Source organism: Oryctolagus cuniculus, chromosome 8 (genome assembly GCF_964237555.1).
Source record: "Oryctolagus cuniculus chromosome 8, mOryCun1.1, whole genome shotgun sequence".
NCBI classification, from domain to species: domain Eukaryota; kingdom Metazoa; phylum Chordata; class Mammalia; order Lagomorpha; family Leporidae; genus Oryctolagus; species Oryctolagus cuniculus.
This window is the reverse complement of record NC_091439.1, coordinates 96,548,238-96,823,669: the sequence shown is the minus strand read 5'-3', so window position 1 is coordinate 96,823,669 and position 275,432 is coordinate 96,548,238. Positions and strand designations below refer to the sequence as shown.

The following is a 275,432-nucleotide window of genomic DNA, read 5'->3' as shown; positions in this document are numbered from 1 at the left end:
CCTCCCTCCCATCAATGCTCCCACATGTCTTCCTTCTCCTTCTCCTATTCCTATTCTTATTTTTTGTAAAGATCTATTTTCAGTTAACTTTATACACAGAAGATTAACCCTAGACTAAATAAAGAATTCAAATGGTATGAAGAAAAAATAACACTGTTCTTTTTGTTTTTAAATATTTATTTATTTATTTGAAAGTCAGAGTTACGCAGAGAGAGGAGAGGCAGAGAGAGAGAAAGGTCTTCCGTCTGATGGTTGACTCCTCAGATGGCTGCAATGGCCAGAGCTGTGCCGATCCGAAGCCAGGAGCCAGGAGCTTCTTCCAGGTCTCCCAGATGGGTGCAGGGGCCCAAGCACTTGGACCATCCTCCACTGCCCTCCCAGGCCATAGCAGAGAGCTGGATCAGAAGAGGAGCAGCCAGGACTATAACCAACGCCCATATGGGATGCCGGTGCTTCAGGCCAGGGCGTTAACCCGATGCACCACAGTGCCGGCCCCCTGTTCTTCAACAGTGAAGACAAGGGCTGTTCAAGATGATCACATTTCAAAGTGTCAATTTCACTCCAGTAGATTACCTTTTAGGTACTCTATTAATTACCACAGATCAGAGAGAACATCTGATATTTGTCTTTTTGGGTCTGGCTTATTTCAATACGTACAATGGTTTCAAGTTGCATCCATTGTGTTGAAAATGACCAAATTTCATTTTTTTAACTTTTATTTAATGAATATAAATTTCCAAAGTATGGCTTATGGATTACAATGGCTTCCCCCCCATATCTTCTCTCCAACCCGCATCCCTCCCCTTTCCCACTCCCTCTCCCCTTCCATTCACATGAGGATTCATTTTCGATTCTCTTTATATACAGAAGATCAGTTTAGCATACATTAAGTAAAGATTTCAACAGTTTGCTCCCACACAAACATAAAGTGAAAAATAATAGATGATTTTTTAAATGATGATGAAATCAGATCAGACCTATTGTCATGTTTAATCCCAGTGAGAGTCAAGTTGGGAATTGATAATTTCTTCTTTTTTTTTTTTTTACAGAAGATCAGTTTAGTATACATTAAGTAAAGATTTCAACAGTTTGCACCCCCATAGAAACACAAAGCGAAATATACTGTTTGAGTACTCATTATAGCATTAAGTCTCAATGTACAGTACATTAAGGACAGAGATCCTACATGAGGAGTAAGTGCACAGTGACTCCTGTTGTTGACTTTACCAATTGACACTCTTGTTTATGGCCTCAGTAATCTCCCTATGCACCAGTCATGAGTTTCCAAGGCTATGGAAGCCTTTTGAGTTCACCCACTCTTATCTTGTTTAGACAAGGTCATATTCAAAGTGGAGGTTCTCTCCTCCCTTCAGAGAAAGGTACCTCCTTCTTTGAAGACCTGTTCTTTCCACTGGGATCTCACTCACAGAGATCTTTCATTTAGGTGTTTTTTTTTTTTTTTTTTTTTTTTTTTTTTTTTTTTTTTGCTAGAGTGTCTTGGCTTTCCATGCCTGAAATACTCTCATGGGCTTTTCAGCCAGATCCGAATGCCTTTAGGGCTGATTCTGAGGCCAGAGTGCTGTTAAGGACATCCACCATTCTATGAGTCTGCTGAGTATCTCGCTTCCCATGTTGGATCACTCTCCCCTTTATTTATTCTATCGGTTAGTGTTAGCAGGTACTAGACTTGTTTATGTGCTTCCTTTGACTCTTAGTCCTTTCATTATGATCAATTGTGAACTGAAATTGATCACTTGGACTGGTGAGATGGCATTGGTACATGCCACCTTGATGGGATTAAATTGGAGTCCCCTGGTATGTTTCTAACTCTACCATTTGGGGCAAGTCAGCTTGAGCATGTCCCAAATTGTACATCTCTTCCCTCTCTTATTCCTACTCTTATGTTTAACAGGGATCACATTTCAGTTAAATTTCAACACTTAAGAATAACTGTGTATTAATTACAGAATTAAACCAGTCATATTAAGTAGAACAGACAAAAAAAACTACTAAGAGGGATGATGTATTAAGTTGTTCATTAACAGTCAGGGCTATGCTGATCAAGTCACCGTTTCTCATAGTGTCCATTTCACTTCAGGAGGTTTCCTTTTTGGTGTTCAGTCAGTTGTCACCGATCAGGGAGAACATATGGTATTTGTCCCTTTGGGATTGGCTTATTTCACTCAGCATGATGTGTTCCAGATTCCTCCATTTTGTTGCAAATGACTGGATTTCGTTGTTTCTTACTGCGGTATAGTATTCTAAAGAGTACATGTCCCATAATTTCTTTATCCAGTCTACCGTTGATGGGCATTTAGGTTGGTTCCAGGTCTTAGTTATTGTGAATTGAGCTGCAATAAACATTAGGGTGCAGACCGCTTTTTTGTTTGCCAATTTAAATTCCTTTGGGTAAATTCCAAGGAGTGGGATGGCTGGGTCGAATGGTAGGGTTATCTCCAGGTTTCTGAGGAATCTCCAGACTGACTTCCATAGTGGCTTGACCAGTTTGCATTCCCACCAACAGTGGGTTAGTGTCCCTTTTTCCCCACATCCTCTCCAGCATCTGTTGTTGGTAGATTTCTGCATGTGAGTCATTCTAACCGGGGGGAGGTGAAACCTCATTGTGGTTTTGATTTGCATTTCCCTGATTGCTAATGACCTTGAACATTTTTTCATGTGTCTGTTGGCCATTTGGATTTCCTCTTTTGAAAAATGTCTATTAAGGTCCTTGGCCCATCTCTTAAGTGGGTTGTTTGTTTTTTTGTGGAGTTTCTTGATCTCTTTGTAGATTCTGGTTATTAACCCTTTATCTGTTGCATAGTTTGCAAATATTTTTTCCCATTCTGGCGGTTGTCTCTTCACTCTCCTGACTGTTTCTTTTGCAGTACAGAAACTTCTCAATTTGATGCAATCCCAATAGTTGATTTTGGCTTTGACTGCCTGTGCCTCCTGCGTCTTTTCCAGAAATTCTTTGCCTGTGCCAATATCTTGAAGGATTTCTCCAATGTTCTCTAATAACTTGATGGTGTCAGGTCGTAGATTTAGGTCTTTAATCCATTATGAGCGGATTTTTGTGTAAGGTGAAAGGTAGGGGTCTTGCTTCATGATTCTGCACGTGGAAATCCAATTTTCCCAGCACCATTTATTGAATAGACTGTCCTTACTCCAGGGATTGGTTTTAGATCCTTGGTCAAATATGAGTTGGCTGTACATGTTTGGGTTGATTTCTGGAGTTTCAATTCTGTTCCATTGGTCTATCCATCTGTTTCTGTACCAGTACCATACTGTTTTGATTACAGCTGCCCTGTAGGATATCCTGAAATCTGGTATTGTGATGCCTCCGGCTTTGTTTTTGTTGTACAAGATTGCTTTAGCTATTCGAGGTCTCTTGTGCCTCCATATAAATTTCAGCATCATTTTTTTTGAGATCTGAGAAGAAGGTCTTTGGTATCTTGATTGGTATTGCATTGAATCTATAAATTGCTTTTGGGAGAATGGACATTTTGATGATATTGATTCTTCTAATCCATGAGCATGGAAGAGTTTTCCATTTCTTGGTATCCTCTTCTATTTCTTTCTTTAAGGTTTTGTAATTTTCATCGTAGAGATCTTTAACGTCCTTGGTTAAGTTTATTCCAAGGTATTTGATTGTTTTTGTAGCTATTGTGAATGGGATTGATCTTAGAAGTTCTTCCTCAGCCATGGCATTGTCTGTGTATACAAAGGCTGTTGATTTTTGTGCATTGATTTTATACCCTGCTACTTTGCCAAACTCTTCTATGAGTTCCAATAGTCTCTTAGTAGAGTTCTTTGGGTCCCCTAAATAAAGAATCATGTCAACTGCAAAGAGGGATAGTTTGAGTTCTTCCTTCCCAATTTGTATCCCTTTAATTTCTTTTTCTTGCCTAATAGCTCTGGCTAGAACCTCCAGAAATATATTGAATAGCAGTGGTGAGAGTGGGCATCCCTGTCTGGTTCCAGATCTCAGTGGAAATGCTTCCAACTTTTCCCCATTCAATAGGATGTTGGCTGTGGGTTTTTCATAGATTGCTTTGATTGTATTGAGGAATGTTCCTTCCAAACCCAGTTTGCTTAGAGTTTTCATCATGAACGGGTGTTGTATTTTATCAAATGCTTTCTCGGCATCTATTGAGATAATCATATGGTTTTTCTTCTGCACTCTGTTAATGTGGTGTATCACATTGATTGTCTTGTGCACATTAAACCATCCCTGCATACCAGGGATAAATCCCACTTGGTCTGGGTGGATGATCTTTCTGATGTGTTGTTGCATTCTATTGGCGAGAATTTTATTGAGGATTTTTGCATCTGTGTTCATCAGGGATATTGGTCTGTAATTCTCTTTCAGTGCTGCATCCTTTTCCGGCTTAGGAATTAAGGTGATGCTGGCTTCATAGAAAGAATTTGGGAGGATTCCCTCTTCTTCGATTGTTCTGAATAGTTTGAGAAGAATTGGAGTTAGTTCTTCTTTAAATGTCTGGTAGAATTCAGCAGTGAATCCATTTGGTCCTGGGCTTTTCTTTGTCGGGAGGGCCTTTATTACTGTTTCAATTTCTGTCTCAGTTATGGGTCTGTTTAGGTTTTCGATGTCTTCCTGGTTCAATTTAGGTAGGTTGCATGTGTCTAGGAATCTATCCATTTCTGATAGGTTTCCCTGTTTGCTGGCATACAAGTCCTTGTAGTAATTTCTGCTGATTCTTTTTATTTCTGTGGTGTCTGTTGTTACATTTACTTTTTCATCTCTGATTTTATTGATTTGGGTCTTTTCTTTTTTTAGTTAGTTGGGCCAATGGGATGTCAATTTTGTTTATTTTTTCAAAAAACCAGCTCCTCATTTGGCTGATTTTTTGTAATGTTTTTCTTGATTCAATCCTGTTGATTTCTTCTCTGATTTTAATTATTTCTCTTCTCCTACTAGATTTGGGTCTGGTTTGCTGTAGTTTTTCTAGATCCTTGAGGTGAATTGAAAGCTCATCTATTTGGTGCCATTCCAATTTCTTGATGTAGGCACCTATTGATATAAACTTTCCTCTTGACACTGCTTTTGCTGCGTCCCATAAGTTTTGGTATGTTGTGCTGTTATCCTCATTTGCTTCCAGAAAGTTTTTGATTTCTCTTTTAATTTCTTCTATGACCCATTGTTCATTCAGGAGCATGTTGTTCAATCTCCATGTGTTTGCGTATTTTCTAGGGATTCCTGAGTTGCTAATTTGCACCTTCATTCCACTGTGGTCTGAGAAGCTGCATGGTAAGATTCTAATTCTTTTGAATTTGCTGAGACTTGCTTTATGGCCTAGTATGTGGTCAATCCTAGAGAAGGTTCCATGTACTGCTGAGAAGAATATAAATCTTTAGCTGTAGGATTGAAAGTTCTGTATATATCTGTTAGATCCATTTGGGCTATAGTGTCGTTTAAATCTACTGTATCCTTATTGATCTTCTGTCCTATTGATCTGTCTATTTCTGAGAGTGGAGTATTGAAGTCCCCCAGTACTATTGTATTGGGGTCTAAGTCTCCCTTTAAGTCCGTTAACAAATCTTTTAGATAAACTGGTGTCCTGTAGTTAGGTGCATATACATTGATAATTGTTATATCTTCTTGTTGTATTGATCCCTTAATCATTATATAGTGCCCCTCTTTGTCTCTCTTAACAGTTTTTGTGGTAAAGTTCATGTTGTCCGATATTAATATGGGTATGCCTGCTCTTTTTTCATTTCTGTTGGCATGGTATATCTTTTTCCAGCCTTTCACTTTCAGTCTGTATGGATCTTTGTTGGAAAGATGTGTTTCTTGTAAGCAGCAAATAGATGGGTTTTGTTCCTTAACCCAATCAGCCAATCGGTTTCTTTTAACTGGACAGTTCAGGCCATTAACGTTCAATGTGACTAATGATAAGTGGTAACTTTGCCCTGTCATTTGCCAAAGATAAGTTCTAATATATGTTTTGAATTCCCTGTGATCTTTTGCTGTGAGGTTTCCTTCCTTTATCTTCTTTCATATTGATGACCGTGTTTCTGTGTTTCTGTGTGTAGCACATCTTTAAGCATCTGTTGCAGGGCTGGACGAGTGGTGACAAATTCTTTCAATTTCTGTTTGCTATGAAAAGTCTTTATTTCACCTTCATTCACAAATGAGAACTTTGCAGGATATAATATTCTGGGCTGGCAGTTTTTCTCTCTTAGTACCTGGGCTATATCTCGCCATTCCCTCCTAGCTTGTAGAGTTTCTGATGAGAAGTCAGCTGTGAGTCTGATTGGAGATCCTCTGAGAGTAATCTGACGTTTCTCTCTTGCACATTTTAGGATCTTTTCTTTATGTTTCACTGTGGTGAGTTTAATTACAACGTGTCGTGGTGAGGATCTCTTTTGGTCGTGTTTATTAGGGGTTCTGTGAGCTTCCTGTACTAGGATTTCTCTGTCCTTCTCCAAACCTGGGAAATTTCCTGCTAATATCTCACTAAAAAGGCCTTCTAATCCTTTCTCCCTCTCCATGCCTTCAGGAACTCCTAGAACCCGAATGTTGGGTTTTTTAATAGTATCTTGAAGATTCATGACAATATGTTTTAGATTTGTAATTTCCTCTTCTTTTCTTTGGTCTGACTGTATCCTTTCCTGTTCTCTGTCTTCTAAGTCCAATATTCTCTCTTCTGCTTCACCCATTCTGTTTGTAAGGCTCTCTAATGTGTTTTTCATTTGATCTATTGAATTCTTCACTTCAGTCACTATCACAGTTTCCTGTTGTACTAGTTGTTTCGTTTCATTTTGATTCCTCCTTAATATTTCATTTTCACGAGAGAGATTTTCTATCTTGTCCATTAAGGATTTCTGCAGTTCAAGAATTTGTTTTTGAGAACTTCTTAATGTTCTTATCAATTTTTTGAGATCTGCTTCTTGCATTTCTTGTATGTCATCATCCTCATAATCTTGAATTGGGGTGTCTTTTTCATTTGAGGGCTTCATGGTGACTCCCTTGTTTTTATTACCTCGGTTTTTGCGTTTGTTATTTGGCATCTTGGAGATATTTAGTTTCTTCACTGTGGTGCTTTTTCTTGTTATACTATGACTCTAGATTAAGTGGACTATCTGTTTTTGATGGAGCCTTAGGGCTTGAGATGGTTGTGGCCTGAGAGCTCTGTTTGGTGTGCCAAAGGTGACACTCCCAGGATAGGCGTGGTAAATCTCTCTCTCTCTTTCTTTTTTTTGATTCAAAAGGGAAGTAATTCCGCACAGCTGAATGAAGTTGGAGGTAGTTAGCAGGCAAATGATATACCCACAGGAGCCAGAGATCAGAAGCTCTTTCCCAAGGACCACACAGGGAATCTGTTCGGCCCTCAGAGTGGGCTCAAATTCTCCCTCAGTCTCCCACTGGGTTGCCAAAGTTACGGAATTTTAGCGTCTCTGGAGAGTACTCACATGAATTCCATGAGTTCTCTCCCCCACCGTCTCTTTTTTCACAGTCTCAGTTCAGTAGCACCACAAATTTAATAGGTCCTAATCTCCTGTTAATTCACCCCGCCCAGAGTCAGGTTTTTCTGCTAGGCTCAGGGCCGGTGCAGACCTGAGGTCGCTCTGCTTATGACGTATGTCCAAGATGGCACCTGCTCTTTGTCTTGCTCGCCCTTGAGAGGTGTGCAGAGAGAGAGAAACCCGTGTCCGTACCAGTCACCTTTTTTTTTTCTCTCTCTCTCTTCCAGTTAGCCTGGTGAACTTTTCCCCCCCGGGGGTCATTCCCTCTAGTCTCCTCTCTCCGCTTGCCTGCCCGTGTCTCGGGCTATTGAGGTTTGGCTCACCTCGCATTCCAGCGCTGGTGTGTTGAGTCTGCCGCTGGTGTCCCGAACTGTGGGCTCCCACACTCTCCACGCAGGTCCGCTGTGAATCACACGTTCCGGAAGAGTTTCTTCTGCTGTTTCCTTCCCTACTCTTCCTTGAACCTGCAGTGTCTCCACTTTTATTAAACTATCTCTCCCCGGACTATCAGTGTGCTCCCTTCCTATTCCACCATCTTGCCTCCTCCCCAAATTTTTAACCACTGTTTAGTATTCCATGGTGTATATACACCAAACTTTCATTTTTTTCTTTTCTTTTCTTTTTTTTAACTGCACTTAGTGTTTAATAAAGCAATCGAAATACATTGGAAGACCTTTATTGGGTCACTAGGACTGTAGTGCTTTTGGTGTGGTGAACTAGCTTCTCTGAGAAACAGAAGAGGTCTTTTTTCTAAGAATTAGCAGGTGGAAGGAGGGAAGCTGGGCAGGAAAGAGCTGAAACTCACCCTTGGCTGTGAAAGTCAAGATGTCTTATGTATTGTTAAGACAGTGCCACAGAATAGAATTTTTCTTTATTCGATAATTTTTTAAAGATTTTATTTATTTATTTGACAGGTAGAGTTACAGACAGTGGGAGGGAGAGACAGAGAGAAAGGTCTTCCTTCCGTTGGGTTCACTCTCCAGATGACCGCAACAGCTGGAGCTGAGCCTATCCGAAGCCAGGAGCCAAGTGCTTCTTCCCTGTCTCCCATGTGGGTGCAGGGCCCAAGCACTTGGGCCATCCTCCACTGCACTCCCGGGCCACAGCAGAGAGCTGGCCTGGAAGAGGGGCAATTGAGACTAGAACTCAGCGCCCATATGGAATGCCAGTGCTGCAGGCGGAGGATTAACCTAGTGTGCCACAGTGCCAGCCCCTATATGATAATATATTTTACTGTACACCACACCTTGAAATTTTTCTCTTACAAAACCTCACAGACAGCATCACAGTGTAGCTTTGAGGAAGGAAGAGAAGACTTACTAGGAGGTTCCAGGAAAGCAGGATGAGAGGTCATTCCTGGACAGAACAGACATGCTGTGCTCCAAAAAGTGGCCTCTGAAGGTGTCAGCTGCATCCTGTATTTTTTTTAAGATTTGCTTCTTTGTTAATTTGAAAGGTAGAGTTACAGAAAGAGGAAGAGATGGAGAGAGAGAGAGATCTTCCATCCACTGGTTCACTTCCACAAATGGCTGTAGCAGCAGGAACTGGACCAGGCTAATTCCAGGAGCCTGGGATTCCATCTTGGCCTCACATGTGGATGTAGTTGTCCAAGAACTTGGGCCAACGTTCGCTGCTTTCCCAGGAGCATCAGCAGGGAGCTGGACTGAAAGTGGAGCAGTCAGGGTTAAAACTAGAGCCCATATGTTGAGATGCCGGCATTGCGTTGTTGCAGCTTACACTGCTGTGCTACAAGGCTGGTCCCTGGTTTCTTTTCTTTTTCTTTCTTTCTTTTTTTTTTGACAGGCAGAGTGGACAGTGAGAGAGAGAGACAGAGAGAAAGGTCTTCCTTTTGCCGTTGGTTCACCCTCAATGGCCGCCGTGGCCAGTGCACTGCGGCCGGCGCACCACGCTGATCCGAAGGCAGGAGCCAGGTGCTTCTCCTGGTCTCCCAAGTGCTTGGGCCATCCTCCACTGCACTCCCGGGCCACAGCAGAGAGCTGGCCTGGAAGAGGGGCAACCGGGACAGAATCCAGCGCCCTGACCGGGACTAGAACCCGGTGTGCCGGCGCTGCAAGGCAGAGGATTAGCCTAGTGAGCCGCAGCACCGGCTGGTCCTTGGTTTCAATTCTGACATCATGGGAAGGCAGGTCTGCAAGCTTCCTCAGTTTCCCCAAGGCAATAGTGATGAGACAGATCTGAAGATCCCGGAATGTTGCAGTTGATTTCTCAACAATGTTGCAGTGGATTCATTTCTGAGAGGAGGATCGTGGTGGGGGCAAGAGGCGCAGAGTCACGACACAGACCCCAGGAGTTGGGTGAAAGCAGGCTTGAGGCAAGCAGCCCGCAGACTCATTTATTTCAGTTAGTATAGCAGCTTATATAGCCAAGACCAGCCAATCCAGTCAAGGGGTGGTCTATGCCCCAACCAATCACAGCCTGTTGCCAGGCAGTTTCCAAAGCCATCCAATCACAGCCTGTTGCCAGGCAGGCTCCGTTTCCAGGTGGGATTCAAAGCCATTCCTGAGTAACTGATGTTCGCTTGCCAGTGGCCATCTTGGCATGGCCTTCTCATTCCACCACACCGAACACTTAGGCATTGGCTGTGTCACTTGTGCTTAGTGTTTGACAGGTAAGCCAGGCCTTGTGGCTTCTTTCCAGGAGTGTGCAGGGTGATGGCACTCATGTGGTGTCTCTGCATACTTCCAGGCTTGCAGCTGTGACCTCTGTGGCTGGATACAGTCTGTTTCTCTTCTAAATCAAGCCTCTCTCCTACTTGTCTATCTCTGTGTTTCGTGGAGAACAGTTTTTTTCCTAAAGAAATCTTTTATGAGTACGAATTTCATAAGTACAACTTTAGGACTATAGCGATTCTTCCCACCATACCCATCCTCCCACCCCCACTTCCACCCTACCTCTTTCTCCCTCTCCCATTCCCAGTCTCATTCTCCTTTAAGATTCATTTTCAATTAACTTTGTACACAGAAGACCAACTCTAAACTAAGTGAAGGTTTCAACAATTTGCGCACACACACAAACTGTTTGAGAACAAGTTTTACAGTTAATTCTCATAATATAACTCATTGAGGACAGAAGTCTTGCATGGGAAGTAAATGCACAGTGACTCCTGTTGCTAATTTAACAATTAACACTCTTATGTATAAGGTCAGTGATCACCCAAGGCTCTTGTCATAAGCTGCCAAGGCTATGGAAGCCTTTTGAATCCGCAATCTCTGTCAATATTCAGAAAAAGCCATAAGCAAAGTGGAAGTTCTCTCATTCAGAGAAAAGTACATCCTTCTTTGATGGCCACTTTTTTGCAATGGAATCTCTCTCACAGGGAGCCTACATTTTCGACATTTTTTTTTTTGCCACAACATCTTGGCTTTCCATGCCTGAAATGCTCTCATGGGCTTTGAAGCCAGACCAGAGTGATTAAGGGCTGATTCTGAGGTCAGAGTGCTATTTAAAGTGCTTGTAATTCTATGAGTCTGCTGTGTGGACTGCATCCCATGTTGGAACATTCTCGCCTTTTTAATTCTATCTACTTTTATTACCAGACACTTGATCTTATGATCCCATTAACATTTAATCCTATCTATATAATCTCTTTAACAATTAAATTAGTCACTTTAACACTTAAGATGGCAGTTTTACCACCCAGCCTTAATGGAATTTGGGGTCCCATGGCAAGTTTTTAAACTGTACCCTTAGCAGTCTGTGGGAATGCATGCAGAACTACGGCTTTATAGTTACAGTTACAAACTTCTTCCTCCTTCTCTTATTCCCACTCATATTTTTTACTGGGATATATTTTCAATTGACTTTATGATTAACCTATGATTAACATATGATTAATCATATGATATGATTACCTCTATGTTAAGTATGAAGAAGAGAAAACAAAACTGTTCTCTGACAGTCAAGACAAGGTCTGTTAAAGTCATTGCTTTTCTTTTTTTTTTTAACTTTTATTTAATGAATATAAATTTCCAAAGTACAGCTTATGGATTACAATGGCTTTTTCTCCCCCCATAACTTCCCTCCCACCTGCAACCCTCCCCTTTCCTGCCCCTCTCCCCTTCCATTCACATCAAGATTCATTTTTGATTCTCTTTATATACAGAAGATCAGTTTAGCATACATTAAGTAAAGATTTCAACAGTTTGCACCCACATAGAAACACTAAGTGAAAAATACTGTTTGAATACTAGTTATAGCATTAAATCACATAGGACAACACATTAAGGACAGAGATCCTACAGGAGGAGTAAGTGCACAGTGACTCCTGTTGTTGACTTAATAAATTGACACTCTTGTTTATGGCATCAGTAATCACCCTAGGCTCTTGTCATGAGTTGCCAAGGCTATGGAAGTCCCCTGAGTTCACTGACTCTGATCATATTTAGACAAGGTCGTAGTCAAAGTGGAAGTTCTCTCCTCCCTTCAGAGAAAGGTACCTCCTTCTTTGATGACCGGTTCTTTCCACTGGGATCTCATTTGAGGAGGTCTTTTATTTAGGTCATTTTTTTTTTGCCAGAGTGTCTTGGCTTTCCAGCCTGAAATACTCTCATGGGCTTTTCAGCAGCATCCGCATGCCTTAAGGGCTGATTCTGAGGCCAGAATACTGTTTGGGACATCAGCCATTCTATGAGTCTGCTGTGTATCTCACTTCCCATGTTGGAATGTTCTCTCCATTTTTTATTCTATCAGTTAGTATCTGCAGACACTAGTCTTGTTTATGTGATCCCTTTGACTTTTTTTTTTGACAGGCAGAGTGGACAGTGAGAGAGAGAGACAGAGAGAAAGGTCTTCCTTTGCCATTGGTTCACCCTCCAATGGCCACCGTGGCTGGCACACTGTGGCCAACGCACTGCGCGTATCCGAAGGCAGGAGCCAGGTGCTTATCCTGGTCTACCATGGGGTGCAGTGCCCAAGGAGTTGGGCCATCCTGCACTGCACTCATTGGCCACAGCAGAGAGCTGGCCTGGAAGAAGGGCAACCAGGACAGAATCTGGTGCACCAACTAGGACTAGAACCCGGTGTGCCGGTGCTGCAAGGCGGAGGATTAGCCTACTGAGCCGTGGTGCCAGCCCCCTTTGACTCTTAGTCCTATCATTATGATCAATTGTGAACAGAAATTGATCTCTTGGACTAGTGAGATGGCATTGGTGCATGCCACCTTGATGGGATTGTATTGGAATCCCCTGGCACATTTCTAACTCCACCATTTGGAGCAAGTCAGATTTAGCATGTCCCAAATTGTACATCTCTTCCCTCTCTTATTCCCACTCTTATATTTAACAGGGATCACTATTCAGTTAAGTTTCAACACTTAAGAATAATGTGTATTAATTCCAGAATTCAACCAATAGTATTAAGTAGAACAAACAAACAAAAATACTAAGAGGGACAATGTATTGAGTTGTTGATCAACAGTTAGGGCAAGGGCTGATCAAGTCACCATTCCTCATAATTTCCATTTCACTTCAACAAGTTTCCTTTTTGTTACTCGGTTAGTTGTCACCAATCAGGGAGATCATATGATATTTGTCCCTTTGGGACTGGCTTATTTCACTCAGCATAATGTTTTCCAGATTCCTCTATTTTGTTGCAAATGACTGGGTTTCATTGTTGTTTTTGACTGCTGTATAGTATTCTATAGAGTACATGTCCCATAATTTCTTTATCCAGTCTACTCTTGATGGGCATTCAGGTTGATTCCAGATCTTAGTTATTGTGAATTGAGCTGCAATAAACATTAAGGTACAGACTGCTTTTTTGTTTGCCAATTTAATTTCTTTTGGGTAAATTGCAAGGAGTGGGATGGCTGGGTTGAATGGTAGGGTTATCTTAAGGTTTCTGAGGAATCTCCAGACTGACTTCCATAGTGGCTTAACCAGTTTGCATTCCCACCAACAGTGGGTTAGTGTCCCTTTTTCCCCACATCCTCTCCAGCATCTATTGTTGGTAGATTTCTGTATGTTTGCCATTCCAACCGGGGTGAGGTGTAGCCTCATTGTGGTTTTGATTTGCATTTCCCTGATTGCTAGTGATCCTGAACATTTTTCATGTGTCTGTTAGCCATTTGGATTTCCTCTTTTGAAAAATGTCTATTGAGGTCCTTGGCCATCTCTTAAGTGGGTTGTTTGTTTTGTTGTTGTGGAGTTTCTTGATCTCTGTAGATTCTGGTTATCAACCCTTTATCTGTAGCATAGTGCAAATATTTTTTCCCATTTTGTTGGTTGCCTCTTCACTCTCCTGACTGTTTCTTTTGAAGTACAGAAACTTCTCAATTTGATGCAATCCCAATAGTTAATTTTGGCTTTGACTGCCTGTGCTTCCAGGGTCTTTTCCAGGAAGTCTTTGCCGGTGCCAATATCTTGCAGGGTTTCTCCAATGATCTCTAATAATTTGATGGTGTCTGGTTCTAGATTTAGGTCTTTAATCCATGTTGAGTGGATTTTTGTGTAAGGTGTAAGGTAGGGGTCTTGCTTCATGCTTGTGCTCATGGAAATCCAGTTTTCCCAGCACCATTAATTGAATAGACTGTTCTTGCTCCACGAATTGGTTTCAGATCCTTGATCAAATATAAGTTGGCTGTAGATGTTTGGGTTGATTTCTGGTGTTTCAATTCTGTTCCATTGGTCTATCCATCTGTTTCTGTACCAGTACCATGCTGTTTTGATTACAATCGCCCTGTAGTATCCCCTGAAACCTGGTATTGTGATGCCTCTGGCTTTGTTTTTGTTGTAGAAAATTGCTTTAGCTATTCGAGGTCTCCTGTGACTCCATATGAATTTCAGCATCATTTTTTCTAGATCTGAGAAGAATGTCTTTGGTATCTTGATTGGCATCACATTAAATCTATAAATTGCTTTTGGGAGAATGGACATTTTGATGATATTGATTCTTCCAATTCATGAGCATGGAAGATTTTTCCATTTCTTGGTATCCTCTTCTATTTCTTTCTTTAAGGTTTTGTCATTTTCATCATAGAGATCTTTAACGTCCTTGGTTAAGTTTATTCCAAGGGATTTTATTGTTTTTGTAGCTATTTGAATGGGATTTATTTAGAAGTTCTTTCTCAGCTGTGGTAGTGCCTGTGTATACAAAGGCTGTTGATTTTTGTGCATTGATTTTATATCCTGCTACTTTGCCAAACTTTTCTATGAGTTCCAATAGTCTCTTAATAGAGTTCTTTGGATCCCCTAAATAAAGAATCATATCATCTGCAAAGAGGGATAGTTTGACTACTTCTTTCCCAATTTATATCCCTTTAATTTCTTTTTCTTTCCTGATGGCTCTGACTAACACTTCCAGATTTATGTTGAATAGCAGTGGTGAGAGTGGGCATCCCTGTCTGGTACCAGATCTCAGTGGAAATGCTTCCAACTTTTCCCCATTCAATAGGATGTTGGCCGTGGGTTTTTCATAAATTGCTTTTGATTGTACTGGGTAAGGAGGAATGTTCCTTCCATACCCAGTTTGCTTAGAGTTTTCATCATGAACGGGTGTTAAATTTTATCACATGCTTTCTCTGTGTCTATTGAGATAATTATATGGTTTTTCTTCTGCAGTCTGTTAATGTGTGTATCACATTGATTGATTTGCACACATTGAACCATCTGTGCATACCAGGGATAAATCCCACTTGGTCTGGGTGGATGATCTTTCTGATGTGTTGTTGCATTCTATTGGCGAGGATTTATTGAGGATTTTTGCATCTATGTTCATCAGGGATATTGGTCTGTAATTCTCTTTCAGTGCTGCATCTTTTTCCGGCTTAGGAATTAAGGTGATGCTGGCTTCATAGAAAGAAGTTGGGAGGATTCCATCTTTTTGATTGTTCTGAATAGTTTGAGAAGAATTGGAATTAGTTCTTCTTTAAATGTCTGGTAGAATTCAGCAGTGAATCCATCTGGTCCTGGGCTTTTCTTTATTGGGAGGGCCTTTATTACTGTTTCAATTTCTGTCTCAGTTATGGGTCTGTTTAGGTTTTCTATGTCTTCATGGCTAAATTTAGGTGGGTTGCATGTGTCTAGGAATCTATCCATTTCTGATAGGTTTCCCTGTTTGCTGGCATACAACTCTTTGTAGTAATTTCTGATGATTCTTTTTATTTCTGTGGTGTCTGTTGTTACGTTTCCTTTTTCATCTCTGATTTTATTGATTTGGGTCTTTTCTCTTCTTTTTTTAGTTAGTTGGGCCAATGGGATGTCAATTTTGTTTATTTTTTCAAAAAACCCAGCTCTTCGCTTGGCTGATTTTTTGTAATTTTTTTTTGTATTCAATCCTGTTGATTTCTTCTCTGATTTTGATTATTTCTCTTCTCCTACTAGATTTGGGTCTGGTTTGCTGTAGTTTTTCTAGATCCTTGAGATGTGTTGAAAGCTCATTTATTTGGTGCCTTTCCAATTTCTTGATGTAGACACCTATTTCTATAAACTTTCCTCTCAACACTGCTTTTGTTGTATCCTATAAGTTTTGATATGTTGTGTTGTTATCCTCATTTGCTTCCAGAAACTTTTTGATTTCTCTTTTGATGTCTTCTATGACCCAGTGTTCATTCAGGAGCATGTTGTTCATTCTCCATGTTTTTGCATACTCTCTAGGGATTCCTGAGTTGCTAATATGCACCTTCATTCCACTGTGGTCTGAGAAGCTGCATGGTATATTCTAATTCTTTTGAATTTGCTGAGACTTGCTTTATTGCCTGGTGTGTGTTTGATCCTAGAGAAGGTTCCATGCACTGCTGAGAAGAATGTAAAATCTTTAAATGTAAGTAGGATTGAAAGTTCTGTAGATATCTGTTAGATCCATTTGGGCAATAGTGTCAATTAAATCTGCTGTTTCCTTGTTGATTTTCTTTCCAGTGATCTGTCTATTTCTGAGAGTGGAGCATTGAAGTCCCCCAGTACTATTGTATTGGAATCTAAGTCTCCCTTTAAGTCCCTTAACATACCTTTTAAATAAACCGGTGCCCTGTAATTAGGTGCATATACATTTATAATAGTTACATCTTCCTGTTGAATTGAACCCTTAATCATTATATAGTGTCCCTCTTTGTTCTCTTAACAGTTTTTGTGTTAAAGTTTATTTTGTCTGATATTAGTATGGCTACACCTGCTTTGTTTTGGTTTCTGTTGGCATGGAATAGCATTTTCCAACCTTTCACTTTCAGTGTGCCTGCATCTTTGTTGGAAAGATGTGTTTCTTGTAGGCAGCAAATAGATGGGTTTTGTTCCTTAATCCATTCAGCCGGTCTTTGCCTTTTAACTGGAGAGTAGAGCCCATTAATGTTCAATGTGACTATTGATAAGTAGCAGCTTTGCCCTGCCATTTTCCCAAAGATATTTTCTAGTATATGCTTTGAGTTTCCTATGATCTTTTACTGGTAGGTATCCTTCCTTTACATGCTTTCATATTGATGGCTGTGTTTTTGTGTTTATGTATGTAGCACATCTTTAAGCATTTTTTGTAGGGCTGGACGAGTGGTGACAAATTCTTTCAATTTCTGTTTGCTATGAAAGGTCTTTATTTCACCTTCATTCACAAATGAGGGCTTTGCAGTATATAATATTCTGGGCTGGCAGTTTTTCTCTCTTAGTACCTGGGATATATATCACCATTCCCTCCTAGCCTGTAAGGTTTCTGTTAAGAAGTCAGCTGTGAGTCTAATTGGAGATCCTCTGAGAGTAATCTGACGTTTCTCTCTTGCACATTTTAGGATCTTTTCTTTATGTTTCACTGTGGTGAGTTTAATTACATCGTGTTGTGGTGAGGATCTCCTTTGGTCATATTTCCTCTGCAATTTTTTCCCGAGCCTTTTCCTGAGACTACAATAACTCCACTTTTATTCAACTATCTTTTCCTGGACTATCAGTGCGTGTCCTCACTATTCCGCCATCTTGGCTCCGCCTAAAGTCATTGCTTTTCAAAGCGTCAATATCACTTCTTCAGATCACCCTTTAGGTGCTCTATTAGTTACCACATATCAGGGACAACATATGCTATTTGTGCCTTTGGAACTGGATCATTTCACTAAATATGATGTTTTCCAGATTCATCCATTATGTCGTAAGTGGTCAGATTTCATTTTTTTTACTGCTGTGTAATAGTCCATAGAATACATATCCCATAACTTCTTTATCCAGAATTTATCTGAGGGGCATTCAGATTGAGTCCATGCCTTAGCAATTGTGAAATGATCTGCAATAAACAAGGGGGTGCAGATAACTCTTTTATTTGCTGATTTTATATCCCTTGGGAATTCTGGGTCATATGGTGAGTCTATATTCAGTATTCTGAGGTATCTCCATGCTGTCTTCCATAGTGGTTTTACCTGTTTACATTCTCACCAACAGTGGATTAGGGTGCCTTTTCCCCCACATCCTCACTGGCATTTGTTGCTTGTTGATTTCTGCATGAAGGCCATTCTAAATGGGGTGAGGTGAAACCTCACTGTGGTTTTGATTTGCATTTCCCTGATGGATAGTGATCCCAATCATTTTTTCATGTGTCTGTTGGCCATTCTATTTCCTCTTTTGAAAAATGTCTAAGTCTTTTGCCCATTTCTTCATTGGGTTGTTTGTTCTGTTACTGTGTAGTTTCTTAATCTCTTTATATATTCTGGTATTTAATCCTTTATCAATTGCATAGCTTAAATAATTTCTCCCATTCTGTTGGTTGCCTCTTCATTTTCTTGAGTGTTTTTTTGCTATATAGAAGCGTCTCAATTTGATATAATTTCATTTGTTAATTTGGCTTTGATTGTGCATCTGGGGTCTCTTTGACTTTGCCAATATCTGCAGGGTTTCCCCACTGTTCTGTATAACTTAGGTTTTTAATCCATTTTGAATGGATTTTTGTGTAAGGTGTAAGGTAGGGGTCCTGCTTCATAAATCTGCATGTAGAAATCCAGTTTTCCGAGCACAATGTGTTAAAGAGACTGTCTTGCTCCTTGGTCAAATATAAGTTTGTTGTAGATGCCTGTATTGATTTATGGGGTTTCAATTCTGTTCCATTGGTCTATCAACCTGCTTTCGCACCAGTATGAGGCTGTTTTGATTATAACTGCCTTGCTGTATGACTTGAAATCTGGTACTGTGATGCTTCCACCTTAGGTTTTGTTGTACAAATTTATTCTAGGTATTCAAAGTTTCCTTTGTTTCCATATTAATTTAAGTATAATTTTTTTCTATATCTGAGGAAAATGTCATTGGTCTTTTGACTGGTATCACACTGAATCTGTAGATTGTTGTCAGAAGAATGGACATTTTGATGAAATTGATTCTTCCAATCCATGAACATGAAAAATTTTTCATTTTTTGTTTTTTCTTCTACTTCTTGCTTTATCGTTTTGTAATTCATGTTGTAATCTTTGACATCCTTGGTAAAATTTATTCCAAGGTGTTTGATTTTTTTGGTAGGTATTGTGAGTGAAATTGATCTTAGAAGTTTTTTTCTCAGCCATGGCATTGTCTTTGTATACAAAGGCTGTTGATTTTTGTGCATTGATTTTATATCCTGCTACTTTGCCAAACTCTGCTATGAGTGCCAAGAGTCTCTTGATAGAGTCTTTTGGATCACCTATATATAGAATATAGAATATATATAGAATATAGAATATATATAGAATATAAATCATATCATCTTCAATAAGGATAGTTTGACTTCTCTTTCCCAATTTGTATCTATTTGATTGCTTTTTCTTGTCTAATGGCCATGGCTAAAACTTCCAGGACTACATTGAATAGTAATGGTGAGAGTGGGCATCCTTGTCTGGTACTGGATCTCAGTGGGAATGCTTTCAACTTTTCCCCATTCAATAGGACACTGGCCATGGGTTTGTCATAAATTCCCTTGATTTTGTTGAGGAACGTTCCTTCTATACCCAATTTGCTGAGAGTTTTCATCATAAAAGGGTGATGTATTTTTTTTTTTGACTTTAAAGTGTTAATACTTTATTTTAAACAACTGTTGATCCACATCTGCACAGCTACCTTTTAGAATTTTGAAATAAGGCAAGACTTTTGTACCTGCGGCATTGCATGTTAATTAATAATACTGCTAGTGTTTTTGGAGAGTCTGCTTGCAATGCTGTGTCCTCCAATATTTGTTCAACAGCAGACTTTGCTCTGGGGAGGTCAGCCTGCCTTTGCTCTTTGAGGAAGACTGCATTGTCTCATTCCTTTCCAGGCCATAGGTAACAATCACCCTACGCTTCGGGGATGTTCAATTGCAACAGCAATGACTCGTAAGTCAATGACTCCATCAGCTCATCTTTTGTTTCCTGTTTGCATAGCTCAACATGCTTCGGTTTTGTTTTTGACTACCTAGGACTGCGACCGTTTTGACATCCCAGGAAAACATATTTAACGCTTTATTTTTAAATGAACTACCAACCTCGATGATTAGAAAGACGGATGCATCCTAACAAGCCGTTTGGCCAGATTTTTTTTTTTTTTAAATGAAATCCAACAATGCGAAAGCCACATTTCAGCAACAGCAGCAGAAATAAGGTTTCACTGGCTTTAGCTAGGGGAGCATTTGCTGGAAAAGTTTGCAGTCACTTTCCTTAACACGAATGAGGGCTCAGAGTAAGACAGAAGCAAGACACTGCCTGCTTGTTGACATGACCATTTAGATGGCGAGCTCAACATATTGACAGACTGCGCTCTCTGGCTGTTTGGAGTCTAGGACACACACACATTCAAAACCAGGCTTTTCACGGTCTGGTGGAGCCACTACTGGGTGTGGCAGAACGCAGGTCCCTGGTAGAGATTCGGTGGTCACAGGGCCAGAAGGTGCTGGGGCGTTTGAAGGTGGAGGGAGCAGCCGCTGTAGGTGCGGCTGATGCCCTCCGGAGGGTCCCGTTCAGCCGTACCATGGAGGAATCCTGGACGCTCAGGATCCCCCCTGTACAAGCCTAATTAACGGTGCAGATCAGTTCCTCAATTTCTTCATAGCGGAGATCAGCTTAAATATACAAGAATTGTTCTGTCCATTTTTTATTCTGACAGTGTTGGCATCCACCTGTGAGCTCAGTCCATTTCCTTCCAATGTCTTTGATATGGAATCCTTTGGGGAGGAGAAGCATTTGATTCACAGTTTGCAATACAAATACCCTGATACATCATTTATTTGCCGTTAAGTATCTGATGATTATGCCTTTGGAAAGTCACTGTCTTCCAACCAAGTCTTTAATGTGTTGCTTGGAGCACTTCAGAGTATTTTATTTCTTTTAATTCCCTCCTTCTTCCCCGTCTCCTTCTGTTTGGAAAGCAGAGCTGCTGGGGTGCTGTGGCCTAGGCTCTTTTCGCATGCAGCATCTCAATGAGGAGGTTATTGTAGGGCACGTCCCCGTTCAGGTGCTTGTAGTAGAGGTATTCTTCAGCTTGCATGCTGATGGCCCGGATTTCCGGAAGTCGCAGCAGGAGCTGCCCGAACTTCTCTGTCTGCTGCGGGTAGTTACACATGGTGTAGTCCAGGAGGGCAGCGTTCACTTGTTCCTGAACACCTTCTACCAGCTGGAAGTTCTCAAGATTTTTGACATCTAAACTAAAGAGCACCAAGAATTTCAGACACACAAATTCCCGTTGATCAAACTGGAGAGAGCGAAGTTTTACCACCAACTCCTGGGCATGACTCATGAGGTTGTTGAGCGTGGCACCTGCTTGTGCTGCTATTATGGAGTGGTCCACTTGTTGTCCAGTAACCAGGTAGATGGATCCTTCCTTCCCGTGCACCACCTGCCGGTAAATGTGGTCCAGGATTAGGAGCTCACTCCAACAGTTCTGAAGCAGCTTCATTTGGTCGTCAACCTTAAGTTCTCTGAAGAAAATACTACTCCTGGCCCACTCCACGATGGAGAAGAGCGTCTGGTCCGCCATCTTGCACATCAGCCCGAATGTGCTCAGCTTCTCGTGCTTGCTCCGGTTGGCCTGCTCCTGCTGCAAGTAGGCCATGATCCTGGCCTGCACCTGCGGCTCCTCCGGCTCACACTTCAGAAGTTCCAGGATGAGCTGCGGGATGCTGGCCGGGGAGCCGGTCTGGTAGCTGTCCACGTAGCCTAGGATGGACTCGGGAGAGCTGCTGTAGGGGTCCGGGTACTCAGACTTGATAGCCCGGCTCGGAAAGTGGCCATATGCTTGGTAACCTTGCAGGCTGCCAGGAGGTGGCATTGTCATGCTAATGGGGGAGGTGACAAAGGGACTTCTGTCGTAGTCTGAGGGAGGCAAGGCAGCGTGGTTCAGAGGTAGGCCTTTGGAGGCAGAGTGCGTGTTCTGGATCGCAGAGGAGATGCTCAACTCAGAGGGCATGGCCTGGATCACCTGCGACATGGCTTCCAGCTTCAGTCCGTTAGCCGTTAGCGCGGATGAGGGCTTTCTTCTGTTGTTTTAGGGCCCTGTCTCGCTTGTACATTGGCCCAAACTTGTTCCTTCCTCCCCGCATGCGGTCGGCTCTTACAGCTTCCAGCTTCATTCCAACACTCAGACATTTCTGAAATCGACAGTAAGGACAACGCTTTCTCTGTGTTTTGTCGATCTGGCAGCTTTGGTTTTCTATACAAGTGTACCTTTTATTATTTTGGACTGTTCGCTTAAAAAACCCCTTGCAGCTCTCACAGGTGAGCAGTCCATAGTGATAGCCAGACACTTTATCTCATCGTAGGAGTAATTCACCATTTTAAATAGAGACACTTGCATGTTTTCCGGCATCTGCCCCTGTTCCCCATGCGACCGAGCCAGTCCCAGCGCTTCCGTCTCCACTTTGGGCAGCATGACAAGGCGGCCGCGGGCGGGAGAGGGGCGTCCGCGTCGGTCCGGAAGTCCAGCACCTGGACTCGGGCAGCAGAGATTCAACTCCGGCCGAAAGAAGAAAAGGGCGCCCGGGGCGCCCGCTCACCGTCCGCCTCCTTCGGAGCCGCGGGCAGCCGCCGGCGAGCTGCGAGAAAGGCGAAGACCACGGCGTCCGCGCTCCCCGGCTGCGCTCCGCTGGGCCAGGGCGCGGGCGGCGGCGCGGGCGCGGGCGCAGCTGCCAGGGGAGCAGAACCGCGGGGGACAGCGCTGCGGGCAGGCGGCGGAGGCGGCCGCGGGGCTGCTCGCGCCTCCGCGGCGGTGCGCTGCGGCCGCTCCCGGACGGCCGGGCGACTCCTTCCCCTCCCGCCACGCGCCCTCTGGCTGGGGATCGGCAAGGGTCGGTCTCTCTCTCTCTCTCTCTCTCTCTCTCTCTCTCTCTCTCTCTCCCCCTCTCTCTCCCTCTCTCTCTCCTCGCCTCACTTCTCCTCGCCTCTCCGCCCCTTCCCTCTATCTCCTTCTGCCTCCCTCGCTCGCTCCCTATCACAAGTGCGGAGTTCTGAAGTTGCAACCTCCCTCCCCTGCCTCGCCTGCTCTCTCTCGCGTCCGAGAGGCCTCTCCAGCCCTGAGGGTGGCGGTGCTGGGAAGGGAAGGGGAAGAGAGGAGGAGACGGGAGGTAAGTAGGGCCGGGGTGGGGGAAAGGATGGGATGCGGGGCCAAGGGTGATGTATTTTAACAAATGTTTTTTCTGCATCTATTGAGACAATAATATGATTTTTATTCTTCAGTTTGTTAATGTGATATATCACGTTGATTGATTTGCAGATATTTAACCATCCCTGCATAACAGGGATAAATCCCATTTGGCCCAGGTGTATGATCTGTCTGATATGTTGTTGGATTCTTTGGGCTAGAATTTTGTTGGGGATTTTTGTGTCTAAGTACATCAGGGAAATTGGTCTGTAGTTCTCTTTCTTATGTTGTGTCTTTTTCAGGTTTAGGAATTAAGGTGATGCTGTCTTCATAGAAAGAATTTGAGAGGATTCCCTCCCTTTTATTGTTTTGAATAGCTTGAGAAGAATTGGAGTTTGTTCTTCTTTAAATGTCTAGTAGAATTCAGCAGTGAAGCCTGGGCTTTTTCTTTGTTGGGAAGGTCTTTATACTGTTTCAACCTATGTCTTGGTTATGGGTCTGTTTAGGTTTTCAATATCTTCATGGCTCACTCTTGGTGGGTTTAATGTGTCCAGGATTCTCTCCAATTCTTTTAGGTTTCCCAATTTTTTGGCATACAGTTCTTTGTAATAAATCCTAATGATTGTTTTTATTTCTGTGGTCTCTGTTTTTATAGATCCTTTTTAATCCCTGATTTTATTGATTTGGATCTTCTCCTTCTTTTATTGGCTAGTTGGGGCAATGGCATATCAGTTTTGTTAATTTTTTTAAAAAAATCTCTACTTCACCGATCTTTTGTATTTTTTATTTCAATTTTGTTTACTTATTCTCTAATTTCAATTATGTCTTTCCTCCTACTATTAATTTTGAGTATGGGTTGCTGTTGTTTTTCTAAGTCCTTGAGATGCATTGATAGTTCATGTATTTGATGCCTTTCCAATTTCTTCACTAGGCATCAATTACTATGAATTTCTCTCTTAACACTTCTTTTGCTGTATCCCATTTATTTTTGAGATTTAATAGCAAGATTTATTAGAGTCAAATACCTCTAGCCAGAGTGGCATGGATGGGGGCTTCAAGAGAGGCAAACCTAAAGAGGCTCTTGGTACTGGGGTTTTAAGCACAATTTTGGGAAAGAAAAAAACTTGACATGTAGTTACAAGCAGAGACAAAACCCATCAAAAGACCTGATTTGCAATCTTTTATCCTGTCTGGCTTGCTCATGATAAAACAAAAAGAACCATCAGAAGGGTGGGATACCTAATTTGCTTTACAGTAAGTTGGAAGCTCAGAAGTAATCACCACTCCCTTACTCTTCTCAGGATAAGATTGGAAACTCCTAAAGAGTAGGCAGACAGGGACTTTTGACCTTGCTAATGACAACCTTTGGGGAAAGCAAGCATTTTTCATATTAAAACTCCACTGAGAGCTGTGGCCCAGGAAGGCAGTGGAGGATGGCCCAGGTGCTTGGGCCCCTGCACTCACATGGGAGACTAGGAAGAGGCATCTGGCTCCTGGCTTCGGATTGGTGCATCACCAGCTGTGGCGGCCATTTGAGGAGGGAAACAATGGAAGGGAGACCTTTCTCTGTCTCTCTTTCTCACTGTATATAACTCTACCTGTCCAAAAAAAAAAAAAAAAAAAGAGTTCTTTAGAGTTCTTTATAGCACTGCCGGCAATAAAGGACCATCGAATTTTATCAGTGTGTGGTGCTCCTCTGTTTGCACTCACTCAGGTACAATGGTATAATTTCCTGTGATTTGTTTTCTAAGTCAAATATTTTTTCATTTGCTTCACTGATTTTTATTTGCAAATAAATGGAAATAAAGCACTGATGCATGCTACAATATGGATGAAATGAAAATATCATGCTTAGTGAAAGAAGCCACTTGCAACAGACTATCAACAGACTATTAATTTCTTCTTTAAATTTTATAACATGTGCATAATATATGTTCCTTATATTAACAATATAGTTAAACTTACTTTGTATATCATCTTGTTTTATTAATTATTAGTCAAGCACTAAATCTATGGGGTTAATTTGGAGCTTTCAATTGACTGATTGAAAATGAAACATATTTCACAGGAATTAGATTATTTTTTGATTTTTTCAAAGTTACTTATGTTTCCTGATGACAAAAGAACCCATGGATAAACATTTCTTAAATTCTTATACTAATGGAGGTTTATAGTGACTGTGTTCAACACATTGAGAAAAATGTCACTTGATATTGTTTTCAAGTAAATCTAAAAGCTATTACCTTGAAATTCATGCAAACAATGTTATTAATTGATAACATAATAAAATGCCTTTCACATAACAGACAAGGAAAGGAAGATAAGAGATTAGTTAGTTGGCCGGTGCCATGGCTCAATAGGCTTATTCTCTGCCTTGCGGCGCCGGCACACTGGGTTCTAGTCCCGGTTGGAGCACCGGATTCTGTCCCGGTTGCCCCTCTTCCAGTCCAGCTCTCTGCTGTGGCCCGGGAGCGCAGAGGAGGATGACCCAAGTGCTCGGGCCCTGCACCCGCATGGGAGACCAGGAGAAGCACCTGGCTCCTGGCTTTGGATCAGCATGGCCATTGGAGGGTGAACCAACGGTAAAGGAAGACCTTTCTCCCTGTCTCTCTCTCTGTCCACAATTCCTGTCAAAAAAAAAAAAAAAAAAAAAAAGTAAAAAAAAAAGAGAGATTAGTTAGTAAGAACTAAAGTAATGATGTAGGGGCTGGCAATGGGTCACACTAGGTAAAGCCACTGCTTGAGACCCTAACATCCCATATGGATGCTGGTTCATGTTCTGGCTGCTTCACTTCTGATCCAGCTCCCTGCTGATTACCTGGGAAAAGCAGCAGAGGATGGCTTAAGTTTGGGTCCCTACCATTCATGTGAGAGATCTGTATGAAACTTCTGGCTCCTGACTTTGGGCTGGCCCTGCCCTGTCCGTTGCAATCATCTGGGGGGTGAACCAGCAGGTGGAAGGTCTCTGTCTCTGTCTCTCTCTGTAATTCTGACTTTCAAATAAATAAATAAATCTTTAAAATAATGGCATAACTAAAAATACATGTCTAGTGAATATTTATATTCAAGCAATGTATGGAATGCAATATTGCTTTTTTACAAATAATAGCTTAGATGAGTGTTACAATTGATGACAATTTCAAACTTTTAGGCAGTCATTATAATTCTCATGCAAAACATCACAAATTTCTTTTTTTTATTTATTTGACAGGTAGAGATATAGATAGTGAGAGAGAGAGACAGAGAGAAAGGTCTTCTTTCTGTTGGTTCACTCCTCAAATGGCCGCTATGGCCAGAACTATGCTGATCCGAAGCCAGGAGCCAGGTGCTTCCTCCTGGTCTCCCACGTGGGTGCAGGGGCCCAAGCACTTGGGCCATCCTCCACTGCCCTCCCAGCCACAGCAGAGAGCTGGACTGGAAGAGGAGCAACTGGGACTAGAACCTGACACCCATATAGGATGCTGGCACTCCAGGCAGAAGATTAACCAAGTGATCCATGGCGCTGGCCCCAACATAGTAAATTTCTAACTAATATTCATTAATTTTGTTTTCTCTATTTATGCTTTATAGTAGCTCTCATCTTCCAATTTTAATATAAAGTTTTAATTTTTATGAGTGACACCACTATGAAAAGGAATTTACTTATATTCATTTGTTCCATAAGTTATTTTTTTAGAGTTTAAATCTTTTGATTTACCAAGTATATGAACTCAGCTCCTTGTGTGAAATAAATGAATTCTGCCAAGAACAGTATGCTCTCTGTTTGATGACATGTTATTAAACACTACTTCCAAGACAAATTTGTTGTTAATTTTTGAGATGTATCTAGAGTACTATCATGATTTTTGGATTTTTAAAATCTTCTAATGTACAATGTAAGAGTCTCTTTTAAATTTATAAATATATGTGGCCTTTAAAAAATCCAAAATAGTGATGATGATAACTTTTGTTCAACTGCATGCCAACCCTTTGGCAGTGCATTACAAAGCATTGAGAGCAGTGATTAGCCTGGTGTCACTTAGCCATGGCTTTTCCATTCCCAGAAGAAAGGTCAAGTACTAATATTGGAATTTCCAGGCAATCCTGAAAATTAGAATATCAGCTATAAACTTTCATGGGCTATATGGGTATTTAGCATAACATTCTCAGCCAGAAAAATGATGTACAGAAGTAGAATAAACTAAGAAAGTAGTTAAGAAACTAATAAATAATTCATAAACACCCCAAAAACCACAGATATGCTCCACATGTTATAAAATAGGTTATTCATATTTTGTAGAGGGAGCAAATGAGCCTGATAGATTTCTTTTTATGTCTCTTTCTCTCTGAATTTCAAACAAAATGAAAATTAAAAAATTAAATTTATATATTAAAAAATGTTTCATTCATCTAACCTACTGATCACACTAGTTTAGTGAAGCAGTACGCTATAGAATATCAATTGTTTTCTCTCAAGATACGGGACTGGCTGTGGTTACTGCCAGTAACCAGCAGAGGGAGTAAAGACCATACTGTATAAAATTTTTAGCCCAGGAAGAGATCCCAATTCAAAAATCCATGGATTCTACTGAGTGTGTATTGCTTTAGTGCTATGGTAAAGTGGAAATTTTGTTTTTAAAAAGAATCTAACCACTTAGTTCCTTCCAGAGGATATGTGTTATATGAGATTTCTTTCTTCTAGTGTAAGCCACAAATAAGATAGGGCTATATAATACATAGACAACATTGTATTACCGCTTCATTTTTAATGTTAATAATCACTGATGTACATTCTCAGGATGATGCCTCAAGTAAGATATTTTAAAAAAGATTTATTTATTTATTTATTTGAAAGGCAGAGTTACAGAAAGTCAGAGGCAGAAAGAGAGGTCTTCCGCCCGATGAATCACTCCCCAGATAGCCTCAACAGTCGGAGCTGCGTCGATCCGAAGCCAGGAGCCAGGAGCTTCTTCTGGGTTTCCCAAGCAGGTGCAGGATCAAAAGGACATGGACCATCTTTTACTGCTTTCCCAGGACATAGAGAGAGCTGGATCAGAAGTAGAGCAACGGGGACTCTAACCAGGGCCCATAGGGGATGCCGGCACTGTAGGTGGGGTCTTTACTGGCTACGCCACAGCGCCAGCCCCTAAAGTAGGAATTTAACTCAGCTTTAATTTGATATCGTTATCCTTCTACTGAATCTGTAAAGCAGGCAGGTTTTCTGATGATTATTTTTGTTTCATCATTGGTGTTTTATTGCCCTTGCTATGAACACTGAGGAAAAGCGAGTTAGGGTTGGCATGGTTTTCCATCTACCTTTGCCTTAACTGCATGATCTTTTACACCTCAGCGTAAACATTGCCTGGATTTCCCACCCTCTCCCCCTTGACCACTCCTTGATGTTCACTGACATCTGGTATTGTGAGTCTGGTATTGTGGTTTGGATTTTCTATGAAATATTCCTGTTTCTAATGCAACTATATGTATATAGCTACATATTTCAATAACCACCTTTTTGTACTTGTTTACAAATGACATGTTGGGCCTGGAAGTGATGCTGTGAAATTGATGTTCCAATAGAATGTGTTGCGGGACTTTCTTCTTCACCTTGCTGTGTCCTGCAGGGGGCACTTACACCACAGTGAAGGCCACCAAGGCTTTTTCTGTCTTTATTCACTCACATTTTTAAAAGACTTATTTATTTATTTGAAAGTCCTTGGCCTTGAGGTCTTTTCTTATAATAACAGTTTTCACACAAATATTATTATTCTTACACACTGTCTATACAAGTAAATTGGAAGGTGTGCCTAGACAGAAAATTTCTCCATTCTCTCTTCATATCTAGCATTACCTCTGGTGTATGTTGGATGCTTTGTAAAACATTCTTGGAATGAATGACTGATTGTGTCTTAGGTGTTGATAGGGAAAGCCTTCATTTAATTGATACTGCTTTCAAAATCTCAAGAAATTCTGCTTTCTTCTATGACAATAATGAAGCATAAATGCCAAATATTAAACAGGATGGAACTCTGCCTAATTTTTTATGAGGCCAGCATCACTTTGATACCAAAACCAAAGACATCAACAAGAAAATTACAGATGTATATCCTTAATGAATATAGATGCAAAAATTCTCAACAAAATAATAGAAAATAAATGTTTATAAGAATGTTATACTATTCTGGTTTTAATTATCTGTGATTACTTTTTTTTTTTAACTTGTATTTAATGAATATAAATTTCCAAAGTACGACTTATGGATTACAATGGCTTCCCCCCCATACCGTCCTTCCTACCCACAACCCTCCCCTTTCCCACTCCCTCTCCCCTTCCATTCACATCAAGATTCATTTTCGATTATCTTAATATATCTGTGATTACTTTTAAGTTTATTGTATATGGGTGAATTGGTCATTTTCCCACTCAATTATTGTTTATAGCCATTGTCTATATTCCCACTAAACTAACATTTTTTTGATTTTTAGTTGTCAGAATTCTTATATGATGAAGCTTCAAGCCTTTTTTGTTACTGTAATGTAAATTTAAAATATGTTATATCAAAAACTAAAAAATGAGCTGGCACTGCGGCTCAATAGGCTAATCCTCTGCCTGTGGCGGTGGCACACTGGGTTCTAGTCCCTGTCGGGGTGCCAGATTCTGTCCCGGTTAATCCTCTTCCAGTCCAGCTCTCTGCTGTGTCTCAGGAGTGCAGAGGAGGATGGCCCAAGTGCTTGGGCCCTGCACCTGCATGGAAAATCAGGAGAAGCACGTGGCTCCTGGCTTCAGATCAGTGCAGTGCGCTGGCCGCAGAGGCCATTGGAGGGTGAACCAACGGCAAAAGGAAGACCTTTCTCTCTGTCTCTCTCTCTCTCGCTGTCCACTCTGCCTGTCAAAAACAACAACAACAACAACAACAAAAAAAAACAACTAAACAACTAAAAAAAGAAAGGGAGAGGGAGGGAGGTTGGGAGGCAGAGAGGATGAAGAAAAGAGAGAGTGGGAGGAAGAAAGCGAAATCACTATATTCTTAGAAATATATCTATGAACTATATTGAATTTGTTAAACTAATTAAAATTTAAAAAATAAAATAATAAAAAGAAAATAAAAAATTTGTGAGTTTCTAACTGACAAGTTGCTTTACTCCATTTCCCACAACTGTGTGAGTTAAACATTCTAAAAGAGGAATATAGAATAATTGATACTGAAAATATAAGACAAACAATGATACTAAATAGGCAAGAATATGTTCACTTAGGTAGGGATTTGGTGGAATTATGGTGGAACCTACCCATAAAATTGTCATATAGTAAGATCAGGAAAAGAAATTCTAAAGTCAATATGTTTGGATTACCCATTGTTTCAGATAAAATAAGAGGTTTCCTTGTAGGTATTGAAGAAAAGACAGGAAAAATGAGAAATTTGATATGTGAATAGGCATGATGATTTTTGAAAAAGTTTCCTGAGTTGTTTAAAAGTATCTGTGCTTTGATAAAGCAAATGAGTCTATTCCTACATAATAACAAAATTACATGTAAAATATTGAGCTGTTCATATCTGTCTATCTATTTATCTATCAATCAGAAAGTGTGAGACACTACATTTTTTTTTTTTTGACAGGCAGAGTGGACAGTGAGAGAGAGAGAGAAAGAGAGAGAGAGAGAGAAAAGTCTCCCTTGTCCACTGATTCACCTCCAAAATGGCCGCTATGGCCAGAGCTGGACCGATCCGAAGCCAGGAGCCAGGTGCTTCCTCCTGGTCTCCCATGCAGGTGCAGGGCCCAAGGACTTGGGCCATCCTCCTCTGCACTCCCGGGCCACAGCAGAGAGCTGGACTGGAAAAGAAGCAACCGGGACAGAATCCGGAGCCCCAACCAGGACTAGAACCCGGGGTGCCGGCGCCGCAGGCAGAGGATTAGCCTATTGAGCCGCGGCGCTGGCTGAGACTACATTTTTAACCTCCCTCAGTATAGTCACCAGTATAAGCATCTATCAAAGCAAATCACTAAGGAATTAAATATGCATTTGTTTTCTCTCTAAAGCTACAAAGTAACAGATGTGAAGAATTCTAACTACTTTTAATTACTCTCATCTTATTCATGGAAATAGCTTTCCAGAATTTGGATCCTACTTGGAAGTTCCAGTATTTGTTTTTCTGTGATTATTTTGAGAAAAATATTTTGACATTTATAAAAGATATGACTCTGCAGTTTCTTTTCTGTGATGTCATTGTAGGCCAAAAGAACACAAAGGGTATTATCAAATATGTGGATCAGGATTTCACTCCCTTATGCTATTTTTGCAAGTTTATTTTTGAAAGATGTTTAGTAAAGCTTTTTAAATGCTTGGTAGAATTCCTAAGTCAGTTGTTTTTGGCCTGAGATTTTTGATTTAGATGATTTTTTAATTACAAACACTACCTTCTCTTTAGCTATTTTTCTATTCACATATTTTTCTATTCACATTCTGCTTTTCTTGAGTATAGATCATAGTTTAAGTTTTTACAGAGATTTGTCCATTCATCTCTTCTAATTTTGTTGGCATACATTTTCTCAAAGTATTCTGCTTTAATTCTTTAAATTTCTATTTTTTTAAACAATTTTCATTTTTTTTTCAAGATTTATTTTATTTATTTGAAAGACAGAGTTAGAGAGGTAGAGACAGAGAGAGAGGTCTTCCATCCGATTGTTCACTCCCCAGATGGCTGCAATGGCTGGAGTTGTGCTGATCCGAAGCCAGGAGCCAGGAGCTTCTTCCAGGTCTCCCACTTGGGTGCAGGGGCCCAAGAACTTTGGCCATTTCCCACTGCTTTCCCATGCCATAGCAGAGAGCTGGATCGGGAGAGGAGCAACCGGGACTAGAAATGGCACCCTTATGGGATGCAAGCAGCGCAGGCCAGGGCTTTAACCCGCTGTGCCACAGCACTGGCCCCAATCCTTAAAATTTCTATGTGGCTGGTAGTACTGTCTATATGCTAATGTCTGATTTTGTTAGTGGGAGTCTTTTCTTCCTTCTTCCCACCTCTTTGGTTAAGTCTTGTGAAACCTTTGTTAGTTTATCTTTTACATGACTCAAATTTTAGTCTTGCTAGTAATTTTTTTCTCACTATTTAAAATATCTTTTATCTTTTTTATTCTATCAGCTAGTATTTACAGACACTTGTCTTGTTTATGTGCTCCCTTTGGCTCTTAGTCCTATCATTATGATCAATTGTGAACAGAAATTGATCACTGGGACTAGTAAGATGGCATTGGTACATGTCACCTTGATGGGATTGATCCAACATGGGAAGCGAGATACACAGCAGACCCATAGAATGGCAGATGTCCCAAACAGGACTCTCGCTCCAGAATCAGCCCTTAAGGCATGCGGATCTGGCTGAAAAGCCCATGAGAGTATTTCAGGCATGGAAAGCCAAGACACTCTGTCAAAAACAAAACAAAACAAAACAAAACAAAACAAAACAAACAAAAAAAACCCACACACACAAAAAAACACCTAAATAAAAGATCTCTTCGAGTGAGATCCCAGTGGAAAGAACAGGTCATCAAAGAAGGAGGTACCTTTCTCTGAAGGGAGGAGAGAACTTCCACTTTGACTACGACCTTGTCTAAATATGATCAGAGTTGGTGAACTCAAAAGGCTTCCATAGCCTTGGCAGCTCATGACAAGAGCCTAGGGTGATTACTGATGCCATAAACAAGAGTGTCAATTTATTAAGTCAACAACAGGAGTCACTGTGCACTTACTCCTCATGTAGGATCTCTGTCCTTAATGTGCTGTACATTGTGATTTAATGCTATAACTAGTACTCAAACAGTATTTTTCACTTTGTGTTTCTATGTGGGTTTAAACTGTTGAAATCTTTACTTAATATATGCTAAACTGATCTTCTGTATATAAAGAGAATTGAAAATGAATCTTGATGTGAATGGAAGGGGAGAGGGAGAGGGAAAGGGGAGGGTTGCAGGTGGGAGGGACATTATGGGGGGGAAGCCATTGTAATCCATAAGCTGTACTTTGGAAATTTATATTCATTAAATAAAAGTTAAAAAATATCTTTTATCTTTATTATTTCCTCCTCCATTACCTTTGGGTTTAATTTTGCTTTCCTTTCCTAGTTCCTTAAAGTGTAAAATTAAGTTACTGATTTGAAGTCTTTCTTCTTTTGTAATTTAGGCATTATTTCTCATGTTTTCCCATATGATTAGAATTCTCTCATAATTAAAATCCTTTCTAATCTTCCTTTAGATTTTATCTTGGACCTATTTATTACTCAGGAGTATATTGTTAAATTTCCATTCTACTTTGATTCTTAAAAATTTCTTTTCAACATTGTTTTTGTCATTCAATTGTGGTCTGACAAAATACTTTATATGATACCATCCATTTAAATTTATTGAGTTTTTTTAATGATCTAACTGTGATGTATCTTGTAAAAGGTTGTGTGTACATGAGGAGATTGTATCTTTTGCTGTTTTGGACAGTAAGTTCTGTAAATACTGATTGATGTTCTTGGTGTACCGCACTATTCACATGTTCTATTCCTTGTTTACCTTCCTAAGTTTCTCTATCAGTTGTCAAATGTGAAGCAATGAAGTGTCTAAACATTATTATCTGTTGCTGCTTTAAGGTATCCCGGCTTCAGCTTTCAATCTTTCATCATAATGTGTTTGTGCTTGGATATTTTCTATTTAACTTCTTTGAACTTCTCTTACCTTCTGGCATTGAATATAATTTTCCATCATGTATAGGGTTTTTTAGGTATAAACTTTTTGAAATTATCTGTTTTTCTCTTTTCTTCTTCTGTAGCTCATACTTTGCTAATATGTCGTACATAAATCTTTCACAGCATTCTTTAATGCTCTGGGCATTTATTTCCATTCTCTTTTTCTAGATATTCTATTTCTAAAGGAATGTATTTAGTTAACAACTGATGGACATCTGGGTTGATTTTTTTTTTTTTGGCTGCTGTTTTTTTTCCTTTTTTTAAAACTTTTATTTAATGAATATAAATTTCCAGAGTACAGCTTATAGATTACAATGGTTTCCCCCCCATAACGTCCCTCCCACCCGCAACCCTCCCCTTTCCCACTCCCTCTCCCCTTCCGTTCACATCAAGATTCATTTTCAATTCTCTTTATATACAGATTAATTTAGCATACATTAAGTAAAGATTTCAACAGTTTGCTCCCACATAGAAACACCAAGTGTAAAATACTGTTTGAGTACTAGTTATAGCATTAAATCACAATGTACAGCACATTAAGGACAGAGATCCTACATGAGGAGTAAGTGCACAATGACTCCTGTTGTTGACTTTACAAATTGACACTCTTGTTTATGGCATCAGTAATCACCCTAGGTTCTTGTCATGAGCTGCCAAGGCTGTGGAAGCCTTTTGAGTTCACCAACTCTGATCATATTTAGACAAGGCCATGGTCAAAGTGGAAGTTCTCTCCTCCCTTCAGAGAAAGGTACCTCATCTGGGTTGATTTTAAATCTTAGCTATTGCAAACTGAACTGCAATGAACATGGAGGCACATATATTTTTTTCATATGATGATTTCTTACGGTTTGGATAAATTCCCAGAAGTGGGATGGCTAGCCCACGTGGTAGGTCTGTATTCTGATTTCTGAGATGTCTCCATAACTCCATTTCTGAGATGTCATCCATTGTGGCTGCATGAGGTTACATTTCCACCAATAGTGGGTTAGGGTACCTCCCCCTCCACCACATCCTTACTAGAATTTGTTGATTTCTGTATGAGAGCCATTCTAACTAGGGTGAGGTGAAACCTCATCATGGTTTTGATTTGCTGAAGAAAATTTGTTTTGAGATTTTGATGATGGTCTTCTTATCATGACAAAGATGACCAGATTTATCTCAAAGTGGATCATAAAGATCATGAAGAGCTCAAGTGGTTTGTACCCTATAGAAGGGCCTTTGTCATCCTTAAAGTTTGATTGAACTATTTTCGGTAATAATTACAAGATCTTTGTATCCTTTGTGTTGTTGCTGACTATAGTTATCATAAAATGCCTAGGAAAATGATGGATTATGTGTACTATTTTTAGTCATAGAAAATGTAAATAATTTAAGGTGTCCATCTTAGTGTTAGGAGAAGGATGGGATAATAGACTATCCTGGAGAGAGGAAAATTAGATCTTTTAAAGTGTGGATAAGAGAATAATAATCATGTTTGAAACTATCTTCCACATCTCACTGAATTTCACAGGAAGTCTTTGGGTACCTGAGTGATACTATATCCTGTTTTTAAGGAAGTATTCATGTTCTCATCAATTTACACATATATCAGGAAAGAATGAAAATGCAGTAAGTGTCCTTAGAGTCCTGATCTATTTCATCATGATTTGTAACTCAGACCCTGACCACTACCAAGGGCTGAAAATGACAATGAGTACAACCAGATCAATCTTTTTAAAGGTTAAAGAGTAAAGAAGAATGACACTACGCAACTGAAAATTTTTTCAAAACATTTATTTCATAATATGAAAGAAATGGAAGTCACTATATTTAAAAGTTCACATACATTCTGGGAATTGACTTTAGCTGGAAGAAGGAAAACTTCTTGCAATGTCTTTTAGAAATGAAGTGATGCAGAGGCTGGATGTACAATAAAAAGATTAAGTGTTGGTCTCCAAAACCAAAGAAATGTTAGTCCTTTGGCACAACTGTAATCATTTGAGTTTCTTCAGAAAATGTTAAAACTACAAATTTATTCACAAAATACAAGTATTGTGTGCATTTTTTATATGTACATGTTATAAAAGTTACTTGAATATAAATTTATATTATTTTTATTTTTTTGCAATTCTTTTATTTCTCTTTTGTTTTGAAATATTCCTAACACTTCAAGAGATTACATATTTCTGGTAAATAAATGTTAACTTCAGCAAATTAATTGTAAAATCATTGGTCACAGGAAGAAGAAAGTTTTCATCATATTCTCACTTTGCTGCACCAGAGGACTCCCATCCATAAGGTCTCCAGTTTAAGGCCTAGATACAGCTACTCCTTTTTGTTCTTCTTTTGGGTTTTAGTGTACTTCCGGAAGCAAAACAGACAACACTTTGTGAAGATAAATATTAAAGTGGCCACACAGGCCAGCAGGAACCCAATGACATCCAGAGAGTGATACTGGAGCCAGGTGAGGTCGTGGGCTGCAACCCGAAGGTGCTTTGCTCCCTTGTGGCGCGTGACAAACTCAATCCAGAAGACTGCTCTATCTAGGGGCTTCATGGGCTGATCATGGTGAATTCTTGATAACTCCAATGCATTTTCTTTATATCTAAAAGAGAAACATAAGATTGTGACACTGAATGGAAGTTAAGTTGGCTAAGAAAAAGTCATCTTTGAGCGTTGTTTAAAGGTATCATATAGATGTCAAAATAAGTGCTGTGAAACATTTGTGGAATAGTGTAGTGATTCTACTTGGGTTGTCTTAGAAAACTGCTTTTCAAATAGGGTTTTTTTGAGTGACACAGATTTTTCAAAGTGAAAATTAAAGTCCCAGTGGGAAAGTAAAACTTTCCTATTAAGGAGAATGGTAAAGAGCCATTATGAGTGTCATAGAAAAGGTGACAGAAATGCAATTTAAGAGGGATCACCTTGAAGTTGTCAAGGGCAACTGTGTCACTGTGAGTGAAAATCCTCCTAACTGTTCTCTCTCTGTCTTTCCAGTCTTGCTTTCCATGCTTGACTGATTTCCTGCCAGAAGCCACAGTGATGTTTTTAATAATGTGCAACAGCTCAAGATGTTGTCCTGTTAATACTTACATTTTGTTTTTCATCTTATTGAGAGTAAAATAAAAAAACTGTTTTCTGGACTTTCAGACTCTAAGAGGGAACACTCTGGAAATATCTTGCATTATCATTTGTCTCCATTAGGTGCATTGGTCTTCTGGGTTCCCTTGAAGCCAACAAAGATGCTCACACCTTAGCACCTTTAACCTTTCTGTTTCCTCTCCTCTCCTGGAGTGATCCTCTCTGGAACTTCCCAAGTTGTACTTCTACCACTTAACTGATGCATTTGGATCAATAACTTCTCTCAGAGTAGCTTTTAATGGACAGAGAGGTTGGTACCTCTAGGCACTTCCTCTATTATTTTTGTGTTTATTTTCTTCTTTGAGCTAGAATCTGAAAAAATACATTACAGAAGTTTTTTTTTTTTTTTAAATAAAATAGCCTTAAGTTGGAGATACGTAAGAAAAATGTACATGTTCTAAGTGAACCACACAAAATTTCATAGTTGTCTTGAAAGCTATGGGGACCTAAGGCCTGACTGAAAACATGAGATCATTTCAGGCATGGAAAGCCAAGACATACTGGCAAAATGGTCTGCATGAAGGATCTCTGTGAGTGAGACCCCAGTGGAAAGAAGGGGCCATCAAAGAAGGATGTACTTTTCTCTGAAGGGAGGAGAGAACTTCCGCTTTGCATGTGGCCTTGTCTGAAAACCAACAGAGTTTGTGAACTCAAAAGGCTTCCATAGCCTTGGCAGCTCATGTCAAGAGCCTCAGGTGATCACTGATATCATAAATAAGAGTTTAAGTTGTTAAATCAACAACAGGAGTTACTGTGCTCTTGGGTCCCATGCTGGACCTCTGTTCTTAATGAGTTATACTATGAGAATTAATGGTAAAACTTGTTTTCAAACTGCACTTTATACTTTGTGTGTATGTGTGGTACAAATAGTTGAAATCTCTCCTTAGTAAAGAGTTGGTCTTCTGTATATAAAGGCAATTAAAAATGAATCTTAATGGAAGTGAAATGGGAGAGGGAGTGGGAGGAGGGATGGGAGTGCAGGTGGGAGGGCGTGTATGGGGGTAAGAAACACTATATCCCTAAAAGCTGTGCATATGAAAATTTGTATTCATTAAATAAAAATCTTCAAAAATACTAATGATAAAAAAAGAAAGTTATGGTGAAAGCATCAGTCTGCATATTTTTTGGATGAGGTATATTATCACATCTGTGCAGTATTATTTGCTCTTGGTGAACTGGTTCAGTACTACTTCTTTCCCAAATTAGTTTCTGTCAATATTTCTAACACAATATATTAGTTCTACCCTTTGTATTATGGAAAAATGTGATCAATCAGGATTTAGTTAATCAAAATTAAATAGTTTTGTTCTTGAAAGGGCATCTTGAAGTAAATGATGAATCAAACCATTCAGAATGAGAGACAATATTTGCATATCATATTTTGGATAAGAGAATTCAATCAATAATATAAAAAGAATTCTTACAGTTCAATAAAAAAGATAACAAATAACCCAATGCAAATAAAAAAAAAAAGATTGGAAATGTGACTTAACCAAAGAGGATACATGGTTATTCAATAAGTATATGAAAAGATGTTCCTCAACTTCAACCATAAGAGAAAAGACAACGAAGAGCAAAATGAGAAATCACTTCACATCCAATATATTTGAATATTTTGAATATATTCAAAAAGAAAGTTGGTAATAAAGTTTAGCAATGATATGGAGGAACCACAACACTACTGGTTGGATGGTAAATGCTGTAACAACTTTGTAAAGAATTGAAACATTTCACTAACACAATGTTCCCATATGATGCAACAGTTCCATTCCTTGATACTAAACCAAGAAAAAAAAACATGTTTATACAAAACACAAATATCTGTGTTCACTGTAGCCAAAATTGGAAACAACTAGAACATCCTTAGTCTGCTAACTAGATACATAAAATGTAGAATATCCATACCAAAGAACATTATTCACCAATCAACAGAAATAATACAGTAATTGATGAACTACATGGATGGGACTAGCATATATGATGCTAAGTGAAAGCATGCTAGGTGAAAGAAGAAGCCTGTTACAATGGAAAATTTATTATAGGATTCCATTCACAGGAAATGTCCAGAATAAGCTAATATATAGAGTAAATTTACAAAGTAAATTAGCAGTTGCCTAAGGCTAAGGATTACCTGGAGTTACCCTTAGGGTATATGAGATTTGTTTTTGGTGTGATAAGAAAAAAATCCCTCATTGAATTTTTGATAACAGTTTTGTAACAGTATATCAAATTCACTTGAGTTTTATACTTTCAACAGATGAATTTTATGGTTTATAATTATATCTCATAAAACATACTACCACAATGATAAAATAAAAATTAATTGATTTGCAAAAGAATAGATAGTTTCAGAAAGTTTAGGTGTTGATTTGAAATATTTCATCATCTTTTTTCAATTTTATTATTTTACTAATCAGTAATCTGTGGCATATTTGAAAAAAAATTTGTTCTTTAACTTTATTTGCATACTTAAAAGTTATTTTGATTACAGCACCATATTGTCAGTTATTATTCAAGCAATCAATCTAAGGGATTAACTTTACATACTCCTGTGGAATTGTGGTCTTTCTACTTTTTACTTATTGAATATTATGGTTAATGGTGAATCAATGGTTGTTATGAGTGGATTAAAATTATGTCTGTGCAATAATTAAAGAAGAGAAAAGAAGGGTGGGAAGGAGATGGTTTGGTGGAGGGAAGGGGACGGGAGGGAAGTATGGTAATATTCTTACAATGGTAACTATGAAACAGATGCAATCTATTCTGTTTATAATAATAAAATATCTGCTTGAAAACAGGTCACAAGAGAGGTATATATAAATTCCACTCAATTTAAAAAGCATCATACTCACGATGGATCATTAATGACTGTCTTCAATGCATTGAGCAAATCTGTAGCTGACATTTTGTTTAGGTTCAATCTAACAGCTGCTCCCTTGGCCTTCATGTGGACAACGTTATTTGGTTGATCCGCAAACAAAGGAATGCCCACCATGGGAATACTGTGGTAGATTGCCTCATAGATGCCGTTGGTTCCACCATGAATTATAAAAGCTTTGGTTTTTGGATGACCTGGGATTGGGTGAATTTAAACCAAATCATTAATTTTGAGTCTTGAAGATAAAATGAGAAATGCACAATTTATGACAACTGACAGGTGAAATGTTTTCTAGACAATGAGTTTTTATGGCCATGAAATCACATTGAAGAAGAACCCAGGTTCTATTGGAGAAGTGGTGTGTGACTTGAGACTTGGACAATAAATACAAATTGCCAAGAGGAAAAAATAAAAAAGTGTATCTTATGCAGAAGAAACAGTCTGTGTGGAAAATAGGGCATAGTACTCTCTTAAATAAATAATGATGTGACAGAATCTGATACTTGGTTTGTGCAGGCAGCAGGAAGGGGGATGGTCATGGTGCTGCAATTAAAGGAAGGAGAGGTTACAATTTGTCACGAAATGTTCTGTTACTTCTTGGTAAAAGATTGTGGACTTTTTCCCATAGAAAAAGCAGAGACAAATGTAATTAAAGATGTTCTGTTATTTTCAATGGCTTTTGAAATACTCTGGTGATGTGAAAAGGATAGGTGAAAGTTGTAGAAACAGGATACAGTGAGACAATCCAAGTAATCAGATTCTCAGTGAGATGTAATTATAACTGAAATAGAAGGTTTGAGTCTATGCACAAAGAAAGGCGACTTTGTATAATAAAATATCAGTGAATGTTCCTTTCGCTTTTATCAGCCAGCACTGCAAAATAAATAAAAATAATTCAGATTTCATTTTTGTGCTTTCATTAATGGACGTTTAATAAATTTTTCCTTACCTAATGATTATCAATCAAATTTGTTTTTTTCTCTCAGTCTTACCAAGAAGGTCATTCTGTGGGATCCACTTATACAGCCTAGTATTGCGTCCTAATGCATCTGGCTTCTTGCCATCAAATCTCCATACAACCTAAAGCAGTAAAGAAAATGTGACACTGAAGTCATATTTCATATCAGATCACGTTAGAGTTTTGAAGGTATTAATAGCTCACATATTTAAGCATGTTCAACATGAGAAATAAGGAAATTAACTTGTAAATAATGGGAAATACTAATGTAATAGTGAAAATAGAATATCTACAGTTAAAATACTTATGTTTAGATGCAGATAGGTGTGGAAGGCCATCACAATGTTTACACATAATGTCTTGGATAAATGATATGATCAATGATAAATACAATTACAAGAAAATGAGAGTTACTTTATCCCATCATAACAATGTATAGTAAATTGCAAATGACATACACATTTATTTTGCTCTCTATACCTATGATTTATACTTTCATCTTACAAATAGAATTAATCTGTCTTATTTTTCCTTTCTGAGGATATTGGAGGTAGTTTGCTTGTTTTGTAAGTTATTTTACAATCACATTGACCTTAATGAGGCCACCTTTTATTAGGTACAAGGTTCACCTCAAAGGCAGAATTCCATATCTGCCTGTCACATACAGCTTCCTGATTCAATATTGGCAGGGCCATGTCCATCAAGAAGGCTGTTTCTCTCATTTTTGAAATTTGGTTGGTGGATTGGTGCTTGGACTTAACATTGGTGAACTTTGGCCTTCCTTTCTCTGAATAGCACTGTGAGTAGTACAATCAAAGAGACTATTCCAAAATATAGCACAGGCAAAAAGTCTAGATTCTTCATAAAGACTAAACTGTGAGATGCAATGGAATGTTTTCTAATTTATTTATTGAGCTGGCATTGTTGTGCAGCAGGTTAAATTACTGCCTTCTGTGCTGGGTCCTATTCCCAGCTGTTCCATCTCAGAATCAGCTCCCTGATAACGTGCCTGGGAAGGCAGTGAAAGATGGCCCCAGTGCTTGGTCCTCTGCACCCACATGGGAGACCCAGAAGAAGCTCCAGGCTCCTGGCTTTGGCCTGGCCCAGCTCCAGCCATTGCAGTCATTTGGGGAGTTGAACTAGCGGATGGAAGATCTCTGTCTCTTCCTCTCTCTCTGCAACTCTTCCTTTCAAATGAAATAAATAAATCTTTAAAAAAGAGAGCTATTTATTGTTGCTATGATTTTGCATTTACTCATTAACATTGTGCTCCTTTCTAATAACATCTGTAGTGTGTAGAGTGCCCTAAGGGATCCTGCATGGAAAAGGAGTCAATCACAGGACAGAATCTGGTGATTTCTGCCTGCAATACCAGTATAATACCACATTCACACCATACATGTTAGATATATTTCTTCTGACTACAATGTTGATGCCAAGGTCGTTATGTCGTACTATTATCATTTCCATGTGTATTTTTGTTTTAAAGTAAGTTTTGAGATCAATCGTTGCTATACTTAATGGTAACCCTATCCCACAGGAAGTTTATGTAATCAGAACCTCTTAGAGTTTAAAAGATTCATTCAGTAGCTGCTACCATAATGCAACTTTTTCTCACCTTTTGTGGCAGCTGGCCAAGGGCTGATGCGATCACAGCCCTTTCCTCTGTCATGTTGCTGACCATGGACCCCAGGGAAAACACCACTACTCCCTCTTCCCCAGAGCTCTGCACAAAGGCTTCCATCTCCTGTGAAAAATGAATGTGTTCCATCATAAAAGGCCAGAAACACAGCAAATACTAGTAAAAGGGTTGGTGCACACAGCAAAGGAGAGAGTCAAGTAGCCTGCTAGGCTGGGGGTAGTACTTGCTGGCTCTCTTTCTCTGGAGTGGGAATTCTCCTTTGACTCCTTGGCTGGCAACGTCCCCTTGACTGGCTCTTAATGGGCCAGGCAGTTGTGTACTTCTCCCATGCCAGAGCCTCAGGTGATCAACCCTTTTTCAAACTTGTGAAGATGATGGGGTCTGCAAAAAACTTTCTGCTTTCTTTCTTATTGTTGTGATGTTCACACAGATAGTTTGGAACTTCATGGCTTCTTTGGGGATCTTATGATCTCCTCATACTGACTCTTCTGTCACCCTTTCCTTCCCATCGTCTCTACTTTTTCATCTTCTTTGACCACCTGCATTCCCCCCCCCCCCAGCTCCCTTGAATCCTCTGACATGACTGCTTCAAATCCTACCCACTTCCTGTGTCTGTCTACCCCTGCTACACTTGCTCCTTCCGACCAAAGCCCCTCAGTGCCCACATTCACTTAAGCTTTAGATCCCTTTCTACACTCAGGAAGATCTCAACGGACTCACAGTCTCCATCAAGGAACTATGTGAGGTTGACTGAAAAGCTCTAACAGAAAACTGACAATGTTTTAGTCGCTCAAACGGGTCTGGGAGACATCCACGGGCTGCCTTATGTCTGTGTCCTCAGCCTGAAGTGAAATCCACAGACTGCATAAGAAGAGCCATCCATGTAAGGGCAAAAGAGTGTCTTAAGTCTCCTCTGCAAATACTGGCTAAAAATGTTTCTCCATGTTTCTAGCACTTGTGTTAAATTACTCTTGTAATTTAACATATTCTATAAATGAATGACTGATTCTTTGTTATATTTAGGATAACAAATGCTTTAATTGAACTGAATTTCTTCTGTAACAAAAATAAAATCCATGTACTTGCTATGGTAGAAAAATAATAGAATTTCTATTGGCAGAAATCTATACTGTATTTTTCATACTGTGATTCAAATTCTCTGAATAAATTACACAGAATCATTTCTACTGAAAACACTAAGCCAATGGATTCAAACCAACCAGAATAGGTTTACCTTAGGCAGAGGTTTGGCAAGTCTGCAGTGGAGCCCTCCAACGAAATCAACATTTGGTAAGAGTGGACGAGGAAACTCCACATCCCAGTAGGTGCGAATGAGCCACATTTCAGCTTTGCCCATTAGCTCAGTTAATGTAGTGGGCCTTCCTGAAGGAGAAAAAGAAAGCAAAACATCAGATTATGGGAAAATTGTAGAGTGACTATGCCTGGTTTGAATAATGTATCCAAAGTTGTTTAAAAGTGTGTTGAGGGAGGAAGAGAAGGAGGACATTATGGTTATCTTCTTAGAATTGTACTTATGAAATATGTAAAATCTGTTCTGTTTATATTAATAAAAATTAAAAGTGTCCATACTTTGATCAATTATCTGTCATGTATCTATGTATCTGTATATTGTATGAGTCATATATAGCAAAATATCCCTTTTTATGTGTGTGTATATTTATATAAAAGGCACAATGTGAGAAGACCCTATTTCTGTAATTCATCTCATTATATTCACTATCATAACAAATATGCCAATAAGCCAATACACATTTCAACATGCATTTTTCTCTTTAAAGTCACAAAAGTAAAAACCAACAACGTAAACATACATTTAATTTTCTCAATGTCACATGGATAATTGTACTAGAAATTCATGAATAAAGTCTCAGTCTACATGTCGACATTCATCATGAAATGTAGTGAGGTGTAACATTGACTTTAAAGATGAAATAAGAAGTATAGTAGAATGAATATTCAATTTCTTAGAGACAATCTCAGTGCCTTATTTTATGGCATTATGATTTGGAGTTTCCTGTATGATTGATGACCTCAGGATTCTAACTGATCTATTTTGTTAGGTTTTCTACAGCACTTTGTATTTGTTAGATTATTTTTATTTCATCAGCATATTAATAAAGGAAAATTCTGTCTTATTTTGTGTCTACACCTGCTCACCTCCAAAGGCACTGAGAAGTCAGGGCTTGACAGTACCGATTGAGAAGATGACTTACCTAGAACATCACTATAGAATTGATTCCACTTTTAATTAAATGCTTGGAACCAAAAATCAAAATAGAGCACATGTAACATATTTTTCACCCTTTCCAAGAATGTCATTTGATCAGTTAATTCTGAATAAACAATAGGCACATAGGAAGGTGGGAACAGAAGTCCTCCACTATACTTTTCATAGGTGTAGCCAGGAGTGAAGCGGAGTGTGTACACCAAGGGCACTCGAAGTAGCTCAGCCAGCAGCTCACCACAGAGACTCAGACCATCTGCAAGAACAATGTTAGATTTTGATTCTTGAAGTTTTGTCACAAGTGTCTTGTTAAAAACCACATCTCTACAGATACTTTCAATAAAATCAGAATCTTTCCATACGATTTCCTGAAGTAATGAAAAATATGTCCAAAATGAGTAATTTGGCAGATCATAAATCAGTTTTCTAATTGCTTCTTTGAAAAAGACTTCATAATCATCTCCGGATAATGATGTAAGAAAAGTCTCAAATTTAATAGCAGATTATTTGCTGACATCAAGAGAAATGGCCACGGAAGGTTTGAGAACAGTCACCTCATGACCCCTCTGGGCGAGTTCATCCAGGATGGTCTTTATATTGATCCAATGACTGTATTCCATTGGCCACACCAGCACCTTTCCACCTCTCCCAGGGCTAAAGAAACAACCTAGCTGTAGCAGCAGCAGAACTGGAGTCCACTTAATAGACATCCCACTTAAATGCAAAGCTTCCTTTCAAATAGTTGCTGCCTCTGCTCTTAGATACACATGAAAAATATCAGTTAGTTAAAATATAACTTGCACAGATCAACATAAGCACACAGTCAGAATATCTGAATTGTCAACTGAAAAAAAGGTTTATGATCTCATATTTATATGGGTGTGCATAAATGACACCTTCATTATTATAAGTGCTTTCCTCTAATTAAGAGTTGACACTGGGCTGGTGCCGCGGCTCAATAGGCTAATCCTCCACCAGCAGCGCCGGCACACTGGGATCTAGTTCCGGTCGGGGTGCTGGATTCTGTCCCGGTTGCCGCTCTTCCAGGCCAGCTCTCTGCTGTGGCCTGGGAGTGCAGTGGAGGATGTCCCAAGTCCTTGGGCCCTGCACCCCATGGGAGACCAGGAGAAGCACCTGGTTTCTGCCTTCGGATCAGTGTGATGCGCCTGCCGCAGCGCGTCGGCCGCAGCGGCCATTGGAGGGTGAACCAACGGCAAAAGGAAGACCTTTCTCTCTGTCTCTCTCACTGTCCACTCTGCCTTTCAAAAAAAAAAAAAAAGAGTTGACACTGGATGCGTATGTCATCTATGTCATCTTAGAGATTTTAGAATAATGTCAAGAATGGGGAAACTTTACTTATGTTTGTAGCTATTTTGAAACTCTAAAAGTATAATACAATAGAGTTAGTATTTCCTCAGTATCATAATTCAATAGCTTTTATTTTGTGTGAAAACTTTAATATATTATTCATATTCCATACAATTAATTTTTTTTTTGACAGGCAGAGTGGACAGTGAGAGAGAGAGACAGAGAGAAAGGTCTTCCTTTGCCGTTGGTTCACCCTCCAATGGCTGCCGCGGCTGGCGCGCTGCGGCCGGCGCACTGCGCTGATCCGATGGCAGGAGCCAGGAGCCAGGTGCTTTTCCTGGTCTCCCATGGGGTGCAGGGCCCAAGCACCTGGGCCATCCTCCACTGCACTCCCTGGCCACAGCAGAGAGCTGGCCTGGAAGAGGGGCAACCAGGACAGAATCCGGCTCCCCAACCGGGACTAGAACCCGGTGTGCCGGTGCCGCTAGGCGGAGGATTAGCCTAGTGAGCCGCAGCGCCGGCTCCATACAATTAATTTTTAAGTATATAATTCAATAGTTAGTTCATAGTAAATTCTCATAATTGTAGAAAACACCACAACAATCAATTTTAGAACATTTTAGTACCCTCAAAACAAACCTTATATCCTTAACCAATTCCCATCCCCTAACACTAGTGATCACCAATGTATTTCCTGTCAGTATAGAATCATACCACTTATGACCTTTTTTTTTTTTTACCAGATCAATGTTTTGAGGCTCACTCATATTATAGAATGTTTCAATATTTCATTATTTGTTAGTGTGGATGTAGCATATTTCTATTTACTCATTTGTATGCTGATAGAAATTTATTTTGTGCACATTTTTGGCTTTTATGAATGATGTTATTATTAATATTTATTAGTTTTGTGTGTACTTTTTTCACTTTTTGTATGTGTATATGTATGTGTATATGTAACTAGAAGTGGAATTTGCTAAATCATATGATCACTTGGTATTTAAACTTTGAAGGATTGTCAAATTTCTTTCCAAAGTGGCTGCATCAGGTTCCATTGCTACAAACAATGTACAAGGATTCTAATATCTCTGCATTCCTGTCAACACTTCTCATAATTTGTCTTTTTGTTTATAGCCACACTAGTGAGAGTGAAATGCTATGACATTGTGGTTTTGGCTTAAATGACCCTGTGATCACGTTGAACCCAATGATGTTGAACATTGTTTAATGTGTTTATTGATCATTTTATATCTTCATTGGAAAATGTCCATTCAGTTCCTTTGGCCATTTAAAAATTTTTATTCTATGTTCCCATATTTATTCTTTTTTTATTTTTCTTCTTTACTGAGTTGTTAACCCTCCTATATATTATTGATACAAGCTTTTTCTTAAACATATGATTTTCAAATATATTCTTCAATTTTAAAGCTTGGAAACTCACTTGTTTTTTTTTTCATTATTTTATTGGTACTTTAACATTGTACACAATTATGGGGTACTATTTGCTAATTAGATATATGTTTCTTGTTGCATATTGATCAAATACAGGTAGCTGTCATATCCACCACCTCATGCATTTAACATTTTTTTGTGGTGAGAACATTAAAATATCAGTTTTCTGTGTTGAGATATAAAATACCTTATCATTAACTCAGTCACCCTATTGTGCAAGAGGCTACCAGAGTTTATACCTGTATTGTGCAAAAGGGCACCAGAGTTTTTATTTCCCTTAATTGTGACTTTGAACCCATTGACCAAACTCTCCTGACCCTCTCCTCCTCCATTCTGAGTCTAGTGATCCATGTTCTATACTCTACTTCTAGAGATTCCACATATGAGTGAGATCATGTGGTATTTGTCTTTCTGTGTTGTACCCATTTTACTTAATATAATATCTTCTAGGTTTGTACATGCTACCCTGAAATGCCCAGAATTTCTTCCTATTTTTTTTTGTGGCTGAATAGAGTGCCATTGTTCAGATGTATAATATTTTTTAAAATCCTTTCTTTTAATATTGAACATTTAATCAATAACAAGTCTTGGATACTGTGATTTATGCTGTGATAAATAAGAGATCACATACATTTTATTATATACTTATTTCACTTACTTTTGGTATAACCGGTAGTTGTATTGCTGGATTATACACAGTAGTTCTGTTTTTTCATTTTTTTTGAGGAATATACATTCTGTTTTCCATAATGGCTGTACTAATTTGCATTTCAACAAATAAGTACTGGCTCCAGGCTTTGGCCTGGACTAGTTTGGGTTGTTGTGGCCATTTGGGGAATAAACCTGGAGATGGAAGATCTTTTCCTCTTGCTGTCTGTGCCTCTCTCTGTCACTCTGTCTTTCAAATAAATAAAAGTTTTTAAAAAATTAATCTTGGTAAAATTCAATTTATCAATTTTAATTTTTTTTTTGACAGGCAGAGTTAGACAGAGAGAGAGAGAGACAGAGAGAAAGGTCTTCCTTTTCCATTGGTTCACCCCCCAAATGGAGGCTACATCCGGTGGGCTGCGCCGATCCGAAGCCAGGAGCTACGTGCTTCTCCTGGTGTCCCGTGCAGGTGCAGGGCCCAAGCACTTGGGCCATCCTCCACCGCACTCCCTGGCCACAGCAGAGAGCTGGCCTGGAAGAGGGCAACCGGGACAGAATCCAGCGCCCCGACCTGGACTAGAACCCAGTGTGCTGGCGCTGCAGGCGGAGGATTAACCAAGTGAGCCGCAGTGCTGGCCTATCAATTTTAATTTTGTCACTTGTGCTCTTTTGTCATATTTTTAAAATGTTTGTTAAATTCAAAGTCAGAAATTTATACTCCTAATTTTTCTGTTAGAGTTTTCTACTTCAAGCTCTTCAGATTTTTGAATTATTTACAACTACTAATTGCATATGGTTTTATATGGAAGATTCAGTTTTACATGTGAATTGTTGATTTTTACAGCTGCATCTGTTAAAAATATTGTTCTTTTTTCATTATTTATGGTATCATCCTTGTCAAAAACCAATGGACTGAGCTATATGGGTATTTTCTATGTTTTCAAAACATATTACATTGATCTATATGAAATTATCAATGGTAAATCATGTATTGAAGAAATTGGTATTCAATATGATTCCACAGCAACCTATAGTAAATTACTAAAGACCTACACATTTGTTTTGTTTTATGTTTCTAGATTTTGTATTTGCTTTTATATTCTAAATTTGGTATTAACCTAATTTTTTCTTTAATCAGTGATATGAAAAGGATTTTATAAGAAAGGAAGGAGGGAGGGTGGGAGCGAGGGTGGTAGGGCAGATAGGTATCATTATGCTCTTAAACCTGTATATCTGAAATACTTGAAATTTGTTCACCTTATATAAATAAAAAGTTAAAATAAGAAAAGATTTTGATTTGTATCTACTGGTTTCATATGTTATTTTATTAAAATTTGTTGTGTTTGTTTTGGCAGAAAAGCAAAGCAGATTTGTATAATTTATATAACTTCTCAACTTTTTTGTATGGAGGACATCTAAAATCCACTCCTTTAGAAAATCTCATTTATGTGATTTATTTTAATTAGCTACAATCTCATCTTTACAATACCTTTTCTTAACTTATTTCTCATTGTACTGAAATTTTGATTTATGTGAGAAGTTTTGACATGAATGATGTATGTCAAGATTGGTACGTTTGGGGCTGGCACTATGACTCACTTGGTTAATCCTCTGCCTATGGCACCGGCATCCCATATGGGTGCTGGGTTCTAGTCCCAATTGCTCCTTTTCCAGTATAGCTCTGTGCTGTGGCCTGGGAGGGCAGTGGAGGATGGCCCAGGTGCTTGGGCTCCTGCACCTGCATGGGAGACCAGGAAGAAGCTCTGGCTCCTGGCTTCGGATCGACACAGCGCCGGCCGTAGTGGCCATTTGGGGAGTAACCAATGAAAGAAAGACCTTTCTCTTTGTGTCTCTCTCTCTCACTGTCTGTATCTCTACCTGTCAAATAAAAAAAAAGTAAAGATTGGTAGGTTTGGAGATCCTTTAAATGAAGAAAATAAGAGCTCTTTGGCAATTTATAAATTACAATATGATTGTTGAAAAATCTTTAATTCTGATAATGATAAAGTATGTGTAACTGTCCATGAATACTTAAAATGAACATAAGCATTGACAGCAGCAATTATTATGGTCTTCTATGACCAAGCTATTCCTATGACTACTACCAAAATAAGGTAATGGTATTGGAATTCCCTACAATCTTCATAAATGGAGTAGCATCTACAAGTGCCTAAATTCTATTTGATAAGTGTGAAGTAAAATAACTTCAAGTTCTCAGTACAAAATTAGCATAGGTGATTCAGAGAATGCTATACTGTGTAGGAAAATAAAAATAGTTTTAAAATGGCAAAGTTTGTACATTTATATATTAAATATATTCCTAATGTTTTTATGGAGGAAAAAGAACATTGGAATTTCTTCCCATGTCAGGCTAAATTCCCTTGTTCATTCCCAACTGAGAAAAGATGTTAATATAATGGGAAGCAGAGCCCTTTGGGGGTCACATCTTAAAAATTTGCAGGGTCCACCATAAGAGAAGGATCCTGTGTCCACCTTTGGACTTACATATTCCTGCTATGGACATTGGCAGAGCCAAATCAAACAGGGCAGTTTGGGTCACTCTCAAAGTGGCTGCTTTGGTGACTACTTGGACACAGTGTTAGTGAACACTAGACTTCCCTTATCTAAATAGATCCCTGAACAGCACAATGAACAGACCTATCCACAATTTATGGAAGTAAAGAAAACCAAGATTACATGTTCAGACTAAAGTACATGTTAATATTTACCTTTTGCCCCAATACCTGCTTATCCCTACTGTATGAGGGCAGTTACTCAGTAACATTTTATTTCTTTCTTGATAACATCAATAAAGTGTACAGTGTCCTCAGTTAAACTTGCAAGGAAAAGGAGAGCATGACTTAGCAGAATTTGATGATTTTTGTGTAACTGCCTGACATACCATTATAATACCAACTTCCCATTGCATCTCGTAAATATATTTTTCTGATACCAGTGTTAATTGCCAAAGTTATTATGAACAAAACAACTCAGTCTCTTAATTTAGCATGTGCAGTGTAGTTGTATATATTTTTAGGTGATTTTGTATATACATTATAACTGCCATAACAGTTTTCCTTTTACACAGGATGTTTCTGTAAGAAGACCTTTCTGTGGAGTCTGGTCAAGGGCTGATGAAATCATACTGGCCCTTTCTTCTTACATATTCAGGATCACTGACCCCAGAGAAACCATCACAATACTTTTTTCTTCAGAGATCTGGACAAAGTCCTTCAATTCCTGTGAAGAAAGACATCACAAATGAGCAATAGTATAGCAACTCTATTGAAAGTGTTAGTGCCAACAGCTAAAGAGAAAATCAAGTAGTAGGAATTATTAGCGTGCTGGCTCTTTTGAAAATTCAGTTAAAATACCCATAGTAAAAAGACAATTCAGTAGTGTTTAATATATTCAAACTGTGTGCAAGCTTCAGAACATTTTCATTTTGCCCAACTGAAACTCTGTGCCATTTAACTGATTCTGTTTTACTTCCTCCCTGTCTCTGGGCTACCATAACTCAACTTTCTATTTCTGTGTACCTCACTACTACTGTAGGCACTTTGTAAAATTGGAATCACATACTCTTTGCCTTTTTGGGAGTGGCATATTTAATTTAGTTTGATGCCATTAAGGTTCATATCTTGAATCATGAGTTACAATTTCTCTGCTTTTTAAGGGTAATATTCCAATGTATGAATATAATAACTATAATATATAAATGTGTCCATAAATATACTTTTTATTTGCTTCTACCTCTTCACCTTCAGGAAGAGTGCTGCTAAGATTGTGCATTTGTGAATAGCTCTTTGTGATCTTCTAGTCAATTCTTCTGTTTGAACATCCCAAAGTGAAATTGTTGGATCCTAAATTGATTTTAACTTTCTCTAGGGACCTACTCAGAGTCGTCAATAGTGGCTGTTTTCTTTTTTTTTTTTTTATTTTTATAGAAAGCTATTACTTAATAAATATAAATTTCATAGGTACAACTTTTTGATTATAGTGGTTCTTTCCACAACAAACCATCTCACCTCCTACTCCCTCTCCCATCCCATTCTTGATTAAGATTCTTTTTTTTTTTTTTTTTTTACAGGCAGAGTGGACAGTGAGAGAGAGAGACAGAGAGAAAGGTCTTCCTTTGCCGTTGGTTCACCCTCCAATGGCTGCCGCGGCCTGAGCGCAGCGGCCGGTGCACCACGCTGATCCGAAGCCAGGAGCCAGGTGCTTCTCCTGGTCTCCCATGCTTTTGCAGGGCCCAAGCACTTGGGCCATCCTCTACTGCACTTCCTGGCCATAGCAGAGAGCTGGCCTGGAAGAGGGCAACCGGGACAGAATCCGGCGCCTCGACCGGGACTAGAACCCGGTGTGCCGGCACCGCTAGGTGGAGGATTAGCCTATTGAGCCACGGCGCCGGCCTAAGATTCATTTTTAATTATCTTTAAATACAGAATATCAGTCTATACTAACTAAAGATTTCAACAATTTGCACCCACACAGAAACACAAATTATAATGTAGTGTTTGAAGACTAGTTTTATTGTTAATTCTCATAGTATAACTCATTAAGGACAGAGGTCCTACATGGGGAGTAAGTGCACAGAGACTCCTACTGTTGATTTAATTCTGTAACAATTAACACTCTTAATTATGATATTAGTAATCACCTGAGGCTCTTGTCATGAGCTGTCAAGGCTATGAAATCCTCTTGAGTTCACATACTCTGACATTATTTAGACAGGGCCATAATCAAAGCGGAAGTTCTCTTCTCCTTTCGCAGAAAGGTACCTCCTTCTTTGATGGCCCATTCATTCTGCTGAGATCTCACAAACAGAGATCTTTCATGTAGGTCATTTGTTGACATAGTTTCTTGGCTTTCCATGCCTGAAATGCTCATATGGACTTTTTAACCAGATCCAAATGCCTTAAGGGCTGATTCTGAGGCCAGAGTGCTGTTTAGGGCATTTGTCATTCTATGAGTCTGCTGTGTGGCCTGCATCCCATGTTGGATTGTTCTCTCTTTTTTAATTCTATTATTATTAGCAAACACGTAGTCTTATTTATGTGTTCCTTTTACGCTTAATCTTATCTTTATGATCAGTTATGAACTTAAACTGATCACTTTAACTAGTAAGATGGCATTGGTACCTGCCAACTTAATGGGATTTGGAATTCCATGGCAAGATTTTAGCCTACGCTTAGCGGTAAGTCCAAGGGAATATGTGCTGAACTGTACATCTCCTCCTTCTCTTATTCCCACTCTTATTTTTAATAGGGATCAATTCTCAATTGGATTTAGACACCTAAGCATAATTCAATATTAAATAAAGAGTTCAACCAATGGTATTAAATAGAAAAAAAATACTAAAAAGAATAAATTTGTAAGCTGTTCCTTGACAGTCAGAACAAAGGTTGATCAAGTCATTGTTTCTCATGGTGTCCATTTCACTTCTACAGGTTTCCTTTTAAGTGCTCAGCTAGCTGTCACAGATCAGGGGAACATATGGTATTTGTCCCTTTGGGACTGGCTTATTTCACTCAGCATGATGTTTTCCAGATTCCTCTATTTTGTTGCAAATGACTAGTTTTCATTTTTGTTTTTACCTCTGTGTAGTATTCCCTAGAGTACATATCCCATAATTTCTTTATCCAGTCTTCTGTTGATGGGCATTTAGGTTGATTCCATGTCTTAACTATTGTGAATTTAGCTGCAATAAACATGGAGGTGCATATAGCTTGTAATTTGTCAATTTAATTTCCCATGGGTAAATTCCATGTAGTAATATGGCTGGGTCATATGGTAGGGTTATATTCAGGTTTCTGAGTAAACTGGATTTACCAGTTTGCATTCCCACCAACAGTGGATTAGTGTGCCCTTTGCCCCACATCCTCACCAGCATCTGTTGCTTGTTGATTTCTGTATGAAAGCCATTATAACCAGGGTGAGGCAAAACCTCATTGTGATTTTGATTTGCATTTCCCTGATGACTAGTGATCCTGAAAACTTTTTCATGTGTCTTGGCTATCTGCATTTCCTTTTTTGAAAAATGTCTGTTTAAGTCCTTGACCCACCTCTTAAGTGGGTTGTTTGTTTTGTTGTTGTGGAGTTTTTGATCTCTTTGTAGATTTTGGTTATTAATCTTTTATCAGTTGTATAATTTGCAAATAATTTCTCCCATTCTGCCAGTTGCCTTTTCACTTTCCTGACTATTTTTTTTTTTTTTGCAGTACAGAAACTTCTCAATTTGATGTAATAACATTAGTTAAATTTGGCTTTGGCTACCTGTGATTTTGGGGTCTTTTCCAAGAAGTTTTTCCTGTGCCAATATCTTGCAGGGTTTCTCCTATGTTAGCTTATAATTTGATGGTGTTGGGTCATACATTTAGATCTTTAATCCATGTGGAGTGGATTTTTGTGTAAGGTGTAAGGTAGGGGTCTTGTTTCATACTTCTGCATGTGGAAATCCAGTTTTCCCAGCACCATTTGTTGAAGAGTGTCTTTGCTCCAGGAATTGGTTTTAGCTCCTTGATCAAATATGAGTTGGTTGTAGATGTTTGGATTGATTTCTGTGTTTCTATTCATTTCCATATGTTTTTATACCATTACCAGGCACTTTTGATTATAACTACGCTGTAGTATGTCTTGAAGTTTGGTATTGTGATGCCTCTAGCTTTGTTTTTGTTGTATAAGATTGCTTTAGATATTCAAGGTCTGCTGTACCTCCATATGAATTTCAGCATCATTTTTTACCAGGTATGAGAAAAATGTCTTTGATATTAGTTGATATCACATTGAATCTGTAAATTGCTTTTGGAAGAATGGACATTTTGATGATATTGATTCTTCCAATCCATGAGTGTGCAAGCTTTTTTCATTTTTTTGTATCTTCTTCCATTTCTTTCTTTAAAGTTTTGTAATTCTCATTGTAGAGATCTTTGACATACTTGGTTAAGTTTATTCCAAGGTATTTGATTTTTTTTTTTTACTAACTATTGTGAATGTGATTAATCTTAAAAGTTGTTTCTCAACCATGGCATTGTTTGTGTATATATAGGCTGTTGATTTTTGTGTATTTATTTTATATCCTGCTACTTCACCAAACTATTCTATGAGTTCAATAGTTTCTTAGTTGAGTTCTTTGGATACCCTATATAAAGAATCATGTCATCTGTAAATGGGGATGGTTTGACTTTCTCCTTCCCAATTTATATCACTTGATTTCTTTTTCTTGCCTAATGGCTCTGGCTTAAATTTCCAGTACTATATTGAATAGCAATGGTGAGAGAGGGCATCCCTGTTGGGTACCAGATCTCAGTGGGAATGCTTTCCAACTTTCCCCATTCAATATGATGCTGGCCATATGTTTGTCATAAATTGCCTTGATTGTGTTGAAGAATGTTCTTTATATACCCAATTTGCTTAGAATTTTCATCATGTAAGAGTGTTGTATTTTTTAAATGCTTTCTCTGCATCTATTGAGAAAATCATGTTTTTTTTTTTTTCAGCAGTTTCTTAATGTGGTGTATCACATTGATCGATTTGCGAATGTTGAACCATCCCTGCATACCAGGGATACATCCCACTTGGTCTGGGTGGATGATATTTCTGATATGTTGTTGCATTCTATTGGTCCGAATTTTATTGAGGATTTTTGTGTCTATGTTCATCAGGGAAAATGGTCTGTAATTCTCTTTCTCTGCTACATATTTTTCAGGTTTAGGAATTAATGTGATGCTGGCTTCATAGGAAGAATTTGGGTGGATTCCTTCTCTTTCATTTGTTTTGAATAGCTTGAGAAGAATTGGAGTTAGTGCTTTTTAAATGTCTGGTAGAATTCAGCAGTGAATCCATCTGGTCCTGGGCTTTTGTTGGGAGGGCCTTTATTATTGATTCAATTTCTGTCTTGGTTATGTGTCTGTTTAGATTTTCTGTGTCTCCATGGCTAAATTTAGGTAGGTTCTATGTGTCCAGAAATTTATCCATTTTTTCTAGATTTCCCATTTTGTTGTCATACAACTCATTGTAGTAATTCTGGTGACCCTTTTTATTTCTGTGGTGTCTGTTTTTAAATTTCCTTTTTCATCGCTAATTTTATTGATTTGGGTCTTCTCTCTCATTTTTTTTTTTAGTTAGTTGGGCCATCGGTGTGTCAATATTGTCTATTTTTTCAAAAAACCAGCTCTTCATTTTGCCGATCTTTTGTATTTTTTTTTGGATTCAATTCTGTTGATTTCTTCTCTAATTTTAATTATTTCTTTTCTCCTACTAGTTTTGGATTTGGTTTGCTGTTGTTTTTCTAGATCCTTGAGATGTATTGATAACTCATTTATTTGGTGCCTTTCCAATTTCTAGATGTAGGACCCTTTTACTATAAACGTTACTCTTAACACTATTTTTACTGTATCCAATAAGTTTTGATATATTGTGTTGTCATCTTCATTTGTTTCCAGAAAGTTTTTGATTTCTCTTTTGATTTCTTCTATGAACAATTGCTCATTCAGGAGCATGTAGTTCAGTCTCCATGTGTTTGCATATGCTCTAGAGATTCTTGAGTTGCCAGTTTCCAGCTTTATTCCATTGTGGTTCAAGAAGAGGCATGGTATAATTTTGATTTTTTTGAATTTACTGAGACTTGCTTTATAGCCTAGTATGTGGTCAATCCTAGAGAAAGCTCCATGCGCTGCTGAGAAGAATGTGTATTCTGCAACTATAGGATGAAAAGTTCTGTAGATATCTGTTAGGTCCATTTAGTCCATAGTGTTGATTAAATCTGCTGTTTCCTTGTTGATTTTCTGTCTGGTTGATCTGTCCATTGCTGAAAGTGGAGTATTGAAGTCCCCCCTGGCATTTATCTCTTGCACATTTTAGAATCTTCTCCTCATGTCTCACTGTGGTAAGTTTGATTACAATGTATTGTGGCGAGGATCTTTTCTGTTCATGGCTATTGGGAGTTCTTTGTGCTTCCTCTGCTTGGACGCCCCTTTCTTTCTCCAAATCTAGGGAGTTTTCTGCTAGTATTTCTCTAAAAAAGCCTTCTTATCCTTTCTCTCTTTGCCTTCAGAAATTCCTAGAACATGAATGTTTTTTTTTATAATATTCTGTAGATTCCCAACAGTGTTTTTTTAGTTTTCTATTTTCCTCTTCTTCTCTTTCTTTGACTTTATACTTTCCTGTGCTTTTTCTTCTAAGTCTGATATTCTCTCCTGCCTCACTGATTCTGTTTTTAAAGTGCTCCATTGAATTTTTTTATTTTTTTATTTAGTAAATATAAAATTTCCAAAGTACAGTCAATGGATTACAATGGCTTCCCGCCCCCCATAATTTCCCTTCCACTCACACCCCTCCCATCTCCCGCTCCCTCTCCCATTCCATTCACATCAAGATTCATTTTCAATTATCTTTATATACTGAAGATCAATTTAGTATATATTAAGTAAAGATTTCATCAGTTTGCACCCACACAGAAACACCAAGTGTAAAATACTGTTTCAGTACTAGTTATAGCATTACTTCACATTGGACAATGCACTATGGACAGATCTCACATCAGAAGTAAGTACACAGTGACTCCTGTTGTTGATTAACAATTTAACACTCTTGTTTATGGCATCAGTAATCTCCCTAGGCTCTAGTCATGAGTTTCCAAGGCTATGGAAGCCTCTTGAGTTCGCCGACTTTGATCTTATTCTGACAGGGTCATAGTCAAAGTGGAAGTTCTCTCCTCCCTTCAGAGAAAGGTACCTCCTTCTTTGATGGCCCCATTCTTTCCACTGGGATCTCACTCGCAGAGATCTTCCATTTAGGTCTGCTTTTTTTTTTCCCCCAGGGTGTCTTGGCTTTCCATGCCTAAAATACTCTCATGGGCTCTTCAGCCATATCTGAATGCCTTAAGGGCCGATTCTGAGGCCAGAGTGCTATTTAGGACACAGCCATTCTATGAGTCTGCTGTGTATCCAGCTTCCCATGTTGGATCGTTCTCTCCCTTTTTGATTCTATCAGCTAGTATTAGCAGACACTAGACTTGTTTGTGTGATCCCTTTGACTCTAAGACCTATCAGTGTGATCAATTGTGAACTGAAATTGATCACTGGGACTAGTGAGATGGCATTGGTACATGCCACCTTGATGGGATTGTATTGGAATCCCCTGGCATGGTTCTAACTTCACCATTTGGGGCAAGTCTAATTGAGCATGTCCCAAATTGTACATCTCCTCCCTCTCTTATTCCCACTCTTATATTTAACAGGGATCACTTTTCAGTTAAAATTTAAACACCTAAGAATAATGTATGTTAATTACAGAGTTCAACCAATAGTACTAGAACAAAACAAAGAGAAAATACTAAAATGGATATAGTATTACATTGTATATCAACAGTCAGGACAAGAGCTGATTCTGAGATCTGGTACCAGACAGGGATGCCCACTCTCACCACTGCTATTCAATATAGATCTGGAGGTTCTAGCCAGAGCTATTAGGCAAGAAAAAGAAATTAAAGGGATACAAATTGGGAAGGAAGAACTCAAACTATCGCTCTTTGCAGATGATATGATTCTTTATTTAGAGGATCCAAAGAACTCTACTAAGAGACTATTGGAACTCATAGAAGAGTTTGGCAAAGTAGCAGGATATAAAATCAATGCACAAAAATCAACAGCCTTTGTATACACAGGCAGTGCCAAAGCTGAGGAAGAACTTCTAAGATCAATCCCATTCACAATAGCTACAAAAACAATCAAATACCTTGGAATAAACTTAACCAAGGATGTTAAGGATATCTACGATGAAAATTACAAAACCTTAAAGAAAGAAATAGAAGAGGATACCAAGAAATGGAAAAATCTTCCATGCTCATGGATTGGAAGAATCAACATCATCAAAATGTCCATTTTCCCAAAAGCAATTAATAGATTCAATGCAATACCAATCAAAATACCAAAGACATTCTTCTCAGATCTAGAAAAAATGATGCTGAAATTCATATGGAGGCATAAGGAGACCTCGAATAGCTAAAGCAATCTTGTACAACAAAAACAAAGCCGGAGGCATCACAATACCAGATTTCAGGACATATTACAGGGCAGTTGTAATCAAAACAGCATGGTACTGGTACAGAAACAGATGGATAGTCCAATGGAGCAGAATAGAAACACCAGAAATCAACCCAAACATCTAAAGCCAACTTATATTTGATCAAGGATCTAAAACCAATCACTAGAATGGACAGTCTATTCAATAAATGGTGCTGGGAAAACTGGATTTCCACGTGCAGAAGCATGAAGCAAGACCCCTACCTTACACCTTACACAAAAATCCACTCAACATGGATTAAAGACCTAAATCTACAACCAGACACCATCAAATTATTAGAGAGCATTGGAGAAACTCTGCAAGATATAGGTACTGGCAATGACTTTTTGGAAAACACCCCAGAAGCACAGGCAGTCAAAGCCAAAGTTAACATTTGGGATTGCATCAAATTGAGAAGTTTCTTTACTTCAAAAGAAACAGTCAGGAAAGTAGAGAGGCAACCGACAGAATGGGAAAATATATTTGCAAACTATGCAACAGATAAAGGGTTGATAACCAGAATCTACAAAGAAATCAAGAAACTCCACAAGATCAAAACAAACAACCCACTTAAGAGATGGGCCAAGGACCTCAATAGACATTTTTCAAAAGAGGAAATCCAAATGGCCAACAGGCACATGAAAAAATGTTCAAGGTCATTAGCAATCAGGGAAATGCAAATCAAAACCACAATGAGGTTCCACCTCACCCCAGTTAGAATGGCTCACATTCAGAAATCTACCAACAACAGATGCTGGCGAGGATGTGGGGAAAAAGGGACACTAACCCACTGTTGGTGGGAATGCAAGCTGGTAAGGCCACTATGGAAGTCAGTCTGGAGATTCCTCAGAAACCTGAATATAACCCTACCATTCAACCCAGCCATCCCACTCCTTGGAATTTACCCAAAGGAAATGAAATTGGCAAACAAAAATGCTGTCTGCACCTTAATGTTTATTGCAGCTCAATTCACAATAGCTAAGACCTGGAACCAACCCAAATGCCCATCAACAGTAGACTGGATAAAGAAGTTATGGGGCATTTACTCTATAGAATACTATACAGCAGTCAATAACAACAAAATCCGGTCATTTGCAACAAGATGGAGGAATCTGAAAACATTATGCTGAGTGGATTAAGCCAGTCCCAAAGGGACAAATACCATATGTTCTCCCTGATCGGTGACAACTAACTGAGCATCAAAGGGGAATCCATTGAATTTTTTATTTGTTCTATTGAATTCTTCATTTAATTTGGATTCCTCTTTAAGATCTCAATTTAATGGGAGAGATTTTCTTTCATGTCCTGTGTGGATTTCAGTAGTTCATGTTATTGCTTTTGATTACTGCTATGTAATCTTATGATCAATTTTTAAGTTCCATATCTTGTATTTCTTCTGTCTCATTGTCTTCATAATCTAGTACTGAAGTGTGTACTTTTGGAGCATCATATTGCCTTCCTTATTCTTGTTTTTTGGATTGTTGCATTTGTTGTTCAGCATTTATTTAGATAATCATTTGTGGTTTCTTCTTCTTCTCCTCCTCCTCTTCCTCCCCCTCCTCCCCCTCCTCCTCCTCCTTCTCATCCCCCCTCCTCCTCCCCCTCCTCCTCCTCCTTCTCCTTCTTCTTTTTCTGTTGTGGCTTTTATCGTTGTACTATGACTCTGTAAATAAGTGGAATGTCTATTTTCAAGAAATCTCTAGAGGCTTGTAGTGGGTGTGGCCAGAGAGCTTTTTTCAGTTCTCCAGGTTTAAGGGCATGCCTAAGGTGACACACACAGATTTGGCATGGTAAATCTTCAATATGTTTTTTTTTTTTTAATCAGAAGGGAAGTGTAAAGAAGGGAAGTATAATCTGCTCAACTGAGCTCTTCTGCTCAGTGGAGACCAGTACCTTAGTGCCAGCACCAGTGCCAGTGGGTACAATATTCGTCTGCTCTGTACCAAGGACCACACAAAGGATCTGTTCAGTCCTCATTGTAAGTTCATATTACACAGCAATGTCTCTCACCAGGTAATCAAGAACCCAAGCTTGTGGCATCTCCCACTGAGATCCCAGCCAACCATGAGTTCTCCCACACACCCTTAGTTTTTTTTCACAGTCCTAGTTCAGAAGCTTCACACAGTTACAAGTTCCTATCCCCCTGTTATTTCTCCCCTTGGAGTCTCTGCTTGGCTGATTGCAAGGTGCAGACATGAGCTGGCGCAGCTGTTATGTATGTCCAAATTGTGCCCGCTCTATTGGCATGGCATAGTACACTTTTGTAAGGTGATTGGAGAGAGAGAAAGGTGTCCATCCCATCCTTTTTCTTTTCCTCCTCGTTTTGGCTGGTACACTTTCCCCCATGGAGCTTCAAGCCTCATTTCCTCTAGGCTCTTCCTGCTGCTTTTTCACCAGTGGCTTGGGCCACTGTGGTCTGGCCTCACCTCACTTTCCAGCACTGGTTCATAGGCTCTTGGCTATTGGCATCCCAAGCTGTGGGTGCCCATGCCTTCCTTGTGGGTCTACCATGTCTCTCTAATTTTGGTAGAGTTTCCTCTGCCATTTTTTCCCTAAGTCTTCACTGAGACTACACTATCTCCACTTTTTTTAAACTATCTTCTCTTGGGCTAGAGCAGTAAGCTCCCCCGTCTTGTATTTTTTTTAAGAGAACTAATTATTCAGTTTTGTTGATATGAGTTTACTTGATATGAGGTCAATTTTCTTTGTCATGTATAAATGTGAAGTGTCTATCTGTATGTATATATATATACATATATATGTATATCTATTTAAGTAAGAAATAGAATAGATCAACTATATACTAGTGACAAAACTCAGGCTCCTCTGATCTTTCTTCTCATATAGTTCCCATATGCATTGCATATCTTGACATTCTCCATTGTGTAGGGGAATTTAAGAAAAACTTTGCTAAATCAGAGTTTTGACTAATTACTTTAATCAGAATCTACCACCTTCTATATCTGGTCATTCTCAAAATGCTCATCCTCCTTTTTCCTGAGATGATGCCTTATCATTCTGGTCTGTCTTCACAAAAATCCTATTAGGTCAGTGGGGTGAGAATACCCTCAACATCTGATGTTTCCTCTTATTAATTTTCTGTTTAGTGCTCCTACACATACATACACTGCACCTTGGCCTATAAATCTCCCTATTCATTTGTTGTATTCTGGGTTGACCCCTCTCTCCCCTCTTGCAAAAGTCTCATTCCAGTTGTGCCCATACTTATTGAGGAGATCCTGAATAAAGTCTGCTTACTGTCTTTACCCAGTGTCATGAATCATGCTTCTCTTTAATTGTTATGGTGCTACAACTTAGAGAGGGTCTTAGTCATCATTGAAGTGTTGGGCTTCTCACCCGGGATGAAAGTGGCTTTCTTAAATCCTGCGTCACTGTCTGAGAAATTGGTGAATCAGCTGCCTAAACCATTGTTCTGTAAGAGTCTTCATTGGAGAGACCAATAGAAGGAAAGACTGAAGTATGTTGCTAGATGTCATTGCTTGAAAGGCTTTATTGATATACCAGGTTAGCAGTACCTGTTTATATATCCAGATTTCTTCAATTAAAAGATACCCGATTGGTTTAACTTCTTGCTGACTTCTCAGGAGTGGCAATTATTATTTTCTTTGATTTGAAAATTTCCTTTTGATTGGCATTTTTTGTGAAGCCATTCTGGTGTCTATATTTGAGTCGAGTCAAATTCTTTCTTCAAACACATTCTGAAGAGCTGTTCTGCCAAATCTCTCTCCTTTATTTATTATTGTTAATATTCTAGTGAAGATAATTTAGAACTTCATGGCTATTTTGAGAAATTTAAGTTTTTCCAAAACTTGCTTTGCTAAGTCTTCTATATTCTCATCATCTCTTCTTCTTCCTCCTCTTTTTATCACTTTCATTTTTGCTCCCTTGCACCCATTGAGATGTTACCTGTCAGTCTTTTTTTACTTTTTAGTAATATAAAAAGCACAATTTTAAGTTTTTCATAGATAGAATTCTAAGAAGATAACTATACTTCCTTTCTTCCCTTTCTCCCTCACTCAATCTCCCTACTTCCTACTTTTTTCTTTAATTTTTGTAAAAAACATAATTTGAATCCACTGTGTAATCACAGGCTTAATGTACTACTATCTATAATATTAAACAACTAAAAAAAGAAAGACAAAGTTTCACAGGAGCATAAACAAGAGCTCAAAACTGCTATCAAATCAAAGATGTCTGTTCCATTCCTATACATTTTTATTCTATATTAATTATCGCATAATCAGAGAAAATGTGATGTTTGTCTTTTTGAATCTAGGATATTTCACTAAGCATAATGGTTCCCAGTTGATCCATTTTGTTACAAAAGACAGGATTTCCATTCTTTTTTTATGAATGAGTAGTATTCTATAGTGTATATATGACATTTTCTTTTACCAGTCATCACCTAATGGACATCTGTGTTGATCCCATATCTTAACTATTGTGAATTGAGCTGCAAAAACATGGGGTACAAATAACTCTTTCATTTGCTGTTTCCATTTCATTTGGATAAATTCCCAGGAGTGGGATTGCTGGTTAATATGATAGATCTATTTTTAAATTTCTGAGGAATCTCCATGCTGTCTTCCATAATGGTTGTATTAGTTTACATTACCTCCAACAGTGGATTATGGTATTTTTCCCCACATCCTCATCAGCATTTACTATTTTTCATTTTTTCATGATGGCTATTCTAACTGTGTTGAGGCAAAACCTCACTGTGGTTTTTTTTTTTTTTTAAAATCCTCTGATGACTAGTGATCCTGACCATTTTTTCATGTGTCTGTTGGCCACTTATATTCCATTGTTTGAGAAATGACTGTTCATGTCTTTGTCAATTTATTTTTATTTTCTTAAAAAGATTTATTTTTTTCTATTTAAAAGACAGAGTTACAGAAAGAGGTAGAGACACAGAGAGAAGTCTTCCATCCACTGCTTCACTACCTAGATGGCCACATAGTGATTCTTTCTTCTTACAATGAAAAGCCTGTTGTCCATTTTTTCTAATTACAATTTCTTTGATTTTCAAGGGCATATTTAGTGCATGGGTAACAATCACAGACAGGTGCAAGATAACAGGCTGCCCACACAAGCCAAGGCCTCGAGTGCTGCTGAACTATGAAGAAATTGGCTACATAAGCTAGAATAGTACCTTCCTAATCTAATCTTTACTAGAAGCCTCAAGTTCAAAGTAGACCCTTTTTAAAATGTATCCCCTCTTTGCAGTTCTTTCTGCAATTCTTTAATTTCTTTATTGCACTTATTTAAAGGTTTACTTAGATCTATTCTACAGTTTTGACATCCTAACCATTGTAGCATTTGTAGCATTTAGTGAATTAAAGCTTTATTAACATCTATCTTTATTCTAGTGGGAAGTATATACCAGAGAGCCTGTTGCCTTTTAATTCTTTTCCACAAATAGCTCAACCTTGCATAAAGCATTAACCCTTTCTCCTACACTAACATTCTGCTTGATTAAAATTCTACAAAGCAATGAACATTTTGGAGGTTATGAGACTAAGTGCTCTTCCCTAAAATTAGGAATACAGCAATCATTAGCAGGACCAGCAGGAAGCTACAGCTTGCTTATGCAGAGCATAGTTCTCATCAAACCTAAAACCACCAAGAGGACCACAGCTGACCTTCTCATGCCTTGCTGAGACAGACCTTCAGCCAGCCAAAGTTGCTTTGGCCTCATCATGAACCAGTGCTAATATGGGATGCTGGTTTCTCTGGCAGAGGCTTAGTCCACCATGCCACAGAGTTGGCCCTTTACTACTACTACTACTTCTTCTTCTTCTTCTTCTTCTTCTTCTCCTTCTTCTTCTTTTTCTTCTTCTTTTTGTGACAGTCAGAGTTAGACAGTGAGAGACCGAAAGGTCCTTCCATTGGTTCACCCCCCAAATGGCTGCTACGCCATTCCAAAGCCAGGAGCCAGGTGCATCCTCCTGGTCTCCCATGCGGGTGCAGGGCCTAAGCACTTGGGTCATCCTCCACTGCCTTCCCGGGACACAGCAGAGAGCTGGACTGGAAGAGGAGCAACTGGGACAGAATCTGGCACCCGGACCGGGACTAGAACCCGGTGTGCCGGCACCGCAGGCAGAGGATTAGCCTAGTAAGCAGTGGCGCCGGCTGGCCCTTTACTTCTAATATTTCAGTTTGATTTCCCTTTTATATCTGTAACTCCCAGCAGAATTTCTCAACAATGTCATGTATGAACTTCTTCAACCCATGTATTTTTCTTTCTTTTTCAGGCATTTCATCAGTGTTTTTATCTTCATATTCTAATATCAAATTATTACTGTGCTCCTTTTGGGGAGTCATATTTCCTTCCTCGTTCATGTTTCTTATATTTTTAGGCATTTGTGGAAATACTTGTTGATTTTCTCCTCTGAGGGCTTTTATCACTGAAAATGCCTCTGTGGCTTAAAGGAATATCTGTGTATACTGGGTGGGACCACAGAGCTCAGGCCGGTGCTTGAGGGTTAAATCCTCTCTGCCAAGGTGTAGCAATGACCCAGCGTGAGCTCTTAGTGTGTAGACACCTCACCCATACAGGCGTATGAACTGCATAAGAGATCTTATGAGACTGGTACCCTGACCCTGGAGACAGACACAGTGATTGCTCAAAGATCCAGACTCTTCCACAACCCTTTTGTATAGTCACAGAATTCCCACAGTCACAGTCTGCAGGTCTCCCATAGTCACCGTTAGGAGGAAATGATTCTCAGACCCATAATCCTCCCCTGACCAGGGAAATAGCCATTGTATTATCAGAGCCAGCTGCCTAACTGAGAGGTTGGTTGGTGCTCCACCTTGGCAATTTGAGTTTTCTTTTCTTTTCTTTTCTTTTCTTTTCTTTTCTTTTCTTTTCTTTTCTTTTCTTTTCTTTTCTCTTCTCTTCTCTTCTCTTCTCTTCTCTTCTCTTCTCTTCTCTTCTCTTCTGACAGGCAGAGTGGACAGTGAGAGAGAGAGAGACAGAGAGAAAGGTCTTCCTTTACCGTTGGTTCACCCTTTAATGGCCACTGCGGCTGCGTGGCTGGTGCACTGCGCTGATCCGAAGCCAGGAGCCAGGTGCTTCCTCCTGGTCTCCCATGCGGGTACAGGGCCCAAGCACTTGGGCCATCCTCCACTGCCTTCCCGGGCCACAGCAGAGAGCTGGCCTGGAAGAGGGGCTACTGGGACAGAATCCAGCACCCTGACTGGGACTAGAACCCGAGTGCCGGCGCCACAGGGGCAGGATTAGCCTATTGAGCTGCAGGAGAGAATTTCATTCATGCCCTGCCCTTCACCAATCCTGCAGGCCAAAGTCAGTGGAGATTCCAGGTTTATCCCTCTGACAAAATCCCTCAGTGCCATGCAGGTAGTGCAGGCTAAAGCAGCCTCTATTCATCTTATTGAGTTGACATTTCCTCTCTACTGGTTGCCTTGTTCCAAGAAGATTTTGTCCCCTCCAGTTGCTGGTTGTGGGAGTTGATAATGGTATCCTGCGCACTGCTGTGTGATTGTAATGTCCCCACTGCTCCACAGGATCTCTCTTCTTTTTGTAGAGTTTCCACTACAAACTTCTGTCCAATTGACCCCTGAGAATGCAGGCTTTCCCTTTTCTTCTGAATCAGCACAGTCTCCCTATTCAGCCATCTTGGATCTCTGTAAAATTTCTACCCACTCCCTGTATCTGTCTACCCCTGCTAGAACTGCCACTTCCCTTACCGTTCAGTTTCTCTGCTCAACATAGTCACTTAAACTTTAGGTCCCTACCTCAATCAGGGACTCAGTTTCCAAAAACAGCTACTTGAGGCTGAAAGGAAATGTCTAATAGAAAATTTGCAATATTTTTTTTTTCATTCAGATGACCTTAGGAAAGAGCTAAGGGGCTGCTGCATGTCTGTCTCTTCAGCCTAAAATGAAGTCTGCAAACTTCACAATGTTTTCCTTCTTAGTGAGGACAAATGACAGTCTTAAAAGTCTTATCTACAAATAGTTATTAAAAAGTATCCCTTATTTGAGTAGATAATCTTAACTTGTCTCATTTTTATCAGCAGTCCAACTGGATAAAATATAAAGTGGACAGAAAACAGTTTTTGTACTAATGGCTGTTCTTATTTTATGTCTGTGTGTTTATGTATATATGTATGTACCTCCATATGACATTACTAAATAAATTTTTTAAATTCCTGGAAAAAAGTTAATTTTCCAGATCATATGAATCCAAAACATTTTTGGCAAGTAATGTTAATCTGATACTATTGGTTGAATACAGTTTTGCCCTCTGGTTCATCAACTTTAAGTTGTATGTGTGTACATTACTCTACTTTTAGTTATCAGTGATATTTTGTTAAAAAACTCATTAGGTAAATATGCTGGCCACTTTAGTTTATAGTAACTATTCCTAAGAGCAGCTTTCAAAAATTTTAGTGAGTCAAAACCTTAGAGGTATATTAAAGTAAACATTTCATTAGATATCTTTGTTATTTCTGCTAATGATGCACTACTGAAATACTGATTACTAAACATAGGTGAAGAATTCTAAACTTTCGGTGTCTGACCTTTAATCTTAATATCTTTTGTTTTGAAATATACATAAGAATTGTTTTGTGAGGATATGCTGTATAAAGGAATATGAGTCACCAAGACAATAAAATATTTTTGTCAAATGGATGTTGCTGTAACTGTAGAAATGGGCTATTTTATGAAACTGTAACCAAAAATTAAACAGGAATTAAGCAGCCAAGAATTGAACCAGAGCTCCAATATTGGATGCTAGCAATTCAAGAAGTGGCTTAATCCATTATGCTATCGTATCAGCAACATCCCATATTGGGAAACTGACATTTCTTGCCAAGATCTGACTACTGATTCCAAATTCCTGTCCTTGTAGACCCTGGAGGTCAGCAAATAATTAGGTGCTTACCACCAATGTGAGAGACACAGATTGAGCTCTCAGCTACTGGCTTGACCCTGACGAAATCTCAAATATTACAAATATTTGGTGAGTGAACCAGTGTTTGGCAGCTCTGTCTCTTTGTCCCTCAGTTTGTCTAAGTCTATCCACTTCTTGAATAATTTAAAAAGTTATATTTTTTAATTTACTCTGCCACTCAAAATGAAATGGAGATACAAAACTTTCCTGGAGATATTGTCAAAATTATGCTCTCATTTATTCATCCTTTTTCAATTCATTGTTTGTTTTTTTCTCTCTGCAAAATAATGATCAAACAGTTTCACCTTAAGAAGCATACTTTCTCTTCCCAATTATTAGCTAAAGTGTATTTTAAAAATTTGACTATGAAGGCTATATTTTCTATAGCATTCTTTGAAAATATAATTTTGCTTGATGACATCAGTTTCAATATGAACACAATATTTCCAGGACTTACATGGTTCATATTCTATATATTTTATATATATATGGAATTCTATATCATATTATATATGACTCAATTGATCAGTAGGAATATTTAAAGTGATAAGTATTCCATAATGTATCTTATTGACTCACTGTTCAAAGCCTCCTTCACCCATACTGTGGAAAATACTTACCTAAGTTATTAACTAATACACAGTGTGTTAAAATTTCACTCACTGGGGTGAGTTGCTCATTCTTTCTATAACTTTATAAAAACAAAAATGATCATTGCAAGAAAATTGGAAAAAATATAAAGGAGGAAGTTTGTTTTACTCATACTTTTAACGCAAGATGCTTCTTTTAAAATTTGTATGTGTTCTTTCTGGTTGTTATTCTATTACTATGAATACATGCATACATATTTAAAAAATTATAATCTTATTGTGTGTTCCTTTTTATCTGATGAGAAATTGGTGCTTATTCATGAATCATTATACTCCAAGTTTCTAATTTTGCTATATGAAAATGCACACAAAGATACAACGTACACGATATCCAAGATGGCTGAATATGGTGTAGCAACACTAATATCAGCTGCTCTTGGATACAAAAAGAACAAAGGGAGGGCCACATTTTCAGGGACCTGACAGATGGAAGTTTTCAGCAAAGAATTGAAAAAAAATAATGAAGACTTTGCAGGGTAGGAGGAGAGAGGACAGGAATACTGCTACAGCCAGCCACGTGGTGCACCATCATGTGAAGACAAGCGGGGGAAGAACTTGCTGTGTGCTCTACCACTCACATTTTTTAGCTAAGAGAGTAGTCCACAGTCACTCACCGACTGTTAGTTCAACCTGGGGAGCTGACTGGGGTTTGAGCTACTGTCAGGCTGCTTCTCCCCTCCCCCACTCCCAAAGAGTGTCATATTTGGCAGCAGAAAGTCCGGCAATGCTCTTCTGCTCCATTCCTACCAGTATCAGAATCAGCAGCAGCAGGAGACACCATTTTCTTCAAGAGACATAAAAGGAGACTGCAGTAGCCAGTGTCACTGACGATATTGCCTGGGGTGGGGATGGGGAGGCTGCAGACCACACAGACATTTTTTTAAAATAGTATTTTTTCCAGACTGTGGTTTTCACAGGTTACAATGATTTTTTTTAAGATTTTATTTTACTTATTTGAGAGGTGGAATTACAGAAAGAGAGAGGGAGAGACAGAGAGAAAGGTCTTCCATTTGCTGGTTCACTCCATAGTTGGCAAAAATGGCCAGAGCTGAGCTGATCCAAAGCCAGGATCCAGGACCTACTTCCAGGTCCCATGCAGGTCAGGGACCCAAGCACTTGGGTGATCTTCTACTGCTTTCCGAGGCCATAGCAGAGAACTAGATTGAGAGTGGAACAGCCGGGAATTTAACTGATGCCCATATGGAATTCCAGTGCCACAGGCAGAGACTTAACACACTACACTAGCGCGCCATCCACCCACAGAGTTTCAGTGTACTCTGAAGCACTAGCAGGGGGCAGGGGCCCACCTAAACCTGTGAAGTGAGAGTCCATTGCCTGTTTCCCATCAGTGACTTGGGGAGATTATCTGAGGGATAATTCTGCTGTCTCTACAGATTAGAGTCTTGCCTGAAGAGTTGGCATGGGATGGGGTGACCATTTAAGCCTTTGAGTGGCTCCTCTCCCCTTTATATCCCTGGCATCTGTACTCAAACTGTCATTGTTGAACACCCACAGGCAGCTGACTCTGGGAATTCTTCGTCTCTCTCAATGATGGCCCAGTGTTGGAGGGCTGAGAGTGGATTCTCTGTTCCCTGAAGATGGTAGGAACACTGTGTGTTATGACAGTGGGAAATCTGTGATTGCGTAATAGGGCATGGAGTGTAGCTGGGTCTCTGGGCAATTATTGTGTCTGCCTTCAGAAGTTCAATTTCTTAAGTTCCTGAGGAGGGTTCAGTGCTTGTGATGAGGACCCCACAGATCCTTTGTGTGGTTCTTGTGAATGCATGGGTGGAGTGTGTGGCCACTTGGATATGCCTTGGGCATTTATCACCTTGGCAGAGAGCAGGTAAGGCAATGATTAATCACAACTTCCCCCTGCTGACCATAGAGGAGATCTACCACACTCAGCTTGGGTGTCACCCGGTACTCTTGTACCATATCCAGCATTGACTGTAACTCCTGGTCTCCACCCAGCACATATTTCTGAATATTCACTGAAGGAGCAGACACTCCATTAAGCCACAGATGTAGACTTCAAACATAGAAGACATCAGAGGAGAAAACCAACAAATAGTTCCACAAATGCCTAAAACTAAATGGAGAAATATAACAATGAGGATGATATGACTCCCCCAAAAGAAACACAAATACATATCAGTATTTGAATGTGAAAATGAAGAGATGATGAAATGTCCGGAAAAGAATTCAAAAGAATGATCACAGAATACTCAAAAGCAATGAGAAGCAAATGGATGAATTAAAGAAATTCATACATCACATGGAGGAAAAATTTTCCAATGAAATTGATATTTTGAACAAAAATCAAACTGAAATATTAGAAATAAGAATTCAACAAGTCAAATAAAAAATACAGTAGAGGAGAGGAGGCAAGATGGCGGAATAGGAAGGGAGCACACTGATAGTCTGGGGAGAGACAGTTTAATAAAAGTGGAGATACTGCAGGTTCAAGGAAGAGTAGGGGAGGAAACAGCAGAAGAAACTCTTCCGGAACGCGTGATTCACAGTGGACCTGTGTGGAGAGCGTGGGAGCCCACAGTTTGGGACACCAGCGGCAGACAACACACCAGCGCTGGAACGCGAGGTGAGCCAAACCTCAATAGCCCGAGACACCAGCAGGCAAGTGGAGAAAGGAGACTAGAGGAAACGACCCCCGGGGGCGGGGGGAAGTTCACCAGGCTAACTGGAAGAGAGAGAGAGAGAAAAAAAAGGTGACTGGTATGGACACGGGTTTCTCTCACTCCGCTCACCTCTCAAGAGCGAGCAAGACAAAGAGCAGGCGCCATCTTGGACATACGTCATAAGCAGAGCAACCTCAGGTCTGCACCGGCCCTGAGCCTAGCAGAAAAACCTGACTCTGGGCAGGGCGAATTAACAGGAGATTAGGACCTAGTAAATTTGTGGTGCTACTGAAATGAGACTGTGAAAAAAGAGACGGTGGGGGAGAGAACTCACAGAATTCATGTGAGTACTCTCCAGAGACGCTATAATTCCGTAACTTTGGCAACCCAGTGGGAGACTGAAGGAGAATTTGAGCCCACTCTGAGGGCAGAACAGATTTCCTGTGTGGTCCTTGGGAAAGAGCTTCCGATCTCTGGCTCCTGTGGGTATATCATTTGCCTGCTAACTACCTCCAACTTCATTCAGCTGTGCGGAATTACTTCCCTTTTGAATCAAAAAAAGAAAGAAAGAAAGAAAGAGAGAGAGATATCTACCACGCCTAACCTGGGAGTGTCACCTCTAGCACACCAAACAGAGCTCTCAGGCCACAACCATCTCAAGCCCTAAGGCTCCATCAAAAACAGACAGTCCACTTAATCTAGAGTCATAGTATAACAAGAAAAAGCACCACAGTGAAGAAACCAAATATCTCCAATATGCCAAATAACAAACGCAAAAACCGAGATAACAGAAACGAGGAAGTCACCATGACGCTCCCAAATGAAAAAGACACCCCAATTCAAGATTATGAAGATGATGATATAGAAGAAATGCAAGAAGCAGATCTCAAAAAATTGATAAGAACATTAAGAAGTTCTCAAAAACAAATTCTTGAACTACAGAAATCCTTAATGGACAAGATAGAAAATCTCTCTCGTGAAAATGAAATATTAAGGAGGAATCAAAATGAAACAAAACAACTAGTACAACAGGAAACTGTGATAGTGACGAGAAATCATAATGAAGTGAAGAATTCAATAGATCAAATGAAAAACACAATAGAGAGCCTTACAAACAGAATGGGTGAAGCAGAAGAGAGAATATCGGACTTAGAAGACAGAGCACAGGAAAACATACAGTCAAACCAAAGAAAAGAAGAGGAAATTAGAAATCTAAAACATATTGTCGGGAATCTTCAGGATACTATTAAAAAACCCAACATTCTGGTTCTAGGAGTTCCTGAAGGCATGGAGAGGGAGAAAGGATTAGAAGGCCTTTTTAGTGAGATATTAGCAGAAAATTTCCCAGGTTTGGAGAAGGACAGAGAAATCCTAGTACAGGAAGCTCACAGAACTCCCAATAAACATGACCAAAAGAGATCCTCACCACGACACGTTGTAATTAAACTCTCCACAGTGAAACATAAAGAAAAGATCCTAAAATGTGCAAGAGAGAAACGTCAGATTACTCTCAGAGGATCTCCAATTAGACTCACAGCTGACTTCTCATCAGAAACTCTACAAGCTAGGAGGGAATGGCGAGATATAGCCCAGGTACTAAGAGAGAAAAACTGCCAGCCCAGAATATTATATCCTGCAAAGCTATCATTTGTGAATGAAGGTGAAATAAAGACTTTTCATAGCAAACAGAAATTGAAAGAATTTGTTGCCACTCGTCCAGCCCTGCAACAGACGCTTAAAGATGTGCTACACACAGAAACACAGAAACACGGTCATCAATATGAAAGAAGGTAAAGGAAGGAAACCTCACAGCAAAAGATCACAGGGAATTCAAAGCATATATTAGAACTTATCTTTGGCAAATGGCAGGGCAAAGTTACCACTTATCAATAGTCACATTGAACATTAATGGCCTGAACTGTCCAGTTAAAAGACACCGATTGGCTGATTGGGTTAAGGAACAAAACCCATCTATTTGCTGCTTACAAGAAATGCATCTTTCCAACAAAGATCCATACAGACTGAAAGTGAAAGGCTGGAAAAAGATATACCATGCCAACAGAAATGAAAAAAGAGTGGGCGTAGCCATCTTAATATCGGACAACATAAACTTTACCAAAAAAACTGTTAAGAGAGACAAAGAGGGGCACTATATAATGATGAAGGGATCAATACAACAAGAAGATATAACAATTATCAATGTATATGCACCTAACTACAGGGCACCAGTTTATCTAAAAGATTTGTTGACTTTACAAATTGACACTCCTGTTTATGGCATCAGTAATCTCCCTATGCACCAGTCATGAGTTTCCAAGGCTATGGAAGCCTTTTGAGTTCTCCAACTCTTATCTTGTTTAGACAAGGTCATAGTCAAAGTGGAGGTTCTCTCCTCCCTTCAGAGAAAGGGACATCCTTCTTTGAAGACCTGTTCTTTCCACTGGGATCTCACTCACAGAGATCTTTCATATAGGGTTTTTTTTTTTTCTTTTTTTTCTTTTTTTTTGCCAGGGTGTCTTGGCTTTCCGTGCCTGAAATACTCTCATGGGCTTTTCAGCCAGATCAGAATGGCTTTAGGGCTGATTCTGAGGCCAGAGTGCTGTTTAGGACATCCGCCATTCTATGAGTCTGCTGAGTATCTCACTTCCCATGTTGGATCACTCTCCCCTTTATTTATTCTATCAGTTAGTATTAGCAGGTACTAGACTTGTTTATGTGCTCCCTTTGACTCTTAGTCCTTTCATTATGATCAATTGTGAACTGAAATTGATCACTTGGACTGGTGAGATGGCATTGGTACATTCCACCTTGATGGGATTGAATTGCAGTCCCCTGGTATGTTTCTAACTCTACCATTTGGGGCAAGTCAGCTTGAGCATGTCCCAAATTGTACATCTCTTCCCTCTCTTATTCCTACTCTTATGTTTAACAGGGATCACATTTCAGTTAAATTTCAACACTTAAGAATAACTGTGTATTAATTACAGAATTAAACCATTCATATTAAGTAGAACAGACAAAAAAACTACTAAGAGGGATAATGTATTAAGTTGTTCATTAACAATCAGGGCTATGCTGATCAAGTCACCGTTTCCCATAGTGTCCATTTCACTTCAACAGTTTTCCTTTTTGGTGTTCAGTCAGTTGTCACCAATCAGGGAGAACATATGGTATTTGTCCCTTTGGGACTGGCTTATTTCACTCAGCATGATGTGTTCCAGATTCCTCCATCTCGTTGCAAATGACTGGATTTCGTTGTTTCTTACTGCGGTATAGTATTCTGAAGAGTACATATCCCATAATTTCTTTATCCAGTCTACCGTTGATGGGCATTTAGGTTGGTTCCAGGTCTTGGCTATTGTGAATTGTGCTGCAATAAACATTAGGGTGCAGACCGCTTTTTTGTTTGCCAATTTAAATTCCTTTGGGTAAATTGCAAGGAGTGGGATGGCTGGGTCGAACGGTAGGGTTATATTCAGGTTTCTGAGGAATCTCCAGACTGACTTCCATAGTGGCTTGACCAGTTTGCATTCCCACCAACAGTGGGTTAGTGTCCCTTTTTCCCCACATTCTCACCAGCATCTGTTGTTGGTAGATTTCTGAATGTGAGCCATTCTAACAGGGGTGAGGTGAAACCTCATTGTGGTTTTGATTTGCATTTCCCTGATTGGTAGCGACCTTGAACATTTTTTCATGTGCCTGTTGGCCATTTGGATTTCCTCTTTTGAAAAATGTCTATTGAGGTCCTTGGCCCATCTCTTAAGTGGGTTGTTTGTTTTGTTTTTGTGGAGTTTCTTGATCTCTTTGTAGATTCTGGTTATTAACCCTTTATCTGTTGCATAGTTTGCAAATATTTTTTCCCATTCTGGTGGTTGTCTCTTCAGTCTCCTGACTGTTTTTTTGAAGTACAGAAACTTCTCAATTTGATGCAATCCCAATAGTTGATTTTAGCTTTGACTGCCTGTGCCTCCCAGGTCTTTTCCAGAAATTCTTTGCCTGTGCCAATATTTTGAAGGGTTTCTCCAATGTTCTCTAGTAACTTGATTGTGTCAGGTTTTAGATTTAGGTCTTTAATCCATGTTGAGTGGATTTTTGTGTAAGGTGTAAGGTAGGGGTCTTGCTTCATGATTCTGCATGTGGAAATCCAGTTTTCCCAGCACCATTTATTGAATAGACTGTCCTTACTCCAGGGATTGGTTTTAGATCCTTGGTCAAATATAAGTTGGCTGTAGATGTTTGGGTTGATTTCTGGTGTTTCAATTCTGTTCCATTGGTCTATCCATTTGTTTCTGTACCAGTACCATGCTGTTTTGATTACAACTGCCCTGTAGTATGTCCTGAAATCTGGTATTGTGATGCCTCCAGCTTTTTTTTTTTTGTACAAGATTGCTTTAGCTGTTTGAGGTCTCTTCTGCCTCCACATAAATTTCAGCAGCAATTTTTCCAGATCTGTGAAGAAAGTCTTCGGTATCTTGATTGGTATTGCATTGAATCTGTAAATTGCTTTTGGGAGAATTGACATGTTGATGATATTGATTCTTCCAATCCATGAGCATGGAAGATTTTTCCATTTCTTGGTATCCTCTTCTATTTCTTTCTTTAAGGTTTTGTAATTTTCATCGTAGAGATCTTTAACGTCCTTGGTTAAGTTTATTCCAAGGTATTTGATTGTTTTTGTAGCTATTGTGAATGGGATTGATCTTAGAAGTTCTTCCTCAGCCATGGCATTGTCTGTGTATACAAAGGCTGTTGATTTTTGTGCATTGATTTTATACCCTGCTACTTTGCCAAACTCTTCTATGAGTTCCAATAGTCTCTTAGTAGAGTTCTTTGGATCCCCTAAATATAGAATCATATCATCTGCAAAGAGGGATAGTTTGAGTTATTCTTTCCCAATTTGTATCCCTTTAATTTCTTTTTCTTGCCTAATAGCTCTGGCTAGAACCTCCAGATCTATATTGAATAGCAGTGGTGAGAGTGGGCATCCCTGTCTGGTACCAGATCTCAGTGGAAATGCTTCCAACTTTTCCCCATTCAATAGGATGTTGGCTGTGGGTTTTCAATAGATTGCTTTGATTGTATTGAGGAATGTTCCTTCCATACCCAATTTGCTTAGAGTTTTCATCATGAATGGGTGTTGTATGTTATCAAATGCTTTCCCGGCATCTATTGAGATAATCATATGGTTTTTCTTCTGCAGTCTGTTTATGTGGTGTATCACATTGATTGTCTTGCGTACATTAAACCATCCCTGCATACCAGGGATAAATCCCACTTGGTCTGCGTGGATGATCTTTCTGATGTGTTGTTGCATTCTATTGGCGAGAATTTTATTGAGGATTTTTGCATCTATGTTCATCAGGGATATTGGTCTGTAATTCTCTTTCAGTGCTGCATCTTTTTCCGGCTTAGGAATTAAGGTGATGCTGGCTTCATAGAAAGAATTTGGGAGGATTCCCTCTTCTTCGATTGTTCTGAATAGTTTGAGAAGAATTGGAGTCAGTTCTTCTTTAAATGTCTGGTAGAATTCAGCAGTGAATCCATCTGGTCCTGGGCTTTTCTTTGTTGGGAGGGCCTTTATTAGTGTTTCAATTTCTGTCTCAGTTATGGGCCTGTTTAGGTTTTTGATGTCTTCCTGGTTCAATTTAGGTAGGTTGCATGTGTCCAGGAATCTATCCATTTCCAATAGGTTTCCCTGTTTGCTGGCATACAAGTCCTTGTAGAATTTCTGATGATTCTTTTTATTTCTGTGGTGTCTGTTGTTACATTTCCATTTTCATCTCTGATTTTATTAATTTGGGTCTTTTCTCTTCTTTTTTTTAGTTAGTTGGGCCAATGGGGTGTCAATTTTGTTTATTTTTTCAAAAAACCAGCTCCTCGTTTGGCTGATTTTTTGTAATGTTTTTTTGGATTCAATCCTGTTGATTTCTTCTCTGATTTTAATTATTTCTCTTCTCCTACTAGATTTGGGTCTGGTTTGCTGTAGTTTTTCTAGATCCTTGAGGTGAATTGAAAGCTCATCTATTTGGTGCCATTCCAATTTCTTGATGTAGGCACCTATTGATATAAACTTTCCTCTTAACACTGCTTTTGCTGCGTCCCATAAGTTTTGGTATGTTGTGCTGTTATCCTCATTTACTTGCAGAAAATTTCTGATTTCTCTTTTAATTTCTTCTATGACCCATTGTTCATTCAGGAGCATGTTGTTCAATCTCCATATGTTTGTGTATGCTCTAGGGATTCCTGAGTTGCTAATTTCCAACTTCATTCCTTTATGGTCTGAGAAGCTGCATGGTATGATTCTAATTCTTTTGAATTTGCTGAGACTTGCTTTATGGCCTAGTATGTGGTCAATCCTAGAGAAGGTTCCATGTACTGCTGGGAAGAATGTAACGAGGAGCTGGTTTTTTGAAAAAATAAACAAAAAATAAACAAACTTGACACCTCATTGGCCCAACTAACTAATCAAAACAGCATGGTACTGGTACAGAAACAGATGGATAGACCCATGGAACAGAATTGAAACACCAGAAATCAACCCAAACATCTACAGCCAACTTATATTTGATCAAGGATCTAAAACCAATTCCTGGAGTAAGGACAGTCTATTCAATAAATGGTGCTGGGAAAACTGGATTTCCATGTGCAGAATCATGAAGCAAGACCCCTACCTTACACCTTACACAAAAATCCACTCAACATGGATTAAAGACCTAAATCTACGTCCTGACACCATGAAGTTATTAAAGAACATTGGAGAAACCCTTCAAGATATTGGCACAGGCAAAGAATTTCTGGAATAGACCCGGGAGGCACAGGCAGTCAAAGCCAAAATCAACATTTGGGATTGCATCAAATTGAGAAGTTTCTGTACTGCAAAAGAAACAGTCAGGAGACTGAAGAGACAACCACCAGAATGGGAAAAAATATTTGCAAACTATGCAACAGATAAAGGGTTAATAACCAGAATCTACAAAGAGATCAAGAAACTCCACAAAAACAAAACAAACAACCCACTTAAGAGATGGGCCAAGGACCTCAATAGACATTTTTCAAAAGAGGAAATCCAAATGGCCAACAGGCACATGAAAAAATGTTCAAGGTCGCTACCAATCAGGGAAATGAAAATCAAAACCACAATGAGGTTCCACCTCACCCCAGTTAGAATGGCTCACATTCAGAAATCTACCAACAACAGATGCTGGTGAGAATGTGGGGAAAAAGGGACACTAACCCACTGTTGGTGGGAATGCAAACTGGTCAAGCCACTATGGAAGTCAGTCTGGAGATTCCTCAGAAACCTGAATATAACCCTACCGTTCGACCCAGCCATCCCACTCCTTGCAATTTACCCAAAGGAATTTAAATTGGCAAACAAAAAAGCGGTCTGCACCCTAATGTTTATTGCAGCACAATTCACAATAGCCAAGACCTGGAACCAACCTAAATGCCCATCAACGGTAGACTGGATAAAGAAATTATGGGATATGTACTCTTCAGAATACTATACCGCAGTAAGAAACAACGAAATCCAGTCATTTGCAACGAGATGGAGGAATCTGGAACACATCATGCTGAGTGAAATAAGCCAGTCCCAAAGGGACAAATACCATATGTTCTCCCTGATTGGTGACAACTGACTGAACACCAAAAAGGAAAACTGTTGAAGTAAAATGGACACTATGAGAAATGGTGACTTGATCAGCATAGCCCTGACTGTTAATGAACAACTTAATACATTATCCCTCTTAGTAGTTTTTTTTGTCTGTTCTACTTAATATGAATGGTTTAATTCTGTAATTAATACACAGTTATTCTTAAGTGTTGAAATTTAACTGAAATGTGATCCCTGTTAAACATAAGAGTAGGAATAAGAGAGGGAAGAGATGTACAATTTGGGACATGCTCAAGCTTACTTGCCCCAAATGGTAGAGTTAGAAACATACCAGGGGACTGCAATTCAATCCCATCAAGGTGGAATGTACCAATGCCATCTCACTAGTCCAAGTGATCAATTTCAGTTCACAATTGATCATAATGAAAGGACTAAGAGTCAAAGGGAGCACATAAACAAGTCTAGTACCTGCTAATACTAACTGATAGAATAAATAAAGGGGAGAGTGATCCAACATGGAATGCGAGATACTCAGCAGACTCATAGAATGGCGGATATCCTAAACAGCACTCTGGCCTCAGAATCAGCCCTAAAGGCATTCGGATCTGGCTGAAAAGCCCATGAGAGTATTTCAGGCACGGAAAGCCAAGACACTCTGGCAAAAAACAAAACAAAACAAAACAAAACAAAACAAAACACCTAAATGAAAGATCTCTGTGAGTGAGATCCCAGTGGAAAGAACAGGTCTTCAAAGAAGGATGTCCCTTTCTCTGAAGGGAGGAGAGAACCTCCACTTTGACTATGACCTTGTCTAAACAAGATAAGAGTCGGAGAACTCAAGGGGCTTCCATAGCCTTGGAAACTCATGACTGGTGCATAGGGAGATTACTGATGCCATATACAGGAGTGTCAATTTGTAACGTCAACAACAGGAGTCATTGTGCACTTGCTCCTCATGTAGGATCTCTGTCCTTAATGTGCTGTACATTGAGGCTTAATGCTATAACGAGTACTCAAATAGTATTTTTCACTTTGTGTTTCTGTGTGGGAGCAAACTGTTGAAATCTTTACTTAATGTATACTAAACTGATCTTCTGTTAAAAAAAATAAAAAGAAGAAATTATCAATTCCCAACTTGACTCTCACTGGGATTAAACATGACAATAGGTCTGATCTGATTTCTTCATCATTTAAAAAATCATCTATTATTTTTCACTTTATGTTTCTGTGTGGGAGCAAACTGTTGAAATCTTTACTTAATGTATGCCTAACTGATCTTCTGTATATCAAGAGAATCAAAAATGAATCCTCATGTGAATGGAAGGGGAGAGGGAGTGGGAAAGGGGAGGGTTGCTGGTGGGAGGGACGGTATGGGGGTGAAGCCATTGTAATCCATAAGCCGTACTTTGGAAATTTATATTCATTAAACAAAAGTTAAAAAAAAAAAGTAAAAAAATACAGTAGAAAGCCTTAACAACAGGTTTGGTGAGATAGAAGAAAGAATATCTGAGCTAGAAGACAAATCTTTGAAACATCTCAGTCAGACAAAAAAATTTATAAAAAAGAAGAGGAAGAAGAAGAAATCAGAAAAATTAATGCAATATTTAAGATTTATGGGATACCATCAAATGACCCAATATATAGATCTTAGGAGTTCCTAAAGGTGTTGAAAGAGAGAATGGATTAGAGGATATATTCAGTGAAATAATGACAGCAAACTTCCCTAATTTGGAGAAAGAATGGGATGTTTAGGTATATGAGGCACACAGAACTCTTAGTAGACATGATCAAATAAGATCTTGGCCACAACATACTGTAGTCAAATTTTCTTTTTTTTTGTTTTTAAAGATTGCCTTATTTATTTGAAAATCAGAGTTACAAGCAGAGAGAGAGAGAGAGAGTGAGAGAGAAAGAGATCTTCCATCTGTTGGTTACTCCTTAATGGCTGCAATAGTTGGAGCTTTACTGATCTGAAGCCAGGAGCCAGGAACCAGGAGCCAGGAGCCAGGAGCCAGGAGGTTTCTCCATGTCTGCCACATGGGTTCAGGTGCCTAATGACTGGGATCAGCCTCTTGCTTTCCTAGACACATTAGCAGGGAGCTTGATTGAAAGTGGAGCATCCAGGTCTCAAACTGGCTCCCATATGAGATTCTGGTATTGCAGGTGGTGGCTTTACCTGCTATGCTACAGCATTAGCCTTGTAGGCAAACTTACAACGGTGAAGAATAAAGACAAGTTTTTGAAGTGTTCATGAGAGACACCTTCAGAGAATCTCCAATTTGACTGACAGCTGATTTCCCGTTATAAATCCTACAGGCTATAGAGAATGGAGAGATAAAGGCCAAGTTTATAAAAATGAATTGTCAACTCAGAATACTGTAACCTGCAAATCAGGTATTCCTTTAACTTTTTTAAAAAAGATTTATTTATTTATTTGAAAGGCAGAGTTACAGAGAAGCAGAGGCAAAGAGAAAGAGAGAAAGGTGTCTTCCATCCGCTGTTCATTCCCCAGATGCCTGAAATGGCTGGAGTTCGGCTGATCCAAAATGAGGAGCCAGGAGCTTCTTTTGGGTCTCACACAACGGTTCAGGGGCCTAAGGACTTGGGCCATCTAATACTAGTTTCCCAGGCCATTGAGAGAGCTAGATCAGAAGAGGAGCATCTGGGCCTTGAACTGTTGCCAATATGGTATGTTGGCACGGCAGATGGCAGCTTTACCTGCTACGCCACAGCGCTGGCTCCCAAAGCTCTCATTTATGAATGACAGTGAAATATACATTTTCCATAACAAACAGAAATTGGAATAATTTGCACAGTCCGACTTTACAAATACTATTTAAGGGTGTTCTACACACAGAAACTCAGAAAGATAGTCATCGTTAAGAAAAAATGTGAAGACAGAAAATTTCCCAGTTAAAGTACAAAGGAAATCCAAAGCAAACAATAGGAGTATTTATAGAAAAATTGCAGGGCCAAGTGACTATTTATCAATAATAATCTTGAATATAAATGGCATAAATTTCTCTGATTAAAAGATACAGACTGGCTAAATGGTTAAAAAACAAGACGCATCTATTTGTTGCCTGCAAGAAACATATCTCTCCAGCAAAGATACAGACATATTGAAAGTGAAAGGAGGGAAAAGATATTCCATTTCAACAGAAAACAAAATTGAGCAGTTGTAGCCATTTTGAAATCAGACAAAATAGACTTTAATAAAAAAACTATTAAGAGAGACAAAGAAGGCATTATGTAATGATTAAGGGATCAATTCAACAGGAAGATATTACTGTAATAAATGGATTTGCTCTCTGCTTGGTCTGAGACTACGCTTGAGCCAGGCAGTTCTGAATGCCCCCCACACAGTCGTTGGCCTGCAGGCAGGAACCATGGGATACTCCTTGCACTAGGCCTCACTGTGGAGGACTCAGCTCTTGGATCCTAAGCAGTAACTTGTACCCACCTTCCTTAATTTCCTCTAAGTTGTCAGTGACTATTTCTTGTGCTGTCTGATGTTGAAGAAAGGATACAATGATTAATCTCATGATCACTGTGGTTGGCACAAAACGGAATCAGATCCAAACCCTACAGTGCCCAGAGACCAGGGCAGCACAGAGGTAAGACAATGAGTGGCCCATGTGATATAATCTCCCTGTTGCTTTAGTCTATCTGCAGCTTAAGGCACCTGCAGCCAGCCACAGGTGATATGACCATATCGGGAATATATGTCCATCCCACACACTAGGGGTCAGGGTTACTGCCAGTGCTAATTTGGGTCTGAAAGTTTCTTTTAGAGTCACTCAGCTGGAGACAGTGGTTGCTCTTTTTTTTTCTCAGTGTTTTATTTTACTCTGGCAGGGCTATACTAAGTTCCAGTACCAAGTCATGTATTTACTTTCCTGTTCTACTCTCACTGACAGCTGAGTACATGGAACTTTCCCTAGTTCCATGCTGCCCAAGGATTGGGGAGGGATGGTGGAGTCAGACCCCTTGACCAATAGGACTGAAGCTAAACAGGACCACCACTGAAGCTAACAGGATCAAGTCCCAGTTAAATGACAAAGGCTTTACCTGCTTCTTATATTTCCCCTAATAAATGCTTCTCTATTTGCTGTGTGTTTATAGAACAATATTACAGAATTTTAATGATTGTCCTTAAAAACAGTTTTCTCTAGTTAATCCTTATTTTACTTTGGAGCTTTTTCATGGAATATTTCAGTTTTCATATTGGAAGTGGCCAAGGTTTTCTTCTAAAATTCCTCTCTCTCTTCTGTATATATTATAGAAAAGGGAAAATCTAAGGGTTAAACAACAGAATAGAATTCTGTTTAAAACAGAATAGACACTTTTTAACCAAGATTGAGATATTTACTACTGACTCCAAAAGTGCATCATGTCATTATGCCAATTCTGGTTACATATGTAAACATCAGGGAAGTGACTAGCATTGTGACTTCACACTCAAAGAACTAATTCTATGTTCATGCTTTTCAGAACCTCTGTATGCTGTCCCTTTGAAGAATTCATTTCTCTTACTCATATGTATCCCAGCACAATATAGTGCCCAAAGGTGTCTACCATATCTGAGCTGCTAGTAAACGAGAAATTTGAGATTTTGTTGTTTGCTGTACCAACTTTTTCATATGTTTTGTCTTTGCCTCAAATATAACTTTGTGATATTGAATCTAGACCCTGTAAATATTTTGTATCTGTCAGCTGGATGAATGTTGAGCTTCATCAACCAAGGACCCTAGAGTGTCACTTCAATTGTTAGATGCAGGAAGACACATCTCTTCCAAGGCTCCACTCTTTAAATTTGTTATTATTGTTGGCTTCTAAGAACTTATGTTAAAGAATATACTCAATAATATTAAGTAAAACACTTACTAATATACAAAGAAGACTTCTAGTTAATGTATTTGTATTACATATACTTTAATAAGCACTGAATTCTATATGAAATTAAATGACAAGTCTCATAGTTATACAATTAGTCTCTGACAGAGATATTCTAAGAACATATCATTTGCAAGATGAAGTTCACTATTTATTGAAATTCCTCCAGGTTCTGTGGAGTTTGCCTGTTCATACCTTTAAGTAGTGTATTTGATATAAGCAAGAAATACACAGATAGTAATAAAAATGAAGAATTTTGTACAAGTTCTGTTTTTCCGATTCTATCAATCTGACTTGACTATATTTAAAATGTTTGAATACTAAAACATTTGAATTTTATAGTAATCAATAAATATTGAAACAAGAAACATAGAAACCATTTTATGATTTTGAAGATTTAATGTTTAATTGGATTTTTATGATCCACTGCTAAGTGTATCATGTCTGCATATATCCTAATTATGTCTATGTAGTTTGCTTCATGTGAAAAGATTTCTCAAATAATAAAACAATTGACAAAACTGCTTAGATCACCACTATATATTTATATACATATATATTCAAATATATTTATTTCTCTGACTCAATTTTAAAACAAAGCTCGGTTTTAACAACATCATTAATGAATCTGTATTGGTTACTTCATGAGTATATAGAAAGATACTTGAATTTTTCTTTGGCAATGTATGTAGAACTTCATTATTCATGACAATGGACATGTATAAGTTTCCCCTCTTCTAACAATACCTTAATGAAAAATTTAATAAAAGAAAGCACTTGTCCATTTATTATTCTGGACATAATTATCACAGGTAGTTACATTAACAATTATTGTTAAAAACTATTTTGTAGTGTAGAGAGCGCTTGCAAATCTTATGCAGGCTTCTGTTCCACATGAATGTTAAAAACATCTCTTGTCAGGCTAAAAAGTGTCATCCACTTGTTTTCTTTGTTCTCTCTGTTTACTTTTCCATCTGCATTCTGTGTCCAAATGCTTTGGTTAACAATGTTTAAAGGCAAGACATGGAGATATTTTTACTTTTAAACAACTTTCTCCAAAATAGGTTTTAAAATTGGTGTGCATGATAAGTAGTTTTTCATGCCATCCACAATGGCATGTGGATGTACTGCGAGGGGAGACTACATTAAAAAAAACTTCTAGTTTCCATATCCTCAGTGTCCTGGTTATTAAATTAGTTGGAAGTATCTGATTTGAAAAGGCAGGGCGAAGTAATGGAAATCTTCCTATAGGAGGAGGGAACTCTAGCATTGTATATATTGAATAAAGCAAACATTGTAACTCAAGCATTTTCAAGACATAGTGTAGAAAATATATCTCACCTTTCTAACCAAATAATTTACAGGATATTACACAGATTTAATTAGTAAGTGTTAGGGCCGTCTAAACAAAAAAGAATTTTTCTTGATGACATGTTTTGTATTTCAGGAGAAATGTGAACTGTGAACCCCATGTAGTACAAAAGAGCATCCTAAGCACCGTGCTAAAAGACTTGAGCAAGGTTGCTCAGTCTTGCATCTGCCCTGAGTCACGTGCTATATCCCTACAAGTGAACCTGTCATCATGTCTTGGTTTTTGCTGAGGAAAACACAATTCTGTCAAATTACAAAATGGACTTTTTCTAACATACCTTGATAATCACTTTTAGTGATTTTCTACTTCATTCTTCTCTAATGTTCCTTTTACACAAAATTCTTTTCTTACTTGTGGTTCACACTCTTTCTACTCAACCCTCACTTTTCAACTTTTTTAATATCACAGTCACTTTGAGTTAGTTAAAGTTCAGGTCAGTTTATCCTGGAATCTCTCTAGATTCATGGAAATCTTGGTAAAATCTGTGTACCCCCCTTTACAAGGATCTGGCTCTGGTTTTCTTTGGTTTGGATACGAATGTTCTACTTGATTGTATGGAATTCAATAGATGATGTTTCTGGAAATACACATGAACACCTCAGGCTTCACTCCTCAACCACCACCAGGTTAAAGTGCCAGTGAGTCTCATTTTTCAGTGCTGTGGTTAAAGTAGTATTACTTGAGGATCTGTGCAATTTGAGTTGTGTGTTTCTAAAGGTTTAATCAAGAATAAAACATCTGGAAAAATCAGGAAGGCACAGGTCTGACCAAATGAGAAGGACCATCTTCCACACAATGATACATAGTCTTTGATATCAAAGGAATGATTTCAACTCTGGTAAATTAATAGCCTCAGAAATTAACAAGCTCTAATCCCTCTTTTTCTTCTTTCCTGCCCCAAGAACATATCGATAAACAAGAAGGCAACATTTCATGATAAGGTAAGTAGTGATTGCCACACAGGCCAGCAGGAACCCAATCACATCCAGAGAGTGGTACTGGTACCAGGTGAGGTCATGGGCTGCAACCCGGAGATGTTTGGCTCCTTTGTGGCGCATGACGTACTCGATCCAGAAGACTGCTCGGTCCAGCGGCTTCATGGGCTGATCGTGGTGAATTCTTGATAACGTCATGGCGTTCTCCTTATAGCTGAAGGAAAATTAATGGACATCATCTTATAGAGTGAACTAGGAATTGTGGGTCTATACTTTTCATGTAGATGGGAAAGATGAGTGTCAAGAAAATGTAGAAGAAAAATTATCTCTTCAGAAGGCATTATAGAGACCTTACATTTATAGGCTGGAATTTGTTGAATACATAAAATGTGAAGATGCAGAGAGAGGTTTGGAAAGATCCAGGATTTCTAACATCCCAGTCTAGAATTTGAAATTAGTTACGTCCTCTGGATAAAGGGAAGCTAGTGAAAGCAAAACAAGCAAAACCAACAACAAAACTATTTGAGATGTGGAGCTGGCATTATTCAGTAAGCAATTGTGAATGGACCTGACATACAATGTTCAAAATAGTTCAAAATTTTAAATGTAGGCTGCTGGTCCGTCACATTGGTTAAGTAAATGTCTGTACAATGTTAATAAGTAGTTGGTATCAACCAGGAGTTGGTATAGTGTTGAAACGTTAATCATTGGCCGGCGCCGCGACTCACTAGGCTAATCCTCTGCCTGCAGCGCTAGCACCATGGGTTCCAGTCCAAGTTGGGGCACTGGGTACTAGTCCTCATTGCTCCTCTTCTAGTCCAGCTCTCTGATGTGGCCCGGGAGGGCAGCAGAGGATGGCACAAGAACTTGGGTCCCTGCACCAGCATGGGAGACCGGGAGAAAGTATCCGGCTCCTGGTTTTGCATCGGCACATTGCTGACTGTCGAGGCCATTAGGGGAGTGAACGAATGGAAGGAAGACCTTTCTCTCTGTCTCTCTCTCTCACTGCCTAACTCTGCATGGCAAAAAAAAATAATCTTTAATGAATGAAGTTATGATTAAAGCCATGAAAGTATGAAAACATATTGCCTTTCTTTGAATCCTGACTCTTACTGACATTTTCTTGACCTTTTTTCAAATTTCTGTGATCTCAGTTTTTATTGTTAGATGAAATAATGTTGGAAGAAAATATCTCTACTTTAAAAAAAGGATTATTCCATCTTCTGTATTGCAAATCAGTTAAATCTTTATTTTATAATCTTCCAGGTAGGACAGCAATAACCACAGCCATAGACCTAAGAATATCCCCATATGTAACAGAAATATCTCCTTTGTGTTCAGGAAGTTTTAACTGAGTAAACTTGAAAATCCTAGTTGCTACTATCTATCCGTGACAGCACTGCAGCATTAGAATAGAAAATTTGAGAACCTTGGAGTGTCACTGAAAATATGATTTGATAGTTCCATGCAGATTTACTGAAAACAAATCAGAATAATTTTTTTAAAACACAACTATATGAATATATATATGAAATAATGGCACATATACTGGTACACTATTGTTTACTATTAATATGTATTCCACATATCAGGTTTTATATCTTGTATCAACACAACAAAATTGATTTTGAAATACAATTTTAAGAGTTCTTATGCTGAAAGAAAATTGTAACTGTGAAGATCGTAAGTTTGTACAATTATAACATTCCTGCTTCCTGGCTGCAACTCTGTTCCTAATACTTCCTTGTCATCCTCTGTTAACCTTCTTCATTGATGCTCCACATTTCAATCATTGGCTAATTCAAAATTTGTGCACTGTTATTAAGCCTCTGAAAATCATTCTATATATCCATCACAAAAAGTTACAGTGATACTCCCAGTGAATTATTGATGATTATCCTCTAGCATTAAGCAAATCTGTACTCAATCTGATGTTCATGTTCTAAATTAGAATTGAGTCCTTATTCCTCCACTGAAAATTGATCTGAAAACACTGTGTAATTTTAAAGAAACAGTAATACTCACGAAGGGTCATTAATGACTGTCTTCAAGGCATTGAGCAAATCTGCACTGGACATTGTCTTCAAGTTCAACTTAACAGCTGCTCCCTTGGCCTTCATGTAGACAATGTTATCAAGTTGATCTCCAAACAAAGGAATGCCCACCATGGGAATGCCATGGTAGATTGCCTCGAAGACACCATTGGCTCCACCATGAGTTATAAAAGCCTTGGTTTTTGGATGACCTGGAATTGAGTGATTTTTAGAAAATTATTAATTATAAATCTTACAAATGAAATGAGAAATGTATAATATGAGGCACTAAAAGCGCAGTGTACTCTAACAACACAGTATCAATGTCAATGAAAATGAATTTAAATAGCTTTTAGATCAAGAGAAAGAGGCACCTAAGTGCACTGGGGAGGTAAGGGAATGTCACGTGGAAGAGGTGGTGGATGACATGAGGCTTGTACTGTATGCAAGATTGCCAAATGGGTATGAACGAGTACATTCTGGAAAAAAGGAACTGTATATGTGTCAAAATAAAAGGTCAAGTGCCTGTTAGAACATGCTCTCTCCAAGAAACCATGCCATCACTAAATGTGATTTATAGGTTGTAGAAGGTTGCCCACACGCTATCTTGAAATTCCTTATTACTTTAATTTAAAGGTTGTTGATGTTTCCCACAGAAAACATAGAATTATGCATAATAACAGAAGGGTATTAGTTTTGGTGGTATTTGTAAATTTCTATATTAGGGGAAAAGGCAGATGACAAATGTAATGTTTGAATTAGGATTCAATCTGACAAGCCAAGAGATTATTATTATTTAATTAATATGTTTGTAAGAAACAGATCAAGCACTAGACACACACATACACACATACACTTACACACACAGTGCAAGGGAAGTCCTTAGAGCAACAAAGAGAGAAGGAGATATTACTATGGTTCATTCATCAAATGCACCAAACAGCTGGGAATGGGCCAGGCCGAAGCCAGGAGCTGGGACTCAATCCAGAACTCCTGTGTGGCTGCCAGTGACTCAAATATTTTAGCCATCAGCTGCTGCCTTCTTCATCTAGGGTGAGTCAGCAGGAAGTGGGCATCAGAATTGGAGCTGGAACTTGAATCCAGGAACTCCAGTATAGGAGGCATGTGTCCCAAAAGCATCTGAACCCTTCAGTGAAACGCCTTCCCCCCTGGAAATTACTGAGACATTCTCTCTGAGAGGTACATACACTGAAAATAAGGATACTTTGATTCTGGGCCTACAAATTTTGTATCATAAAATTCCAAATCTTATAATACATTTACCCTAGGACTGGGCAAGGATTGCAAAGCCATTTGGTTGATTCTTTAGTTTTTTTTTCTTTTATTTAATGAATATAGATTTCCAAAGTACAGCTTATAGATTACAATGGCTTCCCCCATCCCCATGACTTCCCTCCCACCCGCAACCCTCCCCTTTCCCGCTCTCTCTCCCCTTCCATTTATATCAAGATTCATTTTAAATTTTCTATATATACAGAAGATCAGTTTGGTATACATTAAGTAAAGATTTCAACAGTTTGCTCCCACACAGAAACACAAAGTGAAAAATACTGTTTGAGTACTAGTTATAGCATTAAATCTCAATGTACAGCACATTAAGGACAGAGATCCTACATGAGGAGTAAGTGCACAGTGACTCCTGTTGTTGACTTTACAAATTGACACTCCTGTTTATGGCATCAGAAATCTCCCTGTGCTCCAGTCATGAGTTTCTAAGGCTATGGAAGCCTTTTGAGTTCTCCAACTCTTATCTTATTTAGATAAGGTCATAGTCAAAGTGGAAGTTCTCTCCTCCCTTCAGAGAAAGGGACATCCTTCTTTGAAGACCTGTTCTTTCCGCTGGGATCTCACTAACAATCTTTCATTTAGGTCCTTTTTATTTTTTTTCCAGAGTGTCTTGGCTTTCCATGCCTGAAATGCTCTAATGGGCTTTTCAGCCAGACCCAAATGCTTTTAGGGCTGATTCTGAGGCCAGAGTGCTGTTTAGGACATCTGCCATTCTATGAGTCTGCTGTGTATCTTGCTTCCCATGTTGGATTGCTCTCCCCTTTATTTATTCTATCGGTTAGTATTAGCAGGCACTAGATTTGTTTATGTGATCCCTTTGACTCTTAGTCCTTTCATTATGATCAATTGTGAACTGAAATTGATCACTTGGACTAGTGGGATGGCATTGGTACATGCCACCTTGATGGGATTGAATTGGAATCCCCTGTTATGTTACTCTCATCTTGATCGACTGTTACTAGTGTTTTCAGTGTCTGTTCTCCAGAGTCTTACCAAGAAGGTCATTCTGGGGGATCCACTTATAGAGCCGAGTGTTGGATCCTAACATGTCTGGTTCCTTGCCTTCAAATCGCCAAAGAACCTGTTTGGTAAAGTAATAGCAATTTCATGAATTGGATTTCTAATTATGGCATGTTAAAATTCTAAGGAGGTTGGGAGATCACTCTTAAATACCTTGGATTGGAATGACAAAGAATAGAGGGTAAGAGAAATTAAGTAATGATAATTAAATGATGAAAGCCTTCATGTCTCATGTACTCTTGCTGCATTCAGTCAGATTTGGAATGTATTCATGTTGTGTGACATATAGGATATAACCCAAGTACGATGATGTGTGATGAATTCAAGTATTTAAGAAATTATTAGGTGGTCTTCATTCAAATGAAAGAAGAGGAACTGGCTGGTGCCATGGCTGACTAGGCTAATCCTCCGCCTTGCGGCGCCGGCACACCAGGTTCTAGTCCTGGTCGGGGCACCGGATTCTGTCCCATTTACCCTTCTTCCAGGCCAGCTCTCTGCTGTGGCCCGGGAGTGCAGTGGAGGATGGCCCAAGTGCTTGGGCCCTGCACCCGCGTGGGAGACCAGGATAAGCACTTGGCTCCTGCCATCGAATCAGCATGATGTGCCGGCACAGCGTGCTGGCTGTGGCAGCCATTGGAGGGTGAACCAATGGCAAAAAGAAGACCTTTCTCTCTGTCTCTCTCTCTCTCACTGTCCACTCTGCCTGTCAAAAAAAAAAAAAAAAAAAAAAAAAGGAACTCATTACCAGTTTACATGTAATCTACATCATCTATATATCTGTAAGTCTATATAGATAGAGATATATAGATATGTGCGTGTATGTTTGTTTGTACATGTGTTTGTGTTCACCATGTGAGACGCATCTTCCAAACCTATTAACATTTTTAAATTTAAAAAATGGAAACAAGGTTTTATTTGCATCTACTGTTCCATTTTTTTTATGAGAATCTGATTTTTTTTTAAGATTTATTCATGTATTTTTAAAGCAAAATTACAGAGTGGAAGAGGCAGAGAGAGAGACAGAGAGAGAGAGGTCTTCAAGCCACTGGTACACTCCCCAGAGAAGTGCAATGGCCAGAGCTGAGTAGATCCTAAGCCAGGAGACAGGAGCCTCCTCCATGTCTCCCACACGGGTGGAGGAATCCAAGGACCTGGGCCATTCTTCATCACCCTCCCAGGCCACAGCAGAGAGCCAGAGCAGAAGTGGAGCAGCCAAGACCCAAAGCAAAGTCAACACGGGATTCTGGCATTGCAGGTAGTGGCTACACCAGCTATGCAATCGCTCAGGCCCAGAAAATTTGTCATCTTTTAATTTGAGAAATAAAATAGGTTGGCACTGAGGAACTACATTTAATTTGTTATGTAAAAATTTTAAGATACATTTTTGATATGAAACCCTAATAGTATCGCTACTGCTAGAACTGGAATTTCTTTTAATATAGGAAGAAAGAGTCAGTTCATAAGCATACAGTGTCTGAAAAAATCCATTATTGTGATAACGCTAAATTTTATTTAACTGACTATTAGGTTTTCCACGATGTATTGAAAGCATTGACAGCTGTTAATGCTGATTACTACTATAGCCAGATTATTTCCATGTCAGCTACCAAAATAAGGTACTGATGTTAGAAATCTGAATTTATCCTCATAAACTGGAGTATTTATCCTCATAAACTGGAGTGTACCATTTCTATTTGCTTTAGGAGAGGTAAAGTAATTTCTGATTCTCTTTGTGATATTAACATAGGGAGTTACTAGAGGGATTTATCAGATAGAAAGCTAAAAAGTAGTTGCTGAATACCAAGAGTTCAAAGGTGTCTTGTATATATCAGAAATGTAGTTCCTACTATTACTTAAAGAAGGGGACATCGGAACTCCATCACGTGTCAGGCTTGCTTTGAAATGACTCCTTCTTGTACTGCCATCTCCATCCTCAATCCAGAGGAATTGCACTCATGAGTTAGGATCACAGTTCTGTGGAGTGATCTTTTTATAAAGTACAACAGGTGCCTTCAGAACAGGACCCATCTCCAATTTTTCTGCTTCTATCTCTCTGCGAAGCCACTGCTAGGGTCCAGTAGTGAGAGGCAGATTAATTTTTCTGTTTCTCTAAATCTATGTAGATGAGTGCATAGCTGGATTCAGGCTTTGTTAGCTCTGGACTTCTGTTCTCTGAATAGGCTCCTGATTAGTATCTTAAATACCCCTACATACAAATTATGGAAAGTAAAGAGGCATGGATTATATCAGAATCCTAAACTTTATAATGCTCTTAAGATGTGTTTCAGTATTCCCTTAATGTTATTGAGGTAGTGCAGTCAGTAATGAAAATTCAGCTTCTGTCTGAATACAGCTTTAGTGTACACAGTGGCTTCACAATCCCACAAGGCAAAGAAGCCAACAGCAGGGTAGAATTCAGAGATTTCTCTTTATCTGCCTGCTAAATGATTGAGTTTTCCAAGGTTTCACAATTCACCTGTTAGGTACATTTCTGATCAAAATGTCAATGTCAAAGTTATCTACAATGTAATATACTCTGTGCTATTTTTGGACCTGTGAAGGAAGAGTTTAACAGATGTCTGAAGAAAATTAAAGATATCATAAGTATCTTCACTTCACATAGGAATATGTGTAATGAGACACTTTGCAGAGTTTAGCAGGCTCATTCAGCGGTTGCCTGCCATTAGGGCACATTTCTGACCTTTTGTGGCAGCTGGGCAAAGGCTGATGCAATCACATTGGCCCTTTCTTCAGTCAGGTTACTGATCATGGACCCCAGGGAAAACACCACCACTCCCTCTTCTCCAGAGCTCTGCACAAAGTCTTCCATCTCCTGTGAAGAGAAAATTGGGTCTGTCATAAAGAGCAGCATTGTTGGTTATCAGGGTCTCAAAACCCTTTCTCTTCCCAAACTAAAACTCCATGCCCTATGGACATTATGTGATACGTGTTTAGAGCACTGAAATCCCAATTTATATTCATCTTGTATTTTACAGAAAATATGTGATATTTTTATCTTCTTTGTTCTTCTGTTTGCAACTAACCCTTCTATTTTAGCTGATTTAGTGTTATTAAAAGTTCTTTGGTGGAACAATTTATAATGGTGTGATAAGTATGTGTTGCATATATTTGTGTATATATAAATTTTAATCATTCCTTAATATTCAGTTTAGGTTACTAAAAATGTATTCTTATAAATAAATGCTACAGATACTGATCTGGCACTTACTAGTTCCTTTTATGTCTTATAAAACCAAAGTGTATTCTTTTAAGTTATTCTATGTTATTTGTTAAATTTCTGTCTTCTCTTACAAAAGGATAGAGATTATATTAGCTTATGATAATTAATAAAAGTAAGTTGGTAGGGGAAACAGATGCTTTAACAGAATATGTAATTAAGTTTCAGAATTCTGTATTTGGTTTCAATATTGTTTATGCAACTAAATCCATGAAGTCTGAGAACCTGAATTCTGCAAATATTTGAACAGAATTGACACTGGTGCATTAAAAATGTTGGAAACCATAATTGAGAGTTATATCTTTTATTATTATTAAGAATAAAAATGTAATTGTGAAAGGACAATAGAACAATGTCTCATATGTAGGTCACCTTATAAATAGGACATTGGACAAATATGAAACTTTTCATGTATTGCATAATAGCAAATAAATGACTTTCATTACTAGTACAATTATTTTCAGTGCAAAGATGCAAAATACTTTAAGAAAGCATTCCATCACATTTATGGCAATATGTTGTTGGATTCATGTGACACAGCTTGTTTGGACAGTGTCATTGGTCTTACCAATTTTGAATAATATGAGTTCTCATGTCAAATCATCTTAGACAGTAAAGGGTCCAAGCATTTTATACTTTCTTCCTCTTGAAATGTCCTGATTTAAATAATTTTAGGTATGTTAAGCAGTTTTTTCTTTTTAAATCTAACACATTTAAGAAATCTTTCCTGTCTTTTTCACAACTTTGTGAATAATCCATGCATTTACTAGACTCATATCAATTATTTGTTTGAAGAAAGTCTTGTACAATTTTAAACCTTTAAAAATTTTTTCAAGAACTGCACAGATAGAGATGGGAAACATTACTACTTGTCAACAACAACAACGAATAGCAATATGAACCAGTGGATTAAAGATCTCTGTATCTCACTCTGTATGCATGTGTGTGTATGTCTGCCCCTCTCTTTGTAATTCTAATTTTGAAATAAATAAATCTTTAAAAAAAGCCCTTTTTTGTATATTTCTTCTTCCCTCTTCTCTACACCTATTCCTGCACATCCTTCATATTTCACCTTTATCAGTGGCTCCTGGACATCTCTTATGATCCTTACTAGATACTCTCCCAGCACTGTCCTTTCCAATCTAAATATTTCCACTGAAGTTTAATTATTTGCTCATAGTGTATCCTAAAAGGATCTAAAGGAGATGGAGGAGAGCAGACACTGTGTCTACCTTGCTTCTGTATATGTCCAACATATGCTTCTGTTATATCTAGTTACTTCATGAATATACATCAAAAAAGTGACTTGTATTTTCTTATGTGTTGAATAATGAAGACCTTAATTTAACAGAGTCTTGTCTCAAAGTCTCCCAGATATTGCATTTTACTCTGTAATGAAGGTGAATTCTGGATACTTGTGATGGTGTTGAAATACAAGCACTTTTTAAATTGTCCATGGAAAGTGTACATTGGCTTCTTATTCAAATTTCCATGAACTTTTAAGTCCCCTCATGTGAATTTCCCCCTGGAAGGATTTTTGCACCACTTCCTATATCTCTCCATTTGAATCAAATGTTGTAAATGAAGAATGCAGAGCCATTTCCACGTAAAATACGAAGCGAACCAAATATAGCACACAGGAACTTACTTACCTGAGGCAGAGGTTTGGCAGGTTTGCAGTGGAGCCCTCCGATGAAATCAAAGTTTGGTAAAAGTGGCCGAGGAAACTCCAAGTCCCAGTAGCTTCGAATGAGCCACATGTCAGCTTTCCCCATTAGCTCCAAGAACGTAACAGGTCTTCCTGAATGTGAGAAAAAGAAAGAAGAGGGAGAGTAGTGAGGGAAATGTGATGTGAAGTACATTATGTCAAATTCTGAAAGGCGTTGGAATTATGCAGTGAATGATGTGTAAAGTACACAGTGTGAAACCAAATATGTTCTATAGGCATCGTATAATTTACATGTAAAATTTATGCATGGTTCTCATTATATATGTGTGTGTGTGTGTGTGTGTATGTGTGTGACAATACCAGGGAATAATAAACATAGAATCTCAACTCAGTAAGCTCATAATCATAAGTAACCATTAAAATAGAGCACTATAGAATCAAACATGGAAAATGTAGAGTAAAATAGGCATGGAAAAGCTTGGTGAAATCCTCCGTATTTCTATTTGTGGTTGTATGCCGCCCTGGAACACCCTAATCTAGTGATGGTCCATTGGCTTAAACTGACCCTGTGATGTAAACACTATTGCATTACATTTGTGAGAATGACAAATCTTTTTATATTTTTATTTCATTATTTTACCTATAAAAGATGAATTCCTTTGATTTTGCATTCATACAAGCTCACATTCAAAGTCACAAAAGTTAGGATCAATTAAAAAGATGACTTACCCAGTACTTCACTATAAAATCGATTCCATCGCTTCTCGTTAAATTTTGGGAACCAAAAGTCAAAGTAAAGCACGCAGAGCAGATTTTGTACCCTCTCCATGAATGTCATTTGACTGCCTAGACCAGACATCATAACAGGTACATAGGAAGGAGGCAGTAAGAGTCCTCCACCATGCTTTTGCAATATGTAGCCAAAAAAGCCACGAAGACTGTACACAAGGGGTATTTTAAGTAGCTCAGCCAGCAGCTCACCACCAGGACTAACAGGATCTGCAAGAACAACATCAAATCTTGATTCCTGCAGCTTTGTCATGAGTTTCTTGTTCAAAATGACTTCTTTACAGATGTCTTCACAAATGTCAGAATATTTTAAAACAACCATTTTCGTTAATGAAAATGTTTCCCAGTAACTATCTATTGACACATTATTTATCATTTTATAGACCCAATCCATGAAAAAATTCTCGATATCATCTTTACTGTAGGATGTATGGAAAGTTTCAAATTTAATTCCCGATTCATTGTTGGAACCAATTACAACAGAAGCTGAAGATCTCAGGACAGTGACTTCATGGCCTCGCTGGACAAGTGCATCTAGGATTGTCTTCATATTCATCCAGTGACTGAATTCCATAGGCCACACCAGCACCTTCCCACAACTCCCAGAGCTGAAGCAGCAGCTCAGCTGTAGCAGCAGCAGTAGAATTGAAATGCATTTCACAGACATCCTGGTGAAGTGCAGTGCTTCCTCTCCAATTGCTTTTCCTTTCTTAGCTAGTCAAACTTGAATCCATGAAGAAATTCATCATATAGTTAAAATATAACCTGAATTAGTCATAGTAAATATATCTCAATCAGATCTGTACACTGAAATGGCATTTGGAAAAAGTTAAGGTAGATGACCTTCTGTGTATATCAGTGTGTTTAGAGACTCCCCCACATTTTTAAGGACTTACAGAGAGAGGGAAAAATAGAGAAAGACACCTTCCATCCACCAGTTTACTCCTTTAATGTTCATAACTGGGGACTAAGTCCAAGCTGAAGCCATGAGACTGTGGAATTCCTTGGGTTTCCTATTTGAGCAACAAGGCCCTAAAATACTCATGCAATCTTTCTATGCCTTCCCAGGACATTATTGGGAGTTCAATCAGAAATGGATCAGATAGGACTTGAACTTCTGTCACTTGAACTTATGCCAGTGTTGCGGACAGCGGCTTATCAGTTGTGCTTCACTGGTGACCCCTGGAGTCTCTTTTATGATTAAGTGCTGCCACCTCTCTCATATTCTCTGACATGCTTGTGTAAGGCTGTTGGGTTATGTAAGAGATTTTAGAGCAGTGACCCTAGCAGCAGCAAGTGAGAGGTGACTTGCATCTGCAGTCTCTGTGACACAGAACATGATAATGTTTCTTAGCCTGGTTCAGGGCATTTTTTGGGTAGAATCTGATAATACACATGCATCCATTTTGCTAAAGTAATGTGTATAATTCAGTGTTTCATGGTATTCTCATATAAATATGTAAACACAATCACTAATCAATTTTTGGGCTTTTCATAACTCCAAAAAAGAAACCCAATACCCTTTATCCTTTGTGCTTCCCCTTCCAATGTCTGATTCCTACAGTCATAACAAGTACTCATCTACTTTCTGTTTCTAGAGATTTGCTGTTGCCGGAATTTCATGTTAGTGAAATACTACAGCATTTGAGGTGGAAACACTGACGTACCTCTCTGTCAGTGACCTCCCTGACTGATGAGTAAGTCTGCAACCTCTTTTCTTTTCTTTTTTTTTTTAAAGATTTTTGTTTATTTATTTGAGAGCTAGAGTTACAGACAGTGAAAGGGAGAGGCAGAGAGGTCTTCCTTCCATTGGTTCACTCCCCAAAGGGCCGCAATGGCCAGAACTGAGCCAATCTGAAGCCTGGGGCCAAGTGTTTCTCCCAGTCTCCCATGAGGGTGCAGGGGCCCAAGCCCTTGGGTCTTCCTCTTCTACTGCTTTCCCAGATCACAGCAGAGAGGTGGATTGGAAGAGGAGCAGCTGAGAATAGAACCAGCGCCCATATGGGATGCTGGCACTGCAGGCGGATTAGCCTACTGTGCCACGGCATGGGCCCCCTGAAACCTCTTTTCTTAGGTTGCTTCTCTTATCATAGAAGCTTCAATGTTTGAGTGAGCTGTGCAATGATTATTTGGGAGTTGGATTCTCAGAATGCAGTGCTTGAATAGAACATCTATGTTAAGAATACAACTAGTCAAAGTGATCAGTTTCAGTTCATAACTGATCATAATTATAGGATTAAGAGTCAAAGAGATCACATAAACAAGAGTAGTGCCTGCTAATACTGAGAGATTTAAAAAGGAGAGAACAATACAACATGGGAAGCAGATACACAGCAGACTCATAGAATGGCAGATGTCCTAAACAGAACTCTGATCTCAGAATCAGCCCTTAAGGTATTTGGATCTGACTGAAAAGCCCATGAGAGTATTTCAGGAATGGAAAGCCAAGACACTCTGGCAAAAACAGAAAAAATGATCTAAATGAAAGATCTCTGTGAGTGAGATCCCAGTGGAAAGAACAGGTCATCAAAGAAGGAGGTACCTTTCTCTGAAGGGAGGAGAGAACTTCCACTTTCACTATGACCTTGTCTAAATTAGATCAGAGTTGGCGAACTTGAGAGGCTTCTATAGCCTTGATAACTCATGACAAGAGCCTAGTGTGATTACTGACGCCATAACCAAGAGTGTCAATTGTTAAATGAACAATAGGAGTCACTGTGCACTTATTCCCCATGCAGGATATTTGTCCTTAATGTGTTGTACAATGTGCATTAATGGTATAACTAGTTTTCAACCAGTACTTTACGCTTTGTGTTTCTGTGTGGGTGCAAACTTTTGAAATATTTACTTTGTATGTACTGAATTGATCTTCTGTATGTAAAGATAATTGAAAATGAAAAAAAAAAAGGGATACAACATGAGACCCTTCTTAGTTACTGGAATTAACCCTGACACATAGGAGACCTCTGTTTATAAGAAAGCCACAAGTACTGTTGTCCTCAATCTGGCTAATGGAAGTACAACTTATGTCATAATTATAAACTGAAAGCTGTTGAGCAGAGGACACTGGTGATCCAGTCAGCATCTACCTGCGGTGAAATTACTATACACTTGGCTAGAAAGTGGGGAGAAGGGACAGGGCAAGGGTTAAAAACCACAGGCTCTCACTGCTTTTACCAAGTCTTTGAATCTCTCTCTCTCTCTGGCTCTCTCTCTCTCAATATTATATGCTCTATGTCCAAATTTGAGAGCTATTAGTTGACTGTGCTTTTAAATACTTTTCCCTAGTTATTCCTGCCTCCCCTGAAAGCTCATCTATGGAGATTTTCACACTGCTATATGAAATTTTTCTTTTTCTTCTTACTATTTGTTGAATTCTTTACAATCAAGCTTCGATTATAAATATTAAAAGCATTTCGGGGCTGGCTCTGTGGCGTAGTGAGTTAAGCTGCCGCCTGCAGTGCTATCACTCCAAATAGGTGCGAGTTAAATACCTGGCTGCTCCATTTCTTTCTTTTTTTTTTAACTTTCATTTAATGAATATAAATTTCCAAAGTACGGCTTATGGATTACAATGGCTTCCCCCCCATAACGTCCCTCCCACCCGCAACCCTCCCCTTTCCCACTCCCTCTCCCCTTCCATTCACATCAAGATTCATTTTCGATTCTCTTTATATACAGAAGATCAGTTTAGCATAAATTAAGTAAAGATTTCAACAGTTTGCTCCCACAGAGAAACATAAAGTGAAAAATAATAGATGATTTTTTAAATGATGATGAAATCATATCAGACCTATTGTCATGTTTAATCCCAGTAAGAGTCAAGCTGAGAATTGATAATTTCTTTTTCTTTTTTTTTTTTTTTTACAGAAGATCAGTTTAGTATACATTAAGTAAAGATTTCAACAGTTTGCACCCCCATAGAAACAGAAAGTGAAATATACTGTTTGAGTACTCGTTATAGAATCAAATCTCAATGTACAGCACATTAAGGACAGAGATCCTACATGAGGAGTAAGTGCACAGTGACTCCTGTTGTTGACTTTACAAATCAACACTCCTGTTTATGGCATCAGTAATCTCCCTATGCTCCAGTCACGAGTTTCCAAGGCTATGGAAGCCTTTTGAGTTCTCCAACTCTTATCTTATTTAGATAAGGTCATAGTCAAAGTGGAAGTTCTCTCCTCCCTTCAGGGAAAGGTACCTCCTTCCTTGAAGACCTGTTCTTTCCATTGGGATGTCACTCACAGAGATCCCTCATTTAGTTTTTTTTTTTTTTTTTTTTTTTTTTTTTTTTTTTGCCAGAGTGTCTTGGCTTTCCATGCCTGAAATACTCTCATGGGCTTTTCAGGCAGATCAGAAGCCTTTAGGGCTGATTCTGAGGAGAGAGTGCTGTTTAGGACATCTGCCATTCTGTGTGTCTGCTGAGTATCTCGCTTCCCATGTTGGATCACTCTCCCCTTTATTTATTCCATCGGTTAGTATTAGCAGGTACTAGACTTGTTTATGTGCTCCCTTTGACTCTTAGTCCTTTCATTATGATCAATTGTGAACTGAAATTGATCACTTGGACTAGTGAGATGGCATTGGTACATTCCACCTTGATGGGATTAAATTGGAGTCCCCTGGTATGTTTCTAACTCTACCAATTGGGGCAAGTCAGCTTGAGCATGTCCCAAATTGTACATCTCTTCCCTCTCTTATTCCCACTCTTATGTTTAACAGGGATCACATTTCAGTTAAATTTCAACACTTAGGAATAACTGTGTATTAATTACAGAATTAAACCAGTCATATTAATTAGAACAGACAAAAAAACTACTAAGAGGGATAATGTATTAAGTTGTTCATTAACAGTCAGGACTATGCTGATCAAGTCACCGTTTCTCATAGTGTCCACTTCACTTCAACAGGTTTCCTTTTTGGTGTTCAGTCAGTTGTACCGATCAGGGAGAACATATGGTATTTGTCCCTTTGGGACTGGCTTATTTCACTCAGCATGATGTGTTCCAGATTCCTCCATCTCGTTGCAAATGACTGGATTTCATTGTTTCTTACTGTGGTATAGTATTCTAAAGAGCACATATCCCATACTTTCTTTATCCAGTCTACCGTTGATGGGCATTTAGGTTGGTTCCAGGTCTTGGCTATTGTGAATTGTGCCGCAATAAACATTAGGGTGCAGACCGCTTTTTGTTTGCCAATTTAAATTCCTTTGGGTAAATTCCAAGGAATGGGATGGCTGGGTTGAACGGTAGGGTTATATTCAGGTTTCTGAGGAATCTCCAGACTGACTTCCATAGTGGCTTGACCAGTTTGCATTCCCACCAACAGTGGGTTAGTGTCCCTTTTTCCCCACATCCTCGCCAGCATCTGTTGTTGGTAGATTTCTGTATGTGAGCCATTCTAACCGGGGTGAGGTGAAACCTCATTGTGGTTTTTATTTACATTTCCCTGATTGCTAGTGACCTTGAACATTTTTTCATGTGCCTTTGGCCATTTGGATTTCCTCTTTTGAAAAATGTCTATTGAGGTCCTTGGCCCATCTCTTAAGTGGGTTGTTGGTTTTGATCTTGTGGAGTTTCTTGATCTCTTTGTAGATTCTGGTTATTAACCCTTTATCTGTTGCATAGTTTGCAAATATTTTTTCCCATTTTGTCGGTTGTCTCTTCACTCTCCTGACTGTTTCTTTTGCAGTACAGAAACTTCTCAATTTGATGCAATCCCAATAGTTGATTTTGGCTTTGACTGCCTGTGCCTCCCGGGTCTTTTCCATAAACTCTTTGCCTGTGCCAATATCTTGAAGGGTTTCTCCAATGTTCTCTAATAACTTGATGGTGTCAGGTCGTAGATTTAGGTCTTTAATCTATGTTGAGTGGATTTTTGTAAGGTGTAAGGTAGGGGTCTTGCTTCATGCTTCTGCACATGGAAATCCAGTTTTCCCAGCACCATTAATTGAATAGACTGTTCTTGCTCCAGGAATTGGTTTTAGTTCCTGGTCAAATATAAGTTGGCTGTAGATGTTTGGGTTGATTTCTGGTGTTTCAATTCTGTTCCATTGGTCTATCCATCTGTTTCTGTACCAGTACCATGCTGTTTTGATTACAACTGCCCTGTGGTATGTCCTGAAATCTGGTATTGTAATGCCTCTGGCTTTGTTTTTGTTGTAGAAAATTGCTTTAGCTATTCGAGGTCTCCTGTGACTCCATATGAATTTCAGCATCATTTTTTCTAGATCTGGGAAGAATGTCTTTGGTATTTTGATTGGTACTGCATTGAATCTATAAATTACTTTTGGGAGAATGGACATTTTGATGATGTTGATTCTTCCAATCCTTGAGCATGGAAGATTTTTCCATTTCTTGGTATCCTCTTTTATTTCATTCTTTAACTTTTTGTAATTCTCATCATAGAGATCTTTAACGTCCTTGGTTAAGTTTATTCCAAGGTATTTGATTGTTTTTGTAGCTATTGTGAATGGGATTGATCTTAGAAGTTCTTCCTCAGCCATGGCATTGTCTGTGTATACAAAGGCTGTTGATTTTTGTGCATTGATTTTATACCCTGCTACTTTGCCAAACTCTTCTATGAGTTCCAATAGTCTCTTAGTAGAGTTCTTTGGATCCTTTAAGTAAAGAATCATATCATCTGCAATTAGGGATAGTTTGACTTCTCCCTTCCCAATTTGTATTTCCTTAATTTCTTTTTCTTGTTTGGTGGCTCTGGCTAAAACTTCCAGAACTATGTTATATAGCAGTGGTGAGAGTGGGCATCCCTGTCTGGTGCCAGATCTCAGTGGAAATGCTTCCAACTTTTCCCCATTCAATAGGATGCTGGCCGTGGGTTTTTCATAAATTGCTTTGATTGTATTGAGGAATGTTCCTTCCATACCCAATTTGCTTAGAGTTTTCATCATGAAAGGGTGTTGAATTTTATCGAATGCTTTCTCTGCATCTATTGAGATAATCATATGTTTTTTTCTTCTGCAGTCTGTTAATGTGGTGAATCACATTGATTGATTTGCAAATGTTGAACCATCCCTGCATACCAGGGATAAATCCCACTTGGTCTGGGTGGATGATTTTCCTGATGTGTTGTTGTATTTTATTGGCGAGAATTTTATTGAGGATTTTTGCGTCTATGTTCATCAGGGATATTGGTCTATAATTTTCTTTCAGTGCTGCGTCTTTCTCTGGCTTAGGGATTAAGGTGATGCTGGCTCCATAGAAAGAATTTGGGAGGATTCCATCTCTTTTGATTGTTCTGAATAGTTTGAGAAGAAATGGAATTAGTTCTTCTTTAAATGTCTGGTAGTATTCAGCAGTGAATCCATCTGGTCCTGGGCTTTTCTTTGTTGGGAGGGCCTTTATTACTGTTTCAATTTCTGTCTCAGTTATGGGTCTATTTAGGTTTTCTATGTCTTCATGGTTCAATTTTGGTAGATTGCATGTGTCCAGGAATCTATCCATTTCTGATAGATGCTCTTGTTTGCTGGCATACAAATCCTTGTATTAATTTCTGATGATTCTTTTTATTTCTGTGGTGTCTGTTGTTATGTTTCCTTTTTCATCTCTGATTTTATTGATTTGGATCTTTTCTCTTTGTTTTTTTTTTTTAGTTAGTTGGGCCAATGGGGTGTAAATTTTGTTGATTTTTTAAAAAAACCCAGCTCTTCTCTTGGCTGATTTTTTGTAATTTTTTTTTTGATTCAATCCTGTTAATTTCTTCTCTGATTTTAATTATTTCTCTTCTCCTACTAGATTTGGGTCTGGTTTGCTGCAGTTTTTCTAGGTCCTTGAGATGCGCTGGAAGCTCATTTATCTAGTACCTTTCCAATTTCTTGATATAGGCACCTATTGCTATAAACTTGCTTCTCAATACTGCTTTTGCCGTATCCCATAAGTTTTGATATGTTGTGTTGTTATCTTCATTTACTTCCAGAAAGTTTCTGATTTCTCTTTTGATTTCTTGAATGACCCAGTGTTCATTCAGGAGCATGTTGTTCAGTCTCCATGTGTTTGCATACTTTCTGGGGTTTCCTGAGTTGCTAATTTCCAGCTTCATTCTGCTGTGGTCTGAGAAGCTGCATGGTATGATTCTAATTCCTTTAAATTTATGAGACTTGCTTTATGACCTAGTATGTGATCAATGCTAGAGAAGGTTCCATGCACTGCTGAGAAGAATGTAAATTCTTTAGATGTAGGATTAAAAGTTCTGTAGATATCTGTTAGATCCATTTGGGCAATAGTGTCAATTAAATCTGCTGTTTCCTTGTTGATCTTCTGTCCGGATGATCTGTCTATTTCTGAGAGTGGAGTATTGAAGTCCCCCAGTACTATTGTATTGGAATCTAAATCTCCCTTTAAGTCCCTTAACATATCTTTTAAATAGACCGGTGCCCTGTAATTAGGTGCATATACATTTATAATAGTTACGGCTTCCTGTTGAATTGAATCCTTAATCATTATATAGTGCCCCACTATGTCTCTCTTAACAGATTTTGTATTAAAGTTTATGTTGTCCGATATTAATATGGCTACATCTGCTTTTTTTTTTTGGTTTTTGTTTGCACGGTATATCTTTTTCCAACCTTTCACTTTCAGTCAGCATGCATCTTTGTTAGAGAGATGTGTTTCTTGTAGGCAACACATAGTTGGGTGTTGTTCCTTAAGCCAGTCAGCCAATCGGTGTCTTTAACTGAAGAGTTAAGTCCATTAACATTTAATGTGACTATTGATACATAGTGACTTTGCCCTGCCATTTTCCCAGAGATGTTTTCTAGTATATGCTTTGAGCTTCCCATGCTCTTTTACTGGTAGGTATTCTTCCTTTACGTTCTTTCATATTGATGGCCGTGTTTCTGTGTTTCTGAGTTTAGCACATCTTTAAGTATCTTTTCAAGGGCCAGAGGAGTGGTGGCAAAGTCTTTCAATTTCTGTTTGCTATGAAAGGTCTTTATTTCACCTTCATTCACAAATGAGAGCTTTGCAGGATATAATATTCTGGGCTGGCAATTTTTCTTTCTGTGCACCTGTGCTATGTCTCGCCATTCCCTCCTAGCCTGTAGTGTTTCTGATGAGAAGTCAGCTGTGAGTCTTATTGGAGATCCTCTGAGAGTAATCTGACGTTTCTCTCTTGCACATTTTAGGATCTTTTCTTTATGTTTCACTGTGGAGAGTTTAATTACAACGTGTCGTGGCGAGGATCTCTTTTGGTCATGTTTACTGGGGGTTCTATGAGCTTCCTGTACTATGATGTCTCTGTCCTTCTCCAAACCCAGAAAGTTCTCTGCTAGTATCTCACTAAAAAGGCTTTCTAATCCTTTCTCTCTCTTCATGCCTTCAGGAACTCCTAGAACCCGAATGTTTTTTTTTTTTTTTTTAATAGTATCCTGTGGATTCCCAACAATATTTTTTAGATTTCTAATTTCCTCTTCTTTTCTTTGGTTTGACTGTATGTTTTCCTGTGCTCTGTCTTCTAAGTCCAATATTCTCTCTTCTGTTTCACTGACTCTGTTTTTTAGACTTTCTAATGTGTCTGTCATTTGATCTATTGAGTTCTTCATTTCATTTTGATTTCTCTTCATTATCACACTTTCCTGTTCTACTAGTTTCTGTGTTTCATTTTGATCCTTCCTTAAAATTTTATTTTCATGAGAGATTGTCATTCCTGTCCAATAAGGATTTCTGTAGTTCAAGGATTTGCTTTTGAAAACTTCTAAATGTTCTTATCATAAATTTTTTGAAATCCGTATCTTGCATTTCTTCTATCTCATCATCTTCATAATCTTGGCTTGGGTTTTTTTTGTTTATTTGGAGGCATCATAATGTCATCGTTGATCTTGTTCCCTCGATTTCTGTGTTTATTGCTTGGCATGGTTAATTCTTTTTCCCTCACTGTGAGGTGTTTTTCTTTCTTTCTTTTTTTTTTTTTTATAGTATGTCTGTGTTAAGTGGACTGCCTGCTGTTGGAGGAGCCTTGGAGGCTTGAGATGGGTGTGGCCTGAGAGCTCTGATTGGTTCTTCAGGGTTATGGGTGTGCAAAGGTGACACCCTCAGGTTTTGTGTGGTAAATCTCTCTTTATTTATTTATTCATTTATTTATTTTATTTTATTTTATTTTTTATTCCGGAGGTAAGTAATACCATACGACTGAGCAGAATTGATGGTATTTAGCTTCCAGTCTCTGGCTTCTACTCAAAGAGTCTGTACAGGCTCGGTTTCTCCTGCAGACTCCCACTGGGTTGCCTAGGCTACTGAATTGTAGGCTTAACTCTCCCCTTTTATTATGTATATCCCAAGTGGGGCTTGCTCTTTGTCTCTTGCTTGCCTTTTCAAAGTTGGCAGAGAGAGAAACTTGTCTGTATCAGTACCCCCCCATCTCTTTTTTTTTTTTTTTCCTTCTCTCCTGTAGTCAGTCTGGTGAACTTTCCCACTTCAAATCCCACTTCCCTCTAAAATTCTGTCTGCCGTTTCCCCACCAATGTCTCTGGTTACTGAGCTCACCTCCCCTTCCAGTGCCGATGTGTGGACTCGGAGCCCTGGGCGTCCTTCCTGTCTCTGCTGGTGTCTGTGTCACATCCACTCCCCTTCCCACACTCCCGGCTGCTCCATTTCTGATCCAGCTCTGCTATGGCCTTCGAAGCCTGTACAAGATTGCCCAAGTGCTTGGGCCCCTGCACCAGTGTGGGAGACCAGGAAGAAGCTCCTGGCTCCTGGCTTCAGATCAGTGTAGCTCTGGTCATTACAGCCAACTGGGGAGTGAACCAGTGAATGGAAGACCTCTCTCCCTCTCTCTCTGCTTCTCATTCTCTCTCTGTGTAACTCTGATTTTCAAACAAAATAAATAGATTTTTTGACAGGCAGAGTTTGAAAGAGAGAGAGAGAGAGAGAGAGAGAGAGAGAGAGAGTAAGGCCTTCCTTCCATTGGTTCACCCCCCAAATGGCCACTATGGCTGGCGCCCTGCACCGATCTGAAGCCAGGAGCCAGGTGCTTCCTCCTGGTCTCCCATGCGGGTGTGGGGCCAAGGACTTGGGCCATCCTCCACTGCTTTCCAAGGCCACAGCAGAGAGCTGGACTGGAAGAGGAGTAACTGGGACAGAATCTGGTGCCCCAACTTGGACTAGAACCCAATGTGCTGGCGCTGCAGGTGGAGGGTTAGCCTAGTGAGCCGTGGTGTCGACCAGATTAATATATTTTTTTTAAATTAAAAGCATGTCATTATAAAAATTAAAAGAAAGAAAGGAAGAGGGAAGGTGGGAGAATGAATGGGAAGGTGGGAAATATCACTATGCTTTTTAAATCTGCATATATGAAATACATCAAATTTTTTTCACTTTTAGAAGTAAAAATTATTTAAAATGTGGCTATTTTAAGGCTTTCTTGTCAACTTTTTGTGTTTATAAACTTTGCATGTATTTAGGTTTTTATAAGTATTGGAATCTTTAATGCTTTTTGAAATAAGTTCATTCACATATATGTAAGAAATTATATAGATTGTTTAAAAATGGGTATCAAGTGGTTCTATGTTGGATTCCTGATCAGTTGAGGCATTCTGAAGGCTATTCAATGATTAAGAGTATAATATAGTATCTTATCGCTGCTCTGTTAGATTAGTATGACTATTTTACCAATTGTTATTCTGAGTCACTAAATAGAGTTTTAAATTATCCTCATTGATTAATTTTATACATTATAGGATACTGTTTTTACCAAGTGGTGAATAATATTCTCTTTTCTCTTTCTCAGCTATATGCAGAAAAAGAAGAAAGGTAAACATATTTTATCTATTTCTTTGAATGGTAGAGTTACAGAGACAGGCAGTGACAGAGAGAAAGGTCTTCCGTCCAATGGTTCACCCCAGATGGCTGGCTGGAGCTGAGCTGATTGGAATCCAGGAGCCTTGAGTTTTTTCTGGGTCTCCCATGTGGGGGTAGGGCCCAAGCAGTTGGACCATCCACTGCTGCTTTTACAGGCCATAGCAGAGAGTTGGATCAGAGGAGGAGCAGCTGGAGCCCATTTGGGATTCCGGTGTTCCAGGCAGAGTTTTAGCCCACTATGCTGCAGTGCCGGTCCTACCTTTTGATTCTTTTCTCCATGAAAATACTGCCATCAGTGAATCATTCCACATCTAGATTTTTCCGGAGGTTCATCTTGTAGATCAGCCTTGCTAGAATAGACCTTCTATGTGTTCTCTGCATTAGAATGAGCTTTGTTTTCATTACCTTCAGATGGCAGAAGAGCAGCTGGATTGAGGACATCGTGTACTTTGAGAGTTATTCCAGATGATTTTTATTATGACATCCTCCCGTTAATCACTAATGTCATTCAGTCTCGAACTTCTTGTATCTAGTGTTGAGTTTAAACTTTAAGTGACTGGCTTAATATTAGCTGGTGGTTTGTTTCCTGGAATATGCTGTAGCAGTTCCTGCTCTTATGCATGCAGGTCAACATGTGATCCTTTTTTTATTAGACAGGTAAAGTTACAGACAGTGAGAGAGAGACAGAGAGAAAGGTCTTACTTCTGTTGGTTCATGCCCCAAATGGTCGCTGCTGCTGGTGCTGCACTGATCAGAAGACAGGAGCAAGGTCCTTCTTCCTCATTTCCCATGCAGGTGCAGAGGCCCAAGCACTTGGACCATCCTCCACTGCCCTCTGGGCCACAGCAGAGAGCTGGACTGGAAGAGGAGAAACTGAGACTAGAACCTAGTGCCTATATGGGATGCCTGCACCGCAGGTGGAGGACTAACCGAGTTAGCCACGGTGCTGGCTCCATTCTGTGATCCTTGAAACTAGTTTCTTAGAACAGCAGGCAACTGATCATGAAAGTGGATGCAATTTCTGAGTGACCACACCCAGAGCCCTTCTCTGCTATAAACAGAGTGAAAACAAATTTCACCAACTCCCATAATAATAAATACTGAAAATTGGAGTCCAATGGGGAAACTTATTACATAATATGTGGCTCCTGTATTGATTAGTAAATCAACACTATTACACTTGACATCAGCAATCACCAAGGGCTCTTGGCCAAGGTGTTTTTTTTCTTTGTTTGCTTTTTATTTATTTATGCCATCTCACTAGTCCCAGTGATCTGTGCACTTACTCCTCATGTAGGATCTTTGTCCTTAGTGTGCTGTACATTGAGATTTAATGCTATAACTAGTACTCAAATAGTATTTTTCACTTTATGTTTCTGTATGGGAGCAAACAGTTGAAATCTTTACTTAATGTTTGCTAAACTGATCTTCTGTATATAAAGAGAATCGAAAATGAATCTTGATGTGAATGGAAGGGGAGAGGGAGTGGGAAAGGGGAGGGTTGCGGGTGGGAGGGACGTTATGGGGGTGAAAAAGCCATTGTAATCCATAAGCTGTACTTTGGAATTTTATATTCATTAAATAAAAGTTAAAAAAAAAAGAAATGGACACTTGGGCCATCCTCCACTGTACTCCCCGGCCACAGCAGAGAGCTGGCCTGGAGGATAGGCAATGGGGACAGAATCCAGCGCCCCGACCAGGACTAGAACCTGGTGTGCTGGTGCTGCAAGGCGGAGGATTAGTCTATTGAGCCACAGCGCCGCCCTCCATATACCTTTTCTAACCACAGTGGCATGAAGCTGGAAGTTAAAAAATTATAAAATGCCAGAAAATATGGAAACACATCAAGAATAACAATATGCTCCTGAATACACAGTGGCTATAGAAGAAATCAAAAAACAACCAAAAAATTCCTAGAAATGAATGATTATGACCATATCAAAACCTATGGGATACACAAAAGCTGTTTATAGCAATCAGTCCCTTTATCAGTAAATTGGAAACACATTAAGTAAGTGATTTAATAATGCATCTGAAGAACCTAGAAAAACAAGAACAAAAACCAACATTAAAAAGAGGAAATAATGAATTAAGTATAATATATATTTAATATATAGAAATATAGAATATATTTCAACAGTTTGCTCCCACACAAAAACGTAAAGTGAAAAATACCGTTTGAGTACTAGTTATAGCATTAAATCTCAATGTACAGCACACTAAGGCCAAAGATCCTACATGAGGAGTAAGTGCACAGTGTGACTCCTGTTGTTGACTTAACAAATTGACACTCTTGTTTATGGCCTCAGTAATCACCCTAGGCTCTTGTCATGAGCTTCCAAGGCTATGGAAGCCCCCTGAGTTCAATGACTCTGATCATATTTAGACAAGGCCATGGTCAAAGTGGCAGTTCTCTCCTCCCTTCAGAGAAAGGTACCTCCTTCTTTGATGACCCATTCTTTCCACTGGGATCTCACTCGTGGAGATCTTTCATTGAGTTTTTTTTTTCCCCAGAGTGTCTTGGCTCTCCATGCCTGAAATACTCTCATGGGCATTTCAGCTGGATCCGCATGCCTTAAGGGCTGATTCTGAGGCCAGAGTGCTGTTAGGATATTTGCCATTCTATGGGTCTGCTGTGTATCTCACTTCCCATGTTGGATCATTCTCTCCCTTTTTGATTCTATCAGCTAGTATTTGCAGACACTATTCTTGTTTATGTGATCCCTTTGGTTCTTAGTCCTATCATTATGATCAATTGTGAACAGAAATTGATCACTGGGACTAGTGAAATGGCATTGGTACATGCCACCTCGATGGGATTGAATTCGAATCCCCTGGTATGTTTCTAACTCCACCATTTGAGGCAAGTCAGTTTGGGCATGTCCCGAATTGCACATCTCTTCCCTCTCTTATTCCCACTCTTATATTTAACAGCGAACACTTTTCAGTTAAGTTTCAGCACTTAAGAAGAATTGTGTATTAGTTACAGTATTCAACAAAAAGTATTAAGTAGAATAACAAAAAAAATACTAAGAGGGATAACAGATTAAGCTGCTCATCAACAATCAGGGTGAGGGCTGATCAAGTCACCATTTCTCATAGTGTTCATTTCACTTTAACAGGTTTCCTTTTTGGTGCTCAGTTAGTTGTCACCTATCAAGGAGAACAGGTGGTATTTGTCCCTTTGGGATTGGCTTATTTCACTCAACATAATGTTTTCCAAATTCCTAACAGGGATCACTTTTCAGTTAAAATTTAAACACCTAAGAACAATTGGGTGTTAATTACAGAGTTCAACCAATGGTACTAGAAACATGGTACTGTTGAAATCTTTACTTAATGTATGCTAAACTCATCTTCTGTATATAAAGAGAAATGAAAATGAATCTTGATGTGAATGGAAGGGGAGAGGGAGTGGATAAGGGGAGGGTTGCGGGTTGGAGGGACGTTATGGGGGGGAAGCCATTGTAATCCATATTCTGTACTTTGCAAATTTATATTCATTAAATAATAGTTAAAAAAAAAGGCTTCCATAGCCTTGGCAACTCATGACAAGAGCCTAGGAAGATTACTGATACCATAAACAAGAATGTCAAATTATTAAGCCAACAACAGGAATCACTGTGCTCTTAACGCTCCATGTGGAATCTCTGTGCTTCATGTGTTGTCCAATGTGAATTAATGCTATAACTAGTACTCAAACAGTATTTTACACTTTGTGTTTCCATGTGGGTGCAAACTGTTGAACTCTATACTTAATATATACTAAATTGATCTTCTGTATATAAAGAGAATTGAAAATGAATCTTGATGTGAATGGAATGGGAGAGGGAGCGGGAGATGGCAGGGTTGCGGTTGGGAGTGAAGTTATAGGGGGGGGACCAATGTAATCCAAAAGCTGTACTTTGGAAATTTATATTTGTTAAATAAAAGTTTAAAAAAAAGAAATATAGAATATATTTAATATACCATTAAAATGAAAAATACAAAATATCAGTGAAATTAAGAAATGGTTTCCTAAAACCAAAATAAATAAAAGTGGTAGACCATTGGTCCAACTAACCAAAAAAGGAGGGAAGACCCAAATTAATAAAATCAGAGATAAAAACGGACATGTTAAAATGGATATTACAGAAATATAAAGATTCATCACAAATTACCAATAACAACTATTTGCTAACAATTTGGAAAACCAGAAAAAATGCAGAGATTTCTGGAGACATACAATGTACATAACAGAGTCATGAAAATATAGAAAACCAAGTAGAACAATAATTAAGATTAAGATTAAACCTGTAATAAGGACCCTCCCAGCAAAGAAAAGCCCAGGAGCAGATGACTTCACTGCTGAATTCTAAAAAGTCTTTTAATGAGGAAGTAACTCCAATTCTTTTCAAGGTAGTCAAAATGTTTGATAGAGAGGGAATCTTCCCAAACTTCTTTTATGAATCCAGTATCACCAAATTCTCAAATAGGAAAAATGCAACAAATAAAAGCAATTATAAACCAATGACCTTGATGAACATACATGCAAAATCCTCAACATTATCCTAGCTAAATCCTGTACCAAGGGGGATTTATGTCTGCTATGCTGGGATGATTCAACACACACCAACTAATAAATGGATACATCACATTAACAAACTGAAGAACTCAAAACTGTATGGTTAAATCAATAGATTCAGATGAAGCTTCTGAAAAAATGCAACACCTTTTCATGATAAAAACCTTAAGCAAATTGGATATAGAAGGAACAATCCTTAACACAATCAAGACAATACATGACAAACTCACAGCCAGCATCATATTGAATTATGAAAAGCTACAAGCATTTCCACTAAGATCTGGAAATAGACAAAGATGCCAACTTTCACCATTGATATTCAATATTGTTCTGAAAGTTTTAGGCAGAGCAGTTAGGCAAGAAAAGAAATAAATGAGATACAAATTGGAAAGGAGGAAGTCAAAATATCCCCGTTTGCAGAGGACGTGATCCTAAATATAGGGGATCTAAAAGACTCTGCTAATTCTGTTGGAACTCACACGAGAATTTGGTAGAGTTGCAGGCAATAAAATCAATATACAAAACCAATAGCTTTTGTTTACATGGATAATGCCTTAGCTGAGAAGAACTTGTAAGATCAGTTCCATTCACAATAGTTATAAAAAAGTTTTAAACAATTTGGAATAAATTGGACAAAGGAAGTAAAAGATCTCTGCAGTGACAATTTCAAAACATTAAAGAAAGAAATTTAAGGCACAAAAAATGGAAAAATCTTCCAGGTTTATGAATTGGAAGAATTAACATAAACAAAATGTCCATGCTACTGAAAGCAATTTACAAATTCATGATCTGATAATTGATAGAGTAAATGAAATGTAGTGTATTGGAGTGAAATATATATTTTCATATTCAATGATTTTTTATAGCCCTTATCTTTCACACTAAGAAAGAGTGGTTTTTTTTTCACTCACTTCATACTATTTGTTGAACTATTTTGCTTAAGGTAGTGATAATTAGATGATCACGAAGTATACTGAAAATAGATCTTTGTAAAAATTAAAAGTTGAAATGTGAGAGGGAGGGGGAGGAAGGGTTGGAGCATTGGGAAGGGAAGGACTTGGGCCATACTCCACTGCACTCCCTGGCCACAGCAGAGAGCTGGATTGGAAGAGGGGCAACCAGGACAGAATCCGGTGCCCCTACGGGACTAGAACCTGGTGTGCTGGTGCCGCAGTTAGAGGATTAGCCTTTTGAGCCTCAGCACCAGCTAACACTGCCTTTCAAAGAAATAAATCAAGCTTTAAATATGATCCACCCAAAGCCAGCCCCAGAACCAGGGAGATCCCAGTGTACATCTCCTGCCTCTTCCTCGAAATGCTGACTTCCAAGGGCTGTCGGCTGAGGACCTGCTTCCCAGAGCCCCGCTCACCTCACCATTTGCTCCTATTCTTTGGTGCTTCTGCCTGGTGGTTTCCATCTTGGCCTGGCTCTTGTGTCCATTTAAAGTTCTTGATGCTTGTTGGAAGAAATAGGCTTTATTTAGTCTTTAGAACATGAACAGGCTTTTCTGTTCTCTGAGCTTGTATTCACCGCTGGTAGTTCAGTGTAAGATGGTGCTGTAAATCCAGGTTGGCTTCCAGAGTGGGTGGGTGTGCTCTCACTGTTCCACTGTAGAGGTTACGTTTGGAACAAAGGAAGATGAATGGGAGGTTGGGATGAAGGTAGGGAGGCTGCTTAAAGAAAGTAGTCCATCCCTGCTTGGTCTGAGTCTATCCTTGAGCCAGGCAGTTCTGAATGCCCCACCCACAGTCATTGGGGCATCCCATTAGGGGTCAGGGTTACTGCCAGTGCTAATTTGGGTCTAAAAGTTTCTTTCAGAGTCACTCAGCTGGAGACAGTGGTTGCTCTTTTTTTCTCAGTGTTTTATTTTACTCTGGCAGGGCTATACTAAGTTCCAGTACAAAGTCATGTATTTACTTTCCTGTTCTACTCTCACTGACACCTGAGTACATGGAACTTTCCCTAGTTCCATGTTGCCCAAGGATTGGGGAGGGAAGGTGGAGTCAGACCCCTTGACCAATAGGACTGAAGCTAAACAGGACCACCACTGAAGCTAACAGGATCAAGCCCCAGTTAAATGACAAGGGCTTTACCTGCTTCTTATATTTCCCCTAATAAATGCTTCTCTATTTGCTGTGTGTTTATAGAACAGTCATTATAGAATTTTAATGGTTGTCCTTAAAAACAGTTTTCTCTAGTTAATCATTATTTTACTTTGGAGCTTTTTCATGGAATATTTCAGTTTTCATATTGGAAGTGGCCAAGGTTTTCTTCTAAAATTCCTCTCTCTCTTCTGTATATATATTATAGAAAAGGGAAAATCTAAGGGTTAAACAACAGAATAGAATTCTGTTTAAAACAGATAGACATTGTCTAACCAAGATTGAGATACTTACTACTGACTCCAAAAGTGCATCATGTCATTATGCCAATTCTGGTTACATATGTAAACATCAGGGAAGTGACTAGCATTGTGACTTCACACTCAAAGAACTAACTCTATGTTCATGCTTTTCAGAACCTCTGTATTCTCTCCCTTTGAAGAATTTTATTACCACGGGAAAACTATGTCTCTTACTCATATGTATCCCAGCACGATATAGTGCGCAAAGGTGTCTACTACATCTTAGCTGTTAGTAAATGAGAAATTTGAGATTTTGTTGTTTGCTGCACCAATTTTTTCACTTGTTTTGCCTTTGCCTCAAATATAACTTTGTGGTATTGAATCTAGACCCTGTAAATATTTTGTATCTGTCAGCTGGATGAATGTTGAACTTCATCAACCAAGGACCCTAGATTGTCACTGATAATTGTTAGATGCAGGAAGACACATCTCTTCCAAGGCTCCACTCTTTAAGTCTGTCGTTATTGTTGGCTTCTAAGAACTTATGTTAAAGAATATACTCAATATTATTAAGTAAAATACTTAATAATATACAAAGAAGACTTCTCGTTACTGTACTTGTATTACATATACTTTAATAAGCATTGTATTCTGTATGAAATTAAATGACAAATCTCATAATTATACAATTAGTCTCTGACAGAGATAGTCTAAGAACATATCATTTGCAAGATGAAGCTCACTATTTATTGAAATTCCTCCAGGTTCTGTGGAGTTTGCCTGCTCATAATTTAAGTAGTGTATTTGATATAAGCAAGAAATACACAGATAGTAATAAAAATGAAGAATTTTGTACAAGTTCTGTTTTTCCGATTCTATCAATCTGACTGGACTATCACTATTTAAAATGTTTGAATACTAAAACATTTGAATTTTATAGTAATCAATAAATATTGAAACAGGAAACATAGAAACCACTTTATGATTTTGAAGATTTAATGTTTAATTGGATTTTTATGATCCACTGCTAAGTGTATCATGTCTGCATATATCCTAATTATGTCTATGTAGTTTGCTTCATGTGAAAATATTTCTCAAAAAATAAAATTGACAAAACTGCTTGGATCACCACTATATATTTATATACATATATATTCAAATATATTTATTTATCTGACTCGATTTTAAAACAAAGCCCAATTTTAACAACATCATTAATGAATCTGTATTGGTTACTTCATGAGAATATAGAAAGATACTTGAATTTTGCTTTGGCAAAGTATGTAGAACTTCATTATTCATGATAATGGACATGTATAAGTTTCCCCTCTTGTAACGAAACCTTAATGAAAAGTTTAATAAAAGAAAGCACTTGTCCATTTATTATTCTGGACATAATTATCACAAGTAGTTACATTAACAATTATTGCTAAAAATGTTTTTGTTGTGTAGAAGAGTGCTTGCAAATCTTATGCAGGCTTCTACATGTATGTTAAAAATATCTCTTGTCAGGCTAAAAAGTATCATCCACTTGTTTTCTTTGTTCTCTCTGTTTACTTTTCCATCTGCATTCTGTGTCCAAATATTTTGGTTAACAATGTTTAAAAGCAAGACATGGAGATATTTTTCCATTTAAACAACTTTCTCCAAAATAGGTTTTAAAATTGGTGTGCATGAAAAGTAGTTTTTCATGCCATCCACAATGGCATGTGGATGTATTGCGAGGGGAGACTACATTAAAAAAAAAAAAAAACTTCTGGTTTCCATATCCTCAGTGTCCTGGTTATTAAATTAGTTGGAAGTTTCTGATTTGAAAAGGCAGGGCGAAGTAATGGAAGATCTTCCTATAGGAGGAGGGAACTCTAGCATTGTATATATTGAATAAAGCAAACATTGTAACTCAAGCATTTTCAAGGCACAGTGTAGAAAATATATCTCACCTTTCTAACTAAATAATTTACAAGATTACACAGATTTAGTTAGTAAGTGTTAGGGCTCTCCAAGTGGAAAAGAATTTTTCTTGATGACATGTTTTGTATTTTATGAGAAATGTGAACTGTGAACCCCATGTAGTACAAAAGAGCTTCCCAAGCACCATGCTAAAAGACTTGAGCAAGGTTGCTCAGTCTTGCATCTGCCCTGGGTCACATGCTATATCCCTAAGGCGAACCTGTCATCCATGTCTTAGTTTTTGCTGAAGAAAACACAGTTCTGTCAAATTGAAAATGGACTTTTTCTAACACACCTTGATAATCATTTTTAGTGATTTTCTACTTCATTCTTCTCTAATGTTCCTTTTACATAAAATTCTTTTCTTACTTGAGGTTCACACTCATTTTCCTCAACCCTCACTTTTCATCTTTTTTAATATCACAGTCACTTTGAGTTAGTTAAAGTTCAGGTCAGTTTATCCTGGAATCTCTCTTAGATTCATGGAAATCTTGGTAAAATCTGTGTACCCCCCTTTACAAGGATCTGGCTCTGGTTTTCTTTGGTTTGGATACAAATGTTCTACTTGATTGTATTGTATTCAATAGATGATGTTTCTGGAAATACACATGAACACCTCAGGCTTCACTCCTCAACCACCACCAGGTTAAAGTGTCAGTGAGTCTCATTTTTCAGTGCTGTGATTAAAGTAGTATTACTTGAGGATCTGTGCAATTTGAGTTGTGTGTTTCTAAAGGTTTAATCAAGAATAAAACATCTGGAAAAATCAGGAAGACACAGGTCTGACCAAATGAGAAGGACCATCTTCCACACAATGATACATAGTCTTTGATATCAAAGGAATGATTTCAACTCTGGTAAATTAACAGCCTTAGACATGAACAAGCTCTAATCCCTCTTTTTCTTCTTTCCTGCCCCAAGAACATATCGATAAACAAGAAGGCAACATTTCACGATAAGGTAAGTAGTGATTGCCACACAGGCCAGCAGGAACCCAATCACATCCAGAGAGTGGTACTGGTACCAGGTGAGGTCATGGGCTGCAACCCGGAGATGTTTGGCTCCTTTGTGGCGCATGACGTACTCGATCCAGAAGACTGCTCGGTCCAGCGGCTTCATGGGCTGATCGTGGTGAATTCTTGATAACGTCATGGCGTTCTCCTTATAGCTGAAGGAAAATTAATGGACATCATCTTATAGAGTGAACTAGGAATTGTGAGTCTATACTTTTCATGTAGATGGGAAAGATGAGTGTCATGAAAATGTAGAAGAAAATTATCTCTTCAGAAGTGATTTATAGAGACATTATGTCTATAAGTTGGAATTTGTTGGATACATAAAATGTCAAGATGTGGAGAGAGGTTTGGAAAGATCCAGGATTTCTAACATCTCAGTCTAGAATTTGAAATTAGTTACGTCTTCTGGATAAAGGGAAGCTAGTGAAAGCAAAACAAGCAAAACCAACAACAAAACTATTTGAGATGTGGAGCTGGCATTATTCAGTAAGCAATTGTGAATGGACCTGACATACAATGTTCAAAATAGTTCAAAATTTTAAATATAGGCTGCTGGTCCGTCATATTGGTTAGGTAAATGTATGTACAATGTTGATAAGTAGTTAGTATTAACCAGGAGCTGGTATAGTGTTTAAGTGTTAATCATTGGCCGGCGCCGCGACTCACTAGGCTAATCTTCTGCCTGCAGCGCTAGCACCATGGGTTCCAGTCCAGGTTGGGGCACTGAGTACTAGTTCTAATTGCTCCTCTTCTAGTTCAGCTCTCTGATGTGGCTCGGGAGGGCAGCGGAGGATGGCACAAGTACTTGGGTCCCTGCACCAGCATGGGAGACCTGGAGAAAGTATCCGGCTCCTGGTTTTGCTCGGCACATTGCTGACTGTCGAGGCCATTAGGGGAGTGAACCAATGGAAGGAAGACCTTTCTCTCTGTCTCTCTCTCTCACTGCCTAACTCTGCCTGGGAAAAAAAAAGTTAATCTTTGATGAATGAAGTTATGATTAAAGCCATGAAAGTATGAAAACATATTGCCTTTCTTTGAATCCTGACTCTCACTGACATTTTCTTGCCTTTTTTTCAAATTTCTGTGATCCCAGTTTTTATTTTTAGATGAAATAATGTTGGAAGAAAATATCTCTACTTTAAAAAAAAGGATATTCCATCTTCTGTATTGCAAATCAGTTAAATCTTTATTTTATAATCTTCCAGGTAAGACAGTAATAACCACAGCCATAGACCTAAGAATATCCCCATATGGAAAAGAAATATCTCCTTTTTGTTCAGGACGTTTTAACTGAGTAAACTTGAAAATCTTAGTTGCTACTATCTATCCGTGACAGCACTGCAGCATTAGAATAGAAAATTTGAGAACCTTGGAATGTCACTGGAAATATTGATTGACAGTTCCATGCAGATTTACTGAAAACAAATCAGAATAATTTTTAAAACACAACTATATGAATATATATGTGAAATAATGGCACATATACTGGTACACTATAGTACCATTGTTTATTATTAATATGTATTCCACATATCAGGCATTATATCTTGAACCAACACAACAAAATTGATCTTGACACAAAATTTTAAGAGTTCTTATGCTGAAAGAAAATTATAATTTGCAGAACGTAAGTTTGCACAATTATAACATTCCTGCTTCCTGGCTGCAACTCTTTTCCTTGTCATCCTCTGTTAACCTTCTTCATTGATGCTCCACATTTCAATCATTGGCTAATTCAAAATCTGTGCACTGTTATTAAGCCTCTGAAAATCATTCTATATATCCATCACAAGAAGATACAGTGACACTCCCAGTGAATTATTGATGATTATCCTCTAGCATTAAGCAAATCTGTACTCAATCTGATGTTCATATTCTAAATTAGAATTGAGTCCTTGTTCCTCCACTGAAAATTGATCTAAAAACACTGTGTAATTTTAAAGAAACAGTAATACTCACGAAGGGTCATTAATGACTGTCTTCAAGGCATTGAGCAAATCTGCACTGGACATTGTTTTCAAGTTCAACTTAACAGCTGCTCCCTTGGCCTTCATGTAGACAATGTTATCAAGTTGATCTCCAAACAAAGGAAGGCCCACCATGGGAATGCCATGGTAAATTGCCTCGAAGACACCATTGGCTCCACCATGAGTTATAAAAGCCTTGGTTTTTGGATGACCTGGGATTGAGTGATTTTTAGAAAATTATTAATTATAAATCTTACAAATGAAATGAGAACATATAATATGAGGCACTAAAAGCACAGTGTACACTAAAAACACAGTATCGATGTCCATGAAACTGCATTTAAATAGCTTTTAGATCAAGAGATAGAGGCACCTAAGTGCACTGGGGAGGTAAAGGAAGGTCACGTGGAAGAGGTGGTGTGTGACATGAGGCTTGTACTGTATGCAAGATTGCCAAATGGGTATGAAAGAGTACATTCTGGAAAAAAGGAACTGTATATGTGTCAAAATAAAAGGTCAAGTGCCTGTTAGAACATGCTCTCTCCAAGAAACCATGCCATCACTAAATGTGATTTATAGGTTGTAGAAGGTTGCCCATTCTCTATCTTGAAATTCCTTATTACTTTATTTTAAAGGCTGTTGATGTTTCCCACAGAAAACATAGAATTCTGCATAATAACAGAAGGGTATTGTTTTTGGTGGTATTTGTAAATTTCTATATTAGGGAAAAGGCAGATGACAAATATAATGTTTGAATTAGGATTCAATCTGACAAGCCAAGAGATTATTATTATTTAATTAATATGTTTGTAAGAAACAGATCAAGCACTAGACACACACATACACACATACACTTACACACACAGTGCAAGGGAAGTCCTTAGAGCAACAAAGAGAGAAAGAGATCTTCTTACTATGGTTCATTCATCAAATGCACCAAACAGCTGGGAATGGGCCAGGCCGAAGCCAGGAGCTGGGACTCAATCCAGGACTCCTGTGTGGCTGCCAGTGACTCAAATATTTTAGCCATTAGCTGCTGCCTTCTTCATCTAGGGTGAGTCAGCAGGAAGTGGGCATCAGAATTGGAACTGGAACTTGAATCCAGGAACTCCAGTATAGGAGGCATGTGTCCCAAAAGCATCTGAACCCTTCAGTGAAACGCCTTCCCCCCTGGAAATTACTGAGAAATTCTCTCTGAGAGGTACATACACTGAAAATAAGGATACTTTGATTCTGGGCCTACAAATTTTGTAATCATAAAGTGCCAACTGTTATAATTCATTGCATTTACCCTAGGACTGGGCAAGGATTGCAAAGCCATTTGGCTTGATTCTTTAGGTTTTCAATAACAAAGTCTTACTACTCCCATCTTGATCGACTGTTACTAGTGTTTTCAGTGTCTGTTCTCCAGAGTCTTACCAAGAAGGTCATTCTGGGGGATCCACTTATAGAGCCGAGTGTTGGATCCTAACATGTCTGGTTTCTTGCCTTCAAATCGCCAAAGAACCTGTTTGGTAAAGTAATAGCAATTTCATGAATTGGATTTCTAATTATGGCATGTCAAAATTCTAAGGAGGTTGAGAGATCACTCTTAAATACCTTGGATTGGAATGACAAAGAAAAGAGGGCAAGAGAATTTAAATAATGAGAATTAAAAGATGAAGCCTTCATGTCTCCTGTACTCTTGTTGCATTCAATCAGATTTGGAATGTATTCATGGTGTGTCACATATAGGATCTAAGCCAAGTATGATGACGTGTGATAATTTAAGTATTTAAGAAATTATTAGGTGGTCTTCATTCAAATGAAAGAAGAATATCTCATTACCAGTTTACTTGTGATCTGCATTAACTATATCTATATATCTGTAAATCTATATAGATACACAAATATATAGATATGTGCATGTATGTTTGTTTGTACATGTATTTGTGTTCAAAATGTGAGACTCGTCTTCCAAATCTATTAACATTTTTATATTTAAAAAATGGAAACAAGGGTTTATTTGCATCCACTGTTCCATAAGTTGTTTTATGAGAATCTGTCATTTTTTTTAAACATTTATTCATGTATTTGTAAAGCAGAATTACAGAGGGGAAGAGGCAGAGAGAGAGAGAGAGAAAGAGAGAGAGAGAGAGGTCTTTAAGCCACTGGTACACTCCCCAGATAAGTGCAATGGTCAGAGCTGAGTCGATCCTAAGCCAGGAGCCAGGAGCTTCCTCCATGTCTCCCACACAGGTGGACGAATCCAAGGACCTGGGCCATTCTTCATCACCCTCCCAGCTCACAGCAGGGAACCAGAGCAGAAGTGGAGCAGCCAAGACCCAAAGCAAAGCCAACACGGGATTCTGGCATTGCAGGTAGTGGCCCTACCAGCTACACAATCGCTCCGGCCCAGAGAATTTGTCATCTTTTAATTTGAGAAATAAAATAGGTTGGCACTGAGGAACTACATTTAATTTGTTATAAAAAATTTCAAGATACATTTTGAAATGAAACCCTAATAGCATCACTACTGCTAGAATTGGAATTTCTTTTAATATAGGAAGAAAGAGTCAGTTCATAAGCATACAGTGTCTGAAAATGTCCATTATTGTGATAACGCTAAATTTTATTTAACTGACTATTAGGTTTTCCACGATGTATTGAAAGCATTGACAGCTGTTAATGCTGATTACTACTATAGCCAGATCATTTCCATGTCAGCTACCAAAATAAGGTACTGATGTTAGAAATCTGAATTTATCCTCATAAACTGGAGTGTACCATTTCTATTTGCTTTAGGAGAGGTAAAGTAATTTCTGATTCTCTTTGTGATATTAACATGGGGAGTTACTAGAGGGTTTTATCAGCTAGAAAGCTAAAAAGTAGTTGCTGAATACCAAGAGTTCAAAGGTGTCTTGTATATATCAGAAATGTAGTTCCTACTATTGCTTATAGAAGGGGACATCGGAACTCCATCACGTGTCAGGCTCACTTTGAAATGATTCCTTCTTGTACTGCCATCTCCATCCTCAATCCAGAGGAATTGCACTCATGAGTTAGGATCACAGCCCAGTGGAGTGATTTTTTTTTTTTTGACAGGCAGAGTGGACAATGAGAGAGAGAGACAGAGAGAAAGGTCTTCCTTTGCCGTTGGTTCACCCTCCAATGGCCGCCTCGGCCGGCGCGCCGCGGCCGGCGCACTGCGTGGAGTGATGTTTTTATAAAGTATAGCAGGTGCCTTCAGAACAGGACCCATCTCCAATTTTTCGCTCATATCTTTCTGCGAAGCCACTCCTAGGGTCCAGTAGTGAGGGGCAGATTAATTTTTCTGTTTCTCTAAATCTACTTAGATGAGTGCATAGCTGGGTTCATGTTTGGTGAGCTCTGGACTTTTGTTCTCTGAATAGGCTCCTGATTAGTATCTTAAATACCCCTACATACAAATTAGGGAAAGTAAAGGGGCATGGATTATATGAGAATCCTAAACTTTATAATGCTCTTAAGATATGTTTCAGTATTCCCCTAATGTTATTGAGGTAGTGCAGTCAGTAATGAAAACTCAGCTTCTGTCTGAATACAGCTTTAGTGTACACAGTGGCTTCACAATCCCACAAGGCAAAGAAGTCAACAGCAGGGTAGAATTCAGTGATTTCTCTTTATCTGCCTGCTAAATGATTGAGTATTCCAAGGTTTCACGAGTCACCTGTTAGGTACATTTCTGATCAAAATGTCAATGTCAAAGTTATCTACAATGAAATATACTCTGTGCTATTTTTGCACATGTCAGGAAGAGTTTAACTGATGTCTGAAGAAAATTAAAGATATCATAAGTATCTCCACTTCACATAGGAATATGTGTAATGAGACACTTTGCAGAGTTTAGCAGGCTCATTCAGCGGTTGCCTGCCCTTAGGGCACATTTCTGACCTTTTGTGGCAGCTGGGCAAGAGCTGATGCAATCACATTGGCCCTTTCTTCAGTCAGGTTACTGATCATGGACCCCAGGGAAAACACCACCACTCCCTCTTCTCCAGAGCTCTGCACAAAGTCTTCCATCTCCTGTGAAGAGAAAATTGGGTCTGTCATAAAGAGCAGCATTGTTGGTTATCAGGGTCTCAAAACCCTTTCTCTTCCCAAACTAAAACTTCGTGCCCTATGGACATTATGTGATATGTATTTAGAGCACTGAAATCCTAATTTATATTCATCTTGCATTTTACAGAAAATATGTGATATTTTTATTTTCTTTGTTCTTCTGTTTGCAACTAACCCTTCTATTTTAGCTGATTTAGTGTTATTAAAAGTTCTTTGGTAGAACAATTTATAATGGTGTGATAAGTATGTGTTGCATATATATATAAATTTTAATCATTCCTTAATATTCAGTTTAGGTTACTAAAAATGTATTCTTATAAATAAATGCTACAGATACTGATCTGGCACTTACTAGTTCCTTTTATGTCTTATAAAACCAAAGTGTATACTTTTAAGTTATTCTATGTTATTTGTTAAATTTCTCTCTTCTGTCTCACAAAAGGACAGAGATTATATGAGTTTATGATAATTAATAAAAAGCAAGTTGGTAGGGGAAACAGATGCTTTAACAGAATATGTAATTAAGTTTCACAATTCTGTACTTGGTTTCCAATATTGTTTATGCAACTAAATCCATGAAGTTTGAGAACCTGAATTCTGCAATTATTTGAACAGAATTGACACTGGTGCATTAAAAATGTTGGAAACCATAATTGAGAGTTATATCTTTTATTATTATTAAGAATAAAAATAATTGTGAAAAGACAATACAACAATGTCTCATATGTAGTTCACTTTATAAATAGGACATTGGACAAATATGAAACTTTTCATGTATTGCATAATAGCAAATAAATAATTTTCATTATAAGTACAATTATTTTCAGTGCAAAGATGCAAAATACTTTAAGAAAGCATTCCATCACATTTATGGCAATATGTTGTTGGATTCATGTGACACAGCTTGTTTGGACAGTGTCATTGGTCTTACTAATTTTGAATAATATGAGTTCTTATGTCAAATCATCTTAAACAGTAATGGGTCCAAGCAATTTATACTTTCTTCCTCTTGAAATGTCCTGATTTAAATAATTTTAGGTATGTTAAGCAGTTTTTTCTTTTTAAATCTAACACATTTAAGAAATCTTTCCTGTCTTTTTCACAACTTTGTGAATAATCCATGCATTTACTAGACTCACATCAATTATTTTTTTGAAGAAAGTCTTGTACAATTTTAAACCTTTCAAAATATAAGAGTGGGAATAAGAGAGGGAAGAGATGTGCAATTCGGGACATGCTCAAGCTGACTTACCTCAAACAGTAGAGTTAGAAACATACCAAGGGATTCCAATTCAATCCCATCAAGGTGGCATGCACCAATGCCATCTCACTAGTCCCAGTGATCAATTTCTGTTCACAATTGATCATAATGATAGGACTAAGAACCAAAGGGATCACATAAACAAGAATAGTGTCTGCAAATACTAGCTGATAGAATCAAAAAGGGAGAGAATGATCCAACATGGGAAGTGAGATACACAGCAGACCCATAGAATGGCAAATATCCTAACAGCACTCTGGCCTCATAATCAGCCCTTAAGGCAAGCAGATCCGGCTGAAAAGCCCATGAGAGTATTTCAGGCATGGAAAGCCAAGACACTCTGGAAAAAAAGAAAAACCTAAATGAAAGATCTCCACGAGTGAGATCTCAGTGGAAAGAATGGGTCATCAAAGAAGGAGGTACCTTTCTCTGAAGGGAGGAAAGAACTTCCACTTTGACCATGGCCTTGTCTAAATATGATCAGAGTCAGTGAACTCAGGGGGCTTCCATAGCCCTGGCAGCTCATAACAAGAGCCTCGGGTGATTACTGATGCCATAAACAAGAGTGTCGATTTGTTAAGTCAACAACAGGAGTCACTGTGCACATACTCCTCATGTAGGATCTTTGTCCTTAGTGTGCTGTACATTGAGATCTAATGCTATAACTAGTACTCAAACAGTATTTTTCACTTTATGTTTTTTTGTGGGAGCAAACTCTTGAAATCTTTACTTAATGTATGCTAAACTGATCTTCTGTATATAAAGAGAAACGAAAGTGAATCTTGATGTGAATGGAAGGGGAGAGGGAGTGGGAAAGGGGAGGGTTGCAGGTGGGAGGGACGTTATGGGGGGGGGAAGCCATTGTAATCCATATTCTGTACTTTGGAAATTTATATTCATTAAATAAAAGTTTAAAAATAATTTTTTTCAAGAACTGCACAGATAGAGATGGGAAACATCACTACTTGTCAACAACAACAACAAATAGGAATATGAACCAGTGGATTAAAGATCGCTGCATCTCACTCTGTATGTGTGTGTGTGTTTCTGCCCCTCTCTTTGTAATTTTGACTTTGAAATCAATAAATCTTTAAAAAATGCCCTTTTTTGTATATTTCTTTTTCCCTCTTCTCTACACCTATTCCTGCACATACTTCATATTTCACCTTTATCAGTGGCTCCTGGACATCTCTTATGATCCTTACTAGATATTCTCCCAGCATTTTCCTTCTTTCCATTATAAACATTTCCACTGAAGTTTAATCATTTGCCCATAGTGTATCCTAAAAGGATCTAAAGGAGATGGAGGAGAGCAGGCACTGTGTCTACCTTGTTTCTGTATATGTCCAACACATGCTTATGTTATATCTAGTCACTTCTTGATTATACATCAAAAAAGTGACTTGTATTTTCTTATGTGTTGAATAATGAAGACCTTAATTTAACAGAGTCTTGTCTCAAAGTCTCCCAGATTTTGCATTTTACTCTGTAATGAAGGTGAACTCTGGATACTTGTGATGGTGTTGAAATACAAGCACTTTTTAAATTGTTCATGGAAAGTGTACATTGGCTTCTTATTCAAATTTCCATGAACTTTTAAGTCCTCTCATGTGAATTTCCCCCTGGAAGGATTTTCACACCACTTCCTATAACTCTCCATTTGAATCAAATGTTGTAAATGAAGAATGCAGAGTCATTTCCACGTAAAATACGAAGCGAACCAAATATAGCACACAGGAACTTACTTACCTGAGGCAGAGGTTTGGCAGGTTTGCAGTGGAGCCCTCCGATGAAATCAAAGTTTGGTAAAAGTGGCCGAGGAAACTCCAAGTCCCAGTAGCTTCGAATGAGCCACATGTCAGCTTTCCCCATTAGCTCCAAGAACGTAACAGGTCTTCCTGAATGTGAGAAAAAGAAAGAAGAGGGAGAGTAGTGAGGGAAATGTGATGTGAAGTACATTATGTCAAATTCTGAAAGGCGTTGGAATTATGCAGTGAATGATGTGTAAAGTACACAGTGTGAAACCGAATATGTTCTATAGGCATCGTATAATTTACATGTAAAATTTATGCATGGTTCACATTATATGTGTGTGTGTGTGTGTGTGTGTGTGTGTGACAATACCAGGGAATAATAAACATAGAATCTCACCTCAATAGGCTCATAATCATAAGTAACCATTAAAATAGAGCACTATAGAATCAAACATGGAAAATGTAGAGTAAAATAGGCATGGAAAAGCTTGGTGAAATCCTCCGTATTTCTATTTGTGGTTGTATGCCGCCCTGGAACACCCTAATCTAGTGATGGTCCATTGGCTTAAACTGACCCTGTGATGTAAACGCCATTGCATTACATTTGTGAGAATGACAAATCTTTTTATATTTTTATTTCATTATTTTACCTATAAAAGATGAATTCCTTTGATTTTGCATTCATACAAGCTCACATTCAAAGTCACAAAAGTTAGGATCAATTAAAAAGATGACTTACCCAGTACTTCACTGTAAAATCGATTCCATCGCTTCTCGTTAAATTTTGGGAACCAAAAGTCAAAGTAAAGCACGCAGAGCAGATTTTGTACCCTCTCCATGAATGTCATTTGACTGCCTAGACCAGACATCATAACAGGTACATAGGAAGGAGGCAGTAAGAGTCGTCCACCATGCTTTTGCAACATGTAGCCAAAAAAGCCACGAAGACTGTACACGAGGGGTATTTTAAGTAGCTCAGCCAGCAGCTCACCACCAGGACTAACAGGATCTGCAAGAACAACATCAAATCTTGATTCCTGCAGCTTTGTCATGAGTTTCTTGTTCAAAATGACTTCTTTACAAATGTCTTCACAAATGTCAGAATATTTTAAAACAACCATTTTCGTTAATGAAAATGTTTCCCAGTAACTATCTATTGACACATTATATATCATTTTATAGAACCAATCCATGAAAAAATTCTCGATATCATCTTTACTGTAGGATGTATGGAAAGTTTCAAATTTAATTCCCGATTCATTGTTTGAACCAATTACAATAGAAGCTGAAGATCTCAGGACAGTGACTTCATGGCCTTGCTGGACAAGTGCATCTAGGATTGTCTTCATATTCATCCAGTGACTGAATTCCATAGGCCACACCAGCACCTTCCCACAACTCCCAGAGCTGAAGCAGCAGCTCAGCTGTAGCAGCAGCAGTAGAATTGAAATGCATTTCACAGACATCCTGGTGAAGTGCAGTGCTTCCTCTCCAATTGCTGTTCCTTTCTTAGCTAGTCAAACTTGAATCCATGAGGAAATTCATCATGTAGTTAAAATATAACCTGAATTAGTCATAGTAAATATATCTCAATCAGATCTGTACACTGAAATGGCATTTGGAAAAAGTTAAGGTAGATGACCTTCTGTGTATATCAGTGTGTTTAGAGACTCCCCCACATTTTTAAGGACTTACAGAGAGAGGGAAAAATAGAGAAAGACACCTTCCATCCACCAGTTTACTCCTTTAATGTTCATTACTGAGGACTAAGTCCAAGCTGAAGCCATGAGACTGTGGAATTCCTTGGGTTTCCTATTTGAGCAACAAGGCCCTAAAATACTCATGCAATCTTTCTATGCCTTCCCAGGACATTATTGGGAGTTCGATCAGAAATGGATCAGATAGGACTTGAACTTCTGTCACTTGAACTTATGCCAGTGTTGCGGACAGCGGCTTATCAGTTGTGCTTCACTGGTGACCCCTGGAGTCTCTTTTATGATTAAGTGCTGCCACCTCTCTCATATTCTCTGACATGCTTGTGTAAGGCTGTTGGGTTATGTAAGAGATTTTAGAGCAGTGACCCTAGCAGCAGCAAGTGAGAGGTGATTTGCATCTGCAGTCTCTGTGACACAGAACATGATAATGTTTCTTAGCCTGGTTCAGGGCATTTTTTGGGTAGAATCTGATAATACACATGCATCCATTTTGCTAAAGTAATGTGTATAATTCAGTGTTTCATGGTATTCTCATATAAATATGTAAACACAATCACTAATCAATTTTTGGGCTTTTCATAACTCCTAAAGAGAAACCCAATACCCTTTATCCTTTGTGCTTCCCCTTCCAATGTCTGATTCCTACAGTCATAACAAGTACTCATCTACTTTCTGTTTCTAGAGATTTGCTGTTGCCGGAATTTCATGTTAGTGAAATACTACAGCATTTGAGGTGGAAACACTGACGCACCTCTCTGTCAGTGACCTCCCTGCCTGATGAGTAAGTCTGCAACCTGTTTTCTTTTCTTTTTTTTATAAAGATTTTTTTTTTTTATTTATTTGAGAGCTAGAGTTACAGACAGTGAAAGGGAGAGGCAGAGAGGTCTTCCTTCCATTGGTTCACTCCCCAAAGGGCCGCAAGGCCAGAACTGAGCCGATCTGAAGCCAGGGGCCAAGTGTTTCTTCCAGTCTCCCATGAGGGTGCAGGGGCCCAAGCCCTTGGGTCTTCCTCTTCTACTGCTTTCCCAGATCACAGCAGAGAGGTGGATTGGAAGAGGAGCAGCTGAGAATAGAACCAGCGCCCATATGGGATGCTGGCACTGCAGGCGGATTAGCCTACTGTGCCACGGCATGGGCCCCCTGAAACCTCTTTTCTTAGGTTGCTTCTCTTATCATAGAAGCTTCAATGTTTGAGTGAGCTGTGCAATGATTATTTGGGAGTTGGATTCTCAGAATGCAGTGCTTGAATAGAACATCTATGTTAAGAATACAACTAGTGAAAGTGATCAGTTTCAGTTCATAACTGATCATAATTATAGGATTAAGAGTCAAAGAGATCACATAAACAAGAGTAGTGCCTGCTAATACTGAGAGATTTAAAAAGGAGAGAACAATACAACATGGGAAGCAGATACACAGCAGACTCATAGAATGGCAGATGTCCTAAACAGCACTCTGATCTCAGAATCAGCCCTTAAGGTATTTGGATCTGACTGAAAAGCCCATGAGAGTATTTCAGGAATGGAAAGCCAAGACACTCTGGCAAAAACAGAAAAAATGATCTAAATGAAAGATCTCTGTGAGTGAGATCCCAGTGGAAAGAACAGGTCATCAAAGAAGGAGGTACCTTTCTCTGAAGGGAGGAGAGAACTTCCACTTTGACTATGACCTTTTCTAAATTAGATCAGAGTTGGCGAACTCAAGAGGCTTCTATAGCCTTGGTAACTCATGACAAGAGCCTAGGGTGATTACTGACGCCATAACCAAGAGTGTCAATTGTTAAATGAACAATAGGAGTCACTGTGCACTTATTCCCCATGCAGGATATTTGTCCTTAATGTGTTGTACAATGTGCATTAATGGTATAACTAGTTTTCAACTAGTACTTTACACTTTGTGTTTCTGTGTGGGTGCAAACTTTTGAAATATTTACTTTGTATGTACTGAATTGATTTTCTGTATGTAAAGATAATTGAAAATGAAAAAAAAAAAAGGGATACAACATGAGACCCTTCTTAGTTACTGGAATTAACCCTGACACATAGGAGACCTCTGTTTATAAGAAAGCCACAAGTACTGTTGTCCTCAATCTGGCTAATGGAAGTACAACTTATGTCATAATTATAAACTGAAAGCTGTTGAGCAGAGGACACTGGTGATCCAGTCAGCATCTACCTGCGGTGAAATTACTATACACTTGGCTAGAAAGTGGGGAGAAGGGACAGGGCAAGGGTTAAAAACCACAGGCTCTCACTGCTTTTACCAAGTCTTTGAATCTCTCTCTCTCTCTGGCTCTCTCTCTCTCAATATTATATGCTCTATGTCCAAATTTGAGAGCTATTAGTTGACTGTGCTTTTAAATACTTTTCCCTAGTTATTCCTGCCTCCCCTGAAAGCTCATCTATGGAGATTTTCACACTGCTATATGAAATTTTTCTTTTTCTTCTTACTATTTGTTGAATTCTTTACAATCAAGCTTCGATTATAAATATTAAAAGCATTTCGGGGCTGGCTCTGTGGCGTAGTGAGTTAAGCTGCCGCCTGCAGTGCTATCACTCCAAATAGGTGCGAGTTAAATACCTGGCTGCTCCATTTCTTTCTTTTTTTTTTAACTTTCATTTAATGAATATAAATTTCCAAAGTACGGCTTATGGATTACAATGGCTTCCCCCCCATAACGTCCCTCCCACCCGCAACCCTCCCCTTTCCCACTCCCTCTCCCCTTCCATTCACATCAAGATTCATTTTCGATTCTCTTTATATACAGAAGATAAGTTTAGCATACATTAAGTAAAGATTTCAACAGTTTGCTCCCACAGAGAAACATAAAGTGAAAAATAATAGATGATTTTTTAAATGATGATGAAATCAGATCAGACCTATTGTCATGTTTAATCCCAGTGAGAGTCAAGCTGAGAATTGATAATTTCTTTTTCTTTTTTTTTTTTTTTACAGAAGATCAGTTTAGTATACATTAAGTAAAGATTTCAACAGTTTTCACCCCCATAGAAACAGAAAGTGAAATATACTGTTTGAGTACTCGTTATAGCATCAAATCTCAATGTACAGCACATTAAGGACAGAGATCCTACATGAGGAGTAAGTGCACAGTGACTCCTGTTGTTGACTTTACAAATCAACACTCCTGTTTATGGCATCAGTAATCTCCCTATGCTCCAGTCACGAGTTTCCAAGGCTATGGAAGCCTTTTGAGTTCTCCGACTCTTATCTTGTTTAGACAAGGTCATAGTCAAAGTGGAAGTTCTCTCCTCCCTTCAGGGAAAGGTACCTCCTTCCTTGAAGACCTGTTCTTTCCACTGGGATGTCACTCACAGAGATCCCTCATTTAGTTTTTTTTTTTTTTTTTTTTTTTTTTTTTGCCAGAGTGTCTTGGCTTTCCATGCCTGAAATACTCTCATGGGCTTTTCAGGCAGATCAGAAGCCTTTAGGGCTGATTCTGAGGAGAGAGTGCTGTTTAGGACATCTGCCATTCTGTGTGTCTGCTGAGTATCTCGCTTCCCATGTTGGATCACTCTCCCCTTTATTCCATCGGTTAGTATTAGCAGGTACTAGACTTGTTTATGTGCTCCCTTTGACTCTTAGTCCTTTCATTATGATCAATTGTGAACTGAAATTGATCACTTGGACTAGTGGGATGGCATTGGTACATTCCACCTTGATGGGATTAAATTGGAGTCCCCTGGTATGTTTCTAACTCTACCAATTGGGGCAAGTCAGCTTGAGCATGTCCCAAATTGCACATCTCTTCCCTCTCTTATTCCCACTCTTATGTTTAACAGGGATCACATTTCAGTTAAATTTCAACACTTAAGAATAACTGTGTATTAATTACAGAATTAAACCAGTCATATTAAGTAGAACAGACAAAAAAACTACTAAGAGGGATAATGTATTAAGTTGTTCATTAACAGTCAGGACTATGCTGATCAAGTCACCATTTCTCATAGTGTCCACTTCACTTCAACAGGTTTCCTTTTTGGTGTTCAGTCAGTTGTCACCGATCAGGGAGAACATATGGTATTTGTCCCTTTGGGACTGGCTTATTTCACTCAGCATGATGTGTTCCAGATTCCTCCATTTTGTTGCAAATGACTGGATTTCATTGTTTCTTACTGTGGTATAGTATTCTAAAGAGCACATATCCCATACTTTCTTTATCCAGTCTACCGTTGATGGGCATTTAGGTTCGTTCCAGGTCTTGGTTATTGTGAATTGTGCTGCAATAAACATTAGGGTGCAGACCGCTTGTTCTTTGCCAATTTCATTTCCTTTGGGTAAATTCCAAGGAATGGGATGGCTGGGTTGAACGGTAGGGTTATATTCAGGTTTCTGAGGAATCTCCAAACTGACTTTCATAGTGGCTTGAGCAGTTTGCATTCCCACCAACAGTGGGTTAGTGTCCCTTTTTCCCCACATCCTCTCCAGCATCTGTTGTTGGTAGATTTCTGTATGTGAGCCATTCTAACTGGGGTGAGGTGAAACCTCATTGTGGTTTTTATTTACATTTCCCTGATTGCTAGTGACCTTGAACATTTTTTCATGTGCCTGTTGGCCCTTTGGATTTCCTCTTTTGAAAAATGTCTATTGAGGTCCTTGGCCCATCTCTTAAGTGGGTTGTTGGTTTTGTTGTTGTGGAGTTTCTTGATCTCTTTGTAGATTCTGGTTATTAACCCTTTATCTGTTGCATAGTTTGCAAATATTTTTTCCCATTCTGTCGGTTGTCTCTTCACTCTCCTGACTGTTTCTTTTGCAGTACAGAAACTTCTCAATTTGATGCAGTCCCAATAGTTGATTTTGGCTTTGACTGCCTGTGCCTCCCGGGTCTTTTCCATAAACTCTTTGCCTGTGCCAATATCTTGAAGGTTTTCTCCAATGTTCTCTAATAACTTGATGGTGTCAGGTCGTAGATTTAGGTCTTTAATCCATGTTGAGTGGATTTTTTGTAAGGTGTAAGGTAGGGGTCTTGCTTCATGCTTCTGCACATGGAAATCCAGTTTTCCCAGCACCATTATTTGAATAGACTGTTCTTGCTCCAGGAATTGGTTTTAGATCCTTGATCAAATATAAGTTGGCTGTAGATGTTTGGGTTGATTTCTGGTGTTTCAATTCTGTTCCATGGGTCTATCCATCTGTTTCTGTACCAGTACCATGCTGTTTTGATTACAACTGCCCTGTGGTATGTCCTGAAATCTGGTATTGTAATGCCTCTGGCTTTGTTTCTGTTGTAGAAAATTGCTTTAGCTATTCGAGGTCTCCTGTGACTCCATATGAATTTCAGCATCATTTTTTCTAGATCTGGGAAGAATGTCTTTGGTATTTTGATTGGTACTGCATTGAATCTATAAATTACTTTTGGGAGAATGGACATTTTGATGATGTTGATTCTTCCAATCCTTGAGCATGGAAGATTTTTCCATTGCTTGGTATCCTTTTCTATTTCATTCTTTAAGATTTTGTAATTCTCATCGTAGAGATCTTTAACATCCTTGGTTAAGTTTATTCCAAGGTATTTGATTGTTTTTGTAGCTATTGTGAATGGGATTGATCTTAGTGGTTCTTTCTCAGCCATGGCATTGCTTGTGTATACAAAGGCTGTTGATTTTCGTGTATTGATTTTATATCCTGCCACTTTGCCAAACTCCTCTATGAGTTCCAATAGTCTCTTAGTAGAGTTCTTTGGATCCTCTAAGTAAAGATTCATATCATCTGCAATTAGAGATAGTTTGACTTCTCCCTTCCCAATTTGTATTTCCTTAATTTCTTTTTCTTGTTTGATGGCTCTGGCCATGTTATATAGCAGTGGTGAGAGTGGGCATCCCTGTCTGGTGCCAGATCTCAGTGGAAATGCTTCCAACTTTTCCCCATTCAATAGGATGCTGGCCGTGGGTTTTTCATACATTGCTTTGATTGTATTGAGGAATGTTCCTTCCATACCCAATTTGCTTAGAGTTTTCATCATGAAAGGGTGTTGAATTTTATCGAATGCTTTCTCTGCATCTATTGAGATAATCATATGTTTTTTTCTTCTGCAGTCTGTTAATGTGGTGAATCACATTGATTGATTTGCAAATGTTGAACCATCCCTGCATACCAGGGATAAATCCCACTTGGTCTGGGTGGATGATTTTCCTGATGTGTTGTTGTATTTTATTGGCGAGAATTTTATTGAGGATTTTTGCGTCTATGTTCATCAGGGATATTGGTCTATAATTTTCTTTCAGTGCTGCGTCTTTCTCTGGCTTAGGGATTAAGGTGATGCTGGCTCCATAGAAAGAATTTGGGAGGATTCCATCTCTTTTGATTGTTCTGAATAGTTTGAGAAGAAATGGAATTAGTTCTTCTTTAAATGTCTGGTAGAATTCAGCAGTGAATCCATCTGGTCCTGGGCTTTTCTTTGTTGGGAGGGCCTTTATTACTGTTTCAATTTCTGTCTCAGTTATGGGTCTATTTAGGTTTTCTATGTCTTCATGGTTCAATTTAGGTAGATTGCATGTGTCCAGGAATCTATCCATTTCTGATAGATGCTCTTGTTTGCTGGCATACAAATCCTTGTATTAATTTCTGATGATTCTTTTTATTTCTGTGGTGTCTGTTGTTATGTTTCCTTTTTCATCTCTGATTTTATTGATTTGGATCTTTTCTCTTTGTTTTTTTTAGTTAGTTGGGTCAATGGTGTGTAAATTTTGTTGATTTTTTAAAAAAACCCAGCTCTTCTCTTGGCTGATTTTTTGTAATGTTTTTTTTTTGGATTCAATCCTGTTAGTTTCTTCTCTGGTTTTAATTCTTTCTCTTCTCCTACTAGATTTGGGTTTGGTTTGCTGCAGTTTTTCTAGGTCCTTGAGATGCGCTGGAAGCTCATTTATCTAGTACCTTTCCAATTTCTTGATATAGGCACCTATTGCTATAAACTTGCTTCTCAATACTGCTTTTGCCGTATCCCATAAGTTTTGATATGTTGTGTTGTTATCTTCATTTACTTCCAGAAAGTTTCTGATTTCTCTTTTGATTTCTTGAATGACCCAGTGTTCATTCAGGAGCATGTTGTTCAGTCTCCATGTGTTTGCATACTTTCTGGGGTTTCCTGAGTTGCTAATTTCCAGCTTCATTCTGCTGTGGTCTGAGAAGCTGCATGGTATGATTCTAATTCCTTTAAATTTATGAGACTTGCTTTATGACCTAGTATGTGATCAATGCTAGAGAAGGTTCCATGCACTGCTGAGAAGAATGTAAATTCTTTAGATGTAGGATTAAAAGTTCTGTAGATATCTGTTAGATCCATTTGGGCAATAGTGTCAATTAAATCTGCTGTTTCCTTGTTGATCTTCTGTCCGGATGATCTGTCTATTTCTGAGAGTGGAGTATTGAAGTCCCCCAGTACTATTGTATTGGAATCTAAATCTCCCTTTAAGTCCCTTAACATATCTTTTAAATAGACCGGTGCCCTGTAATTAGGTGCATATACATTTATAATAGTTACAGCTTCCTTTGAATTTAATCCTTAATCATTATATAGTGCCCCACTATGTCTCTCTTAACAGATTTTGTATTAAAGTTTATGTTGTCCGATATTAATATGGCTACATGTGCTTTTTTGTTTGGTTTTTGTTTGCACGGTATATCTTTTTCCAACCTTTCACTTTCAGTCTGCATGCATCTTTGTTAGAGAGATGTGTTTCTTGTAGGCAACAAATAGTTGGGTGTTGTTCCTTAAGCCAGTCAGCCAATCGGTGTCTTTAACTGAAGAGTTAAGTCCATTAACATTTAATGTGACTATTGATACATAGTGACTTTGCCCTGCCATTTTCCCAGAGATGTTTTCTAGTATATGCTTTGAGCTTCCCATGCTCTTTTACTGGTAGGTATTCTTCCTTTACGTTCTTTCATATTGATGGCCGTGTTTCTGTGTTTCTGAGTTTAGCACATCTTTAAGTATCTTTTCAAGGGCCAGAGGAGTGGTGGCAAAGTCTTTCAATTTCTGTTTGCTATGAAAGGTCTTTATTTCACCTTCATTCACAAATGAGAGCTTAGCAGGATATAATATTCTGGGCTGGCAATTTTTCTCTCTGTGCACCTGTGCTATGTCTCGCCATTCCCTCCTAGCCTGTAGTGTTTCTGATGAGAAGTCAGCTGTGAGTCTGATTGGAGATCCTCTGAGAGTAATCTGACGTTTCTCTCTTGCACATTTTAGGATCTTTTCTTTATGTTTCACTGTGGAGAGTTTAATTACAACGTGTTGTGGCGAGGATCTCTTTTGGTCATGTTTACTGGGGGTTCTATGAGCTTCCTGTACTATGATGTCTCTGTCCTTCTCCAAACCCAGAAGGTTCTCTGCTAGTATCTCACTAAAAAGGCTTTCTAATCCTTTCTCTCTCTCCATGCCTTCAGGAACTCCTAGAACCCGAATGTTGTTTTTTTTTTTAATAGTATCCTGTGGATTCCCAACAATATTTTTTAGATTTCTAATTTCCTCTTCTTCTCTTTGGTTTGACTGTATGTTTTCCTGTGCTCTGTCTTCTAAGTCCGATATTCTCTCTTCTGTTTCACTGACTCTTTTTTTTAGACTTTCTAATGTGTCTGTCATTTGATCTATTGAGTTCTTCATTTCATTTTGATTTCTCTTCATTATCACACTTTCCTGTTCTACTAGTTTCTGTGTTTCATTTTGATTCTTCCTTAAAATTTTATTTTCATGAGAGATTGTCAATCCTGTCCAATAAGGATTTCTGTAGTTCAAGGATTTTCTTTTGAAAACTTCTAAATGTTCTTATCATAAATTTTTTGAAATCCGTATCTTGCATTTCTTCTATCTCATCATCTTCATAATTTTGGCTTGGGTTTTTTTTTGTTTATTTGGAGGCATCATAATGTCATTGTTGATCTTGTTCCCTCGATTTCTGTGTTTATTGCTTGGCATGGTTAAATCTTTTTCCCTCACTGTGAGGTGTTTTTCTTTCTTTCTTTTTTTTTTTATAATATGTCTGTGTTAAGTGGACTGCCTGCTGTTGGAGGAGCCTTGGAGGCTTGAGATGGGTGTGGCCTGAGAGCTCTGATTGGTTCTTCAGGGTTATGGGTGTGCAAAGGTGACACCCTCAGGTTTAGTGTGGTAAATCTCTCTTTATTTATTTATTCATTTATTTATTTTATTTTATTTTATTTTTTATTCAGGAGGTAAGTAATACCATACGACTGAGCAGAATTGATGGTATTTAACTTCCAGTCTCTGGCTTCTACTCAAAGAGTCTGTACAGGCTTGGTTTCTCCTGCAGACTCCCACTGGGTTGCCTAGGCTACTGAATTGTAGCCTTAACTCTCCCCTTTTATTATGTATATCCCAAATGGGGCTTGCTCTTTGTCTCTTGCTTGCCTTTTCAAAGTTGGCAGAGAGAGAAACTTGTCTGTATCAGTACCCCCCATCTCTTTTTTTTTTTCCTTCTCTCCTGTAGTCAGTCTGGTGAACTTTCCCACTTCAAATCCCACTTCCCTCTAAAATTCTGTCTGCTGTTTCCCCGCCAATGTCTCTGGTTACTGAGCTCACCTCCCCTTCCAGTGCCGATGTGTGGACTCGGAGCCCTGGGCATCCTTCCTGTCTCTGCTGGTGTCTGTGTCACATCCACTCCCCTTCCCACACTCCCGGCTGCTCCATTTCTGATCCAGCTCTGCTATGGCCTTCGAAGCCTGTACAAGATTGCCCAAGTGCTTGGGCCCCTGCACCAGTGTGGGAGACCAGGAAGAAGCTCCTGGCTCCTGGCTTCAGATCAGTGTAGCTCTGGTCATTACAGCCAACTGGGGAGTGAACCAGTGAATGGAAGACCTCTCTCCCTCTCTCTCTGCTTCTCATTCTCTCTCTGTGTAACTCTGATTTTCAAACAAAATAAATAGATTTTTTGACAGGCAGAGTTTGAAAAGAGAGAGAGAGAGAGAGAGAGAGAGAGAGACAGAGAGTAAGGCCTTCCTTCCATTGGTTCACCCCCCAAAGGCCACTATGGCTGGCGCCCTGCACCGATCTGAAGCCAGGAGCCAGGTGCTTCTTCCTGGTCTCCCATGCGGGTGTGGGGCCAAGGACTTGGGCCATCCTCCACTGCTTTCCAAGGCCACAGCAGAGAGCTGGACTGGAAGAGGAGTAACTGGGACAGAATCTGGTGCCCCAACTTGGACTAGAACCCAATGTGCTGGCGCTGCAGGCGGAGGGTTAGCCTTGTGAGCCGTGGTGCCGACCAGATTAATATATTTTTTTTTAAATTAAAAGCATGTCATTATAAAAATTAAAAGAAAGAAAGGAAGAGGGAAGGTGGGAGAATGAATGGGAAGGTGGGAAATATCATTATGCTTTTTAAATCTGCATATGTGAAATACATCAAATTTTTTTCACTTATTTAAGTAAAAATTATTTAAAATGTGGCTATTTTAAGGCTTTCTTGTCAACTTTTTGTGTTTATAAACTTTGCATGTATTTAGGTTTTTACAAGTATTGGAATCTTTAATGCTTTTTGAAATAAGTTCATTCACATATATGTAAGAAATTATATAGATTGTTTAAAAATGGGTATCAAGTGGTTCTATGTTGGATTCCTGATCAGTTGAGGCATTCTGAAGGCTATTCAATGATTAAGAGTATAATATAGTATCTTAACGCTGCTCTGTTAGATTAGTATGACTATTTTACCAATTGTTATTCTGAGTCACTAAATAGAGTTTTAAATTATCCTCATTGATTAATTTTATACATTATAGGATACTGTTTTTACCAAGTGGTGAATAATATTCTCTTTTCTCTTTCTCAGCTATATGCAGAAAAAGAAGAAAGGTAAACATATTTTATCTATTTCTTTGAATGGTAGAGTTACAGAGACAGGCAGTGACAGAGAGAAAGGTCTTCCGTCTAATGGTTCACCCCAGATGGCTGGCTGGAGCTGAGCTGATTGGAATCCAGGAGCCTTGAGTTTTTTCTGGGTCTCCCATGTGGGTGTAGGGCCCAAGCAGTTGAACCATCCACTGCTGCTTTTACAGGCCATAGCAGAGAGTTGGATCAGAGGAGGAGCAGCTAGAACCCCTTTGGGATTCCAGCGTTACAGGCAGAGGTTTAGCCCACTACGCTACGATGCCTGTCCTACCTTTTGATTCTTTTTTCCATGAAAATACTGCCATCAGTGAATCATTCCACATCTAGATTTTTCCGGAGGTTCATCTTGTAGATCAGCCTTGCTAGAATGGACCTTCTATGTGTTCTCTGCATTAGAATGAGCTTTGTTTTCATTACCTTCAGATGGCAGAAGAGCAGCTGGATCGAGGACATCGTGTACTTTGAGAGTTATTCCAGATGATTTTTATTATGACATCCTCCCGTTAATCACTAATGCCATTCAATCTCGAACTTCTTGTATCTAGTGTTGAGTTTAAACTTTAAGTGACTGGCTTAATATTAGCTGGTGGTTTGTTTCCTGGAATATGCTGTAGCAGTTCCTGCTCTTATGCATGCAGGTCAACATGTGATCCTTTTTTTATTAGACAGGTAAAGTTACAGACAGTGAGAGAGAGACAGAGAGAAAGGTCTTACTTCTGTTGGTTCATGCCCCAAATGGTCGCTGCTGCTGGTGCTGCACTGATCAGAAGACAGGAGCAAGGTGCTTCTTCCTCATTTCCCATGCAGGTGCAGAGGCCCAAGCACTTGGACCATCCTCCACTGCCCTCTGGGCCACAGCAGAGAGCTGGACTGGAAGAGGAGAAACTGGGACTAGAACCTAGTGCCTATATGGGATGCCAGCACCGCAGGTGGAGGACTAACCAAGTTAGCCACGGCGCTGGCTCCATTCTGTGATCCTTGAAACTAGTTTCTTAGAACAGCAGGCAACTGATCATGAAAGTGGATGCAATTTCTGAGTGACCACACCCAGAGACCTTCTCTGCTATAAACAGAGTGAAAACAAATTTCACCAACTCCCATAATAATAAATACTGAAAATTGGAGTCCAATGGGGAAACTTATTACATAATACGTGGCTCCTGTATTGATTAGAAAATCAACACTATTACCCTTGACATCAGCAATCACCAAGGGCTCTTGGCCAAGGTGTTTTTTTTCTTTGTTTGCTTTTTATTTATTTATGCCATCTCACTAGTCCCAGTAATCTGTGCACTTCCTCCTCATGTAGGATCTTTGTCCTTAGTGTGCCGCACATTGAGATTTAATGCTATAACTAGTACTCAAACAGTATTTTCCACTTTATGTTTCAGTGTGGGAGCAAACAGTTGAAATCTTTACTTAATGTTTGCTAAACTGATCTTCTGTATATAAAGAGAATCGAAAATGAATCTTGATGTGAATGGAAGGGGAGAGGGAGTGGGAAAGGGGAGGGTTGTGGGTGGGAGGGACGTTATGGGGGTGAAAAAGCCATTGTAATCCATAAGCTGTACTTTGGAATTTTATATTCATTAAATCAAAGTTAAAAAAAAAGAAATGAACACTTGGGCCATCCTCCACTGTACTCCCCGGCCACAGCAGAGAGCTGGCCGGGAGGATAGGCAACGGGGACAGAATCCAGCGCCCCGACCAGGACTAGAACCTGGTGTGCCGGTGCAGCAAGGCGGAGGATTAGTCTATTGAGCCACGGCGCCGCCCTCCATATACCTTTTCTAACCACAGTGGCATGAAGCAGGAAGTTAAAAAATTATAAACTGCCAGAAAATATGGAAACACATCGAGAATAACAATATGCTCCTGAATACACAGTGGTTATAGAAGAAATCAAAAACAACCAAAAAATTCCTAGAAATGAATGATTATGACCATATCAAAACCTATGGGATATACTAAAGCTGTTTATAGCAATCAGTCCCTTTATCAGTAAATTGGAAACACATTAAGTAAGTGATTTAATAATGCATCTGAAGAACCTAGAAAAACAAGAACAAAAACCAACATTAAAAAGAGGAAATAATGAATTAAGTATAATATATATTTAATATATAGAAATATAGAATATATTTCAACAGTTTTCTCCCACACAAAAACATAAAGTGAAAAATACCATTTGAGTACTAGTTATAGCATTAAATCTCAATGTACAGCACACTAAGGACAAAGATCCTACATGAGGAGTAAGTGCACAGTGTGACTCCTGTTGTTGACTTAACAAATTGACTCTCTTGTTTATGGCATCAGTAATCACCATAGGCTCTTGTCATGAGCTGCCAAGGCTATGGAAGCCCCCTGAGTTCACTGACTCTGATCATATTTAGACAAGGCCATGGTCAAAGTGGAAGTTCTCTCCTCCCTTCAGAGAAAGGTACCTCCTTCTTTGATGACCCATTCTTTCCACTGGGATCTCACTCACAGAGATCTTTCATTGAGTTTTTTTTTCCCCAGAGTGTCTTGGCTTTCCATGCCTGAAATACTCTCATGGGCATTTCAGCCGGATCCGCATGCCTTAAGGGCTGATTATGAGGCCAGAGTGCTGTTAGGACATTTGCCATTCTATGGGTCTGCTGTGTATCTCACTTCCCATGTTGGACCATTCTCTCCCTTTTTGATTCTATCAGCTAGTATTTGCACACACTAGTCTTGTTTCTGTGATCCCTTTGGTTTTTAGTCCTATCATTATGATCAATTGTGAACAGAAATTGATCACTGGGACTAGTGAAATGGCATTGGTACATGCCACCTCGATGGGATTGAATTCGAATCCCCTGGTATGTTTCTAACTCCACCATTTGAGGCAAGTCAGTTTGGGCATGTCCCGAATTGCACATCTCTTCCCTCTCTTATTCCCACTCTTATATTTAACAGCGAACACTTTTCAGTTAAGTTTCAGCACTTAAGAAGAATTGTGTATTGATTACAGTATTCAACAAAAAGTATTAAGTAGAATAACAAAAAAAATACTAAGAGGGATAACAGATTAAGCTGCTCATCAACAATCAGGGTGAGGGCTGATCAAGTCACCATTTCTCATAGTGTTCATTTCACTTTAACAGGTTTCCTTTTTGGTGCTCAGTTAGTTGTCACCTATCAAGGAGAACAAGTGGTATTTGTCCCTTTGGGATTGGCTTATTTCACTCAACATAATGTTTTCCAAATTCCTAACAGGCATCACTTTTCAGTTAAAATGTAAACACCTAAGAACAATTGTGTGTTAATTACAGAGTTCAAACAATGGTACTAGAAACATGGTACTGTTGAAATCTTTACTTAATGTATGCTAAACTCATCTTCTGTATATAAAGAGAAACGAAAATGAATCTTGATGTGAATGGAAGGGGAGAGGGAGTGGATAAGGGGAGGGTTGCAGGTTGGAGGGACGTTGTGGGGGGGAAGCCATTGTAATCCATATTCTGTACTTTGCAAATTTATATTCATTAAATAATAGTTTAAAAAAAGGCTTCCATAGCCTTGGCAACTCATGACAAGAGCCTAGGAAGATTACTGATACCATAAACAAGAATGTCAAATTATTAAGCCAACAACAGGAATCACTGTGCTCTTAACGCTCCATGTGGAATCTCTGTGCTTCATGTGTTGTCCAATGTGAATTAATGCTATAACTAGTACTCAAACAGTATTTTACACTTTGTGTTTCCATGTGGGTGCAAACTGTTGAACTCTATACTTAATATATACTAAATTGATCTTCTGTATATAAAGAGAATTGAAAATGAATCTTGATGTGAATGGAATGGGAGAGGGAGCGGGAGATGGCAGGGTTGCGGTTGGGAGTGAAGTTATAGGGGGGGGACCAATGTAATCCAAAAGCTGTACTTTGGAAATTTATATTTGTTAAATAAAAGTTTAAAAAAAAGAAATATAGAATATATTTAATATACCATTAAAATGAAAAATACAAAATATCAGTGAAATTAAGAAATGGTTTCCTAAAACCAAAATAAATAAAAGTGGTAGACAATTGGTCCAACTAACCAAAAAAGGAGGGAAGACCCAAATTAATAAAATCAGAGATAAAAACGGACATGTTAAAATGGATATTACAGAAATATAAAGATTCATCACAAATTACCAATAACAACTATTTGCTAACAATTTGGAAAACCAGAAAAAATGCAGAGATTTCTGGAGACATACAATGTACATAACAGAGTCATGAAAATATAGAAAACCAAGTAGAACAATAATTAAGATTAAGATTAAACCTGTAATAAGGACCCTCCCAGCAAAGAAAAGCCCAGGAGCAGATGACTTCACTGCTGAATTCTAAAAAATCTTTTAATGAGGAAATAACTCCAATTCTTTTCAAGGTAGTCAAAATGTTTGACAGAGAGGGAATCTTCCCAAACTTGTTTTATGAATCCAGTATCACCAAATTCCCAAATAGGAAAAATGCAACAAATAAAAGCAATTATAAACCAATGACCTTGATGAACATACATGCAAAAATCCTCAACATTATCCTAGCTAAATCCTGTACCAAGGGGGATTTATGTCTGCTATGCAGGGATGATTCAACACACACCAACTAATAAATGGATACATCACATTAACAAACTGAAGAACTCAAACTGTATGGTTAAATCAATAGATTCAGATGAAGCTTCTGAAAAAATGCAACATCTTTTCATGATAAAAACCTTAAGCAAATTGGATATAGAAGGAACAATCCTTAACACAATCAAGACAATACATGACAAACTCACAGCCAGCATCATATTGAATTATGAAAAGCTTCAAGCATTTCCACTAAGATCTGGAAATAGACAAAGATGCCAACTTTCACCATTGATATTCAATATTGTTCTGAAAGTTTTAGGCAGAGCAGTTAGGCAAGAAAAGAAATAAATGAGATACAAATTGGAAAGGAGGAAGTCAAAATATCCCCGTTTGCAGAGGACGTGATCCTAAATATAGGGGATCTAAAAGACTCTGCTAAGTCTGTTGGAACTCACACGAGAATTTGGTAGAGTTGCAGGCAATAAAATCAATATACAAAACCAATAGCTTTTGTTTACATGGATAATGCCTTAGCTGAGAAGAACTTGTAAGATCAGTTCCATTCACAATAGTTATAAAAAAGTTTTAAACAATTTGGAATAAATTGGACAAAGGAAGTAAAAGATCTCTGCAGTGACAATTTCAAAACATTAAAGAAAGAAATTTAAGGCACAAAAAATGGAAAAATCTTCCAGGTTTATGAATTGGAAGAATTAACATAAACAAAATGTCCATGCTACTGAAAGCAATTTACAAATTCATGATCTGATAATTGATAGAGTAAATGAAATGTAGTGTATTGGAGTGAAATATATATTTTCATATTCAATGATTTTTTATAGCCCTTATCTTTCACACTAAGAAAGAGTGGTTTTTTTTTCACTCACTTCATACTATTTGTTGAACTATTTTGCTTAAGGTAGTGATAATTAGATGATCACGAAGTATACTGAAAATAGATCTTTGTAAAAATTAAAAGTTGAAATGTGAGAGGGAGGGGGAGGAAGGGTTGGAGCATTGGGAAGGGAAGGACTTGGGCCATACTCCACTGCACTCCCTGGCCACAGCAGAGAGCTGGATTGGAAGAGGGGCAACCAGGACAGAATCCGGTGCCCCTACGGGACTAGAACCTGGTGTGCTGGTGCCGCAGTTAGAGGATTAGCCTTTTGAGCCGCGGCACCAGCTAACACTGCCTTTCAAAGAAATAAATCAAGCTTTAAATATGATCCACCCAAAGCCAGCCCCAGAACCAGGGAGATCCCAGTGTACATCTCCTGCCTCTTCCTGGAAATGCTGACTTCCAAGGGCTGTTGGCTGAGGACCTGCTTCCCAGAGCCCCGCTCACCTCACCATTTGCTCCTATTCTTTGGTGCTTCTGCCTGGTGGTTTCCATCTTGGCCTGGCTCTTGTGTCCATTTAAAGTTCTTGATGCTTGTTGGAAGAAATAGGCTTTATTTAGTCTTTAGAACATGAACAGGCTTTTCTGTTCTCTGAGCTTGTATTCACCGCTGGTAGTTCAGTGTAAGATGGTGCTGTAAATCCAGGTTGGCTTCCAGAGTGGGTGGGTGTGCTCTCACTGTTCCACTGTAGAGGTCAAGTTTGGAACAAAGGAGGATGAATGGGAGGTTGGGATGAAGGTAGGGAGGCTGCTTAAAGAAAGTAGTCCATCCCTGCTTGGTCTGAGTCTATCCTTGAGCCAGGCAGTTCTGAATGCCCCACCCACAGTCATTGGGGCATCCTATTAGGGGTCAGGGTTACTGCCAGTGCTAATTTGGGTCTGAAAGTTTCTTTCAGAGTCACTCAGCTGGAGACAGTGGTTGTTCTTTTTTTCTCAGTGTTTTATTTTACTCTGGCAGGGCTATACTAAGTTCCAGTACCAAGTCATGTATTTACTTTCCTGTTCTACTCTCACTGCCACCTGAGTACATGGAACTTTCCCTAGTTCCATGTTGCCCAAGGATTGGGGAGGGAAGGTGGAGTCAGACCCCTTGACCAATAGGACTGAAGCTAAACAGGACCACCACTGAAGCTAACAGGATCAAGCCCCAGTTAAATGACAAGGGCTTTACCTGCTTCTTATATTTCCCCTAATAAATGCTTCTCTATTTGCTGTGTGTTTATAGAACAGTATTACAGAATTTTAATGGTTGTCCTTAAAAACAGTTTTTTCTCTAGTTAATCATTATTTTACTTTGGAGCTTTTTCATGGAATATTTCAGTTTTCATATTGGAAGTGGCCAAGGTTTTCTTCTAAAATTCCTCTCTCTCTTCTGTATATATTATAGAAAAGGGAAAATCTAAGGGTTAAACAACAGAATAGAATTCTGTTTAAAACAGAATAGACATTGTCTAACCAAGATTGAGATACTTACTACTGACTCCAAAAGTGCATCATGTCATTATGCCAATTCTGGTTACATATGTAAACATCAGGGAAGTGACTAGCATTGTGACTTCACACTCAAAGAACTAACTCTATGTTCATGCTTTTCAGAACCTCTATATGCTGTCCCTTTGAAGAATTTTATTACCACGGGAACACTATGTCTCTTACTCATATGTATCCCAGCACGATATAGTGCGCAAAGGTGTCTACTATATCTTAGCTGCTAGTAAATGAGTAATTTGAGATTTTGTTGTTTGCTGCACCAATTTTTTCACTTGTTTTGCCTTTGCCTCAAATATAACTTTGTGGTATTGAATCTAGACCCTGTAAATATTTTGTATCTGTCAGCTGGATGAATGTTGAACTTCATCAACCAAGGACCCTAGATTGTCACTGATAATTGTTAGATGCAGGAAGACACATCTCTTCCAAGGCTCCATTCTTTAAGTCTGTCGTTATTGTTGGCTTCTAAGAACTTATGTTAAAGAATATACTCAATATTATTAAGTAAAATACTTAATAATATACAAAGAAGACTTCTCGTTACTGTACTTGTATTACATATACTTTAATAAGCATTGTATTCTATATGAAATTAAATGACAAATCTCATAATTATACAATTAGTCTCTGACAGAGATAGTCTAAGAACATAGCATTTGCAAGATGAAGCTCACTATTTATTGAAATTCCTCCAGGTTCTGTGGAGTTTGCCTGCTCATAATTTAAGTAGTGTATTTGATATAAGCAAGAAATACACAGATAGTAATAAAAATGAAGAATTTTGTACAAGTTCTGTTTTTCCAATTCTATCAATTTGACTGGACTATCATTATTTAAAATGTTTGAATACTAAAATATTTGAATTTTATAGTAATCAATAAATATTGAAACAGGAAACATAGAAACCACTATATGATTTTGAAGATTTAATGTTTAATTGGATTTTTATGATCCACTGCTAAGTGTATCATGTCTGCATATATCCTAATTATGTCTATGTAGTTTGCTTCATGTGAAAAGATTTCTCAAAAAATAAAATTGACAAAACTGCTTGGGTCACCACTATATATTTATATACATATATATTCAAATATATTTATTTATCTGACTCGATTTTAAAACAAAGCCCAATTTTAACAACATCATTAATGAATCTGTATTGGTTACTTCATGAGTATATAGAAAGATACTTGAATTTTGCTTTGGCAAAGTATGTAGAACTTCATTATTCATGATAATGGACATGTATAAGTTTCCCCTCTTGTAACGAAACCTTAATGAAAAGTTTAATGAAAGAAAGCACTTGTCCATTTATTATTCTGGACATAATTATCACAAGTAGTTACATTAACAATTATTGCTAAAAATGTTTTTGTAGTGTAGAAGAGTGCTTGCAAATCTTATCCAGGCTTCTACATGTATGTTAAAAATATCTCTTGTCAGGCTAAAAAGTGTCATCCACTTGTTTTCTTTGTTCTCTCTGTTTACTTTTCCATCTGCATTCTGTGTCCAAATATTTTGGTTAACGATGTTTAAAAGCAAGACATGGAGATATTTTTCCATTTAAACAACTTTCTCCAAAATAGGTTTTAAAATTGGTGTGCATGATAAGTAGTTTTTCATGCCATCCACAATGGCATGTGGACGTATTGCGAGGGGAGACTACATTAAAAAAAAAAAAAAAAAACTTCTGGTTTCCATATCCTCAGTGTCCTGGTTATTAAATTAGTTGGAAGTTTCTGATTTGAAAAGGCAGGGCGAAGTAATGGAAGATCTTCCTATAGGAGGAGGGAACTCTAGCATTGTATATATTGAATAAAGCAAACATTGTAACTCAAGCATTTTCAAGGCACAGTGTAGAAAATATATCTCACCTTTCTAACTAAATAATTTACAAGATTACACAGATTTAGTTAGTAAGTGTTAGGGCCCCCAAGTGGAAAAGAATTTTTCTTGATGACATGTTTTGTATTTTATGAGAAATGTGAACTGTGAACCCCATGTAGTACAAAAGAGTTTCCCAAGCACCATGCTAAAAGACTTGAGCAAGGTTGCTCAGTCTTGCATCTGCCCTGGGTCACGTGCTATATCCCTAAGGCGAACCTGTCATCCATGGCTTAGTTTTTGCTGAAGAAAACACAATTCTGTCAAATTGAAAATGGACTTTTTCTAACACACCTTGATAATCATTTTTAGTGATTTTCTACTTCATTCTTCTCTAATGTTCCTTTTACATAAAATTCTTTTCTTACTTGAGGTTCACACTCATTCTCCTCAACCCTCACTTTCATCTTTTTTAATATCACAGTCATTTTGAGTTAGTTAAAGTTCAGGTCAGTTTATCCTGGAATCTCTCTTAGATTCATGGAAATCTTGGTAAAATCTGTGTACCCCCCTTTACAAGGATCTGGCTCTGGTTTTCTTTGGTTTGGATACGAATGTTCTACTTGATTGTATGGAATTCAATAGATGATGTTTCTGGAAATACACATGAACACCTCAGGCTTCACTCCTCAACCACCACCAGGTTAAAGTGCCAGTGAGTCTCATTTTTCAGTGCTGTGATTAAAGTAGTATTACTTGAGGATCTGTGCAATTTGAGTTGTGTGTTTCTAAAGGTTTAATCAAGAATAAAACATCTGGAAAAATCAGGAAGACACAGGTCTGACCAAATGAGAAGGACCATCTTCCACACAATGATACATAGTCTTTGATATCAAAGGAATGATTTCAACTCTGGTAAATTAACAGCCTTAGACATGAACAAGCTCTAATCCCTCTTTTTCTTCTTTCCTGCCCCAAGAACATATCGATAAACAAGAAGGCAACATTTCACGATAAGGTAAGTAGTGATTGCCACACAGGCCAGCAGGAACCCAATCACATCCAGAGAGTGGTACTGGTACCAGGTGAGGTCATGGGCTGCAACCCGGAGATGTTTGGCTCCTTTGTGGCGCATGACGTACTCGATCCAGAAGACTGCTCGGTCCAGCGGCTTCATGGGCTGATCGTGGTGAATTCTTGATAACGTCATGGCGTTCTCCTTATAGCTGAAGGAAAATTAATGGACATCATCTTATAGAGTGAACTAGGAATTGTGGGTCTATACTTTTCATGTAGATGCGAAAGATGAGTGTCAAGAAAATGTAGAAGAAAAATTATCTCTTCAGAAGGCATTATAGAGACCTTACACTTATAGGCTGGAATTTGTTGAATACATAAAATGTGAAGATGCAGAGAGAGGTTTGGAAAGATCCAGGATTTCTAACATCCCAGTCTAGAATTTGAAATTAGTTACGTCCTCTGGATAAAGGGAAGCTAGTGAAAGCAAAACACCAAAACCAACAACAAAACTATTTGAGATGTGGAGCTGGCATTATTCAGTAAGCAATTGTGAATGGACCTGACATACAATGTTCAAAATAGTTCAAAATTTTAAATGTAGGCTGCTGGTCCGTCATATTGGTTAGGTAAATGTCTGTACAATGTTAATAAGTAGTTGGTATCAACCAGGAGCTGGTATAGTGTTTAAGCGTTAATCATTGGCCGGCGCCGCGACTCACTAGGCTAATCTTCTGCCTGCAGCGCTAGCACCATGGGTTCCAGTCCAGGCTGGGGCACTGAGTACTAGTTCTAATTGCTCCTCTTCTAGTTCAGCTCTCTGATGTGGCTCGGGAGGGCAGCGGAGGATGGCACAAGTACTTGGGTCCCTGCACCAGCATGGGAGACCTGGAGAAAGTATCCGGCTCCTGGTTTTGCTCGGCACATTGCTGACTGTCGAGGCCATTAGGGGAGTGAACCAATGGAAGGAAGACCTTTCTCTCTGTCTCTCTCTCTCACTGCCTAACTCTGCCTGGGAAAAAAAAAAGTTAATCTTTGATGAATGAAGTTATGATTAAAGCCATGAAAGTATGAAAACATATTGCCTTTCTTTGAATCCTGACTCTCACTGACATTTTCTTGCCTTTTTTTCAAATTTCTGTGATCCCAGTTTTTATTTTTAGATGAAATAATGTTGGAAGAAAATATCTCTACTTTAAAAAAAAGGATATTCCATCTTCTGTATTGCAAATCAGTTAAATCTTTATTTTATAATCTTCCAGGTAAGACAGTAATAACCACAGCCATAGACCTAAGAATATCCCCATATGGAAAAGAAATATCTCCTTTTTGTTCAGGACGTTTTAACTGAGTAAACTTGAAAATCTTAGTTGCTACTATCTATCCGTGACAGCACTGCAGCATTAGATTAGAAAATCTGAGAACCTTGGAATGTCACTGGAAATATTGATTGACAGTTCCATGCAGATTTACTGAAAACAAATCAGAATAATTTTTAAAACACAACTATATGAATATATATGTGAAATAATGGCACATATACTGGTACACTATAGTACCATTGTTTATTATTAATATGTATTCCACATATCAGGCATTATATCTTGAACCAACACAACAAAATTGATCTTGACACAAAATTTTAAGAGTTCTTATGCTGAAAGAAAATTATAATTTGCAGAACGTAAGTTTGCACAATTATAACATTCCTGCTTCCTGGCTGCAACTCTTTTCCTTGTCATCCTCTGTTAACCTTCTTCATTGATGCTCCACATTTCAATCATTGGCTAATTCAAAATCTGTGCACTGTTATTAAGCCTCTGAAAATCATTCTATATATCCATCACAAGAAGATACAGTGACACTCCCAGTGAATTATTGATGATTATCCTCTAGCATTAAGCAAATCTGTACTCAATCTGATGTTCATATTCTAAATTAGAATTGAGTCCTTGTTCCTCCACTGAAAATTGATCTAAAAACACTGTGTAATTTTAAAGAAACAGTAATACTCACGAAGGGTCATTAATGACTGTCTTCAAGGCATTGAGCAAATCTGCACTGGACATTGTTTTCAAGTTCAACTTAACAGCTGCTCCCTTGGCCTTCATGTAGACAATGTTATCAAGTTGATCTCCAAACAAAGGAAGGCCCACCATGGGAATGCCATGGTAAATTGCCTCGAAGACACCATTGGCTCCACCATGAGTTATAAAAGCCTTGGTTTTTGGATGACCTGGGATTGAGTGATTTTTAGAAAATTATTAATTATAAATCTTACAAATGAAATGAGAACATATAATATGAGGCACTAAAAGCACAGTGTACACTAAAAACACAGTATCGATGTCCATGAAACTGCATTTAAATAGCTTTTAGATCAAGAGATAGAGGCACCTAAGTGCACTGGGGAGGTAAAGGAAGGTCACGTGGAAGAGGTGGTGTGTGACATGAGGCTTGTACTGTATGCAAGATTGCCAAATGGGTATGAAAGAGTACATTCTGGAAAAAAGGAACTGTATATGTGTCAAAATAAAAGGTCAAGTGCCTGTTAGAACATGCTCTCTCCAAGAAACCATGCCATCACTAAATGTGATTTATAGGTTGTAGAAGGTTGCCCATTCTCTATCTTGAAATTCCTTATTACTTTATTTTAAAGGCTGTTGATGTTTCCCACAGAAAACATAGAATTCTGCATAATAACAGAAGGGTATTGTTTTTGGTGGTATTTGTAAATTTCTATATTAGGGAAAAGGCAGATGACAAATATAATGTTTGAATTAGGATTCAATCTGACAAGCCAAGAGATTATTATTATTTAATTAATATGTTTGTAAGAAACAGATCAAGCACTAGACACACACATACACACATACACTTACACACACAGTGCAAGGGAAGTCCTTAGAGCAACAAAGAGAGAAGGAGATCTTACTATGGTTCATTCATCAAATGCACCAAACAGCTAGGAATGGGCCAGGCCGAAGCCAGGAGCTGGGACTCAATCCAGGACTCCTGTGTGGCTGCCAGTGACTCAAATATTTTAGCCATTAGCTGCTGCCTTCTTCATCTAGGGTGAGTCAGCAGGAAGTGGGCATCAGAATTGGAGTTGGAACTTGAATCCAGGAACTCCAGTATAGGAGGCATGTGTCCCAAAAGCATCTGAACCCTTCAGTGAAATGCCTTCCCCCCTGGAAATTACTGAGACATTCTCTCTGAGAGGTACATACACTGAAAATAAGGATACTTTGATTCTGGGCCTACAAATTTTGTAATCATAAAGTGCCAACTGTTATAATTCATTGCATTTACCCTAGGACTGGGCAAGGATTGCAAAGCCATGTGGTTGATTCTTTAGGTTTTCAATAACAAAGTCTTACTACTCCCATCTTGATCGACTGTTACTAGTGTTTTCAATATGTGTTCTCCAGAGCCTTACCAAGAAGGTCATTCTGGGGGATCCACTTATAGAGCCGAGTGTTGGATCCTAACATGTCTGGTTTCTTGCCTTCAAATCGCCAAAGAACCTGTTTGGTAAAGTAATAGCAATTTCATGAATTGGATTTCTAATTATGGCATGTCAAAATTCTAAGGAGGTTGAGAGATCACTCTTAAATACCTTGGATTGGAATGACAAAGAAAAGAGGGCAAGAGAATTTAAATAATGAGAATTAAAAGATGAAGCCTTCATGTCTCCTGTACTCTTGTTGCATTCAATCAGATTTGGAATGTATTCATGGTGTGTCACATATAGGATCTAAGCCAAGTATGATGACGTGTGATAATTTAAGTATTTAAGAAATTATTAGGTGGTCTTCATTCAAATGAAAGAAGAATATCTCATTACCAGTTTACTTGTGATCTGCATTAACTATATCTATATATCTGTAAATCTATATAGATACACAAATATATAGATATGTGCATGTATGTTTGTTTGTACATGTGTTTGTGTTCAAAATGTGAGACTCGTCTTCCAAATCTATTAACATTTTTATATTTAAAAAATGGAAACAAGGGTTTATTTGCATCCACTGTTCCATAAGTTGTTTTATGAGAATCTGTCATTTTTTTTAAACATTTATTCATGTATTTGTAAAGCAGAATTACAGAGGGGAAGAGGCAGAGAGAGAGAGAGAGAGAGAGAGAGGTCTTTAAGCCACTGGTACACTCCCCAGATAAGTGCAATGGTCAGAGCTGAGTCGATCCTAAGCCAGGAGCCAGGAGCTTCCTCCATGTCTCCCACACAGGTGGACGAATCCAAGGACCTGGGCCATTCTTCATCACCCTCCCAGCTCACAGCGGGGAACCAGAGCAGAAGTGGAGCAGCCAAGACCCAAAGCAAAGCCAACACGGGATTGTGGCATTGCAGGTAGTGGCCCTACCAGCTACACAATCGCTCCGGCCCAGAGAATTTGTCATCTTTTAATTTGAGAAATAAAATAGGTTGGCACTGAGGAACTACATTTAATTTGTTATATAAAAATTTCAAGATACATTTTGAAATGAAACCCTAATAGCATCACTACTGCTAGAATTGGAATTTCTTTTAATATAGGAAGAAAGAGTCAGTTCATAAGCATACAGTGTCTGAAAATGTCCATTATTGTGATAACGCTAAATTTTATTTAACTGACTATTAGGTTTTCCACGATGTATTGAAAGCATTGACAGCTGTTAATGCTGATTACTACTATAGCCAGATCATTTCCATGTCAGCTACCAAAATAAGGTACTGATGTTAGAAATCTGAATTTATCCTCATAAACTGGAGTGTACCATTTCTATTTGCTTTAGGAGAGGTAAAGTAATTTCTGATTCTCTTTGTGATATTAACATGGGGAGTTACTAGAGGGTTTTATCAGCTAGAAAGCTAAAAAGTAGTTGCTGAATACCAAGAGTTCAAAGGTGTCTTGTATATATCAGAAATGTAGTTCCTACTATTGCTTATAGAAGGGGACATCGGAACTCCATCACGTGTCAGGCTCACTTTGAAATGATTCCTTCTTGTACTGCCATCTCCATCCTCAATCCAGAGGAATTGCACTCATGAGTTAGGATCACAGCCCAGTGGAGTGATTTTTTTTTTTTTGACAGGCAGAGTGGACAATGAGAGAGAGAGACAGAGAGAAAGGTCTTCCTTTGCCGTTGGTTCACCCTCCAATGGCCGCCTCGGCCGGCGCGCCGCGGCCGGCGCACTGCGTGGAGTGATGTTTTTATAAAGTATAGCAGGTGCCTTCAGAACAGGACCCATCTCCAATTTTTCGCTCATATCTTTCTGCGAAGCCACTGCTAGGGTCCAGTAGTGAGGGGCAGATTAATTTTTCTGTTTCTCTAAATCTACTTAGATGAGTGCATAGCTGGGTTCATGTTTGGTGAGCTCTGGACTTTTGTTCTCTGAATAGGCTCCTGATTAGTATCTTAAATACCCCTACATACAAATTAGGGAAAGTAAAGGGGCATGGATTATATGAGAATCCTAAACTTTATAATGCTCTTAAGATATGTTTCAGTATTCCCCTAATGTTATTGAGGTAGTGCAGTCAGTAATGAAAACTCAGCTTCTGTCTGAATACAGCTTTAGTGTACACAGTGGCTTCACAATCCCACAAGGCAAAGAAGCCAACAGCAGGGTAGAATTCAGAGATTTCTCTTTATCTGCCTGCTAAATGATTGAGTTTTCCAAGGTTTCACAATTCACCTGTTAGGTACATTTCTGATCAAAATGTCAATGTCAAAGTTATCTACAATGAAATATACTCTGTGCTATTTTTGGACCTGTGAAGGAAGAGTTTAAGGGATGTCTGAAGAAAATTAAAGATATCATAAGTATCTTCACTTCACATAGGAATATGTGTAATGAGACACTTTGCAGAGTTTAGCAGGCTCATTCAGCGGTTGCCTGCCCTTAGGGCACATTTCTGACCTTTTGTGGCAGCTGGGCAAAGGCTGATGCAATCACATTGGCCCTTTCTTCAGTCAGGTTACTGATCATGGACCCCAGGGAAAACACCACCACTCCCTCTTCTCCAGAGCTCTGCACAAAGTCTTCCATCTCCTGTGAAGAGAAAATTGGGTCTGTCATAAAGAGCAGCATTGTTGGTTATCAGGGTCTCAAAACCCTTTCTCTTCCCAAACTAAAACTTCGTGCCCTATGGACATTATGTGATATGTATTTAGAGCACTGAAATCCTAATTTATATTCATCTTGCATTTTACAGAAAATATGTGATATTTTTATTTTCTTTGTTCTTCTGTTTGCAACTAACCCTTCTATTTTAGCTGATTTAGTGTTATTAAAAGTTCTTTGGTAGAACAATTTATAATGGTGTGATAAGTATGTGTTGCATATATATATAAATTTTAATCATTCCTTAATATTTAGTTTAGGTTACTAAAAATGTATTCTTATAAATAAATGCTACAGATACTGATTTGGCACTTACTAGTTCCTTTTATGTCTTATAAAACCAAAGTGTATACTTTTAAGTTATTCTATGTTATTTGTTAAATTTCTCTCTTCTGTCTCACAAAAGGACAGAGATTATATGAGTTTATGATAATTAATAAAAAGCAAGTTGGTAGGGGAAACAGATGCTTTATCAGAATATGTAATTAAGTTTCACAATTCTGTACTTGGTTTCCAATATTGTTTATGCAACTAAATCCATGAAGTTTGAGAACCTGAATTCTGCAATTATTTGAACAGAATTGACACTGGTGCATTAAAAATGTTGGAAACCATAATTGAGAGTTATATCTTTTATTATTATTAAGAATAAAAATAATTGTGAAAAGACAATACAACAATGTCTCATATGTAGGTCACCTTATAAATAGGACATTGGACAAATATGAAACTTTTCATGTATTGCATAATAGCAAATAAATAATTTTCATTATAAGTACAATTATTTTCAGTGCAATGGTGCAAAATACTTTAAGAAAGCATTCCATCACATTTATGGCAATATGTTGTTGGATTCATGTGACACAGCTTGTTTGGACAGTGTCATTGGTCTTACTAATTTTGAATAATATGAGTTCTTATGTCAAATCATCTTAAACAGTAATGGGTCCAAGCAATTTATACTTTCTTCCTCTTGAAATGTCCTGATTTAAATAATTTTAGGTATGTTAAGCAGTTTTTTCTTTTTAAATCTAACACATTTAAGAAATCTTTCCTGTCTTTTTCATAACTTTGTGAATAATCCATGCATTTACTAGACTCACATCAATTATTTTTTTGAAGAAAGTCTTGTACAATTTTAAACCTTTCAAAATATAAGAGTGGGAATAAGAGAGGGAAGAGATGTGCGATTGGGGACATGCTCAAGCTGACTTACCTCAAACAGTAGAGTTAGAAACATACCAAGGGATTCCAATTCAATCCCATCAAGGTGGCATGCACCAATGCCATCTCACTAGTCCCAGTGATCAATTTCTGTTCACAATTGATCATAATGATAGGACTAAAAACCAAAGGGATCACATAAACAAGACTAGTGTCTGCAAATACTAGCTGATAGAATCAAAAAGGGAGAGAATGATCCGACATGGGAAGTGAGATACACAGCAGACCCATAGAATGGCAAATATCCTAACAGCACTCTGGCCTCATAATCAGCCCTTAAGGCAAGCAGATCCGGCTGAAAAGCCCATGAGAGTATTTCAGGCATGGAAAGCCAAGACACTCTGGAAAAAAAGAAAAACCTAAATGAAAGATCTCCACGAGTGAGATCCCAGTGGAAAGAATGGGTCATCAAAGAAGGAGGTACCTTTCTCTGAAGGGAGGAGAGAACTTCCACTTTGACCATGGCCTTGTCTAAATATGATCAGAGTCAGTGAACTCAGGGGGCTTCCATAGCCTTGGCAGCTCATGACAAGAGCTTAGGGTGATTACTGAGGCCATAAACAAGAGTGTCAATTTGTTAAGTCAACAACAGGAGTCACTGTGCACATACTCCTCATGTAGGATCTTTGTCCTTAGTCTGCTATACATTGAGATCTAATGCTATAATTAGTACTCAAACAGTATTTTCCACTTTATGTTTCTGTGTGGGAGCAAACTGTTGAAATCTTTACTTAATGTATGCTAAACTGATCTTCTGTATATAAAGAGAAACGAAAGTGAATCTTGATGTGAATGGAAGGGGAGAGGGAGTGGGAAAGGGGAGGGTTGCAGGTGGGAGGGACGTTATGGGGGGGGGAAGCCATTGTAATCCATATTCTGTACTTTGGAAATTTATATTCATTAAATAAAAGTTTAAAAAATTTTTTTTTCAAGAACTGCACAGATAGAGATGGGAAACATCACTACTTGTCAACAACAACAACAAATAGCAATATGAACCAGTGGATTAAAGATCGCTGCATCTCACTCTGTATGTGTGTGTGTGTTTCTGCCCCTCTCTTTGTAATTTTGACTTTGAAATCAATAAATCTTTAAAAAATGCCCTTTTTTGTATATTTCTTCTTCCCTCTTCTCTACACCTATTCCTGCACATACTTCATATTTCACCTTTATCAGTGGCTCCTGGACATCTCTTATGATCCTTACTAGATATTCTCCCAGCATTATCCTTCTTTCCATTATAAACATTTCCACTGAAGTTTAATCATTTGCCCATAGTGTATCCTAAAAGGATCTAAAGGAGATGGAGGAGAGCAGGCACTGTGTCTACCTTGCTTCTGTATATGTCCAACACATGCTTCTGTTATATCTAGTCACTTCTTGATTATACATCAAAAAAGTGACTTGTATTTTCTTATGTGTTGAATAATGAAGACCTTAATTTAACAGAGTCTTGTCTCAAAGTCTCCCAGATTTTGCATTTTACTCTGTAATGAAGGTGAACTCTGGATACTTGTGATGGTGTTGAAATACAAGCACTTTTTAAATTGTCCATGGAAAGTGTACATTGGCTTCTTATTCAAATTTCCATGAACTTTTAAGTCCTCTCATGTGAATTTCCCCCTGGAAGGATTTTCGCACCACTTCCTATATCTCTCCATTTGAATCAAATGTTGTAAATGAAGAATGCAGAGTCATTTCCACATAAAATACGAAGCGAACCAAATATAGCACACAGGAACTTACTTACCTGAGGCAGAGGTTTGGCAGGTTTGCAGTGGAGCCCTCCGATGAAATCAAAGTTTGGTAAAAGTGGCCGAGGAAACTCCAAGTCCCAGTAGCTTCGAATGAGCCACATGTCAGCTTTCCCCATTAGCTCCAAGAACGTAACAGGTCTTCCTGAATGTGAGAAAAAGAAAGAAGAGGGAGAGTAGTGAGGGAAATGTGATGTGAAGTACATTATGTCAAATTCTGAAAGGCGTTGGAATTATGCAGTGAATGATGTATAAAGCACACAGTGAGAAACCGAGTATGTTCTATAGGCATCGTATAATTTACATGTAAAATTTATGCATGGTTCACATTATATGTGTGTGTGTGTGTGTTTGTGTGTGTGACAATACCAGGGAATAATAAACATAGAATCTCAACTCAGTAAGCTCATAATCATAAGTAACTAATAAAATAGAACACTATAGAATCAAACATGGAAAATGTAGAGTAAAATAGGCATGGAAAAGCTTGGTGAAATCCTCCGTATTTCTATTTGTGGTTGTATGCCACCCTGGAACACCCTAACCTAGTGATGGTCCATTGGCTTAAACTGACCCTGTGATGTAAACGCCATTGCATTACATTTGTGAGAATGACAAATCTTTTTATATTTTTATTTCATTATTTTACCTATAAAAGATGAATTCCTTTGATTTTGCATTCATACAAGCTCACATTCAAAATCACAAAAGTTAGGATCAATTAAAAAGATGACTTACCCAGTACTTCACTGTAAAATTGATCCCATCGTTTCTCATTAAATTTTGGGAACCAAAAGTCAAAGTAAAGCACGCATAGCAGATTTTGCACCCTCTCCATGAATGTCATTTGACTGCCTAGACCAGACATCATAACAGGTACATAGGAAGGAGGCAGTAAGAGTCCTCCACCATGCTTTTGCAACATGTAGCCAACAAAGCCACGAAGACTGTACACGAGGGGTATTTTAAGTAGCTCAGCCAGCAGCTCACCACCAGGACTAACAGGATCTGCAAGAACAACATCAAATCTTGATTCCTGCAGCTTTGTCATGAGTTTCTTGTTCAAAATGACTTCTTTACAGATGTCTTCACAAATGTCAGAATATTTTAAAATAACCATTTTCGTTAATGAAAAGGTTTCCCAGTAACTCTCTATTGACACATTATATATCATTTTATAGAACCAATCCATGAAAAAATTCTCGATTTCATCTTTCCTGTAGGATGTATGGAAAGTTTCAAATTTAATTCCTGATTCATTGTTGGAACCAATTACAATAGAAGCTGAAGATCTCAGGACAGTGACTTCATGGCCTTGCTGGACAAGTGCATCCAGGATTGTCTTCATATTCATCCAGTGACTGAATTCCATAGGCCACACCAGCACCTTTCCACAGCTCCCAGAGCTGAAGCAGCAGCTCAGCTGTAGCAGCAGCAGCAGAACTGAAATGCATTTCACAGGCATCCTGGTGAAGTGCAGTGCTTCCTCTCCCATTGCTGTTCCTGTTTTAGCTAGTCAAGCTTGAATCCATGAAGAAATTCATCACGTAGTTAAAATATAACCTGAATCAGTGATAGTAAACATATCTCAATCTGATCTCTGCACTGAGATGGCATTTGGAAAAAGTTAAGGTAGATGACCTCTGTGTATATCAGTGTGTTTAGAGTCTCCCCCCATTTTTAAGGACTTACAGAGAGAGGGAAAGGTAGAGAAAGACACCTTCCATCCACTAGTTTACTCCTTTAATGTTCACAACTGTAGGGACTAAGTCCAAGCTGAAGCTGTGAGACTGTGGCCCTCTTTGGGTTTCCTCTTTGAGTGGCAAGACCCTAAAATACTCATGCAATCTTTCTTTGCCTTCCCAGGGACATTATTGGGAGTTCGATCACAAATGGATCAGATAGGACTTGAACTTCTGTCGCTTGAACTGGTGCCAGTGTTGCGGACAGTAGCTTATCAGTTGTGCTTCACTGGTGACCCCTGGAATCTCTTTTATGGTTAAGTTTTGCCACCTCTCTCATATTCTCTGACCTGCTTGCATAAGGCTGTTGGGTTATGTAAGAGATTTTAGAGCAGTGACCCTAGCAGCAGCAAGTGAGAGGTGATTTGCATCTGCAGTCTCTGTGACACAGAACATGATAATGTTTCTTAGCCTGGTTCAGGGCATTTTTTTAGGGTAGAATCTCTGATAATACACATGCATCCATTTTGCTAAAGTAATGTGTATAATTCTGTGTTTCATGATATTCTCATATAAATATGTAACCACAATCACTAATCAATTTTTGGGCTTTTCATAACTCCAAAATAGAAACCCAGTACCCTTTATCCTTTGTGCTTCCCCTTCCAATGTCTGATTCCTCCAGTCGTAGCAAGTACTCATCTACTTTCTGTTTCTAGAAATTTGCTGTTTCTGGAATTTCATGTTAGTGAAATACTACAGCATTTGAGGTGGAAACATTGACACACGTCTCTGTCAGTGACCTCCCTGACTGATGAGTAAGTCTGCAACCTCTTTTCTTTCTTTTTTATTTAAAGATTTTTGTTTATTTATTTGAGAGCTAGAGTTACAGACAGTGAAAGGGAGAGACAGAGAGGTCTTCCTTCCATTGGTTCACTCCCCAAAGGGCCGCAATGGCCAGAACTGAGCAGATCTGAAGCCTGGGGCCAAGTGTTTCTCCTAGTCTCCCATGAGGGTGCAGGGGCCCAAGCCCTTGGGTCTTCCTCTTCTACTGCTTTCCCAGACCACAGCAGAGAGGTGGATTGGAAGAGGAGCAGCTGGGACTAGAACCAGCGCCCATATGGGATGGCGGCGCTGCAGGTTGAAGATTAGCCTACTGTGCCACGGTAAGGGCCCCCTGAAACCTCTTTTCTTAGGTTGCTTCTCTTATCATAGAAGCTCCAATGTTTGAGTGAGCTGTGCAATGATTATTTGAGAGTTGGATTCTCAGAATGCAGTGCTTGAATAGAACATCTATGTTAAGAATACAACTAGTCAAAGTGATCAGTTTCAGTTCATAACTGATCATAATTATAGGATTAAGAGTCAAAGAGATGACATAAATAAGAGTAGTGCCTGCTAATACTGAGAGAATTAAAAAGGAGAGAACAATACAACATGGGAAGCAGACACACAGCAGACTCATAGAATGGCAGATGTCATAAAGAGCACTCTGATCTCAGAATCAGCCCTTAAGTTATTCAGATCTGGCTGATAAGCCCATGAGAGTATTTCAGGAATGGAAAGCCAAGACACTCTGGCAAAAAAACAGAAAAAATGATCTAAATGAAAGATCTCTGCGAGTGAGATCCCAGTGGAAAGAACAGGTCATCAAAGAAGGAGGTACCTTTCTCTGAAGGGAGGAGAGAACTTCCACTTTCACTATGACCTTGTCTAAATTAGATTGGAGTTGGCGAACTCAAGAGGCTTCTATAGCCTTGGGAACTCATGACAAGAGCTTAGGGTGATTACTGACGCCATAACCAAGAGTGTCAATTGTTAAATGAACAATAGGAGTCACTGTGCACTTATTCCCCATGCAGGATATCTGTCCTTAATGTGTTGTACAATGTGAATTAATGGTATAACTAGTACTCAAACAGTACTTTCTGTGTGGGTGCAAACTTTTTAAATATTTACTTTGTATGTACTGAATTGATCTTCTGTATGTAAAGATAATTGAAAATAAAAAAAGGAATACAACTAGAGACCCTTCTTAGTTACTGGAATTAACCCTGACACATAGGAGACCTCTGTTTATAAGAAAGCCACAAGTACTGTTGTCCTCAATCTGGCTAATGGGAAGTACAACTTATGTCATAATTATAAACTGAAAGCTGTTGAGCAGAGGACACTGGTGATCTAGTCAGCATCTACCTGCAGTGAAATTACTGTACACTTGGCTGGAAAGTGGGGAGAAGGGACAGGTCAAGGATTAAAAGCCACAGGCTCTCACTGTTTTTACCAAGTCTTTGATTCTCTCTCTCTCTCTCTCTCTGTCTCTCTGTCTCTCTCTCTCTCAATATTATATGCTCTATGTCCAAATTTGAGAGCTATTAGTTGATTGTGCTATTAAATACTTTTCCCTAGTTATTCCTGCCTCCCCTGAAAGCTCATCTATGGAGATTTTCACACTGCTATATGAAATTTTCTTTTTCTTCTTACTATTTGTTGAATTCTTTACATAGTGGGGAGTTAAGCTTTGATTATAAATATTAAAAGCATGTCGGGCTGGCTCTGTGGTGTAGTGAGTTAAGCTGCCGCCTGCATTGCTGGCACTCCAAATGGGTGCCAGTTAAATACCCGGCTGCTCCATTTCTGATCCAGCTCTGCTATGACCTTGGAATTCTGTACAAGATGGCCCAAGTGCTTGGGCCCCTGCACCAGTGTGGGAGACCAGGAAGAAGCTCCTGGCTCCTGGCTTCAGATCAGTGTAGCTCTGGTCATTACAGCCAACTGTGGAGTGAACCAGTGGATGGAAGACCTCTCTCCCTCTCTCTCTGCTTCACATTCTCTCTCTGTGTAACTCTGACTTTCAAACAAAATAGATTTTTTTGACAGGCAGAGTTAGACAAAGAGAGAGAGAGAGAGAGAGAGAGAGAGAGAGAGACAGACAGAGAGTAAGGTCTTCCTTCCATTGGTTCACCCCCCAAATGGCCACTATGGCCGGTGTCCTTCACCAATCTGAAGCCAGGAGCCAGGTGCTTCCTCGTGGTCTCCCATGCGGGTGTAGGGCCCAAGGACTTGGGCCATCCTCCACTGCTTTCCCAGGCCACAGCAAAGACCTGGACTGGAAGAGGAGCAACCGGGACAGAATCTTGTGCCCCAACTGGGACTAGAACCCAGGGTGCCAGCACCGCAGGTGGAGTGTTAGCCTAGTGAGCCATGGCGCCGGCCAGAATAAATATTTTTTTAAAAAAATTAAAAGCATGTCCTTATAAAAATTAAAAGAAAGGAAGAGGGAAGGTGGGAGCATGAATGGGAATGTGGGAAATATCACTATGCTTTTTAAATCTACATATATGAAATACATCAAATTTTTTTCACTTATTTAAGTAAAAATTATTTAAAATGTGGCTATGTCAAGGTTTTCTTGCCAACTTTTTGTGTTTATAAACTTTGCATGTATTTAGGTTTTTACAAGTATTGGAATCTTTAATGTTTTTTGAAATAAGTTCATTCACAGATATGTAAGAAATTATATAGATTGTTTAAAAATGGGTATCAAGTGGTTCTATGTTGGATTCCTGATCAGTTGAGGCATTCTGAAGGCTATTCAATGATTAAGAGTATAATATAGTATCTTAACCCTGCTCTGTTAGATTAGTATGGCTATTTTACTAATTGTTATTCTGAGTCACTAAATAGTTTTAAATTATCCTCATTGATTAATTTTATACATTATAGGATACTGTTTTTACCAAGTGGTGAATAATATTCTCTCTCTCTCTCTCAGCTATATGCAGAAAAAGAAGAAAGGTAAACATATTTTATCTATTTCTTTGAGTGGTAGAGTTACAGAGACAGGCAGTGACAGAGAGAAAGGTCTTCCGTCCAATGGTTCACCCCAGATGGCTGGCTGGAGCTGAGCTGATTGGAATCCAGGAGCCTTGAGTTTTTTCTGGGTCTCCCATGTGGGTGTAGGGCCCAAGCAGTTGAACCATCCACTGCTGCTTTTACAGGCCATAGCAGAGAGTTGGATCAGAGGAGGAGCAGCTAGAACCCCTTTGGGATTCCAGCGTTACAGGCAGAGGTTTAGCCCACTACGCTACGATGCCTGTCCTACCTTTTGATTCTTTTTTCCATGAAAATACTGCCATCAGTGAATCATTCCACATCTAGATTTTTCCGGAGGTTCATCTTGTAGATCAGCCTTGCTAGAATGGACCTTCTATGTGTTCTCTGCATTAGAATGAGCTTTGTTTTCATTACCTTCAGATGGCAGAAGAGCAGCTGGATCGAGGACATCGTGTACTTTGAGAGTTATTCCAGATGATTTTTATTATGACATCCTCCCGTTAATCACTAATGCCATTCAATCTCGAACTTCTTGTATCTAGTGTTGAGTTTAAACTTTAAGTGACTGGCTTAATATTAGCTGGTGGTTTGTTTCCTGGAATATGCTGTAGCAGTTCCTGCTCTTATGCATGCAGGTCAACATGTGATCCTTTTTTTATTAGACAGGTAAAGTTACAGACAGTGAGAGAGAGACAGAGAGAAAGGTCTTACTTCTGTTGGTTCATGCCCCAAATGGTCGCTGCTGCTGGTGCTGCACTGATCAGAAGACAGGAGCAAGGTGCTTCTTCCTCATTTCCCATGCAGGTGCAGAGGCCCAAGCACTTGGACCATCCTCCACTGCCCTCTGGGCCACAGCAGAGAGCTGGACTGGAAGAGGAGAAACTGGGACTAGAACCTAGTGCCTATATGGGATGCCAGCACCGCAGGTGGAGGACTAACCAAGTTAGCCACGGCGCTGGCTCCATTCTGTGATCCTTGAAACTAGTTTCTTAGAACAGCAGGCAACTGATCATGAAAGTGGATGCAATTTCTGAGTGACCACACCCAGAGCCCTTCTCTGCTATAAACAGAGTGAAAACAAATTTCACCAACTCCCATAATAATAAATACTGAAAATTGGAGTCCAATGGGGAAACTTATTACATAATATGTGGCTCCTGTATTGATTAGTAAATCAACACTATTACCCTTGACATCAGCAATCACCAAGGGCTCTTGGCCAAGGTGTTTTTTTTTGTTTGCTTTTTATTTATTTATTTATTTATTTATTTATTTTTGTTTGGCAGCTTCCTTAGTTCTCAGGCCCCATCAGTCTTCAGACAAGGACAAGAGGGAATTGTGAATCCATTCCTCCCTTTGCAACTGAGGATGGTCCCTCATCCAATAACTGTCTCTCTTATACTGGAGGTACAGAGCAGGTGAGTTCTTCAGGTAGAGGCACTCTTGACACCAGTATCCCACATTCCCACACCTAAAAACTTTCTCCCTTGAGTTTTTTTAGCCCTAAGAGAAAATCCCCCGTGCTGACTTTGAGTTTACAGATGCTTGTTAACAAGGACCGCCAACCTTTAATCTTCTGTCTGCAATGCTTCTTACACTGAAGTACCTCTTTTCTTCAACTCTGTCTCTATCAATATATACCTTATATGTTATTTTCTCTATCTGACTCCTGGGAGTCTTGGGCCCAAGTGCTTGGGCCTCTGCCACCCACTTGGGAGATTCAGATCAAGTTCCTGGCTCCTGGCTTTGGACTGGCCCAGCCCTGGTCATTGTAGCCATTTGAAGACTGACCCAGGAGGTGGAAGAATCTCTCTTCCTCTTTCTTTCTTTGTCTTTCAAATAAATAAAATAAATCTAAAAACTGAAAGAAAAGACTTAAGTCAACCATATGGTTTTTTTTTTTGTTTTTAACTTTTATTTAATGAATATAAATTTCCAAAGTACAGAATATGGATTACAATGGCTTCCCCCCCCCATAACGTCCCTCCAACCTGCAACCCTCCCCTTATCCACTCCCTCTCCCCTTCCATTCATATCAAGATTCACTTTCGATTCTCTTTATATACAGAAGATCAGTTTAGCATACATTAAGTAAAGATTTCAACAGTTTGCTCCCACACAGAAACATAAAGTGGAAAATACTGTTTGAGTACTAGTTATAACATTAAATCTCAATGTACAGCACACTAAGGACAAAGATCCTACATGAGGAGTATGTGCACAGTGACTCCTGTTGTTGACTTAACAAATTGACACTCTTGTTTATGGCCTCAGTAATCACCCTAGGCTCTTGTCATGAGCTGCCAGGGCTATGGAAGCCCCCTAAGTTCACTGACTCTGATCATATTTAGACAAGGCCATGGTCAAAGTGGAAGTTCTCTCTTCCCTTCAGAGAAAGGTACCTCCTTCTTTGATGACCCGTTCTTTCCACTGGGATCTCACTCGTGGAGATCTTTCATTTAGGTTTTTTTTTTTCCCAGAGTGTCGGCTTTCCATGACTGAAATACTCTCATGGGCATTTCAGCTGGATCCGCATGCCTTAAGGTCTAATTATGAGGCCAGAGTGCTGTTAGGACACTTGTCATTCAATGGGTCTGCTGTTTATCTCACTTCCCATGTTGGATCATTCTCTCCCTTTTTTTATTCTATCAGCTAGTATTTGCAGACACTATTCTTGTTTATGTGATCCCTTTGGTTCTTAGTCCTATCATTATGATCAGGGAGAACATATGATATTTATCCCTTTGGGACTGGCTTAATTCACTCAGCATGATGTTTTCCAAATTTTCCATCCTGTTGCAAATGACCGAGTTTCGTTGTTTTTGACTGCTGTATAGTATTCTATAGAGTACATGTCCCATAATTTCTTTATCCAGTCTACTGTTGATGGGCATTTGGGTTGGTTCCAGGTCTTAGCTATTGTGAATTGAGCTGCAATAAACATTAATGTGCAGACAGCTTTTTTGTTTGCCAATTTCATTTCCTTTGGGTAAATTCCAAGGAGTGGGATGGCTGGGTGGAATGGTAGGGTTATCTTCAGGTTTCTGAGGAATCTCCAGACTGACTTCCATAGTGGCTTGACCAGTTTGCATTCCCAACAACAGTGGGTTAGTGTCCCTTTTTCCCCACATCCTCTCCAGCATCTATTGTTGGTAGATTTCTGCATGTGAGCCATTCTAACTGGGGTGAGGTGGAACCTCATTGTGGTTTTGATTTGCATTTCCCTGATTGCTAGTGATCTTGAACATTTTTTCATGTGCCTGTTGGCCCTTTGGATTTCCTCTTTTGAAAAATATCTATTGAGGTCCTTGGCCCATCTCTTAAGTAGGTTGTTTGTTTTGATGTTGTGGAGTTTCTTGATTTCTTTGTAGATTCTGGTTATCAACCCATTATCAGTTGCATAGTTTGCAAATATATTTTCCCATTCTGTCGGTCGTCTCTTCACTTTCCTGACTGTTTCTTTTGCAGTACAGAAACTTCTCAATTTGATGCAATCCCAAATGTTAATTTTGGCTTTGGCTGCCTGTGCTTCTGGGGTTTTTTCCAAGAAGTCATTGCTGGTACCTATATCTTGCAGGGTTTTTCCAATGCTCTCTAATAATTTGATGGTGTCAGGTCGTAGATTTAGGTCTTCGATCCATGTTGAGTGGATTTTTGTGTAAGGGGAAAGGTAGGGGTCTTGCTTCATGCTTCTGCACATGGAAATCCAATTTTCCCAGCACCATTTATTGAATAGACTGTCCTTACTCCAGGGATTGGTTTTGGACCCTTGATCAAATATGAGTTGGCTGTAGATGTTTGGATTGATTTCTGGTGTTTCAATTCTGTTCCATTGGTCTATCCATCTGTTTCTGTACCAGTATCATGCTGTTTTGATTACAACTGCCCTGTAGGATGTCCTGAAATCTGGTATTGTGATGCCTCCGGCTTTGTTTTTGTTGTACAAAATTGCTTTAGCCATTCGAGGTCTCCTGTGTCTCCATGTGAATTTCAGAATCATTTTTACCAGATCTGAGAAGAATGTCTTTGGTATCTTGATTGGCATCGCATTGAATCTATAAATTGCTTTTGGGAGAATGGACATTTTGATGATATTGATTCTTCCAATCCATGAGCATGGAAGAGTTTTCCATTTCTTGGTATCCTCTTCTATTTCTTTCTTTAAGGTTTGTAATTTTCATCGTAGAGATCTTTAACGTCCTTGGTTAAGTTTATTCCAAGGTATTTGATTGTTTTTGTAGCTATTGTGAATGGGATTGATCTTAGAAGTTCTTCCTCAGCCATGGCATTGTCTGTGCATACAAAGGCTGTTGATTTTTGTGCATTGATTTTATATCCTGCTACTTTGCCAAACTCTTCTATGAGTTCCAATAGTCTCTTAGTAGAGTTCTTTGGATCCCCTAAATAAAGAATCATATCATCTGCAAAGAGGGATAGTTTGAGGTCTTCTTTCCCAATTTGTATCCCTTTAATTTCTTTTTCTTGCCTAATAGCTCTGGCTAGAACCTCCAGAACTATATTGAATAGCAGTGGTGAGAGTGGGCATCCCTGTCTGGTACCAGATCTCAGTGGAAATGCTTCCAACTTTTCCCCATTCAATAGGATGTTGGCCGTGGGTTTTTCATAAATTGCTTTGATTGTATTGAGGAATGTTCCTTCCATACCCAGTTTGCTTAGAGTTTTCATCATGAACAGGTGTTGTATTTTATCAAATGCTTTCTCTGCATCTATTGAGATAATCATATGGTTTTTCTTCTGCAGTCTGTTAATGTGGTGTATCACATTGATTGTCTTGCGCACATTAAACCATCCCTGCATACCAGGGATAAATCCCACTTGGTCTGGATGGATGATCTTTCTGATGTGTTGTTGCATTCTATTGGCGAGAATTTTATTGAGGATTTTTGCATCTATGTTCATCAGGGATATTGGTCTGTAATTCTCTTTCAGTGCTGCATCTTTTTCCGGCTTAGGAATTAAGGTGATGCTGGCTTCATAGAAAGAATTTGGGAGGATTCCCTCTTCTTCGATTGTTCTGAATAGTTTGAGAAGAATTGGAGTCAGTTCTTCTTTAAATGTCTGGTAGAATTCAGCAGTGAATCCCTCTGGTCCTGGGCTTTTCTTTGTTGGGAGGGCCTTTATTACTGTTTCAATTTCTATCTCAGTTATGGGTCTGTTTAGGTTTTCTATGTCTTCCTGGTTCAATTTAGATAGGTTGCCTGTGTCCAGGAATCTATCCATTTCTGATAGGTTTCCCTGTTTGCTGGCATAGAGGTCCTTGTAGTAATTTCTGATGATTCTTTTTATTTCTGTGGTGTCTGTTGTTACGTTTATTTTTTCATCTCTGATTTTATTGATTTGGGTCTTTTCTCTTCTTTTTTTTAGTTAGTTGGGCCAATGGGTTGTTAATTTTGTTGAGTTTTTCAAAAAACCAGCTCCTCGTTTGGCTGATTTTTTGTAATGTTTTTTTGGATTCAACCCTGTTGATTTATTCTCTGATTTTAATAATTTCTCTTCTCCTACTAGATTTGGGTCTGGTTGGCTGTAGGTTTTCTAGATCCTTGAGGTGAACTGAAAGCTCATCTATTTGGTGCCTTTCCAATTTCTTGATGTAGGCACCTATTGATATAAACTTTCCTCTTAACACTGCTTTTGCTGCGTCCCATAAGTTTTGGTATGTTGTGCTGTTGTCCTCATTTATTTCCAGAAAATTTTTGATTTATCTTTTAATTTCTTCTATGACCCATTGTTCATTCAGGAGCATGTTGTTCAATCTCCATGTGTTTGCGTATGCTCTAGGGATTCCTGAGTTGCTAATTTGCACCTTCATTCCACTGTGGTCTGAGAAGCTGCATGGTATGATTCTAATTGTTTTGAATTTGCTGAGACTTACTTTATGGCCTTGTATGTGGTCAATCCTAGAGAAGGTTCAATGTACTGCTGAGAAGAATGTAAAATCTTTAGCTGTAGGATTGAAAGTTCTGTATATATCGGTTAGATCCATTTGGGCTATAGTGTCATTTAAATCTACTGTATCCTTGTTGATCTTCTGTCCTGTTGATCTGTCTATTTCTGAGACTGGAGTATTGAAGTCCCCAAGTACTATTGTATTGGTGTCTAAGTCTCCCTTTATGTCCCTTAACAAATTTTTTAGATAAACCGGTGCCCTGAAGTTAGGTGCATATACATTGATAATTGTTATATCTTCTTCTTGTATTGATCCCTTAATCATTATATAGTGTCCCTCTTTGTCACTCTTAACAGTTTTTTTGGTAAAGTTTATGGTGTCTGATATTAAGATGGCTTCGCCCGCTCTTTTTTCATTTCTGTTGGCATGGTATATCTTTTTCCAGCCTTTCACTTTCAGTCTGTATGGATCTTTGTTGGAAAGATGTGTTTCTTGTAAGCAGCAAATAGATGGGTTTTGTTCCTTAACCCAATCAGCCAATCGGTGTCTTTTAACTGGAAAATTCAGGCCATTAACGTTCAATGTGACTATTGATAAGTAGCAGCTTTGCCCTGCCATTTGCCAAATATAAGTTCTAATATATGCTTTGAATTCCCTGTGATCTTTTGCTGTGAGGTTTCCTTCCTTTACCTTCTTTCATATTGATGACCGTGTTTCTGTGTTTCTGTGTGTAACTCATCTTTAAGCATCTTTTGCAGGGCTGGACGAGTGGCGACAAATTCTTTCAATTTTTGTTTGCTATGAAAGTCTTTATTTCACCTTCATTCACAAATGATAGCTTTGCAGGATATAATATTCTGGGCTGGCAGTTTTTCTCTCTTAGTACCTGGGCTGTATCTCGCCATTCCCTCCTAGCTTGTAGGGTTTCTGCTGAGAAGTCAAGTCAGCTGTGAGTCTGATTGGAGATCCTCTGAGAGTAATCTGATGTTTCTCTCTTGCACATTTTAGGATCTTTTCTTTATGTTTCACTGTGGTGAGTTTAATTACAACGTGTCGTGCTGAGGATCTCTTTTGGTCGTGTTTATTAGGGGTTCTGTGAGCTTCCTGTACTAGGATTTCTCTGTCTTTCTCCAAACCTGGGAAATTTTCTGCTAATATCTCACTAAAAAGGCCTTCTAATCCTTTCTCTCACTCCATGCCTTCAGGAACTCCTAGAACCCGAATGTTGGTTTTTTTAATAGTATCCTGCAGATTCCTGACAATATGTTTTAGATTGCTAATTTCCTCTTCTTTTCTTTGGTCTGACTGTATCCTTTCCTGTTTTCTGTCTTCTAAGTACGATATTCTCCCTTCTGCTTCACCCATTCTGTTTGTAAGGCTCTCTATTGTGTTTTTCATTTGATCTATTGAATTCTTCACTTCATTATGATTTCTCGTCACTATCACAGTTTCGTGTTCTGCTAGTTGTTTCATTTCATTTTGATTCCTCCTTAATATTTCATTTTCATGAGAGAGATTTTCTACCTTGTCCATTAAGGATTTCTGTAGTTCAAGAATTTGTTTTTGAGAACTTCTTAATGTTCTTATCAATTTTTTGAGATCTGCTTCTTGCATTTCTTCTATCTCATCATCTTCATAATCTTGAATTGGGGTGTCTTTTTCATTTGGGGGCGTCATGGTGACTTCCTTGTTTTTATTATCTCAGTTTTTGCGTTTGTTATTTGGCATATTGGAGATATTTGGTTTCTTCACTGTGGTGCTTTTCCTTATTATACTATGACTCTAGATTAAGTGGACTGTCTGTTATTGATGGAGCCTTAGAGGCTTGAGATGGGTGTGGCCTGAGAGCTCTGTTTGGTGTGCTAGAGGTGACACTCCCAGGTGAGGTGTGGTAGATCTCTCTCTCTCAAAAGGGAAGTAATTCCACCCAGCTGAATGAAGTTGGAGGTAGTTAGCAGGCAAATGATATACCCACAGGAGCCAGAGATCGGAAGCTCTTTCCCAAGGACCACACAGGAAATCTGTTCTGCCCTCAGAGTGGGCTCAGATTCTCCTTCAGTCTCCCACTGGGTTGCCAAAGTTACGGAATTGTAGCGTCTCTGGAGAGTACTCATGTGAATTCTGTGAGTTCTCTCCCCCACAGTCTCTTTTTTCACAGTCTCAGTTCAGTAGCACCACAAATTTACTAGGTCCTAATCTCCTGTTAATTCGCCCCACCCAGAGTCAGGTTTTTCTGCTAGGCTCAGGACCGGGTCATACCTGAGGTTGCTCTGCTTATGACGTATGTCCAAGATGGCGCCTGCTCTTTGTCTTGCTTGCCTTTGAGAGGTGAGCGGAGACAGAGAAACCCGTGTCCTTACCAGTCACCTTTTTTTTCTCTCTCTCTCTCTTCCAGTTAGCCTGGTGATCTTTTCCCCCCCGGGGGTCGTTCCCTCTAGTCTCCTCTCTCCGCTTGCCTGCTGGTGTCTCGGGCTATTGAGGTTCGCCTCACCTCGCGTTCCAGCGCTGGTGTGTTGAGTCTGCCGCTGGTGTCCCAAACTGTGGGCTCCCACGCTCTCCACGCAGGTCCACTGTGAATCACGCGTTCTGGAAGAGTTTCTTGTGCTGTTTCCTCCCCTACTCTTCCTTGAATCTGCAGTATCTCCACTTTTATTAAACTGTCTCTTCCCGGATAATCAGTGTGCTCCCTTCTATTCCACCATCTTGCCTCTCTCCCAGGCACACTTTTTTCTAACCATATGGTATTTTGGCAGTAGTGTCAATCTTAGAAGGCAGAAACCCCTGCAATGGATGCTAGCATTGGAAACACAACAAAGCAGTCAGGTCATGAGCACCCCATGTGCTCTAGAAAGTTGAGCAAATGTAAACAGTCACCGTTAGAGATTGGACTACAGTGTGTTCTTCCCCTGTGATGGGCACTGTGAAGAAATTATTAGGTCAAAGTACAGAAATACCAAGATTTTCATTTTTAAAGGCCTGTCCCAAAGCCTTGAAAGTGGAGAAAAATTGTTTCATATAGACAGGTTTAGTACCAAGTTTCACTTCCCATCCTATGCTCCTCCCTGACAAAGCTCTTACTCTTCATCCACCTTCCTTTCTTATTCTTTAATTTTTTTAATGACATGCCTTTGGTTTACTTTATAATCATAAGGTAAATTGTCCACTAAGTAAAGATTTCAACAAACAGTAAGAAGAAAAATAAACACTGTTTCTAAATAGTAGGAAATTGGGTTATTAACAGTAAAAAAAATTTCAAAATGTCAATTTTGCTCATATGCATTGCATTTTTCCTACTCTATTGGATACCACATATCAAAAAATAAGACCCATTTATTTGATGCCGACAAGAAACAAGCTTCCCAACAAAGATACATACAGACTGAAAGTGAAAGGATGGAAAAAGATATTCCATGCTAGCAGAAAGCAAAACATGGCAGGTGTAGTCTTCTTAATATCAGACAAAATAGACTTTAATGCAATAGCACAATGTAATAATTAAGGGATCATTTTACAGGACGATGTGACTATAATAAATATATATACACCCAATTACAGGGCACTTGGCTATTTAAAAGAAATGTTAATGGATGTAAAAGGAAACATAGATTCCAACACAATAGTAATGGGGGACTACATTACCCTGCTTTCATCAATGCACAAATCAACTAGACAGAATATACTTAAGAAACAAAGAGCTAATGGACATTATGGAACAAACGAATGTAACTGATCTCCAAAGAACTTTTTCCTAACAGTTGCAGAACCCACATTCTTCTCCTCAGTGTATGGAACTTTCTTTTTATAGACCATAAAGCAAGTCTCAGCAAATTCTAATATCTACATCTTAAAATGCTTCTTTTCTGAACACAATGGAATAACCTTGGAAGTTAACAGTCCAAGAAGCTCTAGATCATTTGCAAACACATGGAAACTGAGCGATGTGCTCCTGAATGAACAGTGGATCATAGAAGAAACCAAAGAGAACTCAAAAAATTTCTGGAAGTGAATGAAGGTGACAATAAAACTATCAAAAATTGTGGGATAGGGTAAAATCAGTGTTAAGAGAGAAGTTTATAGCAATTAGTGCCTACATTAAATAATTGGAAAGGTACCAAATGGATTTGCCACCCATGCATCTTAAGGATCAAGAAAAACAACAAACCAAAACCCAAAATAGTAGGAAAAAAGAAATAATTAAAATTAGAAAACCAATAAACAAAATTTAAACAAACAAAAAGCAATTTGAAAAGACCAGAGGAATGAAGAGCTGTTTTTTTTTTTTTAAAAAAAAGGACAACTGATACACCATTGACCCAGCTAATCAAGGGAAAGAGAAGACTCAAATCAAGAAAATCAGAGTGAAAAAGGAAATGTAAGAACAGATACCACAAAAATAGAAAGAATTGTCAGAAAATACTATACCTACAAATAATTGTATGCCAAGCAATTGGAAAATCAAGAAGAAATGAATAGATTCCTGCACACACACAATCTACCAAAATTGAGTCATGAAGACCTAGAACACCTGAACAAACCAATAATCAAGACAGAGATTGAATCAGCAATAAAGACTCCCTTAACAAATGAAAGCCCAGGACCGGATGGCTTCACTGCTGAATTCTGCCAGACTTTTAAAGAACAAATTCCAATTCTTTCAAGCTGTTCAAAACAACTGAAAAGGAGAGAATCTTCCCAAACTCTATTTATGAAGCTGGCATCACCCTAATTCCTAATCCAGAAAAAGGTACAACAGAGAAAAAGAACTACAGACCAATACCTCTGATGAACACAGATGTAAAAATCCTCTACAAAATGCAACTACACATCAGAAAGTTCATTTACCCCGACCAAGTGGGATTTATCCCTGATATGCAGGGATGGGTTAACATTCACAAATCAGTAAATTTGGTACATCATCTTAACAAACTAAGGAAAAAAAGTGATCATTTCAATACATGCAGAGAATGTAATGATAAAATACCGCATTTTTTCATGATAAAACCCTTAAGCAAATTGGGTATAGAAGAAATGCTAATCAAGACAATCAAGGCAATTTATGATAAACTCAAAGCTAGCATCTTATTAATGGGGAAAAGTTGGAAGCATTCCCACTAATATGTGGAACCAAACAAGGATGACTGCTCTCAGTATATATTCAGTATAGTTCTGGAAGATTTAGCCAGAGCCAACTGGCAAGAAAAAATCAAAGGGATACAGATTGGAAAGAAGGAATGCAAACTATCCCAATTTGCAGATAACATAATTCTTAAAAGGGGAACCAAGAGAACACTAACTACCTTCAATTCTGCTCAACTGTGTGGAATTACTTCCCTTCTGAATCAAAAAAAAAAAAAAAAAGAAAGAAAGAAAGAAAGAGAGAGAGATTTACCATGCCTAACCTGGGAGTGGAAACTTTGGCACAAACTTAACCCTGAGGAACCAAACAGAGCTGCAGGCCACACCCATCTCAAGCCTCTAAGGCTCCAACAAAAGCAGACAGTCCACTTAATACACTCATAATATAACAAGAAAAAAACACCACAGCGAAGGAAGAAGAATCCAAAGAATATCTCCACAATGCCAAGCAACAAATGCAGAAACCAAGGAAACAAGAACAAGGAACACATTATGACACCCCCAAACGAACAAGACACCCCAAGCCAAGATTATGAAGATGATTAGATGGAAGAAATGCAAGATATGGATTTCAAAAAATTTATGATAAGAACAGTTAGAAGTTTTCAAAAACAAATGCTTTAGCTACAGGAATCCTTACAGGACAGGATAGAAAATCTCCTTTGAGAAAATGAAATCTTAAGGAGGAATCAAAATGAAACAGAGAAACTAGTAGAACAGGAAATTGTGATAATGAAGAGAAAACAAAATGAAATGAAGAACTCAATAGAACAAATGACAAACACATTAGAGAGCCTTAGAAACAGAGTCAGTGAAACAGAATAGAGAATATCAGACTTAGAAGACAGAGCACAGGAAAGTATACAGTCAAACCAAAGAAAAGAAGAGGAAATTAGAAATCCAAAAAATGTTTTTGGGAATCTACAGGATACTATTAAAAAAACCAACATTCGGGTTCTAGGAGTTCCTGAAGGCATGGAGTGAGAGAAAGAATTAGAAGGCCTTTTTAGTGAGATACTTGCAGAGAACTTCCCAGGTTTGGAGAATGACAGAGACATCCTAGTACAGGAAGCTCATAGAACCCCCAGTAAACATGACCAAAAGAGATCCTCACCATGACACATTGTAACCAAACTCACCACAGTGAAACATAAAGAAAAAATTCTAAAATGTGCAAGAGAGAAATGTCAGATTACTCTCAGAGGATCTCCAATCAGACTCACAGCTGACTTCTCATCAGAAACCTTACAGGCTAGAAGGGAATGGAGAGACACAGCCCAGGTACTAAGAGAGAAAAATTGCTATCCCTCTTTGCAGACGATATGATTCTTTACTTAGAGGATCCAAAGAACTCTACTCAGAGACTATTGGAACTCACAGAGGAGTTTGGCAAAGTGGCAGGATATAAAATCAATGCACATAAAACAACAGCCTTTGTATACACAGGCAATGCCATGGCTGAGAACGAACTGCTAAGATCAATCCCATTCACAATAGCTACAAAAACAATCAAATACCTTGGAATAAACTTAACCAAGGACGTTAAGGATCTCTACGATGAAAATTACAAAATCTTAAAGAGAGAAATAGAAGAGGATACCAAGAAATGGAAAAATCTTCCATGCTCATGGATTGGAAGAATCAACATCATCAAAATGTCCATTCTCCCAAAAGCAATTTATAGATTCAATGCGATGCCAATAAAGATACCAAAGACATTCTTCTCAGATCTAGAAAAAATGATGCTGAAATTCATATGGAGGCACGAGAGAGCTTGAATAGCTAAAGCAATTTTGTACAACAAAAACAAAGCTGGAGGCATCACAATACCAGATTTCAGGACATCCTACAGGGCAGCTCTTATCAGAACAGCATGGTACTGGTACAGAAACAGATGGATAGACCAATGGAACAGAATTGAAACACCAGAAATCAACCCAAACATCTACAGCCAACTTACATTTGATCAAGAATCCAAAAGCAATTCCTGGAGGAAGGACAGTCTATTCAATAAATGGTGCTGGGAAAATTGGATTTCCATGTGCAGAAGCATGAAGCAAGACCCCTACCTTTCCCCTTACACAAAAATCCACTCAACATGGATCGAAGACCTAAATCTACGACCTGACACCATCAAATTATTAGAGAGCATTGGAAAAACCCTGCAAGATATAGGTACCAGCAATGACTTCTTAGAAAAGACCCCAGAAGCACAGGCAGTCAAAGCCAAAATTAACATTTGGGATTGCATCAAATTGAGAAGTTTCTGTACTGCAAAAGAAACAGTCAGGAAAGTGAAGAGACGACCGACAGAATGGGAAAAAATATTTGCAAACTATGCAACAGATAAAGGGTTAATAACCAGAATCTACAAAGAGATCAAGAAACTCCACCACAACAAAACAAACAACCCACTTAAGAGATGGGCCAAGGACCTCAATAGATATTTTTCAAAAGAGGAAATCCAAAGGGCCAACAGGCACATGAAAAAATGTTCAAGATCACTAGCAATCAGGGAAATGCAAATCAAAACCACAATGAGGTTTCACCTCACCCCAGTTAGAATGGCTCACATGCAGAAATCTACCAACAATAGATGCTGGCGAGGATGTGGGGAAAAAGGGACACTAACCCACTGTTGGTGGGAATGCAAACTGCTCAAGCCACTATGGAAGTCAGTCTGGAGATTCCTCAGAAACCTGAAGGTAACCCTACCATTCCACCCAGCCATCCCACTCCTTGGAATTTACCCAAAGGAATTTAAATTGGCAAACAAAAAAGTGTTCTGCACCCTAATGTTTATTGCAACTCAATGCACAATAGCCAAGACCTGGAACGAACCTAAATGCCCATCAACAGTAGACTGGATAAAGAAATTATGGGATATGTACTCTTAAGAATACTATACTAGAGTAAAAATCAATGAAATCCAGTGAATTGCATCAAAATGGAGGAATCTGGAACACATCATGCTGAGTGAAATAAGCCAGTCCCAAAGGGACAAATATCATATGTTCTCCCTGATCGGCGACAAATAACTGAGCACCAAAGGGGAAACTTGTTGAAGTGAAATGGACACTATGAGAAACACTGACTTGATCAGCTCTTGTCCTGACTGTTGATGTACAATGTAATACTTTATCCATTTTAGTATTTTGTTTGTTCTAGTAACATTGGTTGAACTCTGTAATTAAAACACAATTATTCTTAGGTGTTTAAATTTTAACTGAAAAGTGATCTCTGTTAGGAATTTGGAAAACATTATGCCGAGTGAAATAAGCCAATCCCAAAGGGACAAATACCACTTGTTCTCCTTGATAGGTGACAGCTAACTGAGCACCAAAAAGGAAACCTGTTAAAGTGAAATGAACACTATGAGAAATGGTGACTTGATCAGCCCTCACCCTGACTGTTGATGAGCAACTTAATATGTTATCCCTCTTAGTATTTTTTTTGTTCTACCTATTACTTTTGGTTGAATACTGTAATCAATACACAATTCTTCTTAAGTGCTGAAACTTAACTGAAAAGTGATCACTGTGAAATATGAGTGGGAATAAGAGAGGGAAGAGATGTGCAATTCGGGACATGCTCAAGCTGACTTACCTCAAACGGTAGAGTTAGAAAGATACCAGGGGATTCCAATTCAATCCCATCAAGGTGGCATGTACCAATGCCATCTAACTAGTCCCAGTGATCTTGCACTTACTCCTCATGTAGGATCTTTGTCCTTAGTGTGCCGCACATTGAGATTTAATGCTATAAGTAGTACTCAAACAGTATTTTTCACTTTATGTTTCTATGTGGGAGCATACTGTTGAAATCTTTACTTAATGTATGCTAAACTGATCTTCTGTATATATAGAGAATCGAAAATGAATCTTGATGTGAATGAAGGGGGAGAGGGAGTGGGAAAGGGAAGGGTTGCAGGTGGGAGGGACATTATGGGGGTGAAAAAGCCATTGTAATCCATAAGCTGTACTTTGGAATTTTATATTCATTAAATAAAAGTTAAAAAAAAAAAGAAACGGACACTTGGGCCATCCTCCACTACACTCCCCAGCCACAGCAGAGAGCTGGCCTGGAAGAGGGGCAACGGGGACAGAATCCAGCGCCCCGACCAGGACTAGAACCTGGTGTGCCGGTGCTGCAAGGCGGAGGATTAGTCTATTGAGCCATGGCGCCGCCCTCCATATACCTTTTCTAACCACAGTGGCATGAAGCTGGAAGTTAAAAACTTATAAACTGCCAGAAAATATGGAAACACATCGAGAATAACAATATGCTCCTGAATAAACAGTGGTTATAGAAGAAATCAAAAAACAACCAAAAAATTCCTAGAAATGAATGATTATGACCATATCGAAACCTATGGGATACACAAAAGCTTCCGATAGCAATCAGTCCCTTTATCAGTAAATTGGAGACGCATTAAGTAAGTGATTTAATAATGCATCTGAAGAACCTAGAAAAACAAGAACAAAAACCAACATTAAAAAGAGGAAATAATGAATTAAGTATAATATATATTTAATATATAGAAATATAGAATATATTTCAACAGTTTTCTCCCACAAAAAACATAAAGTGAAAAATACCGTTTGAGTACTAGTTATATCATTAAATCTCAATGTACAGCACACTAAGGACAAAGATCCTACATGAGGAGTAAGTGCACAGTGTGACTCCTGTTGTTGACTTAACAAATTGACTCTCTTGTTTATGGCATCAGTAATCACCATAGGCTCTTGTCATGAGCTGCCAAGGCTATGGAAGCCCCCTGAGTTCACTGACTCTGATCATATTTAGACAAGGCCATGGTCAAAGTGGAAGTTCTCTCCTCCCTTCAGAGAAAGGTACCTCCTTCTTTGATGACCCATTCTTTCCACTGGGATCTCACTCACAGAGATCTTTCATTTAGGTTTTTTTTTTGTTGTTTTGTTTTTTTTGTTTTCCCAGAGTGTCTTGGCTTTCCATGCCTGAAATACTCTCATGGGCATTTCAGCCAGATCCGAATGCCTTAAGGGCTGATTCTGACGCCAGAGTGCTGTTAGGATATTTGCCATTCTATGGGTCTGCTGTGTATCTCACTTCCCATGTTGGACCATTCTCTCCCTTTTTTATTCTATCAGCTAGTATTTGCAGACACTAGTCTTGTTTATGTGATCCCTTTGGTTCTTAGTCCTATCATTACGATCAATTGTGAACAGAAATTGATTACTGGGACTAGTGAGATGGCATTGGTACATGCCACATTGATGGGATTAAATTGGAATCCCCTGGTATGTTTCTAACTCCACCCTTTGTGGCAAGTCAGTTTGGGCATGTCCCGAATTGCACATCTCTTCCCTCTCTTATTCCCACTCTTATATTTAACAGCGAACACTTTTCAGTTAAGTTTCAGCAGTTAAGAAGAATTATGTATTGGTTACAGTATTCCACCAAACTATTAAGTAGAACAAACAAAAAAAATACTAAGAGGGCTATCATGTTAAGCTGCTCATCAACAGTCAGGGTGAGGGCTGATCAAGTCACCGTTTCTCATAGTGTTCATTTCACATTAACAGGTTTCCTTTTTGGTGCTCAGTTAGTTGTCACCTATCAAGGAGAACAAGTGGCATTTGTCCCTTTGGGATCGGCTTATTTCACTCAACATAATGTTTTCCAAATTCCTAACAGGCATCACTTTTCAGTTAAAATTTAAACACCTAAGAACAATTGTGTGTTAATTACAGAGTTCAACCAATGGTACTAGAAACATGGTACTGTTGAAATCTTTACTTAATGTATGCTAAACTGATCTTCTGTATATATAGAGAATAGAAAATGAATCTTGATGTGAATGGAAGGGGAGAGGGAGTGGATAAGGGGAGGGTTGCGGGTTGGAGGAACGTTATGGGGGGGAAGCCATTGTAATCCATAAGCTGTACTTTGGAAATTTATATTCATTAAATAATAGTTAAAAAAAAAAGGCTTCCATAGCCTTGGCAACTCATGACAAGAGCCTAGGAAGATTATTGATACCATAAACAAGAATGTTAAATTGTTAAGCGAACAACAGGAATCACTGTGCTCTTAATTCTCCACGTGGGATCTCTGTCCTTCATGTGTTTTCCAATGTGAATTAATGCTATAACTAGTACTCAAACAGTATTTTACACTTTGTGTTTCCATGTGGGTGCAAACTGTTGAACTCTATACTTAATATATACTAAATTGATCTTCTATATATAAAGAGAATTGAAAATGAATCTTGATGTGAATGGAATGGGAGAGGGAGCGGGAGATGGCAGGGATGCGGTTGGGAGGGAATTTATGGGGGGGTGACCAATGTAATCCAAAAGCTGTACTTTGGAAATTTATATTTGTTAAATAAAAGTTTAAAAAAAAGAAATATAGAATGTATTTAATATACCATTAAAATGAAAAATACAAAATATCAGTGAAATTAAGAAATGGTTTCCTAAAACCAAAATAAATAAAATTGGTAGACCATTGGTCCAACTAACCAAAAAAGGAGGGAAGACCCAAATTAATAAAATCAGAGATAAAAACGGACATGTTAAAATGGATATTACAGAAATATAAAGATTCATCACAAATTACCAATAACAGCTATTTGCCAACAATTTGGAAAACCAGAAAAAATGCATAGATTTCTGGAGACATACAATGTACACAACAGAGTCATGAAAATATAGAAAACCAAGTAGAACAATAATTAAGATTAAGATTAAACCTGTAATAAGGACCCTCCCAGCAAAGATAAGCCCAGGAGCAGATGACTTCACTGCTGAATTCTAAAAAATCTTTTAATGAGGAAATAACTCCAATTCTTTTCAAGGTAGTCAAAATGTTTGACAGAGAGGGAATCTTCCCAAACTTGTTTTATGAATCCAGTATCACCAAGTTCCCAAATAGGAAAAATGCAACAAATAAAAACAATTATAAACCAGTGACCTTGATCAATATACATGCAAAAAACCTCAACATTATCCTAGCTAAATCTCATACCAAGTGGGATTCATGTCTGCCATGCAGGGATGATTTAACACATACCAACTAATAAATGGATACATCACATTAACAAACTGAAGAATTTAAACTGTATGGTTAAATCAATAGATTCAGATGAAGCTTCTGAAAAAATGCAACACCTTTTCATGATAAAAACCTTAAGCAAATTGGATATAGAAGGAACAATCCTTAACACAATCAAGACAATACATGACAAACTCACAGCCAGCATCATATTGAATTATGAAAAGCTACAAGCATTTCCACTAAGATCTGGAAATAGACAAAGATGCCAACTTTCACCATTGATATTCAATATTGTTCTGAAAGTTTTAGGCAGAGCAGTTAGGCAAGAAAAGAAATAAATGAGATACAAATTGGAAAGGAGGAAGTCAAAATATCTCCGTTTGCAGAGGACGTGATCCTAAATATAGGGGATCTAAAAGACTCTGCTAAGTCTGTTGGAACTCACACGAGAATTTGGTAGAGTTGCAGGCAATAAAATCAATATACAAAACCAATAGCTTTTATTACATAGATAATACCTTAGCTGAGAAGAACTTGTAAGATCAGTTCCATTCACAACAGTTATAAAAAAGTTTTAAACAATTTGGAATAAATTGGACAAAGGAAGTAAAAGATCTCTGCAGTGACAATTTCAAAACATTAAAGAAAGAAATTTAAGGCACAAAAAATGGAAAAATCTTCCAGGTTTATGAATTGGAAGAATTAACATAAACAAAATGTCCATGCTACTGAAAGCAATTTACAAATTCAATGATCTGAGTTAATTGATAGAGTAACTGAAATGTAATGTATTGGATTGAAATAGATATTTTCATATTCAATGATTTTTTATAGCCCTTATCTTTCACACTAAGAAAGAGTGGTTTTTTCCCTCACTTCATACTATTTGTTGAACTATTTTACTTAAGGTAGTGATAACTAGATGATCACGAAGTATACTGAAAATAGATCTTTGTAAAAATTAAAAGTTGGAATGTGAGAGGGAGGGGGCGGAAGGGTCGGAGCATTGGAAGGGAAGGACTTGGGCCATACTCCACTGCACTCCCTGGCCACAGCAGAGAGCTGGATTGGAAGAGGGACAAGCGGGACAGTATCCGGTGCCCCCACGGGACTAGAACCTGGTGTGCTGGTGCCGCAGTTAGAGGATTAGCATTTTGAGCCACGGCACCAGCTAACACTGCCTTTCAAAGAAATAAATCAATCTTTAAATATGATCCACCCAAAGCCAGCCCCAGAACCAGGGAGATCCCAGTGTACATCTCCTGCCTCTTCCTGGAAATGCTGACTTCCAAGGGCTGTCGGCTGAGGATCTGCTTCCCAGAGCCCTGCTCACCTCACCATTTGCTCCTATTCTTTGGTGCTTCTGCCTTGTGGTTTCCATCTTGGCCTGGCTCTTGTGTCCATTTAAAGTTCTTGATGCTTGTTGGTGTAGTCAGCTTCAACACATGGAAGGAATCGGATTTTTTTAGTCTTTAGAACTTGGACAAGCTTTTCTGTTCTCTGAGCTTGTGTTTACTGTAGCGAGTTCAGTGTGAGATGGCGCTGTAAATCCAGGTTGGCTTCCAGAGTGGGTGGGTGTGCTCTCACTGTTCCACTGTAGAGGTCAAGTTTGGAACAAAGGAGGATGAATGGGAGGTTGGGATGAAGGTAGAGACGCTGCTTAAAGAAAGTAGTCCATCCCTGCTTGGTCTGAGTCTACCCTTGAGCCAGGAAGTTCTGAATGCCCCACCCACAGTCATTGGCCTGCAGGCAGGAACCATGGGATACTCCTTGCACTAGGCCTCACTGTGGAGGATTCAGCTCTTGGATCCTAAGCAGTGACTTGCACCCACCTTCCTTAATTTCCTCTAACTTGACAGTGACTATTTCTTGTGCTGTCTGATGTTGAAGAAAGGATACAATGATTAATCTCATGATCACTGTGGTTGGCACAAAATGGAATCAGATCCAAACCCTACAGTGCCCAGAGACCAGGGCAGCACAGAGGTAAGACAATAAGTGGCCCATGTGATATAATCTCCCTGTTGCTTTAGTCTATCTGCAGCTTAAGGCACCTGCAGCCAGCCACAGGTGATATGGCCATATCCGGAATATAAGTCAATCCCACCCACTAGGGGTGAGGTTTACCGCCCAGTTCTAATTTCGGTCCATTCAGAGTCACTGAGCTGGAGACAATGGTTGCACTTTTTTTCTCAGTGTTTTATTTTACGCTGGCAGGGCTATACTAAGTTCCAGTACCAAGTCATGTATTTACTTTCCTGTTCTACTCTCACTGCCACCTGAGTACATGGAACTTTCCCTAGTTCCATGCTGCCCAAGGATTGGGGAGGGAAGGTGGAGTCAGACCCCTTGACCAATAGGACTGAAGCTAAACAGGACCACCACTGAAGCTAACAGGATCAAGCCCCAGTTAAATGACAAATGCTTTACCTGCTTCTTATATTTCCCCTAATAAATGCTTCTCTATTTGCTGTGTGTTTATAGAACAATGGTTATAGAATTTTAATGGTTGTCCTTAAAAACAGTTTTCTCTAGTTAATCCTTATTTTACTTTGGAGCTTTTTCATGGAATATTTCAGTTTTCATATTGGAAGTGGCCAAGGTTTTCTTCTAAAATTCCTCTCTCTCTTCTGTATATATATTATAGAAAAGGGAAAATCTAAGGGTTAAACAACAGAATAGAATTCTGTTTAAAACAGAATAGACATTCTCTAACCAAGATTGAGATACTTACTACTGACTCCAAAAGTGCATCATGTCATTATGCCAATTCTGGTTGCATATGTAAACATCAGGGAAGTGACTAGCATTGTGACTTCACACTCAAAGAACTAACTCTATGTTCATGCTTTTCAGAACCTCTGTATTCTCTCCCTTTGAAGAATTTTATTACCACGGGAAAACTATGTCTCTTACTCATATGTATCCCAGCACGATATAGTGCCCAAAGGTGTCTACCACATCTTAGCTGCTAGTAAATGAGAAATTTGAGATTTTGTTGTTTGCTGCACCAACTTTTTCACTTGTTTTGTCTTTGCCTCAAATATAACTTTGTGATACTGAATTTAGACCCTTTAAATATTTCGTATCTGTCAGCTGGATGAATGTTGAGCTTCATCAACCAAGGACCCTAGAGTGTCATTGAAAAGTGTTAGATGCAGGAAGACACATCTCTTCCAAGGCTCCACTGTTTAAATCTGTCGTTATTGTTGGCTTCTAAGAACTTATGTTAAAGGGGAGAGGGAGTTGGAAAGGGGAGGGTTGCGGGTGGGAGGGACGTTATGGGAGGGAAGCCATTGTAATCCATAAGCTGTATTTTGGAAATTTATATTCATTAAATAAAAGTTTTAAAAAAAGAATATACTCAATAATATTAAGTAAAATTCTTAATAATATACAAAGAAGACTTCTAGTTAATGTACTTGTATTACATATACTTTAATAAGCATTGTATTCTATATGAAATTAAATGACAAGTCTCATAGTTATACAATTAGTCTCTGACAGATATAGTCTAAGAACATATAATTTGCAAGATGAAGTTCACTCCAGATTCTGTGGAGTTTGCCTGTTCATACCTGTAAGCAGTGTATTTAATATAAGCAAGAAATACACAGATAATAATAAAAATGAAGAATTTGTATAAGTTCTGTTTTTCCAATTCTATCAATTTGATTTGATTATATGTATTTAAAATGTTTGAATACTAGAAAATTTGAATTTTTTATTATTATTTATTTATTTATTGACAGGCAGAGGACAGTGAGAGAAAGAGAGACAGAGAGAAAGGTCTTCCTTTGCCGTTGGTTCACCCTCCATTGGCCGCCGCGGCCAGTGCGCTGCCGCTGGCGCACAGTGCTGCTCCAAAGGCAGGAGCCAGGTGCTTTTCCTGGTCTCCCATGGGGTGCAGGGCCCAAGGACTTGGGCCATCCTCCCCTGCACTCCTGGGCCACAGCAGAGAGCTGGCCTGGAAGAGGGGCAACCGGGACAGAATTCGGCACCCTGACCGGGACTAGAACCCAGTGTGCTGGTGCCGCAACGTGGAGGATTAGCCTATTGAGCCACAGCGCCAGCCAAAAACATTTGAATTTTATAGTAATCAATAAATATGGAAACAGGAAACATAGAAACCATTTTATGATTTTGAAGATTTAATGTGTAATTCAATTTTTATGATCCACTGCCAAGTGTATCATGTCTGCATATATACTAATTATGTCTATGTAATTTGCTTCATGTGAAGATTTCTCAAAAAATAAAACAAATCACAAAACTGCTTGGATCACCACTATATATTTATATATATATATATTCAAATATATTTATTTATCTGACTCGATTTTTTTTATTTATTTATTTTTTTGACAGGCAGAGTGGACAGTGAGAGAGAGAGACAGAGAGAAAGGTCTTCCTTTGCCGTTGGTTCACCCTCCAATGGCCGCCGCAGCCAGTGTGCTGTGGCCGGCGCACCGTGCTGATCCGATGGCAGGAGCCAGGAGCCAGGTGCTTTTCCTGGTCTCCCATGGGGTGCAGTATCTGACTCGATTTTAAAACAAAGCTCGATTTTAACAAAATCATTATTGAATCTGTGTTGGTTACTTCATGAGTATATAGAAAGAGACATGAATTTTGCTTTGGCAATGTATGTAGAACTTCATTATTCATACTAATGGACATGTATAAGTTTCCCCTCTTCTTTTTTTTATTTTTTGACAGGCAGAGTGGACAGTGAGATCGAGAGACAGAGAGAAAGGTCTTCCTTTTGCCCTTGGTTCACCCTCCAATGGATGCCGCGGCCAGCGCTGCGGCCAGCACACCGCGCTGATCCAAAGGCAGGAGCCAGGTGCTTCTCCTGGTCTCCCATGGGGTGCAGGGCCCAAGCACTTGGGCCATCCTCCACTGCACTCCCTGGCCACAGCAGAGAGCTGGCCTGGAAGAAGGGCAACTGGGACAGAATCTGGCGCCTCTACCGGGACTAGAACCCGGTGTGCCGGCGCCGCACGGTGGAGGATTAGCCTAGTGAGCTGTGGCACCGGCCAAGTTTCCCCTCTTCTAACAATACCTTAATGAAAAATGTAAAAAAAGAAAGCTCTTGTCCATTTATTATTCTGGACATAATTATTACAAGTAGTTACATTAACAATTATTGCTAAAAATGTTTTTGTAGTGTAGAGAGTGCTTGCAATTCTTATACAGGCTTCTGTTCCACATGAATGTTAAAAATATCTCTTGTCAGGCTAAAAAGTGTCATCCACTTGTTTTCTTTGTTCTCTATGTTTACATTGCCATCTGCCTTCTGTGTCCAAACGCTTTGGTTAACAATGTTTAAAGGCAAGGCATGGATTGGCGCCGGATTCTGTCCTGGTTGCCCTTTTTCCAGGCCAGCTCTCTGCTGTGGCCTGGCATTGCAGTGGAGGATAGCCCAAGTGCTTGGGCCCTGCGCCCGCATGGGAGACCAGGAGAAGCATCTGGCTCCTGGCTTCGGATCAGCGCCATGCGCTAGCTACAGCCCGCTGGCCGCGGCGGCCATTGGAGGGTGAACCAACGGCAAAAGGAAGACCTTTCTCTCTCTCTCTCTCTCTCACTGTCCACTCTGCCTGTCAAAAATAAAAAAAAGGCAAGACATGGATATATTTTTCCATTTAAACAGTTTTCTTCAAAATAGGTTTTCAAAATTGGTGTGCATGATATTTAGCTTTTCATGCCATCCACAATGTTATCTTCTATGTATTGTGAGGGGAGACTACATTAAAAAAAACTACTGGTTACCATATCCTCAGTGTCCTGGTTATTAAATTAGTTGGAAGTTTCTGATTTGAAAAGGCAGGGCGAAGTAATGGAAGATCTTCCTATAGGAGGAGGGAACTCTAGCATTTTATATATTGAATAAAGCAAACATTGTAACAAGCATTTTCAAGGCATAGTGTAGAAAATATATCTCACTTTCCTAACCAAATAATTTACAAGATTACACAGATTTAGTTAGTAAGTGTTAGGGCTCTCCAAGTCAAAAAGAATTTTTCTTGATGACATGTTTTGTATTTCATGAAAAAGGTGAACTGTGAACCCCATGTAGTACAAAAGAGCTTCCCAAGCACCATGCTAAAAGACTTGAGCAAGGTTGCTCAGTCTTGCATCTGCCCTGGGTCACGTGCTATATCCCTAAGGCGAACCTGTCATCCATGGCTTAGTTTTTGCTGAAGAAAACACAATTCTGTCAAATTGAAAATGGACTTTTTCTAACACACCTTGATAATCATTTTTAGTGATTTTCTACTTCATTCTTCTCTAATGTTCCTTTTACATAAAATTCTTTTCTTACTTGAGGTTCACACTCTTTCTACTCAACCCTCACTTTTCAACTTTGTAAATATCACAGTCACTTTGAGTTAGTTAAAGTTCAGGTCAGTTTATCCTGGAATCTCTCTTAGATTCATGGAAATCTTGGTAAAATCTGTGTACCCCCCTTTACAAGGATCTGGCTCTGGTTTTCTTTGGTTTGGGTACGAATGTTCTACTTGATTGTATGGAATTCAATAGATGATGTTTCTGGAAATACACATGAACACCTCAGGCTTCACTCCTCAACCACCACCAGGTTAAAGTGCCAGTGAGTCTCATTTTTCAGTGCTGTGATTAAAGTAGTATTACTTGAGGATCTGTGCAATTTGAGTTGTGTGTTTCTAAACGTTTAATCAAGAATAAAACATCTGGAAAAATCAGGAAGACACAGGTCTGACCAAATGAGAAGGACCATCTTCCACACAATGATACATAGTCTTTGATATCAAAGGAATGATTTCAACTCTGGTAAATTAATAGCCTTAGACATGAACAAGCTCTAATCTCTCTTTTTCTTCTTTCCTGCCCCAAGAACATTTCGATAAACAAGAAGGCAACATTTCACGATAAGGTAAGTAGTGATTGCCACACAGGCCAGCAGGAACCCAATCACATCCAGAGAGTGGTACTGGTACCAGGTGAGGTCATGGGCTGCAACCCGGAGATGTTTGGCTCCTTTGTGGCGCATGACGTACTCGATCCAGAAGACTGCTCGGTCCAGCGGCTTCATGGGCTGATCGTGGTGAATTCTTGATAACGTCATGGCGTTCTCCTTATAGCTGAAGGAAAATTAATGGACATCATCTTATAGAGTGAACTAGGAATTGTGGGTCTATACTTTTCATGTAGATGCGAAAGATGAGTGTCAAGAAAATGTAGAAGAAAATTATTTCTTCAGAAGGCTTTATAGAGACCTTACATTTATAGGCTGGAATTTGTTGAATACATAAAATGTGAAGATGCAGAGAGAGGTTTGGAAAGATCCAGGATTTCTAACATCCCAGTCTAGAATTTGAAATTAGTTACGTCCTCTGGATAAGGGGAAGCTAGTGAAAGCAAAACAAGCAAAACCAACAACAAAACTATTAGAGATGTGGAGCTGGAATTATTCAGTAAGCAATTGTGAATGGACCTGACATACAATGTTCAAAATAGTTCAAAATTTTAAATATAGGCTGCTAGTTTGTCATATGGGTTAGGGAAATGTCTTTAAAATGTTGATAAGTAGTTGGTATCAACCAGGAGTTGGTATAGTGTTGAAACATTAAGCATTGGCCGGCACTGTGGCTCACTAGGATAATCCTCCGCCTGTGGCACCAGGACATCGTGTTTTAGTCCTGGTTGGGGTGCCGGGTAGTCGTCCCGGTTGCTCCTCTCCCAGTCCAGCTCTCTGCTGTGGCCCAGGAGGGAAGCGGAGGATGGCACAAGTATTTGGGTCCCTGCAACTGCGTGGGAGACCGGGAGGAAGCACCCGGCTCCTGGATTGTGGTCAGTGCAACACCAGCAGTTGCGGCCATTTACGGGAGTGAACCAATGGAAGGAAGACCTTTCTCTCTGTCTCTCTCTCTCTCTCTCTCTCTCACTGTTTAACACTGCCTGGCAAAAAAAAGTTAATTATTAATGAATGAAGTGATAATTAAAGCTATGAAAGTATGAAAGCGAATTGCTTTTCTTTGAATCCTGACTCTTGACATTTTCTTGCCCTTTTTACAAATATCTGTGATCCAGTTTTTATTGTTAGATGAAATAATGTTGGAAGAAAATATCTCTACTTTCAAAAATTATTATGAAACAAGGATATTCCATCTTCTGTAGTGCAAATCAATTAAATCTTTATTTTATAATCTTCCAGGTAAGACAGTAATAACCACAGCCATAGACCTAAGAATATCCCCATATGGAAAAGAAATATCTCCTTTTTGTTCAGGAAGTTTTAACTGAGTAAACTTGAAAATCCTAGTTGCTACTATCTATCCGTGACAGCACTGCAGCATTAGAATAGAAAATTTGAGGCCGGCGCCGCGGCTCACTAGGCTAATCTTCTGCCTAGCGGCGCCGGCACACCGGGTTCTAGTCCTGGTAGAGGCGCCAGATTCTGTCCTGGTTGCCCCTCTTCCAGGCCAGCCCTCTGCTGTGGCCAGGGAGTGCAGTGGAGGATGGCCCAGGTGCTTGGGCCCTGCACCCACAGGGAAGACCAGGAAAAGCACCTGGCTCCTGGCTCCTGCCATCGGATCAGCGCAGTGCACCGGCCGCCGCGCGCCGGCCGCGGCGGCCATTGGAGGGTGAACCAACGGCAAAAGGAAGACCTTTCTCTCTGTCTCTCAATCTCACTGTCCACTCTGCCTGTCAAAAAAAAAAAAAAAAGAATAGAAAATTTGAGAACCCTGGAATGTCACTGAAAATATTATTTGATATTTCCATGCAGATTTACTGAAAACAAATCAGAATAATTTTTTAAAACACAACTATATGAATATATATGTGAAATAATGGCACATATACTGTTGCACTATAGTACCATTGTTTATTATTAATATGTATTCCACATATCATGTTTTAAATCTGTACCAACACAACAAAATTGATTTTGAAATACAATTTTAAGAGTGCTTATGCTGAAAGAAAATTATAACTGTGAAGATCCTAAGTTTGTACAATTATAACATTCCTGCCTCCTGGCTACAATTCTGTTCCTAATACTTCCTTGTCATCCTCTGTTAACCTTCTTCATTGATGCTCCACATTTCAATCATTGGCTAATGTGGGGAGCAACTCGGACTAGATTAAGTTACTCGAATTAAGACTTATTCTATGCATCTGCTCTCCCACAATATGGCCCTGGGAGAGGAGTAAACAGCTTCTACACAGCTGCCTGTCACCAACTTGACAAGCTGCAGGAGCTGCTCCTGATTGGAGGAGAGTAGCGTACTCGGCGTGTGGGTAGCAGAGTTGGGATTGGTGGAAGAGGACTATAAAGGAGGAGAGAGACAACATGCACCAGGAACATCTAAGGGGAACATCTGAATAACATCTGAGCAGCCCCCGAGAGAGCCGGCTGGCAATGTGCCACTCCCCCGTGGAAATGGGGAAAGTGGCAGGGGGAACCGCCCTTCCAGGGAGGTGGAAGGACGGCAGCCAACCCGGGAAGAACCAGCAGCAAACCCGGGAAGGGCCGAGCAGACAAAAGAATAGCGCAGGGTCCTGTGTCGTTCTTCCATGAAGAGGGGGAGCGACAGGCTAATTCAAAATCTGTGCACTACCGTTAAGCCTCTGATAATCATTCTATATATCCATCACAAGAAGATACAGTGATACTCCCAGTGAATTATTGATGATTATCCTCTAGCATTAAGCAAATCTGTACTCAATCTGATGTTCATGTTCTAAATTAGAATTGAGTCCTTATTCCTCCACTGAAAATTGATCTGAAAACACTGTGTAATGTTAAAGAAACAGTAATACTCACGAAGGGTCATTAATGACTGTCTTCAAGGCATTGAGCAAATCTGCACTGGACATTGTTTTCAAGTTCAACTTAACAGCTGCTCCCTTGGCCTTCATGTAGACAATGTTATCAAGTTGATCTCCAAACAAAGGAATGCCCACCATGGGAATGCCATGGTAGATTGCCTCGAAGACACCATTGGCTCCACCATGAGTTATAAAAGCCTTGGTTTTTGGATGACCTGGGATTGAGTGATTTTTAGAAAATTATTAATTATAAATATTACAAATGAAATGAGAAATGTATAATATGAGGCACTAAAAGCGCAGTGTACTCTAACAACACAGTATCAATGTCCATGAAACTGCATTTAAATAGCTTTTAGATCAAGAGAAAGAGGCACCTAAGTGCACTGGGGAGGTAAGGGAAGGTCACGTGGAAGAGGTGGTATGTGACGTGAGGCTTGTACTGTATGCAAGATTGCCAAATGGGTATGAAAGAGTACATTCTGGAAAAAAGGAACTGTATATGTGTCAAATTAAAAGGTCGAGTGCCTGTTAGAACATGCTCTCTCCAAGAAACCGTGCCAGCACTGAGTGTGATTTATAAGTTGTAGAAGGTTGCCCACACGCTATCTTGAAATTCCTTATTACTTTATTTTAAAGGTTGTTAATGTTTCCCACAGAAAACATAGAATTCTGCATAATAACAGAAGGGTATTAGTTTTGGTGGTATTTGTAAATTTCCATAATAGGGGAAAAGGCAGATGATAAATGTAATGTTTGAATTAGGATTCCATCTGACAAGCCAAGAGATTATTATTATTTAATTAATATGTTTGTAAGAAACAGATCAAGCACTAGACACACACATACACACATACACTTACACACACAGTGCAAGGGAAGTCCTTAGAGCAACAAAGGGAGAAGGAGATCTTCTTACTATGGTTCATTCATCAAATGCACCAAACAGCTAGGAATGGGCCAGGCCGAAGCCAGGAGCTGGGACTCAATCCAGGACTCCTGTGTGGCTGCCAGTGACTCAAATATTTTAGCCATCAGCTGCTGCCTTCTTCATCTAGGGTGAGTCAGCAGGAAGTGGGCATCAGAATTGGAGTTGGAACTTGAATCCAGGAACTCCAGTATAGGAGGCATGTGTCCCAAAAGCATCTGAACCCTTCAGTGAAATGCCTTCCCCCCTGGAAATGACTGAGAAATTCTCTCTGAGATGTACATACACTGAAAATAAGGATACTTTGATTCTGGGCCTACAAATTTTGTATCATAAAATTCCAAATCTTATAATACATTTACCCTAGGACTGGGCAAGGATTGCAAAGCCATTTGGCTTGATTCTTTAGGTTTTCAATAACAAAGTCTTACTACTCCTATCTTGATCGACTGTTACTAGTGTTTTCAGTATGTGTTCTCCAGAGCCTTACCAAGAAGGTCATTCTGGGGGATCCACTTATAGAGCCGGGTGTTGGATCCTAACATGTCTGGTTTCTTGCCTTCAAATCGCCAAAGAACCTGTTTGGTAAAGTAATAGCAATTTCATGAATTGGATTTGTAATTATGGCATGTTAAAATTCTAAGGAGGCTGGAGATCACTCTTAAATACCTTATATTGGAATGACAAAGAAAAGAGGGCAAGAGAATTTAAATAATGAGAATTAAAAGATGAAGCCTTCATGTCTCCTGTACTCTTCTTGCATTCAGTCAGGTTTAGAATGTATTCATGGTGTGTCACATATAGGATATAACCCAGGTAAGATGATGCTTGATAAATTCAAGCATCTAAGACATTATTAGGTGATCTTCATTCAAATGAAAGAAGAATATCTCATTACTGGTTTACTTGTGATCTGCATTAACTATATCTATATATCTGTAAATCTATATAGATACACAGATATATAGATATGTGCATGTATGTTTGTTTGTACATGTGTTTGTGTTTAAAATGTGAGACTTGTCTTCCAAATCTATTAACATTTTTACATTTAAAAAAAAATGGAAACAAGGGTTTATTTGCATCCACTGTTCCATAAGTTGTTTTATGAGAATCTGCAATTTTTTTTAATCATTTATTCATGTATTTGTAAAGCAGAATTACAGAGGGGAAGAGGCAGAATGAGAGAGAGAGAGAGAGAGGTCTTCAAGCCACTGGTACACTCCCCAGATAAGTGCAATGGTCAGAGCTGAGTCGATCCTAAGCCAGGAGCCAGGAGCTTCCTCCATGTCTCCCACACAGGTGGACGAATCCAAGGACCTGGGCCATTCTTCATCACCCTCCCAGCTCACAGCAGGGAACCAGAGCAGAAGTGGAGCAGCCAAGACCCAAAGCAAAGCCAACACGGGATTGTGGCATTGCAGGCAGTGGCCACACCAGCTACGCAATCGTGCCGGCCCAGAGAAATTGTCATCTTTTAATTTGAGAAATAAAATAGGTTGGCACTGAGGAACTACATTTAATTTGTTATATAAAAATTTCAAGATACATTTTTGAAATGAAACCATAATAGTATCACTACTGCTAGAATTGGAATTTCTTTTAATATAGGAAGAAAGAGTCAGTTCATAAGCATACAGTGTCTGAAAAAATCCATTATTGTGATAAGGCTAAATTTTATTTAACTGACTATTAGGATTTCCACGATGTATTGAAAGCATTGACAGCTGCTAATGCTGATTACTACTATAGCCAGATCATTTCCTTGTCAGCTACCAAAATAAGGTACTGATGTTAGAAATCTGAATTTATTCGAATCCTCTGGTATGTTTCTAACTCTACCGTTTGAGGTAAGTCAGCTTGAGCATGTCCCGAATTGCACATCTCTTCCCTCTCTTATTCCCACTCTTATATTTCACAGTGATCACTTTTCAGTTAAGTTTCAGCACTTAAGAAGAATTGTGTATTGATTACAGTATTCCACCAAACTATTAAGTAGAACAAACAAAAAAAATACTAAGAGGGATAACATATTAAGCTGCTCATCAACAGTCAGGGTGAGGGCTGATCAAGTCACTGTTGCTCAGAGTGTTCATTTCACTTTAACAGGTTTCCTTTTTGGTGCTCAGTTAGTTGTCACCTATCAAGGAGAACAAGTGGTATTTGTCCCTTTGGGATTGGCTTATTTCACTCAACATAATGTTTTCCAAATTCCTAACAGAGAACACTTTTCAGTTAAAATTTAAACACCTAAGAATAATTGTGTGTTAATTACAGAGTTCAACCAATGGTACTAGAACAAAAAAAATACTAAAATGGATAAAGTATTACATTGTACATCAACCGTCAGGACAAGAGCTGATCAAGTCAGTGTTTCTCATAGTGTCCATTTCACTTCAACAAGTTTCCCCTTCAATCCCATCGAGGTGGCATGTACCAATGCCATTTCACTTGTCCCAGTGATCAATTTCTGTACACAATTGATCGTAATGAAAGGACTAAGAACCAAAGGGATCACATAAACAAGACTAGTGTCTGCAAATACTAGCTGATAGAATAAAAAAAGGGAGAGAATGATCCAACATGGGAAGTGAGATACACAGCAGACCCATAGAATGGCAAATGTCCTAACAGCACTCTGGCCTCATAATTAGACCTTAAGGCATGCGGATCCAGCTGAAATGCCCATGAGAGTATTTCAGGCATGGAAAGCCAAGACACTCTGGTGGAAAAAAAAAAAAAAACTCAATGGAAGATCGCTGTGAGTGAGATCCCACTGGAAAGAATGGGTCATCAAAGAAGGAGGTACCTTTCTCTGAAGGGAGGAGAGAACTTCCACTTTGACCATGGCCTTGTCTAAATATGATCAGAGTCAGTGAACTCAGGGGGCTTCCATAGCCTTGGAAGCTCATGACAAGAGCCTAGGGTGATTACTGATGCCATAAACAAGAGTGTCAATTTGTTAAGTCAACAACAGGAGTCACACTGTGCACTTACTCCTCATGTAGGATCTTTGTCCTTAGTGTGCCTTACATTGAGATTTAATGCTATAACTAGTACTCAAATGGTATTTTTCACTTTATGTTTTTGTGTGGGAGCAAACTGTTGAAATCTTTACTTAATGTATGCTAAACTGATCTTCTGTCTATAAAGAGAAACGAAAGTGAATCTTGATGTGAATGGAAGGGGAGAGGAAGTGGATAAGGGGAGGGTTGCGGGTTGGAGGGACGTTATGTGGGGGAAGCCATTCTAATCCATAAGCTGTACTTTGGAAATTTATATTCATTAAATAAAAGTTAAAAAAAAGAAATTTGAATTTATCATCATAACTGGAGTATTTATCCTCATAAACTTGAGTGTACCATTTCTATTTGCTTTAGGAGAGGTAAAGTAATTTCTGATTCTCTTTGTGATATTAACATGGGGAGTTACTAGAGGGTTTTATCAGCTAAAAAGCTAAAAAGTAGTTGCTGAATACCAAGAGTTCAAAGGTGTCTTGTATATATCAGAAATGTAGTTCCCACTATTATTTAAAGAAGGGGACATTGGAACTCCATCACGTGTCAGGCTTGCTTTGAAATGACTCCTTCTTGTACTGCCATCTCCATCCTCAATCCAGAGGAATTGCACTCATGAGTTAGGATCACAGTTCTGTGGAGTGATCTTTTTATAAAGTACAACAGGTGCCTTCAGAACAGGACCCATCTCCAATTTTTCTGCTTCTATCTTTCTGCGAAGCCACTGCTAGGGTCCAGTAGTGAGGGGCAGATTAATTTTTCTGTTTCTCTAAATCTACTTAGATGAGTGCATAGCTGGGTTCATGTTTGGTGAGCTCTGGACTTTTGTTCTCCAAATAGGCTCCTGATTAGTATCTTAAATACCCCTACATACAAATTAGGGAAAGTAAAGAGACATGGATTATATGAGAATCCTAAACTTTATAATGCTCTTAAGATGTGTTTCAGTATTCCCTTAATGTTATTGAGGTAGTGCAGTCAGTAATGAAAATTCAGCCTCTGTCTGAATACAGCTTTAGTGTACACAGTGGCCTCGCAACCCTTCCAGCAAAGAAGCCAACAGCAGGGTAGAATTCAGTGATTTCTCTTTATCTGCCTGCTAAATGATTGAGTATTCCAAGGTTTCACGAGTCACCTGTTAGGTACATTTCTGATCAAAATGTCAATGTCAAAGTTATCTACAATGTAATATACTCTGTGCTATTTTTGCACGTGTCAGGAAGAGTTTAACTGATGTCTGAAGTGAATTATAGATATCATAAGTATCTCCACTTCACCTAGGAATATGTGTAATGAGACACTTTGCAGAGTTTAGCAGGCTCATTCAGCGGTTGCCTGCCCTTAGGGCACATTTCTGACCTTTTGTGGCAGCTGGGCAAGAGCTGATGCAATCACATTGGCCCTTTCTTCAGTCAGGTTACTGATCATGGACCCCAGGGAAAACACCACCACTCCCTCTTCTCCAGAGCTCTGCACAAAGTCTTCCATCTCCTGTGAAGAGAAAATTGGGTCTGTCATAAAGAGCAGCATTGTTGGTTATCAGGGTCTCAAAACCCTTTCTCTTCCCAAACTAAAACTCCGTGCCCTATGGACATTATGGGATACGTGTTTAGAGCACTGAAATCCTAATTTATATTCATCTTGTATTTTACAGAAAATATGTGATATTTTTATTTTCTTTGTTCTTCTGTTTGCAATAAACCTTCTATTTTAGCTGATATAGCATTATTAAAAGTTCTTTGGTAGAGCAATTATAATGGTGTGATAAGTATGTGTTGCATATATTTGTGTATATATAAATTTTAATCATTCCTTAATATTCAGTTTAGGTTACTAAAAATGTATTCTTATAAATAAATGCTACAGATACTGATTTGGCACTTACTAGTTCCTTTTCTGTGTACATTTTCTTTTCTTTTTTTTTGAAATCAAAATAATTTTATTAAAGTCTTACTAAATACTTTTTTTTTTTTTTGGAAAAGGAGCAGCCAGGACTAGAATCTGTGCCCATATGGGATGCCAGTGCTTCAGGCCAGAGCTTTAACCTGCTGTGCCACAGCACCGGCCCCAGCAGCTTTTTTTTTTTAACTTTTATTTAATGAATATAAATTTGCAAAGTACAGCTTATGGATTACAATGGCTTCCCCCTCCCATAACTTCCTTCCCACCCGCAACCCTCCCCTTTCCCTCTCCCTCCCCCTTCCATTCACATCAAGATTCATTTTCAATTCTCTTTATATACAGAAGATCGGTTTAGCATATATTAAGTAAAAATTTCAACAGTTTGCACCCACAGAGAAACATAAAGTGAAAAATACTGTTTGAGTACTAGCTATAGCATTAAATCACACTGTACAGCATGTTAAGTACATGGTCGTAGTCATAGTGGAAGTTCTCTCCTCCTCCCTTCAGAAAATGGTACCTCCTTCTTGATGACACGTTCTTTTCACTGGGATCTCACTTGTGGAGGTCTTTCATGTAGGGTGGTTGTTTTTTTTTTTTTTTTTTTCCAGAGTGTCTTGGCTTTCCATGCCTGAAATACTCTCATGGGCTTTTTAGCCAGATCCGAATACCTTAAGGGCTGATTCTGAGGCCAGAGTGCTGTTTAGGACATCTGCCATTCTATGGGTCTGCTGTGTATGTGTATCTTGCTTCCCATGTTGGATTGTTCTCAACCTTTTTTATTCTATCAGCTAGTATTTGCACACACTAGTCTTGTTTATGTGATCCCTTTGGCTCTTAGTCCTATCATCATGATCAATTGTGAACTGAAATTAATCACAGGGACTAGTGAGATGGCATTGGCACATGTACCTTGATGGGATTGAATTGGAATTCCCTGGTATGTTTCTAACTCTACCGTTTGAGGTAAGTCAGCATGAGCATGTCCCAAATTGCACATCTCTTCCCTCTTATTCCTGCTCTTATATTTCACAGTGATCACTTTTCAGTTAAGTTTCAGCACTTAAGAAGAATTGTGTATTGATTACAGTATTCAACCAAAAGTATTAAGTAGAACAAACAAACAAAAATACAAAGAGGGATAACGTGTTAACTTGTTCATCAACAGTAAGGTGAGGGCTGATCAAGTCACCGTTTCTCATAGTGTTCATTTCACTTTAACAGGTTTCCTTTTTGGTGCTCAGTTAGTTGTCACCAATCAGGGAAAACATATGGTATTTGTCCCTCTGGGACTGGCTTATTTTACTCAGCATAATGCTTTGCAAATTCCTAACAGAGATCACTTTTTCAGTTAAAATTTAAATACCTAAGAATAATTGTGTGTTTTTGATTTGCATTTCCCTGACTGCTAGTGATCTTGAACATTTTTTCATGTGTCTGTTGGCCATTTGGATTTCCTCTTTTGAAAAATGATTATTGAGGTCCTTGGCCAATCTCTTCTGTAGGTTGTTTGTTTTGATGTTTTGGAGTTTCTTGATTTCTTTGTAGTTTCTGGTTATCAACCCTTTATCTGTTGCATAGTTTGCAAATATTTTTTCCCATTCTGTCGGTTGTTTCTTTACTTTCCTGACTGTTTCTTTTGCAGTACAGAAACTTCTCAATTTGATGCGATCCCAAATGTTAATTTTGGTTTTGACTGCCTGTGCTTCTGGGGTGTTTTCCCAGAAGTCATTGCCGGTACCTCACCCCAGTTAGAATGGCTCACATTCAGAAATCTACCAACAACAGATGCTGGAGAGGATGTGGGGAAAAAGGGACACTAACCCACTGTGGTGGGAATGCAAACTGGTCAAGCCACGAAGGAAGTAAGTCTGGAGATTCCTCAGAAAACTGAATTTAACCCTACCATTCAACCCAGCCATCCCCCTCCTTGGAATTTACCCATAGGAAATGAAATTGGCAAACAAAAAAGCTGTCTGCACATTAATGTTTATTGCCGCTCAATTCACAATAGCTAAGACCTGGAACCAACCCAAATGCCCATCAACAGTAGACTGGATAAAGAAATTATGGGACATGTACTCTATAGAATACTATACAGCACTCAAAAACAATGAAACCCAGTCATTTGCAACAAGATGGAGGAATTTGGAAAACATCATGCTGAGTGAATTAAGCCAGTCCCAAAGGGACAAATATCGTATGTTCTCCCTGATTGGGGACAACTAACTGAGCACCAAAGGGGAAACTTGTTGAAATGAAATGGACACTATGAGAAACAGTTACTTGATCAGTTCTTGTCCTGACGGTTGATGTACAATGTAATACTGTATCCATTTTAGTATTTTTTGTTGTAGTACAATAGGTTGAACTCTGTAATTAACACACAATTGTTGTTAGGTGTTTAAATTTTAACTGAAAAGTGATCTCTGTTAGGAATTTGGAAAACATTATGCCGAGTGAAGTAAGCCAACCCCAAAGGGACAAATACCACTTGTTCTCCTTGATAGGTGACAACTAACTGAGCACCAAAAAGGAAACCTGTTAAAGTGAAATGAACACTCTGAGCAACAGTGACTTGATCAGCCCTCACCCTCACTGTTGATGAGCAGCTTAATGTTATCCCTCTTAGTATTTTTTTTATTTGTTCTACTTAATAGTTTGGTGGAATACTGTAATCAATACACAATTCTTCTTAAGTGCTGAAACTTAACTGAAAAGTGATCACTGTTAAATATAAGAGTGGGAATAAGAGAGGGAAGAGATGTGCAATTCGGGACATGCTCAGCTGACTACCTCAAACGGTAGAGTTAGAAACATACCAGGGGATTCCAATTCAATCCCATCAAGGTGGCATGTACCAATGCCATCTCACTAGTCCCAGTGATCAATTTCTGTTCACAATTGATCATAATGATAGGACTAAGAACCAAAGGGATCACATAAACAAGACTAGTGTGTGCAAATACTAGCTGATAGAATCAAAAAGGGAGAGAATGATCCAACATGGGAAGTGAGATACACAGCAGACCCATAGAATGGCAGATTTCCTAAACAGCACTCTGGCCTCCTAATCAGCCCTTAAGGCATTCGGATCTGGCTGAAAAGCCCATGAGAGTATTTCAGGCATGGAAAGCCAAGACACTCTGGCAAAAAAAAAAAAAAAAAAAAAAAAAAAAAAAAAAAACAAAAAAAACAAAAACAAAAACAAAACCTAAATGAAAGATCTCCACGAGTGAGATCCCAGTGGAAAGAATGGGCCATCAAAGAAGGAGGTACCTTTCTCTGAAGGGAGGAGAGAACTTCCACTTTGACCATGGCCTTGTCTAAATATGATCAGAGTCAGTGAACTCAGGGGGCTTCCATAGCCTTGGAAGCTCATGACAAGAGCCTAGGGTGATTACTGATGCCATAAACAAGAGTGTCAATTTGTTAAGTCAACAACAGGAGTCACACTGTGCACTTACTCCTCATGTAGGATCTTTGTCCTTAGTGTGCCTTACATTGAGATTTATTGCTATAACTAGTACTCAAACAGTATTTTTCACTTTATGTTTCTGTGTGGGAGCAAACTGTTGAAATCTTTACTTAATGTATGCTAAACTGATCTTCTGTCTATAAAGAGAAACGAAAGTGAATCTTGATGTGAATGGAAGGGGAGAGGAAGTGGATAAGGGGAGGGTTGCGGGTTGGAGGGACATTATGGGGTGGAAGCCATTGTAATCCATAAGCTGTTTTGGAAATTTATATTCATTAAATAATAGTTTTTAAAAAAGTGGATAAAAAGAATAATTGTGTGTTAATTACAGAGTTCAACCAATGTTACTAGAACAAAAAAAATACTAAAATGGATAAAGTATTACATTGTACATCAACAGTCAGGACAAGAGCTGATCAAGTCACTGTTTCTCATAGTGTCAATTTTACTTCAACAAGCTTCCCCTTTGGTGCTCAGTTAGTTGTCCCCAATCAGGGAGAACAAATGATATTTGTCCCTTTGGGTCTGGCTTAATTCACTCAGCATGATGTTCTCCACATTCCTCCATCTTGTTTCAAATGACCCGGTTTCATTGTTTTTGAGTGCTGTATAGTATTCTATAGAGTACATGTCCCATAATTTCTTTATCCAGTCTACTGTTGATGGGCATTTGGGTTGGTTCCAGGTCTTAGCTATTGTGAATTGAGCGGCAATAAACATTAATGTGCAGACAGCTTTTTTGTTTGCCAATTTCATTTCCTATGGGTAAATTCCAAGGAGGGGGATGGCTGGGTTGAATGGTAGGGTTATTTTCAGGTTTCTGAGGAATCTCCAGACTGACTTCCATAGTGGCTTTTCCAGTTTGTAATCCCACCAACAGTGGGTTAGTGTCCCTTTTTCCCCACATCCTCTCCAGCATTTGTTGTTGGTAGATTTCTGCATGTGAGCCATTCTCACCGGGGTGAGGTGAAACCTCATTGTGGTATTGATTTGCATTTCCCTGATTGCTAGTGATCCTGAACATTTTTTCATGTGTCTGTTGGCCATTTGCATTTCCTCTTTTGAAAAATGTCTATTGAGGTCCTTGGCCCATCTCTTAAGTGGGTTGTTTGTTTTGATGTTCTGGAGTTTCTTGATTTCTTTGTAGATTCTTGTTATTAACCCTTTATCTGTTGCATAGTTTGCAAATATATTTTCCCATTCTGTTGGTTGTCTCTTCACTTTCCTGACTGTTTCTTTTGCAGTACAGAAACTTCTCAATTTGATGGAATCCCAAAAGTTAATTTTGGTTTTGACTGCCTGTGCTTCTGGGGTATTTTCCAAGAAGTCTTTGCCTGTGCCTATATCTTGCAGGGTTTTTCCAATGCTCTCTAGTAATTTGATGGTGTCGGGTCATTTATTTAAGTCTTTAATCTATGTTGAGTGAATGTTTGTGTAAGGGGAAAGGTTGGGGTTCTGCTTCATGATTCTGCATGTGGAAAACCAGTTTTCCCAGAACCATTTATTGAATAGACTGTCCTTACTCCAGGGATTGGTTTTGTATCCTTGATCAAATATGAGTTGGCTGTAGATGTTTGGATTGATTTCTGGTGTTTCAATTCTATTCCATTGGTCTATCCATCTGTTTCTGTACCAATACCATGCTGTTTTGATTACAACTGCCCTGTAGGATGTCCTGAAATCTGGTATTGTGATGCCTCCGGCTTTGTTTTTGTTGTACAAAATTGCTTTAGCCATTCGAGGTCTCCTGTGTCTCCATATGAATTTCAGCATCATTTTTACCAGATCTGAGAAGAAGGTCTTTGATATCTTGATTGGTATCGCATTGAATCTGTAAATTGCTTTTGGGAGAATGGACATTTTGATGATATTGATTCTTCCAATCCATGAGCATGGAAGAGTTTTCCATTTCTTGGTATCCTCTTCTATTTCTTTCTTTAAGGTTTTGTAATTTTCATCGTAGAGATCTTTAACGTCCTTGGTTAAGTTTATTCCAAGGTATTTGATTGTTTTTGTAGCTATTGTGAATGGGATTGATCTTAGAAGTTCTTCCTCAGCCGTAGTATTGCCTGTGTATACAAAGGCTGTTGATTTTTGTGCATTGATTTTATATCCTGCTACTTTGCCAAACTCTTCTGTGAGTTCCAATAGTCTCTTAGTAGAGTTCTTTGGGTCCCCTAAATAATCATATCATCTGCAAAGAGGGATAGTTTGAGGTCTTCCTTCCCAATTTGTATCCCTTTAATTTCTTTTTCTTGCCTAATAGCTCTGGATAGAACTTCTAGAACTATATTGAGTAGCAGTGGTGAGAGTGGGCATCCCTGTCTGGTACCAGATCTCAGTGGAAATGCTTCCAACTTTTCCCCATTCAATTGTTGCATCTTTTTCCGGCTTAGGAATTAAGGTGATGCTGGCTTCATAGAAAGAATTTGGGAGGACTCCCTCTTTTTCGATTGTTCTGAATTGTTTGAGAAGAATTGGAGTCAGTTCTTCTTTAAATGTCTGGTAGAATTCAGCAGTGAATCCATCTGGTCCTGGGCTTTTCTTTGTTGGGAGGGCCTTTATTACTGTTTCAATTTCTATCTCAGTTATGGGTCTGTTTAGGTTTTCGATGTCTTCCTGGTTCAATTTAGATAGGTTGCCTGTGTCCAGGAATCTATCCATTTCTGATAGGTTTCCCTGTTTGCTGGCATAGAGGTCCTTGTAGTAATTTCTGATGATTCTTTTTATTTCTGTGGTGTCTGTTGTTACGTTTATTTTTTCATCTCTGATTTTACTGATTTGGGTCTTTTCTCTTCTTTTTTTTAGTTAGTTGGGCCAATGGGTTGTCAATTTTGTTGCTTTTTTCAAAAAACCAGCTCCTCGTTTGGCTGATTTTTTGTAATTTTTTTTTATTCAATCCTGTTGATTTCTTCTCTGATTTTAATTATTTCTCTTCTCCTACTAGATTTGGGTCTGGTTTGGTGCAGTTTTTCTCGATCCTTGAGGTGAATTGAAAGCTCATCTATTTGGTGCCTTTCCAATTTCTTGATGTGGGCACCTATTGATATAAACCTTCCTCTTAACGCTGCTTTTGCTGTATCCCATAAGTTTTGATATGTTGCGCTGTTATCCTCATATACTTCCAGAAAGTTTTTTATTTCTCTTTTGATTTCTTGAATGACCCAGTGTTCATTCAGGAGCATGTTGTTCAATTTTCATGTGTTTGCATATGCTCTAGGGATTCCTGAGTTGCTAATTTCCAACTTCATTCCTGAGAAGCTGAGAAGCTTCTGGTCTGAGAAGACCCATGGTATGATTCTAATTCTTTTGAATTTGCTGAGACTTGTTTATGGCCTAGTATGTGGTCAGTCCTAGAGAAGGTTCCATGTACTGCTGAGAAGAATGGAAATGCTCTCTGTTTAGGATGAAAAGTTCTGTAGATATCTGTTAGATCCATTTGGGATATAGTGTTGTTTAAATCTACTGTCTCCTTGCTGATCTTCTATCCTGTTGATCTGTCTATTTCTGAAGTCCCCCAGTACTATTGTATTGGGGTCTAAGTCTCTCTTTAAGTACCTTAGCAAATCTTTTAAATAAACCGGTGCCCTGTAATTAGGTGCATATACATTGATAATCGTCATATCTTCCTGTTGAATTGATCCCTTAATCATTATGTAGTGCCCCCTCTTTGTCACTCTTAACAGTTTTGTGGTAAAGTTTATGTTGTCTGATATTAAGATGGCTTCGCCCGCTCTTTTCTCATTTCTGTTGGCATGGTATATCTTTTTCCAGCCTTTCACTTTCAGTCTGTATGGATCTTTGTTGGAAAGATGTGTTTCTTGTAAGCAGCAAATAGATGGGTTTTGTTCCTTAAGCCAATCAGCCAATCGGTTTCTTTTAACTGGACAGTTCAGGCCATTAATGTTCAATGTGACTATTGATAAGTAGCAGCTTTGCCCTGCCATTTGCCAAAGATAAGTTCTAATATATGCTTTGAATTCCCTGTGATCTTTTGCTGTGAGGTTTCCTTCCTTTACCTTCTTTCATATTGATGACTGTGTTTCTTTGTTTCTGTGTGTAACACATCTTTAAGCATCTTTTGCAGGGCTGGACGAGTGGCGACAAATTCTTTCAATTTCTGTTTGTTGTGAAAGGTCTTTATTTCACCTTCATTCACAAATGAGAACTTTGCAGGATATAATATTCTGGGCTGGCAGTTTTTCTCTCTTATTACCTGGGCTATATCTCGCCATTCTCTCCTAGCTCGTAGAGTTTCTGATGAGAAGTCAGCAGTGAGTCTGATTGGAGATCCTCTGAGAGTAATCTGACGTTTCTCTCTTGCACATTTTAGGATCTTTTCTTTATGTTTCACTGTGGAGAGTTTAATTACAACGTGTCGTGGTGAGGATCTCTTTTGGTCATGTTTACTGGGGGTTCTATGAGCTTTCTGTACTAGGATGTCTCTGTCCTTCTCCAAACCTGGGAAATTTTCTGCTAATATCTCTCTAAAAAGGCCTTCTAATCCTTTCTCCCTCTCCATGCCTTCAGGAACTCCTAGAACCCGAATGTTGGGTTTTTTAATAGTATCCTGAAGATCACTGACAATATTTTTTGGATTTCTAATTTCCTCTTCTTTTCTGTGGTTTGATTGTATATTTTCCTGTTCTCTGTCTTCTAAGTCTGATATTCTCTCTTCTGCTTCACCCATTCTGTTTGTAAAGCTCTCTAATGTGTTTGTCATTTGATCTATTGAATTCTTCACTTCATTATGATTTCTTGTCACTATCACAGTTTCGTGTTCTGCTAGTTGTTTCATTTCATTTTGATTCCTCCTTAATATTTCATTTTCACAAGAGAGATTTTCTATCTTGTCCATTAAGGATTTCTGTAGTTCAAGAATTTATTGTTGAGAACTTCTTAATGTTCTTATCAATTTTTTGAGATCTGCTCTTGCATTTCTTCTATCTCATCATCTTCATAATCTTGAATTGGGGTGTCTGTTTCATTTGGGGGTGTCATCCTTGTTCTTGTTACCTCGGCTTTTGCGTTTGTTTGGCATATTGGAGATATTCTTTATTTGTTTCTGGTTATACTGTGACTCTAGATTAAGTGGACTGTCTGCTTTTGATGGATCCTTAAAGGCTGTGATCGGTGTGGCAAGAGAGCTCTGGTTCTATGGGGTTAAGGGTGTGCCAAAGGTGATTCACCCTGATTGTTCTCTTGCTTGCTCTGGCTCTCTCTCTCTTTCTCTGTGTCTCTCTTTTTTTTTTTTTTTTTTTTTTTTTTTTTTTGACTCAGTTGGGAAGTAATTCCACACAGCTGAGTGGAATTGAGAGTAGTTGATGTATGAAATCTGGCCCCTGTGGGTATTCGTTTGCTTACCAGAGTCAGGTGTTTCTGCTTGGCTAATGAGGGGCACCTGCTTTACATATGCAAAATGGTGTGCACTGCTTTACTTAGGTAAAATGGCATCTGCCCTTTGTCTTGCTCGGCTTTTTAAGGTGAGTGGAGAGAGAGGCTAAATGTCCATGATGGTTCACCTTATTTATTCGATATTTTTCTCTCCTCCAGCCAGCCTGGTAAACTTTCCCCAATGGAGTTTCAGGCCTCGTTCTCTGCAGGCTCTTTCTGCCTTTCCCCGCCAATGTCTCGGGTTGCAGAGAGGTTTTTTTCCTCACCTCCCCTTCCAGCTGGCGCGCAGACTCTGCAGCTCCAACGGGTCCGGCGTGTCCGGTGTGTCTGGCAGGTCCGGCAGGTCTGGAGGGTCCAGCGGGTCCGACGGGTCTGGTGGGTCCGGTGGCTCTGGTGGCTCCCGCGGCCTGGCTTCCACGCGGTGGGCGACCTTGCTCTCCCCGTAGGTCCTCGGAGTCACAGCCACTAGATCTGGAAGAGTTTCCTCTGCAATTTTTCCCTGATCCTTTTCGTGAGGTTACCGTAACTCCACTTTTATTAAACTATCTTTTCCCGGACTATCAGTGCGTGCCCTCACTATTCCGCCATCTTGGCTCCTGCTCTCTCTGTACATTTTCATGTCTTATAAACCAAAGAATATATTTTTAAGTCACTCTATGTTATTTGTTAAACTTCTCTCTTCTGTCTTACAAAAGGACAGAGATTATATGAGCTTACGATAATTAATAAAAAAGCAAGTTGGTAGGGGAAACAGATGTTTTAACAGAATATGTAATTAAGCTCCACAATTCTGTACTTGGTTTCAAATATTGTTTACACAACTAAATCCATGAAGTCTGAGAATTTGAATTCTGCAAATATTTGAACAGAATTGACACTAGTGCATTAAAAATGTTGTGAAGCATAATTGAGAGTTATATCTTTTATTATTATTAAGAATAAAAATGTAGATTGTGAAAGGACAATACAAGTGTCTCATATGTAGGTCACCTTATAAACAGGACATTGGACAAATATGAAACTTTTCATGTATCGCATAATAGCAAATAAATGACTTTCATTACTAGTACAATTATTTTCAGTGCAAAGATGCAAAATACTTTCAGAAAGCATTCCATCACATTTATGGTGATATGTTGTTGGATTCATGTGATACAGCTTGTTTTGATAGTGTCATTGGTCTTACTAATTTTGAAGAATATGAGTTCTCATGTTAAATCATCTTAGATAGTAATAGGTCCAAGCATTTTATACTTCCTTCCTCTTGAAATGTCCTGATTTAAATAATTTTAGGTATGTTAAGCAGTTTTCTCTTTTTAAATCCAACACATTTAAGAAATCTTTCCTGTCTTTTTCACAACTTCGTCAATAATCCATGCATTTACTAGACTCATATCAATTATTTGTTTGAAGAAAGTCTTATACAATTTTAAACCTTTAAAAATTTTTTCAAGAACTGCATAGATAGAGATGGGAAACACATCACTACTTGTCAACAACAACAACAAATAGCAATATGCTGGAGTGTGTCAGGCAGCATTGCTGTATGCTATTTATTACTAAACAGTATACATTGTCCCAATGTTCCATTTATACGACAGCTACTTTTACATATTGATAATTTGAAATACAATGCATCCTTGAAATAAAACGGCATCCTAGTCATAGAAAATAGTTTCCTAAATGCATTTCTTATGTTGTATATCAGTTTTATATAGAATCATTAGTTCAGCTGAACACTTAGTGACAGTTTGCTTGCAGTAATGAGTATGGCATTTTCTCAGTGAATATAAAAATGTTTTCAATGTCTAGTCACTCTCATTTAAATTTTTCAAAGAATGGCATTCTAAAAACAATTATTTCATAATTGCCATCAGTGGAATATTTGTTACTCAATATATGCTTTATAGATTTCCTATGTAATGGATGATGGGACATAATTGTTAATAACAGCAGGTATTTTTAAAAACTAACACCATTTAAATTCTATCCATCTTCTTTTTCTCTAGTATTGCTCTTTTTCCTCCTCTTAGTAACACTGTCACTTTCCCTTTATGAAAATCAGGAAATCATTCAGTGTAGAGATATGTTGTATCGTATTCTCACTAATATTGCCTCAGCCTTTAGACCTGTGAAAATTACCATATGAAGCCAAACTACGTGCATTCAAAATAGATATTTTATTTTAAGCATTTAATATTAGCTTTACTAAGCTGTAAGATGTCAAATAATTTAGTATTTCTTGAGATCATTTTATACAAAGAATATTATAGAGATCATATTATGAGAATACATATATAGATAGATCTTTATATACACATATGTTTAGAATATTTGCTTGCACAGTCTTAAAAGTGCGATATGAATTTAAAATATATTAAATTCTTGATTTCCTTTATGAAAAATGCCATCCTGTGCACTGACAGAATTCTATTTCAATTATAAACTGAAGGCCACTTTCAGGCACAATGAGTAGGAATTCCTAAACCTTCATTCCCTACACAGTGCACATTTCCCCTGATGTCATTCTCTCAGGTACCTATGAGACTGAGGCCCAGTTTACCTAAGGGAGCTTTACTGTGGTGTCCCGTAGGCTTGTCAAAAGACAGAAATCATTGCCCTTAGAAGATTCCATTTCTTTCATGTTTTGTTATAAATCTGGATCTCAACAAGAAATGATGTAATGTGGTGGTGAAAGCAGTAAACATTGGGTGTGGCTGCAAATAATTCAGAGCCACACATTTGTTGTCGAGAAGTGGTTTTCCTGTTAGGCTGGAATACTGGTGAAGAGCCTCAATGCTTACAATCAAACCTTAGCTCTCATCTTTCTCAACTGATTGTCAAAACTTAACACTTGCTTTTAAATGAGTCTACTATATTTTTCTTCTCTTTGACTTTACTTTAAATGAGTATACTATATTTTTCTTCTCTTTGACTTTACTTGAGAACATAATTTCAGTCTACTGAAAAGACATTAATTGTATGAGAAACAACAAGAGCAATAACAATGTCAATAGTCAGCAATAGTTCTGGTTTACTGTGCCAGAGACATTTTATATTGTGTTTCATTTTTATGTTTTAACTCACAGATAAAAAGCATATATTTATAGAGTAGAATGCAAAATTTTAATATATACATACATTATGTAATGTTCAAATAAAGGTAAACATATTACATATTTTCAAACATATATAATTTATTTATGGTGAAACATTACAAATTCTTTTTCCCCCAGATTTATTTTTGTCAGAACTTACAACAATTTCCTAACTATAACTAAGTACTTGTTTATCACCATTTTCCCATCACTCTCATCCTTCAACTCTCCCTGGCTTTTGATAACTGCCAATCAATTTCCAACTACTATGAGATCAACTTTGTTAGATTCTAATTATGAAAGAGATGCAGTTCTTATCTTTCTATGCTTGGATTATTTTCAAGTTTCACCACTGTTGTCACAAATGACTGGATTTATCTTATTTTTTTAATAGTATTTCATATTTTATATGTACCACATCATTCGCCAGTGGATAGACTTAAACTTCAATTCCTACTTCTTGATATTGTCAATAGTGCTATAATAAGATGTAATAGTAATAGTGATGTAATCTAATAGTGATGTAATATTATGCAATAAGTGATATAATAAGATGTAGGTAGATGTCTCCTTGACATGTGGATGGATTTCATCCCTTTGGATATTGGAGGCATTTTAGATGCATTAGCTATATTAACAGAGCATACTGGTGGTGTTACTGTTATGAAATCAAATGTAGTCATTCCTACGACTATTAAAGTCTATTTCTCCACTGTCTGCTGCCTGAACTTATTTTTTTTAAAAAAGATTTATTTATTTATCTGAAGGTCAGAGTTACATAGAGAGAGGAGAGGCAGGGGGAGAGAGAAAGAGAGAGAGGAGAAGAGAGAAAGAGAGAGAGAGGTCTTCCATCTGCTAGTTCACGCCCCCAATTGGCTGTAGTGGCCGGAGCTGTGCCCACCTGAATCCAAGAGCTAGGAGGTTCTCCCAGGTCTCCCATGAGGTGCAGGGGCCCAAAGACTTGGGCCATTTTCCACTGCTTTCCCAAGCCATAGCAGAGAGCTGGATTGGAAATGGAGCAGCCGGAACTAGAACCGATGCCCATATAGGATGTTGGCACTGCAGGCGGTGGCTTTACCCACTACACCACAGCATTGGTCCCTGCCTGAACTCTTACAGTTGTCTTTTTTTAATACAACATATTTTATTATAATCCATATATGGCATGCAGGTTGTGAGTCCTCCGTCTGTGACAAATAACCTAGAGAAGGAGTCAGGCTCTGTGAGCCAGTGACATCCACGGTGTTTAAATTTTTAAATGACATGGGATTTAATTACTCATAGGGAACCACCATCTTAAGTCTCATCTTTTCCACAGTCATACCTCTCTTAAATCTAATCCAATGTTTGAATCTTCAAAACTGTTTTCTTTTTAAAGTAATCTGATCATATCTTATCAACTCTTTGATTTCTTCAATGTTCTTATGAGATATTTTAAACTCTTTCCTGTTACACATACCAAATTTCCTCTCTAGTGAAATAAGCTCTTTATTCAACTTCTAATTCTTTCTTTTCTTTTTAAAAAAGATTAAAAAAAAAGCGAGAAAGAGAGAGATCTTCCACTTACTCATTCACCCTCCAAATGGCCACAATGATTTGGGGCTGGGCCAAGCCGTTGCCAGGAGCCAGGAACCTCGTCCAGGTCTCCCATGTGGGTACAGAGGCTCAAGCACGTGGGCTGCCTTCCACTGCTTTCCTAGGCACAAGCAGGTATCTGGACCCGAATTGAACTGGTCTTGAACCAGTACCCATATGGGATGCAGACCCTGTAGGCTCTGGTTTACCCCACTGTGCCACAGCACAGGCCCTTCAACTAATTCTAAAATAGCAGTTCTTGAAAACTGTGCTTAAAACTCTAGTACTAGGGTTGACATTGTGGTGCATCAGGTTAAGCCATGCCTTGCCATGCCAGAACCCCATATGGGTACTGGTTCGAATCCTGGCTGTTCCACTTTCAATTCAGGTCCTTGCTAATGGCCTGGGAAAAGCAATGGTCCAAGTGCTTGTGCTCCTGTCACCCAAGTGGGAGACCTGGATAAAGCTCTTAGCTCCTGGCTTTGACATGGCCCTGGTCATTGTGACCATTTGGAAAGTGAACCAGTGGATAAAAGTTCCCTCCCCCCCTTCTCTCTCTCTCTCTCTCTCTCTCTCTCTCTCTCACTCAATGTGTGTGTGTGTGTGTGTGTGTGAGTGAGTGTGTCTGCCTCTCTGTTTCTAACTTTGAAATAAATAAATCTTTTTTTTAACTTTTATTTAGTAAATATAAATTTTCAATTACAGTTTATGGATTACAACTGCTTTCCCCCCATAACTTCCCACCCACTCGCACCCCTCCCATCTCCCAGTCCCTCTCCCATTCCAATAAATAAATCTTAAAAAAAAAAAAACTTGGTCCTTTTTTATGGATTTTTTTCTTCCCTCTTCTCCCTGTTCCTGCACATCCTCTGTTTTTGACCTTTAGTATCAGTGGCTCCTGGACGTCTCTTATGATCCTTATTAGATATACTCCCAACACTGTCCTTCTTTCCAATCTAAACATTTCCACTCAAGTTTAATCATTTGCCCATAGTGTATCCTAAAGGGATCTAAAGGTGATGGAGGAGAGAAGACACTGTGTCTACCTTGCCTCTGTATGTCCAACACATGCTTCTGTTAAATTCTAGTCACTTCATGAGTATACATCAAAAAAGTGACTTGTAGTTTCTTATGTGTTGAATAATGAAGACCTTAATCTAACAGACTCTTGTCTCAAAGTCTCCCAGATTTTGCATTTTACTCTGTAATGAAGGTGAACTCTGGATACTTGTGATGGTGTTGAAATACAAGCACTTTTTAAATTGTCCATGGAAAGTGTACATTGGCTTCTTATTCAAATTTCCATAAACTTTTAAGCCCCCTCATGTGAATTTCCCCCTGGAAAGATTTTCCCACCATTTCCTGTAACTCTTCCTTTGAATCAAATGTTGTAAATGAAGAATGTAGAGTCATTTCTATGGAAAATATGAAGCGAACCAAATATAGCACACAGGAACTTACTTACCTGAGGCAGAGGTTTGGCAGGTTTGCAGTGGAGCCCTCCGATGAAATCAAAGTTTGGTAAAAGTGGCCGAGGAAACTCCAAGTCCCAGTAGCTTCGAATGAGCCACATGTCAGCTTTCCCCATTAGCTCCAAGAACGTAACAGGTCTTCCTGAATGTGAGAAAAAGAAAGAAGAGGGAGAGTAGTGAGGGAAATGTGATGTGAAGTACATTATGTCAAATTCTGAAAGGCGTTGGAATTATGCAGTGAATGATGTATAAAGTACACAGTGTGAAACCGAATATGTTATATAGGCATCGTATAATTTACATGTAAAATTTATGCATGGTTCACATTATATGTGTGTGTGTGTGTGTTCGTGTGTTTGTGTGTATGTGTGTGACAATACCAGGGAATAATAAACATAGAATCTCACCTCAATAGGCTCATAATCATAAGTAACTAATAAAATAGAGCACTATAGAATCAAACATGGAAAATGTAGAGTAAAATAGGCATGGAAAAGCTTGGTGAAATCCTCCGTATTTCTATTTGTGGTTGTATGCCGCCCTGGAACACCCTAATCTAGTGATGGTCCATTGGCTTAAACTGACCCTGTGATGTAAACACTATTGCATTACATTTGTGAGAATGACAAATCTTTTTATATTTTTATTTCATTATTTTACCTATAAAAGATGAATTCCTTTGATTTTGCATTCATACAAGCTCACATTCAAAATCACAAAAGTTAGGATCAATTAAAAAGATGACTTACCCAGTACTTCACTGTAAAATTGATCCCATCGCTTCTCATTAAATTTTGGGAACCAAAAGTCAAAGTAAAGCACGCATAGCAGATTTTGCACCCTCTCCATGAATGTCATTTGACTGCCTAGACCAGACATAATAACAGGAACATAGGAAGGAGGCAGTAAGAGTCCTCCACCATGCTTTTGCAATAAGTAGCCAGGAAAGAAGCGGAGATTGTACACGAGGGGTATTTTAAGTAGCTCAGCCAGCAGCTCACCACCAGGACTAACAGGATCTGCAAGAACAACATCAAATCTTGATTCCTGCAGCTTTGTCATGAGTTTCTTGTTCAAAATGACTTCTTTGCAGATAGCTTCACAAATGTCAGAATATTTTAAAATAACTATTTTCGTTACTGAAAAGTGTTCCCAATTACTATCTATTGACATATTATTTATCATTCTAGAGAACCAATGCATGAAAAAATTCTCGATTTCATCTTTCCTGTAGGATGTATGGAAAGTTTCAAATTTAATTCCCGATTCATTGTTGGAACCAATTACAATAGAAGCTGAAGATCTCAGGACAGTGACTTCATGGCCTTGCTGGACAAGTGCATCCAGGATTGTCTTCATATTCATCCAGTGACTGAATTCCATAGGCCACACCAGCACCTTCCCACAACTCCCAGAGCTGAAGCAGCAGCTCAGCTGTAGCAGCAGCAGCAGAACTGAAATGCATTTCACAGGCATCCTGGTGAAGTGCAGTGCTTCCTCTCCCATCGCTGTTCCTTTCTTAGCTAGTCAAGCTTGAATCCATGAAGAAATTCATCACGTAGTTAAAATATAACCTGAATCAGTGATAGTAAACATATCTCAATCTGATCTCTGCACTGAGATGGCATTTGGAAAAAGTTAAGGTAGATGACCTCTGTGTATATCAGTGTGTTTTGAGTCTCCCCCACATTTTTAAGGACTTACAGAGAGAGGGAAAAATAGAGAAAGACACCTTGCATCCACTAGTTTACTCCTTTAATATTCACAACTGTAGGGACTAAGTCCAAGCTGAAGCCGTGAGACTGTGGCCCTCTTTGGGTTTCCTATTTGAGTGGCAAGGCCCTAAAATACTCATGCAATCTTCCTTTGCCTTCCCAGGGACATTGTTGGTAGTTTGATCAGAAATGGATCAGATGGGATTTGAGCTTCTGTCGCTTGAACTGATGCCAGTGTTGTGGACAGCGGCTTATCAGCTGTGCTTCATTGGCGGCCCCTGAAGTCTCTTTTATGGTTAAGTGCTGCCACCTCTCTCATATTCTCTGACCTGCTTGTGTGAGGCGGTTAGGTTAGAGCAGTGACCCTAGCAGCAGCAAGTGAGAGGTGACTTGCTTCTGCAATCTCTGTGACACAGAACCAGATAATGTTTCTTAGCCTGGTTCAGGGCATTTTTTGGGTAGAATCTCTGATAATACACATGCATCCATTTCGCTAAAGAATGTGTATAATTCTGTGTTTCATGGTATTCTCATAAAAATGTGTAACCACAATCACTAATCAATTTTTGGGCTTTTCATAACTCCTAAAGAGAAACCCAATACCCTTTATCCTTTGTGCTTCCCCTTCCAATGTCTGATTCCTACAGTCGTAGCAAGTACTCATCTACTTTCTGTTTCTAGAGATTTGCTGTTTCTGGAATTTCATGTTAGTGAAATACTACAGCATTTGAGGTGGAAACATTGAAGCACGTCTCTGTCAGTTACCTCCCTGCCTGATGAGTAAGTCTGCAACCTCTATTCTTTTTTTTTTATTTAAAGATTTTTGTTTATTTATTTGAGAGCTAGAGTTACAGACAGTGAAAGGGAGAGACAGAGAGGTCTTCCTTCCATTGGTTCACTCCCCAAAGGGCCGCAATGGCCAGAACTGAGCAGATCTGAAGCCAGGGGCCAAGTGTTTCTCCCAGTCTCCCATGAGGTGCAGGGGCCTGAGCCCTTGGGTCTTCCTCTTCTACTGCTTTCCCAGACCACAGCAGAGAGGTGGATTGGAAGAGGAGCAACTGGGACTAGAACCAGCACCCATATGGGATGCTGGCACTGCAGGCGGATTAGCTTACTGTGCCACGGCATGGGCCCCCTGAAACCTCTTTTCTTAGGTTGCTTCTCTTATCATAGAAGCTCCAATGTTTGAGTGAGCTGTACAACGATTATTTGGGAGTTGGATTCTCAGAATGCAGTGCTTGAATAGAACATCTATGTTAACAGTACAACTTGTCAAAGATATCAGTTTCAGTACATAACTGATCATACTTATAGGATTAAGAGTCAAAGGGATCTCATAAACAAGAGTAGTGCGTGCTAATACTGACTGATAGAATTAAAAAGGAGAGAACAATCCAACATGGGTAGCAGATACACAGCAGACTCATAGAATGGCAGATGTCCTAAATAGCACTCTGGCCTCAGAATCAGCCCTTAAGGCATTCGGATCTGGCTAAAAAGCCCATGAGAGTATTTCAGGCATGGAAAGCCAAGACATTCTGGCAAAAAAAAAAATGACCTATATGAAAGATCTCTGCGAGTGAGATCCCAGTGGAAAGAACAGGTCATCAAAGAAGGAGGTACCTTTCTCTGAAGGGAGGAGAGAACTTCCACTTTGACTACGACCTTGTCTAAATAAGATCAGAGTCGGCAAACTCAAAAGGCCTCCATAGCCTTGGATACTCATGATAAGACCTTAGGGTGATTACTGACACCATAAACAAGTGTGTCAATTTGTTAAGTCAACAACAGGAGTCACTGTGCACTTACTCCTCATGTAAGATCTCTATCCTTAATATGTTGCACAATGAGAATTAATGCTATCACTGTTACTCAAACAGTACTTTACACTTTGTGTTTCTATGTAGGTGCAAACTGTTGATATCTTTACTTAGTATATACTAAATTGATCTTCTGTATATAAAGATATTGAAAAGGAAAGAAATAAAGAATACAACTAGAGACCCTTCTTAGTTACTGGAATTAACCCTGACACATAGGAGACTTGTGTTTATAAGAAACCACAAGTACTGTTGTCCTCAATCTGGCTAATGGGAAGTACAACTTATGTCTTAATTATAAACTGAAAGCTGTTGAGCAGAGGACACTGGTGATCCAGTCAGCATCTACCTGCAGTGAGATTACTGTACACTTGGCTGGAAAGTGGGGAGAAGGGACAGGTCAAGGGTTAAAAGCCACAGGCTCTCACTGTTTTTACCAAGTCTTTGATTCTCTCTCTCTCTCTCTCTCTGTCTCTCGCTCTCTCTCAATGTTATATGCTCTATATCCAAATTTGAGAGCTATTAGTTGATTGTGCTATTAAATACTTTTCCCTAGTTATTCCTGCCTCCCCTGAAAGCTCATCTATGGAGATTTTCACACTGCTATATGAAATTTTCTTTTTCTTCTTACTCTTTGTTGAATTCTTTACATAGTGGGGAGTTAAGCTTTGATTATAAATATTAAAAGCATTTCGGGGCTGGCTCTGTGGTGTAGTGAGTTAAGCTGCCACCTGCATTGCTGGCACTCCAAATGGGTGCCAGTTAAATACCCGGCTGCTCCATTTCTGATCCAGCTCTGCTATGGCCTTGGAATTCTGTACAAGATGGCCCAAGTGCTTGGGCCCCTGCAGCGGTGTGGGAGACCAGGAAGAAGCTCCTGGATCCTGGCTTCAGATCAGTGTAGCTCTGGTCATTACAGCCAACTGCGTAGTGAACCAGTGAATGGAAGACCTCTCTCCGTCTCTCTCTGCCTCTCATTCTCACTCTGTGTAACTCTGACTTTCAAACAAAATAAATAGATTTTTTGACAGGCAGAGTTACACAGAGAGAGAGAGAGAGAGAGAGAGAGAGACAGAATGTAAGGTCTTCCTTCCATTGGTTCACCCCCCAAATTGCTGCTATGTCCGGCGCGCTGCGTCCATCTGACGCCAGGAGCCAGGTGCTTCCTCGTGGTCTCCCATGCGTGTGTAGTGCCCAAGGACTTGTGCCATCCTCCACTGTTTTCCCAGGCCTCAGCAGAGAGCTGGACTGGAAGAGGAGCAACCAGGACAGAATCCGGTGCCCCAACTGGGACTGGAACGCGGGGTGCCGGCACCGCAGGCAGAGGATTAGTCTAGTGATCTGTGGCACCAGCCAAAATAAATAATTTTTTTTAAAAAATTAAAAGCATGTCATTATAAAAATTAAAAGAAAGAAAGGAAGATGGAATGTGGGAGGGTGGATGTGAATGTGGGAAATATCACTGTCGCTCCCCCTCTTCGTGGAGGAGCAACACAGGACCCTGCGCTGTTCTTTCGTCTGCTCGGCCCTCCCCGGGTTTGCTGCTGGTTCTTCCCGGGTTGGCTACTATCCCTTCCACCTCCGTGGAAGGGCAGTTCCCCCTGGCCGCATTCCCCACTTCCGCAGGGGAGCGGCACACCACCGGCCGGCTTTCTCGGGGGCTGCACGGGTGTTCCTTCAGCTAGATGTTCCCCATAGATGTTTCTGGTGCATGCCGTCTCTCTCCTCCTTTATAGTCCTCCTCCGCCAATCCCAACTCGGCTGAGTACGCTGCTCTCCAATCAGGAGCAAGTCCTACAGTTAATTGGTTGAGCTGGAGGCAGCTGTGCGGAAGCTGTTTACTTCTCTCCCAGCGCCATATTGTGGGAGAGCAGATGCATAGAATAAGTCCTAATTCGAGTAACTTAGTCTAGTCCGGATTGCTCCCCACAGATCCCCCTTTCTTTTTATTTTTTAGCGTTGATACGCGCCTGTCTTCGGTGTCCCGCGGCACACACTCTGCTCTACTTGCTAGAGTTGCCACAGGCTCTTACAAGTCCTATCAATCAGGAAAACCGAATCCGGGTCCTCTCTTCGCCATTGTGAGGAGGTTTTTAGGCGCTGATGCATGCCTGTGCTCGGTGCCCTGCAGCGCATGCTCTGCTCTGCCCGCAGGGGCTTACAAAACCTATCAGGCAAACCGAATCCAAGCCTTCTCATTGCCTTATTGTGGGGGAGACTTATTAGTGTTGGTTCGTGCCTATCTTCGGTGACCTGCAGCTCATACTCTGGTCGAGCTTTGCTGGCGCTTACCGCCTTAAATCAGGCAGACCGAATCCAAGCCTCCTAATTGTTGCATTGTGGGGAAGCTTTACTGATGTTAATTCGTGCCTGTCTTCGGTGACCTGCGGCTAGCCGCCCAGGTGCTCATCGCCTCACTAATCGGGCAGACCGAATCCAAGCCTTCTAATTGGCATGTTGAGGGGAGGCCTTATTTTTCTCTATTTCTCTATCTCCGGGCATTCCTACCTCTCCCATTTCACTTCTATCTTCCAGCATTCCCATTTCTCTTTTACTTCACTTCCAAACTTCTGTTTCTCTTATCCCCGCGGCTTTCCGGCACCTCGCCCCGCCGGCGGGTTCCCGGCTCTGCGCCGCTTCAGCCCGCGCGCCTCTCTCATCTGCGCAGCTTCCCAGCTTTGCGCGGCTCAGCTTCGCGCGCTCCGCGGTCTCCATGCTTAACCCTTTCGCGTCTGAACCACGGCCTACGCCAGCGTTCCCTATCTATTCACGCCCCGTGCTCTCTCTGCACGCGGCGGCTTCCGCGAGTAACACAGCGTAGCTTGCATCTCCACCACTAGCATTCAATCCAAGTTCCCCGGGCTAGCCTGGCGAATTCAACCCAGCGTACGTCTCCGCCCCACAGTTTGGCTTCCCGTCCTTTGCTCCCCGGGCTAATCAGACGGATCCCAATCTGGCTTGCGTCTCAGCTTCTGGTTTTAACTTTTCGCCCCCTATTCCCGGGCTAACTTGAGAATCCCAAAGTGGCTTTCGTTTCCGCCTCGGCCTGCCCCCCGCGGCTTCAATTTCCCTAACATTTTTCTCTACCCGGTATGTTTCCCCAAGCTTTCTTCCAACAATACTCCTCCCTCATTTCTCCTGGCCTCTCCCCACAGTCTGCATCCGAGTCTGTTTGTTCTAGCTTTCACTTTCGCTTTCGACCTTAGAGATTTCTCCCAGCTTCCCCCGTAGTCCGTATCTGAGTCTATGCCTAGGCTTTCAATAGCTTCTTCCGGCACCCTTTTCGTCCGGCTTTTCCCTAGGCTGTTTGCTAGTCTCTCTCTCCGATATTTTCCCTAGGCTGTTTGCTAGTTTCTCTCTCCGATATTTTCCCAATTCTTCCCGTTTCTTCCCTCCTAAGTTTGCTATCCGTCCTAGGTTTCCTATCCGAGTCAAGTTTCCTATCCGAGCTAGGTTTCCTATCCGAGTCACGGCACCATTATGTCGCTCCCCCTCTTCATGGAGGAACGACACTAAACCCTGCGCTGTTCTTTCGTCTGCTCGGCCCTCCCCGGGTTTGCTGCTGGTTCTTCCCGGGTTGGCTACTATCCCTTCCACCTCCGTGGAAGGGCAGTTCCCCCTGGCCGCATTCCCCACTTCCGCAGGGGAGCGGCACACCACCGGCCGGCTTTCTCGGGGGCTGCACGGGTGTTCCTTCAGCTAGATGTTCCCCATAGATGTTTCTGGTGCATGCCGTCTCTCTCCTCCTTTATAGTCCTCCTCCGCCAATCCCAACTCGGCTGAGTACGCTGCTCTCCAATCAGGAGCAAGTCCTACAGTTAATTGGTTGAACTGGAGGCAGCTGTGCGGAAGCTGTTTACTTCTCTCCCAGCGCCATATTGTGGGAGAGCAGATGCATAGAATAAGTCCTAATTCGAGTAACTTAGTCTAGTCCGGATTGCTCCCCACATATCACTATGCTTTTTAAATCTGTATATATGAAATACATCAAATTTTTTCACTTATATAAGTAAAATTGTTTAAAACATGGCTATTTCAAAGTTTTCTTGCCAACTTTTTGTGTTTATAAACTTTGCATGTATTTAGGTTTTTACAAGTATTGGAATCTTTAATGCTTTTTGAAATAAGTTAATTCACAGATATGTAAGAAATTATATAGATTGTTTAAAAATGGGTACCAAGTGGATCTATGTTGGATTCCTGATCAGTTGAGGCATTCTGAAGGATATTCAATGATTAAGAGTATAATATAGTATCTTAACCCTGCTATGTTAGATTAGTATGGCTATTTAACTAATTGTTATTCTGAGTTACTAAATAGAGTTTTAAATTATCCTCATTGATTAATTTTATACATTATAGGATACTGTTTTTACCAAGTGGTGAATAATATTCTCTGTCTCTCTCTTTTCTCTTTCTCAGCTATATGCAGAAAAAGAAGAAAGGTAAACATATTTTATCTATTTCTTTGAGTGGTAGAGTTACAGAGACAGGCAGTGACAGAGAGAGGTCTTCCGTCCATTGGTTCACTCCCCAGATGGCTGGCTGGAGCTGAGTTCATTAGAAGCCAGGAGCCTTGAGCTTCTTCTGGGTCTCCCATGTGGGGGTAGGGCCCAAGCAGTTGGACCATCCACTGCTGCTTTTACAGGCCATAGCAGAGAGTTGGATCAGAGGAGGAGCAGCTAGAACCCCTTTGGGATTCCTGTGTTCCAGGCAGAGTAAAATTTTAGCCCACTATGCTGCAGTGCCGGTCCTACCTTTTGATTCTTTTCTCCATGAAAATACTGCCATCAGTGAATCATTCAACATCTAGATTTTCCAGAGGTTCATCTTGTAGATCAGCCTTGCTAGAATAGACCTTCTATGTGTTCTCTGCATTAGAATGAGCTTTGTTTTCATTACCTTCAGATGGCAGAAGAGCAGCTGGATTGAGGACATCGTGTACTTTGAGAGTTATTCCAGATGATTTTTATTATGACATCCTCCCGTTAATCACTAATGTCATTCAGTCTCGAACTCCTTGTATCTGGTGTTGAGTTTAAACTTTAAGTGACTGGCTTAATATCAGCTGGTGGTTTGTTTCCTGAAATATGCTGTAGCAGTTCCTGCTCTTATGCATGCAAGCCATCCTGTGATCCTTGAAACTAGTTTCTTAGAACAGCAGGCAACTGGTCATGAAAGTGGATGCAATTTCTGAGTGACCACACCCAGAGCCCTTCTCTGCTATAAACAGAGTGAAAACAAATTTCACCAACTCCCATAATAATAAAACTCTGAAAATTGGAGTCCAATGGGGAAACTTATTACATAAAACGTGGCTCCTATATCTATTAGTAAATCAACACTCTTACCCTTGACATCAGCAATCACCAAGGGCTCTTGGCCAAGGTGTTTTTTTTTTTCTTTGTTTCCTTTTTTTTAATTTTTTTATTTGGCAGCTTCCTTAGTCCTCAGGCCCCATCAGTCTTCAGACAAGGACAAGAGGGAATTGTGAATCCATTCCTCCCTTTGCAACTGAGGATGGTCCCTCATCCAATAACTGTCTCTCTTAGACTGGAGGTACAGAGCAGGTGAGTTCTTCAGGTAGAGGCACTCTTGACACCAGTATCCCACATTCCCACACCTAAAAACTTTCTCCCTTGAGTTTTTTAGCCCTCAGAGAAAATCCCCTGTGCTGACTTTGAGTTCACAGATGCTTGTTACAATGACCGCCAACCTTTAATCTTCTGTCTGCAATGCTTCTTACACTGAAGCACCTCTCTTCTTCAACTCTGTCTCTATCAATATATACCTTATATGTTATTTTCTCTATCTGACTCCTGGGAGTCTTGGGCCCAAGTGCTTGGGCCCCTGCCACCCACTTGGGAGATTCAGATCAAGTTCCTGGCTCCTGGCTTTAGACTGGCCCAGCCCTGGTCCTTGTAGCCATTTGAAGACTGACCCAAGGGGTGGAAGAATCTCTCTTCCTCTTTCTTTCTGTCTTTGTCTTTCAAATAAATAAAATAAATCTAAAAACTGAAAGAAAAGACTTAAGTCAACCATATGGTGTTTTGGCAGTAGTGTCAATCTTAGAAGGCAGAAACTCCTGCAATGGATGCTAGCATTGGAAACACAACAAAGCAGTCAGGTCATGAGCACCCCATGTGCTCTAGAAAGTTGAGCAAATGTAAACAGTCACTGTCAGAGACTGGACTACAGTGTGTTCTTCCCCTGTGATGGGCACTGTGAAGAAATTATTAGGTCAAAGTACAGAAATACCAAGATTTTCATTTTTAATTGCCTGTCCCAAACCCTTGAGAGTGGAGAAAAATTGTTTCATATAGACAGGTTTAGTACCAAGTTTCACTTCCCATCCTATGCTCCTCCCTGACAAAGCTCTTACTCTTCATCTACCTTCCTTTCTTATTCTTTAATTTTTTTAATGACATGCCTTTGGTTTACTTTATAATTATAAGGTAAATTGTCCTCTAAGTAAAGAATTCAACAAACAGTAAGAAGAAAAATAAACACTGTTCCTAAACAATAGGAAATAGGGCTATGAACAGTAATCAAATTTCAAAGTGTCAATTTTGCTCATATGCATTGCATTTTTCCTACTCTATTGGATACGACATATCAAAAAATAAGACCCATTTATTTGATGCCGACAAGAAACAAACTTCCCAACAAAGATACGTACAGACTGAAAGTAAAAGGATGGAAAAAGATATTCCATGCTAACAGAAAGAAAAAAAATGGCAGGTGTAGCCTTCTTAATATCAGACAAAATAGACTTTAATGCAATAGCACAATGTAATAATTAAGGGGTCATTTTACAGGAAGATGTGACTATAAAAATATATATACACCCAATTACAGGGCACTTGGTTATTTAAAAAATGTTAATGGATGTAAAAGGAAACATAGATTCCAATACAATAGTAATGGGGGACTATATTACTCTGCTTTCATCAATGCACAAATCAACTAGACAGAATATCCTTAAGAAACAAAGAGCTAATGGACATTATGGAACAAATGAATGTAACTGATCTCCGAAGAACTTTTTCCTAATGGTTGCAGAACCCGCATTTTTCTCCTCAGTGTATGGAACTTTCTTTTTATAGACCATAAAGCAAGTCTCAGCAAATTCTAAGATCTACATCTTAAAATGCTTCTTTTCTAAACATAATGGAATAACCTTGGAAGTTAACAGCCCAAGAAGCTCTAGATCATTTGCAAACAGAAGGAGACTGAACAATGTGCTCCTGAATGAACAGTGGATCATAGAAGAAACCAAAGAGAACTCAAAAAATTTCTGGAAGTGAATGAAGGTGACAATAAAACATATCACAAATTGTGGGATAGGGCAAAAGCAGTGTTAAGAGAGAAGTTTATAGCAATTAGTGCCTACATTAAATAATTGGAAAGGTACCAAATGGATTTGCCACCCATGCATCTTAAGGATCTAGAAAAACAACAAACCCAAACCCAAAATAGTAGGAAAAAAGAAATAATTAAAATTAGGGAAAAATAAACAAAATTTAAACAAACAAAAAGCAATTTGAAAGACCAGTGGAATGAAGAGCTTTTTGTTTTTTTAAAAAAGGACAATTGATACACCATTGACCAAGGTAATCAAAGGAAAGAGGGAGAAGACTCAAATCAAGAAAATCAGAGTGAAAAAGGAAATGTAAGAACAGATACCACAAAAATAGAAAGAATTGTCAGAAAATACTACAACTACAAATAATTGTATGCCAACCAATTGGAAAATCAAGAAGGAATGAATAGATTCCTGCACACACACAAGCTACCAAAATGGAGTGATGAAGACCTAGAACACCTAAACAAACCAATAATCAAGACAGAGATTGAATCAGCAATAAAGACTCCCCTAACAAATGAAAGCCCAGGACCGGATGGCTTCACTGCTAAATTCTGCCAGACTTTTAAAGAAGAGCAAATTCCAATTCTTCTCAAGCTGTTCAAAACAACTGAAAAGGAGAGAATCTTCCCAAACTCCATCTATGAAGCTGGCATCACCCTAATTCCTAATCCAGAAAAAGATACAACAGAGAAAAAGAACTACAGACCAATACCTCTGATGAACACAGATGTAAAAATCCTCTACAAAATACAACTACACATTAAAAAGATCATTTACCTGGACCAAGTGGGATTTATCCCCGTTATGTAGGGATGGGTTAATATTCACAAATCAGTAAATTTGGTACATCATCTTAACAAACTAAGGAAAAAAAAACACAATCATTTCAATACATGCAGAGAATGTAATGATAAAATACAACATTTTTCATGATAAAACTGTTAAGCAAATTGGGTATAGAAGAAACACTAATGAAGGCAATCAAGGCAATTTATGATAAACTCAAAGCTAGCATCTTATTAATGGGGAAAAGTTGGAAGCATTCCCACTAATATGTGGAACCAAACAAGGGTGACTGCTCTCAGTATATATTCAGCATAGTTCTGGAAGATTTAGCCAGAGCCAACTGGCAAGAAAAAATCAAAGGGATACAGATTGGAAAGAAGGAATGCAAACTATCCCAATTTGCAGATAACATAGTTCTATAAATGGAGAACCAAGAGAACACTAAGAGATTATTGGAACTCATAAAAGAGTTTGGTAGAGTGGCAAGGCATAAAATTAGCACCAAAAATCAATAACCTTTATATACACCATGCTGTGTCTGAGAGAGAACTTTAAGATCAATCCCATTCACAACAGCTACAAAAAATTTAAATAGTTTGCAATCAATTTAACCAAAGCTGCCAAAGATCTCTATGATGAAGATTATGAAACATTAAAGAATAAAATAGAAGACATTGGAGCCAGTGCTGTGATGCAGCGAGTTAACACCCTGGCCTGAAGTGCTGGTGTCCCATATGGGCGCCGGTTTGAGACCCAGCTGCTCCACTTCCAATCTAACTCTCTGCTATGGCCTGGGAAAGCAGCAGAGGATGGCGATAAAGCCTCCTTTACTCATGCTGTGGAAAATACTTCCCTAAGTTATTAATTAATGCATGTTCTGTTAAAATATTACTCACTGAGGTGAACTGTTCATCCTTTTTGTAACAGCTTTATGAAAACAAAAACAAACATCATGTAAGAAAATTTGGATAAATATATAGGAGGAAGTAAGTTTTATTCACACTTGTAATGCAAGACACCTCTTTTAACATTTGTATGTGGGGCCAGAGCTGTGGCCTAGAGGGTAAAGCCGTTGCATGCAGTGCTAGCTTCCTGTATGGGCCCTGGTTCAAGTCCCAGCTACTCCACTTCTGATCCAGCTTTCTGATATGGCCTGGGAAAGCAGTAGAAGATGGCCCAAGTCCATCTTCTGGGTGGAAGACCAGGTGGAAGACCTGAAATAAGCTTCTTTCTCCTGGCTTTGTATTGGCAAAGCTTTGCCCATTACTGTCATCTGGGGAGTGATCCAGCAGATGGAAGAACTCTCTCTCTCTCTCTCTCTCTGCCTTTAATTCTCTTTTAACATGACTTCCAAATAAATGAATCTTTTAAATTTGTATGTGTTTTCTGGTTGTTACTCTATTAATGTAAATACATACATATATATATATTTTAAAGATATTTATTTATTTGAAGGAGTTACACAATGAGAGAAGGAGAGGCAGAGAGAAACAGAGAGAGAGAGAGAGAGAGAGAGAGGGAGAGAGAGAGAGAGAGAGAGGCCTCCATCCGCTGGTTCATTCCCCAGTTGGTCACACTGGCTAGAGCTGTGCCAATCTGAAGTCAGGAGCCAGGAGTTTCTTCCGGGTTTCCCACATGAATGCAGGGGCCTAAGACCTGAGCCATCTTCCACTGCTTTCCTAGGCCACAGCAGAGAGCTGGATTGGAAGTAGAGCAGCCGCGATGCTAACCAGCCCCCATAGGGAATGCTGGCACTGCAGGTGGCAGCCTCACCTGCTATGCCACAGCACCAGTCTCTACATGCATATATATTTATAAAATCATGATATTATTGGATGTTATTTTATCTGATTAGAAATTGGTGCTTATTTGTTTATCATTTAGACCCTGAGTTTCTAATTTTGCAATATAAAAGTGCACACAAAGATACAAAGTATGAGAGGTCTAATAGGTGTATCAGCTGCTCTGGGATATGAAAAGAACAAAGGGAGGGCCACATTTTCAGGGATCTGAAAAATTTCAGCAAAGAATTAAAAAAAATAGCAAAACTCTGCGGGACAGGAGGAGAGGGGCCAGGGCTACTGCTGCAGCCAGCCACGTGATGCAGCCCGCTGGCAGCTGATGTGCCACCATCATAGGATGACAAATGGGAAGAACTTGCTGCGTGCTCCAATGCTCACATTGTTAGCTAAGAGGGGAGTCCAGAGTCACCCACTGACTGTTAGTTCAGCCTGGGGAGCTGACTGGAGTCTAAGCTAATGTCAGGCTAGGAACAGGGAAGCTGGCTTTCTTCTTCCCCTCCCCCACACGCCATGGAGTGTCATACCTGGCGGCAAAAAGCCAGGCAGTGCTCCTCTAGTCCACTCCTACCAGTACCAGAATCATCAGCAGAAGGAGATGGCATTTTCTTAAAGCGAAGTAAGAGACTGCAGCAGCCAGTGTCACTGATGATATTGCCTGAGGGAGAACCATGCAGACCACACAGACTTAAATTTTTTTTAAATAATATTTTTTCCAGACTGTGATCGTGACAGGTCATAATGCTTTTTTTAAAAATGTTTTATTTTATTTGAGAGTTAGAGTTACAGACAGAGTGAGGGAGAGACAGAGAGTAAGGTCTTCCATCTGCTGGTTCAGTCCCCAGTTGGTCACAACAGCTGGAGTTGAGCCAATCCGAAGCCAGGGGACAGGAGCTTCTTCTGGGTCTCCAATGCATGTGCAAGGGTACAAGCACTTGGGCCATCTTCTACTGCTTTCCCAGGCCATGGAAGAGAACTGGATCAGAAGTGGAGCAACTTGGACTCGAACAGGCGGCCATATGCGATTCCGGCACCTCAAGCAGAGGCTTAGCCCACTGCACTATAGCACCGGCCCCACACAGACTTTGAGTGTCACCTGGAGCACTAGCAGCGGGCCTGCTACCCACCTAAACCTGTGAAGTGAGTGCACATTGCCAGCTTCCCATTCCCCCACCAGGGCTCCAGTGAATAGTAAGGAAGAACCTTACTCATTTTAAAAAGTGAGTATAAGTTTGCCTGTGGCTTGGAGAGATTATCTGAGGGAAAATTCTGCAGTCTCTATAGATTAGAATGTGGCCTAAAGGGTTGGCATGGGATGGGGTGACCATATAAGCCTGTGAGGAGTTCCCCTCCACTCTATGTCACTGGCATTTGTACTCTAGTTGTCAGCCAGATCCCCTACAGGCAGCTGTTCTGGGAATGCCTTGGCTCTCTCCATTTGTGGTTCAGTGTTGCAGGTCTAAGTGGATCCCCTGCTCCCTGAAGACAGTAGGAGCTCTGTGTGCTGTGTCTGTGGGAAGACTGTGACTGCATGATAGGGCATGGGGTGTAGCTGGATCTTTGGGCAATTCCTGTGTCTGTCTTCAGAAGCTCAGTTTCTGTATGTTCCAGCAGAAGATTTGGTGCTTGTAATGAAGACCTCACAGATACTTTTTATGGGTCTTGTGAATGCATGGCTGGGGTGTGTGGTCACTGTGGATATGCCCTGGGCATTGATCATCTTGGCAGAGAGCAGGTAAGGCAATGACCAATCACAACTTCCCCCTGCTGACCATGGAGGAGATCTAACACACTCAGCTTGGATGTCAGCCAGTACTCTTGTACCATATCCAGCATTGACTGGAACTCCTGGTCCCCACCCAGCACATAATTCTGAATATTCACTGAAGGAGTAGACATTCTACTAATCCACAAATATATTCTTCATACATAAAAGCCCTCAAAGGATATAACCAACAAATAGTTCCACAAATGCCTAAAACTAAATGGGCAAATATGGACAAGGAGGACAATATGACTCTCCCAAAGAAACACAAAACAGTTCAATATTAGAATCTGAAGACAAAGAGATTGATGAGATGCCTGAAAAAGGATTCAAAACAATGATCACAGAAAACTCAAAAGCAATGAGAAGCAAATTAATGAGTTAAAGAAATTCATACATCACATGGAGGAAAAATTTTCCATTGAAATTGAGATTTTGAGCAACAATCAGCCAGAAACATTAGAAATAAGAATTCAATATGTCAAACAAAAAATACAGTAGAATGCCTTAACAACAGGCTTGGTGAGACCGAACAAAGAATGTCTGAGCTAGAAGACAAATCTTTGAAATATCCCAGTCAGACCAAAAAAAAAAAAAAAACTCAAGAAGAAAAAGAAATTAGAAAAACTAAATGCAGTGTTTGCAATTTATGGGGTATGATTAAATGACCCATCATACAGGTCTTAGGAGTTCCTAAAGGTGTTGAAAGAGAGAATGGATTAGAAGACATATTCAGTGAAATTGAGACAATTTATCTTGCACAGTCCAGCCTTAGAAATGTTCTTTAAAGATGTACTGCACCGAGAAATACAGAAAGATAGTCATCATTATGGAAGAATGTGAAGGCAGAAAATCTCCCAGGAAAAGTACAAAGGAGGGGCCAGTGCTGTGGCGCAGCAGGTTACAGCCCTGGCCTGGAGTGCTGACATCCCATATGGGCTCCAGTTCTAGTCCCAGCTGCTCCTCTTCTGATCCAGCTCCCTACTGTGGCCTGGTATAGCAGTGGATACTCCCTGAGCCCCTGCACCCATGTGGGAGACCCAGAAGAATCTCCTAGCTCCTGGCTTTGGATCAGCACAGCTCTGGCAGTTGTGGTCATCTGGAGAGTGAACCAGCGGAGCGAAGACCTCTCTTTCTGTCTGTACCTCTTTCTGTAACTCTTTCAAATAAGTAAAATAAATCTTTAGAAATAAGGAGAGAGAATACTAACTGATAGAATCAAAAAGAGAGAGAACGATCCAACATGGGAAGTGGGATACACAGCAGACTCATAGAATGGCAGATGTCCTAAACAGCACTCTGGCCTCAGAATCAGCCCTTAAGGCATTCGGATCTGGCTGAAGAGCCTGTGAGAGTATTTCAGGCATGGAAAGCCAAGACACTCTGGCAAAAAAATGAAATTACCTAAATGAAAGATCTCTGAGAGTGAGATCCCAGTGGAATGAACAGGTCATCAAAGAAGGAGGTACCTTTCTGTGAGGGAAGAGAGAACTTCCACTTTGACTATGACCTTGTCTAAATAGGATCAGAGTAGGTGAACTCAAAAGGCCTCCATAGCCTTGGCAACTCATGACAAGGGCCTAGGGTGATTACTGGTGCCATAAACAAGTGTGTCAATTTAAGTGAACAACAGGAGTCACTGTGCACTTACTCCCCATGTAGGATCTCTGTCCTTAATGTGCTGTACATCATGATTCAATGCTGTAACTAGTACTCAAACAGTATTTTTCACTTTGTGCTCCTGTGTGGGTGCAAACTGTTGAAATCTTTACTTAATATATGCTAAATTGATCTTCTGTGTATAAAGAGAATTGAAAATGAATCTTTGATGTGAATAAAAGGGGAGAGGGAGTGGGAAAGGGGAGGGTTGCGGGTGGGAGGGAAGTTATGGGGGGGAAAAAGCCATTGTAATCCATAAGCTGTACTTTGGAAATTTATATTCTTATAATAAATGTTAAAAAAAAGCAAAAAAAGAAATAAGAAGAGAGATGGAATCAGGTCATAGATTTAGGTCTTTAAACCATTTTCAGTGGATTTTTGTGTAAGGTGCAATATTGGGAATTTGCTTCGTACTTCTGCATGCTAAGGTCTAATTTTCCCAGCACCATTTGTGGAAGAGCCTGTGCTTTCTCGAGGGAGATTTCAGCTTCTTTTTCAGAGATCAGTTGGTCATAGACGGATGGATTGATCTGGGGATTCTATTGTGTTCCTTTGTTCTACATGTCTATTTTTGTGTCATTACTAGGATGTTTTCATTATAGTTACTCTATAGTATGACTTTTGTAAAAAATTTTATTTCATTTTATGAGTTCATATATTTGATATATGAAATTTGGGAACATACTGGCACTTCCCACCAACCTTCCCTTCCCAATGCTCCAACCCTTCCTCCCCTTTCCCTCTCACATTCCAACTCTTAATTTTTACATAGATCTATTTTCAGAATATTCCATGATCATCTAGTTATCCCTAGCTTAAGTAAAATAGTTCAACAAATAGTATGAAGTGAGGGAAAAAACCACTCTTTCTTAGTGTAAAAGACAAGGGGTATAAAAATCATTGGATATGAAAATATATATTTCAATCCAATACACTACATTTCAGTTACTCTATCAATTAACTCAGATCATTGAATCTGTAAATTGCTTTCAGTAGTATGGACATTTTGATTATATTAATTCTTCCAATTCATAAACCTGGATGATTTTTTCCATTTTTTGTGCCTTAAATTACTTTCTTTAATGTTTTGAAATTGTCACTGCAGAGATCTTTTACTTCCTTTGTCCAATTTATTCCAAATTATTTAAAACTTTTTTATAACTATTGTGAATGGAACTAATCTTACAAGTTCTTTCTCAGCCAAGGCATTATCTACGTAATAAAAGCTATTGGTTTTGTATATTGATTTTATTGCCTACCACTCTACCAAATTCTCTTATGAGTTCCAACAGCCTCTTGGCAGAGTCTTTTAGATCCCCTATATTTAGGATCACATCCTCTGCAAATGGGGTATTTTGACTTCCTCCTTTCCAATTTATATCTCATTTATTTCTTTTCTTGCCTAACTGCTTTGCCTAAAACTTCCAGAATAATATTGAATATCAATGGTGAAAGTTGGCATCTTTGTCTATTTCCAGATCTTAGTGGAAATGCTTGTAGCTTTTCATAATTCAATATGATGCTGGCTGTGAGTTTGTCAGGTATTGGCTTGGTTGTGTTAAGGATTGTTCTTTCTATATCCAATTTGCTTAAGGTTTTTATCATGAAAAGATGTTGCATTTTTTCAGAAGCTTCATCTGAATCTATTGATTTAACCATACAGTTTGAGTTCTTCAGTTTGTTAATGTGATGTATCCATTTATTAGTTGGTGTGTGTTGAATCATCCCTGCATAGCAGACATAAATCCCCCTTGGTACAGGATTTAGCTAGGATAATGTTGAGGATTTTTGCATGTATGTTCATCAAGGTCATTGGTTTATAATTATTTTTATTTGTTGCATTTTTCCTATTTTGGGAATTTGGTGATACTGGATTCATAAAACAAGTTTGGGAAGATTCCCTCTCTGTCAAACATTTTGACTACCTTGAAAAGAATTGGAGTTACTTCCTCATTAAAAGACTTTTTAGAATTCAGCAGTGAAGTCATCTGCTCCTGGGCTTTTCTTTGCTAGGAGGGTCGTTATTACTGGCTTAATCTTAGTTATTGTTCTATTTGATTTTCTATATTTTCATGACTCTGTTGTGTACACTGTATGTCTCCAGAAATCTATGCATTTTTTCTGAGTATTCCAATTGTTGGCAAATAGCTGTTATTGGTAATTTGTGATGAATCTTTATATTTCTGTGATATCCATTTTAACATCTCCGTTTTTCTCTGATTTTATTAATTTGGGTCTTCTCTCTTTTTTTGGTTAGTTGGGCCAATGGTGTACCAATATTATTGATTTTTGCATCAGGAAACCTGTTCTTAATTTCACTGATATTTTGTATTTTTTATTTTAATGGTATATTAAATATATTCTATATTTTTATATATTAAACATATTCTATATTTAATTCATTATTTCCTGTTATTAATTTTGATTTTTGTTCTTGTTTTTTTCTAGGTTCTTCAGATGCATTATTAAATCACTTATTTAACGCCTCTCCAATTTGCTGATAAAGAGACTGATTGCTATAAACAGCTTTGTGTATCCCATAGGTTTTGATGTGGTCATAATCATTCATTTCTAGGAATTTTTTGGTTGTCTTTTGATTTCTTCTATGACCACTGTACATTCAGGAGCATATTGTTCATTCTCGACGTGTTTGCATATTTTCTGGCATTTTATAAGTTGTTAACTTCCAGCTTCATGCCACTGTGGTTAGAAAAGGTACATGGAATAATTTCAATTGTTTTGAATTTGTTGAGATTTGTTGTAAGACAGAGCAGACAGTCTATCTTAGGGAAAGTTCCTCGCATTGATGAAAAGAATGTGTATTCTGCAGCTGTGAGATGAAATGTTCTGTAAATATACATGAGGTCCATTTGATCTGTAATTTAGATTAATTCTGCTCTTTCTTTCCTGATTTTTTTTTTGCTAGTTGATCTGTCTGTTGATGAAAGTGGGATGTTGAAGTCCCCTATCATTATTGTGTTGGAGTCTGTGTCTCCCTTTAATGTTGCTTTTAAGCATCCAAGTGCCCTAGTATTGTGTGCACATACATTTATTATAGTCACATCTTCCTATTGAATTGATCTCTTAATCATTGCATAATGCCTTTCTTTGTCTGTTTCAATAGTTTTTTTTTTCTTAAAGTCTGTTTGCTCTGATTTCAGAATGGCTATACCTTCTCAATTCTTTTTTTTTCTGTTTGAATGGAGTATCTTTTTCCCTCCTCTCGCTTTCACATTCTCGGTATCTTTGTCGGTGAGTTGCTCTTTATAGACAACAAAGAGATGGGAATTGTTTTTTAACCATTTAGCCAGTGTGTATCTTTTAATCAGAGAAATTATGCCATTTACATTAATTGACAGGCAGAGTGGACAGTGAGAGAGAGAAACAGAGAGAAAGTCTTCCTTTACCGTTGGTTCACCCTCCAATGGCCACTGCGGCCGGCCCATCACACTGATCCGAAGCCAGGAGCCAGGTGCTTCTCCTGTTCTCCCATGTGGGTGCAGGGCCCAAGGACTTGGGCCATCCTCCACTGCATTCCCGAGCCACAGCACAGAGCTGGCCTGGAAGAGGGACAAGCAGGACAGAATCCAGTGCCCCTACGGGACTAGAACCTGGTGTGCCAGCACCGCAGGCAGAGGATTAGCCTTTTGAGCCGTGGCGCCAGCTAACACTGCCTTTCAAAGAAATAAATCAATCTTTAAATATGATCCACCCAAAGCCAGCCCCAGAACCAGGGAGATCCCAGTGTACATCTCCTGCCTCTTCCTCGAAATGCTGACTTCCAAGGGCTGTCGGCTGAGGACCTGCTTCCCAGAGCCCTGCTCACCTCACCATTTGCTCCTATTCTTTGGTGCTTCCGCTTGGTGGTTTCCATCTTGGCCTGGCTCTTGTGTCCATTTAAAGTTCTTGATGCTTGTTGGAAGAAATAGGCTTTATTTAGTCTTTAGAACATGAACAGGCTTTTCTGTTCTCTGAGCTTTGTTCACCGCTGCTAGTTCAGTGTGAGATGGTGCTGTAAATCCAGGTTGGCTTCCAGAGTGGGTGGGTGTGTTCTCACTGTTCCACTGTAGAGGTCAAGTTTGGAACAAAGGAGGATGAATGGGAGGTTGGGATGAAGGTAGGGAGGCTGCTTAAAGAAAGTAGTCCATCCCTGCTTGGTCTGAGTCTACCCTTGAGCCAGGAAGTTCTGAATGCCCCACCCACAGTCACTGGCCTGCAGGCAGGAACCATGGGATACTCCTTGCACTAGGCCTCACTGTGGAGGATTCAGCTCTTGGATCCTAAGCAGTGACTTGTACTCACCTTCCTTAATTTCCTCTAAATTGACAGTGACTATTTCTTGTGCTGTCTGATGTTGAAGAAAGGATACAATGATTAACCTCATGATCACTGTGGTTGGCACAAAACGGAATCAAATCCAAACCCTACAGTGCCCAGAGACCAGGGCAGCACAGAGGTAAGACAATGAGTGGCCCATGTGATATAATCTCCCTGTTGCTTTAGTCTATCTACAGTTTAAGGCACCTGCAGCCAGCCACGGGTGACATGGGCATATCGGGAATATAAGTCCATCCCACTAGGGGTCAGGGTTACTGCCAGTGCTAATTTGGGTCTAAAAGTTTCTTTCAGAGTCACTCAGCTGGAGACAGTGGTTGCTCTTTTTTTTCTCAGTGTTTTATTTTACGCTGGCAGGGCTATACTAAGTTCCAGTACCAAGTCATGTATTTACTTTCCTGTTCTACTCTCACTGACACCTGAGTACATGGAACTTTCCCTAGTTCCATGCTGCCCAAGGGTTGGGGAGGGAAGGTGGAGTCTGAACCCTTGACCAATAGGACTGATGCTAAACAGGACCACCACTGAAGCTAACAGGATCAAGCCCCAGTTAAATGACAAAGGCTTTACCTGCTTCTTACATTTCTCCTAATAAATGCTTCTCTATTTGCTGTGTGTTTATAGAACAATGGTTATAGAATTTTAATGGTTGTCCTTAAAAACAGTTTTCTCTAGTTAATCCTTATTTTACTTTGGAGCTTTTTCATGGAATATTTCAGTTTTCATCGTGGAAGTGGCCAAGGTTTTCTTCTAAAATTCCTCTCTCTCTTCTGTATATATATTATAGAAAAGGGAAAATCTAAGGGTTAAACAACAGAATAGAATTCTGTTTACAACAGAATAGACATTCTCTAACCAAGATTGAGATACTTACTACTGACTCCAAAAGTGCATCATGTCATTATGCCAATTCTGGTTACATACGTAAACATCAGGGAAGTGACTAGCATTGTGACTTCACACTCAAAGAACTAATTCTATGTTCACGCTTTTCAGAAACTCTGTATTCTCTCCCTTTGAAGAATTTTATTACCACGGGAACACTATGTCTCTTACTCATATGTATCCCAACACGATATAGTGCCCACAGGTGTCTACCACATCTTAGCTGCTAGTAAATGAGAAATTTGAGATTTTGTTGTTTGCTGCACCAACTTTTTCACTTGTTTTGCCTTTGCCTCAAATATAACTTTGTGGTATTGAATCTAGACCCTGTAAATATTTTGTATCTGTCAGCTGGATGAATGTTTAGCTTCATCAACCAAGGACCCTAGAGTGTCACTAAAAGTGCTAGATGCAGGAAGACACATCTCTTCCAAGGCTCCACTCTTTAAGTCTGTCGTTATTGTTGGCTTCTAAGAACTTATGTTAAAGAATATACTCAATAATATTAAGTAAAACACTTACTAATATACAAAGAAGACTTCTAGTTAATGTATTTGTATCACATATACTTTAATAAGCATTGCATTCTATATGAAATTAAATGACAAGTCTCATAGTTATACAATTAGTCTCTGACAGAGATAGTCTAAGAACATATCATTTGCAAGATGAAGTTCATTATTTATTGAAATTCCTCCAGGTTCTGTGGAGTTTGCCTGTTCATACCTGTAAGCAGTTTATTTGATATAAGCAAGAAATACACAGATAGTAATAAAAATGAAGAATTTTGTACAAGTTCTGTTTTTCCAATTCTATCAATTTGATTTGACTATTTGTAATAAAATTTAAAACTAAAACATTTGAATTTTATAGTAATCAATAAATATTGAAACAGGAAACACAGAAACCACTATATGATTTTGAAGATTTAATGTTTAATTGGATTTTTATGATCCACTGCTAAGTGTATCATGTCTGCATATATCCTAATTATGTCTATGTAGTTTGCTTCATGTGAAAAGATTTCTCAAAAAATAAAATTGACAAATTGCTTGGATCACCACTATATATTTATATACATATATATTCAAATATATTGATTTATCTGACTCGATTTTAAAACAAAGCCCGATTTTAACACCACCATTAATGAATCTGTATTGGTTACTTCATGAGTATATAGAAAGAGACTTGAATTTTGCTTTGGCAATGTATGTAGATCTTCATTATTCATACTAATGGACATGTATAAGTTTCACTTCTTGTAACGATACCTTAATGAAAAGTTTAATAAAAGAAAGCACTTGTCCATTTATTATTCTGGACATAATTATCACAGGTAGTTACATTAATAATTATTGCTAAAAATGTTTTTGTAGTGCAGAAGAGTGCTTGCAAATCTTATGCAGGCTTCTGTTCCACATGTATGTTAAAAATATCTCTTGTCAGGCTAAAAAGTGTCATCCACTTGTTTTCTTTGTTCTCTCTGTTTACTTTTCCATCTGCATTCTGTGTCCAAATATTTTGGTTAACAATGTTTAAAAGCAAGACATGGAGATATTTTTCCATTTAAACAACTTTCTTCAAAATAGGTTTTAAAAATTGGTGTGCATGATAAGTAGTTTTTCATGCCATCCACAATGGCATGTGGATGTATTGCGAGGGGAGACTACATTAAAAAAAAAAAAAAAAAAACTTCTGGTTTCCATATCCTCAGTGTCCTGGTTATTAAATTAGTTGGAAGTTTCTGATTTGAAAAGGCAGGGCGAAGTAATGGAAGATCTTCCTATAGGAGGAGGGAACTCTAGCATTGTATATATTGAATAAAGCAAACATTGTAACTCAAGCATTTTCAAGGCACAGTGTAGAAAATATATCTCAACTTTCTAACTAAATAATTTACAAGATTACACAGATTTAGTTAGTAAGTGTTAGGGCTCTCCAAGTGGAAAAGAATTTTTCTTGATGACATGTTTTGTATTTTATGAGAAATGTGAACTGTGAACCCCATGTAGTACAAAAGAGCTTCCCAAGCACCATGCTAAAAGACTTGAGCAAGGTTGCTCAGTCTTGCATCTGCCCTGGGTCACGTGCTATATCCCTAAGGCGAACCTGTCATCCATGGCTTAGTGTTTGCTGAAGAAAACACAATTCTGTCAAATTGAAAATGGACTTTTTCTAACACACCTTGATAATCATTTTTAGTGATTTTCTACTTCATTCTTCTCTAATGTTCCTTTTACATAAAATTCTTTTCTTACTTGAGGTTCACACTCATTCTCCTCAACCCTCACTTTTCATCTTTTTTAATATCACAGTCACTTTGAGTTAGTTAAAGTTGAGGTCAGTTTATCCTGGAATCTCTCTTAGATTCATGGAAATCTTGGTAAAATCTGTGTACCCCCCTTTACAAGGATCTGGCTCTGGTTTTCTTTGGTTTGGATACGAATGTTCTACTTGATTGTATTGTATTCAATAGATGATGTTTCTGGAAATACACATGAACACCTCAGGCTTCACTCCTCAACCACCACCAGGTTAAAGTGCCAGTGAGTCTCATTTTTCAGTGCTGTGATTAAAGTAGTATTACTTGAGGATCTGTGCAATTTGAGTTGTGTGTTTCTAAACGTTTAATCAAGAATAAAACATCTGGAAAAATCAGGAAGGCACAGGTCTGACCAAATGAGAAGGACCATCTTCCACACAATGATACATAGTCTTTGATATCAAAGGAATGATTTCAACTCTGGTAAATTAACAGCCTTAGACATGAACAAGCTCTAATCCCTCTTTTTCTTCTTTCCTGCCCCAAGAACATATCGATAAACAAGAAGGCAACATTTCACAATAAGGTAAGTAGTGATTGCCACACAGGCCAGCAGGAACCCAATCACATCCAGAGAGTGGTACTGGTACCAGGTGAGGTCATGGGCTGCAACCCGGAGATGTTTGGCTCCTTTGTGGCGCATGACGTACTCGATCCAGAAGACTGCTCGGTCCAGTGGCTTCATGGGCTGATCGTGGTGAATTCTTGATAATGTCATGGCGTTCTCCTTATAGCTGAAGGAAAATTAATGGACATCATCTTATAGAATGAACTAGGAATTGTGGGTCTATACTTTTCATGTAGATGGGAAAGATGAGTGTCAAGAAAATGTAGAAGAAAAATTATCTCTTCAGAAGGCATTATAGAGACCTTACATTTATAGGCTGGAATTTGTTGGATACATAAAATGTGAAGATGCAGAGAGAGGTTTGGAAAGATCCAGGATTTCTAACATCCCAGTCTAGAATTTGAAATTAGTTACGTCCTCTGGATAAAGGGAAGCTAGTGAAAGCAAAACAAGCAAAACCAACAACAAAACTATTTGAGATGTGGAGCTGGCATTATTCAGTAAGCAATTGTGAATGGACCTGACATACAATGTTCAAAATAGTTCAAAATTTTAAATATAGGCTGCTAGTTTGTCATATGGGTTAGGGAAATGTCTTTAAAACGTTGATAAGTAGTTGGTATCAACCAGGAGTTGGTATAGTGTTGAAACGTTAAGCATTGGCTGGCACTGTGGCTCACTAGGATAATCCTCCGCCTGTGGCACCAGGACATCGTGTTTTAGTCCTGGTTGGGGTGCCGGGTAGTCGTCCCGGTTGCTCCTCTCCCAGTCCAGCTCCCTGATGTGGCCCAGGAGGGAAGCGGAGGATGGCACAAGTATTTGGGTCCCTGCACCCGCATGGGAGACTGGGAGGAAGCACCCGGCTCTTGGATTCGGATCAGCGCAGCACTGGCAGTAGCGGTCATTTACGGGATTGAACCAATGGAAGGAAGAACTTTCTATCTCTTTCTCTCTCTCTCACTGTTTAACTCTGCCTGGCAAAAAAAAAGTTAATTATTAATGAATGAAATTATGATTAAAGCTATGAAAGTATGAAAGCGAATTGCCTTTCTTTGAATCCTGACATTTTCTTGCCCTTTTTACAAATTTCTGTGATTTTTATTGTTAGACGAAATAATGTTAGAAGAAAATATCTCTACTTTCAAAAATTATTATGAAACAAGGATATTCCATCTTTTGTATTGCAAATCAGTTAAATCTTTATTTTATAATCTTCCAGGTAAGACAGAAATAACCACAGCCATAGACCTAAGAATATCCCCATCTGGAAAAGAAATATCTCCTTTTTGTTCAGGACGTTTTAACTGAGTAAACTTGAAAATCCTAGTTGCTACTATCTATCCGTGACAGCACTGCAGCATTAGAATAGAAAATTGGAGAACCTTGGAGTGTCACTGAAAATATGATTTGATAGTTCCATGCAGATTTACTGAAAACAAATAGAATAATTTTTTAAAACACAACTATATGAATATATATGTGAAATAATGGCACATATACTGGTACACTATTGTTTACTATTAATATGTATTCCACATATCAGGTTTTATATCTTGTACCAGTACAACAAAATTGATTTTTTTTTTGGACAGGCAGAGTGAACAGTGAGAGAGAGAGAAACAGAGAGAAAGGTCTTCCTTTTGCCGTTGGTTCACCCTCCAGTGGCCACCCCGGCTGGTGTGCTACGCTGATCCGAAGGCAGGAGCCAGGTGCTTCTCATGGTCTCCCATGTGGGTGCAGGGCCCAAGCAATTGGGCCATCCTCCACTGCACTCCCTGGCCACAGCAGAGAGCTGGCCTGGAAGAGGGGCAACCGGGACAGAATCTGGCGCCCCAACCGGGACTAGAACCTGGTGTGCCAGCGCCGCTAGGTGGATGATTAGCCTATTGAGCAGCGGCGCCGGCCCAAAATTGATTTTGAAATACAATTTTAAGAGTTCTTATGCTGAAAGAAAATTGTAACTGTGAAGATCGTAAGTTTGTACAATTATAACATTCCTGCTTCCTGGCTGCAACTCTGTTCCTAATACTTCCTTGTCATCCTCTGTTAACCTTCTTCATTGATGCTCCACATTTCAATCATTGGCTAATTCAAAATCTGTGCACTACCGTTAAGCCTCTGATAATCATTCTATATATCCATCACAAAAAGTTACAGTGATACTCCCAATGAATTATTGATGATTATCCTCTAGCATTAAGCAAATCTGTACTCAATCTGATGTTCATGTTCTAAATTAGAATTGAGTCCTTATTCCTCCACTGAAAATTGATCTGAAAACACTGTGTAATTTTAAAGAAACAATAATACTCACGAAGGGTCATTAATGACTGTCTTCAAGGCATTGAGCAAATCTGCACTGGACATTGTTTTCAAGTTCAACTTAACAGCTGCTCCCTTGGCCTTCATGTAGACAATGTTATCAAGTTGATCTCCAAACAAAGGAAGGCCCACCATGGGAATGCCATGGTAGATTGCCTCGAAGACACCATTGGCTCCACCATGAGTTATAAAAGCCTTGGTTTTTGGATGACCTGGGATTGAGTGATTTTTAGAAAATTATTAATTATAAATCTTACAAATGAAATGAAAAACGTACAGTATGAGGCACTAAAAGTGCAGTGTACTCTAACAACACAGTATCAATGTCCATGAAACTGCATGTAAATAGCTTTTAGATCAAGAGAAAGAGGCACCTAAGTGCACTGGGGAGTAAGGGAAGGTCACGTGGAAGAGGTGGTGTGTGACATGAGGCTTGTACTGTATGCAAGATTGCCAAATGGGTATGAAAGAGTACATTCTGGAAAAAAGGAACTGTATATGTGTCAAATTAAATGGTCAAGTGCCTGTTAGAACATGCTCTCTCCAAGAAACCGTGCCACCACTGAGTGCGATTTATAGGTGTAGAAGTTTGCCCATACATATCTTGAATTTCCTTATTACTTTATTTTAAAGGTATTTGTAAATTTCTATATTAGGGAAAAAGGCAGATGACAAATGTAATGTTTGAATTAGGATTCAATCCCACAAGCCAAGAGATTATTATTATTTAATTAATATGTTTGTAAGAAACAGATCAAGCACTAGACACACACATACACACATACACTTACACACACAGTGCAAGGGAAGTCCTTAGAGCAACAAAGGGAGAAGGAGATCTTACTATGGTTCATTCATCAAATGCACCAAACAGCTAGGAATGGGCCAGGCCGAAGCCAGGAGCTGGGACTCAATCCAGGACTCCTGTGTGGCTGCCAGTGACTCAAATATTTTAGCCATGAGCTGCTGCCTTCTTCATCTAGGGTGAGTCAGCAGGAAGTGGGCATCAGAATTGGAGTTGGAACTTGAATCCAGGAACTCCAGTATAGGAGGCATGTGTCCCAAAAGCATCTGAACCCTTCAGTGAAATGCCTTCCCCCCTGGAAATGACTGAGAAATTCTCTCTGAGATGTACATACACTGAAAATAAGGATACTTTGATTCTGGGCCTACAAATTTTGTAATCATAAAGTGCCAACTGTTATAATTCATTGCATTTACCCTAGGACTGGGCAAGGATTGCAAAGCCATGTGGTTGATTCTTTAGTTTTCCAATAATAAAGTTTTACTACTCTCATCTTGATCGACTGTTACTAGTGTTTTCAGTATGTGTTCTCCAGAGCCTTACCAAGAAGGTCATTCTGGGGGATCCACTTATAGAGCCGGGTGTTGGATCCTAACATGTCTGGTTTCTTGCCTTCAAATCGCCAAAGAACCTGTTTGGTAAAGTAATAGCAATTTCATGAATTGGATTTCAAATTATGGCATGTCAAAATTCTAAGGAGGCTGGAGATCACTCTTAAATACCTTGGATTGGAATGACAAAGAAAAGAGGGCAAGAGAATTTTAAGTAGTGAGAATTTAAAAATGAAAGCCTTCATGTCTCCTGTACTCTTGTTGCATTCAGTCAGGTTTAGAATGTATTCATGGTGTGTCACATATAGGATATAACCCAGGTAAGATGATGCTTGATAAATTCAAGCATCTAAGACATTATTAGGTGATCTTAATCCAAATGAAAGAAGAAAAACTCTTTACCTGTTTACTTGTGATCTACATTATCTATATCTATACATCTGTGAATCTATATAGATACACAGATATATAGATATGTGTGTATGCTTGTTTGTACATGTGTTTGTGTTTACCATGTGAGCCTCATCTTCCAAATCTATTAACATTTTTATATTTAAAAAAATGGAAACAAGGGTTTATTTGCATCCACTGTTCCATAAGTTGTTTTATGAGAATGTGTCATATTTTTAAGATTAATTCATGCATTTGTAAAGCAGAATTACAGAGGGGAAGAGGCAGAAAGAGAGGTCTTCAAGCCACTGGTATACTCCCCAGATAAATGCAATGGCCAGAGCTGAGTCGATCCTAAGCCAGGAGCCAGGAGCCTCCTCCATGTCTCCCACATGGGTGGAGTAGTAATAGGACCTGGGCCATTCTTCATCATCCTCCCATTTGTGCATTTCTCTGTGCATTTCTCTGCGTTTATAAACCTGCTGTAAGTCCGCCCATCAAACCAGCCTTTTCTCTCTGTGCAGACAAGCGCTCTCACTTGCCAGGCATTGCTTCAAATGACTGTCGCTTATTTGGCTTCGACAACAAAGCAACTCTCAGCCTCCATGCTCCCACGCGAAAGGGAGGAGCATCCCCACGGCCAGCAGATGCCAGGGCACACTTTCTCCCACCCATCAGAGATGCTGCAGCAGACATGGGCCCTGTCATGGCACGTGGCATCTCTAGAAAGGAAGCTCTCCTGAAGTGGGATCGTCACTGCAGAGCCAGAGCAGAAGTGGAGCAGCCAAGACCCAAAGCAATGCCCACATCGGATGCTGGCACGCCAGGTGGTGGCCCCACCAGCTACGCAATTGCTCCGGCCCAGAGATTTTGTCATCTTTTAATTTGAGTGAGAAACAAAATAGGTTAGCACTGAGAAACTACCTTTAATTTGTTATATAAAAATTTCAAGATACATTTTTGAAATGAAACCATAATAGTATCACTCCTGCTAGAATTGGAATTTCTTTAAATATAGGAAGAGTCAGTTCATAAGCATACAGTGTCTGAAAAATCCATTATTGTGATAACGCTAAATTTTATTTAACTGACTATTAGGTTTTCCACGATGATTTGAAAGTATTGACAGCTGTTAATGCTGATTACTACTATAGCCAGATCATTTCCATGTCAGCTACCAAAATAAGGTACTGATGTTAGAAATCTGAATTTATCCTCATAAACTGGAGTATTTATCCTCATAAACTGGAGTGTACCATTTCTGTTTGCTTTAGGAGAGGTAAAGTAATTTCTGATTCTCTTTGTGATATTAACATAGGGAGTTACTAGAGGGTTTTATCAGCTAGAAAGCTAAAAAGTAATTGCTGAATACCAAGAGTTCAAAGGTGTTTTTTTTTACTTTATTAAAATACTAAGTTTATTTCACATGTATATGTGTCTCCCCACCATTTCCACGTCTGACCACTGCTACTACTGTGTCCTATCATAACATTCCACACATACTTAAAAGCAAGCAAAGGGTGGAGTTCCTTCTTTAAAAGCTAAACAGGCATTTTGGACAACACATTCTTGGCAATGGAAACTGGACAACATTTATCAAACACGGTAGGGAAGGTCCTCACTCTGCATTATAAAAAGGACAGCCAGATATCAACTGTTACAGATATGAAATAAGACGGAAAATTTTAACAAACTCTTTAAACTATTTTCTTAAAGAGACTTCCTCCACTGCCAAAGATCTTGAATAGCCTGCTGGTCAGTCATCTGGAAGCAATTCTTCACATAATTGATGAATTTGGCTTCCTTTTGGGAAGAGAACCACCTCAAAGGTGTCTTGTATATATCAGAAATGTAGTTCCTACTATTACCTATAGAAGGGGATATCGGAACTCCATCACGTGTCAGGCTCGCTTTGAAATGACTCCTCCTTGTACTGCCATCTCCATCCTCAGTCCAGAGGAATTGCACTCATGTGTTAGGATCACAGGCCTGTGGAGTTATGTTTTTATAAAGTATAGCAGGTGCCTTCAGAACAGGATCCATCTCCAATTTTTCTGCTTCTATCTTTCTGCGAAGCCACTGCTAGGGTCCAGTAGTGAGGGGCAGATTAATTTTTCTGTTTCTCTAAATCTACTTAGATGAGTGCATAGCTGGGTTCATGTTTGGTGAGCTCTGGACTTCTGTTCTCCTAATAGGCTCCTCATTAGTATCTTAAAAACCCCTACATACAAATTATGGAATGTAAAGAGGCATGGATTATATGAGAATCCTAAACTTTATAATGCTCTTAAGATGTGTTTCAGTATTCCCTTATTGTTACTGAGGTAGTGCAGTCAGTAATGAAAACTCAGCTCTGTCTGAATACAGCTTTAGTGTACACAGTGGCCTCACAAGCCCACAAGGCAAAGAAGCCAACAGCAGGGTAGAATTCAGTGATTTCTCTTTATCTGCCTGCTAAATGATTGAGTATTCCAAGGTTTCACAAGTCACCTGTTAGGTACATTTCTGATCAAAATGTCAATGTCAAAGTTATCTACAATGAAATATACTCTGTGCTATTTTTGGACCTGTGAAGGAAGAGTTTAAGGGATGTCTGAAGAAAATTAAAGATATCATAAGTATCTCCACTTCACATAGGAATATGTGTAATGAGACACTTTGCAGAGTTTAGCAGGCTCATTCAGCGGTTGCCTGCCCTTAGGGCACATTTCTGACCTTTTGTGGCAGCTGGGCAAGAGCTGATGCAATCACATTGGCCCTTTCTTCAGTCAGGTTACTGATCATGGACCCCAGGGAAAACACCACCACTCCCTCTTCTCCAGAGCTCTGCACAAAGTCTTCCATCTCCTGTGAAGAGAAAATTGGGTCTGTCATAAAGAACAGCATTGTTGGTTATCAGGGTCTCAAAACCCTTTCTCTTCCCAAACTAAAACTCCGTGCCCTATGGACATTATAGGATATGTGTTTAGAGCACTGAAATCCTAATTTATATTCATCTTGCATTTTACAGAAAATATGTGATATTTTTATCTTCTTTGTTCTTCTGCTTGCAAGTAAACCTTCTATTTTAGCTGGTTTAGTGTTATTAAAAGTTCTTTGGTAGAGCAATTTATAATGGTGTGATATATATGTGTTGCATGTATTTATATATATATAAATTCTAATCATTCCTTAATATTCAGTTTAGGTTACTAGAAATGTATTCTTATAAATAAATGCTACAGATACTGATTTGGCACTTACTAGTTCCTTTTCTCTGTACATTTTCATGTCTTATAAACCAGAGTATATTTTTAAATAACTATGTTATTTGTTAAATTTCTCTCTTCTTACAAAAGGACAGCGATTATCTGAGCTTATAATAATTAATAAAAAAGCAAGTTGGTAGGGGAAACAGATGCTTTAACAGAATATGTAATTAAGCTCCACAATTCTGTATTTGGTTTCCAATATTGTTTATGCAACTAAATCCATGAAGTCTGAGAAATTAAATTCTGCAAATATTTGAACAGAATTGACACTAGTGCATTAAAAATGTTGGACCCATAATTGAGAGTTATATCTTTTATTATTATTAAGAATAAAAATGTAGATTGTGAAAGGACAATGCAACAGTGTCTCATATGTAGGTCACCTTATAAACAGGACATTGGACAAATATGAAACTTTTCAATATTACACAATAACAAATAAATGGCTTTCATTACAAGTACAATTATTTTCAGGGTAAAGATGCAAAATACTTTCAGAAAGCATTCCACCACATTTATGGTGATATGTTGTTGGATTCATGTGATACAGCTTGTTTGGACAGTGTCATTGGTCTTACTAATTTTGAATAATATGAGTTCTCATGTTAAATCATCTTAGATAGTAATGGGTCCAAGCATTTTATACTTCCTTCCTCTTGAAATGTCCTGATTTAAATAATTTTAGGTATGTTAAGCAGTTTCTCTTTTTAAATCCAACATATTTAAGAAATCTTTCCTGTCTTTTTCACAACTTTGTCAATAATCCATGCATTTACTAGACTCACATCAATTATTTGTTTGAAGAAAGTCTTATACAATTTTAAACCTTTAAAATTTTTTCAAGAACTGCATAGATAGAGATGGGAAACACATCACTACTTGTCAACAACAACAACAAATAGCAATATGCTGGAGTGTGTCAGGCAGCATTGCTGTATGCTATTTATTACTAAACAGTATACATTGTCCCAATGTTCCATTTATACGACAGCTATTTTTACATATTGATAATTTGAAATCCAATGCATCCTTGAAATAAAACGGCATCCTAGTCATAGAAAATAGTTTCCTAAATGCATTTCTTATGTTGTATATCAGTTTTATATAGAATCATTAGTTCAGCTGAACACTTAGGGACAGTTTGCTTGCAGTAATGAGTATGGCATTTTCTCAGTGAATATAAAAATGTTTTCAATGTCTAGTCACTCTCATTTAAATTTTTCAAAGAATGGCATTCTAAAAAAAATTATTTCATAATTGCTATCAGTGGAATATTTGTTACTCAATATATGCTTTATAGATTTCCTATGTAATGGATGATGGGACATAATTGTTAATAACAGCAGGTATTTTTAAAAACTAACACCATTTAAATTCTATCCATCTTCTTTTTCTCTAGTACTGCTCTTTTTCCTCCTCTTAGTAACACTGTCACTTTCCCTTTATGAAAATCAGGAAATCATTCAGTGTAGAGATATGTTGTATCATATTCTCACTAATATTGCCTCAGCCTTTAGACCTGTGAAAATTACCATATGAAGCCAAACTACGTGCATTCAAAATAGATATTTTATTTTAAGCATTTAATATTAGCTTTATTAAGCTGTAAGATGTCAAATAATTTAGTATTTCTTAAGAGATCATTTTATACAAAGAATATTATAGAGATCATATAATGAGAATACATATATAGATAGAACTTTTTATACACATGTATTTAAAATACTTGCTTGCACATTCTTAAAAGTGTGATATGAATTTAAAATATATTAAATTCTTGATTTCCTTTATGAAAAATGCCATCCTGTGCACTGACAGAATTCTATTTCAATTATAAACTGAAGGCCACTTCCAGGCACAATGAGTAGGAATTCCTAAACCTTCATTCCCTACACAGTGCACATTTCCCCCGATGCCATTCTTTCAGGTACCTATGAGACTGAGGCCCAGTTTCCCTAAGGGAGCTTTACTGCGGTGTTCCATAGGCTTGTCAAAAGACAGAAATCATTGCCCTCAGAAGGTTCCATTTCTTTCATGTTTTGTTATAAATCTGGATCTCAACAAGAAATGATGAAATGTGGTGGTGAAAGCAGTAAACATTGGGTGTGGCTGCAAATAATTCAGAGCCACACATTTGTTGTCGAGAAATGGTTTTCCTATTAGGCTGGAATACTGGTGAAGAGTCTCAATGCTTACAATCAAACCTTAGCTCTCATCTTTCTCAACTGATTGTCAAAACTTAACACTTGCTTTTAAATGAGTCTACTATATTTTTCTTCTCTTTGACTTTACTTTAAATGAGTATACTATATTTTTCTTCTCTTCGACTTTACTTGAGAACATAATTTCAGTCTACTGAAAAGACATTAATTGTATGAGAAACAACAAGAGCAATAACAATGTCAATAGTCAGCAATAGTTCTGGTTTACTGTGCCAGAGACATTTTATATTGTGTTTCATTTTTATGTTTTAACTCACAGATAAAAAGTATATATTTATAGAGTACAATGTAAAAATTTAATATATACATACATTATGTAATGTTCAAATAAAGGTAAACATATATTACATATTTTCAAACATATATAATTTATTTATGGTGAAACATTACAAATTCTTTTTCCCCCAGATTTATTTTTGTCAGAACTTACAACAATTACCTAACTATAAGTACTGGTTTATCACCATTTTCCCATCACTCTCATCCTTCTACTCTCCCTGGCTTCTGATAACTGCCAATCAATTTCCAACTACTATGAGATCAACTTTGGTAGATTCTACATATGAAAGAGATGATACAGACTATTAAAGTCTACTTATGCACTGTTGCCTGAACTCAATTTTTAAAAAAAGATTTATTTATTTATTTATTTATTTATTTATTTTTACAGGCAGAGTGGACAGTGAGAGAGAGAGAGACAGAGAGAAAGGTCTTCCTTGCCATTGGTTCACCCTCCAATGGCCGCTGTGGCCGGCACACCGCACTGATCCGAAGGCAGGAGCCAGGTGCTTCTCCTGGTCTCCCATGGGGTGCAGGGCCCAAGCACTTGGGCCATCCTCCACTGCACTCCCGGGCCACAGCAGAGAGCTGGCCTGGAAGAGGGGCAACCGGGACAGAATCCAGCACCCCAACCGGGACTAGAATTTGGTGTGCCGGGGCCGCTAGGTGGAGGATTAGCCTAGTGAGCCAAGGCGCCAGCTAGATTTATTTATTTATCTGAAGGTCAGAGTTATATAGAGAGAGGAGAGCCAGGGAGAGAGAGAGAGGGAAAGAGAGAAAGAGAGAGTGAAAGAGAGAGAGAGGTCTTCCATCTGCTCGTTCACTCCCCAATTGGCTTTAGTGGCTGGAGCTGTGCTCACCTGAATCCAGGAGCCAGCAGGTTCTCCCAGGTCTCCCATTCAGGGTTCAGGGGCCCAAGGACATGGGCCATCTTCCACTGCTTTTCAGGCCATAGTAGAGAGCTGGATTGGAAATGGAGCAGCCGGAAATAGAACCGATGCCCATATGGGGTGCTGGCACTGCAGGAGTAGGTTTTAGCTGCTACGCCACAGCACAGGTCTCTACCTGAACTATTACAGTTGTCTTTTTTTTAATACAGCATATTTTATTATAATCCATATATATATAGCAAGCAGGTTGGGAACCCTCCTCTGTGACAAATAAGCTAGAGAAGGAGTCAGGCTCTGTGAGCCAGTGATGTCCACGGTGTTTGCATTTTTAAATTACCCGGGATTTAATTACTCATCAGGAACCACCATCTTTTTTAACTTTTATTTAATGAATATAAATTTCCAAAGTACAGTTATAACTTCCCTCCCACCCGCAACCCTCCCCTCTCCTGCAACCTCTCCCATTCCATTCACATCAAGATTCATTTTTAATTATCTTTATATACAGAAGATCAGTTTAGCATATATTAAGTAAAGCCTTCAACAGTTTGCACCCACATAGAAACAAAGTGAAAAATACTGTTTGAGTACTAGTAATAGCATTAAATCACAATGTATAGCACATTAAGGACAAAGATCCTACATGAGGAGTAAGTGCACAGTGACTCCTGTTGTTCATTTAACAACTGATACTCTTGTTTATGGCATCAGTAATCACCCTAGGCTCTTGCCATGAGTTGCCAAGGTTATGGAGGCCTTTTGAGTTCACCTACTCTGATCTTATTTAGACAAGGTCATAGTCAAAGTGGAAGTTCTCTCCTCCCTTCAGAGAAAAGTACCTTCTTCTTTGATGACCTGTTCATTCCACTGGGATCTCACTCACAGAGATCATTCATTTAGGTCATTTTTTTTTTTTGCCAGAATGTCTTGGCTTTCCATGCCTGAAATACTCTCATGGGCTTTTCAGCCGGATCCGCATGCCTTAAGGGCTGATTCTAAGGCCAGAGTGCTGTTTAGGACATCTGCTATTCTATGAGTCTGCTGATATCCCACTTCCAATGTTGGATCGTTCTCTCCCTTTTTTATTCTATCAGTTAGTATTTGTAGACACTAGTCTTGTTTATGTGACTGCTTTGACTCTTAGTCCTATCATTATGATCAGTTGTGAACAGAAATTGATCACTGGGACTAGTGAGATGGCATTGGTACATGCCACCTTGATGGGATTGATTTGGAACCCCCTGGCATGTTTCTAACTCTACATTTGGGGTAAGTCTGATTGAGTATGTCCCATACTGTACATCTCTTCCCTCTCTTATTCCCACTCTTATTTAAGAAGGGATCACTTTTCAGTTAAGTTTCAACATATAAGAATAACTGTGTATTAAATACAGAGTTCAACCAATAGTATTAAGTAGAATAAAAAAAAATACTAAAAGGGATTAGCCTATTGAGACGCGGCGCCGGCTTACTGTTTCAATTTCTTTCTCAGTTATGGTTCTATTTAGGTTTTTTGTGTCTTCATTGCTCAATTTAGGTAGATTGCATGTGTCCAGGAATCTATCCATTTTTGATAGATTTCCCTGTTTGCTGGCATACAACTCTTTGTACTAATTTGCGATGATTCTTTTTATTTCTTGGTGTCTGTTGTTACATTTCCTTTTCCATCTCTTGATTTTATTGATTTGGGTCTTTTCTTTTCTTTTTTATTTAGTTGAGCCAACGGCATTTCAGTTTTTTAAAAAACCAGCTCTTGGTTTGGCTGATTTTTTGTAATTTTTTTTTGGATTTAATATTGTTGATTTTTTCTCTGATTTTAATAATTTCTCTTCTCCTACAAGATTTGGGTCTGTTTTGTTGCAGTTTTTCTAGATCCATGACATGCGTTGAAAGCTCATTTATTTGGTGCCTTTGCAATTTCTTGATGTAGGCACCTATTGCTATAAACTTTCCTCTTAACACTGCTTTTGCCATATCCCATAAGTTTTGATATGTTGTGTTGTTATCCTCATTTACTTCCAGAACGTTTTTGATTTCTCTTTTTATTTCTCTTTTTATTTCTTCTATGACCCAGTGTTCATTCAGGAGCATGATGTTCAGTCTCCATGTGTTTGCATACTCTGTAGGGATTCCTGAGTTGCTAATTTCCAGCCTCATTCACCTGTGGTCTGAGAAGCTGCATGGTATGATTCTAATTGTTTCGAATTTGCTGAGACTTGCTTTATGGCCTAGTATGTGGTTGATCCTAGAGAAGGTTCCATGCACTGCTGAGAAGAATGTAAATTCTTTAAATGTAGGTTTGAAAGTTCTGTAGATATCTGTTAGATCCATTTGGGCAATAGTGTCGATTAAATTTACTGTTTCTTCTGTCCTGTTGATCTGTCTATTTCTGAGAGTGGAGTATTGAAGTCCCCCAGTACTATTGTATTGGAATCTAAGTCTCCCTTTAAGTCCTTAACATACCTTTTAAATAAACCAGTACCCTGTAATTAGGTGCATATATATTTATAATAGTTACATCTTCAAATGTTGTAAATGAAGAATGCAGAGTCATTTCCATGGAAAATACGAAGCGAACCAAATATAGCACACAGGAACTTACTTACCTGAGGCAGAGGTTTGGCAGGTTTGCAGTGGAGCCCTCCGATGAAATCAAAGTTTGGTAAAAGTGGCCGAGGAAACTCCAAGTCCCAGTAGCTTCGAATGAGCCACATGTCAGCTTTCCCCATTAGCTCCAAGAACGTAACAGGTCTTCCTGAATGTGAGAAAAAGAAAGAAGAGGGAGAGTAGTGAGGGAAATGTGATGTGAAGTACACTATGTCAAATTCTGAAAGGCGTTGGAATTATGCAGTGAATGATGTGTAAAGTACACAGTGTGAAACCAAATATGTTATATAGGCATCGTATAATTTACATGTAAAATTTATGCATGGTTCACATTATATGTGTGTGTGTGTGTGTGTGTGTGTTTGTGTGTGTGACAATACCAGGGAATAATAAACATAGAATCTCACCTCAATAGGCTCATAATCATAAGTAACCATTAAAATAGAGCACTACAGAATCAAACATGGAAAATGTAGAGTAAAATAGGCATAGAAAAGCTTGTTGAAATCCTCCATATTTCTATTTGTGGTTGTATGCCGCCCTGGAACACCCTAACCTAGTGAGAGTCATTGGCTTAAACTGACCCTGTGGTGTAAACACCATTGCATTACATATGTGAGAATAATAGATCTTTTTATATTTTTATTTCATTATTTTACCTATAAAAGACGAATTCCTTTGATTTTGCATTCATACAAGCTCACATTCAAAGTCAAAGTCAGGATCAATTAAAACTATGACTTACCCAGTACTTCACTGTAAAATCGATCCCATCGCTTTTCATTAAATTTTGAGAACCAAAAGTCAAAGTAAAGCACGCAGAGCAGATTTTGCACCCTCTCCATGAATGTCATTTGACTGCTTAGACCAGACATAATAACAGGAACATAGGAAGGAGGCAGTAAGAGTCCTCCACCATGCTTTTGTAATAAGTAGCCAGGAAAGAAGCGGAGACTGTACACGAGGGGTATTTTAAGTAGCTCAGCCAGCAGCTCACCACCAGGACTAACAGCATCTGCAAGAACAACATCAAATCTTGATTCCTGCAGCTTTGTCATGAGTTTCTTGTTCAAAACGACTTCTTTGCAGATAGCTTCATGAATGTCAGAATATTTTAAAACAACCATTTTCATTACTGAAAAGTGTTCCCAATTACTATCTATTGACATATTATTTATCATTGTAGAGAACCAATGCGTGAAAAAATTCTCGATTTCATCTTTACTGTAGGATGTATGGAAAGTTTCAAATTTAATTCCCGATTCATTGTTGGAACCAATTACAATAGAAGCTGAAGATCTCAGGACAGTGACTTCATGGCCTCGCTGGACAAGTGCATCCAGGATTGTCTTCATATTCATCCAGTGACTGAATTCCATAGGCCACACCAGCACCTTCCCACAACTCCCAGAGCTGAAGCAGCAGCTCAGCTGTAGCAGCAGCAGCAGAACTGAAATGCATTTCACAGGCATCCTGGTGAAGTGCAGTGCTTCCTCTCCCATTGCTGTTCCTGTTTTAGCTAGTCAAGCTTGAATCCATGAAGAAATTCATCACATAGTTAAAATATAACCTGAATCAGTGATAGTAAACATATCTCAATCTGATCTCTGCACTGAGATGGCATTTGGAAAAAGTTAAGGTAGATGACCTCTGTGTATATCAGTGTGTTTTGAGTCTCCCCCACATTTTTAAGGACTTACAGAGAGAGGGAAAAATAGAGAAAGACACCTTGCATCCACTAGTTTACTCCTTTAATATTCACAACTGTAGGGACTAAGTCCAAGCTGAAGCCGTGAGACTGTGGCCCTCTTTGGGTTTCCTATTGGAGTGGCAAGGCCCTAAAATACTCATGCAATCTTCCTTTGCCTTGCCAGGGACATTGTTGGTAGTTTGATCAGAAATGGATCAGATGGGACTTGAACATCTGTCACTTGAACTGATGCCAGTGTTGTGGACAGCGGCTTATCAGTTGTGCTTCATTGGCGGCCCCTGAAGTCTCTTTTATGGTTAAGTGCTGCCACCTCTCTTTGATTCTCTGACCTGCTTGTGTGAGGCAGTTGGGTTATATAATAGATTTTAGATCAGTGACCCTAACAGCAGCAAGTGAGAAGTGACTTGCGTCTGCAGTCTCTGTGACACAGAACATGATAACGTTTCTTAGTCTGGTTCAGGGCACTTTTTGGGTAGAATCTCTGATAATACACATGCATCCATTTTGCTAAAGTAAAGTTTACAAATCAGTGTTTCATGGTATTCTCATATAAATGTGTAACCACAATCACTAATCAATTTTTGGGCTTTTCATAACTCCAAAAGAGAAACCCAATACCCTTTATCCTTTGTGCTTCCCCTTCCAATTTCTGATTCCTACAGTCGTAGCAAGTACTCATCTACTTTCTGTTTCTAGAGATTTGCTGTTTCTGGAATTTCATGTTAGTGAAATACTACAGCATTTGAGGTGGAATCACTGACACATGATTCTGTGAATGATTTCCCTGCCTGATGAGTAAGTCTCAACCTCTTTTCTTTCTTTCTTTTTTTTAAAAAGATTTTTGTTTATTTATTTGAGAGCTAGAGTTACAGACAGTGAAAAGGAGAGACAGAGAGGTCTTCCTTCCATTGGTTCACTCTCCAAAGGACTGCAATGGCCAGAACTGAGCAGATCCAAAGCCAGGGGCCAAGTATTTCTCCCCAGTCTCCCATGAGGGTGCAGGGGCCCAAGCCCTTGGGCCATACTCTTCTACTGCTTTCCCAGATCACAGCACAGAGGTGGATTGCAGGAACTGCAGCTGGTACTAGAACCTGTGCCCATATAGGATGGTGGTGCTGCAGGTGGAAGATTAGCCTACTGTGCCACAACATGGGCCCCCTGAAACCTCTTTTCTTAGGTTGCTTCTCTTATCAGAGAAGCTCCAATGTTTGAGTGAGCTGTACAACGATTATTTGGGAGTTGGATTCTCAGAATGCAGTGCTTGAATAGAACATCTATGTTAACAGTACAACTCGTCAAAGTGATCAGTTTCAGTTCATAAATGATCATAATGATAGGATTAAGAGTCAAAGGGATCCCATAAACAAGAGTAGTGCCTGCTAATACTAACTGATAGAATTAAAAAGGAGAGAACAATACAACATGGGAAGCAGATACACAGCAGACTTATAGAATGGCAGATGTCGTAAAGAGCACTCTTACCTCAGAATCAGCCCTTAAGGCATTCGGATCTGGCTAAAAAGCCCATGAGAGTATTTCAGGCATGGAAAGCCAAGACACTGTGGCTAAATAATAAAAAAGGACCTAAATGAAATATCTCTGTGAGTGAGATCCCAGTGGAAAGAACAGGCCATCAAAGAAGGAGGTACCTTTCTCTGAAGGGAGGAGAGAACTTCCACTTTGACTACGACCTTGTCTAAATTAGATCCGAGTTGGCGAACTCAAGAGGCTCCCATAGCCTTGGGAACTCATGACAAGAGCCTAGGGTGATTACTGATGCCATAAACAAGAGTGTAAATTTGTTAAGTCAACAACAGGAGACACTGTGCAGTTACTCCCCATGCAGGATATCTGTCCTTAATGTGTTGCACAATGAGAATTAATGCTATCACTAGTACTCAAATAGTACTTTACACTTTGTTTTTCTGTGTGGGTGCAAACTTTTGAAATCTTTACTTAGTATATACTAAATTGATCTTCTGTATGTAAAGATAATTGAAAATGAAAAAAAAAAAAAGGGATACAACATGAGACCCTTCTTAGTTACTGGAATTAACCTGACACATAGGAGACCTCTGTTTATAAGAAAGCCACAAGTACTGTTGTCCTTAATCTGGCTAATGGGAAGTACAACTTATGTCATAATTATAAACTGAAAGCTGTTGAGCAGAGGACACTGGTGATCCAGTCAGCATCTACCTGCAGTGAAATTACTGTACACTTGGCTGGAAAGTGGGGAGAAGGGACAGGTCAAGGATTAAAAGCCACAGGCTCTCACTGTTTTTACCAAGTCTTTGATTCTCTCTCTCTCTCTCTCTCTCTCTCTGTTTCTCTCTCTCAATGTTATATGCTCTATGTCCAAATTTGAGAGCTATTAGTTGATTGTGCTTTTAAATACTTTTCGCTTGGTACTCCTGCCTCCCCTGAAAGCTCATCTATGGAGATTTTCACACTGCTATATAAAATTTTTCTTTTTCTTCTTACTATTTGTTGAATTCTTTACAGTTAAGCTTTGATTATAAATATTAAAAGCATGTCGGGCTGGCTCTGTGGCGTAGTGAGTTAAGCTGCTGCCTGCATTGCTGGTACTCCAAATGGGTGCCAGTTAAATACCCGGCTGCTCCATTTCTGATCCAGCTCTGCTATGGCCTTGGAATTCTGTACAAGATGGCCCAAGTGTTTGGGCCCTGCACCGGTGTGGGAGACCAGGAAAAAGCTCCTGGCTCCTGGCTTCAGATCAGTGTAGCTCTGGTCATTACAGCCAACTGGCAAGTGAACCCTTGGATGGAAGACCTCCTCCCTCTCTCTCTGCATCTCATTTGCTCTCTGTGTAATTCTGACTTTCAAACAAAATAAATAATTTTTTTTTGACAGGCAGAGTTAGATAGATAGATAGATGGGTAGAGAGACAGAGAGAAAGGTCTTCCTTCCATTGGTTCACTCCCAAAATGGCTGCTATGGCTGGAATGCTATGCAGATCTGATGCCAGGAACCAGGTGCTTCCTCCTGGTCTCCCCTGCATGTGCAGGGCCCAAGCACTTGGGCCATCCTCCACTGCCTTCCCGGGCCACAGCAGAGAGCTGGACTGGAAGAGGAGCAACTGGGACAGAATCCGGTGCCCCAACTGGGACTAGAACCCGGGGTGCTGGCACCGCAGGCGGAGGATTAGCCTAGTGAGCCATGGCGCCGGCCAAAATGAATAAATTTTTTTAAAAAATAAAAAGCATGTCATTATAAAAATTAAAAGAAATAAAGGAAGAGGGAAGGTGGGAGCATGGATGGGAAGGAGGGTAAGGTGGAAAATATCACTATGCTTTTTAAATCTGTATAAATGAAATACATCAAATTTTTTCACTTATAGAAGTAAAAATTGTTTAAAACGTGGCTATTTCAAGGTTTTCTGGCCAACTTTTTGGGTTTATAAACTTTGCATGTATTTACATTTTACAAGTATTGGAATCTTTAATGTTTTTTGAAATAAGTTCATTCACATATATGTAAGAAATTATATAGATTGTTTAAAAATGGGTACCAAGTATATCTATGTTGGATTTCTGATCAGTTGAGGCATTCTGAAGGATATTCAATGATTAGGAGTAAAATATAGTATCCTAACCCTGCTCTGTTAGATTAGTATGGGTATTTTACTAATTGTTATTCTGAGTCACTAAATAGATTTTTAAATTATCCTCATTGATTAATTTTATACACTATAGGATACTGTTTTTACCAAGTGGCGAATAATATTCTCACTCTCTCTCTCTTTTATCTTTCTCAGCTATATGCAGAAAAATAAGAAAGATAAACATATTTTATCTATTTCTTTGAGTGGTATTGTTACAGAGACAGGCAGTGACAGAGAGAAAGGTCTTCCATCCAATGGTTCACTCCCCAGATGGCTGGCTGGAGCTGAGTTCATTAGAAGCCAGGAGCCTTGACCTTCTTCTGGGTCTCCCATGTGGGGGTAGGGGCCCAAGAAGTTGGATCACCCAATGCTGCTTTCACAGGCCATAGCAGAGAGTTGGATCAGAGGAGGAGCAGCTGGAGCCCATTTGGGATTCCGGTGTTCCAGGCAGAGTTTTAGCCCACTATGCTGCAGTGCCGGTCCTACCTTTTGATTCTTTTCTCCATGAAAATACTGCCATCAGTGAATCACTCAACATCTAGATTTTCCAGAGGTTCATCTTGTGGATCAGCCTTGCTAGAATAGACCTTCTATGTGGTCTCTGCATTAGAATGAGCTTTGTTTTCATTGCCTTCAGATAGCAGGGGAGCAACTGGATTGAGGACATGCTGTACTTTGAGAGTTAATCCAGATGATTTTTATTATGACATCCTCCTGGTGATCACTAATGTCATTCAGTCTTGAACTCCTTATAAGAGAACTCAAAAAATTTCTGGAAGTGAATGAAGGTGACAATAAAACATATCACAAATTGTGGGAGAGGGCAAAAGCAGTGTTAAGAGAGAAGTTTATGGCAATTAGTGCCTACATTAAATAATTGGAAAGGTACCAAATGGATTTGCCACCCATGCATCTTAAGGGTCTAGAAAAACAACAAACCCAAACCCAAAATAGTAGGAAAAAAGAAATAATTAAAATTAGGGAACAAATAAACAAAATTTAAACAAACAAAAAGCAATTTGAAAGACCAGTGGAATGAAGAGCTTTTTGTTTTTTTAAAAAAGGACAATTGATACACCATTGACCAAGGTAATCAAAGGAAAGAGGGAGAAGACTCAAATCAAGAAAATCAGAGTGAAAAAGGAAATGTAAGAACAGATACCACAAAAATAGAAAGAATTGTCAGAAAATACTACAACTACAAATAATTGTATGCCAACCAATTGGAAAATCAAGAAGGAATGAATAGATTCCTGCACACACACAAGCTACCAAATGGAGTAATGAAGACCTAGAACACCTAAACAAACCAATAATCAAGACAGAGATTGAATCAGCAATAAAGACTCCCTTAACAAATGAAAGCCCAGGACCGAATGGCTTCACTGCTGAATTCTGCCAGACTTTTAAAGAAGAGCAAATTCCAATTCTTCTCAAGCTGTTCAAAACAACTGAAAAGGAGAGAATCTTCCCAAACTCCATCTATGAAGCTGGCATCACCCTAATTCCTAATCCAGAAAAAGGTACAACAGAGAAAAAGAACTACAGACCAATACCTCTGATGAACACAGATGTAAAAATCCTCTACAAAATACAACTACACATTAAAAAGATCATTTACCTGGACCAAGTGGGATTTATCCCCGTTATGTAGGGATGGGTTAATATTCACAAATCAGTAAATTTGGTACATCATCTTAACAAACTAAGGAAAAAAAAACACAATCATTTCAATACATGCAGAGAATGTAATGATAAAATACAACATTTTTCATGATAAAACTGTTAAGCAAATTGGGTATAGAAGAAACACTAATGAAGGCAATCAAGGCAATTTATGATAAACTCAAAGCTAGCATCTTATTAATGGGGAAAAGTTGGAAGCATTCCCACTAATATGAGGAACCAAACAAGGATGACTGCTCTCAGTATATATTCAGTATAGTTCTGGAAGATTTAGCCAGAGCCAACTGGCAAGAAAAAATCAAAGGGATACAGATTGGAAAGAAGGAATGCAAACTATTCCAATTTGCAGAAAACATAATTCTATAAATAGAGAACCAAGAGAACACTAAGAGATTATTGGAACTCATAAAAGAGTTTGGTAGAGTGGCAAGGCATAAAATTAGCACCAAAAATCAATAACCTTTATATACACCATGCTGTGTCTGAGAGAGAACTTTAAGATCAATCCCATTCACAACAGCTACAAAAAATTTAAATAGTTTGCAATCAATTTAACCAAAGCTGCCAAAGATCTCTATGATGAAGATTACAAAGCATTAAAGAATAATATAGAAGACATTGGAGCCAGTGCTGTGATGCAGCGAGTTAACACCCTGGCCTGAAGTGCTGGTGTCCCATATGGGCACTGGTTTGAGACCCAGCTGCTCCACTTCCAATCTAGCTAGCTGGTATGGCCTGGAAAAGCAGCAGAGGATGGCCTAAGTCCTTAGGCCCCTGCACCCGCGTGAGAGACCCAGGCGAAACTCCCGGCTCCTGGCTTCAGATCAGTGCATCTCCGGCTGTTGTGGCCCATTGGGAAGTGAACCATTGGATGAAAGATATCTCTCTCTCTCTCTCTCTCTCTCTCTCTGCCTCTCCTTTCTCTGTGTAACTCTGACTTTCAAATAAATTAATACATCTTTAACAAATAAAATAAAATAGAAGACACAAAATTTTAAAAATCTTCCAGTTTCACGTATTGGAAGCCAAAATTGACAAATGGGATTACATCAAATTGAGAAGCTTCTGCACTGTAAAAGAAACCAGCAGTAGGGCAGTTCCAAGATGATGGAGTACAGAGGGAGCTTACTGCTCCAGTACAGGAGAAGATAGTTTTTTAAAAAAAGGAGAGAGTGTGTTGTCATGGAAGAGTTAGAGAGAAAATGGCAGAGGAAATTCTACCAAAAATAGAGGGATACAGTGGATCCACATGGAGGGTGTGGGTGCCCATGGCTTGGGACTCCAGAAGCTGAGAGCCTACACACCAGCACTGGAAAGTGAGCTGAGACCAGACCACAGCAGCCCAAGCCACTAGCTGCAAAGCTGTAGGAAGAGCCTAGAGGAAACCCGGTTGGAGCTCCATGGGGGGAAAGTATACCAACCAAATAGAGGAGAAAAAAAAAAAAAAAAAAGGATGGGACAGACACATTTCTCTTTCCCTGATCACTTTACATTGGTTCCTGTAACAAGCTGATAGAGTGGGCACCCTTTCGGACATATGTTAACAGCTGAATCAGCTCATGTCTGTGCCTGCCTGGCAACCAGCTGGGTAGAGACTCCTGACTCTAGTGGAGAGATCTAACAAGGGACTAGGAGCCTGTGACTATGTGAAGCTTCTGTACTGGGACTGTGAAAAAACAGGGTGTATGTGAGAACTCTCAGTGTGGCTGGGACTTTCAGCAGTCTCAGTGGGAGACTCCACAAGCTCAGGGGTTCCTGGTTACCTGGTGAGAGACATTGCTGTGAATCTGAACTTACACTGAGGACTGCACAGATCCTTTGTGTGGTTCTTGGGACACAGTCATGAATATTACATCCACTGGGGCTAGCTCTCAGCCACTGGTCACCACTGAGGAGAGGAGCTCAGTTGAGCAGAATAAACCTCTCTTCTGATTAAAAAAAGAGAGAGAGCAAGAGAGAAGATATGGCATGCCAATCCTGGGTGTGTCACCTTAGGCATGCCTTTAACCCTGGAGAACTGCCAAGAAACTGGTCTCTGGAAACACCTACTACAAGCCTCTAGAGATTCACTGAAAGCAGACATTCTACTTATCTACAGAGACATGGTAAAATAATAAAAGCCACCACTGCAGAATAAAAAAGAATAATAAATATTTCCAGCAATGCTGAACAACAATAAATGCAGCAATCCAAGAAACAAGAATAAGGAAGACAACATACACCCCAAAAATAACATGACACTTTAATACTAGATTATAAGGACTATGAGACAGAAGAAATGCAAGAAATGGAACTCAAAAAATTGATGAGATTACATGGAAGTAATCAAACACAAGTGCATGAGCTACTGAAATCAATACAGGATATGAAAGAAAATTTCTTCCATGAAATTGAGATCATAAAGAGAAATCAAAATGAAATGAAGAATTCAACAGAACATGAAATTGAGATCTTAAGAGAAATCAAAATGAAATGTAGAATTCAATAGAACAAATAAAAATACAGTGGAGAGTCTTAAAAACATTATCAGTGAAGCAGAAGAAAGAATATTGGACTTAGAAGACAAAGTACAGGAAAGTAAACAGTCAAAGCAAGACAAGAATAGGAAATGAGAAAACTAAAAAACATTGTTGGGAATCTATAGCATACTATAAAAAAACAACATATGGGTCCTAAGTGTTCCTGAAGGCATGGAGAGAGACAGAAAGGATTAGAAGGCATTTTTCAGTGAAATAATAGCAGAAAACTTCCCAGGTTTGGAGAAAGAAAGGGACATCCAAGAATAGGAAGCACACAGAACTTTTAATAGACATGACCAGAAAAGATCCTCATCACAACACATTGTAATGAAACTCACCACAGTAAAATATAAGGAGAAGAGTCTAAAATGTGCAAGAGAGACACACCAGCTTATTTTCAGAGGATCTCCAATTAGACTCACAAAGGACTTCTCATCAGAAACCCTACAAGCTAGGAGATAGTGGTGAAATATAGTCCAAGTCATAAGAGAAAAAACAAAACTGTCTTCCCAGAATATTATACCCTGCAAAGCTCTCATTTTTGAATGAAGGTGAAATAAAGACCTTCCATATCAAACAGAAATTGAAAGAATTTGTCACTACTCATCCAGCCCTACAAAAGTTGCTTAAGTTTGTGTGGCACAGAGAAACAAAGAAACATGGCCATCACTACAAAAGAAAGTAAAGGAAGAAAATCTCTCAGAAAAAGATAAAAGAAAATTCAAAGCAAAAATTAGGAATATTATTGGAAAAATGGCAGGGTAAAGTCATTACTTCTCAATAATCACCTAGAATGTAAATAGCCTCAGCTCTCCAGTTAAAAGACACAAACTGGCTGAATGGATTAAAAAAGAAAACCAATCTATTTGCTGCCTACGAGAAACACATCTCATCAACAAAGAGCCTTGCAGACTGTAAGTGAAAGGATGGAAAAATATATTCCATGCCAACAGAAACCAAAAAAGAGCTAGTGTCGCTCCCCAATTCGCGGAGGAACGACACAGGACCCTGCGCTGTTCTTTTGTCTGCTCGGCCCTTCCCGGGTTTGCTGCTGGTTCTTCCCGGGTTGGCTGCCGACCCTTCCACCTCCGTGGAAGGGCGGTTCCCCCTGCCACTTTCCCCACTTCCGTGGGGGAATGGCACACCGCTGGCCGGCTCTCTCGGGGCTGCTCAGATGTTATCCGGATGTTCCCCTTAGATGTTCCTGGTGCATGCTGTCTCTCTCCTCCTTTATAGTCCTCTTCCACCAATCCCAACTCTGCTACCCACACGCCGAGTATGCTGCTCTCCTCCAATTAGGAGCAGGTCCTACAGTTTATTGGTTGAACTGGAGGCAGCTGTGTAGAAGCTGTTTTCTCCTCTCCCAGCACCATATTGTGGGAGAGCAGATGCATAGAATAAGTCTTAATTCGAGTAACTTAGTCTAGTCCGAGTTGCTCCCCACAAGCTAGTGTAGCCTTATTAAAGTCAGACAAAAGACTTTAACACAAAAACTGTTAAAAAAGAGAAAGAGCTGGTGCCGCAGCTCAATAGGCTAAACCTCCACCTGCAGCGCTGGCACACTGGGTTCTAGTCCTAGTCGGGGCACCAGATTCTGTCCCGGTTGCCCCTCTTCCAGTCCAGCTCTCTGCTGTGGCCAGGGAGTGCAGTGGAGGACGACCCAAGTTCTTGGGCCCTGCACCCTCATGGGAGACCAGGAAAAGCACCTGCTCCTGGCATCGGATCAGCGTGGACAAACCAACCAAATGGAAAATCAACAAGGAAACAGATTTGACACTATAGACCAAATGGACATAAATGATATCTACAGAACGTTTAATCCTACTGTTGCAGAATACACATTCTTCTCAGCAGTACATGGAATTTACTATAGGATTGACCACATACTAGGCCATAAAGCAAGTCTCAGCAAATTCAGAAAATATCCAAATAATCCTATGCATCATCTCAGACTACAATGCTGGAGCTGGAATCAGCAACTCAGGAATCTCTAGTGAATATGCAAACACATGGAGATTGAACAACATGCTCCTAAATGAACAGTGGGTCATAGAAGAAATCAAAAGTGAAATCAAAAACTTTCTGGAAATAAATGAAGCTATCAACACAACATATCAAAACTTATTAGATACAGCAAAAGCAGTGTTAAGAGGAAAGTTTATAGCAATAGGTGCCTACATCAAGAAATTGGAAAAGCACCAAATAATGAGCTATCAATGTATCTCAAGGATTCAGAAAAATAACAGCAAACCAAACCCAAAACTAGTAGGAGAAAAGAAATAACTAAAATTAGAGAATAAATCAACAAAATTGAATCCAAAAAACAATACAAAAGATTAGCAAAATGAAGAGATGGTTTTTTTGAAAAAATAAAAAAATTTGACACACCATTGGTCCACCTAAAAAAAAAAAAGGAAAGAGAATAAAATTAGAGGTGAAAAGGAAATATAACAAAAGACACCACACCACAGAAATAAAAATAATCATCAGAAATTTCTACAAAGAGCTATTTGCCAAAAACTCGGAAACCTGGAATAAATGGATAGATTCCTGGACAGATACAACCTACCTAAATTGAAATTGAAAACCTAAACAGGCCCATAACCAAGACATAGATTGAATCAATAATAAAGGCCCTACTAACATAAAAGCCCAGATGGATTCACTGCTGAATTCTACAAGACATTTAAAAAAGAACTAACTCCAATTCTTCTCAAGTTATTCAAAACAATTGAAAGAGAGGGAATCCTCCCAAATTCTTTCTACAAAGCCAGCATCACTTTAATTCCTAAACCTGAAAAAGATGCAACAGAGAAGGAATTACAGACCAGTTTCCCTGAAGAACTTACATGCAAAAATCCTCAAGAAAATTCTAACCAATCATGTTTCCTCTGATCTGAGGTAACTAATAGAGTACCTAAAATGTAATGTATTGGAGAGAAATGGACATTTTGAGATTCTATGAATGTTTACAACCCTTGTCTTCTGTTGAGGAATGGGAATGGTTTTTTGTTGTTGTTGTTCATTCTATTGCTGAATTCTTTTACTTAGTCTAGGGTTAACTGTATGATCATTAAATAAACTGAAAGTAGATCTTAGTAAATATTAGGTGTTGGAATCAGAGAGTGAGGAGGAAGAAGGGTTGGAGCATGGGCTGAAGGAGTGTAGAGTGGGAAGTATCATGCTTTTCCTAAATCTGTATATATGGAATATATGAAACTTGTATAACAAATAAATTTTAAAAAAGAAAAAAGAAAAATGATACCTAAATTCATATGGAAATACAACAGACCTCAAATAGCTAAGCAAAATTTTTACAACAAAAACAAAGCCAGAGGCATCACACTATCAGGTTTCAAAATCTACTCCAGGGCAAGTATAATCAAACAGCCTCGTACTGGCAAAAAAACAGAATGTAGACCAACGGAACAGAATAGAAACTCCAGAAATCAGTCCATGCATCAACAATCAACTAATCTTTGCCAAGGGAGCTAAAATCAATCCCTGAGAAAGGACAGCCTCTTTAAGAAGTGGTTCTGGGAAAACTGGATCTCTGCATGTATAAGTATGAAACAAGAGCACTACCTTACACCTTATAGAAAAATCCACTCAAAGTGGATTGAGAACTAAAATCTATGGCCTGATACCATGAGATTACTACAGACATTGGGAAAAATCTGTAAGACACTGGCATAGGCTAAGACTTCTTGGAAAAGACACCAGAAGCACAGGCAATAAAAACCAAAACTGACAAATGGGATTACATTAAGCTGAGATGCTTCTGCACAAAACAAAGTGAAGAGGCAAGTCCTGACAGAATGGGAGAAAATATTTGCAAGTTGAAACTGAAAAGGATTAATATCCAGAATATAAAAAGAGGTCAAAAAACTCAGCAACAACAAAATAAACAAAGTAGTTAAGAAATGGGACAATGATTGAATGGGCATTTTTCAAAAGAGGAAATTCAAATGAGCAACAGACACATGAATACATGATCAGGATTACTAGCTATCAGAGAAATGCAAATAAAAGCCACAATAGGTTTCACCTCTTCCCAGTTAGAATGTCTTACATACAGAAATCAAGAAACAAGAAGGGCTGGCAAGGATGTGGGGAAAAACTACCCAGATCCACTGTTGGTGGAAAAGTAACCTGGTGCAGCTATTGTGGAAGACAGTATAGCGAAACATTAAAGATCTGAATATAAACCTAATATATGACCCAGCTACCCCACTCATGGGAATTTACCCAAATGAAATGGAATCAGCATATATTTAAAATAATTTTATTTATTTATTTGAGAGGTAAAGTTACAGACAGTGAGACGGAGAGACAGAGAGAAAAGTATTCCTTTTGTTGGTTCACTCCCCAGATGGCCACAACGGCTGGGGCTGTGCCGATCCGAAGCCAGGAGCCAGGAGCTTCTTCCCAGTCTCCCATGTGGGTGCAGGGGCCCAAGGACTTGGGCCATCTTCCACTGTATTCCCAGTCCACAGCAGAGAGCTGTATTGGAAGAGGAACAGCCGGGAGTAGAACCAGTGCCCCTATGGGATGCTGCTGCTGCATCAAGCGGAGGATTAACCTCCTGCACCACAGCTCTGGCCCCGAAATCTGCATATTAAAGAGTTATCTGTACACCCATGTTTAATGCAGTTGTCCATCAACTTCAGCAACCCAATTGTTCATCAACTGATGACTGGATAAAGAAATTATGATATATATATACACTGTAAAATACTACTCAGTGGTAAAAAAAAAAAAAAGAAATTCTTTTTGCAACAAAATAAGTGCAACTGGAAACCATCTGGTTTCACTCAGGTGGGTGAACCAGAATGAGTTTTTGACTGCTGCCTTCAGCCTGGCCCAGGCTATTGCAGGCATTATGGGAGTAACACAGTGAATGGAAGATTTCTCTCCTCTCCTCTCCCCTCTTTTTATTACTATCCTCTCCTCTCCTCTACTCCTCTCTCTTTTCTCTTCTCTTCTCTTTCTGTGTCCCTCTCCTTCCCCTCTCAATTTCCAATTCTTTTTGTTTGATTCACAAATAAGTAAACAATTAATTTTTAAAAGAATCATATTAAGTCAGTTTGGCTAGAGTCATCCCTAGTCCTTGTTCTTCCTTACACCTTAGCTGCATAACCACTTTTTTCCTTCTTGTGTTCAGATGTTAACCCCAACTCTTTCCTCTCCTACAAAGCCCAATTGCAGTGTCTCATTCACCAATTGAGAGAGTCCTCAATAAATTCTCTGATTATCTTTAACAAGGCTCATGAATATTCTTGTTTTTTTTTTACTGTAGAGAGATATACTTAGAAAGTCTGTACCTAGAATCTTCATTTATTATGCTGTTAATTACTACTATAAATCCTTGGTAGGAGGCATACCACAGCATATTGTGACACCTTTATTCATCTTTCTAGTTTTTCTAAATATTTTGTATTAATTCCAGGAAGTTTATCAAGAAAATTATTTAACTATTTGTTTGATAAGGAGTACTAAGAAAAAGATAAGTAACAATAAGGATGACTTTATAATTACTTTTCTCTCTAATATGCAGTCTGTATTTTTCCATAATTTCTAGAACTGTCTCCCTAAATAACTCTTTAGCGGCAGGATATTGAAAAATCACTAATATTCAGAGTCTTATTCTGGTTTAGAATTTCCATGAAATGACTTTGAGAGTACTATTCTACCTCTAGAAAATACATGTGTAGTTACATATGTGAGTGACCACCTTTCTCAGCTAGTTTATATATGATACCTCTTGCCATGAAATAATCTCATAAAACTGATATCCCAGTGGAATGATTTGTGTATAATTGGCTTTGTAGGCCCCGCCTATTCACCTCACTGTGTCTCACAGTGAGCACTTCAGTTTCAGCATTTTTCCTAAGAAGATCTGGACAACCTCTTGAGTATCTCAGAGTACAGAAAGCTCTTGGTGGAGATATGTTTACCTGCAATTGTTTAAGAATTTTTCAATGTGGTACTTGAACCTCGCCTTATATATTTAATGTAAGAAAAAGTCCGGAGGTAGTTGTTTTGCCTAGATATTAAAGCAGAAATTAAGATGTCCATACCCCATTTTATGTTCTTTTAAAATATTTATTTATGGGGCCAATGCTGTCGCGCAGTGGGTTAAAGCCCTGGCCTGAAGCGCCGGCATCCCTTATTGGTGCTGGTTCTAGTCCTGGCTGCTCCTCTTCCAATCCAGCGCTCTGTATGGCCTGGGATAGCAGTAGAAGATGGCCCGAGTCCTAGGGCCCTAGCACCCATGTAGGAGACCTAGTAGAAGCTTCTGGCTCCTGGCTTCGGATGGGCTCAGCTCCAGTCATTGTGGCCATCTGGGGAGTGAACCAGCGGATGGAGGACCCCTCTCTCTGTCTCTACCTCTCTCCATAATTCTGTCTTTCAAATAAATAAAATAAATCTTTAAAAAATATTTATTTATTTAGCCTATTTATTTATTTGCAAAGTGGAGTTAAGTAGAAAGAGACAGAGAGAGAAAGAGAGAGGAAGAGAGAAAGAGAGAGAGAGATATCTGTCTCCTAGTTCACTCCGCTAATGGCTGTGATGGTCAGCTGTGTGTGAGGCTGAAGCCAGGAGCCAGGAATTCCATCCACGTCTCACATGTGGGTGACAGGGGCCCAAACACCCGAGTCATCATCTACTGCTTTCCCAGGCACTGGAAACAGGATTGGAAGTAGAGCAGCCAAGACTTGAACCAGAGCTCCAGTATTGGATGCTGGCAATGCAGGAAGTGGCTTGATCCATTGCGCTATGGTACCAGCTACATCCCATGTTGGAAAGCTGACAATTAATGCCAAAATCTGATTCCTAATTCCAAGTTCCTTTCATTGCAGACCTGGAAGTCTGCAAGCAGTGGGTATTTACTACCAATGTGAGAGATATGGATTGAGCTCCCAGCTACTGGCTTGCCCTGACCAAATCTCAACCATTGCAAATATTTTGTGAGTGAACCAGGGTATGGAAGCTCGCTTTCTCTCTCTCTCTCTCCCTCCCTCTGTTTCCCTAAGTCTATCCAATTTCCACTTTCTGAATAATTAAAAAGTTACATTTCTTTATTTATTCTTCTACTCAAAAATGAAATGGAGATACAAAAGTTTACTGGAGATATTGTGAAAACAACGTTTTCATTTATTCACCTTTTTCATTTCATTGTTTGCTTTTTTCTTTCTGTAGAATAATGAGAGAACCTTTCTAACCTAAGAAGTGTACTTTCTCTTTCTAATTATTGCCTAAATCATATTTGTAAAGTGTTTTATAGAAAAATACATTTCCTAATTCCACTATGAATACTATATTTTCTATAGCATTTTTTGAATGTATAATTTTACTTGATGACATCAGTTTCAATATGAACACAATATTTCCAGGACTTAGATGGTTTATATTCTGTAAGATATTCTATATCTATATGGTATTGTGTACCATATTCTATATGACTCAATTGATCAGTAGCAATATTTTAAGTGATAATTACTCAATATTTATCTTATTGACTCACTGCCCAAAGCCTCCTTTACCCATGCTGTGGAAAATACTTCCCTAAGTTATTAACTAATGCATGCTCTGTTAAAATATCACTCACTGAGGTGAATTGTTCATGCTTTCTGTAACAGCTTTATGAAAACAAAAACAAACATCAGTGTAAGAAAATTTGGATAAATGTATAGGAAGAAGTAAGTTTTATTCATACTTGTAAAGCAAGACACCTCTTTTAACATTTGTATGTGGGACAAGCGCTGTGGCCTAGAGGGTAAAGCCATTGCCTGCAGTGCCAACATCCTGTATGGGCCCTGGTTCAAGTCCCAGCTACTCCACTTCTGATCCAGCTTTCTGATATGGCCTGGGAAAGCAGTAGAAGATGGCCCAAGTCCATCTTCTGGGTGGAAGACCAGGTGGAAGACCTGAAATAAGCTTCTCTCTCCTGGCTTCCTATTGGCAAAGCTCTAGCCATTGCCGTCATCTGGGGAGTGATCCAGCAGATGGAAGAACTCTCTCTCTCTGCCTTTGCCTCTCTTTTAACATGACTTCCAAATAAATGAATCTTTTAAACAAATTTGTATGTGTTTTCTGGTTGTTATTCTATTAATGTAAATACATGCAAATATATATTTTAAAGATATTTATTTGAGTCAGAGTTACACAGTGAGAGAAGGAGAGGCAGAGAGAAAGAGAGAGAGAGAGAGAGAGAGAGAGAGAGAGGCTTTCCATCCTCTGGTTCACTTCCCAATTGGTCACAATGGCCAGAGTTGTGCCAATCCGAAGTCAGGAGCCAGGAGTTTCTTCTGGGTCTCCCACATGAGTGCAGGGGCCTAAGGACCTGAGCCATCTTCTACTGCTTTCCTAGGCCACAGCAGAGAGCTGGATTGAAAGTAGAGCAACTTAGACACTAACCAAGGCCATATGGGATGCTGGCACTGCAGGTGGCAGCTTCACCTGCTACGCCAGCCACATCACCAGTCTCTACATGCATGTATATTTATAAAATCATGATATTATTGGATGTTATTTTATCTGATTAGAAATTGGTGCTTATTTGTTTATCATTTAGACCCTGAGTTTCTAATTTTGCAATGTAAAAGTGCACACAAAGATACAAAGTATGAGAGATCTAATGGCTGAATAGGGTGTATCAGCTGCTCTGGGATATGAAAAGAACAAAGGGAGGGCCACATTTTCAGGGATCTGAAAATTTTCAGCAAAGAATTTTAAAAAATAGCGAAGACTCTGTGGGACAGGAGGAGAGGGGTCAGGGCTACTGCTGCAGCCAGCCACGTGATGCAGCCCGCTGGCAGCTGATGTGCCACCATCATAGGATGACAAGTGGGAAGAACTTGCTGCGTGCTCCAATGCTCACATTGTTAGGGAAGAGGGGAGTCCAGAGTCACCCACTGACCGTTAGTTCAGCCTGGGGAGCTGACTGGAGTCTAAGCTAATGCCAGGCTAGGAACAGGGCAGCCGACTTTCTGCTTCCCCTCCCCCACACCCCATGGCGTGTCATTCCACTCCTACCAGTACCAGAATCCTCAGCAGAAGGAGATGGCATTTTCGTAAAGCGAAGTAAGAGACTGCAGCAGCCAGTGTTACTGATGATATTGCCTTAGGGAGAATTTGCCTCCCCCTAAGAAACACAAAACACTTCAATATTAGAATCTGAAGACAAAGAAATTGATGAGATGCTTGTAAAAGGATTCAAAAGAATGATCACAGAATACTGAAAAGCAATGAGAAGCAAATTAATGAGTTATTAATGAGTTAAAGAAATTCATACATCACATGGAGGAAAAATTTTCCATTGAAATTGAGATTTTTGAGCAACAATCAGCCAGAAACATTAGAAATAAGAATTCAATATGTCAAACAAAAAATACAGTAGAATGCCTTAACAACAGGCTTGGTGAGACCGAACAAAGAATGTCTGAGCTAGAAGACAAATCTTTGAAATATCCCAGTCAGACCCCCCCCCCAACAAAAAAAAAAAACAAGAAAAAAAGAAATTAGAAAAATTAAATGCAGTGTTTGCAATTTATGGGGTACGATTAAATGACTCATCATACAGGTCTTAGGAGTTCCTAAAGGTGTTGAAAGAGAGAATGGATTAGAAGACATATTCAGTGAAATTGAGACAATTTGTCTTGCACAGTCCAGCCTTAGAAATGTTCTTTAAAGATGTACTGCACCGAGAAATACAGAAAGATAGTCATCATTATGGAAGAATGTGAACGCAGAAAATCTCCCAGGAAAAGTACAAAGGAGGGGCCAGTGCTGTGGCGCAGCAGGTTACAGCCCTGGCCTGGAGTGCTGACCCCATATGGGCTCCAGTTCTAGTCCCAGCTGCTCCTCTTCTGATCCAGCTCCCTGCTATGGCCTGGTATAGCAGTGGATAGTCCCTGAGCCCCTGCACCCATGTGGGAGACCCAGAAGAATCTCGTAGCTCCTGGCTTCAGATCAGCACAGCTCTGGCAGTTGTGGTCATCTGGAGAGTGAACCAGCGGAGGGAAGACCTCTCTTTCTGTCTGTACCTCTTTCTGTAACTCTGTCTTTCAAATAAATAAAATAAATCTTTATAAAAAAAGTACAAAGGAAATCCAAAAGAGACAATAGGAATATTTATAGAAAAATTACAGAGCCAAGTAGCTATTTATCAATAATAATCTTGAATGTAAATGGCTTAATTTCTCTGATTAAAAGATACACACTGGCTAAATGGATTAAAAAACTTGACCCATCTATTTGTTGTCTGCAAGAAACAACTCACCAACAAAGATACAGACAATGTGAAAATGATAGGAGGGAAAAAGTTATTCCATGCAAACAAAAAAAGAATTGAGAAGGTGTAGCCATTCTGATATCATACAAAATAGACTTTAAGACAAAAACTATTAAAACAGACAAAGAAAGGCATTATGCAATGATTAAGAGATCAATTCAATAGGAAGATGTGACTATAATAAATGTATGTGCACACAATACTAGGGCACTTGGATGCTTAAAAGCAACATTAAAGGGAGACACAGACTCCAACACAATAATGATAGGGGACTTCAACATCCCACTTTCATCAACAGACAGATCAACTAGCAAAAAAAATCAAGAAAGAAAGAGCAGAATTAATCTAAATTACAGATCAAATGGACCTCATGTATATTTACAGAACATTTCATCTCACAGCTGCAGAATACACATTCTTTTCATCAATGCGAGGAACTTTCCCTAAGATAGACTGTCTGCTCTGTCTTACAACAAATCTCAACAAATTCAAAACAATTGAAATTATTCCATGTACCTTTTCTAACCACAGTGGCATGAAGCTGGAAGTTAACAACTTATAAAATGCCAGAAAATATGCAAACACGTCGAGAATGAACAATATGCTCCTGAATGTACAGTGGTCATAGAAGAAATCAAAAGACAACCAAAAAATTCCTAGAAATGAATGATTATGACCACATCAAAACCTATGGGATACACAAAGCTGTTTATAGCAATCAGTCCCTTTATCAGCAAATTGGAGAGGCGTTAAATAAATGATTTAATAATGCATCTGAAGAACCTAGAAAAACAAGAACAAAAACCAACATTAATAAGAGGAAATAATGAATTAAATGTTGAATCTATTTAATATATAGAAATATAGAATATATTTAATATACCATTAAAATGAAAAATACAAAATATCAGTGAAATTAAGAACTGGTTTCCTGAAACCAAAATGAATAATATTGGTACATCATCGGGCCAACTAACCAAAAAAAGGAGAGAAGACTCAAATTAATAAAATAACAGATAAAAATGGAGATGTTAAAGTGGATATCACAGAAATATAAAGATTCATCACAAATTACCAATAACAGCTATTTGCCAACAATTTGGAAAACCAGAAAAAATGCATAGATTTCTGGAGACATACAGTGTACACAACAGTCATGAAAAATAGAAAACCAAATAGAACAATAACTAATATTAAGATTAAACCAGTAATCAGGACCCTCCCAGCAAAGAAAAGCCTAGGTAGGACCAGATGACTTTACTGCTGAATTCTAAAAAATCTTTTAATGAGGAAATAACTCCAGATCTTTTCAAGGTAGTCAAAATGTTTGACAGAGAGGGAATCTTCCCAAACTTTTTTTATGAATCCAGTATCACCAAATTCCCAAATAGGAAAAATGCAACAAATAAAAATAATTATAAACCAATGACCTTGATGAACATACACACAAAAATCCTCAACATTATCCTAGCTAAATCCCGTACCAAGGGGGATTTATGTCTGCTATGCAGGGATGATTCAACACACACCAACTAATAAATGGATACATCACATTAACAAACTGAAGAATTCAACTGTGTGATTAAATCAATAATTCAGAGAAAGCATCTGAAAAAATACAACATCTTTTCATGATAAAAGCCTTAAGCAAATTGTATATAGAAGGAACAATCCTTAACACAATCAAGGCAATACATGACAGACTCACAGCCAGCATCATATTGAATTATGAAAAGCTAGAAGCATTTCCATTAAGATCTAGAAATAGACAAAGATGCCAACTTTCGAATTGGAAAGAAGGAAGTCAAAATATCCCCATTTGCAGAGGACATGATCCTAAATATAGGGGATCTAAAGACTCTGCTACATCTGTTGGAACTCAAATGAGAATTTGGTAGAGTTGCAGGCAATAAAATCAACATACAAAACCAATAGCTTTTGTTTACATGGATAATGCCTTAGCTGAGAAGAACTTGTAAGATCAGTTCCATTCACAATAGTTATAAAAAACGTTTTAAACAATTTGGAATAAATTTGGCAAAGGAAATAAAAGATCTCTGCAGTGACAATTTCAAAGTATTAAAGAAAGAAATAAAAGGCACAAAAAATGGAAAAATCTTCTTGGTTCATGAATTGGAAGAATTACTATAATCAAAATGTCCATACTACTGAAAACAATTTACAAATTCAATGTGATCTAAAAGCGCTGCCATTCTTCTTAGATCCAGAAAAAAATGATGCTAAAATTAACATGGAAACAAAGGAGACCCTGAATTTCTAAAGCACTTTAAATAATGAAAACAAGGCCAAGTCAATCATAATACCAGTTTTAGACACACTACAAAATAATAAAATCTTGTCTTTTGCAACAAGATGGAAGCATTTGGAAACCACTACATGTAGTAAAATAAGGCAGTCCAAAAAATAGATATCTAATATTTTCCCTGATCTGAGTTAATTGATAAAGTAACTGAAATGTAATGTATTGGACTGAAATAGATATTTTCACATTCAATGATTTTTTATGACCCTTGTCTTTTACATTAAGGAAGGGTGGGTTTTTTTTCCCTCACTTCATACTACTTGTTGAACTATCTTACTTACGGTAGAGTTAACTAGATGATCATGAAGTATACTGAAAGTAGATCTTTATAAAAATTAAGAGTTGGAATGTGAGAGGGAGGGGAGGAAGGGTTGGAGAACTGGGAAGGGAAGGTGGGTGGGAAGTGCCAGTATGTTCCCAAATTTCATATATGAAATATATGAACTCATAAAATTAATTTTAATTTAATAAGCCAGTCCCAAAGGGACAAATACCATATGTTCTCCCTGATTGGTGACAACTGACTGAACGCCAAAAAGGAAACCTGTTGAAGTGAAAAATTAAATAAAATTTTTGCAAAAGACATACTATAGAGTAACTATAATGAAAACATCCCAGTAATGAAACAAAAATAGATATGTAGACCAATGGAACCAATAGAAACCCCAGATCAATCCATCTGTTTACAACCAAATAATCTCTGAAAAATCAGCCGAAATCTCCCTCGAGAAAGCATAGGCTCTTCCACATATGATGCTTGCAAAATTAGATCTTAGCATGCAGAAGTACGAAGCAAAACCCATATCTTATACCTTACACAAAAATCCACTCAAAAATGGATCAAAGACCTAAATCTATAACCTGATTCCATCTCTGTATTTCTAACACTGCCATTCAAAGAAATAAATCAATCTTTAACTATGATCCACCCAAAGCCAGCCCCAGAACCAGGGAGATCCCAGTGTACATCTCCTGCCTCTTCCTGGAAATGCTGACTTCCAAGGGCTGTTGGATGAGGACCTGCTTCCCAGAGCCCCACTCACCTCACCATTTGCTCCTATTCTCTGGTGCTTCCACCTGGTGGTTTCCATCTTCGCCTGGCTCTTGTGTCCATTTAAAGTTCTTGATGCTTGTTGGTGTAGTCAGCTTCAACACATGGAAGGAATAGGCTTTATTTAGTCTTTAGAACATGAACAGGCTATTCTGTTCTCTGAGCTTGTGTTTACTGCAGCTAGTTCAGTGTGAGATGGTGCTGTAAATCCAGGTTGGCTTCCAGAGTGGGTGGATGTGCTCTCACTGTTCCACTGTAGAGGTCAAGTTTGGAACAAAGGAGGATGAATGGGAGGTTGGGATGAAGGTAGGGACGCTGCTTAAAGAAAGTAGTCCATCCCTGCTTGGTCTGAGCCAGGCAGTTCTGAATGCCCCACCCAATCATTGGCCTGCAGGCAGGAACCATGGGATACTCCTTGCACTAGGACTCACTGTGGAGGACTCAGCTCTTGGATCCTAAGCAGTGACTTGTACTCACCTTCCTTAATTTCCTCTAAATTGACAGTGACTATTTCTTGTGCTGTCTGATGTTGAAGAAAGGATACAATGATTAATCTCATGATCACTGTGGTTGGCACAAAACGGAATCAGATCCAAACCCTACAGTGCCCAGAGACCAGGGCAGCACAGAGGTAAGACAATGAGTGGCCCATGTGATATAATCTCCCTGTTGCTTTAGTCTATCTACAGCTTAAGGCACCTGCAGCCAGCCACAGGTGATATGGCCATATCGGGAATATAAATCCATCCCACTAGGGGTCAGGGTTACTGCCAGTGCTAATTTGGGTCTAAAAGTTTCTTTTAGAGTCACTGAGCTGGAAACAATGGTTGCTCTTTTTTTTCTCAGTGTTTTATTTTACTCTGGCAGGGCTATACTAAGTTCCAGTACCAAGTCAAGTATTTACTTTCCTGTTCTACTCTCACTGCCACCTAAGTAGACGGAACTTTCCCTAGTTCCATGCTGCCCAAGGATTGGGGAGGGAAGGTGGAGGCAGATCCCTTGACCAATAGGACTGAAGCTAAACAGGACCACCACTGAAGCTAACAGGATCAAGCCCCAGTTAAATGACAAAGGCTTTACCTGCTTCTTATATTTCTCCTAATAAATGCTACTCTATTTGCTGTGTGTTTATAGAACAATCATTATAGAATTTTAATGGTTGTCCTTAAAAACAGTTTTCTCTAGTTAATCCTTATTTTACTTTGGAGCTTTTTCATGGA

The 275,432-nt window shown here is 38.9% G+C and overlaps 5 protein-coding genes and 2 pseudogenes across 12 annotated transcripts; all 7 read right to left on the bottom strand.

The window, feature by feature from the left end:
* Positions 1–19,677: 19,677 nt before the first annotated feature.
* On the bottom strand, positions 19,678–22,891 carry LOC100353617 (nuclear receptor subfamily 5 group A member 2 pseudogene; annotated as a pseudogene).
* Positions 22,892–35,492: 12,601 nt separating this feature from the next.
* LOC100343233 (UDP-glucuronosyltransferase 2B31-like) lies at positions 35,493–45,426 on the bottom strand (annotated as a pseudogene).
* Positions 45,427–83,802: 38,376 nt separating this feature from the next.
* On the bottom strand, positions 83,803–115,292 carry LOC138843074 (UDP-glucuronosyltransferase 2B13-like). Of its 4 annotated transcripts, none has more exons than XM_070047223.1 (8): positions 114,887–115,292; positions 113,865–114,098; positions 96,048–96,317; positions 95,302–95,450; positions 93,113–93,244; positions 90,385–90,472; positions 88,076–88,295; positions 83,803–86,264 (listed from the first exon to the last, which is right to left on the bottom strand). In XM_070047223.1, the coding sequence occupies exons 2-8, from the start codon at positions 113,905–113,907 to the stop codon at positions 85,985–85,987; spliced, it is 1,182 nt and encodes a 393-aa protein (XP_069903324.1). In that variant the 5' UTR covers positions 113,908–114,098; positions 114,887–115,292; the 3' UTR covers positions 83,803–85,984. The 4 variants fall into 4 exon arrangements, with proteins under 4 accessions (XP_069903324.1, XP_069903322.1, XP_069903325.1 ...); XM_070047221.1 differs by having other exon boundaries at positions 83,804–86,264; positions 96,048–96,830; XM_070047224.1 differs by lacking the exon at positions 96,048–96,317 and having other exon boundaries at positions 83,804–86,264; positions 113,860–114,098.
* Positions 115,293–117,504: 2,212 nt separating this feature from the next.
* On the bottom strand, positions 117,505–146,387 carry LOC138843393 (UDP-glucuronosyltransferase 2B13-like). 3 transcript variants are annotated; one of them, XM_070047219.1, is made up of 7 exons: positions 145,385–146,387; positions 127,602–127,871; positions 126,858–127,006; positions 123,680–123,811; positions 121,187–121,274; positions 119,760–119,979; positions 117,505–117,952 (listed from the first exon to the last, which is right to left on the bottom strand). In XM_070047219.1, exons 1-7 carry the CDS (start codon positions 145,425–145,427, stop codon positions 117,673–117,675), a joined length of 1,182 nt encoding a protein of 393 aa, XP_069903320.1. In that variant the 5' UTR covers positions 145,428–146,387; the 3' UTR covers positions 117,505–117,672. The 3 variants fall into 3 exon arrangements, with proteins under 3 accessions (XP_069903320.1, XP_069903321.1, XP_069903319.1); XM_070047220.1 differs by having other exon boundaries at positions 145,380–146,384; XM_070047218.1 differs by lacking the exon at positions 145,385–146,387 and having other exon boundaries at positions 127,602–128,377.
* Positions 146,388–149,035: 2,648 nt separating this feature from the next.
* Positions 149,036–159,851, bottom strand: UGT2B13 (UDP-glucuronosyltransferase 2B13). The gene is given in 6 exon segments (NM_001171014.1): positions 149,036–149,473; positions 151,281–151,500; positions 152,704–152,791; positions 155,191–155,322; positions 158,369–158,517; positions 159,111–159,851. Coding segments are annotated over 6 exon segments (1,596 nt in total). The 5' UTR covers positions 159,838–159,851; the 3' UTR covers positions 149,036–149,193.
* A 28,476-nt stretch (positions 159,852–188,327) lies between these two features.
* Positions 188,328–214,191, bottom strand: LOC138843392 (UDP-glucuronosyltransferase 2B13-like). Its single transcript, XM_070047217.1, has 6 exons — positions 213,406–214,191; positions 212,650–212,798; positions 197,097–197,228; positions 193,211–193,298; positions 191,788–192,007; positions 188,328–189,100 (listed from the first exon to the last, which is right to left on the bottom strand). Exons 1-6 carry the CDS (start codon positions 214,160–214,162, stop codon positions 188,821–188,823), a joined length of 1,626 nt encoding a protein of 541 aa, XP_069903318.1. The 5' UTR covers positions 214,163–214,191; the 3' UTR covers positions 188,328–188,820.
* A 21,149-nt stretch (positions 214,192–235,340) lies between these two features.
* Positions 235,341–274,308, bottom strand: LOC127487086 (UDP-glucuronosyltransferase 2B13). 3 transcript variants are annotated; one of them, XM_070048060.1, is made up of 7 exons: positions 274,205–274,308; positions 251,746–252,015; positions 251,000–251,148; positions 244,467–244,598; positions 241,354–241,441; positions 239,998–240,217; positions 235,341–237,849 (listed from the first exon to the last, which is right to left on the bottom strand). In XM_070048060.1, exons 2-7 carry the CDS (start codon positions 251,873–251,875, stop codon positions 237,570–237,572), a joined length of 999 nt encoding a protein of 332 aa, XP_069904161.1. In that variant the 5' UTR covers positions 251,876–252,015; positions 274,205–274,308; the 3' UTR covers positions 235,341–237,569. The 3 variants fall into 3 exon arrangements, with proteins under 3 accessions (XP_069904161.1, XP_069904162.1, XP_069904160.1); XM_070048061.1 differs by lacking the exon at positions 251,746–252,015 and having other exon boundaries at positions 274,205–274,307; XM_070048059.1 differs by lacking the exon at positions 274,205–274,308 and having other exon boundaries at positions 251,746–252,530.
* Positions 274,309–275,432: the final 1,124 nt, after the last annotated feature.

Bases quoted from the DNA above. Each gene is read 5' to 3' on its own strand.
- LOC138843393 (XM_070047218.1), bottom strand. From the start codon at position 128,328: ATGTCTGTGAAATGCATTTCAATTCTACTGCTGCTGCTACAGCTGAGC. The intron at 123,812-126,857 runs GTAAGTAAGTTC...TTCTCTTCACAG, and splicing joins CTGCCAAACCTCTGCCTCAG to GAGATGGAAGACTTTGTGCA. The intron at 121,275-123,679 runs GTCAGAAATGTG...TTTACCAAACAG, and splicing joins TTGCCCAGCTGCCACAAAAG to GTTCTTTGGCGATTTGAAGG.
- LOC138843074 (XM_070047221.1), bottom strand. From the start codon at position 96,774: ATGTCTGTGAAATGCATTTCAATTCTACTGCTGCTGCTACAGCTGAGC. The intron at 93,245-95,301 runs GTAAGTAAGTTC...TTCTCTTCACAG, and splicing joins CTGCCAAACCTCTGCCTCAG to GAGATGGAAGACTTTGTGCA. The intron at 86,265-88,075 runs GTGAGTATTACT...ATTTTCCTTCAG, and splicing joins ACAGTCATTAATGACCCTTC to CTATAAGGAGAACGCCATGA.
- LOC138843392 (XM_070047217.1), bottom strand. From the start codon at position 214,162: ATGGGAGAGGAAGCACTGCACTTCACCAGGATGCCTGTGAAATGCATT. The intron at 197,229-212,649 runs GTAAGTAAGTTC...TTCTCTTCACAG, and splicing joins CTGCCAAACCTCTGCCTCAG to GAGATGGAAGACTTTGTGCA. The intron at 189,101-191,787 runs GTGAGTATTACT...ATTTTCCTTCAG, and splicing joins ACAGTCATTAATGACCCTTC to CTATAAGGAGAACGCCATGA.
- LOC127487086 (XM_070048059.1), bottom strand. From the start codon at position 252,502: ATGGGAGAGGAAGCACTGCACTTCACCAGGATGCCTGTGAAATGCATT. The intron at 244,599-250,999 runs GTAAGTAAGTTC...TTCTCTTCACAG, and splicing joins CTGCCAAACCTCTGCCTCAG to GAGATGGAAGACTTTGTGCA. The intron at 240,218-241,353 runs GTAAGGCTCTGG...ACTCAATCCCAG, and splicing joins CCCCCAGAATGACCTTCTTG to GTCATCCAAAAACCAAGGCT.